General features: G+C 39.7%; 2 protein-coding genes across 2 annotated transcripts; both read left to right on the forward strand.

Annotated features, from left to right (window-relative positions):
- Positions 1-17,177: 17,177 nt before the first annotated feature.
- On the forward strand, positions 17,178-49,275 carry LOC124134571. The gene is made up of 18 exons (XM_048393056.1): positions 17,178-17,258; positions 21,960-22,216; positions 23,266-23,405; positions 24,141-24,245; positions 25,666-25,788; positions 26,605-26,696; positions 28,131-28,203; positions 28,601-29,269; positions 29,823-30,023; positions 32,223-32,426; positions 35,098-35,276; positions 36,113-36,171; positions 37,884-38,179; positions 38,931-39,052; positions 39,662-39,717; positions 40,341-40,513; positions 42,344-42,483; positions 47,960-49,275. The coding sequence occupies exons 2-18, from the start codon at positions 22,005-22,007 to the stop codon at positions 48,173-48,175; spliced, it is 3,060 nt and encodes a 1,019-aa protein (XP_048249013.1). The 5' UTR covers positions 17,178-17,258; positions 21,960-22,004; the 3' UTR covers positions 48,176-49,275.
- A 55,002-nt stretch (positions 49,276-104,277) lies between these two features.
- Positions 104,278-221,075, forward strand: LOC124134570 (receptor-type tyrosine-protein phosphatase kappa-like). Its single transcript, XM_046499471.2, has 16 exons — positions 104,278-104,858; positions 110,709-110,799; positions 175,144-175,220; positions 183,444-183,480; positions 185,890-185,987; positions 188,049-188,180; positions 189,815-189,966; positions 198,681-198,816; positions 200,323-200,472; positions 201,507-201,606; positions 208,830-208,909; positions 212,769-212,900; positions 214,087-214,209; positions 215,734-215,909; positions 217,251-217,386; positions 219,591-221,075. The coding sequence occupies exons 1-16, from the start codon at positions 104,655-104,657 to the stop codon at positions 220,134-220,136; spliced, it is 2,370 nt and encodes a 789-aa protein (XP_046355427.2). The 5' UTR covers positions 104,278-104,654; the 3' UTR covers positions 220,137-221,075.
- Positions 221,076-227,549: the final 6,474 nt, after the last annotated feature.

Below are 227,549 nucleotides of genomic sequence, written 5' to 3' on the forward strand. Positions count from 1 at the left end.
ATTGAGCGACATTTCAGTGTAGGTTCTAACACCGTTATCAAGCCAGTAATGTACAGAGTATGGTTGACAAGTATATATACAGGTATGAAGCAGTGTTAGTACAGTTGAGTATATTGGGGTCTGCTCTGCCACCAAGCCCGAGTGAATATATTTCTCAACGTGGATATATATATAATAAGTATTAATATACCTAATTAAATATATACTATTTACACCAATGATTCTCCATTACTAAAGCTACGGTGCTATTTATCCTAAGAATGTTTGAACCTTCTCGTCGCCTTTATAGCTGGTGGAATATATTTATACCATTGTGACAAAAGTTAATGTCTAGCACTTTAATTTGAATATCCGACTAATGTAAACGAAACGGAATACTTATGCTTCCCGAATGTGGAAGGTATACCAGTGCAAGTCCTTGAATATCTTTTTTGGGATATGATCCAATATAAGAATCTATGTTCTGTGTACATTTTCCAGAACAAATAGCACAGGACATCGGCCTATGAGTGTAAATATTTGAATAAGCTTTACTTTTACTGATCGTGGTAAGTGGCACAGTTTATGGACGTTGCTCGGACAAGGAAAGCAAATATTGAAGTTTTGTGATTGCAATTGGATTCAGGGACTTTCGCCTTTAAAACCACAAATAACTCTGTTTACATTCTCCTCGTCCTGGAGTGACGGGTGGCCCAGTTTTCTAAGGCGCCGCGATTCGCTGTGCAGAGTTGCGTCGTATGATTGTGGGTTCGAATCCCGGTTCACCCCGATTATGTTTCTAGGTTTGTCAGCACCATACCCGTGCTCGTGGTTTTCACCGAAGTGCTAAACGTCTGAGACCTGCATCACTTCGGGCTTTCCTCTCACATTAAGCTGACACGCCGTGATATACCTGGAATACTGTTAAAAGCGACGTTAAACCCAACTCACTCACTCACTCTCCCTGTCCTGAATCCGTAATTAACGGTGGGACTGCAACAAGGCTCTTCCTTGTCCGAATCAATCATGAACCATTTTCATATGTGTAAAACCGTAATACACATTTCTCAACAAACGCGTCTGTCTGCCGTTGATGTCCTCTCTCCATTAAAACTAATTACCTATACATGTTTTTGTTCTTTGTAGTGGATTCGACGTTTAAGTATAGCTCGATTTGCGTATACACAAATACTCTCGCTGACTTGGTAGCATGTCATCGTATCCCAATTGCGTGGGTCGATGTTCATGATGTCAATCACTGGATTGCCTGGTCCAGACTCGATTGTTTACAGACCGCCGTCATATAGCTGGAATATTGCTGTGTGGGCGTTAAACAACAACCAAACACTAAAACACGGTTCTATTCATGGAATAAACGTTGTAAGGGTTAAACAACAACCAAACACTAAAACACGGTTCTATTCATGGAATAAACGTTGTAAGGGTTAAACAACAACCAAACACTAAAACACGGTTCTATTCATGGAATAAACGTTGTAAGGGTTAAACAACAACCAAACACTAAAACACGGTTCTATTCATGGAATAAACGTTGTAAGGGTTAAACAACAACCAAACACTAAAACACGGTTCTATTCATGGAATAAACGTTGTAAGGGTTAAACAACAACCAAACACTAAAACACGGTTCTATTCATGGAATAAACGTTGTAAGGGTTAAACAACAACCAAACACTAAAACACGGTTCTATTCATAGAATATACGTTGTAAGGGTTAAACAACAACCAAACACTAAAACACGGTTCTATTCCTGGAGTAAACGTTGTAAGGGTTAAATAAGAAACAAACACTAAAACACGGTTCTATTCATGGAATACACGTTGTAAGGGTAACATAATACATCATGAAAATCAATGGCACATGCATAAACGACTCTCCTCAACAGGCAATGTGCAATGTACGTGGTGCATCAACGGCATCTCATTTGTTTGGGATTTCAAGTGTATCTAGTTCATGATGGGTCAGGGGCGGTCGGGTAGCTTAGTGGTTAAAGCGTTCGTTCGTCACGCGGAAGACCCGGGTTCGATTCCCGACATGGGTACAATGTGTGAAGCCCAGTTCTGGTGTCCCCCGCCGTGATATTGTTGGAATATTGGTAAAAGCGGCGTAAAACCATGATCACTCACTCACTCATGATGGGCCAGCAACTTACCCTGTATCAAGATGTACACTTGCAACACAAGCACGACAAACGAAAAAACATATCTATATGCACGAAACGGAATACCTTCAGAATAACGTGTTGCTCGTCCATTTTAAATAAATACTTCATTTGAAATATTTAAGAGATGTGTGTATTTGACAGGAAAAAACACTGTATAGTTTGTTTTCTCTTATCAAAACTCTTTTAGTTTAGTTTTTCTTCTGACATATACTCATATAATTCAAATGAACAATATAACGTTATTGATATTTATCTAAGTACTGAGGAAATCGGAAATCGAGTTCCGCCTCCGTATTCTAGTGGTAGACCATCTTCCCTGAGAGCGGAAGGTCGGGGGGTGGGGACGGGGGTTCGATCCCGGGCCGCGTCAAACCAAAAAATGAAAAGAGATGGTACTTAGTGTTACCCTGCCTGACAATCGGCATCAAAGGGATAAAACAAGGAATGGTTGGCTCGGATTCAGTATACTGTAAAATCGGAATGAATCGAGACTAACAGCAGCCACTCGCAGGCAAAAGCACGTCCATATACTAGTATAAGTGCAATAATATTGAACGCGACGTTAAACTCCATTTCACCTCACCTGATAATATTATCATAAATTCTTCAGAGAAACATCCAAATTATACAATAAATGTACATGAAAGACAATGTTGATACTTCCAAAGTGGTTGCGGGGGACTAGTTATCAAGTCTAACATACTGTAAGATACAGACTTCTGATTCAATCAAACAGGCTGTAAGACCAGAGGTGAGGTCAAGTGGTCAGTGCAAAACGCCCGAGGCTGTGGTCATATTACAATGCTGTGTGACGCACCAGTGGTCAGCGTAAGTCCTAGGGTCACATGTACCATCACTCAAGAGCTCATTATACTGTCCTTTCGATAACACTTCATTTACCACAACCAGTAATCATGTGTGGACTTTACGAGGCAATGGTTTCGATGGTGCCGTAGTACGAGAGACGCCCATTAAGGTTGAAGCCTTTGTCTCTAATTACGTAATAAATCGCCTCGTGTAAATTTTCTCCCGGACTTAATAGTATTATAATGAAAGACTGTCCCTCATTACACAAGTTCAATGCATTGTATTCGCTTGACCGGAATGTTTTACTGGGGGTAATAGTTGTGTTAGGGAGACAGCTGAGCGAGGGTGCGCGCTTGACACGGTACCGACGGTAATGCACACCATCGATCACACGTCAAATATGCTTGTGTTCAAAAGAAGAAAGGACGTATTTTAATGAATCTTCAAAGTTGTTTATGTACAAACGTAATGCAATATTCACTTATAACAGATTAAAAACAATGTACAGGAATACATAAGCCGTGGTACTTGTAGACATTAGTGAGTGATTTGAGTGGACACAGATGGCACGTTTGCGACCAAGAGATTGACATGAGGTATTCGTGTGACCAATAGAGTGAAAAGGAAGTAAACTTACAAATTGTATCCAATAATCCCCCGATGCCGCCGGGGGGGGGGGGGGGGGGGGGGGGGGCAAGACATACTCACCTGTTCGCGAACACCTGGTATCATCGGGGGCACGGGTGGCCCAGTCGTATAAGTCGCCGCGATTCGCTGTGCAGAGTTGCGTCCCTTGGGCACGCCAGAAACCTATGATTGTGGGTTCGTATCCCGGTTCACCCCGATTATGTTTCTAGGTTTGTCAGCACCATACCCGTGCTCGTGGGTTTCACCAAAGAGGTAAACGTCTGAGACCTGCATCACTTCGGGCTTTCCTCCCACATTAAGCTGACACGCCTTGATATAACTTGAATACTGTTAAAAGCGGTGTTAAACCCAACTCACTCCATATATATCATCACTATAAGTAAATACATGCTCGTGATACAGTGGTGACTCCCCAGTTCACCGACAGCTTAAAGGTTTAAGGTTGAATGCCCTGTAATTTAATGCTTTCCCTCCTCTTCGTTGAAGTGGTATCACATTAGTCAATAAAATAATGAAACATGAATTTCTCCATATTTGTATTCTGTCATATTATCATAAATAATTATATTACGACATCGAAAGATAACTTAAGTTCACTTAACCTTGTAACAAAATGTCAAAAGATAAATCTATATTTTGGAAGATTCCATTACGCTGAGAGGTTATCCTGTCAGTCTTATCTTATATACCCTTCTGCAAAGTTGTGTGTCTGTAAAGTGGGGTGTCTGCAAATTGGGGTGTCTGCAAAATGGGGTGTCTGCCAAATGGGGTAGAACCGATTGGGTCGGTCAGAATCGTACAATGAACCGTGCTTTTAGCAGAGATTTGTTAAGATTATGGACAGAAATGTATCGCTCATATTTTAATCAGCATCAATGTGTTACGCTTGGACCGAATCACTCTAAAGCTTCATACATACGACGGATAAATGAGTTTCATCTATATAATGCAATAATTATTGAATTCAATTTTTGAGAGCACCTTCGGATTAAGTAACTTGAAATGTAGACCCTTCTGGTTTAGTGGCACAGATAGAACACTTAGCTATCCCGTCTTGTTAATGGGCGCACATCTGCTGGGAGTACAAGGCGATACTGCTACTGGATGCTCACATTCATCATGTAACACGGAACGAGTTGACATGGCCTCCCACCTACCATCAAGCTAATTGACATCTCTGTCTCAATCACACCTGGAATCTGCTTCCTCCGGGCGATAAGCAATCAGTTATCAATAACATGGCAGGTATGCGCGTATCACCTAATCACAGATTTGTATCACCTATCATCTGAAAGCACTGCATCGGAAAAAATGCCTGTGGTATCAATCAAACAATCTGTGAACTGACAGGTCACCAAGTGTACAGGCGTTAATTGAATGAAATATCTAATTTATTTGATAGACATTTCTAGAAGTTGAAGGATTACCAAGTAGACATAATTTATGGATAACAACCTCTTTATTATACTATAACAGCGACGTTGCGGTAGAGGTATTTATACCGTTGTCAAAAAGGCTTCCTTGATAACGGTTTAAGGACCTATACCTAAATGTTGTTATCCATAAAATGTGTCTACTCTATAAATTGCAAGTTATTTAACTATACATTTCCTTATATTTCACATGTTGGCATTATATTATCAGCATCATGACTAATATATGAATATTCAAACGTGACAAATGATTTAGAATCTATGCTTACAAATACATTGTAAAAATATTATGTAAATAAAAGCAGTGAAACCCTTTCCATAAAAGTAATCTCTTATCTCTTAGTGATCATACCATACCATTACATTCCAATTAAAATTTACAAGTCAGTTTAACGTCCTTTTAATCAGTAAGTCATAGCACGGCGTGTCTGTTTGGTGTGGGGGGTAATCCCGAAGTAAGCAGGTCTCAGGCGTTTAACACTTCGGTGAAACCAAGGAGCACAGATATGGTGCTGACAAACCTAAAAACGTAACTGGGGCGAAACTGGATTCGACCCCTCATTCGTAGGTTTCTGGGCCACCCGTGCCACCTTAACACAAACGAAAGACAGTTACGAATAATTATTGTTCCATTCCTCTTTGCAACCTTCCATTATGTGCCAATTGACTGAACATACTTGCTGAGTTGTGCCTTCCACAAAACCTGTCAACGAATAAATGTACAAGACCCGTGAAGATACGGGGTAGAATAGGTCTTCAGGAACCCATGCTTGCCGGCCTGTGAAGATCCGGGATAGAAAAGGTCTTCAGCAACCCACTCTTGCCGGCCTGTGAAGATCCGGGGTAGAATAGGTCTTCAGCAACCCATGCTTGCCGGCCTGTGAAGATCCGGGGTAGAATAGGTCTTCAGCAACCCATGCTTGCCGGCCTGTGAAGATCCGGGATAGAATAGGTCTTCAGCAACCCATGCTTGCCGGCCTGTGAAGATCCGGGTTAGAATAGGTCTTCAGCAACCCATGCTTGCCGGCCTGTGAAGATCCGGGATAGAATAGGTCTTCAGCAACCCATGCTTGCCGGCCTGTGAAGATCCGGGGTAGAATAGGTCTTCAGCAACCCATGCTTGCCGGCCTGTGAAGATCCGGGGTAGAATAGGTCTTCAGCAACCCATGCTTGCCGGCCTGTGAAGATCCGGGGTAGAATAGGCCTTCAGCAGCCCATGCTTGCCGTTCAAGGCGACTATGCTTGTCGGAAGAGACGACTAACGGGATCGGGTGGCGAGGCTCGGTGACTTCATTGATGCATGTAATCGTATCCCAGTTGAGTGGATCGATGCTAACGATGTCGATCAATAATTTGTCTGGTCCAGACTCTATTATTTACAGACCACCGACTGCAGCGTTAAAGAACAAACAAAACAAAACAAAAACATTATCATGTTTCCAGCTCGTGTTATTTATCGACGACCTGAGAATTAACACGGCTGCCACCGAGTCATACTCCAACCATCAACATGCCTCATCAAACTGTTGGCAAACCATTGATTCCCAACACCTGTGTCTTCCTCGCTCCGTTGTTTCCACGCCATTGTCTCCTCCATCGTCGCCCCACCACCACCACCGCTGGAGAGTGATTGTCACAGCATCTCGTTCCAAATATTACAACACGAGTTTGCAACGTTTATCGACCAGTGTTAATATATTAAATTTTGATCTCAAAAGACAAAAGGATTAGATCATATTTACCATCCTTAAATTAATCATGCTTGACATTTTATCACTTTGTTATCAATAACAATCAGTTTTTAAAAAGTAGAGCTATCAAGCTTCAGTGGCAGGAGATGAGCGATGTCCCTTGATAGTGAAGTCATGGTTACCGACAACATGCAATGGTCTGCTACTAAATCTTGTGCTTCAGTTTCATGTAGCGGTATCTCTTAACAGATATGGCTTGGTTTCACCCAATCGAATCTCCCATAGAATCCAGCTTTGGGTAATATCAAATCTTTTATTGCTTTATTGTAGTTCTATCCAGATAATACAAAGGGAATGACCCTGTTATGTCTGCAATGACTGTGGAAGACGTAAATACCTACTAGCAATGCTTTCAAAGGATGCCTGACGTATCTATGTATTGTGTCCCTGTCAATGCAGCTAAAGCTACCGATGGTTCAGGTGTTGAGAGAACGATGTTATTCGTCACATTTGTTTTGTCGTTACTATGGATTTACTGAAGGATTATACTTTTTTAAGCGCTACCTTCACTCACTGATTGTCTGTTGGTCGTGGGTCTTCTATCTGGTTCTAGGCTATTTGGTATATTATGGAATATAATTTATCGCTTTTATTAAAAAAATACTGTTAGCTATCGATGACGTTTTCAAAAGGATTGACACAATCTATAAATTACGAAATTGCAACTGTTTTAATATAGTAACTTATTCTATGTTACACACTACTAGATTAACTTTTACATGGAATTGGAAAATGCTACTCATAATGTTTGTAAATACATTCGCCCGGCCAATTAGGGGCATTGCCTAAAAGTCGGGCCGGGCCGGGCCAAGACGGGCCAAAGTGTTACTGGCTAATTACTTCATTATCGGCGACCATACCTACATATAACTGATGCAACATACACACATGACATTAATGAACAATCACCAAACAAAAAAAGTGCACCATAAATAAGTAATTCGGAGTAAATCGCTTGAAAACCAGAAAGTGGAGCAGTGTGTAGGCGTCGCTGATCTTGGTAACATGTAAAAGAGCAATCGTTAAACGAAGTAAGATTTGAAACGTATCAAATACTTCTAGCTATCGTGATACAAATTTCCATCTGTGAGCATAGTGTTTATATTTATAGGAAAGTTCTATATATTAGTAAATACCACTTTATTGTGTCACTGATCGTCGTATTTAAAGCAGACACGTTGGTTAAAGTAGACCTCTTCTCCCTATACTCTCAACAGTCACACAGGTGTTCGGTCCGACTTGGCCCGGGCTGTCAAAAGCAACTTTAAACTCACATATGTATCATCAAATGGATTCACATCTATACACTAGTATAATATCTACCTAAATGCCACTTTATAGTGTCTCAGATCACTGTACTTAAAGAAAACAAGGTGCTCAAAGTGAAGCATTTTTACTGTATTTTCTTTAGAAAATCTATGTCAGAAGTGTTCGGTCCGACTTGGCCCGGGCTGTCAAAATCAACTTAAACCTCACAGATGTATCATCAAATGGATTCACATCTTTAGATTAGTATTATATCTACCTAAATACCACTTTATAGTGTCTCAGATCGCTGTACTTAAAGAAAACAAGGGGCTCAAAGTGAAGCCCTTTTCCCTCTACATTCTCAACATAGTCTCTATCAGAAGTGTTTGGCTTGTTTTGGGTCCGACTTGGCCCGGCCGGTCAAAATCAACTTTAAACACACAGATGTATCTTCAAATGTGTTTACATCTATAGATTAGTGTTATATCTACCTATATGCCCCTTTATAATGTCACGGTACATCGTATTTAAAGAAAACAAGGGGCTCAAAGTGAAGCATTTTCACTGTATTTTCGTAAGAAAATCTATGTCAGAAGTGTTGGGTCCAACTTGGCCCGGGCTGTCAAAATCAACTTAAACCTCACAGATGTATCATCAAATGGATTCACATCTTTAGATTAGTATTATATCTACCTAAATACCACTTTATAGTGTCTCAGATCGCTGTACTTAAAGAAAACAAGGGGCTCAAGGTGAAGCCCTTTTCCCTCTACATTCTCACTTCAACCTTGGCTCTCAACAAGTACAGGTAAACATGGCTATTAATGCTCATGTGTGTCAGGTTGCCCCAACCTCGCCGTCGTATCTGTACACAAAACAAGTGCATAGTCTAAACTAGGCTACATATCCATTTCTTCAGCCGTTTCAACAATGCAGTGCGCTGTCACAGCATGCTGCGTAGGTCTGTACAGCACAATGGATTTTATTAGTAATTGGTCGATCCTTAATTAATCATATTTTTGCCATTCATTTCACATATGCCTCGGTAGAATTGAGGTAGGGGAAGGACTTCTGGTCAGATAACAAGGTATTCAGATATCCAGAAACTCGTTTATCAGGACAACATTTTAGAAAAAGCAATTGTCCGGATAAGCGAGGTTCGACTGTATAGCGCGTGATACATGACAAAACAGATGTGTTAGGACCTGATTCGCACTTGCTGAAGGGATATCAATGGACCCTGATCATAATACATTGGTTGCTTATTATTATTATTAAACATATTGTATTGTCCAAAAAGACAAAGGGATTGGGCACAAGTGCAGCACTTATTACCACCTTCTCCCTATATACAGTTATACATAATATTGCATAATGAAAATTAACAATTTACAGTTGAAGCATCACATTGTGGAAACAAAGTGCGCAATATAAATTAATATACAGTGCTCATATGAAGGATATGTACAATGTGCTGGAAAGTGAAGACAGTGTGCATCTCATACATATGCTAATATTATACATGTTAGTGTTGTATATAGATTTAACAATATTAATGATTAACAGTTTGGAAACAATAATATGCTAGCTACTGAATCTGTTAGTCGTTTCTATAAATTTGTGTACAGACAAGAATATTTTTGTATTCAGGAAAACATCTAAGTTTGGATCACAAAAAAGAATACTATTTAGAGTTTTTTGTCCTCCAAGATTATCGATAGCTGTCAGTAATGTCTCCCTAATATCATCATATAAGGTACATTGGAAGAAGAAATGGAATGAATTTTCACAAGGAGCTCCGCATTTACAGGAAATAGTATCAGATAATTAACACGAAACAGGTTGGAATTTAGTGTGCTACAATTGTGTCTCAAGCTAGTCTGCAATATGTTTGTAGATCTCTCACCGCAGTCATAGTGCATAGGTGGCGATGTAGGCTGCTCAGATGCGACAGCTTTAAAATAAGATATTGACGGACTATCCCTGATTCCTGATGATAGATTATTCCATTGGCCTAATGTATCTATTATATAAGACCTTTTAAACGTAGATGTCCGTGCAAATGGAACTACAAAATCGTGGCGGTTTCTGAGATTATAACTGACCTTCTGTGACACAGCTGGTGGTATAAGATCAGTTACATATGAAGGACATGGCTTATTTATTATTTTATACATAGTTACAAGTTTGTTGACGTTTCTTCTATACGCTTAGATATATGTATTCACGTCACACACACCTAGAACAAGTACACTTATTTGAATATTACTAATATTACATGAATGTTACTGAGCAGTCAGTTAGAGTTTATATCTTTGCGCTTAATCAGCAACATTAAGCCTTTCACGTATATTACAACTTTGTAAGTTAACATTCCTTTCCAGAAATACCATAGCATGGTGGCAGAGATGAACTTCTACCCCAAGAGATGTGTCATTGACTAAAATCTGCTTTGTTAATTTGATTTCAAGTGATAGCCTTCACCTGGAAGGAATTTATATTTGTATTATTTCAATTTTTCTTTTCATATATATCCCTCTGAATTTTGGGTTTTGAAATAGCATGTCGCAGAAAAAACTCCTGTTGGACCCTTAGACTTGCAAGAATACTCTAATCATTGGCCGAAACATGCCCCATTTATGCTTCTTGCTTTGTCAGACCAAACCCATACTGTTGAATTTCTCAAAAGCTTTAAAAGGGTTAAAGCTATTTTTGGAAGTATAAATGGGTTGATTGGTGACTACCACAGAAGTAGCAAATGGAGTTATGTCCGATGAAATTCTCTGTTTTGACTTGTGCTAATCGTTTCCGTGTTTTTCGGGTTTAACAACTAACTTGTCTTTGCGTGTGTTTGTTCCACCGGTGGTGCAGGATACGCTCACCTCTATGCAAACACCTGTTATCCTCACTGTTTGATAGTAGTTTATACACGTAAGTATGTATAGGTTGTATGTCATCTTAATATATCACTTGTGTGATCCCTCTTTTTGGGGTGCATTACAAACATAAATCAAATTTTCTTTTGAGCTATCATGAATATCATAAAATACTTAGCAAGTCTATGCTTATCATTCCCTCTACTCCTACCAAAGGCTCTAATTGTGGCTAATTGTTACATATTCTTCACGAATACTGTAAATCATGAAACGTGTAACCAAATTAATGCGAGTTTAGACCGCTGGCTAGACTAACATCTAGTTTCTGAAATGAACATATTTTACAAAAATAAAAACAATTGTTTGATTATATTGATAAAATATATAACTGCAGTAATCTAGTCTTGCCAAATATGATTGACTTGCATCGGCTGTATTGGATATATTTGTTTCAGGAACTGTATGACAGGCCTAAAATGCGTCACGAAAGTAATGCGATTATCTTTACTTTTGACCTGTAAAAGCTAACCAGCAAACGAAAACACGGCGTTGTTTACAATGAACGCATGTCTAAACAAACATCCTTTTTTATATACTTAAGTAGAAGTATCACGATGGACAGTGCATACAACTGTTTGGCAAACAATATCAAGCAATATTTTAGATTCAGAATCAAAATACCATGACATAACAGAAACATATATATTAAATTGTATATATTCATATTTGCCGCTTTTCACGATAAATTTATTTTACCGTCACTGTTTAAAACTACTCTGAACTACTTGTATGTATAGATCATCTTATTTGTAAACAGTAGGCGGACGTATTATATATCTAACAGTTACAAAAGTCTGCTGAAATCTTCTATGTCTTTATTATGTAAAATGCTGTCACATGAATAAATGCCAATTATTTCATAACACTCCAAATATAGTTGTCATAATGAACATAGTTTTAAAGTATATTTGTCACATGCAATAATACCGTCCGGTATTATAAGTATTTTTTTCAATAGTAACCACATATTGTGAGAATCCAGTAAAAAAGAACTGAGTAAAGCAGTGGTAACATCTATCCATATATACAAAATTGTATATTTTTGGATATACCATATATACAAAATTGTATATTTTTGGATATACCATATATACAAATTGTATATTTTGTATATATTGGAATTTTCCCTTGTGATACTTTCACTGGCCACTGACCCAGATTAGCAGTATTAGAATAAGAAACTAAATTAAATCCAGTATGACGTGATGATGTGTAAGCATACAGAAAACTAAGAGAGCCCAACTTACTTCAGTTTCTGTACCGTACTCACTCACTCACTCACTCACTCACTCACTCACTCACTCACTCACCCAGCCACCCACCCACCCACCCAACCACCCACCCACCCACTCACTCACTCACTCACTCACTCACTCACTCACTCACTCACTCACTCACCCACCCACCCACCCACCCACCCAACCACCCACCCACCCACTCACTCACTCACTCACTCACTCACTCACTCACTCACTCACTCACTCACTCACTCACTCACCCAGCCACCCACCCACCCACCCAACCACCCACCCACCCACTCACTCACTCACTCACTCACTCACTCACTCACTCACTCACTCACTCACCCACCCACCCACACTCACTCACTCACTCACTCACTCACTCACTCACTCACTCACTCACTCACCCACCCACCCACCCACCCACCCACTCACCCACCCACTCACTCACTCACTCACTCACTCACTCACTCACTCACTCACTCACTCACTCACTCACTCACTCACTCACTAACTCACTCACTCACTCACTCACTTTGGAGATTTAACGTGCGCTTTCGCACACGGGCCCGACCAGGCCATTTAATGTGTTTCCGAAAGGTGCGAAAGTGGTGTGTGCAACCCAGTAGGGGGCTTTAGGGGTTGCTTATATGTTGTTGTTGTTGCATTAGGTGTTTAAGAGGTCGCCTTCTGCCTAGGCAGTTTCGGCTGACCTGTCCCTCTTTGGGACTCCTGTGTGTGAGTAGGCTACACATATCTATTGTGAGTTCGGTGTTCACATAATTTCTGTTTTTGCATTGATATGATTTCTATTTTCTTATATTGATATGATTTCATTTTTATCCTTGGCTGCTCTGTTTATATACGTTCGAGTAGCTGTCCATCTCTCAGAAATAGAGTTAGTTTGGCCTTCGCTATTGCATCTCTTGGCTTTAGGAGATCTATGACAGATAGCGGATCTAACTGCAATTCTTGTTTTAACCTAGCCCGGGCTGGGGCATGGTCTTGACATTCTAGTAACACGTGGTCAATGGTTTCAGCCTGATTGCAAGATGAACAAACCTTGTCATAGTGCTTTTTGTGACCAAGTCTGAGGCGTGAGATAGCAATTTCAATTTTCCTTTCATTTGAGTATGAGTTTGGCTTTTGTTTGACCTTGGGTTGAATTTTGTATAGCCATCTGCCGATCTTACTTGCGTCCCATTGGGCTTGCCATCTTTCTGCTACGGAGGCTTTGATTTTGCTTTTTATCTCTAGTTTACTAAAGGGAATAGGCTGTATATCCGCTTTGTCTAGAGCTAACTTCGCCAGTGAGTCTGCTTTTTCATTTCCATGAATATCTATGTGAGAGGGGATCCAACACAGCTCCACCTGTTGCCCTTGGTCCGATAGTTTTGTATATTCGTAAAGAATATTGTTGACTGTGTTTGGCCTGGAGTTTGAGTTTCTGCCACTGATGGCCTGAAGTGCACTTAGCGAGTCTGATAGGACGACTGCCTTTGCTTCCGGGAGTTCCGGTATGAGTTTGAGTGCATGATGAATTGCCTCCAATTCAGCCGTGAATACTGACTGACCATCAGGCAAGCGAACTGAATGTGCTTGGGGTTTGGAGCTGTGGATATGGATCCCGTAACCAGCACTGTTGTTGATAGGATTCTTGGATCCATCAGTGTACATATGGGCCAAGCTGTCCCAGGTAGTTCGAATTTAAGTGATAGCTACTGATCGTAGTAGGGTTGGGTTTTCTCTTTTAGTGACTTCTGATGTTAAAGCAGTGTCAACTTTGGGAGTTTGTAAAGTCCAGGGAGGGTGTAACCCTTTGTAGTGACTTTCTGGAGGCTGAATGTCATCGCAATTGTGACTTCGAATGAGTTCACGTACTAATATCCCAGATGGCTTTAGTGAGGGATTTTTTCGAGCTAGGGCTTCATCTCGAGTGTTTTTGTCTTGCCATATCTTTTAAACCAAAGGGTTTGATGTTCGTCCCCAGAACGATAATATTGCCTGCTCTCTTCTTAGTTTCAATGGTAGTTCTCCCGTTTCTACTTGTAGTGCTTCTAGTGAGGTGCCTGTTGCTGCGCCTGTGACCAGCATTAGGGCTTTGTATTGTATTCTGTCTAGGCGCCTCAAGACAGTATTTGATGCTGAATGATGTTTATATAAAAAAAAGTTGCTAGATATATAGACACTGACTTTTCGGTATGAACTCTCGGTATGTAGCTATAATTATCAGTTTCTTACATTGCTGAAGATACATTTTGATTCAAACTCAATTAAATGAGCAAAACTATCCGTTTCTGGACATTTGAGATCTGCCTATATATGCACGTTTCGTTATATTATTCTGCAATCCATTTTAAGTATTACCCGCTGGCCCGGCCCGGCCCGACTTTTCTTGGCCCGACTTTTAGGCAATCCCCCAATTAGGGCCCATTAGACACCAGTTACCGTTAAACGGTCAATAATTTTATAACAAAGAATAAAGGCAGGGGTGCTAGCTACACAAAAAGCTATAATGAACATTATGTATTATAGAGTCTACTCTTAAACATATTCTTAACAGGGATTGACAAATCCTAGCACTGTATTAGATATTTCATTGGGTCTGTAGGTGACCAAGATCTTAAATTTTAATTCAAAGACGAGGCACGGTTCCAAACATAAGTCTAAATAGATATTTCAATTTGTTAAAAAGTGTATCTCGTCTTCAATGCTATTGGTATTACAGTGTTTACAAATACGATTATCCAGAACAGGTTTTCTCAACAAATAGAGTTCCTTATTCATATGCTTAGCGACAAATGAATCTCCAACAGATTTCCTAAACAGAACAGTCCCTAGTCGCCCCGTGCTTGCAGTAACAGCCCGTCAAAATTAGGCCCGCGATGCACCAATGCGTGACCTGACTCACTGGGTATCACTGTGTCCCGACATCTGTAGTTATTCCCGCTATAACGCCTCTTTGCCTCTTTCAAACGCGATTACAGACTATCGACGTGATGTAAAAGTGAATAATTTGGCGCAAAAGATTATTAATCAATTAATAGATTGATATTTTTAAATGTATGTTATATATTTAGTGGAGCTGTGACTCTGCTTTCTGATTTCGTTGTTGTTTTGTTTCCAGTGATACGGTTCACTGTTTCACCTATTTTGTGAATTGTTCAGTACTTCAAATCTTGTACATCGTCTTATGGATATGACAGGTTTATGTGCAAATAGCAAGACAGGTACCCTAGCGTGATGACCGCCTCCGTGGTCTTGTGGTAGAGCGTCCGCCCGGAGAGCGGAAGGTCCAGGGTTTGATCCCGGGCCGCGTCATACAAAAAGACGTTAAAAGATTGTACTTGTTGTTACCCTGTCTGGCGCTCGGCATTAAGGGGCTAAAACAAGGACTGGTCGGCTCGGAGTCAGTATACTGTGTCTGAGTGGGGTATTCATGTTAAACTGCGGCATGGTATCTCAGTGAGCTAGCACTATAAATCGGCATCAGTCCGGACTAGTACAAGCAGCCACACACACACATACACGTGCATGCACGTCGCTATATAGGTGCAATAATCTTGGACGCGACGTTAAACCCAATTTCACCTCACCTCACCCTAGCGTCATCTCCCGGGCAAGTCTTTATCACTGAAGCGTTGCCCACATCAACACGACATTTACAATAAGCACTACACTTAATTCCCAGACACACTGGTACAATGGGGTTATGACCTGACGTCAACAGTAAATATGTCGCTTAATGGATGACAACTATCAAGCAGCTTTTGAAGCATATGAATATCATAAAATGTCTTGACCTATGTCGTACATGAGTGGATAAAGGTCGTTAATGATGGGGTCAATAGGTCAGCTGCATAGATAATGACAATAAAGAGTTTTCACTGAACTGAAGTCTTTATGACAGATTATCGATTCAAGATGTGTGTGTGTGTGTGTGTGTGTGTGTGTGTGTGTGTGTGTGTGTGTGTGTGTGTGTGTGTGTGTGTGTGTGTGTGTGTGTGTGTGTGTGTGTTTACCTCATAATAAAGAAGTTGACATCCATATATTCTCTTCCTCATTATATACAGATTTTTCAAAATGCAGCAAAAAGGGTTTGGGTGATCCTGGCACAGCCAGGCTGGTTAGGCTCATCATTAGCTCAGGGCCCTTGTCCCATCCACATGCATCCCAGACAGCTAATGGGACTTCTCACTAGTCAAACCCACCGGAGAATGTGAAAACTCCCCAACACTGCAGCCTTCTGCATTACCCAGATTGTCAGAAGGGCTGTATTCCTGGTAGCAAACCCGTGTACTCTTCCAATGTCAGTCAACAAATTGGGAAATACCAAACCTAGGGCACCGAGAACAATGGGGAGTCGGACAATTTGGTACAGAGGATGCAAATGTGACATTTCGAAAGCGGGGTCACAGGAACATGGGATTATGGGATATGCCCAGCGAGACAAGTGACAATCAAGTATATCCGGGTTATGAAATTTTGAAATGATGCCCTTTGTTGGAAAGCTGACCCAATCGTGCATTGAATATGTATGTCAGATAAATATGGATTAACAATGCAGTTCAGGGGGATTTTAGTGGACAATCACATGTCTGGTCGCCTGATAACATTGCAACAAACAGAGTAGGCTATTGTCCCTTGTGCAAGAAAAATATTTTTCTCGAAAAGAATATTTTTCTACCCATAACATATTTTTAAGACGTCGATTCTTTATTTTGTTAAATACGAGAAAATATGTCTGATTTACTTATCATGTTTATTATTTTCATTCAAAATAAAAAGGACAGTTCCAGCAAACTATGCTACAATGTGTATAAGCATAATTATTTTCAAATATCATTAACATTCCACAATATTTGTTTGAACTGATGTGATTTTGTTTTATAAGAAGAAACAAGAAAAAAAACGTTTGTATTTTATGTGTTAATATTTGTGGGATTTGTTTTCAGGTCTTGGTCCCAAGACAGAGTTCAAAGCAGGGTCTGAAATAAACGTCACATGGCACATAGCGTACCCACATCAAGTGAGTGGTCACAGGAACCTTACATATACTAGTAGTTTATACATGCAGCTTGTGCACTACGTTCACTAACCAACATGCTTTGAAATTTATATAAGAATGATTTGTGTGGTGGTCAGATAAGATACACATTAGATATAAAACTTAGAAAACGCCAGAGTATTACCTGTCTCGATTATCCGACGAAACAGATTCCATTGGGCGGAAAAGGCATACGGGTGGGAAATTATATGAATGGATCACTGGAAATCAGTGATAACACCGGGTGTTTGCGAAAAGGGAATGTTCTGTCTTACCGGTTCCACCCGCCACTTCCACAATTTGCATAAAGCAGTATCTGTTTGTTGCCTGACGCCGTACAGCAGCACGATTTGTTTGTGTTTGTTTGTTTGTTTGTTTGTTGTTTAACGCTGCACCCAGCAATATTCCAGCCATATGACGGCGGTCTGTAAATAATCGAGTCTGGACCACACAATCTAGTGACTGACATCATGAGCATCGATCCACTCAATCAGGATATAATGACATGACTTGTGTGTGTGTGTGTGTGTGTGTGTGTGTGTGTGTGAACCAGATAATCCAGTGATTGACATCATGACCATTAATCTGGGATACGATGACATGCATCAAACAAGTCAGTGAGCCTGACCACCCGATCCCCTTAGTCGCCTCTAACGACAAACATAGTCACCTTTTACGGCAAGCATGGGTTGCTGAAGACCTATTCTACCCCGGATCTTCACGGGTCGCACAGCAGTACGATGAAACGGCCAGTGGAATCTGTTGCTGCATATAATCGAGACTGATTATTCTCTTGCGCTGACGTTATATATCTAAAACATATTAATCTCTTGTTAATGATAATCAAGGCAATATAACATTCAGATAGATGCTGCTCCTTGTTGCCTTCAAGCTACGTAAGTCCGGTATCATTCAAAGTATCTTTTCATTTGTGATTTTAATCGTAGTATTTTTGTTGATTTTAACTGTTTGGCTAATCTTTCTGATCATCGCCAGTAGCCAGAGGGATGGTGTAAATCCTGCTGGGGACCATGTCGGTAGCAGATTTACCGTAAGTCCCCATGGTCCCACGTATGGTGGCCTAACTCTGGTTGCTGGCGATCTACAGCCCGTTTATATAATGTGTCGTCTGTTATAATTTGATCATTTTATTGTTCTAAAACTAGTTTTACAATTATAATCTGTGATATATTGCTAGTTGTTTACTGTCCTTCGACGACGTGTACATGATATAAATGCATAACTCGTTCAAGTCACGACATGGCTGAAATAGTGCCGATGTGACTTTAAATATTAACTCACTAACTCACTATTGTTGCCTTCAGCATATCTTTTCATACTGGTGAGCATATGAAATTTCTCGATTACCAGTTTCTGTTTTTTTCTATTAATGATGAGGAAATTGTGTACAAACCAAAAAAATATCTAATATTTTGTTGTGATTCGGGCGAAAATAGACATGCTGGTGATCCAGTGAGCCATACAAATATGCATGAAGCCTACATTATTATGAAATATGTGATGGTACACTTAGAAACTATAAACAGTACGCATTAAGAATAATATGAAGATATCAACTTTAAAATATATATATTATAGTATCGACTTGACTTTTGAAATTATTGCATGATATAAAGAATACATTATTTGTTGGAAAATGTTATCTCTTTTGTCATGTGCCATCCTTTTGCATTTAACGTCAATAAAACACACTTACTTTGCCAGACAATTTAGACGTATAGCAGCAAACACAATTTTTTTAGATTGTTAATGTGTGTAGATTTATTATGCATGTACAAAAGTTCTTTTCCATAATCAGCAGACTGACGCAAGTCAACCTGATTTATGAAACATTTTTGTCACAATAAGGCTTTGTTAAGAATGAATCAGCAGATATCTGCTCACAAGCGTTATTACTGAGTTAGAATACTTTGAGAAGGTGAGCGCCTCCGTTCTGAATAGAAACATTCTTTATAAAGGGAGAGTACCGCTGGTGATATTATTCAGTGACTGAAAGGACTGCTAAGTTCTTTCAAGAGCATTCGCATGTAAACAGGTATTGACAGTTCTGGGGTATTATTGATGAGTGACGGCAAGCTACCGGAGAGCGTGTGTGTAACGTTTGAGTGAATATGTAGGGCACTCTGACGACACCGCTGTGGAAACAAGGCACTTGCTCTACTTAGATATATAGGAGTGACACAGCAGTATTTATTGTCGTGACTTGAATCAACCAAGTCACCGAGCATGACCATCCCATCACGTTAGTCGCCTGGCCTGAGTTGAAAAGATAGAAAAGAAATACGTACATATTTTGAACATATATTAGAATTTTTGTGATGACAAATGTGTATCTGCGCTTCAGTATCTCTTAAGATACCAATGCTCTAGTAGCCAACGCTATCATTTTAGTGTGATAAAAGGCTAGTGGACGCTCTTGCCTCGGGAAGATAAGGAAATTGCAGCGTTGTCTAAAGGACCTCCCGGAGAGGTGGCTCGATCCCGGTCGCGTCATACCAAAATACGTTAAAAAACTGTACTTTCCTATCTGGCGCTTTAAGGGGCTAAACAAGGACTGGTAGGCTGGTAGTCAGTATACTATGTCTGAGTGGGGTATAAATGTTTAACTGCGGCATAGTATCTCAGTCGGCTAGCACCATAAACCGTTATCAATCCGGACTAGTGCACGTACACACACACGTGCATGCACATCGCTATAGAAGTGCTGTAACCTTGGACGCGACGTTAAACCCCATTTCACCTCACCTCAGAAATACTGGGATATAGACGATGTAGATAATAGGAACATACATCTTCAGCTCCCAAAGCATCTCAAACATTTACTTTTCAAATACAATCCATCATGTCTTTACTTATTTCCGGATCATAATGGCCCAAAAGATAAGGTTTTGACAGTTGAAATTTATTGATAAATGTTTAAATATCAATTAGTCCGTATTTTGAACATGTCATGCCTTTAACCAATTTATTACCGTCAGTTATATCTGTCACTAGCAACTCAGGGAATACGACATCCTTTATAGTGATTTAAGTGATTTCTCTGACTTAAACCATGTTACGTTTAAAACATAATTTTTCCATAGGTTTGCATAGTGACCTATGGTTGCGTCAGTTTAACTTGCTCAAAATGCACGTTCAGAATGGCCAGTGGATTCCTGGCCCAGAATCAAACGCAACAACGTCATCAATGGTTTAATGATGGAGCAATTAAGCATACAGACACTTAGCACCCTTTATGTTGATCCGGGTACGTTCGATCTCCATCCAACACTCTCACGCTCAAGATGCAGGTCGGTGTGAAACAGCTGAACGGAGCATATTATTAAGTATTCCTTTCCCAACACGCCGTACACTTAAGCAGGAACTATAATTGACGTCTATGACACACACCTCCTTTTGGAGAACTAAAAGATGTCATTACACCTGTCAGTATCGCCAACACATATTCAAAGCTACTGGTAATGTGTATAATTATCGTTGATGACCTCACAACATTTACAGGCAGGATCTCTTAACAGGGTATTTCATACACTGATACATCTGTTCTGGCGTTTCAGGTCAGTTAGGCTTTTATTGTATCAACAGTTCTGGTATTCTGGTATTCTGGTATTCCGGTACATGAGACATTAAAGCTGCTACTTGTACCAGTCCTTTTAATCACGTGTGGTTATAAGAGGTTAATTTTTAAGAAGAACTTTACTAAACCAAACCATCAGCTGCTCAACATCGAACCTCACTTGGGTGGGAACCATCAAATTTCAGTTAAAATCTAACCTATTACTATCCCAAGTCAAATACGTTCTCCAACTAGAAATATAAATAAAAGAGACGAAATCATTTTCTAAAGAAACCTCAGAGAGTTCATTCATTCGTCACCACTCGTCCCTTTCCGTAACCTGCAAGAAGACTCGTCCCCCTATCGATGAATGTTATGTGCGAAAATACGACAAACCAATCAGAATGCGCGTATGATTTCAAGTTCTTCGTCATAGAATCCCTCAGAAATAATTTTTGAATTTACATATGTCTTGCATCTAAAAATATACCAAAGACACAGTTAAATGTGTTCAACCATACTGTATAATTCCGCACGTCCCGATGTACTTTAAATTGCATCTGAAATAATGTGGGAAATCTGGGAAAACTGTGTGAACCATTACGCAACGAGTTGACAATTGTTTTAGGTATGCCCGTTTGCGCTAAGACGGAACCCGGTCGCAAAAATGGCCACGAGAGGGGCACGAGTCGCTATTCGGCTTGTCCCGGAATAACAGGAGTTGGTCACGAATGAGAGTTCATTGTACGATTCCGACTACAATTACGTAGTGTTCATTAATTACTATCAAATAGTGATGATACCAGATGTTTACAAAAAGGTTAGTGTATCCAGCCCGAACTGTGGCACCCGATAAAAACACATGCAAAGCCATGTCAACTGTTCATTCGAAAAACAGGCAACCATGTTTTACAAGTCAAATTAGGTAGTTGCATCAGACATCCTTGTCTGTCACAGACGCTTTAAATTTGGAAATGTGCACCACATGGCTACCATAACACTTTTGTTTTACTAAGGCTTTGCATGTTGTAGAAATGCTTTCTAGGTAATGGTTTTGAGTTAGTTTGGGTTACTCTTATGTAATTGTTACAATTGTAACTTTTCAGGGAGGGTTTTACCTTCAAATCCTGGACAGGAATGACCGGGAAGTGATGCGCTACCAGGATGACTCCATCACTGTGAATGTAAGTGCATCAGCAGAACCCGAAACAGCAGCAGAGCCGGAATCAACGGCAGAACCGGAATCAACGGCAGAACCAGAGAGTACGGCGGAACCAGAGGGCACGGCAGAGCCGGAGGGTACGGCAGAACCCCAAAGCACCGGCGGTAGAGCAATTGTACTTCTCGGCTACAACGATACCACGTATGTTAGCAACTTCCAATGTTGTGTAATACCATGAATAGTTTCTTATTATACGACTCCTAGGCTATTGGTGAAATACATGTCCACTGGTTATAGTCTTCACAATAATTTTCGACAAGACACGATTTTCGAGAAGAATAGTTTTCTAGTATCCCATTGGTGGTCGTAGGCGACGAATAAAGTGGGTGAGCTGGTCAGGCTCGGTGACTTGACTGAACGCGTGTCACCGTGAATCGATGGGAGGATCGGTGCTCATGATTTCGTTCACTGGTTTGACTTGTCCAAATTCTATTATTTACAGGCCCAGTAATACACTCTTCACTCACCCTCTGGACATAACATATTGAGTATATACTCACCGACAAGAGAAACGCGAATACCATACATGTTGGTTAATATATGAAGAATAATTCATATTCATGCACAAACGAACATACTGGTATGTTGTGTGAACCGACGCTCATGAACGCATCACATGTGACGTCATAGATCCATGACTCGAGATGCACCAGTTGTCTCGTGCAGGATTAGCGTGTTAAGTTTGGAAATCACGTGCAGCATATCGTGATAGGAATGAAGACACTCAATGGTAACACTTGACTGACTGTTAGTCTTGTCTTATCGTACATTCTTCTCCACATGTTTCAATAGTTTCTTTTGGCGGTGAGTATATATTGAAAACGTATTCATACAGTCATACTTGTGCTCAAACGTTGTTTCTCTTAAATAATAACGTTAATGAAGTGCCACAAAATTCCAAGATTATATCTGCCAGTACCCACTGGTTGTGGGCTTAAAGCCCAGATAACCCGTACATCTATTATTTGTCTTTCAACCCTATACCCGCCCTCATTGGTTTTCACCAGCGTTCCAAGCTTCTGTGACCAGGCTATCATTTACCTGATATGACTAAACTACTGTTGATAAGGTAGTTCCTATCTTCCCGAGGCAATGGAGCTAACTGACAATAAAAGTCCAGTTCCCGCGAAACTGGACTTTTATAGTCGGGAAGATAGTCAATTGTAATGGTGTGTGTGTGTCTTCTACAGAACCCTCAGCTACACAATCACCCTACCCGACATCGAGTGTGACGGCTGTACCCTCAGACTGATCAGACAGGCCCTGGAGTGGGGAACGTGTACCCGTCAGTATCTCTTCTGGAGCTGCGCCGACATCAAAATCATTAAAGGTACATCGTCATGTCATTATGGCTGTATCTGTTGTAACAGTACTGGCGTATTTACCGTAGCTATTATATAAATTTGGAAACAAAATTACCTAATGATATCATTGTGTTTAATGGAGCAGCAGACGTGAATGACTGGTGCTTTCATTACTTTACCTGTAAAGAGTAGTCTCCCTTAGACGTGCCAGGAACGTCTGATCACTTGTGTAAGATGGTTTCACCAAAGTGGTAAACGTGTAAACCTATACAACTGTCAGACCTTTCCTTCAACTTTAAGCAGACACGCCATTATAAAACTGAAATTCTTTTCAAAACGGTGTTAAAACCAAAATCTAACTCTGAAGGAATAAATAGAGAGACCCGTGAAGATCCGTGGTAGAATAGGTCTTGCCGTAAAAGGCGACTATGCTTGTCGTAAGAGACGACTAACGGAATCGGGTGGTCAGGCTCGCTGACTTGGTTGATGTATGTCATCGTATCCTAATTGCGTGGATCGATTCTCATGGTTATCACTGGATTGTCTGGTCCAGGGCGGCGTTAAACAAACAAAACAAAAGTAAATAGAGAAATATCATCTCTGAAGATCTATTATGAAAGATAATACGTCACACAGATATAATTATTCTCGTAAGCATGCAGAATACGTGGGCATATTGTTGAGTTTATGTTTTAAGTATTGGTAAATAATGTGTTCATCTGTTAACACGTCATGCGTTTTAATGTACTGTCTCAACGTAGGTGATGTCGCTGACCCCCAAAGGCTTTGTTCTGGGCAAGGACGTTGGCAGGATGATCGCTGTTACTGCAACCGCTTGTACAGAGGTGACCGATGCCAGTTTAAAGGTATAGTGATATGTTATTTTATGTACTTAGTTGTCAGCATTTCCATTCAAAAGAAGTCTAGTTTTATAAACGAAATGAATATAATCAAAACAAAAGGACATCATATCTTTGATAAACGTCTTACTAACTGTTTCAATGGCTTTCTAGAAGTTGGTGGGTAAATAGGAAAATGTACAATATTTTTAATAAGAACTTCTGGTTAATTATTTTTATCTAAACTCACTAACTTCTAGATTGCTAATAAAACAGTGACGTGGTGTCAGCTTGTTCAAAATTCAATTTGCCAGCCTATGGATGCGACCAGGAAATATTTTACTGGCGCTTCCAAAACTTTATGCTACAATGAACTTCGAATTTTGTGATTTATTCATACGCCCACCAAAAGCTGAGAAACTCCGAATACTGAGTTCATCATGTTTATATTTATCGTTGTACTTGGGTATATGTCGTTTGTTACATCACGTAATGACAGCCGAGACAGCGATGCGTTCGATAGACGTCAACTTGTTTTGAGGAGGATAGTGTCACTTGATCAATAAGCTCACCCACTGTACACTTAAGACCACTGTAGGTGTAAGGGCACAGCAAACGTCTTCTACAAATAAAAACCTTAAACATCCACGAGTCCTAGAGCTGTTCCATAAAGCGATATAAGCGCAAAGATGATCGTAACTCCCATACTTCACCACAGACAATAGTGGCGCTAAGATCACATTATGGAACGGAGTCCAGGGACCCGTTCCACAAAGTGATCGTAGCGCTAAGATGATCGTAACTCCCATACTTTAACATAGACCTACGACAGTCTTAGCGCTAAGATCACTTTGTGCAACGGTGCCCAGAACAATTGAGGAAGATATATATACGTAGAAACACCTCATCAATGCTGAAGATATGTATCACTACCACCAAGCACTGATCAAGCACCGCACCACCGCACCACCGCACCACCCCCCTCAACATCCCCCCACCCCCACCACCCCCAACAAACCCCTCAACAACCACCAACGCCCCCCACCCCCGGCCCTCATCACTTACAAGTTAGGGGGCACGGGTGGCCCAGTTGTCTAAGGCGCCGCGCTTCGCTGTGCAGAGTTGCGTCCCTTGGGCACGCCAGAAACCTATGATTGTGGGTTCGAGTCCCGGTTCGCCCTAATTATGTTTGTCAGCACCATACCCGTGCTCGTGGGTTTCACCGAAGTAAACGTCTAAGAACTGCATCACTTCGGGCTTTCCTCCCACATTAAGCTGACACGCCGTGATATAACTGGAATAATGTTAAAAGCGACGTTAAACACACTCACTCACTCACTTACAGGTTATGTCAACTAACACATCGTAAATCCCTAATACATCGTAAATCCATGAACAGAATCCGAGGATAAATGCCAATCTAAACAACCTGCCTTGTCCTCCTCAGATGACTGTGAGTCTGCCTCCGACTGTGGCGGACATGGCCAATGTGAGGACACCCAGGCGACGTCCTACCCCCGGTTCCAGTGCTACTGTGATATGGGATGGTTCGGCAAGAACTGTCAGCAGGGTAAGTATCAACGCGAGTCCTATGGGGATATCATGTAACCAGATTATCATCATTTGTGAATAGCCGCGTGACTCTGGGATAGGCTGTCGCTACCTGCAGGTTACGGAAGTTTCCAATTTGTGAATAATGAAACGTACATTATTTAACACGTGAATCCACATCTTGAATCCGTCCACCAATAGTGGTTTTGTGGTTTTTTTGTTGCCTCACTCAGCCATATTCCATGTATATAACGGCGGTCTGTAAATAATCGAGTCTGGACCACACACTCCAGTCATTGACATCATGAGCATCAATCCAGGCAATTGGGATACGATGACATGCATCAACCAAGTCAGCGAGCCTGACAACCTGATCCCGTTAGTCGCCACTTACAAGCATAGTCGCCTTTTTACGGCAGGGTTGCTGAAGACCTATTCCATCCCGGATCTTCACGGGTGCCGTCGATAGTAAAAATTACATACATGTGTATACATATCATCAATAATTTTTATTCATATCACGATAAACGCCGGAGGGTTCGTGTCCATGAAGTCCAACACTGTTTATATATATCACTGTGTTAATTCTCTTTGCCATGTGAAAGTATCCGCTAGTCTTGGGTTCGAAACTCACATTAGCCCAGATAATGACCTACCTTTGAACCTCTTGAGGTTTCCAGCAAGAGGTAAACGTCCACGAATACCGTCTTTGGCTTTTTATTCCACATAAAGCTGGCAATGGAAAGACTACAAAAGCGGCTTTAAATCCCACTTATCACTCACGGTTAACTGCTAGACTATATACTCAACCTCTTAATGTAATGTATATTTATAGTGTCTACGGTGAAAAGTAAGACGATCGACTACAGCCGCTACGAGACGAGAAACATGAGCTCTGAGTTTCAACTGTTTTACAGAGAATTACCGGTAAGCTAAATACATGCTTAAACAATAAAGAAACGCAACACATATATGCTAGTTTCCCTTGTATTTGTTTCTCTGTTTTAAATGTCACCATCAATTACGCTTCACTTACCAGTTCTTTAACGTCCTAATCGGCAATGGTCGTAAACTGGTACCACTGACAATTTCCGATTCCAAAGAATCGTAAACGGATGCAAATATTGTTGTGACACTGATCCACAAGACAGGAAACGACTTTAGTGACACATGCATGTATGTGTATCGGCTAAACCCTCTTTCGGAGAGCAGAAGGTCGGTGGTTCGTAGTGACACATGCTGCATGTGTATCGGCTAAACCCTCTTTCGGGGAGCAGAAGGTCGGTGGTTCGTAGTGACACATGCCTCGATGTGTATTGGCCTAACCCTCTTTCGGAGAGCAGAAGGTCGGTGGTTCGTAGTGACACATGCTGTATGTGTATCGGCTAAACCCTCTTTCGGGGAGCAGAAGGTCGGTGGTTCGTAGTGACACATGCTGTATGTGTATCGGCTAAACCCTCTTTCGGGGAGCAGAAGGTCGGTGGTTCGTAGTGACACATGCTGTATGTGTATCGGCTAAACCCTCTTTCGGGGAGCAGAAGGTCGGTGGTTCGTAGTGACACATGCTGTATGTGTATCGGCTAAACCCTCTTTCGGGGAGCAGAAGGTCGGTGGTTCGTAGTGACACATGCTGTATGTGTATCGGCTAAACCCTCTTTCGGGGAGCAGAAGGTCGGTGGTTCGTAGTGACACATGCTGTATGTGTATCGGCTAAACCCTCTTTCGGGGAGCAGAAGGTCGGTGGTTCGTAGTGACACATGCTGTATGTGTATCGGCTTAACCCTCTTTCGGGGAGCGGAAGGTCGGTGGCTCGCTCCCCGCCCGCGTTATACCAAACGACGTTAAAATATGGTACCCCTTGTTACCCTGCTTGGTGCTTAGCACTAAGGGGCTAAAACAAGGACCGATTGGCCCGGAGTATACTGTAAGTGGGTTGGTTATAATGTGGCATGGTATCTCAGTGGGCTTGCATTATAAAACAAGCATTAGGCCGGACCAGTACAAGCAGCCACGCCTACACACCCACATGCATGCACGTGGCTAGATACGTGCAATAATCTTGCACGCGATGTTAAACCCTATTTCACCTCACCTGCTTCTCGCGAAGGTGTCCTGAGATGTGGAACAAACGAGACTGTAGCCGAAATGGTCACAACGTTCTGATCAACTGGGAGGATTTTCAGTTTTGAGTTTTATAAGTTATCGAAGGAGAATACGACATATCACACTCACAGTGTGGTTTGTATACGGGAATGTATTTGGAAGGTATGACTCTGATAACAATGTCAAATCCACTTATATTTAATACAAGTGTAATAATATATATTTTATAATAATTGTTTCATGGTGGATTTTTTTCAGGAGGAGAAAGAAATGGAGGTTGTGATGAGGGTGAAGACGTCAACATGGGTTGGCCTGGGGTGGAAACCTACAGGTACAAACATTTAATAGATATGATCTGTGTTCGTGAGTTGGGTTTTTGGCCGCACTCAGCATTATTCCAGCTTTAACACGGCGGCTGGTCAATTATCAAATCTGGGCAGACAATCCGGTGTCCGATATTACAAGTCGGGGTACTATGTCACTAAACCAAGTCGCTGAGCTTGACACCCGATTAAATTATGTTGCTAATTACAAAAAAGCAATAGACTCATTAGAACCCGGGTGCCCATGGTGTCCTGGATATTGGTAACTGCGAGTCGCGATATGACGATTAGAAGTTACAAGAGGGCTTAATATGCAAGTTAATCTATATTTGAACGAATATGAAGAATATCCCAAGTGGATTATAGTCCCCAAATCTTAATATATATTCAAACAAATTATTTCAGATTTTCGATCTGGGTGTCAGCTGTTCCCAAATTTACCTGCATTACCAACCCCCGCGCCTCAGGGTACAGCAGAACCCGAAAACACGGCGGAACCGGAAACAGCAGCAGAACCCGAGTCGACAGCGGAACCGGAAACAGGAGCTGAACCCGAGTCAACAGCAGAACCGGAAACAGGAGCAGAACCCGAGTCAACAGCAGAACCGGAAACAGGAGCAGAACCCGAGTCAACAGCAGAACCGGAAACAGGAGCAGAACCCGAGTCAACAGCAGAACCAGAGGGCAATTCAGAACCTGAGCCCGAAGGATCATCTAATAATGCATTACCTCAATGCATCCTAATGTCTGGTCCCACCAGTGCACGGAATCCAAGCGGCGGACCAATGCCTGAACCAGAGGCGTCAGCAGAACCTGAACACTCAGCGGAACCGGAGAGCACAGCAGAACCTGAACACTCAGCGGAACCGGAGAGCACTGCAGAACCAGAGAGCACAGCAGAACCAGAGAGCACTGCAGAACCAGAGACCGGAGCAGAACCGGAGACCACAGCGGAACCGGCGAGTGGAGCAGAGCCAGGTGCAGAAGGAGAACCAACTGCTGAAGGAGAACCTACCCCGGGAAGAACAGGAACAGGTATCCCTGGAGCGACTCCTGGTGGTGACAAGCAAGGAGGTAGGCTACTGCAGCACCGGACGCTCGGAGTAATGTGTGTCTGTGTGAATGATGCTTAAGAATATATACAATTTTTGCAAATGGATGTTATCAGAAGTACACATCAATGAAATTGGATTTGGGAGTCATAATGGTTCATGAAACCTGTTTACTTTTTTTCTAAAAAACATGCAATTGTTGTTACTTATATTACCGGAAGCGACAGAATAAGAATGTTTTCATGATAAGTGTACCATCAACAAAGTTCTTAGTGTCAAACAACCAAATAGTGAATTGGGATCATTTCTATAATTAATCTAACTGCTTGATAACACAGATATATACGTCGTGTGACTAGGAGATATGTTATTACAGTAAATTACGGTTATAACGAACACGCTTATAACGGACTGACGGATAAAACGAACATACTTTTTGGTCCCGACTATTTGCTGTAGTTATGCTGTATATATGCTTATAAAGAGCTACGGTTATAACGAACTAAAATTAGTAGTCCCTTTGAGTTTGTTATAACCGTAGTTTACTGTACTAAGAAATATTTCTGATCATCCAGCCCGCACACACGCTATGGACTGCACGGATATGGTGATCGGGTCTGCCCGGGGGATGAGGAGCAGGGTGGGAGATTATTACACCAGGGACAGGTCCACCCCTCAACATGATGACTTCTATGGTGGAACTAACAGTCTCACAGCTGCCCTCGGCTATGAGGAGAACGGTTATACTGTTATCCTGTTCAGGAAGAAACTCACTGGTGGGTAGATTGCAAACGTCCCTAAGGTTGAACAAATGAACGTTGCCTGTATCGTGTGACACATTGTTGATGGAACGATCCTTCCTTCCTCATTGCTGTTGTCATTTCAATTCATCGGGGTGTAGCAGACTTATTTTGCTCAAATATGAACACGTTCACCCCCCACGTTAGGCGCCAATTCAGCGGGCATAAAACTTTTCCAAGTCCCGTGATTGGATTCGAACCACGGACCTTCTGATCCGAGGTCGGACGCCTTGCCCACATGACCAAAGATGTTAACCCCGTCAGCAAACTGACAAGGTAAGGATGTCATCTGTGGGATGACTCCACGTCCTGCTACAAGTGCAAAACAACAGTAGAATGCACCCTATGATGGTATTCATACTCGTAACCTGTGTTGAGAAAAAGAGTAACACCAATTCCAGAGCATTCCATTTAGTATCATATAATTATTATGTATAGTTTGACCAGATATTATTGAGAATAGTTCATACAATTTTGGGCATCAATATGTACCATATCAAAGATGGATGTAGAACTATGTCTGATTCAAGGGAGACAACTCCACGTATCATATTTGTTAAGTATGACCAGTTGTCTCCCTTGGTAAAACACGCCAGCAGACGACAACCGCTGTGGAAATGGCAGCTTTGGATAAAAGATTTGTTATTTCTAAATTATATAATCAAGGAATTCGATCAGTACATGTCATTACAGTGAGATGAGACATTCCACTATCAGTGTACCGTGTTTTGATCAATATTGACAGTGGAGATGGAATTGAGCACAAAAAGGGAACAGGTGGGCAACTGAAATTGACTGTTGGTAACAGAAGGCGGCTTGGTATATTGGCGGCTGAAAACAGACGCATGTGCAGAGAAATATAAGGCATTAAATGATTAATAGAGGAACAGTTCATGTTTCTAAAGAGACAATAAGAACGCATTTGCATGCAAAGGATTGGCAGAATTACAGGGGAATTCCATCAGACCTGAACAACAAGAACGACGTTTGAACTGGTGTTTTGAGCGTAGAAATTTAAATTGGGAGAATTTTATGTTGTCAGATGAAAGGTCAGTGTGGCTATGTTCAAACTGCATAAAAATGTGGACTTAAGGTACAGAACAACCAATTTACCAGCGTCCATAGTTGTCCTAAATTTCATGTATGGGATCGGGTGTCTGTGTAGTGAATCGAGTGAGTATGGTTTTACGCCGCTTTTAGCAATATTCCAGCAATATCACGGCGGGGGACACCAGAAATGGGTTTCATACATTGTACCCATGTCGGGAATCGAACCCGGGTTTTCGGCGTGACGAGCGAACGCTTTAACCACTAGACTCCCTGACCGCCCCGTGTGTATTTGAAGGTAACATGACTAGTGTAGTGAACACTGATATTCTACTAGAACATCTCCGTCCAGCAGCACACGTTTTGAATGGCGAAGGGTTGGTATTCCATCGTGACAATGATAAACAAAATAGAGCGAAGCATTGTCAGGGATGGGTTAACGAGCAAAATGTACTCCTGGAATGGCCCAGCTATGGTCCGGACCTGAACCCAATTGAAAATATTTGGGATATCATGCAGGACAATATAAATGAAAAAAGCCCCAAGAATATATGTGATATGAAAGCAGAGGTGGTGAGATATTGGGACAGAATGACTCATGATTTTCTAACTTCCTTGATTGGCAGTATGCCTTGCTGCATTGAAGCATGTGTTAAGAAAAGGTATGGTGAGACAACATATTGAACAATTTGCTGTTTTATAGTTTTATCTCTTGGTATATGACTTAATAAATTGATAATTAACAATTTCAATGTTTTTATTCTCAGTAATATCTGGTCAAACTATATTTTGTGATAAAATACTGCATTTATCTTAAATTATGAATTGATAACTCACTCGAATTAAATATCATGTTATTCAGGGAAGGCTATGATGGCTAGATAGGTAGCGCCTTATTTCACGTTAGTTACTATCGCTTTAGGCGTCTGAACTTGCGGTGAAGAGTGAAGTCCCTTAATCGGATCGATGTTAAACTCACTCATTTACTATATATATCAATGAAACCTCTTACGCGTGGTTGTCTTTCAAATAAATAGTATACATGTATGCACTTCGGTCATGAATTTTTCATCTGTAGATGTTAAGAGCTGGTATGCGAAAACTGACGGTCAATTTGGGTTTTTTCAGCCACTGAGCGCGCTGACTATAGTTTCGATCCCGCCCCTATGACTGTGATTTGGGCCAGGGGTCAAGACAGCGGCAACCTGATACATACTCCTCGATCTGGCATCGAAGCAGGAAGAGCGTCCAACGCTATGTATTACCATGACGACGAGCTGAAGTATCACGGCCACAGACCCAACAGAGGCACAGCTACCATCAACTTCAGAGGTACGTCTTGTAGTACCGTTATTTGTATCAGTTGGAACGCCATGTAGTAGCCTTATTTACACAACGTGGACCCAGAACGCCATGTAGTCGCGTTATTTACACCACGTGGACCCAGAACGCCATGTAGTAGCCTTACTTTACACCACGTGGACCCAGAACGCCATGTAGTTGCCTTACTTTACACCACGTGGACCCAGAACGCCATGTAGTAGCCTTACTTTACTCCACGTGGACCCGTAGTCGCGTAAGTTACACCAGTTGGACCGATAACGTCCCAACGTAGTGACAATTACACCATATGGACCAGAATGTCATGAAGTAGCATTATTTACCCCAGTTGAATCTATAACGTCATCAAGTAGCGTTATTTACCAAAGTTGGATATATAACGTCATCAAGTGGCATTATTTACCCCAGTTGCATCTATAACGGCATCAAGTAGCGTTATTTACCCCACCTGAATATATAACGTCATCAAGTAGCGTTATTTACCAAAGCTGAATCCATAACGTCATCAAGTAGCGTTATTTACTCCAGCTGAATCTATAACGGCATCAAGTAGCGTTATTTACCCCAGTTGTATATATAACGGCATCAAGTAGCGTTATTTACCAAAGCTGAATCTATAACGTCATCAAGTAGCGTTATTTACCTCAGTTGAATATATAACGTCATGGTGTAGCTTCAGTTACACCATGTGGCCCCAGAATGCCATGCAGTAACGATATTTACCCACGTTGAATATATAACGTTACGAAGTAGCGTTATTGTCCTCAGCTGGATCTATAACCTCATGGCATAGCGTCATTTACACCACGTGGACCTAGAACGTCATGTGTTGTGTAAATAACAACAGATGCTACTTTACGGAGTTCGAGTACACACATAGCAGCAACATAGTTTGTCATACATATCATTTTTTGCACTTATTTCGTCGATAAAAGCCTGTGTTGTGAAACGGGGCACAAGTAAACAACGCAAATTTGAATGTACATCTTAGCAACTTATACCTATCGTGGTGGAAATAATGTATAAGGTATGGAGGAGGAATGAGTGCGTACGGTTGGAGTGTCCCCATGAACTGGAACTGGATGTGTTGGATAAAACACGGCAGAGGGTTTTTATGAGATTTGAAACCCGAATCGAAGGATTCGAGGACGAGGGTTTTAAATCTCATAAAAACCCGAGTGTAAGTGTTTTTTCTTACTTATAAACCGAAAAAAGAAAATTAAACAACATATGTCAACAATTGTATACTCATATACCCAACAATTACGCTACATTACAACACCACATTTAATAGTAGGACACGCTGTGCGTTGCACGGTCGAGATTTATTCCCGCAATTGCGTTAACATACATACATTTAATGTTCCATAGCTTGGATCTTACATACAATGAAACATACATTATTTGATCATAAATTAACTTGCTGTTGCCCGACAAGTAAAACCAGAGGTAAGCAACACCTTTAGAGAACATACTCTGGAACCGTGTTCCCTCAACGACTGCAAGCAGCAACTACCGGAGGGTTTACAGTATGCATGTGATCTACTGGGGATGTACATGAACACTTAAACCTGATATATTCATTAAGCTACATATAAACATTGAAATATTGTAATACTGGCTCGGTAGCCCACACGTACACAGAAAACACTTTGACACCGACACATATATACTTTAATAAGTATATAATACAGCTGCATCACTTAATCACATCATAGTGTAGTATAATGGCTGCTAGCCTATGAACCCACAGTAAGCACATTCGTACTGACAATAATATTCACAAACACTGCAAATACTGTATTAGGGCATTTTCACTCGCTGTATTATAACGGTTCTTCAGCTCAGAACAGCATCGTATGAAAGCGGCTTACATTAGTATTATATTGGCTCTTCAGTCCAGAGCACCATCACATCGTACGACTGCACGTACAGTCCCCCCAGTCACAAATCTGAAACATACAGACAACAGATTAATGCATTGAAAATGCAATACTTTTTCACATAAAGAAATAGAAATAATCTAATGGCCGTGCTTGCATGAACAATGAACAATCCAAATCCTCACACCCCTTAAATACCCCAGTTTAACGCCACCTAGCGGGGTGGACTACTCACTTACATCATCGCTACAAACCGCTAGGAGAAAGTTATTTCCTTCTTATTCATCCTTCAAACGAAAGAAATAATATTGTTTCAAACATACACTCCATAAACCTAAAGAAACTGGCGTAAAATATCTGTTCCTGACGCACGGTACTTGCAAAATACATTCTTAAAAGCATTGTGATTTGTCAGATTAAGAAGCCCAATCTGTTAAGGCTCAGAAGTCACGACAAAATCTTACCAGCATTGACGGGACAGAATTTTTAAAATCATGGTAATGGGAATACCCTCATCATAACCATCAACACGGGTCTGACCTTATCATTGTATAGGCAAGTACAGTAAACTACGGTTATAACGAACTCAAAGGGACCACTAATTTTAATTCGTTATAACCGTAGTTCTCTATAAGCAAATGTACGGAATATATACAGCAAATAGACAGGACCAAAGAAATAGTTGGTTATAACCTTCAGTTCGTTATAAGCGTGTTCGTTATAACCGTACTTTGTTGTATACAAATAAACTTTATAGCGTCTCATGTCAAACGTTGCAGAACGATCCGGGACTCCCACCGGATGTACTGGTCAGTGGCCAGCCACGTGCAACGACTGCCCCTACCAGGTGACCTGGGTCGTGGACGTGGCCAATGACATGGTCAACTTCACCATCACTGCCAGGCTGAACGGGGCGAGGAGTTGGATAGGGCTTGGATTCTCACCTGATGGGAGAATGGTAGGTGATCTCATTTAAAATTATGAACCTTTGTTCTATATTGTTTCTCTTGACATCGAGGTTTAGTTGTATCTAATATGTTTAAACGTGCGTAAAAAAACTCAACCTCATTTATACATTTTACTGTAAAAACATACAGCTATTAGTTGAATAATGACATATTACAAGAACATTTTACTGTACAAATGTACAGCTATTAGTTGAATAATGACATATTACAAGGACATTTTAATGAACACCTATACAGCTATTAGTTGAATAATGACATATTGCAAGGACATTTTAATGTACAAATGTACAGCTATTAGTTGAATAATGACATATTGCAAGGACATTTTAATGTACAAATGTACAGCTATTAGTTGAATAATGACATATTGCAAGGACATTTTAATGTACAAATGTACAGCTATTAGTTGAATAATGACATATTGCAAGGACATTTTAATGTACAAATGTACAGCTATTAGTTGAATAATGACATATTGCAAGGACATTTTAATGTACAAATGTACAGCTATTAGTTGAATAATGACATATTACAAGAACATTTTAATGTACAAATGTACAGCTATTAGTTGAATAATGACATATTACAAGGATATTATGCTGGTTTAATTTACGAATGGAGTATTAATCATTTCAAAATAGTATCAATCGATTCAGAATGTGTCTGAAGTATGTTTATACAACATCCGTGTGAATAACAGAGAACATGTTGTTTTCAATTCCAATGTATCTGGTTGTTAAGCCCTTGTTGCTAATTTCTCCATCAGTACGCTAGCCCCTTCCCTTGTCAATACATGTACTGCAACCAAAACCTTTCTCAACTTTAGTCATCATCTGACGCTGTGATCGGATGGGTTGAGGGTTCCACAACTCACATCTCAGACAGGTATGTACTGTAGTCCAGAGTGATACTAACAACCACGTGTGTAGCTGGAGTGGTGTATAACATAGGTATGTAGCTACATTGATGTATCTCCGACAGTTATGTACTGTAGTCCCTAGTGATATGTGACAATCAAGTGTGTAGCTGGAGTGGTGTATAACATATAGGTATGTAGCTACATTGATGTATCTCAGACAGGTATGTACTGTAGTCCAGAGTGATACTAACAGTCAAGTGTGTAGCTGGACTGGTATATAACATAGGTATGTAGCTACATTGATGTATCTCAGGCAGCTATGTACTGTAGTCCAGAGTGATACGCTACAATCAAGTGTGTAGCTGGAGTGATATATAACATATAGGTATGTAGTTACATTGATGTATCACAGACAGCTATGTACGAGTAGCTGGAGTGATATGTGACAATCAAGTGTGTAGCTAGAGTGATATACAACATATAGGTATGTAGCTACATTGATGTATCTCAGCCAGTTATGTTCGTGTAGCTGGAGTGATATGTGACAATCAAGTGTGTTGCTAGAGTGATATACAACATATAGGTATGTGGCTACATTGATGTATCTCAGACAGATATGTACGTGTAGCTAGAGTGATACGCTACAATCAAGTGTGTAGCTAGAGTGATATATAACATATAGGTATGTAGTTACATTGATGTATAACAGACAACTTTGTTTTAGATTGATATTATTTCAAGCAGGCATGCAGCTAGATTGATATATCACACATATATGTAGCGAGATTAATACAACTCAGGTGTTGCTAGATTGAAATATTTCAGGCAGCTATGTAACTACCTGCATTTACTTCATTGAGTTGTGTAGCTTGACTGATATGTCTCAGACAGGTGTGTAGCTAGACTGTTATGTCTCGGGCAGGTGTGTAGCTAGACTGTTATGTCTTAGACAGGTGTGTAGCTAGACTGTTATGTCTTAGGCAGGTGTGTAGCTAGACTGTTATGTCTTAGGCAGGTGTGTATCTAGACTGTTATGTCTTAGACAGGTGTGTAGGTAGACTGTTATGTCTTGGGCAGGTGTGTAGCTAGACTGTTATGTCTTAGGCAGGTGTGTAGCTAGACTGTTATGTCTTAGACAGGTGTGTAGCTAGACTGTTATGACTTAGGCAGGTGTGTAGATAGACTGTTATGTCTTAGGCAGGTGTGTAGCTAGACTGTTATGTCTTAGGCAGGTGTGTAGATAGACTGTTATGTCTTAGGCAGGTGTGTAGCTAGACTGTTATGTCTTAGGCAGGTGTGTAGATAGACTGTTATGTCTTAGGCAGGTGTGTAGCTAGACTGTTATGTCTTAGGCAGGTGTGTAGCTAGACTGTTATGTCTTAGGCAGGTGTGTAGCTAGACTGTTATGTCTCAGACAGGTGTGTAGCTAGACTGTTATGTCTTAGACAGGTGTGTAGGTAGACTGTTATGTCTTAGGCAGGTGTGTAGCTAGACTGTTATGTCTCGGGCAAGTGTGTAGCTAGACTGTTATGTCTTAGACAGGTGTGTAGCTAGACTGTTATGTCTCAGGCAGGTGTGTAGCTAGGCTTATATGTGCAGCTAAATGTGGATATTAATATTTGTAATCGATTCTGTTTACCCAAAGTTGTAACTGCACAATTGATCTCGATCTGTGGTATATGAATCAGTATGATAAACTAGTATCAAAATATCTGTCATTAACAAACATCATTTTCAGGTTCATCACAGGATACAGTCCCCCACAAATTGACACAGTGGATAACTTAGTGGATAAATCAGGAAAACTCACCAATGGAGTGACTGAGATAAAGTTCTCCCGTAAAAGAAATACCGGTCAGCCTCAGGACTTCACCTTCACCGATGCCGACACCGGGTGTCCGTTCTTGTTGTTTCCTGTGGGCGGGGCATATGACTCATCAAGTCTGGCCATCTCCCAACACGCAACCACGCCCCAGGTGTCCGCTCAGAGAATATGCTTCAGCAGCACCTGTGCAAGTCAAACAAACAATGGAGGTAAAAAGGCACCATCTTAAATAGATGTGACTCAAAAAACAGTTTCCAAATAACGGAAAATATTCTAATAACAAGAAATACAGTAAATCTTACACTAGGGCTATGTACAATATTTTGCTTTTAGAATCAGATAAAAAAGAAAGAGGATTTCTTTGTTTCTCGTTAGGAAAATTCATAAATATACTGCCGGACAAAAGAAAGTATACACTTGAAAACTGGATTTGACCAAGAAATTACAAACGTCATCAACACGTTACTAGACTGAAAACAGTCTCCGAAACACTGCAAACCCGCATCAAATGCAGTCTCATCGAATAACCATTTCTTTTTTGTTTCATTTTTGGGCCACCCTCAAATACGGGTGTATATTTTCTTTCTGGCTGTTTAAAGTATGTGATAAGTATGTGACGGGGTATTGATTTCGGGGGGAGGGGGACGTTTGGGAAGGAGAATGGATTCAGTCATCAATGTTGTTTCTTAACGGTCATATTATTCACCATGCAGTTTCAATGTTCTAAGGATCTATGCACCACTTAATGATGGACTTTGTTCATTGTGCTTATATTTATCAGAGAGCGGCGTGGTAGCCTAGTGGTTAAAGCGTTCGCTCGTCACACCGAAGACCCGGGATCGTTTCCCCACATGGGTACACGTGAAGCCCATTTCTGGGATCCCCTGCCATGAAATTGCTGCAATATTGCTAAAAGCGGCGTAAACCCATATCCATTCCACCCTATTTTCTTCATCACAGGTCCCGAACCATCACTGAAGCTCGTGGTCTCCCTGCGCCTTCCTAATCTAGAGTATACAACGGACTACGCCAACAAGCTCTCCGCGCAATACATGAATCTGAAGAACCAATTAGAGAACGCGGTAAGGCAATACTCACGTTAAAATAAAAATATACTTTTCACACACTTCTTAGTTAAATATAACCGTCTGCCTATTGTGCAAACATTTTCGAAATATAGTATGTTGTTTGATAAACATGCATTTTGAATATTGGCATTTAGGGTGTAGGTACAAGCTCTGTTGTTCAAATCAGATGTTCTACATATATATTGTACTGCTCTACTGTTGTCGGCCTTGCTTACTAATGTCAATAGTAAAAGTGATAACGGAAGAGATTGAGACGAGGTAAATACAATCGCATTGTAATCAATGAGGATGGTTTAGAAATGAACAGAATCACTTGACTATGCCAATGAAGAAGACTGTGCAGTTGGTGATACAATGAAACGCCTTTTGAAGCGGAAGGTATCCGAACTAATATATTTCCTGATTAACGAATCTACGTTTCCGTGATTAATCTAGGATTAGCGGGGTTTGGACTAACGAGGTTTTACTGTGATCACATAGCTACCATACAACTACACAAATTCCGTAACTATCAAAGTATTCTATAGTTTCCCCATTTTTCCCGAACTTAGCCCAGTGTGTTTATTAAAAGATTTTACATTGCGATGTGTTGTCACTTTTCAGATGACTAAGCTCAGTAAACCTGATTCTGTAAAGAACATTGAAGTCATCAATATCAGGTACGTCATGCCACTTTCACGTACGTGGCCTTCATCGACATGAATAGATGAGTGAGTGAGTGAGTATGGTTTTATGCCGCTTTTAGCAATATCCCATCAATGTCACGGCAGAGGACACCAAAAATGGGCTTCAGACATTGTACCCATGTCGGGAAACGAACCCGGTTCTTCGGCGGGACGAGCGAACGCTTTAACCACTGTATAGATCAGACTCTGTGTTCAATGGAAAACGGATTTTTTTAACAAAACTCGTAGGAACATGTAATTATTAGATTTGATTGCTCTCTGGAAAAGATAAAAAATATTTAAGTATGTATACAGTTGATACATGTGAGTAAATCTGACTGTATTTGCTCGTAATGTGTTTAAAATAAGGCCGCATTTTCAGACAAATTGAGACGTTGAAAAATTGTTAAATTATACTTCCACAGATGAAAGTAGATCTTATCATCTGAGCAACCACCCAGAGAGTTGTTTTTACTTTAGAATGTGTGAGTCGTTGAATGGTAACGCCGCGTTCACAGCAATGTCACGGCGGGGGGCGAATATTTGTACAAGTATCACTTGTTCCCAACTTGTATTTTCAGGATTCAAATAAAACTGTTTTCTTTCAAAAAATCCAGGCGGGGGAGCGTCATTGCTGACTTCCAGATTACACCTTCATCCAGCACTATCAACGAACAGGCCCTGAAAGGTGACACAGAAAAGTTCTTCGGATCTATTCAAGAAAGTGGCAGTTTAGGAACCGTTGCTGTGGACGCCGGCTACCTTAAAATCACAAACCCTGCTGACACAGGTGGGTTGAACATTGCCAGTGTTGACATGAACGTTACGTTTATTTGTACAACAGATTCTCCACGGTTCGGGGTACCATTTGACCCTTCTTCTCTAGTGTAGAGGTAATTATATATAATGGTGGCTTGACTTCCGAAGAAAGAAAGTATACACCAGGTTTGATGGTGGCTAAAATGAAACGAAAAATTGTTATTCCATGAAGTATTTGATGCGGGTATCATGGTTATGCTCAGGGCTTGAGGTTGCATTTGATACGGGCTTGCAGTGTTTCGGCAACTGTTTTCAACCTAGAAATGTTTGATAACGTTTTTAATTTCTTCAATTCCAGTGTTTCCCTTCCCTCAGTTTATCAATTGTATTGGCACTTCTGACATTTTACAAGACATGGATATGTTGAAACCATAATCAGAAAAGTTTGAATCGAATTGGTGGTGTCGACAGTGGCTATCTTTCATGTTCTGCTGTGCACTCACTGTACAGTGTAACTGTGCACCTATGGTTCGGGGTTCAAATCCACATTTAGGTGCCTACAGGTATAACATGCGCATTCATGGACCACATTTATGTGTGTACCATTATAACATGCACATTCATGGACCACATTTATGTGTGTACTATTATACAGGGACATTCATGGACCACATTTATGTGTGTACTATTATAACATGCACATTCATTGACTACATTTATGTGTGTACTATTATAACATGCACATTCATTGACTACATTTATGTGTGTACTATTATAACGTGCACATTCATGGACCACATTTATGTGTGTACTGTTTAAACATGCACATTCATGGACCACATTTATGTGTGTACTATTATAACATGCGCATTCATGGACCACATTTATGTGTGTACCATTATAACATGCACATTCAAGGACCACATTTATATGTGTACTATTATAACATGCACATTCATGGACCACATTTATGTGTGTACTATTATAACGTGCACATTCATGGACCACATTTATGTGTGTACTATTATAACGTGCACATTCATGGACCACATTTATGTGTGTACTATTATAACGTGCACATTCATGGACCACATTTATGTGTGTACTATTAAAACATGCACATTCATGGACTACATTTATATGTGTACCATTATAACATGCACATTCATGGACTACATTTATATGTGTACTATTAAAACATGCACATTCATGGACCACATTTATATGTGTACCATTATAACCTGCACATTCACGGACCACATATTTGTGTGTTCTACTATAACATTCACATTCATGGACCACATTAATGTGTGTACTATTAAAACACGTGCATACACACTCTTCCTCTCATATGCTGTTCGTTATTTCGAGGGGGCACAGGTGGCCCAGTCGTCTAAGGTGCCGCGATTCGCTGTGCAGAGTTGCGTCCCTTGGGCACGCCAGAAACCTGTGATTGTGGGTTCGAATCCCGGTTCGCCCCGATTATGTATCTAGGTTTGTCAGCACCATACCCGTGCTCGTGTGTTTCACCGAAGTTGTAAACTTCTAAGACCTGCATCACTTCGGGCTTTCCTCCCACATTAAGTTGACAGGCCGTGATATGACTGGAATACTGTTAAAAGCGGCGTTAACCCCAACTCACTCACTCACTCGTTATTTCAATCATTATTTTCGAATACCGCTTTGCCCCGGTTATGTATCTTGGTTTTTCAGCGCTCAACTGGCCCTCGTGGGTTTCACCAAAGTGGTAAACGTCTGAGACCTGCTTCACTTCGGGATTACCTCCCACATTAAGCAGACACACCGTTAACAGCGGCGTTAAACCAAACTCACTCACATTATGACTTCATTCTATGTACAGATGATGATGACATGGACCACCACATGGGTCTCACACTCCTAGAGAAGATCGTCATCGGCGTCAGCGCTGCTTTCATCGTTGTCGGCATCGTCGTATGCATCTGTAAGATCAGGGAGATGAAGACAATGAAGAAGTCTTCGGTATGTCAATGTCATGAGATTATATCATAACGCACCGTCCATCCTTCGTTCTCCTAATTCACAGACATATGAGACTAGTCCACAAAGTGTTGTCTGAGTCACAGAATTCACCACCCGGATTAGAATAGGTCTTCAGCAACCCATGCATGTCATAAAAGGCGAATATGCTTGTCGTAAGATGGGATCAGGTGGTCACTAATTATGCACCTGCGCTTTTGAGTGCATATCACGGTGCATCCTGTGTGTTGAGTGTCATGTTGAAATCATTCCTGAATCCTTTTTTCACTCAGTCTTCCGTTAGTTTATATGAAATTGATATGTCTGTTATGTAAAATCGTAGTTATCTTTTCTTTCTTTTTTTTCATTTAATTAAAAATTAATTAATTAAAAATATTCAGAAATAGTTCATGCTTAATATGAGGTATATTGTGCAGACTAAGAAATAGTTCATGCTTAATACGGGGTACATTGTGCAGACTAAGAAAAAGTTCATGTTTAATACGAGGTATATTGTGCAGACCAAGAAATAGTTCATGCTTAATACGAGGTATATTGTGCAGACTAAGAATAGTTCATGTTTAATACGAGGTATATTGTGCAGACTAAGAAATAGTTCATGCTTAATACGAGGTATATTGTGCAGACTAAGAAATAGTTCATGCCTAATACGAGGTATATTGTGCAGACTAAGAAATAGTTCATGCTTAATACGAGGTATATTGTGCAGATTAAGAAATAATGAATGGATCGGATACGTAGTTTATGCGTCGTTTGAAGTACAGTAAAGTACGGTTATAACGAACTCAAAGGGACTACTAATTTTAGTTCGTTATAACCGTAGTTCGTTATAAGCATATATACAGCATAACTACAGCAAGTAGTCGGGACCAAAAAGTAGGTTCGTTATATCCGTCAGTTCGTTATAAGCGTGTTCGTTATAACCGTAGTTTACTGTAGTTTCAATTGGACTGGAATACTTTCATTAAGCCATCTTACTATAATTACAATGATATAAAGTACAGCAATGAAAGATTAAGAGAACAAATCATGCCAAATAGTAAGCCGTTTCAGCATGGTAATGAGTTTCAATACCGTATCTAAGAAATATGGTGAATATGTTGGGGATAACCATGCGCCATGAGGGGTGGTTGACATCATCTTGCCAGATTTCTTCCCAGAGGACAACTTCAATTATTCGAAAAGTTTAAAAGAAGTTATTTCACCGATCGATAATTGATGTGGATGCGCCACCTTGATGGATACTTTAGGTCACAGGGGAGGTAATTTGAACAGCGTAACGACGTCACCCATTATGACGTAACTCAAAAAGTGTACTTTATCACAGGATATGTTAGCAAAGTATCTTAGAATAACCGGTAAACTGTGATCAGAAATATATACGTCTTTAGAAAGTACTCCAGTAGAAAAGTATAATGAAATAATTTAATTAATTAATATACACATGTAACGTTAACTTACTATCCAATATCACAGCTGGCAAATGACTTTGCATTCGAAAATGGATCATACGAGTTTTATAGAAGCAAGAAGGACCAAGCAGTCTACCCTTGTGAACACACAGTAAAAGTCATTTGGTAAAATTGTAATTTTACTCGCACACTTTGTGTATTTTGGCATGGTCTTCTTGCGGCTTGTTTTATCTTATTCACTTTCATATTGCATGATTTTGTTTTTGTTTCATCCTTATGTGGTATATTTCTTTTGGGGTATCCTGTATTTGAAGGTGAAGGTTATAAGGTCATACATTTTAGTTTATAATCATTTGTTGTTTTTCGCTTGAATCGTCTATTTTATTATTTATTTTGTGTTCAGTCCATTCATTACATATATATATATATACTATCGTTGGCGTATTTACATGTATACGAGGATTATGATTAATATATTAAGTATTGAAACAAGTTCTCCTGGAATACGCCCAATACCTCATATAGGCCCTAAGACTGGATTTTATAATAAAGAGAACAAAAGTGGGCGTCACTGTCCAATTCAAACATGGCCGTCACTACTGCCATTTTGAAAATTTCATTTTAGCTTATTACTAGATATATCACTGTGATTTGATATGTGGTAAATGTGTGAGTAGTGTGTGCTACCGGTTAATGCAGAACGTGCTTTTCGCGAACACCTGGTGTCATCACTGATTTTCAGCGATTCATTCCTATAATTGTTAGCCCTCGTTTGCCTTTTACGGCCAATGGAATATGTGTCGGCAGACTGTTCACTTCTGTCGTTGATGTTTTTTATTTACGTATACCAAAACATATATGCATGTTGCGCTCGGCTATAACCTTCGTGTTTACATCTGCTGAAATGCGTACCCGACAAGTTTAAGATCACAGAAGTGATGTTCTAACACCCAGTATATTGCAAGCGTTATTGAATACATGTGCGTGTGTGCATTCGTGCGTGCGTTCGTGCGTGCGCGCGTGCGTTTTGCATTTGCATTTGCATTCGTTAATGTTCTTTCAATTACCACTCATTATTGTTGCAAAATTAAACGGACTCATGTGGGCTTCACCCTCTGGGCATTATTTTTTGTCATCATCATCGTTTCTTGTAAAACTGTACATTTGCCTCAACAGATAACAAAAGAAGGGCCCCCCTATGAACCATACTTCGAACGCAATATGAGCAAAGATTACAACATTAATGCCAACCCTGAAAAAATGATTCGGTAAACACCAGTACAAATTTCACCACAGTGTAAACAAGCAGCGCTTTTAAAAATGCGCACCCTAATAAATAATATAACTATTCTGTACGTCGGCGGTGTCTCACACAGAAAGCTGTGAAGTACGGTGGCCCATAAGGGACATGGAGTCTGTTTTTCCATATTTTGATATTTCACTTACATTTATCGTAACCTTTTGCAAATTAACACGATTTGTCTTACAAATATGTGATAAATCATGTGTAAAGAAGATATTGAATCGCTGAAAAACGAAACGAAATTGTCAAAAACTAAAATGAAAATGTCAAAAACACAAAACGAAAATGTCAAAAACTAAAATGAAAATACAGAAAACTATTTACACCGCGGTGATAATATTTACACCGCGGTGGAAATAGTTTTCTGTGTATTCATTTTAGTTTTTGACATTTTCGTTTTGTGTTTTTGCAATTTCATTTTAGTTTTTGACCTTTTCGTTTTGGTTTTTGACATTTCCATTTTAGTTTTTGACATTTTCACTTCACATTTCAGCGACTCAAAAGCTACTGAAAAGTACATTTTCTATGTTTTCGGATGTTTTTATACATGATTTATCACATATTTGTATGGCAGATTGTGTTAATTTGCAAAAGGTTAAGATAAAAGTAAGTTCAACATCAAAATATTGAAAAACAGACTCCATGTCCCTTATGGGCCACCGTAGTGAAGTATTAACACATTAACCTCTCCGAACACGGCTTAACTATTTCCTACTAAAGGTGCTCAAGGTCATAATGCTTAATTATCATATTTGCCTTCCATACTCACCATCAGAATATTTTATCACTGTATCATACGACAGACATTCAGGTATCTGGGCCCACTTGCACAAAGCCATCTTAGCGCTAAGTTGATAGTAGCTCCCATACTTTAACATAGGCTTACGATAGTCTTAGCGCTAAGATCGTTTTGTGCAAGTGGGTCCTGGTCTTATAGTGGTCATGTATTTATCTGGTAATGGATGTGTAGGACTTATGTGTTGTATAAGTACATGTATGTGAGCAGGTGTTGGGTTTTAACGGCGAGTATCCTGATTGAGTGAGTGAGTTAATTTTTATCGTCGCATCGGCATTATTTCAGCCAAAGAACGTGAACTAGTTGATACATACACGTGTCCTAAATGAGGGAGGGCGTGTGTGGCGAGTTTAAACCCATGAACATAGGTTTGCTGCTGACATCTAAGGGGCACAACCGGAGTGGACCCTAAGGCATCGATGTCTCAGTTGTACCCTGGGTCGCGACTGATCACATGATGTCCTCAAACAACATTTGCTCTAACGTCCATAAATATATGGGGGTTCGATCCCCGGCCGCGTCATACCAAAAGACATTAAAAGATGGTACTTGTTGTTACCCTGTCTGGCGCTCGGCATTAAGGGGATAAAACAAGGACTGGTCGGCTCGGAGTCAGTATACTGTGTCTGAGTGGGGTATTCATGTTAAACTGCGGCATGGTATCTCAGTGGGCTAGAACTATAAATCGGCATCAGTCCGGAGTAGTACAAGCAACCACACACACACACACACACACACACACACACACACACACACACACACACACACACACACACGTGCATGCACGTCGCTATATAAGTGCAATGATCTTGGACGCGACGTTAAACCCAATTTCACCTCACCCCATAAATATGTCCTCTAAATTCACAACATAATGGTGGGCACCGGTGGCCCAGTCGTCTAAGGCGCAGCGATTGGCTGTGTAGATTTGCGTCCCTTGGTCACGCCAGAAAACTATGATTTCGGTTCGAATCCCGGTTCGCCCTGATTGTGTTTGTAGGTTTGTCAGCACCATACCCTTGATCGTGGGTTTCACCATAATGGTAAACGTCTGAGACCTGCATCACTTCGGGTTTCCTCCCACATTAAGCTGGCACGCTTATAACTGGAATACTATTAAAATTGGCGTTAAACCCAACTCACTCACTCACTCACAACACAATGTGTATTTGAACAGTGTCTTACGTAACCCTAACGTCAAGCGCTTGCAGGAGCAGAAGTGGCACAGTCGTTAAAGGTGCCGCAAATAGCGTGCCAGAAAAAATCATGGGTTCGAATCCCATATTGGCCATAGCAATGTGGGTTTCCCCACATAAGACCAGCATCACTTCTCGCTTTCATTATACATCAAGCTGATACGGCTTGATATAACAGAAATACTGTTCAAAGCAGGGTTAAACCATGCTCACTCACACAAAGGCAAAACATAGTTTGCATCTGCTCACATAGGAGCGGTATCTCATGTATACTTACGACGAGTAACGTGCACGTTATACTTCTTTTTCAAAAACCACATTTTTCAGTAATTACAGGGGGCACGGGTAGCCCAGTCGTCTAAGGGCTGTGCAGAGTTGCGTCCCTTGGCAACGCCAGAAACCTATGATTGTGGGTTCGAATCCCGGTTCGCCACGATTATGTTTCTAGGTTTGTCAGCACCATACCCGTGCTCGTGGGTTTCACCGAAGTGGTAAACATCTGAGACCTGCATCACTTCGGGCTTTCCTCCCACATTGAACCGACATGCCGCGATATAACTGGAATACTGTTAAAAGCGGCGTTAATCCAAACTCACTCACTCAGTAATTACACCCAGGAACATGACGCAATATTATTTATTTTACAGAGTTAATGCATTTGGAAATGTACATCCATGTTTACATCCATCGATAGTGAAAAACAGGGGTATCAATTATATGTTTACGTTGTCTCTTATCGTTTATGTTACAGAGTCTAGAGAAACTACACAGCGGCAGGGGTGGCAACGGCAGCAACGGAAGTCCATCAGTAAACGTAGATGAGAAACAAGGATACATTCCAACCAGAAGTACATCAACAAACTCATCGCGCATGACATATGACCAGTTCCTCAACACTGTAGCCCATGAGAAGAAGGGGATCCCTGATGTGCACACAAACAAGATGTACGATGTCTACGTGCCTTAAATTGTGTATGTGTAATAGTGTATGTATGTCCATTTTGAAAAGAACCCGAAATTATTTGAAGGACATGCATCAATGTAAACATTTTAACCACATGCACATGATATAGTCGGAATCGTATAATGGACAGAGATTTCGTATGTAAGCGGAAAGGGTTTTGTTGCTCTAATTTAGATATGTATTGTTTATGCTTTCCCTAACGATCTAAAAGCTCCCGTTTAAAAGAACGTATACACCCATGTTTGATGGTGGCTGAAAATGGAACAAAAAAGAAATAGTTATTCGATGGTAATGTGATAGGTTTGGACATAACGTTTGCAGTATTTCGGCGACTGTTATTCTTTGGCCCGGCAGAATGTATTTGTGTGACTTCTTATTGTACATGCGGCTTGGAAGAAAGAGGGTTTTTTTAAACTTATGTATGATTGCATTACTTGTAAACAGATATAACTTTAACACGTATTTTAATCAGCAACACGCCTAAACCTAGCTGCGGATGTACTTCTGTCAGGGATAACAACATATACCATCCCAATGTATCTCATGATTATCCGTGGATGTTTTTTTGTTTTTTTGTGCAATAGCATAGCGCCCAAAGGATATTGAGAAATCCACTTCTGTTTAAGATAATTATAATCACGATTTTGACGATGTATTTTGACGATGAGCGCTGGTCGCTGCCGCCTTGCTCTAAGTAGTGAAATATTCACCATATCTTCATCACTACACTGGAATGCAGGTTGTCTTACACTTATAGGCATTTAACGATTATCATATCTAGCGTCACATTTTGCACGTAATGTATAAGATCCGTTGTTTGAGTGAAGGGTGTATTGAGTTGTCCTTTATGGGTGCACATTTGACTAATTTAGATGTATCTTTCCATAATCCCAGCTTTTATTTGACGTATGTGCAATTTCGTTTTCAAAGTTAAAATCTTAAACATTTACATTATCATATATGTGTATTTTGTCCTTGGATTGTTTTAATTCCAGCTGTTATTTGACGTCTCTGCAATTTCGTTTTCCAAGTTAAAATCCTAAACTTTTACATCATTATATAAGTGTATTTTGCCCCGTGAGATAAATAAAATCTGAACACTTGGTCTGGTTTGATTTGTGGTGACAAACTAATTCATATGGATTCAGCTTGGTTATTGTCTCGCACATTTCCTGTCTGTGAGGGCACGGGTGGCCCAGGCGTCTAAGGCGCCGCGATTCGCTGTGCAGAGTTGCGTCCCTTGGGCACGCCAGAAACCTATGATTGTGGGTTCGAATCCCGGTTCGCCCAAATTATGTTTCTAGGTTTGTCAGCACCATACCCGTGCTCGTGGGTTTCACCGAAGTGGTAAACGTCTTAGACCTGCATCACTTCGGGCTTTCCTCCCACATTAAGCTGACACGCCGTGATATAACTGGAATAATGTTAACAGCGGCGTTAAACCCAACTCACTCACTCACTCACTCACTCACTCACTCACTCACTCCTGTCTGTAAAACCCAAACTAGCCTTTGACACTAGTCTCATACCTGAACTCAGAGCTCAGAGCCGTATTGAAGGTGACCTGTCAATCCATGTTCTTGTTACTGTTTCGAGGTGATTATAACCCAGAAATCGGTGAGTGAGTGAGTTTGGTTTTACGCCGCTTTTAGCAATATTCCAGCAATATCACGGCGGGGGACACCAGAAATTGGCACATTGTACCCATGTCGGGAATCGAACCCGGGTCTTCGTCGTGACGAGCGAAGCTTTAACCACTAGGCTACCCGACCGCCCCCCAGAAATCGGTGCGTACATTCCTAGATTGAACTAAATCAGTAAATGGCCGCACAATATCAATAAATAATCAGTACGTTATATTGAAACTAACAATTTTAGATTCACAGTCGAAGAAGGCAACTTATTGGCAAACGTGGCAGATGCAGCATGTTTTGTTTGTTTGTTTGTTGTTTAACGCAGCACTCGGCAATATTCAAGCTATATGACGGCGGTATGTAAATAATCGAGTCTGGACCAGACAATCCAGTGATTGATATCATGAGCATCGATCCTCGTAATTGGGATACGATGGCATGCATAAACCAAGTCAGCGAGCCCCACCATCCGATCCCGTTAGTCGCCTCTTACGACAAGCATAGTCGCCTTTTACGACAAGCATGGGTTGCTGAAGACCTATACTCTACCTGGATCTTCCCGGGTAATTAATTATAGTGCGGGGCGGTCGGGTAGCCTAGTGGTTAAAGCGTTCGCTCGTCACGCCGAAGACCCGGGTTCGATTCCCGACATGGGTACAATGTATGAAGCCAATTTCTGGTGTCCCCCGCCGTGTTTTGCTGGAATATTGCTAAAAGCGGCGTAAAACCATATTCACTCACTCACTTAATTATAGTGCACCCACTGTCGAATCTCTTGAAACAGACCTGCTTCCGTTCTTTGAAGCTGGTAAGAATTCGGTATTTTCAAAATAGGCATCCACTACGTACTGGTATCGAAGTAAAACAGGCATGGAATCGCCCTCTTTTCGCTCTTATGTGGAGGGAGCCTTTTTAGAAACTGTCCCATCCCGAAACTCGATATTTCACTGGTACTGACATTCCCCACATATCATTTGATGCGACATCAAAATGTGATGATCCATAGAAGACGTTTTGGCCAAGAGTTGTGTTTCACACAGCTTTTAACAGTATTCCAGTTATATCGCGGCGTGTTAGCTTGATGTGGGAGGAAAGCCCGAAGTGATGCAGGTCTCAGACATTTACCACTTTGGTGAAACCCACGAGCACGGGATGGTGCTGACAAACTTAGAAACATAATCGGGGCGAACCGAGATTCGAACTCACAATCATAGGTTCCTGGCGTGGCCAAGGGACGCAACTCTGCAAAGCGAATTGCGGCCCATCAGAAGACTGGGCCACCCGTGCCCCCTTTGGCCAAGTTAGGCTGTGCTTTAGAAGAATGCAATGTACAAATTATTACATTATGGCTTCAATATTTAAACTAAAACATGTAACTAATGCACACGCACACGCACACGCACACGCACACGCACACGCACACACACACAAGTGTAGGATCATCCAGTCTAAACAATCTTTTATTGGATATACAGATCGATCGTGTTTTTTCATACAAAATCTATGAAAGTGTTCATGTATAACAAAATAAATTTTAGTCGCCGATCACCATGCGCACTGACCGACACTGCTGTGAGTGTGCCCTGTTCAATGTGTTAAGTGTGTCAGTGCTATTTTAGTCAAGTTCAGAGCAATCTTTATAAAAGCTCAGCTACAAGATACAAATAACGATAAAATTTACTTTGACTTGCTTTTGCATGTGTTTGTGACTGGTACCACCGGTGGGGCAGGATACGCTGACCTTTTCGCGAACACCAGGTATCATCACCATTTCATAGTGATTCATAAACACATGCTCATGATATCGTCGGAATTATCCAATCGACTTTACTTTTAGCAGACATTTCTGATGAATATGGAAAGGTTTTCTCGCTTTTATTCCACAAGATGGAAACTGTAAATGGGACATGGCAAATCTTAGGGGGATACTGAGATGGACAGAACAGGCGAATATGACCGCGACATCATATGTTGTGTTCTACAAAACAATAGGTGCCATAGTTGGGATCTATCTGATCATAGTGTCGGCTGTTGCCGACCTAGTCGTAGCCCACGCCGTGACGTGATGTATCTGCACTGTCGTCGTTTATCGGCTGCTCCGGGTTGTGTCGCCGTCTGCAATGGTATGCGTTTATCATGGCGACATGGCAGGAAATTAAATCCGTAAACGAAAAAAAAAATGTTGGAAACATTTATCATTTGATCAAGTAATTGAATAAAGCGTTGGCGAGTTGGCTATATAAATCTAATTAGTAAAGCAGGACCAGAAATACATGACCCGAATCACACCTGTGACCAGTGATGGCTATAACTGTTACATTTGTCAAATACGTCTGCAGATGAGCAGATATCACCTAAACAACTAATTATCGTAATCGTGAATCGAACATATTGGAAATTTCACCCTCGCGACGATAACATGTAGAGTTTGGTTTTCAGCCTTATGTATCCCAAGTTGCAAGAGACATCTAAAAAAGTTATCTGACTATAATAGTCCAGTTTCCATTCTTACCGAACTAGGCTGGAATTCCGGATTTACATCCAACCATGCATTTAAGATGTGTTGACATGCAATCAACCAAGTCATCGATCCACATCAACCGATTCATTTAGTTGCCTCTTACGATAAGCATACGTGGCTGGGGATATATATTCTTATCCGGACACCCAACGCGTTCACAATTACTTCCCGAGGCAAGGGCGTTAACTGATTATAAAAGTCCAGTTCCCACCCTTACCGAACTAGGCTGGAATTCCGGAGTACATTTTGGCTGGACTAACGAGTCTATGCTAAGACCAATCAAAATCGCGTAACGAACTAGACATCTGGTTCGTAAACATCATGGATTTCAATGTGCCGATCAACGTGTCGGTCGACTGCAGGATTTGCAAAGCATGTGTACCGTCAACTGGGCGCCAAATCTTTTCATGTTTTTGACCAAGGTGGTCAAGAGATTTGATGCACTTCGCGGGGTAGGACCCGTTTTACTATAATATAGATCTTGATTATCGATCAGACCGTCGTGAATGGGCGACGCCATTTTGTTTGAAGCAAATGCAAGTGACATGAGAGATGGGATCTGATTGGTCAATATGAGGAAGATAGGAGGGACATAACTCTGCCACTGTTGGCGCTACGATCAAGCCAGGACATTCCAGCCTAGGATGGAAACTGGACTTTTATAGTTAGTTAACGCCCTTGTCTCGGGAAGATGCAAGAGACACAACACTGCTGAAGGGTTCCTTTCCTTCCCCAAAACGATTCGTATGACACGCTGATGTATGAACACCTACCTCCTTTTGAAGACCAGGAAGCCCATTGCTGCGGTTATGATGAGGATGAAGAATACTACTCCCACTACTGTATACACCATCACGTCGTCGTTACTTCCCCCTGGAGGTACTGTGTGTATTCAGATGGTTATAGATACTCGTCTGTTACAAGCATGGTCTATCGACCGCATAATATCATCGCACACAAATGAAAACTACTTACAAATCAAGCTCCTCCCATAGTGTTTCCGTAATGATAACCCGGAGGTCGTGATATGATCTTATTTTGTTAACCCTTCATGGGCGGATACAGAGGAGGGGTGCGGGGTTGCGCACCCCCCACCGCCCCCCCCCCCCCCCCCCCCCCCTTTTATTTCGAAAAAAATCTTTATTTCTGTATAAATTACCACCAAAGACAATAAATACATCTTAATTGTGCACCCCCCCCCCCCCCCCCCCCCCCTTTTATCAAAAAAGCTGTATCCGCCCATGCCCTTTCTTGACTATGACCATAATCTGACTAGTCTGCCTATTCACATTCATACAACGAATAACTACATTATTTTACTATTATGATGCAATTAAAAGTTGTTTTAAGATACAGATTTACTTGACATGTAGTTATCTGTATCTCACCCACTAACTCAATCCACCGAGGAAACCCGTACATGTACCTACCTTTAGTGTCATTCACGTATGTCGTGGTGTCAAACAATGTTGATAGTGAGATACCTGTGGTGCCACCAGGGCCCTCTTGCACAAAGCGATCTTAGCGCTAAGATCATCGTAACTCCTATACTTTAACATAGGCTTACAATAGTCTTAGCGCTAAGATCGCTTTGTGCAAGTGGGCCCTGGTACATAAGATGGTTCTGAATGATATTTTATCATCTGAAGAGAAACGATTGTACTGTAGGCCTAGTGACCTTCAATACCAAAGTGGCCATATACACAAACAGCACACCTGGTATTTTCGTCATGTGTTTGACATTTGTGTTGGACAAGGAATCTAGATTTACACATACAAATTTACCAAATGAATTTATAAAATCGCATCGACAGGTGATATTTCATGCAATTTCAAAATAATATGCATATGTGTGAATATATACACTAAATTTGCATAGACTTTGTAAAAATGAGAATAATCAATGATGTGACATGTGCACGTGTATCCAAGCTGTCTTATCGGGTATGCATGTTCCTTGACACATAACTGGAATGGGTTGTTTTTTTGCCGTTATAATACCTTCGGACAACGCAGAGTAATCCATGTACCATATTGAACTTCATAAAGTCAAAAGTACGCGTATCTAACATAAGCATAGTTTAATTTGGCAAAGTACAAAAATTTGGAAATAATGTCGAATTATTTGCCAGCAGGCAGGTGTGGAAATAAATAAATTCATTACGAAATACTACAGCAATATTCACTCTATACAGCTGACAACCTCCAGATACAGTATTATCGTGTTACCAGGAGTGATGGTCCCCGTGGAAACAGATGGTGGGACGCAAGGGTCAGAGGTCGTGGAGGAATCACAACCTGTTGTATAATCCGTTGGAGCATCTGTCAATAAAAATATCCGATATTCAACACACATGTGATCCACATAATGGCTACCTAGTCGGTGCACATATAAAAAATGAATTTATTAATATTTAGAGCTGATGGTAGTATAGTGGCAGCCGAATGAAGCGTTCGTAAAATGCCAAGTCAAGTGCCGTTGTTTCTAAATTTTCTTTAATGATGGTAAGCGACAACCAGAGTCCTGGAGCGTTAGTCGCCTTTGTGTATCGACACTGACAGACTACATTGTTCCAGAAGTTCCATGAGGAAACAGATTCGTGAGGTGAGGTGAGGTGAGGTGAGGTGAGGTGAGCTGATATAGAGAATCTCACCCTCGTGCCTTTTGATATCAAATATATCAACACGAGTTAATAAAAGTGGAAAAACTCCAAGGCTTGCCATTATTCATCCAACTTTTTAGTTTGTAGACAGTAATAAGCAGTGTCTTAAAAAGTACTACTAACAGCATCAGTAGCAGAGCCATTGGTGATGTCATTTGATTGTAACGACACGGTACGTCATGGACGTCATAATGGTCTACAAAGCATTGTGAATCAATTTCATTGCAGCGATACCTACAATGTACCCATTGGGGTGGGGGAGTCAGTTTTGGATGATAAAAGAATATTGCACTTATATAGCGACGTGCATACACGGGCGTGCGCGCGCGCGCGCGCGTGTGTGTGTGAGTGAGTGAGTGAGTGAGTGTGTGTGTGTGTGTGTGTGTGTGTGTGTGTGTGTGTGTGTGTGTGTGTGTGTGGCTGATTGTACTAGTCCGGACTGATGCCGATTTTATAATGCAATACACCACTCAGAAACAGTATACTGACTCCGGGCCGACCAGTCCTTGTTTAAGCACCTCAATGCCGAGTGCCAGACAGGGTAACAACAAGTACCATCTATTAACGTCTTTGGTATGACGCGACCGGGAATCGATCCCCTAACCTTCCGCTCTCTGGGCGGACGCTCTACCACCAGACCAAGGAGGCGGTCAACAGTTTCTAGAAGGCTTACTGTACCTATATAAGAGCAAGACCAGGGCGATTCGAGGCTTTCAACGGCGAATCTACTTGCCCATGGCAAAACACTGACTTTTCTGTCAGCTTCCAACACTGATTCCTGGAATAAAGAGCATGGAGCATGTACCTCTTACAAGACATTCGACTGTGACAAATTCTGGACATTCGGAAATGCACCAATCTCATTAACATCAGATCTTAGTTCTCGCTAAACAAAGATCTGAGAACATCCCATTACGGGTCACGTCAGAAAGACCTTTCATCCAACCAATCAAAGCGTCGCTTACCAAATCAATCGGAATGTGTTTTCTAATCATGCAACCTCGAAAACGTTAACATGGTGTATTCCGAACGTCAGTTACGGCCCGTACGACTGATTCCGTCAAAATTATCACCTATCTCTCGCTTCCTTGAGACACACATTTGAATGGAGGAGGCGTTGCACAGTACGTGGGAAGCACTGCCATACAATCTCAACTATATATTGGACCTTCCGGAATGTTCGTTTGTTCAGTTTTCAAAATTTTAATCGAGAACTGTGTCAACATATTTTCCCAGCGTAGTCTGAAATGGAAGTCGCCAGGTTGAAACGAGTGCCGTAAAGCTCGAGGGAGCTGCTTTCTTATTGGCTGATGTCGATTTCTTGTTAGTCATTTCACTAGTCGGTCAAAGTTCGCGAAAGGTCGTTCTGACGTGACCCGTAATGGGATGTCCTCAGATCTTTGTTTAGCCGCAGCGAGAACTTCGATCTGATTTTAAAGAGATTGGAAGTGCACTGACGTATGTTGTTTATTGCTGCTGCCACATATTTTACCTATTGTATTGCCATTTCTATTGTAAACCTAATCCTGTGTGTTTCAATATAAAACTTAATTATTCACTGATCAAGGGCGGTCGGGTAGCCTAGTGGTTAAAGCGTTCGCTCGTCGCGCCGAAGACCCGGGTTCCATTCCCTACATGGGTACAATGTGTGAAGCCCATTTCTGGTGTTCCCCGCCGTGATATTGCTGGAATATTGCTAAAAGCGGCGTAAAACCATACTCACTCACTATTCATTGATCTTCTGTGGTTACTTGCCGATTTCACAATTTAGTTCTGTACTTACCAATTACTGAATTAATCTTCGTGATTCAACTTGGGAATCAAATGACATCACCAATAGCCACAGTCAGAGTTTAAGCAATCATTCACAAACCAGTTGTCATGGACTCGTCCTTGTCTTCAGGAAAGTCGTATCCACAATGAAATCCGTAGATCAAATAATCTTCTAAGAAGTAAACAATAAACCTGCCGTGTGATTCACATGATATAACACTGGAACAGTACTGAGTCGGCGACCCTACGGAATACGTTGAATTGTACACGTCTTTCCAGGGGACATGAAAACGTTGCGATGGAACTCCTCTAACAATGACAGTGGTCGTTTCTTTTGTTACCAGTCTATATTCATCCTTTAGAATAGGCATTGTGCACTTCTTCACATAAGCACTGACTGGTGGCACTACAAGAAAGGCTGAGTACGGGTAGATATTCGTGAAACAGAAGAACAAGACGGGCTCTTTGTGACCAGATAGACACTGTCATCGCTCCTGATGGCTATTCTTTGCGGGGAGTTTCTCTGAAGGTTAGACATCGATCCATTGAACCACAGTTTTGTGTCACTGGGACTAATGACTAAAACTACATTTTCTCCATTGGGAAACGCTGGTATCACATGTTGACGCCCTAGGTGGGATTTTGGCAGAAGCTGGTCATAGCTGAGTCTTTGATTATCCGCAGGATCAACGTTACCAACAAAAACTGCTATAGGGCCTGGACATCGGCTGATATTATCATGGTGAATGTTTGGTAAGGGACAAAAGATGGTACTTGTTGTTACCCTGTCTGGCGCTCGGCATTAAGAGGCTAAAACAAGGACTGGTCGGCTCGGAGTCAGTATACTGTGTCTGAGTTGGGTATTCATGTTAAACAGCGGCATGGTATCTCAGTGAGCTAGCACTATTTATTCGGCATCAGTCCGGACTAGTACAAGCAGCTACACAAACACACACACACGTGCATGCACATCGCTATATAAGTGCAATAATCTTGGACGCGACGTTAAACCCCATTTCACCTCACCTCACCATCTGTTGTGAATGTCTCTCATACGCGGCAGTGAATGTGTACACCGTCCCAGTGGCGTTTGACGGCTGAAACACCCCAGTAACTCCACGCCCTTCTGATGTGGCAATGCGAATGGAAGGACGCAAGTAGCCATGGAAGGCAAGTAAGTACTCCTGGCCTGCAGAACAAAACATTAGTCATGACCCACAATGATATTTTTTGAAGAAGTGGTGTGCGCTGTACTAGAGACCAGTAGATTTAAACGGCAACCTTGAATATTCACACTGACATTCTTTCCTCAGTCCTCTGTGACAATATAATTTATTTGATTACAACACTGGCTGGTCACACGCCACAATGGATCCGGGTTCGATTTCCTATGTGGGTACAATGTGTGAAGTCTATTCTGTATCCCGGAATAATGGTAAAATGTTTGTTTGTTGTTTAACGCCGCACGCAGCAATATTCCAGCTATATGACGGCGGTCTGTAAATAATCAGGTCTGGACCAGACAAGCCAGTGATTGATAGCATGAGCATCGATCTACGTGATTGGTAGCATGAGCATCGATCTACGCAACTGGCATGCATCAACCAAGTCAGTGAGCCTGACCATCCGATCCCATTAGTCGCCTATTACAAGAATAGCATAAATGCCTCTTACGGCAAGCATGGGCTGCTGAAGACCAATTCTAACCCGGGTCTTCCCGGGTCATTAATGGTACAAACATTTCTAGTTGTGTCACTTTTGCAAAACTGCCATAGATGTTTCAATTTTTTTTCCTATGCCACACAAATGTAGAAGGTTAAATTGATAACGTAAAGCACGAGACGTGATCTCCTTAATGTGGTTTATATAACTCGTGTTATTCCGGGATAGCGACGCGTGCCCTTCTCATGGCCATTGTTGCGACCGGGTTCCGTCTTAGCGCAAACAGGCATCCCTAATACAATTGTCAACTCGTTGCGTAATGATTCCCATATATTTCCCCATATATTATATATATTTCAGATGCAATTTAAAGCGCATCGGGACATGCGGAATTATACAGTATGATTGAACACATTTAACTGTGTCTTGGTAATATCTTTAGATGCAACACATATGTAAAATCAAAAATTATTTCTGAGGGATTCTTTGACGAAGAACTTTAAGTCATACGCGCATTCTGATTGGTTTCTCGTATTTTCTCACGTAACATTCATCGATAGGGGAATGAGTCTTGTTGCAGGTTACGGAAAGGGGCGAGTGGTGACGAATGGGGGACGAGTCTTGTTGCAGGTTAATTCTAATGTGCATTCCACGCAAAGCTTCTCTTTTGGGGCATCTCAAATATCACAAACACGTTAAGTTTACTTAAACAATCAAATCAACATGTCATCATTTCTTTGCTTTTTCTTTTCGTTTCTTTTGTTTGGGGAAGGGGTGGGGGACACTACCAGGTTTACATATTGCATGTACGTTCTCATGTATATCAGGATGTTCAGTGCACGTAACAACAATTATACATATATACATATATATATATATATATATATATATATATATATATATATATATATATATATATATATATATATATGTATATATTTTTACAAATAGACCATTTCATAAAGTTATAGTAACTATGGGTGTGTTATAAGCATGTCTTGATCAACTGTGTTAAAAAGCCTACCTACCAACAGCAAAGTTCGTATTGAGATACAATACAGTTGGTTGGTTGGTTTGTTGTTTAACGCCGCACTCAGCAATATTCCAGCTATATGACGGCGGTCTGTAAATAATCGAGTCTTGACCAGAAAATCCTGTGATTAATATCATGAGCATCGATCCACGCTATTCGGACCGATGACATGCATCAACCAAGTCAGCGAGCCTGACCACCCGATCCCGTCAGTCGCCTTTTACGACAAGCATAGTCGTCCTTTACGGCAAGCATGGGTTGCTGAAGACCTATTCTACCCCGGATCTTCACGGGCCTACAATACAGATACAAGCACTGGACCCACCACTGGCAGGAATGTCATTGGCACCATTTTCTCCTGTCGCCCTGACCCGGTATTCGTGTTAACAACAAGGACGTTATAGACATTACCGGAATACATTTGTATATGGTCAACTCAAACAGTTGTAAGGGAAATGTTACTTTGAAATGTTTGTGCAACTCTTTACAAAGCCAACAGAACGTTTTGTCTAGGATAAGGAAACAACGGGTAAATCCCGCAGCTGACATTGGTTTACAACTATGGACTCAATTTGACCCATACCTAGACTATAACCACAGCCTGCTTTACGTTTTGTTTGTTGTTTAACGCAGCAATATTCCAATCTGTAAATAATCAAATATGGATTAGACAATCCAGTGACTGACACCATGAGCATCGATCCACTCAATTGGAATGCATCAACCAAGTAAGCGAGCCTGACTACCCGATCCCGTTAGTCGCCTCTTACGACAAACATAGTCGCCTCTTACAGCAAGTATAATTGCCTCTTACGACACGCATTGAGCGAATGAATGGTGTATCAGGGTTGGCAGAGACTTGTCTTCAACAAAATTCAAAGCTTTTTCAAGGCACTTTTAGTTAAATTCAAGGCAAATAAATAACACAATCAAGCTCCAAGTTTTTGGTGTGGGATTTTAAGCATTCATTCACGAGGTACAGATAATCTGTAATTTCGAGTTTCGAGTAAGTTATTCTATATATTATTTATTGTTATTTTCGGAGAAAATATGAAGAAAACACATGTACCAATACAGGCATGGATTGCTATATCCTTACCAGGACTTCCCACGGGTTAACCCTCTTTGCACCTGGTTTTCAGTCCAAGACTATTCGTGTAGCGTTGTGTAACCTATATGACAGCGGTCTGTAAATAACTGAGGCTGGGCCAGACAATCCAGTGATTGGCAACATGAGCGTGGCTTGCGATACGATGACATGCATCAACCAAGTCAGCCAACCTGACCATCCGCAACCCGTTAGTGGCCTCTTGCGACGAGCAAGTGTTGGTGATGACCAATTCTAACCCGGATTATCACGGGCTTATTGTGTGAATGGGCATTTGTACATCATGTTCACTAACCTATAGTGTGAAACGATGCATAGCACATGAGAAATCATTAATACCTAGGGTCGTTTCATAGACTTTCTCAAGTGTGTTTTTAGTTCAATCGTCAAATGTGTGTGTCAACGTTTTTATGTAACGCTTAACGCTACGTTGCTATGGCAACAAATTTCAAAATAAGCATAACATAGCTCTGTATTAAGATATTAGACCCCAAAAACTTATGAATCCCAAAAGGGCCGTCGGCTAAAATTGATTCATCGAAATGTACATTAGTGTGAAATAAATAGGTGTGTTTACAGGTTCATAGCTTTTTGGCAAATGAGGGGGCACGGGTGGCCCAGTCGTCTAAGGCGCCGCAATTCGCTGTGCAGAGTTGCGTCCCTTGGACACACCAGAAACCTATGATTGTGGGTTCGAATCCTGGTTCGCCCCGATTATGTTTCTAGGTTTGTCAGCACCATACCCGTGCTCGTGGGTTTCACCGAAGTGGTAAACGTCTGAGACCTGCATCACTTCGGGCTTTCCTCCCACATTAAGCTGACACGCCGTGATATAACTGGAATACTGTTAAAAGCGGCGTTAAACCCAACTCACTCACTCACTTTTTGGCAAATGTATTCTCAGACGAAATATGTGGGAAATAAAGGGTGCATGAGTGATTGGTGTGTAGAGTCTGACTATTCAAGTATTTTATTTTGTGTAGCCAATCGGAAATCCTACAGCGCACATTTGCAGACTTCTCACGGGACGATCTATCTCCTGAAACACTGAACGAGAAACACTAAAGGGAATGCGGCGAACGCAGCTGGGGCAAATTGTGCATCAGCTGTAACGAGGTAAGTGAAGAACCGTAAAATATTTCGTCCCTTGGACGACAGTTCACGACTGATAGCTCACCGGGACCCACAGGAAGTGCTCGCAGAGTGACATAGACGGTCACAGACCCAAAACCTGTTACAAGACATATTGTGACTTAATGTTCAAAACGCGTCAAGTTCTTTGCGTGGAACTTCATCATTTCCACTTGGGGAATAGGAATTCATTGTAATTTGTATCTGTCAAATGCGCAGTTACTAACCTTTTTGTGATATTTTAATGTCCGCCCATTTTTTTTCAGATTGGGGAAATGTATTACATTAACGCCGACCATATTTAAATATATATTTACTTTTTTTGAACGTTTAAGGTCATGTTTACATTGTATATCCATTTGCGGTGTACAGGTTAGACAAAGGTATGAGGAGGCCTCCATCAGATGAACTTAAGTTTGTGTGTGCATTGTTTCCTAGCAAATGAGTGAGTGAGTGAGTGAGTGAGTGAGTGAGTTGGGTTTTAACGCCGCTTTTAACATTATTCCAGTTATATCACGGCGTTTCAGCTTAATGTGGGAAGAAAGCCCGAAGTGATGCAGGTCTCAGACGTTTTCCACTTCGGTGAAACCCACGAGCACAGGTATGGTGCTGACAAACCTAGAAACATAATCGGGGCGAACCGGGATTCGAACCCACAATCATAGGCTTCTGGCGTGCCCAATGGACTCAACACTGCACAGCGAATCGCGCCACCTTAGACGACTGGGCCACCCGTCCCCTCCCCTCCCCCCCCCCCCCCCCCCCAAAAGCAAATGCCCATGTCATTTCCCTCTGTCCAAGTGCACTATCCCACCATCAGCCATATGGTGGGACTAAGCTTATGCAGTCCTAAACGACGCCGATTTCACGTTTCAAATGTACGAGATGTTTGATTAAGTACTTCCTGTCGCAAATGCGTTGACCTCAGAGAGGACTAACTGTTTCTGGACGCCGATCGATTGCATATCTGCATATAGTATCTGATTTAGCTGTCCGATACGAGTTGGTTTGAAACACGTTCAGGTCATCATTCTTAAATATCGCACGCGTCTCTGGCACTGGGCGCCTGTATACAATAACGTTTACGCATGCGCAGCGTCAATGCATGGCTGATCCGTGCAAAGTTCTACCGGAAGTAGAAGTAGCTACATGCAAGCACCAATCCTTATGGATCCTCTCATTACAGGAAGCCGCGAACCAGAGCGGTAAGTGTTTTCTAACTTTCGACTTCTTCATTCGTTCATTGATAACTGACCAATATGGTTTCGTTTTGGACAAGAGTGATGAGTTGGTGTGTTAAATAAAGAAGGTCTAGGTTTTTTTCTTCTCTGTCTGCTGTTTGTCATGTTGTAGGTTATATAGCAATCTAGAAGTTTATCATTCAAAAAGAAATAAAGGTTATCCTAATTAAATACAGACATTGACTCGCACAGAACACTTGATACAGTGGTTGACCTGACTGGATCTGAGCAGCAGATCGCGGAATATTAACGCTCTTAAAGAGGTCCTCAGACATGAGCCAATTGTCCGATAAAGCAAGTTTATATCAATACAACCAAAACCAAGATTATTTGTTTGCCAACCTACTGTTTTTGATGTATATGAATCTAATAGATTAAACTTTATAGAGAAAACACGGAGACATGACCTTTTTTCTGCACAAGGCAATTTTTACAATAACTATACTGGAAATAAGTCCAGTAAATGTCAATAAATGAAATATATAATCTAACATTTTTCATATGATGTTACATCGTACACATGATGTAACATTGTTCAGATAATATCACATTGTTCAGATGATGTTACATTGTACACATGATGTTACATTGTTCAGATGATGTTACTTTGCTCAGATAATATCACATTGTTCAGATGATGTCACATTGTTCAGATGATGTAACATTGTTCAGATGATGTTACATTGTACAGATAATGTAACATTGTTCAGATAACGTTACATTGTTCAGATAATCTAACATTGTTCAGATGATATCACATTGTTCAGATGATGTAACATTGTTCAGATGATTTACCATTGTTCAGATGATGTACCATTGTTCAGATGATGTAACATTGTTCAGATGATGTTACATTGTTCCGATTACGTAACATTGTTCAGATGATGTTACATTGTTCAGATGATATCACATTTTTCAGATGATGTAACATTGTTCAGATGATGTAACATTGTTCAGATGATGGTACATTGTTCAGATGATGTAACATTGTTCAGATGATGGTACATTGTTCAGATGATGTCACATTGTTCAGATGATGTAACATTGTTCAGATGATGGTACATTGTTCAGATGATGTTACATTGTTCAGATGATGGTACATTGTTCAGATGATGTTACAGTGTTCAGATGATGGTACATTGTTCAGATGATGTAACATTATGATGTTGTGAGTCATGAATGATGGGCATAGGGTATCGTTCTTCAGTATGCAACAGTATGTTCAGTTATTCCTCCAACTAGATAATAGGCTTTAAGAATCACTAAAATGCAAATATCAGAAAGTTATTACACTTGGTTTTCCAAACCTATTTTGTAAGCAATATGTCAACATATCAGTAAATTAATATTATTACTTCAGTGATGTAAGCAAGAAGAACCAATTATATATATTAATATATATATATATATCATTTCATTCATTAAAAAAGAATAGTTTGAATGTCTCTAAATAAAATATGAAAGATTTCAGATGTTTCAAATACAGAGAAATGTATGACTAAATTTCTATCATAAAATCTATCTATTTATCAAGTATAGATTGTTTGATTACAGAGTTGACTGACACAGCAATCCCATCTTTTGTCCTAGTTGGCCATCAAGCACAATGTCGGCAAATACACCCGACCTATTCTTGATGTTCACACTTAATGAGGTTGCCAGGATTAAGTGCACCATCACTTAACGATGCTGTGATTTGGGTGAAAGGCTGCGTTATAGTAATGTATTCTCTTTATCTGAACTGCACTAACGTCTATTGATTTCCCACCCTGGAGTATAATCACTGATAACATTGGTAGCGCATCGTGATATTGTTATGGTTGGTCGGATGAGGTGTCAAGTATCCCAGCATCACGGAACAAACATGAACAGGTGTGTGTTCCAGGTACCGCGGAACTGCTGTAAACAGGTGAGGCTTCCTGCAGTAAAAGCCAAACGGGAAGGCAACGATTCTCAAACTAGGAACCCAGGATGTGAAGCAGGTGTCTAGGGATAGTGATGGATAGTTGTTGGGAACATCAGATTCCTGTGTTCAGCCTGTGTGCATTGATGGTTAAATTACCTGGCTTAAGGGATTACGACATCATACTGGTTGTGTGAGGATTAGTGGTGGGTGTATTTGTGGGAAGAATTGTGAGTACATTGGATATGCATTACCATGAACTTCTGGCACTGTTTTATTTACATCCATTAGAGTGCTTTGAGCATGCCCCTGATTGGTGTGGAAATATATGCAATGTAAATAGGCTATCATCATCATCATCATCATCATCATCATCATCATCATCATTATTATTATTATTTTTATTAACATGATTTGAATAATTTCCTGTTCATCATTTCAGAAAAAATATTATTTCATGTGATTGTAAGGTGTGTTTTTTTAGATTGTGGATTAAAGTAATTAGGTTTTCATTTTCAATCTGATCCGATTATGAATTATGAAAAAGAATTATTATGTTTGTATCTCTTAATCACAGTAAAAGTGTACAATCATTCATTCTTTGTATGAAGAATTACGTCATTGTGTAATTCCATTGTTTCTATAATGGCCTAATCTCCCCACATCTTTTTCACTTTTTATGGTCGACAATCTGCAGAAGTGTTGAGTTAATGATGACTAGCAATATAGTAGTCAAATGTGAACGAAGTACAAAGTATGTTTGAATGTTCGTTATAATTTTTTTATTCCACAAGTTTTTCTCATGACAAGAGCTGTTTTCTTTTATTATAATATTTAACCTACTGGAGCCTCACAGCTTGGGTTGTATACTCCCCAGGGAGCTGAGAATGAAAATTGAGTACACAATGATCCTTTGACTGTAATAATGTCAGAGCTTGGAGCACATTTATGGATGGATTTGGTGCTGTACAAATTCACATTATTATAATCTTCCTAAATCATTTTTTGTGAGTAAATATTTATTTTTACGAAGAAGATTTACGAGTAGGAATATATTTTTCAGTGGTGGGCTTTCCTGTTGTGTTGTATAGACATGAACAGTAAAACATTAAGTTTGATGCTTTTAGCAAGTTCAGTATTTGTTGGATTGTTTGTAAGTTATACATGCACAAAGTAGTCAGCAAGAAACTACCTTGATATTTGGTCATTAGACTTGAAAGAGAGATCTATATAGTGGTGGAATTTTAATAAGAATCACACTTCTCATTTCTGTATCTAGACAGATTCATTTCAATATCTGGACTAGCCAACCTGACCGCCTCCGTGGTCTAGCGGTAGAGCGTCCGCCCGGAGAGCGGAAGGTCCGGGGTTCGATCCCCAGCCGCGTCATGACAAAAGACATTTAAAGATGGTAATTGTTGTTACCCTGTCTGGCGCTCAGATCTGTCCTTGTTATAACTTAATGAATTCTTTCCCTCCATTTCCATAGACCTGTCCATCTTTTATACCATCCTACTGGCAATTGTTTCCATCATGTCTTCCCCCCGTTCTTTTCCTTCACTCTTCCTCCTTTCTTCGGGGTGGTCGGGTAGCCTAGTGGTTAAAGCGTTTGCTCGTTGGGTACAATGATTGAAGCCCATTTCTGGTGTCCCCCGCCGTGATATTGCTGGAATATTGCTAAAAGCAGCGTAAAACCATACTCACTCAATCACTCCTCCTTTCTTCCATTCCCTCGCTATTCCTTCCTCGCTTCAATCTGTTTGTCACTCCATCCACTATTGACCCCTTTTCTACAGACATACATTCTCACCTTTTTCCCTCACCCTATCTTTCACTGTCTGTTATTCAGTTTCTCCATCCATCACTAATTCCCTCTCTCCCTTGATCACTCACTCACTCATTTTTTTTGCCCTAATCTATTTAACCCTAGGCCATGTAACCTTTGATCGAGACCACAAAGTTAAACAGTATATCACATGAAACAGTATATTGCATGAAACAGTATATTGCAAGAAACAGTATATTGCAAGAAACAGTATATCGCATGAAACAGTATATCATATGAAAAAGTATATCATATGAAACAGTATATCGTATGAAACAGTATACTGCATGAAGCAATATATCATATGTAACAGTATATTACATGAAACAGTATATTGCATGAAACTATATCGTATGAAATAGTATATCGTATGAAACAGTATACTGCATGAAACAGTAAATAATATGAAACTGTATATTGCATGAAACAGTGTATCGTATGAAACAGTATATTGCATGAAACAGATATTCATATGAAACTGTATATTGCATGAAACCATATATTGTATGAAACAATATATTGTATGAAACAGTATACTGCATGAAGCATTATTTCATAGTATATTGTATGAAACAATATATCGTATGAAACAGTATATCATATGAAACAGTATATCATATGAAACAGTATATCATATGAAACTGCATACTGCATGAAACAGAATATTGCATGAAACAGTGTATTGTATGAAACAGTATATTGCATGACACAGTATATTGCATAAAATAAAAAATGGTTGGAATCAGCCATTGAAACAAAAGGGTTATTTTCCACTTGTAGTATTTCAAAAGTTGATGAATGCAACAACAGAAGCAAAGAAAATGATGAATGATTCAGAGTCCAAGCCTCTTGATAATAACTGTCTCCAACATCCCTAGCTCTGTTGTACAACTTAGTTGATTGTTTTTCCTTTCAGAGAAGCCAAGGAGGACTTGCAGCATGGTGAGTCTCATAGATCTTATATACTGCATTTTCACAGTCACAATACACAGATTAAATAGTAGAAAAACGCCTTGCTTGTGTGCTTGTGTGCTTGTGTGCTTGTGTGCTTGTTTGCTTGTTTGTTATTTAACGCTGCATTCAGCAATATTCAAGCTATGTGATGGCTGTCTGTAAATAATCGAGCCTGGACCAGACAATGCAGTGATTGATATCATGACTTCAACCATGTCAGCAAGCCTGACCACCCGATCCCGTTAGTCACCTCTTACGACAAGCATAGTCGCCTCTGACAGTAAGCATAGTTGCCTACAGCAGACACTGTCACCTCTTACAAAAACAGGGGGTGGTCGGGTGGCCTAGTGGTTAAAGTGTTAGATCGTCATGCCGAAAACCCGGGTTCGATTCCCGACATGGGTACAATGTGTGAAGCCCATTTCTGGTGTCCCCCGCCATGATATTGCTTGAATATTGCTAAAAGCGGCGTAAAACCATACTCACTCACTCTTACAAAAACATAGTCGCCCCTTACAGCAAGCATTGTCACCCCTTACGGTAAGCATAGTCACCTCTTATGGTAAGCATAGTCGCCTCTTACGACACGCATTGAGCGAATGAATGGCGTATTAGTGTTGGCACAGATTTGTCCTCAACAAATTCAAGGCCAATCAAGGCACTTTTAGTCAAATTCAAGGCAAATAAATAACACAAACAAGCCCCAAGTGTTCGGCAAGGGACTTGAAGCATTCAGTCATAATCTGTAATTTCGTGTTTAGAGTAAGTTCACTGTTATTTTAGGAGAAAATATGAAGAAAACAGATGTATTGTCAACCCTGCAGAAAAACTTCACTGAAGTCAGTCTATTGTTCAGATGGGGTTATGTTATCAATTTGGGATGTTATGAACAATTGATGACATCATATGCTATTGTTCTCAACAATGAAACAATGTTATATCGCTTAATTGACCAAATGTGAAACTGCACATCTGCAAATATTGGAAGGTTATGATACTCTGTATGCATCTGTATAATTGTAAAAATGTGGTCCGTGGTGTAAGATGGCACAAGTCTCTATTACCTCCCTTAGTTTGCCAGGATCTGCTGACCTGGGGTTTGAATCTCATGTCAGATTTGATTATGGTCCTTGGTCTGTTGGAATCCTTTTTGGTCATTCCTCCACGTTAAGCCATGATGTAATTGAAATACAGTTCAAAGTACAGTTCAACCTAACCCACATACTCACTGAATATCAGTCATACCTGAAGCTGTATGTACACATGGGTAAAAAGTGCAGCTAGCTGTCTGTCAAACATCAACATACTTTGACTACAAGATCTGTAGTCTACACATCATATATTGCCTGAACTGATATGACCTCTATATTTGGTACTTCTAGACCTGGAACCAATGACGTAGCACCAATACACATGTGGATTTCAATATTTAGGTTTTTTCAGACAGGAGGCAAGATATTAGCTGAAGGATATAGTGTATCAATAAAACTGTTATTGTTTCATTTGATGAGGTAAAGTTATAAATTTATTAATCAGATTTGTGAATTGGTTTTATGATTTATCATAGCAGGCCAAATTTTGTTTCCTTTTGTGAGCCTATAACAGTTAAAAATTATGTTTTGCCTGTGAAAATATGCCTGATTTTGGAAATATTTTCTTGTTATTTCTCAAGTCTTTAACAACATCTCATACAGATCCTGGTCCAGAAATAGCCAAAGTCTCCCAAGCAAGTCTACAAGAGTCTGTATGCTCTCTGGTGCTTTTCTGTTCATGCCAAAAGACAATTTCACACACAGGAAAAACAATGTTAGTCTAAAGTCTAGACTCCGGTCCCAATCTCCGGCCTCATGGCATATTGATCAAGACAATTGAAGACAAGGTCTTTTGACTATGGAAATTCTACATGAGTCGCAGGTGTGGTTACTTTTTAGAAATAACCACAAAATTGTTGTTGTATTTGTAAGTACTATTCGCTCACTAAAATCACTATATTAAACAATGGTTATAACGAACTCAAAGGGACTACTAATTATAGTTTGTTATAACCATAGTTCATTAGAAGCATAAATACAGCATACATACACAAATGGCCAGGATAAAAAATCGGTTTGTTATATCCGTTAGTTCATTATAAAGTTTACTGTAAATCTGAACAAAATCTGCTTATGATAATATTTTTCAAATGTAACAATATACATTTTAGCCATTATCAGTATCTATTTCAAGTTAACTAATTTACATAATCAGAGATGATATGGCAGTATGATATGAATAAGTGGTTAATTTCATGATAAACTAGTTTCTATTGCTACATTCCCATCCATTCACAGTCGACCTTTTTTTCCAACCTACAATAATAACTCCTACTTTGAAGATGAACTATCAAGTGTATACTTCCCTCTCAGTGAAGGAATTACCTGTTCCACATATTGATTAATTCTCGGCTTCTTAATACTCTTACCTTCTATTGCCCGTAGTGCATTGTTTATATGCTATTTGTGTCTTATCTTAAATAGGCAGGCATCAGCTCGCCCGTGTTGTGATGCACTGCAACCGGAGTTCACGCTTCATTGAGCTTTGAGCTTATGACAACCATATACAATTCAGTCTTTACACCTGGTGTCATCACTGATATTCAGTCATCCATTCATATAATGTTCACCCTACTTGCCTTTTACACCCAATGGAATCACTTTCGGTGGATAATTGAGACTGGTTATTCTCTGGGATTGATTGTTGGTATTTAATGAAATTGTTATAAGGTTCATGATCCAATTCATCTTATTTTCAGAGCCAATTGCATATTCTTTGCATATTGCACTTTTTTGCATATTCTGATAAAAAATATTTCATTGCATTTTTTTAAGATCTGTTCACTAAACAAAAAATGTATTATGTTTATTATTACATACGATGATACACACCACCATATGTTATTTCCTAGTTTGGTGTGCATACTCAATACTTTAATGCTATATCTTGCTGTGTAACATGACCTTATTGACAGTGTCATGCATTACACTGAAGCAGTTTGGTTCCTGGGTGTACTTGTATTGTGGGATGTCACTGACAACCTCACACAATGCAATGCAGCAGTCATGATGTTCCTGGGTGTACTTGTATTGTGGGATGTCACAGCCAACCTCACACAATGCAATGCTGCAGTCATGATGTTCCTGGGTGTACTTGTATTGTGGGATGTCACTGCCAACCTCACACAATGCAATGCTTCAGTCATGATGTTCCTGGGTGTACTTGTGTTGTGGGATGTCACTGCCAACCTCACACAACGCAATGCTGCAGTCATGATGTTCCTGGGTGTACTTGTATTGTGGGATGTCACTGCCAACCTCACACAACCCAATGCTGCAGTCATGATGTTCCTGGGTGTACTTGTATTGTGGGATGTCACTGCCAACCTCACACAACGCAATGCTGCAGTCATGATGTTCCTGGGTGTATTTGTATTGTAGGGATGTCACGATATGCCAACCTCACACAACGCAATGCTTTAATCATGATACAATATGTTTCACGACACTTACTTTGTGTGTTCAATTTGGCCAAACTGATGAGGTATAGTTGCTTTCGGACAGTATATCTCAAATTCACATGACTATAGTTGAAGGGTGCCTAGGCTCAGGCCTAATGTCAGCTCCAGCAATAAACCATTAGACAAGACAAGACAAGAAGTTTATTGTATGAAAGGCCTCCAGCCTATATACAAATACACACAATGTATACATACTTTCAACATACATCGTTACAAACCACTTTTACAGTGTATTAGTACCTCGAAGGTCTCTGTGGCCTAGTGGATAAAGTGTCTGCCTAGAGAGAGGAATGTCAGTTGTTCGGTCCCTGGCAGTGTCACACCAAAAGATGTTAAAGAATGGTACTTGTTGTTACCCTGCCTGGCAAGCAGCATTAAGGGATGAAACAAAGACTGGTTGGCTTGAGTCAAGATAATATGTCTGAGTTGGGTATACATGTTAAACTGAGGATGGTATTTCAATGGGGCTAGACAAGTACAAGTAGCCACACAACACATGAATGCCACGGCCCATCAGGATTTTACCCGATTCACAAATGTGCGTCCAGTACGCACCAATGTAGAAATTGGATGGATAAAAAAAATACACTGCACCCTGAGGGATGCACAATAATATTCATTGTCCCTACAGCGCATCAGGAGCAGTTGTGGGTGTCTGTCATTTCGTCCATCAATCATGACCACTGTCCACATGATCATTTCCGGCTCTAAAGAAATTATCAAAATGTACAGTACACTACAGCATTTCATTACTTTACAGGTCCCTCAAATTGCCTGCATGGACACTTAAAATGAATTATTGGGAGTCCTTTAAACCCCCACTTTTGTAAGACAAGGTACAACCCTGCACTATGTAGGGGGAATAATGAAAGCAACATTAAACCCCATTTCACCCCAACTATTATTATCTTATTTATCACACAGTAACAATATCTCAGTTTGCCCAAAGCGATCTTAGCACTAAGATGATCGTAACTCCCATGCTTTAACTAGGCTTACAATAGTTGTAGCGCTAATATCGCTTTGTGCATGTGGGCCCAGGTACGAAGTAACAATGTCTATATGAGCATAAATATAGTACCCATGAAAAGAAACATGAACCATAGAAACATATACAGAGAAGTATCTATGTTAAGAAGAGATGTTTCCAAAGGGTACAATTTAATAACAAAACTAACAATCAGTCACCTCAAGTGTGACCACAGCGTGGATTATTTCATCATGATATGCTGCATCTGATTTCCAAACTAATCCTGCACAAGACAAATGGTGCATCTCGAGTCATGGATCCATGACGTCACAAGTGATGTGTTTATGAACGTCAGTTCACGCAACATACGAGTATGTTCGTTTGTGCATCAACCAATCTAATATCTCTTGAATATGAGTAATTCCTCCTATTTTAACCAACGTGTATGGTATTCGCGTTTCTTTGGGTGGTAAGTTGCTGTTCCCCCTGAACAATTGTTCTGATGGAATCAATATGCCTTGACTTTTGTTCCTGTGGAATGTTTTCTCCGGGTATATTGTTACACAGGATTGTACTCCTAGACTGGAAATTGGCACAAGACTATGAAGCAGTCTCCCCTTAGTTTGTTATTATTCTTGTTGTTGTTATTATTATACATTTTTATACCTCATGTTTCCAGGTACTAGTATCGGCTCAAATGCAGTTTCATTTGTTTCCCAACCAGTGGATCGGTTCACATTCCAGTTATCATTCTCAACTCCCTAGGGAGTATACAACCCCAGCTGCCTAGGGGCGCTAGAAGGTTTTCACATCCACCTCACATATCGGGTACCAATTCCCTGCTGGTTGAACAGAGGCACAGTTGAACTAAGTCACTTGCCCAGGGTGACACCGATTCATTTTGACACTTGTGTTTCGGGTGTATGTAGGTATTCGTGTTTCCACCATCTGGTCATCTACCATCGGACAGGTGGATTCTCTTGAGTGCGCCGGGTGTATGTACTGTACACTAGTTTTGGCTTGTTCATATAATTTCAAAAAAGAGTTAAGAACCACAAGATTCATTCATATTACTATTGTTAATCTATTACTGAAGTTAAGCAACGTCGGTCTCGGAGAGTAGTTGGATGGGTGACCACGTTAAGCTTAACTCCTGAGAGTTTCTAGGGCTTCGGTCCTGCCCCACACTGAAGCACATGTACCACATGTGGTGTCTCTTTAGGCAAGTGACGTTGTTCGAAATGTGCCTCTGTTCACCCAGCAGTGAGTGGGTACCCGGTAGGATGAGTGGTAATGTGGCTGTTAACCTTCTAGCACCTCACAGGCAGCTTGGGTTGTATACTCCCCAGGGAGATGAGAATGAAAATCAAATGCTCACTGATCCACTGACTGGGGTAATAATAGTGTAGCGCTATGAGCATTCACTTGGTGAATGGAATCTGGCGCATTATAAGTGCACTTATTATTTATTATTATTATGCCATGACAGAGTGACTACAGTAAAGGGAAACAATCGCATAGGATAAGGCATAGGATAAGGCATAGGATGTGGCATAGGATAAGGCATAGGTGACCTAAACGTGCCTTCATCCCTTACTTTAACATTGGTGTCAAGTGGGAAATATTAGGGGGAGTTTGAATTATAATGATGAGACGGTAACTACATTTTTGTACAGTATTTGGATAGTAGTAGATGAAGACATTTCAAGCAACCTGTACTGTTAAATGTTCATCACTCATACACAGAAATAACATCATTATGTATTGAAAATCACAAATTAACAATATTGCTTGTATTATTGAACTGATTATTATTAAACTACTAAAGTAAAATCAAATCTAATTTTAAACAAAATTGCTCGGAGCAAAATCCAAGAATAGTCTAAAAAGCCCCACTTTAATGTAGCGCCCACCTGGCTAATCCCAAGATAACAATGTTTACAAACATCGCTGTTGGTACCACAAACTTACAAAGAACCCTATATCTATAACACCAATCAAGCCAGCTCGATAACCTTGATAGCACAGCGTGACATTTACGAGATGTATTATAACTGTCATTGACGACAGAACTGCCGGAAAACCCTATCTCTGAAAGGTGCATTATCCTGGCCTCACGGAATAAATAGATAGTGTTTATATCAATCTCATCAGCAGGACATAACATTAAATTGATCATTGACAACCTAGTTCAGCATTTATTTCGTCATGTCAGTGCTTTTCCACGCATACCTCATCTGTGCCAAATGTAATGATTATTCCGATAACGGCAATATTATTAAATTATTTCGGCAATTATTGGAAAGTTCAAGCATCATGTATAAAGGCAAGGTACATACACTGGTGTTTTGTGGGTGAGTTATTATCGTGCCAGTCGTCTGAGGGCAAATACGTAATTAAACGTTATATTGATGTCAGAATGATGGGAGCTACGTCAAGGCTAGAACACATGGTGGTTACGTGGTTACCACTATATGGGACTCCACACGAGGGGGAGAAAGGCTGTGTATACACATACTAGGTGTGTGCAGATGTATGCTCCACTGCAGATGAGACTTGAAGAATGGCTGTTGTCGAGGCAACACAAAAGTCACTTACAGGTGAGAGAATGTGAAAATTCATAGGGACTATCCCAAGTAGTGATGGGGTTGGGGAGTGGGATCATACCCCAAAAATAACCTACAATTAGATAGAGATTAAGTCAAGTTTGTATATTATATTTTTTTATCATTATTTGATGCTTTGATTTTTTTATGAGTCCCCATTAAATGCTGGCAAATTGTGAATTGTAAGATAGCTTTTGTCAGAATAAAATAGTACTTTTCAGATTTTGTTTATTTCAACTTTTCATTTTTCTCTTGGATCAACAGAATTTGAAAGCCAATTTCAAAAGAATGTCCAGCCTGAAATGTGGTAGACGTAGGATGTTCCTGTTACAACATTCAGTGCGGGATCAGTTATGTTGATAATTCAAGGGGAATTTGTAAATGTATTGTTTTCTGTATCTCTGGTTTCTGGATTCTCGGATTGCCAGCTCCTGTTGTCTGAGACATGGAGACAGTGGAGTGTGGTAATCTATCATAGGATTAGCGTGGGGCATTGGCATAGGGGATTGGTATAGGGGATTGGGAACTGACATAGGGCATGTGCATAGGACATTGGGACTGACATAGGTCATAGGCATAGGGTATTGGGACTGACATAGGTCATAGGCATAGGGTATTGGGACTGACATAGGTCATAGGCATAGGGTATTGGGACTGACATAGGGCATGTGCATAAGGCATTGGCATATGGGATTGGCATAGGGGATTGGAATAGGTCATAGGCATAGGGGAATAGCATAGGGCATAGGCATAGGGGATTAGCATAGGGCATAGGCATAGGGGATTAGCATAGGGGACTGACATAGGTCATAGTCATAGGGCATAGGGCAGAGCCATGGGGCATTGGCATAGGGGATTGGCATTGGGCACTGACATGGGGCATAGGCATAGGGCATAGGCATAGGGGATTTGTACAGGGGATTGGCATAGGGGATTGGCATAGGTCATATGCATAGGGGATTAGCATAGGGCATAGGCATAGGGGATTAGCACAGGGCATAGGCATAGGGGATTGGCATAGGTCATAGACATAGGGGATTGGCATAGGGCATAGGCATAGGGTATTAGCATAGGGCATGGGCATAGGGGATTGGCACAGGGCAGAGGCATAGGGCATAGGCATAGGACATAGGGCATTGGCACTGGGACACTGTAATAGTCTCTGTAACCAGTGATATCATCTTGACATGATGTGTGGAGGATGTCCTCACAGTGTCAGTTGCTGCCCTTCAACAGTGAACATCATTGACATTGTTTTTTTCATTGATGTCTGGCTTTGTGTTTTAACTTATAACAACTTATATAAAGTCCTGTGGAATAACTATAATGTGGGATAAAGGCTTGTTGGTATAAGAGGTGAATTAGAAGGCATTGTTTAGAATGTTTTGACAACAGTAAATCCTTAATCCAAGCTGATGTGATTTGGAGATGTATAATGTTACCTTTTGGCAAATATTACATCTTGGATCACAGATAGCACATAGTATTATTCCAGACAAATCTGTACATAATGATCCTTACTGTATACCTACTATGTTTGTGGGGGCACGGGTGGCCCAGTCATCTAAGGTGCTGTGATTCGCTGTGCAGAGTTGCGTCCCCTGGACACGCCAGAAACCTATGATTGTGGGTTCGAACCCCAGTTCACCCCGAATATGTTTCTAGGTTTGTCAGCACCATACGAAGTGGTTAACGTCTAAGGGCTGCATCACTTCGGGCTTGCCTCCCACATTAAGCTGACACGCCGTGATATAACTGGAATAATGTTAAAAGCGGCGTTAAACCCAACTCACTCACTCACTCACTCACTCACTCACTCACTATGTTTGTTAATAAATAGAGATTATTATCCGAGCATGTGTCTAATGGATTTTACCAAACGTGTGGTAGAATTCTTGTATTTCGCAAGTGAGAGTGAGGGTAATACATGAATTCTTATACGAGTTTTGTAAAATCATTATGACACACAAATTCAAGTGTAAGAATTTCTTTATTATCCATTTTTTTCATAATCCTTTTGAGCTCCCATTCAGAAAAATAGTCTGATCATGAACATCGTCTTTGAAAACCACAATTGTCAAATGATGTCAACAATCTTTGTCATTTCTAGTGTGACATCATTCCGACCTTACGTCACAATGAAATTCAAATGGCGTCAAAAATGACGTCCTGATGACGTACACTGGTGAGCATGAAGAGATATTTACACTAGTGCACAAACAAGTTTCATGAACTCAGCTATTTCTAACACTATCGGTAATAAAGAAGTTTATTAAAGAAAAAGTTTTAGTTGTCAGACATTGGAATACAGTAAACTATGTTTATAACGAACACGCTTATAATGAACTGACGGATATAACAAACCTTTTTTTGTCCTGGCCATTTGCTGTATACTGTATATGCTCTATTTCCTTATAACGAACCAAGGTTATAATAAACTATAAATAGTGTCCCGTTTGAGTTCATTATAACCGCAGTTTACTGTACTTGCAATAAATGTCATAAAAACTTGTCCTCAGTTTCGCAAACTTTAGAATATACAATTTCAATGAGTTGAGAAAATCCTTAATTATCCTGCTTTGTCGTCTTCGTGCTGACAAGTCATTGGTGCAAGATGATGTGCCTGTATATTGATGTTCCCAAAGTAATTGTCAAGAAAAGGGATGTCCAGATTAGAGAGTGTAGACCAGTTGGTACTGGGCTAACAGGGTTAACATGGGCATGTTTGAGGTGTGTTTAGCATACACATGTAATTTGTTCATTTTGTTTCTTGTTCACACAAATTGCAATGTGCTGTTATAAACATAGACTATTTACTAGGCTTACACTAGTTATATGCCTGTATAACATATTAAGGGGGTGATAGGTAGTCAAGTGGTTAAAGCATTTGTTCATCACACCTGGGTTTGAATCCCACATGGGTATTTGGTGTAAAATCCGTTCCTGTTGTCCCCTGCTGTGGCATTGCTGACATATTGCTTAAATTGGCCAAATTCGGCATATTACAAATATGCAAAAATAAGCCATTAATCAAATATTTATGAATTCATTGTGCATTGTCTGATATGTCTGATCTTCCTCATTGTACTATCACCTGCAACTTGCTAGTGTCAAGCCTACATAATTACTCTTAAGTACTGCCCTATAACTGGCTATGTAATGTGGTCAATATACTCATTAATATCTCATTCATAGCATCAGGTAAATAGAGGTTATCACACGAGTATTTGGGGATGGTAAATATCCTAGGTATTAGGAGTTAACATTGTATTTAGCGAGGCTTGGTGAGCTGAATACATAGTGTTTATTCCTCATACAGGGGTAGGTGGGGCAGCCTTGTGGTTGAAGCGTTTGCTCGTCATGCTGAAGAGCCAGGTTTGATTCCCCACATGGGTACAATGTGTGAAGCCCGTTTTGGGTGTCCCCCGTCGTGATATTGCTGGAATATTGCTAAAAGCGGTGTAAAACCATATTCATTCACTCTTTCCTCATACATGATTTTTACCATCCCAAGCATGATAATCTCTTAATCATATAATATTATTCTTCAATTCTGTGCTCGAAAAATCTCTTCCCATGTCTCACAAACATTATCTAAATGTTTTCCTCAAATGTGCGCATTAATATATATTACGTAAGAAGGTATTTGATGTGAAGATCGGACAGTAACAACAGTCAGTATAGTTCCAACTGAAACCTGTTTCTTATACAGTGGCGTAACTACATATAGGCACAACAAATTGCCTACACAAATTGTTTCTACTTGCCATTTGCTGCAATCCATCGGTCTGTCCGCTAGAGTAGCTGCCCTTTGTCAAAGGGAAGCCACTCTAAACCAAGTCTATGAGAAGTCAAATTTGTTTAGTGTCTGGTTGTCCTGTCATAATATTACGAATAGCAATCAGATGTACTCACCGACAAAATGAGGCTAGGTAACAATTCCGACATATTTCAGCCAGATCCGACTGTTCTAATTTGTGGAAAAGGTTCCAAACTGCAGAGGTCTACAAGCACAGATATGGAAACTGATCTTGCTAGGCTAGTGTCCTCGCTAAAGTGTTTCACATTTTATATCTCCAAAGTTGCTAAAACTTGTAAAATGCCTTAGCTTCATCATAGTTAGACACTGATGTTCAGTATATTAGACTGTTCTTTTGATAATGATAGCAACTATTCAAGTATTTTCTCCAGATTCCCGATGATTAATTCTGACTCGATCAGTATCCTGGTCAGTTTAGCCTTGGGGTAGCCTTGTGGTTAAAGCATTCTCATGTCATGCCAATGGCCATGTTCGATTCCCACATGGGTACAATGTCTGAAGCCCATTTCTGGTGTCCCCCAGAATATTGCTAAAAGGAGTGTAAAGAAATACTCACTCATACCATGCCCTATAACAGGAGTATTATGTATCCTGGTCAGCATAAGTCTTTAGTATCTTGTTCATCGCAGCAATGTTTGAAAAGTCAAAATGAATGTTATGAAGCTTTCCTCTTTTCCCCTAAAAGAGGATGATCTTGTCAAGCATCACAAAAACAACATCTCTTCAATCAGTCAGTGATTGAGAGCAATTTGAGGCCTCTCCAGATGGGATATGAATCTGTGTGACAATGATTATGAATTGGATACTTAATCCATATAACTGAATAATGTAGAGCAATACAGAGTTATGGTGAAAATCTGAAAAAAAGCGAAAATGATTTATCTGTGATTGGTGATTGATGGGTTCCTCTGTCATATTCAGAGTACCCTCTCGTAATTATTGATAGCAATTGCTGTTGGTAGATTAACAAGTCAGATTAGGCTGACGTCAACTATCATTCTCTGTCTACCCTCAGTGGAGGTTGGGGTGAAACTGTGTCATTGTGTAAAGTGTGAAACATGCACCTGGCAAACTGGATTGAAGAAGCATGTATTATTATTTTTTTAAACTAAGTGAGTGAATGTTGTTTTACACTGCAGTCTGCTATTTTCCACTGGGATTTATCTAGGTCAGCTCAGAGGCTGATATTCAGCCCATAATCTGCAACAAATGTCTAATAATTCCCAAATTGAACTGAATCTTTTTCTCAGTTCATGTTGATATAATTTAGTTATTACTAATGTTGTGTGTTTGTTGATGTGACTTGTATTTCACAGATAATGGACCAATAAAGTGGAAGAAACTTTATGCTTAGTAATACAATATTGTATGGAATGCAATGTTAAAATTCCTAGAAAATAAGGATTTTAAAAAATCTCAATTTTGAACAAATTAATGCTTTTTTCCCAATGTGTATGCCAAGGTTACTTAGTTTAGAATCCAAGATAAATCGAGATAGTGTGGTTATGGCAAACCAATGACTGAAAGCATGAGCACGATCATCACGGCATGATCGCACATCGAGCAAGTCACTCACTCACTCACTCACTCACTCACTCACTCACTCACTCACTCACTCACTCACTCACTCACTCACTCACTCACTCACTCACTCACTCACTCACTCACTCACTCACTCACTCACTCACTCACTCACTCACTCACTCACTCACTCACTCACTCACTCACTCACTCACTCACTCACTCACTCACTCACTCACTCACTCACTCACTCACTCACTCACTCACTCACTCACTCACTCACTCACTCACTCACTCACTCACTCACTCACTCACTCACTCACTCACTCACTCACTCACTCACTCACTCACTCACTCACTCACTCACTCACTCACTCACTCACTCACTCACTCACTCACTCACTCACTCACTCACTCACTCACTCACTCACTCACTCACTCACTCACTCACTCACTCACTCACTCACTCACTTACTTACTAGTGGGTTTGACAAAGTGGTAAATGTCTAAGACCAGTATCAGTTCATGCTGTCTTTCCACATAATGTAGACACACTATGACTGAACTGAAATTTGAGTTGTGGGTGTGATAGACAGGTCAGACATCCAGATCTAGTCCCTACATTGTCGATGTAAGTGCTTTCATTAAAAGTCATCAATCCCACAGCATTAACAAGTATTGACACTGATGACAAGAGTATTGCCATCATTACGAGATGGCCAGGGTCAGCGTATGTATCCATGATCAACCAATCAACAGGGTTCATGGTGTCTGTCTGAGGGGAACCAGGTACATGTCAACTGCCTCCTTGACAACAATGGTAAGACTTGGATGGATCCGATGGAGCCGAAAAACATTTCTGCATCTGCTCCAAAGACCAACTACAGCATAGAAAATCACCAGTTCTTCCGCAGTAGAGTGACTTCCCCTCATGAAGGGGGTTTCTATCGCCAACATTACAAAACAATTATAAAGTTAAATATCTTGTAGGGCTGGGATGGGTAAATCTGGTACTCAGGTCGGATAGGTACTGTGTTGGACCCAGGCACCCACAGGACTACCTGGACCCATGGTTAATCACATGATATATTGTTCAATGGCAAAAAGGGGGCATGGGTGGCCCAGTCGCTGTGCAGAGTTGCGTCCCTTGGGCACGCCAGAAACCTATGATTGTGGGTTCGAATCCCGGTTCGCCCCGATTATGTTTCTAGGTTTGTCAGCACCATACCCGTGCTCGTGGGTTACACCGAAGTGGTGAACGTCTGAGACCTGCATCACTTCGGGCTTTCCTCCCACATTAAGCTGACACGCCGTGATATAACTGGAATACTGTTAAAAGCGGCGTTAAACCCAACTCACTCACTCACTCAATGGCAAAAAATCAATATGGTTCAGTGGTTACGCTACAAGTCGCTAAAATTCACATTTCTTTCTGGTGATGCACACATTCCTTTTGACTTGCATATGTTTGAGTAAAGATAAAGCTTCAGTCATCTTCAGTGTATGCATGATCTGATCGTTTGATACATGTATCTAAATAGTTTTGTTAGAACTAATTAATTTTGATTATTTATGATTAACTAAGTGCTGATACATGTTATATTTGGGATAACACTTTCTGAGTAAAGTACAGATTCTTGTACTTTTGGGGGTTGAGTCCTGTCCATAGCTTTCGGCCATGGGAACCCTGCAAATTACACATGTCAGAGGGGTACACAAAGTATGTGATCTAGACTACCAGTTGTCAGACTTTTTGTGGAAGCCTCGGTGGCTGAGTGGGTTAGATCACTAACTTTGTGTGCTGGCGATTAGGTGCCTCACTCTGGGATTGTGGGTTCAAATCCCGGACGGGACTCAACCCAAAAATGTACGAGAATCTGTACTTTACTAAGAAAGTGTTATCCCAAATATAACATTTGTTACATTTGACCATTGTATGTTCATAGGTATTGATAGTTTGTGAGAACTTTCAATTGTTGATATACTTGTAAAGACTATATAATCAATACTGCAACATTAACCCCTGTCAACAAATTTTATTGTCATTTTACATGCATTAAATAGAAAAGGTGCAATGACAGCTTTTTCAAGCAACACAACGCGTGTTTAACCTCTTACCCATGAAGATCTGTGTTAGAACTGATCTTCAGCAACCCATCCTTGTCGTAAGCGGCGACTAACAGGATCAGGTGGTCAGGCTTGCTGACTTGGTTGATGCACGTCATCGCATCCCAATTGTGTGGTAACCCAAGTGCGTAGATTGATGCTCATGATGTCAGTCACAGGATTGTCTGGTCCAGACTTGATTATTTACTGACCAGCATCATTTAGCTGGATTATTGCTGAGTGCAGCGGTAAACAACAAATAATGTTAGCGTCTCATTGTTGTGTGTTACAGGACAACACATGGCTGTTGTGTTTCTCCTTCTCCAGGCAGCCATTTTGTTTTATACCTAAGGTTGCATATTATGAGTTTTCTGTCAGGTATTGCCCTAAGATAACCTTAATTAACATTGGTAAACTTAGTTTGAATATAGTCAAGCCTGGTTGACAGAAATGTACCTTCAGTTTAACTCAGTTCACTAAAATTTTAATAATCGAGTGTAAGCCATGAAGGGCATGTTCAGATTTGTTTGCTGTGCTCCAAACATTGAAACAGCTTAATTATCCTCGTACCTATTTTGTAATTATATATTGATACTCTGCATTCAATTTTTAAATTTTACACATCTTTATGTTACACAATACTTATGAATAATGTGTGCACAAATGTCCACTTTTATAGGTGAGGTGAGGTGAAATGGGGTTTAACGTCGCGTCCAAGATTATTGCACTTATATAACCACGTGCATGTATGTGTGTGTTTGTGTGGCTGCTTGTACTAGTCCGGACTGATGCCGATTTATAGTGCTAGCTCACTGAGATACCATGCCGCAGTTTAACATGAATACCCCACTCAGACACAGCTAGTATACTGACTCTGAGCCGACCAGTCCTTGTTTTAGCCTCTTAATGCCGAGCGCCAGACAGGGTAACAACAAGTACCATCTTTTAACGTCTTTTGGAATGACGCGGTCGGGAATCAAACCCCGGACCTTCGGCTCTCCGGGCGCACGCTCTACCACTAGAGCACAGAGGCAATCCCACTTTAATAACCATTTGTTTGTGCTAACCAATATATTGAAATGATGGGTTACAAGGATGATGCTGGAGAAATATTCCTTTGTTTGACAAAGCTATAATAGCTAAACAGTGTGTACAACGAGCCAAAACACTGAGAATCATCTATTTGTTCTTTATTGCAATTTTATGCTACTCCGTGTTCTAAACTGTTACAAAAGATGGGACTCCAGTGAGATTTTATGCGGAAGAAATATCAGATTAACGATTTTAGAATTAGAATGAATAAATATCTTGTCCATGAATACAGCACTATGGGGACTTGGGTAATGATTCTTAAAGACATGTCATAGAGATTTGGGGTCGGTCACAAAAACAATCAAGTGTAAAATAAATCACATTTTCTTTAATACACAGACACATGAAATCTTTTTTCTGTTATGATGGGAATAATATTTGTGTGGTTTGAAGGAAACAGACTGCTATGGCAGCGTCAGGGAAGGTAAGGAAACTGGCGAAGAAAGCCTTTACGGAGTGCTGACAAAAGTCAGTGTCATTAATTTTAAGAGGGTTATTTCAGGTCATTCATGAATATATAATGTCTGACCAGGCCCCCTGTCTGAATGAATATCAAATTGATGTTTTCAGTATGAATAAGTATCAGAATGGTGTTTTCAGTATGAATAGATATCAGAATGGTGTTTTCAGTATGAATAAATATCAGAATTGTGTTTTCAGTATGAATATTATCAGAATGGTGTTTTCATTATGAATAAATATCAAAATTGTGTTTTCATTATGAATGAATATCAGAATGGTGTTTTCATAATGAAAAAATATCAGAATGGTGTTTTCAGTATGAATAAATATCAGAATGATGTTTTCAGTATGAATGAATATCAGAATGGTGTTTTCAGTATGAATATTATCAGAATGGTGTTTTCATTATGAATAAATATCAAAATGGTGTTTTCATTATGAATGAATATCAGAATTGTGTTTTCAGTATGAATAAATATCAGAATGATGTTTTCAGTATGAATAAATATCAGAATTGTGTTTTCAGTATGAATATTATCAGAATGGTGTTTTCATTATGAATAAATATCAAAATGGTGTTTTCAGTATGAATGAATATCAGAATGGTGTTTTCATTATGAAAAAATATCAGAATGGTGTTTTCAGTATGAATAAATATCAGAATGATGTTTTCAGTATGAATGAATATCAGAATGGTGTTTTCAGTATGAATAAATATCAGAATGATGTTTTCAGTTTGAATGAATATCAGAATCATGTTTTCATTATGAATAAATATCAGAATGGTGTTTTCATTATGAATAAATATCAGAATGGTGTTTTCAGTATGAATAAATATCAGAATGGTGTTTTCAGTATGAATAAATATCAGAATGGTGTTTTCAGTATGAATAAATATCAGAATGGTGTTTTCAGTATGAATAAATATCAGAATGGTGTTTTCAGTATGAATAAATATCAGAATGGTCATCATAGGAGCTGTAGGAAAATAGGTGAGGGTTTCCATGGGGTCAGTCTCCCAGGGAGGTCAGTTTTCCTTAGAGGCCACTTTCCTGGGGGTCAGTTTTCCTGGGGGCCAGTTTCCTTGGGGGTCAGTTTGCCTAAGGGGAAGTTTCCTTGGGGGGCAGTTTTCCCTGGGGGATAGGTTTTGGGGGTAAGTTTTAGAGGGACCAATTGTCCAGAGGACAGTCTCCTGGGGTTAGGTTGTCCTGTTCTTAGGCAGAGCAACATATTGGCTAAGAAAAGTTTATGACAGAAAAGATACAATTAAGAAGACATTTGATGACTGTGACAGTAATAAACTTTATTACGGTAGTAATGGATCTCTGAGTTCTGACATGTCAATCAATTACAAGTTCAGTTGAATTCAAAAGCTTGTGCATCTTGTCATCAAGCCCTGGTCTATAGCCAGACAAAGCTATGTAAGCTGACACAAAGATCTATCATTACTCCATAATACCTATGTATGTACACATATATGATAATGAAAATCAATGTTTTTTACACTTTCAAATTTGTTTCCATGGTAACAGCTTTTCAGATAGCAATGTTCAATACCTAGAACAAAGAGGAATGTGCTGCATGTCATGTTTGAAGTAAAAGTGATTTGGCGTCAGTCTGCCTGCAGACTCCATGGTTGGGTGAGATGCCAAAGTTAATCGGTTTTGAATATAGTCACACAACAGGTAGGTTTGGGTCAATCATTTAAAGTTACACCTTGATGTAACTTATGTGTTATATTTTGAAATAATTACATTTGAATGTTTACAAATGGTTGACAATATCTTGCCACTGTCTGAGCTTCATGTTAAAATGAGAGAAAACTGTGAGTGAGTGAGTGAGTGAGTGAGTGAGTGAGTGAGTGAGTGAGTGAGTGAGTGGGTGGGTGGGTGGGTGGGTGGGTGAGTGAGTGAGTGAGTGAGTGAGTGAGTGAGTGAGTGAGTGAGTGAGTGGGTGGGTGGGTGGGTGGGTGGGTGGGTGGGTGGGTGAGGGAGGGAGGGAGGGAGTGGGTGAGTGAGTGGGTGAGTGAGTGAGTGAGTGAGTGAGTGAGTGAGTGAGTGAGTGGGTGGGTGGGTGGGTGGGTGGGTGGGTGGGTGAGGGAGGGAGGGAGTGGGTGAGTGAGTGAGTGGGTGAGTGAGTGAGTGAGTGAGTGGGTGGGTGGGTGGGTGGGTGGGTGAGTGAGTGAGTGAGTGAGTGAGTGAGTGAGTGAGTGAGTGAGTGGGTGGGTGGGTGGGTGGGTGGGTGGGTGGGTGGGTGGGTGAGGGAGGGAGGGAGGGAGTGGGTGAGTGAGTTTCATATTTTTGTTTGCCTTTTCATATACATATGCAGTGTCATTCATGTGTTTCCATTTTGTGTAATGCCAAACTGTTTCCACATTCCCTTGGAACCTTCCCCTGGCGTGATAGTGCTGGAATATTGCTAAAGACAGAGTAAAACCAACTCACTCACTTTTGGGGAACTAGTTCCCCTGGCGTGATATTGCTGTAATATTGCTCAAAACAGTAAAACCAACTCAATCACTCGCTCACTCGCTCACTCACTTTTGAGGAACTAGTTCCCCTGCTGTGATATTGCAGGATTATTGCTAAACACAGAGTAAAACTAACTCACTTAATATATCATACTCACTCATTCCTTGGGCACCTTTCCCTGTCATGATATTGTTGGATTATTGCTAAAAACGGAGTAAAATCAACTCTCACTCACTCCCTCACTTCTTAAAAGACTTAAGGTTATTTCCTACCTTGTACAAAATATTTGTTTATGCATTGAAAATACTTACATCTAGAAATCAATGTTTTTGTATATTACAGATAGTCAGTGCTTTTCTCTAAATAACCATCCTAGTTAGCAGTGTTGTGTGAGTGAGTGAGTGAGTGAGTGAGTGAGTGAGTGAGTGAGTGAGTTATTTGTTTCATCAAATCGGGCATTTTGCATCTATGTACTGATGGGAAGAAGTTTTCATAATTGAATACAAATATGGGAAAGGCCAATGAAACTGTATGGGAATTTTCACAGTTTCACCCAAGTAAACTCCAAGTACATCATTATTCAATAGAATTATTCCCCGTTCACATGCACCTCTAAACATACGTGTGTATATTTCCACACATGTTAATATACATACGTGAGTATACTTGTCATGTAAATGTGTTTGCTCACATATGTATATTTACACCAGGAGCAAATTTGCTCTATATCTGGAGCAGGTGCAAATGTAAATTTACACAAGGGCAAATTTGTGCATGATGTATATGTTGTAATGGGAAGGTTTATGCCAATGACAGAGGATGATCTAATTAATATATCTGTTGATTTGCCAACACCCCAAACTGGCCACACTTGTGTATTCTGAAGTTGACACTGTTCAGTACACAGCAATGCCAACTTTGAAGACATTCAGAGCTGGGTGGACAGTGTTTCCTTTGGGTTTCAAGGAGTGAAAGATTTATGTACATGTAGCAGGGCGTGGAGTCATCCCACAGACGACATCCTTACCTTGTCAGCTTGCTGACGGGGTTAACCTCTTTGGTCATGTGGACAAGGCGTCCAATCTCAGATCCGGGACTCTGAAATTTTGTGGCTGCTACATACAGATGAAATAAAAAATGTTGCTTCATGTGAAGATTTCTGTGAAATAACTCTCTTCTCATTTGACTTTTTTGGAAAACATCCTTTTCGTGTTGAACGTGGTGAAAAGACTGATGAATAGGTGTGCCTTACACCATTGACATACTTCATTTGCACACATGAATTAATTTACATATACACATGTGTGTATAGTTACACATGTGCAAAATTTCTTATGTGAGTAAATGTGCATGTTAACGGGGAATAAGTCATTTCAGTTTTATCCAGGCTGTATATCACCAGCAACCAAAGCTGGACCTCCTCACTTGGGATCCTCAGCAGAATTTATGCCATGACTTCAGACTACGTATAGATTCGTATAGATAGTAGGGCTGGGACGGGTAACTCGGGTACTCAGGCTGAGTGGGTACTGAGTAGGAACCGGGTACCCACAGGACTACCCAGACCCGTGGTTAGTCATGTGATATATTGTTTAATGACAAAAATTATCTAAAACTCTATGGTTACACTATAAGTCACTAATGTCCCAATTTCTTTCTGACTATACACCCATTCCTTCTGACTTTTATGTGTTGGAATAAAGATAAAACTGCAGTAAACTTCAGTGTATGCATGACCAGATCGTTTTACACGTGTATTTAAATACATTTTGCCAGGGCTACGGTCAAACTTTTCCAAATCGGACCGTTTGTACCTATGTCTAAATATCTACAGTGGGTACCCGGATAGGGTCGGGTAATAGGGTGGTGGGTACCTGAGTAGTAAATTTGGACTCGTCCCAGCCCTAATAGATAGGAGCCGATATTAAACCCGAGGTTCAGAGGCTCACCTATATTCAATGATATAAAACATGAGTGGTTAGTATGTGTTCCAGTGGAACTCTTTCTCCCAACATTTGTTCATTTGGAGGTGCATATCACACAGGCCGCTGAGATGCAGCAGTGATATTGCTGACTAAATTTAGAACAACACTCTTATCTTATCTCTGGCCCAAGGTACCATTGTACAAAACAACCTTAGCACTGCGACTGTCGTAAGTCTATGTTACGGTATGGGAGTTACGATCACCTTAGCGCTAAGATCGCTTTGTACAACTGCACAACCTTAGCACTGCAACTGACGTAAGTCTATGTTACGGTATGGCAGTTATGATCACCTTAGCGCTAAGATCGCTTTGTTCAACGGCACAACCTTAGCACTGCGACTGTCGTAAGTCTCTGTTACGGTATGGGAGTTACGATCACCTTAGCACTAAGGTCGCTTTGTACAACGGCACCCAGGTCTCTAATAGCCCCAGTGTGTTTGCTGCAGCTTGCATGAGTGACCATGACCAACACTGACCAGAGGCCGGATGGCAGGGACAAGTGGTGCCAAGCAGCAATATCTCTACGTCTTCCATGCTACGATGTCTGATGACGTCACAAACGTCCACATAAACAATGACACCAGCGTCAGTGGAACACAAGTCTTCCTCTCTAACTCAGGTGGGTCTTAATAGTTATTGTTATAAACTTATTTCTTTGACTGAAATTATTTGTAACAATTCAGTAAGCCAATTCAGATGTCTGGTATTTAATGAACAAGTCAATAGGTCAAGCAGTGACCAGTAAAATGTGGCCTTTACAATAATTCATTAAAAAACCAATGCGCACATACCTGCTACTTCAAAAATGTACACTTGTCTGAAACTTGAATGTATTTATGTGGGATATGAAAATGTGTTTTGAACTATTGTGATTGAAAGAAGGAGCTTGAAAAAAGCAGTGGATATACTTAATAGTAGATGTCAAATCGTTTAAAAATTGTCACTTGTCACTTCTAATACTATAAATCTAAAAATTACAGCGTTTCCAAATTAATACTGTTGACCCCAAACCAAAAATGTGACTCAATATCAATGCAACTTCCCCCACCCCATTCCCTGTGGAATGATACATATCTTTACCTTAATCAAACCTGACCTCTATCCAATCAAACAGCAAATAGCACTGCTTATTAAATAGCACTGCTGAGTAGAGCACTTCCATAAGAAACAACAACAGTGTTTTTCTAAAAACAACACAAAGTCTACATGTTTATTCTGTTGACTGGCATTAAGGAAGTTCAAAGGCAATAAAATAATTAAACCAATAACAGTTCACTGACTGGTATGCATGGAAGGTGTCAGCAAACTTGAAGGCAGATGACAAGACAAAGGCTGTAGATCTGAGGAGTGTGGTGAAGCCTATCAGTGTGCACTGGATCGTGTCGGCCTTTCACGCAGTGGACTGCTGGAGTGTTCAATAATGCCTATTGTGTTATTCCTATACTTTGAATGACATTGTAATATACTTGTAACAACTGCCGCTCAATAAACTGTGTTTGTGTTTATATTTAAGTTGGTATTTCGGCTGTCCAAAGTGTGCAGTGGGGCCTTCTTATTGTTGATAATCATTTTGGAGACATAGATGCAAAGATTCGTTAATGCGAACAAAGACCACTCGCATTTCCTCATTTAATTCATGCTCTCTTTAATTTCAGGATTTACAGTAGTATTACAAGTCGTTTTGAATTTTAAGTAGCCTCAGACTTGCAGGATAGGGTACATATCATACCCTAAGTGCACCAAGAACATGAATTATTTGTATTGATCTCACTCACTCACTCACTCACTCACTCACTCACTCACTCACTCACTCACTCACTCACTCACTCACTCACTCACTCACTCACTCACTCACTCACTCACTCACTCACTCACTCACTCACTCACTCACTCACTCACTCACTCACTCACTCACCCACCCACCCACCCACTCACTCACTCACTCACTGTTTCAGTGCCTCGATCAGCAAGTCACTCCACCGAGCTCACCCGAGCTCATGGCAACACCTTTTGGAACCACTTGTTCTGGATTGGCATGTGTGTCGCCATCACCCTCATTGGTATTGGGGCTGCTTCCTGCAAGTATTGGAGGTAAGAATGAGTTCCCTAACCGTAGGTTCTAAAATGGTTGGTGGCGCTGCTTCCTCCAAATACTGGAGGTAAGACAGAGTATCCTAACCATCAATTCTAAAATTGATGGTGGTGGAAGCAACTTAAAGGCGTGGACCTAGGAGTTTATTACACACAATACTGACCGGTTATTTAAAAGATCACATCTGGCTTTATGAAAATGTCCTCACTTCTGATGGGTTTTACAGAAAGTAAAGAGAAAAAAGGCATCATCTATGTGACCACACTTCCCTGAAAGTTGGAACTTGGAATAAATGATGATGATTATGACTGATCAAAAGAAATTATATTACCTCCATTTTAAGATGCTGAAATCTGATTGGTTCACATGATCTTTGGTGGGAGAATAAATCCCTTCTGCCCCGCCATGAAGAAAACGTGCTGTACATAGATTTCTGAGTGTCTACAATAAGTACATGTATGTTGTACAAACAAAACAAAAAGCTGCACATTGTTTACAAGTCAATGAAAGTCACGTGACACAGCACAAGTTAATCAGCTCAATCGAACACCTGTTTTGTTTTAATTCTTTTACAATGGCCGATTGAAACATGTCAGTAAGATGAATACATTGTAACAGTATCACTCAGGGTATATGTGGTTTTATGCATCCCCCGTTAGATTTTATACCACTCGCCTCCAGCTTGTGGTGTGAAAGCAAACAAGTGATACTGTTACAACTTAATATATACACCGACTTGGACTGCTTATAGAAAGAAAACGAGAAAATGTACACATTTCATTTGACATGTGTTCTGAAGTTCAATCATTCATGTACAACAAGCCAAAAGACAATGTCATGACACTTGGGATGAAATAACAGAAAGCAATCAAACACATCTGCCATAAACGTCTCTTTTCACAGAAAAGGTCTGATAATGTAGCTTCTGAACGCTTCCTTAGCACCTGTGTGATCCCCTTGAGTGTCCAGACCGCCTCCGTGGTCTAGTGGTAGAGCGTCTGCCCGGAGAGCGGAAGGTCCAGGGTTCGATCCCCGGCCGCGTCATACCAGAAGACGTTAAAAGATGGTACTTGTTGTTACCCTGTCTGGCGCTCGGCATTAAGGGGCCAAAACAAGGACTGGTCGGCTCGGAGTCAGTATGCTGTGTCTGAGTGGGATATTCATGTTAAACTGTGGCATGGTATCTCAGTGAGCTAGCACTATAAATCGGCATCAGTCTGGATTAGTACAAGCAGCCACACAAACACATACACGTACATGCACGTCGCTATATAAGTGCAATAACCTTGGATGCGTCGTTAAACCCCATTTCATCTCACCTCACCCTTGAGTGTTCAGACAGGCCTGGACATGATGGCTGATATCTCCTGATGACGTCACTGGGCAGTGGCGCCACTCTTCCAAAAACACATTCCAGCTGCTGAACCTTGAAGGTTACTGATGTTGAGAAAGTGCTGGATTCATTGTTTGCTTGTTGTATAAGCCACACTCAGCAACTACTCAAAAGAAGTTAAGGATCACCCGATTCTTTCATATTGGTAATGTTAATCTGTCATGGCATGAGAGATTAACTATTGTAATATGGAAGAATCAGGTGATCCTTAACTTCTTTTGAGTAGTATATATGATGAGCATCGATCATTGCAATTGGGATACCATGACATGCATCAATCAAGCCTGACCACTGATTCCGTTAGTCGCCTCTTACAACAAGCATAGTCACCTTTTACAGCAAGCATGGGTTGCTGAAGACCTATTCCGACCCGGATCTTCACGGGACCTTGGATTTATTGAGGCCAGGCGTTGTCATTTTCTTTGTGTCTGTCTTCTGAGAAACGGAAGTACAACTGGCTGCTTCATGTGAATCTGATCTGTCAACAGTTTATGTTCACGGATACATTGAACAATTCTCCTGCCTCACAGTTTTAATAAATTTGGATGAAAATCTAATAATTAATTATACTTGGGCCTAATCACCAATCAGCTGCTTGTGTTATAGATGATGATGTAATGACAACATGTTCAACATCTTCTCCAGAATCGATGGATTGATTTGAAACTTATATCAATAGACTGTATGTATCTGTTACAATGTATGATTCAGCAACCCATGCTTGCCGTAAAAGGCGACTATGCTTGCCATAGGAGGCGACTAACGGGATCAGGTGGTCAGGCTCGCTGACTTGGTTGATGCATGTTATCATATTTCAATTGCCTGGATCAATGTTCATGATGTCAATACAAACAAACTATGTACGAAGGAGCAATATCTTGGATGTAACGCTCATATATTTGCTGCTGACGGCATTCATTCAGGAGAGATATTGATAAGTGATGGAAGCAGATGTAAAATATCCATATTTGTGTGATCTGTCCATGTCTGCTGCAATATTGATTCTGAAGCTAGCTTGCAATCACTGAACACTGAGGTGTATCGTTAGAGATATTGTCAGGGTAAGGCATTAGTTGACTGCTAGCTATTGTACGAAACATATTTATCGGTGGTCTGTGTTTCAGAGATCAGTTTCACATACCTGAAAATAAGCGGCGACGGAAAGAGAGAGCTGAAGAGGAGAACAAAGGTAAATACTATCTTCATTGTTTGAAACTTTGGTACTTTTGCCCAGACAGTGTTTGCACCTTGTAGACTAATACAAGGCGAACAAAAGAGAGACATGAACAATTATGAGCAGGCTATAGAGTCTATAGATCACAGAGTGTCACAGACAGCAATTATGAGCAGGCTATAGAGTCTATAGATCACAGAGTGTCACAGACAGCAATTATGAGCAGGCTATAGAGTCTATAGATCACAGAATGTAACAGACAGCAATTATGAGCAGGCTATAGAGTCTATAGATCACAGAATGTCACAGACAGCAATTATGAGCAGGCTATAGAGTCTATAGATCACAGAATGTCACAGACAGCAATTATGAGCAGGCTATAGCGTCTATAGATCACAGAATGTCACAGACAGCAATTATGAGCAGGCTATAGAGTCTATAGATCACAGAATGTCACAGACAGCAATTATGAGCAGGCTATAGCGTCTATAGATCACAGAATGTCACAGACAGCAATTATGTGCAGGCTATAGAGTCTATAGATCACAGAATGTCACAGACAGCAATTATGAGCAGGCTATAGCGTCTATAGATCACAGAATGTAACAGACAGCAATTATGAGCAGGCTTTAGAGTCTACAGATCACAGAATGTCACAGACAGCAATTATGAGCAGGCTATAGAGTCTATAGATCACAGAATGTCACAGACAGCAATTATGAGCAGGCTATAGCGTCTATAGATCACAGAATGTCACAGACAGCAATTATGAGCAGGCTATAGAGTCTATAGATCACAGAATGTCACAGACAGCAATTATGAGCAGGCTTTAGAGTCGAAAGATGACATAATGTCACAGACAGCAATTATGAGCATATTGATGATGATGATGATGATGATGATGATGATAAATGCATTTATATAGCGTAGCATTCACTGTGCACAAGTGCTCTGTGCGTTGAGTATCCCCAAACTTTTCCTGTTTGCCCCTATGTGGGAAGTAGGGTGTTCCAGAAACCCCCACATCCAGAAAGCTGGTGCAACTATGCCATAAAAGCAACAATAATATAAAACATGAACTCAAGCTGTGGACATACACAGTGTTTAGTGTGACGTTGGTTTTACCTTGATAATAATAAATAATAAAATAACTATTTGCAACGCACTATAGGCCATCCCTTGATGCATGCTCAAGGCGCTTACACCGTTACCCCAGTCAATGGATAAATGTGCATGCAATTGTCTTTCTCAGCTCCCTAGGGAGTATACAACCCAATCTGCCTGAGACATAACCATGTCATCCTAATAGGTACCCATTCACTGCTGCATGAACAGAGGCACATTTCTTGCCTAAGGAGACACCACATGTGTCACATGTGCTACAGTGTGGGTCACACATCCAGTATTGCTTGACTTTACCTGATGTGTGTCCTGTACACTGTACACAGGACCACGTGACACCACTTATAAAGAAGGTCCACAGTAACAAGGGTCAAGTATCAAGGTTCACATTAACAAGGCCCATAGTAATAACAAGGTCCACATTAACAAGTGTCAAGTAACAAGGTCCACAGTAACAAGGGTCAAGTAACAAAGTCCACTTGAACAAGGGTCAAGTAACAAGGTCCAAGTAAAAAGGGTCAAGTAACATGGTCCACAGTAACAAGGGTCAAGTAACAGTCCACTTTAACAAGGGTCAAGTAACAAGGTCCACAATAACAAGGGTCAAGTGACACAGTCCACAGTAACAAGGGTCATGTAACAAGGTCCACAGTAACAAGGGTCAAGTAACAAGGTCCACAGTAACAAGGTTCAAGTTACAAGGTCCACAGTAACAAGGTTCAAGTGACAAGGTCCACATTAACAAGGGTCAAGTAACAAGGTCCACAGTAACAAGATGAAGTAACAAGGGCCAAGTTACAAGGTCCACAGTAACAAGGGTCATGTAACAAGGTCCACATTAACAAGATGAAGTAACAAGGGCCAAGTTACAAGGTCCACAGTAACAAGGTTCAAGTGACAAGGTCCACAGTAACAAGGGTCAAGTAACAAGCACCACAGTAACAAGATGAAGTAACAAGGGCCAAGTTACAAGGTCCACAGTAACAAGGGTCATGTAACAAGGTCCACAGTAACAAGGGTCAAGTAACAAGGTCCACAGTAACAAGGGTCATGTAACAAGGTCCACAGTAACAAGGGTCAAGTAACAAGGTCCACAGTAACAAGGGTCAAGTGACAAGGTCCACAGTAACAAGGGTCAAGTAACTAGGTCAACAGTAACTAGGGTCAAATAACAAGGTCCACATTAACAAGGTTCAAATAACAAGGTCCACAGTAACAAGGGTCAAATAACAAGGTCTACAGTAACAAGGGTCAAGTAACAAGGTCTACAGTAACAAGGGTCAAATAACAAGGTCCACAGTAACAAGGGTCAAGTAACAAGGTCCACATTAACAAGGGTCAAATAACAAGGTCTACAGTAACAAGGGTCAAGTAACAAGGTCCACATTAACAAGGGTCAAGTAACCAGGTCCACAGTAACAAGGGTCAAGTAACAAGGTCTACAGTAACAAGGGTCAAATAACAAGGTCCACAGTAACAAGGGTCAAGTGACAAGGTCCACAGTGACAAAGGTCATGTAACAAGGTCCACATTAACAAGGGTCAAGTAACAAGGGTCAAATAACCAGGTCCACATTAACAAGGGTCAAGTAACCAGGTCCACATTAACAAGGGTCAAATAACAAGGTCTACATTAACAAGGGTCAAGTAACCAGGTCCACATTAACAAGGGTCAAGTAACCAGGTCCACATTAACAAGGGTCAAGTGACAAGGGTCAAATAACAAGGTCCACATTAACAAGGGTCACGTAACAATGTCTGCAGTAACAAGGGTCAAGTAACAAGGTCAACAGTAACAAGGGTCAAGTGACAAGGGTCAAATAACAAGGTCCACATTAACAAGGGTCATGTAACAAGGTCCACATTAACAAGGGTCAAGTAACAAGGGTCAAGTAACCAGGACCACATTAACAAGGGTCAAATAACAAGGTCTACATTAACAAGGGTCAAATAACAAGGTCTACAGTAACAAGGGTCAAATAACAAGGTCCACAGTAACAAGGTCCACGGTAACAAGGGTCATGTAACAAGGTCCACAGTAACAAGGGTCAAGTAACAAGGTCCACGGTAACAAGGGTCAAATAACAAGGTCCACAGTAACAAGGGTCAAATAACAAGGTCCACGGTAACAAGGGTCAAGTAACAAGGTCCATGGTAACAAGGGTCATGTAACAAGGTCCACAGTAACAAGGGTCAAATAACAAGGTCCAAGGTAACAAGGGTCAAGTAACAAGGTCCACGGTAACAAGGGTCATGTAACAAGGTCCACAGTAACAAGGGTCAAATAACAAGGTCCACGGTAACAAGGGTCAAATAACAAGGTCCACGGTAACAAGGGTCATGTAACAAGGTCCACAGTAACAAGGGTCAAGTGACAAGGTCCACGGTAACAAGGGTCATGTAACAAGGTCCACAGTAACAAGGGTCAAGTAACAAAGTCCACAGTAACAAGGGTCAAGTAACAAGGTCCACAGTAACAAGGGTCAAATAACAAGGTCCACGGTAACAAGGGTCAAGTAACAAGGTCCACAGTAACAAGGGTCAAATAACAAGGTCCACGGTAACAAGGGTCAAGTAACAAGGTCCACGGTAACAAGGGTCAAATAACAAGGTCCACGGTAACAAGGGTCAAATAACAAGGTCCACGGTAACAAGGGTCAAATAACAAGGTCCACGGTAACAAGGGTCATGTAACAAGGTCCACATTAAGAAGGGTCAAGTGACAAGGTCCACAGTGACAAGGGTCAGTGACACAGTCCACATTAACAAGGGTCAAGTAACAAGGTCCACAGTAACAAGGGTCAAGTAACAAGGTCCACATTAACAAGGGTCAAGTAACAAGGTCCACAGTAACAAGGGTCAAGTAACATGGCCCACAGTAACAAGGTCCACAGTAACAAGGTCCACATTAACAAGGGTCAAGTAACCAGGTCCACAGTAACAAGGGTCAGTGACACAGTCCACATTAACAAGGGTCAAGTAACCAGGTCCACAGTAACAAGGGTCAAGTAACAAGGTCCACATTAACAAGGGTCAGTGACACAGTCCACATTAACAAGGTCCACAGTAGGAGTTGCAGTAACAAGAACCAACAAGCCCAGCTAGACAAGCAAGGTTCCGTGTAATATGTTTCAAAAATAATACACTAATAAAATAGATCAACAAATGAGGTTCAACTGTTTTCTAACAAAACTGCTTTCTTGTCCAACTTCCAAGCCTATTTCCTTCCATTAAGTCATATTCTTACGACAGACAACTCAGGAAGCCAGACTTGCATGGCTGTTGCCTACAATTAGCTGACAGTAATGTCATTTACCACTTCGTCCAGCCAGAATACAAGCCATAACTGTATAGTGATGTGCACATGCAGACATTGATGGCAGTAACTGAGTTAATAGCAAGTCCTCATGATCCACAACTCAACATATAGACAACAGCACGGGCACAGACAGTCTACAAATTACATGTAATTGGCAGTGTTCGAGGATTACGTTGACACAAAGTAGAGAACACAGTGCATGTGTGTGTGTGTAGATTAAGTATTGATGGAGTTAAACGTGTGTGAAGAATTAAAATAGGATATGTATAACGATTTAAGGAGAGATGAAAGGAGTGTATGGAGTGATGGTAGAGAGAGAATTGATGCAGTCTGTGTGTTGGGTACCATGACCTTGAATGAGGGATGGTGGAGACAAGTGACTGCCAACATTCCTCCATCACTTCTGAAAACGATGCAGTGTTGCAGTGCAATCTACATTTTTAAAGAAATAAGACAATGGAATATTATTCTGCATTTGATTGAAAATCGTCTTTTTTGGCATCCTATTTTTAATATTTGGGGGAAATCTTTCATTTCAAAAGTTTCTTTCGGGAAATTTTTACTAAAATTAAAACTGACAATATTTTTCATTTTACTGCCTTTCTCTTCACATAGGAAAGAAGGAAATAACAACAGGAAGATATTGTGTGATTTCATTTGAACATAACTCTGTCATGAAAATATGCTACATTTTCACAAACACTTATTATGCCTCCTCTTGATGAAAATAATTAGGACACACATTTTAGAGATTTCAAGGAAATCATTGAAATGTTTCTGGTTGTGGTTTAAAGCAAAACTTTAAAGCAAATACTTTTATCATACCTCCATGTCAGAATGATGAGATCTGATTAGTCCACGAGATCTTGATAAAATAATGTGTATCCCGCCTTGGAGGGGAATAAATTTCTCAGCGGGGGAATATATCTCTTATACCCCGCCACGAGCAATACAGGCTGCACGTGGATTTCTCAGAGGCAGAATAAATCCCTTATACCCCGCTTCAAAGCAACAAGCCGCACGCTTTTTCCGAGTCAGTGGAAGTCACATGACATAGCACAAGTAAACCTCAGCTCAATCAAACATCTGTTTTCTATCAATTTTGAATTTATTTTAATTCTTTTGCAATGTCATGAAAACATGTCGGTAAGATAAGTTTGTAATAGCAGGATCTCGAGGAGTACATGGGTTTTATTCGTCCCAAGGTTTTAACTCGGGACACATAAAACCCCACATACCCCTCGTGATCCTGCTACAACTTATACTATTCAACATCAACAAAACACACTCCTTGATTTTCTTGTAAACAGTCATCTGATAATGTTATTTTTGTTATCAAATAACCTAACTCATAACAAATCACCCCAATGAAGATCCTGGTTAGAATAGGTCTTCAGAACTATGCCTGTCATAAGAGGCGACTTACGGGACCGGGTGGTCAGGCTGGCTGACTTGGTTGATGCATGTTGTATCCCATTTGTGTAGATTAATGCTCATGATGATAATCACTGGATTGTCTGGTTGAGACTTGATTATTTACAGATTGCTGTCATATGGCTGCTATAATGCTGCGTGCAGCATTAAACAACAAATAAGCCAATTAAACAAAAACATAACAAATCTGTGACAGTTAGCCAATGATTCATCCAGCAGAGGTAACCTAATGACCTTATTTCTGGTTAGCTGCAAGAGTTCGAATTAGTTTCCAGTCCCAGATTTCTTTTAATATATAAAAACTTGAAAGATTCTGTAAATTTTGATTTAGTTTGAATGATATATCAAGGCGCTATTTAACGCGACAGCAATTGTTACAATGACACTAAACAGATTCCATGGAGGGCATGACTATTGTCCTCAAACAGCACAATGAAGATTTACTTCTGTTTAAGCCAGGGTATTGAGAGGAGAGCTTATTTCTTCATCGCATGTGCTAGCACAATTAAATTATTTATTTTTAATACTGACTCCTTCTTGTCATCAATTGCTTCTCATCAATCTTGACTCTTGTTAGGTCATTGATTGAAGATGTTAACGGAAGTGCGCATAAAATATCTAGATACATACCAGAAACCAGTATTTTGTGTGCAATGCTACATTGCTACTGTCTATAACCTAATGTTTGTTTGTTTGTTTGTTTAATGCAACATATTTAATCCAGTATTCCAGCTATATGGACGGCGGTCTGTAAATAACTGAGTCTGTACCAGACAATCCAGTGATTGACATAATGAGCATGGATCCACGCAATTTGGATATGATGACATGCATCAACCAAGTCGGCGAGCCTGACCACCCAGTCCTGTTAGTTGCCTCTTACGACAAGCATAGTCATCTGTTACGGCAAGCATGGGTTGCTGTAGGGGTAGAATAGGTCTTCAGCAACCCATGCATGCCGTAAAAGGTGACTATTCTTGTCGTAAGAGGCAACTAACAGGACTGGGTGGTCAGGCTCGCCGACATATATTTACACACCACTGTCATATAGCTGGAATATTGCTGAGTCTGGCGTTAAACAACAAACATCATCATCATCATCATCATCATCATCATCATCATCAGTCTCCGGCGGCAAAGATGACAACTGGCAAGGTGATGGCTTCAGTTTTCTCAGATTCTTACAATCATACTGGTGGATTACTCCTAAAAGACCTGACCATTAATGGCCAATTTTATGCTCATCTGCTTCATAAACTGCCCAGACATTAATCTATTGTCCTGATGACATAACGTTATCAATTTTGGCCGTCATGAATAATGGCGACGTCATATCATAATGACCTCAACAATACACCAGTGTGACACATAATTGCTTCCACTCACCCTGACCAACAAATTTTAAGAATCAATCAAATCTACATGTGCAAATATCAGAAAGTTATTGCACTCAGTTCTCAAACCCTTATGGACAATATTTAACAATTAAGCTGTCCTGGTCTTGACAATGATCAACAGAAGGGGGAATTGGTTGTATGAGATGCCGACTCCCATGGGTCACTGGGTCCTGCAGTGTTGTACCCTGCTCCCCGCCCCCAGTCAGATTGCTACACTGACACTATCAATAATATATACAGGCCAGCCGCAGTAAATCACATTTGTGACTGAGAGATCAATCAATAAGACTAACAGATGATCATTGTGTTCTGAGGAAAATATCTTCACTATCTTTAAGCATGAAAGTATTAATATAACCCAAGCATGTTATAAGTATTAATTATTCATTCAACTGGCCAGTGTGTGATGTGCTGTGAGATTGCAGCACTGGAGTGTCTTGTACAGGTTCAAATCACCGAGATGTCACTGTTATTACTTTCTTTATAAAACAAAACTGATATATTTGGTGTCAGGACTGACTGTGTGATGTTCATGATTGTTTCCTGAACATAATGGTCTTCATTACAGAAGATGTTTTTAGGGAGTGGGCGCCGTTGTACAAAACAACCATGGCGCTACGTGAGGTGAGGTGAAATGGGGTTTAACGTCGCGTCCAAGATTATTGCACTTATATAGCGACGTGCATGTACATGTATGTGTTTGTGTGGCTGCTTGTACAAGTCCGAACTGATGCCGATTTATACTGCTAGCTCACTGAGATACCATGCCACAGTTTAATATGAATACCCCACTCAGACACAGTATACTGACTCCGAGGCGACCAGTCCTTGTTTTAGCCCCTTAATGCCGAGCGCCAGACAGGGTAACAACAAGTACAATCTTTTAACGTCTTTTGGTATGACACGGCCGGTGATCGAACCCCGGACCTTCCGCTCTCTGGGCGGACGCTCTACCACTAGACCACGGAGGCGGTCCCTTAGCGCTACGACTGTTGTAAGTCTATGTTAAGGTATGGGAGTTACGATCACCTTAGCACAGAGATCGCTTTGTACAATGGTACCCTGGTCAGTTATGTTGGTATTATAGGGGACAGTGTACTGTGAGATTGGGCAGAGGGCGATCCTGAAAAAATATTACAGCGAACAAGGCCGAGGGTCACCAAAATTTATCATAACTAAATTGGGGGGTGGGGGGGAGGGAGGCTTGAAAAAAGGACACAGTTCTATTTTTCCAAATAAATAAATTATACATCTGAACAATGTTTAGGAACTGGGTGGCATTGTACAAAACAACCTTAGCGCTACGACTGTCGTAAGTCTATGTTAAGGTATGGGAGTTACGATCACCTTAGCGCTAAGATCACTTTGTACAACGGCACCCTGGCCATATATTGAAGGAAGGAGGTGGGGCATGAAAACATGTATTTAGAGGGTGGGGGTGGAGGGCATATGATACAGCCCTAAGACCAACCTCACTGCCCCCACTCCCAACCCACCCATCCCCCTACCGAACACACCCCCCACCCCCAACCCACCTGCCCATCCTCCGCCCCACCCCAATTCCAGCATAATAAAGAAATGCTATCACTATTCTACAAAAGATCTATTTAGATTCATTAAATCATTTCATATTTTGTGTTACTGTTTCACAGATTCCATTCTCAAAAGATATTATTTTGAAATGTGAACACAGTTAAGCTCAAAAGTAACCATGTATGTTTTAATCAATCATTTAGCATCAATCATGGAATGGATTTTTCAACATGATGTGAAAAATTACAGCAGCTTAGCAAGACATTTAACAACACCTGTGTATTCTAAGCCAACATGATCAATCATTACAATGAAACCCCTAGCTGTTATATTGACAGGAAACTTATATTGTTATTGTTGGGCAATTATATTGTCTTTCACAATTGAATGTAATATGGATTTTATACTGCTTTCAAAATCATTTCTGTTATGTATCATGCAGGGTTCAAAATTCCACATATTACAGTGGCAAATGGCATTGTTAAAATCTTAATTTATGGTTAAATAAGTTCCTGATACCTGGGCACACATTGAATTAATATTTCAGCAAAAATGTTTGTGATATAAATCCAATGGTAAATGTAAATTAAGGTAAACAGGATAAACACATGGAAAATGAAAATGTATGTGAATGGTATTATTCCATGGGCGGATACAGCTTTTTTGAAAAGGGGGGGTGCACAATTAAGATCTATTTATTGTCTTTGGTGGTAATTTATACAGAAATAAAGATTTTTTTCGAAATAAAAAGGGGGGGGGGGGGGGGGTGCGCACCCCCGCTACCCCCCCTCTGTATCCACCCATGGATTCACAAAGTCATCCTTGGGATTCAGAAACTGATTAGGATATTATGAATTAAGTGAAAGAAACATGCACACGACTTAATGGTGAAATGGCAATCTCCAAGGTTAAAGATTGATCAAAAGTATTTTTCTTGTTGACACAGTTGAATTTGAAAGGGCACATCTAAATATCATTTATGTATTCCCCGTGGCAAACTTGAAGTGAGTTATGTTGTGGATGTTGTCTCATCATGGATATATCAAAAGACGTTAAAAGATGGTACTTGTTGTTACCCTGTCTGGCGCTCAGCATTAAGGGGCTAAAACAAGGACTGGTCAGCTTGGAGTCAGCATACTGTGTCTGAGTGGAGTATTTGGCATGGTATCTCAGTGTGCTAGCACTTTAAATCGGCATCAGTTCGGACTTGTACAAGTAGCCACACACACATGCATGCACATTGCTATATATAAGTGCAATAATCTTGGACGCGACGATAAACCCCATTTCACCTCACCTCATCATGGATATGGTGATCACAAACTAAGGATCGTTATACAGCCAAGGTTCTCACCGAGTTAGTCATGCCTAAAATATTACTATAAAAGTTCACCATATTGAATCTAAATTATTAAATCTTGAGGTTTCATAAACTTCAGTTCATTATCATATTTATGCATTTATCAGTATTAATTACAAATAACAACATTTAATTTGTGAACATATCATAAATAAATCTGATTTTCAATTTTAGAAGGTCAAATGATTTTTCTATTTAAAAATGTTACTAAATTTGTCATGTGTTAGTCTGAAATTCCTATACATATTAATGCCGAACGGTTTATCACAAACGGGTTTCAGAGAAATCTGTAGTGATGGATTTAAAAAAGAGAAAAAAATATGGGATCTTAAATTAGAGCTTTCTCCAAGAAGTGAGCCAGTAGAAATTAAATCTATTTTAAGACGTCTGAAGAAATCTGGAACTTCGCAGCTAGAGTGTGATTCCGTCGCTGCCGAGCTAGTTTGTCATTGTTGAGGGTGATGGCAATGTGTTCACCAAATCCTTAGGGTGTCTGGCATGGCCGATATGCCATCAAGCCATCCTTCTGTGGGCAGTTAGAGCGATGGCCACCACCCTGATCAGGGCACAGAAAACATTGCCGCATGTATGCCACATCCTTCATACAACATGCATAAGCTACTCCCAGATTATCAGATGATGTTACAAGGATTAGGGAATTCCATTCGCCTGGTCTTCAAGATTCCTCTGAATCAATATTTAGTATGGCTTGGTGGGGCTGAGCGATCCTTTCTGCTCGTCCACTGTGTGGTTTGAGACAGGCTGCAGTTTTACATGTATTCACTCATGTTTTAGATGATGTGGCATGTTTTACAGGTCCAAACACTGCATAACAACTGGGCACCATCGTTTGTGTGGTTCCAGACCCTTCTCAGACATATGCTATGTGTGTAGACCAAATGAAGGGTTTGATGCATTGTCAGGACCAGATAACTTTGTCATCAACCAACTGTGTAACGTTTCCATCTCTCCTCCTGTGATTCCCCTAAAACAAACGGCCCTGTGGATTGAATGACACGTTGTGACTGTTAACACATTGTATTGACATAATTTTCAATTATCTTTCCTGGATGTTCTGACAGTGTTGTTGGGAAGAGACGCTCGCAGAGGTGAGCGTGATTAGCATTGCTGTGCTACTGGATTGGTCAGAATGAAAGGTACATGAAGCATCCTCATCCAGAGAGGGCAGACTGGACCGTATCGGGTGCTGACGGCACTGTGATACTGCAGCTTGCCGTCCCAGCCTGTCAGAATCCATCACGGAGATCATCATCTAAACTAATAACTCCCATGAGACTTGGAACAATTTCATTGATTGTCATGTGACTTTTTGTGAGCGAGCATGTGCAGTGGGTCCATTCAGCCTGTGACAGTTCGGAAGTACACAACACATCGACAAGACGTGCATCGCTCACATGGCGATGCACAGTCAACCAAGCTTAGCCATTTAGTCCTCTTTCATGCATGACAAAACATGCAAATTGGTTATCCTATGCTGGGCCTGCACTCCGATGTGCAGTATTACTGGCAAGCCAATGTTGCTTTTGGATTTATTCTACAGACAGAGTGTAATGATGACAGACATCTGTGTGACAGTTTTCTTCCATCCTCTATGGTACTAAGTCATGACAAACATGGGCAAGAAATTGTTACGTTCCTTTAATGCCCAGTTATTGAAGTTTAAAGTAATGTGTGGTTTGTCTATGGACTCGGCAGCCAAAGAAGAAAAGGCTGTTGCTTCAGTGTGCCAAGACCCCATCCCTGTTGCCAGATTCCTTCACACACTCCGACAGAAGAAGTCAGACAAGCAGCTCAACATTGAAGTCAGGGTAAGATATTGAAGTCATTTGAGGGACCGGTTCAAAAGTTTGATGTCGGATAAAAATCCTAATTCATTTAGTTTAGGGGTTGGGGGTTAATGGACCTGCAAGTTTTCCATTTGAGAAAATCAACACCTGAATTGTGTTGCAACTTAACCAAGCAAAAAGTCATATGTTTGTTCATATACTGTTAGGAGTTGTCTTTAAGTACATCCTGTGCTTCCATGGGGTAGGGTTTTGTCATCACTGGCGCTGCTACTAAACTTTTCTGATTACCGAATATAGGATGGAAGATTTGATCTATGAAAATAACCTACAACTGATTTTCAACACCTAGTAAATAAATTTCAGTCAATAAACGTTCGACAAAAGAGGCCACTAAACTAAGGAATTCAACTTTTTCAGAATTATTTTTTGGGTGAGGGGTATGTCTCAAAACTTAAGGTATTATGTTTTTTATCCGGCATGAAACCTCTGAACTGGTCCCTTAGTTGCTGTTGTTTTTGTTTTCATTAAGAATAAATTGAAATGTTGATAATTGCCTTAATGCTTGTTGTGGATATAAATCCTTGTTATTACCATTTATTTTTTTAAATTCTTGCTGTTATTGTTTTTGTTAATTATTGTTGAAGTCAGTGTTATATTATTTCTTTCCACCATTGTCCTGATAATTGCTGTTGCTTTCATTGTTTTCATAATTGTTCTGCTGTCAGTGTTTTTGCAATTGATGTTTCTATCATTGTCTTTATAACTGTTTCACCCCAGGGGATTAGGTTAGAATAGCTCCCTAACAACCTATGCTGATGGTAAGAGGCAACCAAATGTGGTTGACAGCATGTCGTCGTAGAAAGTTGTGGAATACTGCTGGTATATTGTATAATTGTGGCATTAAGAAACAAAAAATAAAATAAAATGAATCATAATTATAGCACAGTAAGTACGTTTATAAAGTACATGATAATAATGAACTGACCGATATAACAAACTTAGTTTTTAGTCCCGGACATTTGTTGTAAATTGCTGTATATATACTTATAACGAACTACGGTTATTACAAACTAAAATCAGTGATCACTTTGAGTTTGTTTTAAGTGTAGTTTACTGTAGTTTCAAACTTTACTGCCACCTATTTAAAATCCAATTCTTACTAATGTCCCCATCAACAGTCTGTATAGGATGAATTACTGAGACATGCAGCAATGAAGGGTTCGTATACCATGGAGCTGTATGGCATGTAATACATGCTTTAGGGCAACACCTACGATCACATGTAGTCAGTAGGTTAGTAGCATCAAGCAGGCTCCACAAGCAATTATCACTGGATAACCTGTCATTATGGCTCAAGAGAAGATATCAATTGTCTTGGGTGTTATTTCTGTCGAATGGTTTCCAGCTAAGCTGACTCTCTGTGATTCTGAAAACATTATGTCAAAATTTGGATTAGCAGCATCAGAACACTGTTTTTCTACCCCCTTTGTCTACTAGGGCTGGGACGGGTAACTCGGGTACCCGGGTCGGGTGGGTACTGAGTAGGACCTGGGTACCCACAGGACGACCCAGACCCGTGGTTAGTCACGTGATATATTGTTTAATTACAAAAATATCTAGAACTCTATGGTAACACTACAAGTCAATAATGCTCGCATTTCTTTCTGGCTGGGCTCCCATTCCTTCTGATTTTTATATGGTTGAATAAAGATATAACTTATTTCGACTTCAGTGTATGAATGACCAGATTGTTTGATACATGCATCTGAATACGTTTTGCCAGGGCTATGCTTAAAATGTTCCCAATTAGACATTTTGAGACATCTCCTGAGACCTACAGTGGGTACCAGGGTAGGGTCGGGTAATAGGGAGGTGGGTACCCGGGTAGACAATTTGGACTCGTCCCAGCCCTATTGTCTACCGTCTTTGTTAACCATCTGTCGCAATCTACTGTCTTCCTCTACTTCATTACCTCTCCATCTGTCTCTTCCAGCTTTGTCTACCAGCTTGTAATCCTGTTGTTGTCTTATTAGCTTTATCAGTATGTCATGTCATCATGCATTATCTAATGAGTTTTCTGAAATGAATGGCAAGTAACACAATACATTATAGAGTACTGTAATATGTCTGAATGATTTATGTTGGAGTTAAATCATTCATAAGGAGGAAAACAAATTAGTGTATGTCAAAAGCAGAAAGAGGTCAAGAATGTGCGATTGATTTTTTCAAGATGCTGTTATTTGACAGAAAAGCATAAATCACAGAATACGGGTGCTGAATATGTACTTGTTAAAAAGAGATCTGGGTTAAAATTGGTCTTCAGCAACCCATGCTTGCCGTAATAGGTGACTATGCTTGTCGTAAGAGGCGACTAATGGGATCGGGTGGTCAGGCTCACTGACTTGGTTGATGCATGTCATCTTATCCCAATTGGATGAAGCGATGCTCATGTCAATCCCTGTATTGTCTGGTCCAGGGTAGATTATCTACAGGCCAACGTCATGTAGCTAGGGAATTGATGAGTGTAGCATAAAACAGCAAACACACAAACAAACACACAAAGCATGTTCAAGTTCAAAATCACAAATAAGGAAATAGAACATTTTGTCTTCCGTGGGTGTTGCTATGCTTAGGAGAGGTTGTAGAGGCTTTCACAGATGTTTCCTGAAGAAGGTACCTCTGTTTGTTGTCAGGTCTGTAGGATGCTATAGAGACATTGTCTACCTAACTTCTCCGATTTTTCGGGGGCGGTCGGGTAGCCTAGTGGTTAAAGCGTTCGCTCGTCCCGCCGAAGACCCGGGTTCAATTCCTGACATGGGTACAATGTGTGAAGCCCATTTCTGGTGTCCCCCGCCGTGATATTGCTGGAATATTGCTAAAAGCGGCGTAAAACCTCACTCACTCACTCTCCAATTTTTCATTCTTCTTTTGTTTGAACCTGACCATTATTAATCAAGTTGTCCAATATTTTTGTTTCTCCTTCGTCTTGATACACCGACAGAAAATCACTCGAAGAGCTATATGATTAGTCTGGCCAAAGTACACTCGGATTTATTGCTTATTATATGAATACGACAGACAAATAATTTCATGAAGTTGTTTTAAGGAGAGTCAATATTTGATCAATTTACAAACACAAGAATAATGTTTTCTTATCATCCTGGATTCTTTTGAAATAAATTAATCTGGGATTTCTTTTATGAATTTATTTTGTTCACTAACAACAAGAAAATGATGATTTGCCCTCTAGTCATAACCCATGAAAATATTAATTGTTTGTTGGACATGCTGGATGTTTTCAGGACATAATAATTTAAATTGTTCAGTTCCTCTAAATGAAATGACTTTTTAAGTTGCCTCCATTTACCAGTCTCCTCCAAAGCCTTGGAGTGTACATCTTGCATTGTGGCATTATGTTCCGTGGACATTACGCCTTGTGTCAACACTGTTAGGTGGACCAGTATCGGCTGCTCATACTTGACTGCAACAAGGTTGACTAGATTCAGCCTGTCATGTGTCTGAGGGATGATACATGTGTCTGAGGGATGATACGTGTGTCTGGAGATGATATGTGTGTCTGAGGGATGATACATGTGTCTGTGGGATGATACATGTGTCTTAGGGATGATACATGTGTCTGGAGATGATACGTGTGTCTGAGGGATGATACGTGTGTTTGAGGAATTAAAAATGTGTCTGAGGGATGATACATGTGTCTGAGGGATGATACATGTGTCTGAGGGATGATACATGTGTCTGAGGAATGAAATGTGTGTCTGAGGGATGATACATGTGTCTGAGGGATGATACATGTGTCTGAGGGGTGATACATGTGTCTGAGGGATGATACATGTGTCTGAGGGATGATACATGTGTCTGAGGGATGAAATGTGTGTCTGAGGGATGATACATGTGTCTGAGGGATGATACATGTGTCTGAGGGATGATACATGTGTCTGAGGGGTGATACATGTGTCTGAGGGATGATACATGTGTCTGAGGGGTGATACATGTGTCTGAGGGATGATACATGTGTCTGAGGGATGAAATGTGTGTCTGAGGGATGAAATGTGTGTCCGGGGATGATACATATGTCCGAGGGATGATGTGTGTGTCTGAGGGATGATACATGTGTCTAAGGGATGATACGTGTGTCTGAGGAATTAAAAATGTGTCTGAGGAATTAAAAATGTGTCTGAGGGATGAAATATGTGTCTGAGGGATGATTCATGTGTCTGAGGAATGAAATGTGTGTCTGAGGGATGATACATGTGTCTGAGGGATGATACATGTGTCTGAGGGATGATACATGTGTCTGAGGGATGATACATGTGTCTGATGGATGATACATGTGTATGAGGAAATAAATGTGTGTCTGAGGGATGATACATGTGTCTGGGGATGATACAAATGTTCGAGGGACGATATGTGTGTCTGAGGGATGAAATGTGTGTCTGGGGATGATACATATGTCCGAGGGATGATGTGTTTGTCTGGGGATGATACATGTGTCTGAGGGATGATACATGTGTCTGGGGATGATACAAATGTCCGAGGGATGATACAAATGTCCGAGGGATGATGTGTGTGTCTGGAGATGATACGTGTGTCTGAGGGATGATACATGTGTCTGAGGGATGATATGTGTGTCTGAGGGATGATATGTGTGTCTGAGGAATTAAACATGTGTCTGAGGGATGATACATGTGTCTGAGGGATGAAATGTGTGTCTGAGGGATGATACATGTGTCTGAGGGATGAAATGTGTATCTGAGGGATGATACATGTGTATGAGGGATGATACATGTGTCTGAGGGATGATACATGTGTCTGAGGGATGATACATGTGTCTGAGGGATGAAATGTGTGTCTGAGGGATGATACATGTGTCTGAGGAATGAAATTTGTGTCTGAGGGATGATACATGTGTCTGAGGGATGATACATGTGTCTGAGGGATGATACATGTGTCTGGGATGATACATGTGTCTGAGGGATGATACATGTGTCTGAGGGATGATACTTGTGTCTGGGATGATACATGTGTCTGAGGGATGATACATGTGTCTGAGGGATGATACATGTGTCTGAGGGATGATACATGTGTCTGGGATGATACATGTGTCTGAGGGATGATACATGTGTCTGAGGGATGATACTTGTGTCTGGGATGATACATGTGTCTGTGGGATGATACTTGTGTCTGGGATGATACATGTGTCTGAGGGATAATACATGTGTCTGAGGGATGATACATGTGTCTGAGGGATGATACATGTGTATGAGGAATGAAATGTGTGTCTGAGGGATGATACATGTGTCTGAGGGATGATGTGTGTGTCTGAGGAATGATACATGTGTCTGAGGGATGATACATGTGTCTGAGGGATGATACATGTGTCTGAGGGATGATACATGTGTCTGGGGATGATACAAATGTTTGAGGGATGAAATGTGTGTTTGATGGATGACACTTCTGTCTGGGGCTGATACTTGTGTCTGGGGATGATACATGTGTCTGAGGGATGAAATGTGTGTCTGGGGATGATACATGTGTCTGAGGGATGATACATGTGTATGAGGAATGAAATGTGTGTCTGAGGGATGATACGTGTGTCTGAGGGATGATGTGTGTGTCTGGGGATGATACAAATGTCCGAGGGATGATACTTGTGTCTGGGGATGATACTTGTGTCTGGGGATGATACAAATGTCCGAGGGATGATACATGTGTCTGAGGATGATACATGTGTCTGAGGGATGAAATGTGTGTCTGGGGATGATACAAATGTCCGAGGGATGATGTGTGTGTCTGGGGGGATGATACACTGATATACACTCACAATGATGTAAAGCATCTCTCTACTTCCAGGCCATTGTGCGGAACCAGGAGGAATTTCCATGTACCACGGCCATGTCCCCCCGAAACATCAACTTCAACATCAAGCAGGAAGTGGTAACATGTAAGTCCAATCTGACCTCACTTTCACATTTTGTTTGAAAAGGATGACTCGGCTTGAGCAAATTGGCAGTCCAAGATTCAAATCATTCAAACATCGCTCCTGTTATTGCCAATTTTAAAATGGGATATAAATCTAGAAATAATAATTATCTTAATTACCCAAAGAAAATGCTCACATTCACACATCGCATTATCACAATGTCTGAAAATGGGCTCCAGGCCATAGATCACAGTCTACTTTAGAGGAGGGCAGGGCTCCAAACCTGTTACATTTCTAGGCCTAGGAGCACTGTGTTTGCAACTGAGATGTTGTATGTTTGTTTATAGGTAATCATTAGCTGTTAGATTCATATAGGGAAGCATGAGTATGAGTGTCTTTGTTACAATATAAACACTGGAAGCCTGATTTACGCATGGCTGTCTGGAGTTGTGACAACTGTCCTGAGGTTGAAGCGCCTCTTGTGTTATACTGGAGAAATGAAATGACAGTTTCTCCAGTTGTGCAAGCATAAGAAATGATAATTATTGTTTCTCAGGCAATGCTGATTGACATAACAGTATGTTAGGGTTGTGTGTGTGTGTGTGTGTGTGTGTGTGTGTGTGTGTGTGTGTGTGTGTGTGTGTGTGTGTGTGTGTGTGTGTGTGTGTGTGTGTGTGTGTGTGTCTCTCTCTCTCTGTATCGCTGTGTCTGTGATGTGTTTCTCTCTCTCTCTCTCTCTCTCTCTCTCTCTCTCTCTCTCTCTCTCTCTCTCTCCTCTCTCTCTCCTCAAACTATATTAGACATCAAATATATCCCAAAACACAAAAAAAAACCAATAACATGAAAGTTTTCAATATTTTTAGAATGGTACTCAGTTATTTATTGGTACAAAATCATCATTAAATGACAGCTGCCATCATTTCAAACTGCAGATTCCATTTTGAGCTGACAACTTTCAGTAAGCTTACACTGTGGGAAATCGGTGACTTTCTCCTTCCTTCGGTTATTAGCTTTATATGGTACAGTGCTTATGGTGGCTATTTCCTACTTAAAACTACTTTAATATGTTTTGAGACAGGCTTTTACATGCTTTTAAATTATGCAGCTGTTTATGTCTTTCTCAACAATAGAGAATTCCTAATGAGTGTCAAGACCTTGCATAACCAATTGAAGTGACGTTGGTGCTCACTGTTCAGTTGGCATGATGTTGTTTTTCATGCAATTAGCATCTTATATAAATGTTACCTGTACATTAGTGGATGTGCCAATTACTAGAAGATGAAAAGGAATGGTTTTTCATGGCATATTTTATAGATGTGAAAGTAATTGGCATTAAAAAACATTATATATGTTGTTACCAGCAGCAACTGAATGTATTGCTTCTTGTCGATGGTCTGAACGGTGCTTTGCAAACACCTGGTGTCATCACTAACTTTAATTGATCCATTCATAAAATTTCCATCTCCTTTTTGCCTTTTACGCCCAAATGGAAATTGTTTCGGCAGATAATTGAGACTAGTTAATGCCATTGATGTTTTATGATTACATCCAATTGTATAGTTATGTAATGTTATTTTTTCTGACAGTACTAGTTATGAACTGAATAGGGAAGAGAGTGTTTCAATTTTATAGTTTTAGAAATAGTGAAAACAGTATCTAAAGCCCAGATAACTTCTGGATTTTGAAATGAAAATGAATTCTTCTCTTGACAATACTATTTTTCTCTCAGTACTGTATTTGAAAACTTTGGAATGATAGGTTATGTGAAAAAGAATCGAATATTCTTATTAACTTTTGAGTAGTACACAATTAAATTATTCACATTCATCAACTTTTCGTCATTTTTTTCCCTCCATGTGACATCATTTGTTGCATCTTCCTGAGTCAGGGGAGTTAACTGACTATAAAAGTCCAGTTTCTACCCTTGGCTGGTATTATCGAATTACATTTTGGCTGGACTAACAAGTCTATGCATTGTCCAATCAAAATCATGCAACGAAATCGAAATCCGGTTCGTAAACTGTCATGCAGATTTTGGTCGATTGCAGGATTTAAAGAATGTGCCCCGCCAACTCGTTGTCAACACATATTTTCTAAATCTTTTCATGTTTTTAATCAAGGTGCTCACGTGATTTCATGCCCTTTCGTAATTCAAGTCTTGTTTGGTCACAATATAGATCTTTATTATCGATCAGATCGTATTGACTGGGCGCCGCCATTTTGTTTGAAGCAAATGCAAGTGATATGAGAAGAGGAATCTGATTGGTCCATAGGAGAGGCATGGAAGGGACATAACTCAAAATAGCCAAACATGCCGCTAAGATCAAGCTCAGGAATTCCAGCCTAGTTCGGCAAGGGTGGAAACTGGACTTTTAAAGTCAGTTAACTCTCTTGCCTCGGGGAAATGCATTTGTTGTATCACGACAGCAAACAAGTCCAGAGTGATATCGTGTCTGACTGACTGACTGACTGACTGAGTATGGTTTTCAACGCTTTTAGCAATATTCCAGCAATATCACGGCGGGGGACACCACAAATGGGCTTCACACATTGTACCTATGTCGGGAATCGAACCCGGGTCTTCGGTGTAACGAGCGAACGCTTTGACCACTAGGCTACCCGACTGCCCCATGTCTGACTGACAGTTGCTTGACTTGTTAGATGTATTGTGTATGTCACTATTCAATAGACAGCAATTTGAAAATTTGGAAAATTTACCTAATGCACTTGTTTCACAATGAAACAATACTAAATAACCAACCTCCAAATCCATAAACAAACTAAGAACAATATGAAAGTGCTTGTGGTCTCATCTGAATGAGAAACATGCCTTTTGAAACCATATCTCATTTTTTCATAATATCTTTTGTTGACACATCATGTCTGGGAACCTTCTATGTTTTGAGAATGTATTGAGTTTGTTAAAACTGATTGCAGTATTAACTCTTGGCAAACCTCAGATCCTGTGATGATCTAGGTTAGAATTGATCTTCTGCAACTCATACATAAGGGTTGACTACCGGGATCGGGTGGTCAGACAAAACCTGGTTGATGCAAGTCATCGCATCATGCGATCAATGCTCATGATGTCAATAACTATATCATCTTGTCCAGACGCAATTATTTACACTGTTGTCATTTGGCTGGAATATTTCTCAGTGAGGCGTTTAACAGCAAACTCAATTGCCTAGATTGATCCTCATGATGTCAATCACTGGTTGTCTAGTCAAGACTCAATTATTTACAGAATGTTATCATATGGCTGGTATATTACTGAGTGTGACGTTTAACAGCAAACCCAATTGCCTAGATGGATGCTCATGATGTCAATCACTGGATTGTCTGGTCCAGACTCAATTATTTTTAGACTTTCATCATATTGGTGGAATATTACTGAATGTGGTATTAAAACACACACAAAAAAAGTAATAATTACCAAGCATTTTATGAATTATATCCCCATATTATACATTAAGTTTACCTTTCTTGACAATCTGTAACCTAAGCCTTCAATACCTATTTTATAATAATCCCAAATGTACTTGTCTGAGATATCATCCCTTGGTGTGTAGTATATAGCCGTAATACCACACTATAATTGATACTTTTGAGATCCAGATATAGGCCATTATTGTGATGGGATGATTCTTGATACAAGGATCAATGGCGCAGACAGATTGCAGGCTTCATGTGGGTTAGAAACTGCTGTGTTTTAGTGACAATGTGGACTTTCTGTCTTGAACAGCCATTGACATGTAAAACACCAGGGAGGAACGATGACTGAAAACAGACTTTTATCCTCAACTCCTGAGCATTGATCAGCTAAATTTAGAATGACCTTGTTCCAGTTTTAAGAAGCCATAGATCAATACTTCTCATGATTACATTCAACTTTACGGGAGGAATTTGGTGGAGAATTTAATTATTTTGATAGGGATCTTGTACAGATACATGTGTCTTCGAATGACATGGATGAACCTCCTGCAATGCTAACTGAAGTTTATTTTTAGCGGACAACGAGTCTGTGATAAATCCGTAAACCTTTTGCACCAGTTATTGCGAGTCTGCAGCGCCGGACAGCTTCCAGTGTGCCGGATTGAAATACTCCGCCGTGGTCAACTGGCTGCCATGTGGTCTTGTGGCAGACTTCATCTGATTACAGACAGACCAGCCCGGTGCTTGTGGTAGACAGTGTGTGCTTGAAATAACCTCCTTCTGCAATGTTGGTAAAAGTCCACCATGTAATGAAATAAAGGGTTATAAGGTTATAAGGTTATAAATAAGGTTGTTAAGAATATGTATGTGTCAAAATAGTAAATATATATACATTTCTATTACACCTTTTGTTTTACGCTCTATGATAGAAACTTAAATTTTACCAATTTTATGATGAAAAAAACTAATACATGCTATCAGTGAAGACATATTTTGCAAATTCTTCAGTTTGAATCAACCATTTTGCACACTCTAGGAGAGAACAGCCACCATGCAGATTCTGGAATAGAAAAAGTCATCCCACACATGTTCGGATAGAATTTTGTTGTTGCATATTATAGTGAGTGAATATGGTTTTACGCCGCTTTTTTTTTTAAAGCATTATTCCAGCAATATCACGGCGGGGGACACCAGAAATGGGCTTCACACATTGTACCCATGTCGGGAATCGAGCCCGGGTCTTCGACGTGACGAGCGAACGCTTTAACCACTAGGCTACCCGACCGCCCTGTGCATGTTATAAGATATAAATGATCATAAATAAGGATTGACACTTTCATTGGCCAAAATAACACATGTAATGGTTAAAGCATCCGTTTCCAATGCTGTCGCAGAAACCACCATCTTGTCCATAACACATTCTGTTCAGGAACAATTATCATTGTCTTGCATATGACGAAATAGCAGAAAATATATATGCGATTGGTTGTGAAAAAATTGTTTGCATGTAAGCCTGACAAATAGGTTTAGTTTTGTTAGCCATTGACTGTTGAGCAGATGGAGATGTATTGAGTTATCTTCAGTGGGACGGTGTGACAACAGAGCTACAGATAAGCTGCGTATTTGCATAAAATTCAACAAAATAAAATTTCAAAACCCAATTACTTACGTACAGAAACACATGCATTACATGGAAAACTCAATTGTTTGAAAACAGCATGCGTAAATACCCAATGAAGTTTTTTCAGCATGCGTACAACAGGAGCTAATTTCCGAAACACAATTACGAGGTAATTTACTTTCCAAGTCAAGCCTATATTTAGAACTGTTATACATCTGAAACATTATAACATTTTTTTGAAAATCTCAAAATGCTTACTCATTGTGGGAAAAACACAATAGAGTGATGAAAAGATGAGTGAAAATGAAAAATGTAATAACCCAATTAAAGTAGAAACTTTCGAGTAGATACTCAATTTCTCAAAAAGTTATCTGGAGTTCTGTGCCAAACAAGTCTCAGAACAATCAGTCAGTGTCACAGATTTTTCTCAGGCAGCCAGTGTAGAATAAAAACTATTTCCTACATAGCACATTGAAAACTGACTGAGCTGAATTAAGCTGTTGTCCCTGTTTACTGTCAGCATCATATGATTCGTGTTATCACTACACTCGGTCGGGTCCAGAAGATACCACAGAGCAAATTCAAGGAAATGGATGAAAATGTCTAATTATTTTTTATGAAAAGTTGTATCGAGTACAAGGCCTATTTATTGTCCTCGTTCATAGAGATTCCTGCCCTAAATGTTCCAAATGTAATATCTTTTTAACGTGCCATGATATGAAAATATACTGTTTTGGAGTACCGTATTCTTTGTAATTTTATTCAAAGTTCTTTTTCAACATAAACAGCTTATTTGTCATTTTGAACAAAGAAATCTGTGAAAAACAATAAACATGTGGACCAAAACTCATTCTGACAAAACCCATTCCATAATCTAAGGATCTTAGGAGTCGATTGTACAATTCTGTATATCATGAGCATGTGTTCATGAACCACTATCAAATAGTGGTGATGCCAGTTGTTCACAAAAAGGTGAGTGTAACCTGCCCTAGCAATGGCACCATCACAAACACATGCAAAGGCAAGTCAATTGTCCACCTGGCTCAAGTCAAAATTGGGACTTGCATCAGACATCATTTTTATCATTGATGCATCAAATTTGGAAATTTTATCCACACGCCATCCATAAAACTCATTAAAAGCTTTACTAAAGCATAAAATGTTGTAGCCCTGTTGTAAGACTTTCTTATCAAAGGCACAATTATGAATACCAGGTAAAAATCAATTTGGATATTTACAGCAATATGATTCTTGTACATTTGCTCACAGACACTATTTTCCCTTGCCATCTGTTCATCAGGAAGTTATTACTGTAGGGGTGATCTGAAATCTCCTTCACCCATTATATTTGCATGACCATTGATTCAGCGGCAATTTCAACCAGACTATTATCTTCTAACTTTACTGTCTGAAAATAACCCTGAAGAATAGCAGCACACATCATTTGATTGATGTTCCTGTCTACTTAGTTTACCATAATTATTCTCTTTATTACAGCATTGTTTTTTCCAGATTTTCAGAGTAAACTGATCAAATTAGACAATGGGGTTATTACATCATGAGTAGTCTGTTTGAGTTCTCAAACATGAGGAAAATATAATATTTATTGTGAGTGAGTGAGTTGTGTTTAACACCACTTTTAACAGTATTCCAGTCATATCACGGCGTGTCAGCTTAATGTGGGAGGAAAGCCCGAAGTGATGCAGGTCTCAGACGTTTACTTCGGTGAAACCCACGAGCAAGGGTATGGTGCTGACAAACCTAGACACATAATCGGGGCGAACCGGGATTCAAACCCACAATCATAGGTTTTTGGTATGCCCAAGGGACACAACTCTGCACAGCAATTGCGGCACCTTAGACGACTGGGCCACCTGTGCCCGCATAACATTTATGCCCTGTCTTTAGAATAATTATGTTTTATGTGACTACTTGGTTATTACTCAGCTATTATTTGTATATGAACTTGAATGGTGAATAAACATGCATCTCTCTTAGGAAACAGAAGTTGATATAAAAACAGGACTTCTATGTTGTAGACATTCTAATGTCAAATAATATTTGTGACCAGCCAGGATTAAAGGGACTTTATTGGTGAAAAAATAAATTTTGACTTCTTCTTATATTTTAAAACTACTGTATCTTAGGACCACAAAAACATAATTCATAATCTTCAATTCATATTTATTACAGAAACACATGGCATCAAACATTTTGACTCGCTTTCTTCAAGGTCCCCTTTTCAGATTTATAACTGTTTATGTAATGATTGCAGTTTTAAGATATAACATCTGATTAATTGAAATTAGGCATGTATACTGATACGTTTTAAAATAATGTTATTATTACATTACGAACTAGTAGGAAACAAATTAGATGTTTTTGTACAGTCCACATACATGGCGAGATATTCGGAAGTAAGGTGACATCAAAGTTTTTCTTTATGACGTCACAGCACAATTGTATTCAAGCATCTATAAGGTCCCTTTTTCCTGGTGGGTCACGCTTGTGTTTTATATCGAAAGTCTTCGGATCAATACATTTTAAGGGTACCATATATGTCCGCAGATAAGCCAAAATTTGAGGAACAGAAAAAAGATTCTGTAGAAAAGGGTCACCTATCCACAGGATACACTTTCATGATAGTATTTTTCAGATCGTGATCGGTCAGAAACATCGCCTGAATGACGGTCCTTTTGATTATAACTTCCCGAAAATTTGGAAGTTGCCACGACTACAGCCATTATTGTTGTAAATTATCAATAAAGTTATTATTATACACCAATGTTGTCATTATTAAACAAATTTATGCATGTTTTGCATGTTACTATTTACTAGTTCAAGGTTTAAAATGGCACGTCGTTGTTGATGGCAACATACCAATCATTATCGGATTAAATAAAGACAACAGAAACAGCTTCCCACATTAGGGGAGTGGATGACTGGTTTGTTAAATCTTTATTAGAAATTAAAATGACTTTTTCAATATAATTACAACGTTTTTCATTTTATATTATTGAATATCTGCAAGTACTGGCATAATCTTGCATTCCGACTTCGCAGTGTGTCGTTGCCTTTCACTTCCTGGTTCGACTTATCTATTGTTCATGTCATGTTCTTTTATATTTCAATGGTCAAGTTAATACCTCGGCTTATCTACGGGGTCGGCTTATCTGCGGTCATATACGGTATGTCTGTTATTGATAGATTATATACATTGTATCTGTTCTTAAAAATCATTACCTATTAGAAATGGTTATGTCCTTTTTCTTAATTTATGTAGTTCCCAACATATATTTTATCAACGACAAATGTGTAATGAATTCTGTGCCATAATAATAGATGAGAAAAAGACACTTAACAATCAGAGTTCCATGTGGCACCGATATGTGAAAAAGCCATTTACAACAGTAGAGCTATATGTGGTACTGATGTGACAAAACAATTACACCAGTAGAGTTAGTTTAGAAATAGATCTAACAAAAGCCGATTACAACAGTAGAGTTAGTTTAGAAATAGATGTAACAAAAGCCAATTACATCAGTAGAGTTAGTATAGAAATAGATGTAACAAAAAGCCAATTACATCAGTAGAGTTAGTATAGAAATAGATCTAACAAAAGCCGATTACAACAGTAAAGTTAGTTTAGAAATAGATCTAACAAAAGCCGATTACATCAGTAGAGTTAGTTTAGAAATATATGTAACAAGAAGCCGATTACAATAGTAGAGTTACTTTAGAAACAGATGTAACAAAAGCAAATTACATCAGTAGAGTTAGTTTAGAAATAGATGTAACAAAAAGCCGATTACATCAATAGAGTTAGTATAGAAATAGATCTAACAAAAAGCCGATTACAACAGTAGAGTTATATATGGCACTGATGTAACAAAACGTCAATTACAAAAATCTGAGTCATATAGAAGTCCAGATACATATTAATAAGTGTTTGATCACAACCAACTTGATTTCATATAATTTATACATATATATATGATGGTACTGATGTAACAAAAGGTCAATTACAAAACTCTAAGTCATATAGAAGTCCAGATACATATTAATAAGTGTTTGATCACAACCAAATTGATTTCACTAATTATCTGTAAACCCCACAGAGACTCCAAACATCAAGACATTGTAAAAGAAAGCCATTGAAAAGTAACAAAGTGGTTATTTTAAAGTCTTAAAGGTGATTTACATTTACGAAATAGCTTTTCCCTGCATACAGCAACCACATGGTGCAGGTTCGGCCAGATCTCATTGTGACGGAGGAAAGAGATTAGAGTGAGCGATTGTAAGAAGTCAACACTAGCACAGGGGGTTCTGGAATGAGAACAGCAGGAAATAATGTGAAATCCAGATGAGCTGTTTCTGCTATATTGACCTGGCTATATATAGTGTGTTTAAAGAGGTAATCAAGGCTTAATTAGAGAATATATTTCGGTCTAAGTTGCTTCAAACAATGGGCCAGATAGCTGTGATGTTTATAAAACTGGATGCAAGAAAGCCTCAATGCTAAATTCAGCTCTGGAGATGCAAGCTTTGCTTTGTGATAAGAAGGACTCTGTGTTTTATAGAAGGTGTGGATGTACAGTAGACATTCGTCACCACTCGCCCCTTTCCGTAACCTGCAAGAAGACTCGTCCCCCTATCGATGAATGTTTTGTGCAAAAATACGACAAACCAATCAGAATGCGCGTATGATTTCAAGTTCTTCGTCAAAGAATCCCTCAGGAATAATTTTTGAATTCACATATGTCTTGCATCTAAAAATGTTCCAAAGACACAGTTAAATGTGTTCAATCATACTGTATAACTCCGCACGTCCCGATGTGCTTTAAATAGCATCTGAAATATATATAATATATGGGGGAAATGTGTGAACCAATACGCAACGAGTTGACAATTGTTTAAGGTATGCCTGTTTGCGCTAAGACGGAACCAGGTCGCAAAAATGGCCACGAGAGGGGCACGAGTCACTATTCGGCTTGTCCCGGAATAACACGAGTTGGTCACGACTGGTACAGGAGGATGAAAGTCTACAATAACTATTTCCTTAAGAATGTAAGAGTATCAAGTGCAGAAGAAAAGAATCCTGTGTATGGATGCATGATATTTCCGTAAGATGATACAATGTGTCAGTGTTTAAAATAACCGCCTGCCCGACAGTCTGAGACAGCCTATTTTGCTGACAGACTGGCAGTTTTGAAAAGTTGCACACCCGAGGGTTGGGTTATTATAAATTTCCCCAAATTACCTATGCATTCTAGTTTTAAATCAATGTAAGAGGTAAAATACCTGTAAACGTCAAACATATTATTGATGAATAAAGTTTCAATGAGTTAGAGTTACAAAGTGACAATCCGACAGTATATTGGTATTTTCTGAGAACATTAAACAGAACTATTCTTATGTGTACCCTTTTGTTACTTTTGTTCGTTAGTCTTGAAAGTTCTGGACTGGCAACATTTTATCTGGTCTGGTAACTTTGCCAAGTTGCCAATCCCGTTGTCTGACGAATATTTTGGGGGAATTTTATACACTGGTTGTATCACTGTCTCATAACATTATCAATGCAGGAGAGGGCAGACCTGGACATATAAATATGAACATATACAAACCACAGATTCATTACCTTGTCTTCAGCAACCCATGCTTGCCGTAAAAGGCGACTATGCTTGTTGTAAGATTGACTAACAAGATTGGGGGATCAGGCTTGCTGACTTGTTTGACGCATGTCACTGTATTCCTATCACGTGGATCGATGATCATGATGTTAATCACTGGATTATCTGGTCCAGACTCTATTATTTACAGACCTCTGTCATATAGCTGGAATATTGCTGAGTGTGGCGTTAAACAACAAACAAACAAACTCAACTCACATTAGTCATAACTTAACTAGCATACAATGGCACTATAATTGCATGTGTAGTGGCCATAAAATTTCCGAGTCCCGTGATGCCATTCAAGCCACGGACCTCCTGATCAGAGGTTGGACGCCTTGTCCACATGACCAAAGACTGACACGGTAAGGATGTCATCTGTGGGATTACTCCACGCCCTGCTACACATGCATAAGTAACATTTGACTGTCATAACTTAAAATTTTGTAAATGTAAGTTAAAGATCAACTAGCAAATAAAACCACTCAACTAGTGTAATTAAATTTTTGGAGCTTCACATATTGCTGACACAGGACATCTGTTCGTCTACCTGACTAGCCAACCATGTTGAAGTTTTTGTCACAATGATTATGAGAGTTGTGAGCTTGTAATGTGTCTCATGGGTAGTGCTTAGTTTCAATGTGTAATAGGCTCCCTCTTAAGCCTGTAAAAAGGCGCCCAGTGACAGTAGAACTATAAAAATAGTTGACAAAAGGTCTGATGTTTTACTGCGGTGCTTTGCGTTGTGTTCTCATCTCCCTGGTCAGCCTTTTGTCTTTATGTTCTAGGAGGCTCCTGACCCGGTTACTAATTCTAATTATAGATAAAGCACAAAGAGCGAAGTTGGATTCAAAGTTTAACAACAACAACAAACAAAAAACAGGGTCAAAATCCTTCTCCACTTAACTATAACCTACCTAATTTTCCCCCTTCCCTACCTACGTAAACCAATTCAACCTTCTTACTTATACTTGTTCTTCTTTACCACCCAGCTATCTTAACTCCCGAAAATAAAACAAACCTATTCAATCGCTACTATTTTTCCCCATCCATACTTCCTAATCTAATATCCCAACGAAAGCCCTATAATAAATAATAAATGGTCCTGATTCAGGGCGCGGGAGCCGACTGTACCTTACCAGATACTGGTGAGTGACGACTGACGATTCCCTACCCAGGGTAGACTTATAAAGCTAACACGCGGACCATGTGATGAGGAAAACGGACACAACCAATGAACACGCTCCTTACATCTCGGCTCTCCCAATCAGGGCTTCCGCTTAGCCCAGCATGCAAGAAGCGTGGCATCGTCACGACTTCCCAGCCACTACGCCCGCGTGGGCATGAGCTTCCACAACAAGGACTACAAAGATAGGTACTACGTCAGCCGTTCAACTTCCCTTAAACTAACCCACCCACTACATTCTTAAATATATATCTATTTACCCACAATAATCCCCAGTCAACCACAAATGCAAGATACAAGTGAAACATTTACCCAGCTTTAATCCATATCATCAGGTGTTTTGGGATAATATAAGAGTTGAGACTCTGAGACAAACAATCTTTGGCAACAACTTTCTTTAGTTTCCTTATTTTAGTTCAGCTTAGTGTAATGAGATGAAAGTAATGTCAACAATGTTTTAACAAACATCCTACCAGCCTGACAACTAATTTGAAGAGCCTGTATCAACATAGTCCAAACAGATTCTATTCTACAGTCCAATTTGATTCACCATAATAGATAAAATAAAACCTAATAGGAATTATAGAACATCAACACCAGAGAATGATTATCATGATTATCTTTATTATCAACAGAAACAGGTTCCATTAAGAGCAAAAGGCAAAATAGTGGTGAAAAATGTCTGATAGATCACCGAAAAACAGTGGTGAGACCAGCTGTTTACGAAAGAATTATTAAAATTTAAAAAATTGTATTTTCACCCATTCACACTTATGATGTTTTCAAGAGGTAGACAAAAACAAGGGCGCCAGCGTATTAGGTTCCAATTAAATATCAAATTAATTTCATGTAATTAATTATTTGCTGTAAGCAGGTGTGTCTTCTATATAGGTACAAGTATACAAAGTGCTGTGAGAATGTAACGATACACACCACATGCCGCAGGATGTGACTATTGACTTACACCAGAAGCATGGCCACAAGGGATGTGGCAGAAGCTATGAATAACACACAGCTACTTGGAGACTCTTGTCATTAATTGAACAAACATCCTGGGACTTGACAAAAAACAAATTTGATGACGTAAATGGGATGTAAAAGTTGAGAATCCTTATTGGCATTATGATTTGATGTTAATATTTCATGGTTTATATGGGGTGTTTTTTATGACATCAGATTACTTTCTGGTGAAAGACGACACCAGTGATGTTCTGGTGAAACTCTGGTGTGTTCCTTATGGAATATTATATACCAGGTGACGTAGTTCACTGCAGCTTGTCTCTTGTGTGGTGGAGGCTGTGACACAGACTGGAAGCAATCCACAGCATTGATGTAGCGGAGGATGTTAGACTTGTGAAAGATGAATGTTGAAACTCTTTACAGCATTGATGGTTGAATATCAGAGGATGTCAGACTTACAAGAGATGAATGTTGAAACTCTTTACAGCATTGATGGTTGAATATCAGAGGATGTTAGACTTGTAAGAGATGAATGTTGAAACTCTTTACAGCATTGATGGTTGAATATCAGAGGATGTTAGACTTGTAAGAGATGAATGTTGAAACTCTTTACAGCATTGATGGTTGAATATCAGAGGATGTTAGACTTACAAGAGATGAATGTTGAAACTCTTTACAGCATTGATGGTTGAATATCAGAGGATGTTAGACTTACAAGAGATGAATGTTGAAACTCTTTACAGCATTGATGGTTGAATATCAGAGGATGTTAGACTTACAAGAGATGAATGTTGAAACTCTTTACAGCATTGATGGTTGAATATCAGAGGATGTTAGACTTACAAGAGATGAATGTTGAAACTCTTTACAGCACTGATGGTTGAATATCAGAGGATGTTAGACTTGTAAGAGATGAATGTTGAAACTCTTTACAGCATTGATGGTTGACTATCAGAGGATGTTAGACTTACAAGAGATGAATGTTGAAACTCTTTACAGCATTGATGGTTGAATATCAGAGGATGTTAGACTTGTAAGAGATGAATGTTGAAACTCTTTACAGCATTGATGGTTGAATATCAGAGGATGTTAGACTTGTAAGAGATGAATGTTGAAACTCTTTACAGCACTGATGGTTGAATATCAGAGGATGTTAGACTTGTAAGAGATGAATGTTGAAACTCTTTACAGCATTGATGGTTGAATATCAGAGGATGTTAGACTTGTAAGAGATGAATGTTGAAACTCTTTACAGCATTGATGGTTGAATATCAGAGGATGTTAGACTTGTAAGAGATGAATGTTGAAACTCTTTACAGCATTGATGGTTGAATATCAGAGGATGTTAGACTTACAAGAGATGAATGTTGAAACTCTTTACAGCATTGATGGTTGAATATCAGAGGATGTTAGACTTGTAAGAGATGAATGTTGAAACTCTTTACAGCATTGATGGTTGAATATCAGAGGATGTTAGACTTACAAGAGATGAATGTTGAAACTCTTTACAGCATTGATGGTTGAATATCAGAGGATGTTAGACTTACAAGAGATGAATGTTGAAACTCTTTACAGCACTGATGGTTGAATATCAGAGGATGTTAGACTTGTAAGAGATGAATGTTGAAACTCTTTACAGCATTGATGGTTGAATATCAGAGGATGTTAGACTTGTAAGAGATGAATGTTGAAACTCTTTACAGCATTGATGGTTGAATATCAGAGGATGTTAGACTTACAAGAGATGAATGTTGAAACTCTTTACAGCATTGATGGTTGAATATCAGAGGATGTTAGACTTGTAAGAGATGAATGTTGAAACTCTTTACAGCATTGATGGTTGAATATCAGAGGATGTTAGACTTGTAAGAGATGAATGTTGAAACTCTTTACAGCATTGATGGTTGAATATCAGAGGATGTTAGACTTGTAAGAGATGAATGTTGAAACTCTTTACAGCATTGATGGTTGAATATCAGAGGATGTTAGACTTGTAAGAGATGAATGTTGAAACTCTTTACAGCATTGATGGTTGAATATCGGTGAAAGAGGGAGGGAAGTAGGAGATCAGACAGATCTGCACAAAACTAATACCATCTTCCCGAGGCAAGATAGTTAACTGACTTTAAAAGTCCAGTTTACAACCTTGCCGAACTAGGCTGGAATTCCTGGGCTCGATCGTAGCGCCACCAGTGGCTATTACAAGTTATGTCCATCCTTAGCCTCTCCTTTAGACCAATCAGATTCCACCTCTCATGTCACTTGCATTTGCTTCAAACAAAACAGTGGCGCCAGGTCAAGATGATCTGATTGATAATCAAGGTCTATATTGTGATAAAATGGGTCTTACATCGCGCAATGCATGAGCACCTTGATTTAAACATGAAAAGATTTGGAAAATATCTGTTGACAACGAGTTGGCGGTGCACATGCTTTGCAAATCCTGCAATCGACTGAAATCTGCACGAAAGTTTACGAACCAGATTTCGATATCGTTGCACGATTTTGATTGGACTATGCATATACTTGTTAGTCCAGCCAAAATGTAACTCCATAATACCAGCCTAGTTCGGCAAGGGTGGAAACTGGACTTTTATAATCAGATAACTCCCTTGCCTTGGGAAGATGACTAATACTGACTTTGAGGAAAGGTAATGAAAGGTATATTGTCAGTAAGTGTATCATTCAAATAATAATATTTTTTGTGAAATTCTAAAAAATAATAAATTTTTAGGTCAAAGTTTTAGCATACTGATTAATCACACACTTCCAGCCTACAAACCCTCCTCACACTTGTCTGGTCCCTTTGGTAGAAGCCGCACTGTGATGAGAGGCCGGGGAATCAGCTGCTACAGTATAGATAGACCTGATATCAATTTCTCCCTTCTCAACATTTAGTCTAACAGGACTCTACACAAGAATGCTATAAAAGAATAATGTGTGGTGTAAATGTGTTGGATTCAATTGACTGATGTATATGTATGGGACCGACAATTTCATATTCTGGGTTGGTGGGGGAGGGGAGAGAGGCATTTTTTGGCAGCTGCGGCTGCAAAAACAAATATTGTTTTAACTAAAACTATGAGACTTAATATTTATTTCTAAAAGACACCTTGCAACAATGTAATTTTTGTAACTGAAAATTTCCATTTTTCAAAATTCTGAAGCATTTTTATTTTTTCAAGCATTTTCAGAGACAATTTATTTTTATTAGATAAAATCCCAGTGCCCTCTCCTGAATTGATGTGCACATAAAGTGTTGGTGGTTTTGGTTTCAATTTAATTCTAAACTGTATTATGCTATAAATCAGTCAAACCACGCTTCTCATGGCAAATGCAAACAGTCACAGATTAGCACAACACAATGAAAACCATGACTGACATCAAATCAGGCATTTCTGAATGTCCTTTCAACTGGAAACAAAACCTTTTGGACTTTATGTATGAAAACAAACAAATATAAGCAGCACTTAATTAATCTTGTGAAGTGACATGACAGAATTATCATCATCATTGCAGATCCGGAACATAAACCTGAATGACCAGTGAGGCCGATTGTTTTTGTTTGTTTGTTGTTTAACGCCGCACTCAGCAATATTCCAGCTATATGACGGCAGTCTGTAAATAATCAAGTCTGGTCCAATCCAGTGATTGAGATCATGAGCATTTATCCACGCTATTGGGATACAATGACATATATCAACCAAGTCAGCGAGCCCGACCACCCGATCCTATTAGTAGCCTCTTACGACAAGCATAGTCACTATTTTACAGCAAGCATGGGTTGCTGAAGACCAATTCTACCCCGGATCTTCACGGGTCCCGATTGTTTTCCTTCTTATACAATGGTGCCTAAAAATGCTTTAAATGAAATCTTTTTTTCTTTGTGATAACTTGAACCAGCTCAATGCAATAATAAAGTTAAGCTGTAAGAGTATAGGTTCCCTAGCAACCAAAGTTTCTCATAAGAGGCAACGATATGGAAGGGGTGGTCAGGATTGGTACCGTATTCGACGTACTATGCGCCCCGCTCTAATTAGCGCCCACGGTGATATTTGCTAATATATTGGCTAGTGAACAATCCCAGTTAGCACCCCTTCCGATTGAGCAATGTACACAAGAATTATTTGTTCGCGTATAATACGCACTCATGTGTTATATGCACCCTTAATTATGGGCAATTGAATTCTGGAAAAATATATCTGTCATATATAAACATTTCGACTGACAGCATAAACAACGAAATTAACCTTTCAACTCTTTTCACCAAAATAATATTCTAATAAGAGCCCCCTATTTCTAATTTTGAAAGCGCCCTGGGCGCTTATTACGTCGAATACGGTAACATGGTTGATGCATGTCATCCTGTCCCAATTGCATGGATCAATACTCATGATGTCAATCACGGGATTGTCTGGTCCAGATTTGATCATTCACAGACTGCCATCATCTGCTGAGCTTGGCGCTAAACACCAAACCCAACCCTGTATGTGACAGCCTGCGTTCTATGATGCAGAGATTAGATGTATTCTCCTGGGGGAGGTAAGCAGATGCTTGCTGCTACAAGTTGTCCCCGTGTGATTTGCTGCTCCATGACCTATGAGAATGTCTGATACATTCATTTCCGTTTGTGTCTCATTTAGATTTGGAATGTCTAACAAGTCAGCTTGCCACATGTTTCTTGATTACGTGAATACATTTCACCTGATACAATCTGTTCCCATCTACCACGAGAGTTGGAAATGGTTTGGATTTCACCTTTAATGATTGGTTAACCAGGTTCTAAAACTCATTAGTTATTTGTAGTAATAGGTTATAAATGATTTATATATTAAAGATAGTGATTTGGAAATAAATGTTTGCTATGAAAAGAATACATTTTTACATAATTGATTATGGACATTTGCAATCCCTCATTACATTAGTGCGGCATTACTTACCAAGCTTTGATTATAACTGACGATCAGAGCTTTGCTATAAGACCACTGTTACATGTATGTCAGGAAAGGAAATGCGTGATTCTGTGCAATGGAACATTGTGTTATATTTTATTTACACTAACTGTTGGAAATTCCTCTTCAGGGCTGCAAGACTTTAATCCTATGTATTTTGCTTAGTTACGAGACACAAAAAACACTTTAAGGAGTATGTTGTCATTTTGATTCCAAAAACATAATTGCTTTCGTCAATAATAATTCATGACATGAACTTATTTTTTCATCATTTGTGCACAATGCCTTCATGATTTAGCATTTTTTATAGCATAGATAAGGTGAAAATATTAACAGATTAAACAGATGAACATAAATATATGAAATATATCTGTTAGTTATGAATAAAATTCAGATAATGAAAAAAAATTAGATGTCAAAGAGTTCCTTCGCTAATCGCCTTTCTCTTTCCTTGAAGGAATTTTTCATAAGTGAAGTTAGTTATAATAACAGAGACCAAGTAATATATACAACTACGTACCTCGGGAGAGGGTATATGATAAAAAGAAGATTTAATCATTGAGTAACATTTTATCTGCATGTTAGAACAAATATAAAATACATATTAAAAACAAACTAAAGAATGCAAAGCAAAGTTAGGCTTACAAGACACATTGTAAAAGAGGTTGTAGAAAATGTTTATTAGTGAAGATTACATGGAAGAAACATTAGTGGCAATACCTGATGCATGTATATCCCCACCCCCACCCCCCACCCCCCACCCCATCACACCCATCTGTGCACATTCTACCTCACCCCTTCTCACCTCACCCCCTTCACAACCAGACCATTTGTGTCGTATGTTTATATGACATATTTATTCCTTGGTTTGATGGATCCGCTGAAGTTTCACAAATGTTGAATAAAATTTCATTTGTAATAGCTGTCATGTTTTATTCATGCTGTGTTAAAGGGGCACTGATCTAACGGACTGGTTGTTGCCTTTGTTATTGTTTTTCCCCCGTGAGTACCCGGATGATACGCAACGCAACTGAGCGTGACCAGAGACTGGGGTACCGTCTGCAAGGACAGCTAAATAAACTTGGAGACTGGAGGCAATATTTGTTTTACGCATTTTTGAACACTGATTGGTTAACTGTGATCTATAAAGATTTCGACAAAGGGCGCATGTTAATTCATTTCTTCAGCCTAAACAAACAGACAAAAAGAACAAGGGAGCTCATCGGATGTCGTCATTTGGAAATACCCCAGATGGTTATAGTTTAATACTAAAAACAGTATCCATGCAGTGAAAGCATTTTCGGATTTCGGCTTGCGTAGATAATACGATTACTACTCCCTTGTTGTCATCCACGTTTTCTCGTATAACCCTACACTTGTGTATTTGTCGTCATTCACTTGATGCTCAGTTAATGAATTTATTACAGGTACAATTAGTGGTAGCACCACTTATATTACCTGACAAAGGTTCCCATTTGGCATTAAAAAAATAAGTGTCATGGGAATAGGCCCATATTCCCAGCACATTATGTTGATGGTACATGTATATACATTGTATGTGTGCAGTAATCGTTACTGTTGTTCACTGGTTGACGCTGTAGACGTCATACTTCAAGATATTTTTGCCTTAATAGTTAAAAAACTGGTCCTGAACCTCTTTAGCCTACAGACTATACTGACCACATTAGAAATGTTTTGATTTGCTTTTATATTTTTGTCTTTGATGTTTGTATATTTGACCTATGTTTTTGAAAACATGATCTGTAGACCAAATAATGAAAACTATAAATGCCTCAGAAATACCTTAAGCTTAAATGTATATATTGTGTTCATATCTCACTGCAGCAGCACATGCAGGATAGGGTTTCAGAGCCTTATGAACAGTGTTCAGGATTAGTGCGTTTTGTCTAGCTCATACCAATATGTCTGAGCACTCAACAATTGAGACTCCTTCCTGGTAAAGCCACCTCACTATAAATTTCACACTTGGCTTCAACTGGTTATTTAATCATCCTCTTTGAATAAATCATGATTGAAGGTCAACAAGATGTCAAGTCTAAATATAGAACTGATGCAACCACTTCAGTGTGGCTGTAACTTCTACTGTATGAGGTATGAGAAATTGGATTCAAGGAATGGTTGGTCCGGTTAGAGTGCACCACTCAGTGGCTCTAAGGCAAGAGTGTTAACAAGTTAACAAGAGCAGACAATTTGATACCTGCAATTTTGAGATTACATGTTGATTAATTAATATTTTGTTCTGATGAAGGCTGAAGAAACAGTTTGTTCCCAATTTCTTCACTGTGTTATTTGAAGCATTGTGACACTGGGATGTAGAAGGGAGATGGTAGGCAAGTGGTTAAAGTGTTCACTCACTGAATCTGCACATGGTTATGGTGAATGTGACTTGCTGTCTCTGCTATGACAAAGATAAAATCCCTTCTCACTCCATGTGATGAATTAGTGTATGCTATGCATTAAGCAAATGATACGATTTTTTTTGGATTTTTTTTTGTATAGCAATATTCCAGCTATATGATGGCAGTCTGTAAATAAACGAGTCTGGTCCAGACAATCCAGTAATTGACATCATGAGCATCGATCCATGCAATTTGGATACGAGTGAGTGAGTGAGTAAGTTGGGTTTAACGCCGCTTTTAACATTATTCCAGTTATATCACGGCGTGTCAGCTTAATGTGGGAGGAAAGCCCGAAGTGATGCATGTCTCAGACATTTACCACTTCAGAGAAACCCACGAGCACAGGTATGGTGCTGACAAACCTAGAAACATAATCGGGGCGAACCGGGATTCGAACCCACAATCATAGGTTTCTGGCGTGTCCAGGGGATGCAACTCTGCACAGCGAATCGCGGCGCCTTAGACGACTGGGCCACTCGTGCCCCCCAATTTGGACACGATGACATGTATCAACAAAGTCGGCGAGCCTGACCACCCGATCACATAAGTCGCCTCTTACAAGCATAGTCACCTTTTATGGCAAGCATGGGTTGCTGAAGACCTAGTCTACCCCGGATCTTCATGGGTTGATTTGGTTCTGTGATCAAGGGTGAAAGTTTTGTGACCTTCTATGCTCATGGTGTCAATCACTGGATTGTCTGGTCCAGACTCGATTATTTACAGACCTCCCTCATATAGCTGGAATATTGCTGAGTGAAGCCTTAAAGGATTGCTTTGTTTTACATGATCCTTGCGTTAAAATGACCAAAAATTGTTGGGTTTTTTTAAATTAATAAAGGATCAAAAGAAAGTATTCCTCTCAGTGGATATTATCATATTTATTTTCAATTGAAAACATCTTAATTTAGCAATATAATATCAAAAAAAGGAACTTCACTGGCTCTTAGTCAGAACTCAAGGGTCGGTCAGGTAGCCTAGTGGTTAAAGCATTCGCTTCTCATGCCGAAGACCCGGGTTCAATTCCCTACATGGGTACAATGTGTGAAGCCCATTTCTGGTGTCCCCCACCATGATATTGCTGGAATATTGCTAAATGCAGTCACTCAAAGAATACATCTACATGGTTATATTTTTTTAAATATAATTTGATTTAAATATTGATAACATTTTTCACATTTTGCAGATCTGCTGATGGGCATCTTAGACATGTTATCTTTTAAAAATCAATAAAATTTGCTTTTGTTTTGCTAAAATTTACAACATTTCAAACATGGTAGGGGTCATGTGGTTATAAATTCATTTTTTCCCCTGTCTTCATTGAACCAATATATTTTAACACGATTACCCAGCCACAGATTACTTTTTACAAACTGTTGCAGGAAAGAATGATAGTTAAACAGACATAATGCAATTTAACAACAGGTCCTTCAATTACATGAAAACACCCTCAGAATACTTTATTTTGCCCCTCAGCTATTTAAGCAGTGATATGAACTCCCTGTAGTAGCATAATTCTTTTATGGCCATCCCTGGGCCCCACTTTTTGTGATCAATACCTGTATCCTTAACTCTTGATAATAAATGCCCCTCGGTACCCCCTTGATGTCTGATATGAATCTATTTTGTTTTGCTGCAATGAACAATGGACAGTCTACATTCTTTGTAAACAAACGTGACATAATCATGAGAAGTCTGTGCTAAAAGCTGTACATTGTACAATTCCGACTATATCATGAGCATATGTTTATGAATAACTCTCAAATAGTGATAATACTAGGTGTTCCTGCCCTATCAGTGTCACCCATCACAAACACATGCAAGGCAGGGCAATTGTTCACATGTAAAAAAAACATTGTAAATAATTTATGATGTTCAGGTACCGTCCTGCATGAAAATATATGTGAGTGAGTGAGTGAGTGAGTGAGTGAGTGAGTGAGGTTTTACACTACTTTTAGCAATATTCCAGCAATATCACGGCGGGGGACACCAGAAATGGGCTTCACACATTGTACCCATGTCGGGATTCGAACCCAGGTCTTTGGCATGATGAGCTAACACTTTAGCCACAAGGCTACCTGACCACCCCGACATTACATAGTAGCTGTCTGACTACATAAAGTCCTGTGTAGAGAATATGCTTGAATATGTTCAGCACAATTTTATTCTATCCATTTGATGACTGTTCATGGTTTCCGAACTAGAGTCGATGTCAAGCTGTCCGTATAAACAGTTGTATGGAGAACATTATCCTGGATGTGATTGTAAATAATATATAAGTGATGTTTTAGCTTTGTTCCTGCAGTTTTTTATGACAGTATTAGTTTCAGGTTCTACATTGATGTTTATTTCCCATGTAAGCTTTGTGTGACTAAATATAAGCCATTTGTTCAGATTGGATGTGCACGCTCGTCAATATGGCTTTCAATTTTCACAATATCGGTTCCATGATTGTGTTATCAGCAACACAGGTTCTAGCCTCTCTTAATCACTGATATTCTAACATACAAGTTTGTAAAGAATGAATGCTGGACCAGGAATGTCAGTGGTAAGATGAATTTATTACAGATAGCATGATCAACATTGTACCAGCTATGATGCTGTACCTGTCCTGTCATATTCTTTTGGTGTTGTTGATTGGACGAAACTAGAAATTCAGGGTACTGACACCCTCACATGAAGAATCATGTCAGATAATAGATCCCACCACCCTCGTTCTTCCCTCAATCGTTTATATTTACCAATCATAATAGGAGGGCGTGGTTTGATTAACGTGGAGGCTCTTCATGATAGAATTGTATTGTGCACTTTTGCACACAATTATTTGTCTGATGATCCTCTTGTGAAGCATGTCAAGACTCATGATGAAAACAAGGCATTCCACAGTTTTCTTCAACTAGCCAAGGATGTGGACGTGATCTCAATGTCAGTGTTGATTTTGTTGATGGTTCTGTACTGTTGTCATGTTTGATTTTGCATCAAAATGTAAATATGAAATGTAGATTGTGCAATGAATTTACTGATTCTGTCCAACAGATTGTCAGTGGATGCCCAGCTTTGGCACAAACACGGTGTCTTAAGTGACATGACATTTACTACTATCTTCGCCATGCTTGTGTTTTTGACACAGAGGTCCATATATTGTACAACCAATAATATGTAGGACGTCATGGAAAATGATAAATATAAAATTCTTTGAATTGACCCCTTTACATCCTCACATCTAACCAGGCCAACAAACCTGATCTTGTCCTTTTTGATAAATCCAATGAAATCATATATATCATTGAATTTTCTGTCCCTTTTGACAGTAATGTGATTGACAAGATTGAGGAAAAACATGGCAAATATGCGGACCTCGCTTTCGAAATGTCACGCTTGCATTCCAAGTACCAATTTAAGTTGTTCGACTCCCCATTGTTCTCGTTGCCTTAAATTTGGTACCTCCCAATCTGTTGACTGACATTGGGAGAGTGCCCCTCAGCCCCCCCCCCCCCCCCCCCCCCCCAACACACACACACCACCCCTATCTATGCATTGTGTTTTTTAGGTTCATCATTAAATGATGAAGGATTAAGCATAAGTAAGGATATATATATATGACCTGATTCAAACATACGATGATTTCCAAGGTGCCTGAGTAACGTTCACATTGTATGATATACTTAAACTAGTGATTAGAAAAGTTTTGAAACTCCACCCACCCGCTCGTCGCTATATAAGTCCATTAATCTTGAATGCGACGTTAAACCCCATTTCACCTCACCACTTCACTCACTCACTCACTCACTCATGTATTATAGCCATTGAAGAGCGTCCCATCAATTCAAGGAAAATTAGGCAGCGACTAGGTGTCCTGTTTGCAGTGCCATGCCTTAACAACATGTAAACTCTGCTCTCAAAACACACCACTGCTCTATAAACACTCCACATTCTCAGGAACTGTGTTCTAGCTATCATTTCATCACAATGGCTAGTAAAAACATCAAAGTTTGGTTATCGATCGTATTGTGAAAATCTATGTCGTTCCAATTAATGGCTATCACACACTGCCAATCCCCTGTTCCCTAGCCTAGGCTAACCCTTCCGTGGCTAAAATCAATTCTGAGATGCTTCCAGTCGTTAGGATTCATTCGTTAACAGCAAAAATCTACACTGATTGATTATAATTCTATTCCCAGAAACAATCCTCTTTTCACATGATTGACAACAAACTAAAAAAATCTGAAGAAAACTTATTTTTTGTTCCACATGACTGAGCCTTTATGTCAGGCTTAACCATCAAAATTAAGTGCTTTAGTTTTTGTGTGTCTTCTATGAACACTATAAATATTTGTGGCTTAATGTAATCAATGATGACAATATGACAGCTGACCGGTACGGACAGGAATCAATGTGGTCACCGACCTTGTGAAAGTATTTATATGTCTTCTAGCTTAGTTTAACATTAGTTGTGATTGCCTGTCTCTGTCTGTAGACGCTATCAGTCAATCACATGTGTAGTTATATGTCTCTGCACCTCTTTCTGTCTGCAGAGATAACTAAAGCTGTCTCTCTTTCTTTCTCTCAATGGAGATCTCTTGAGCTCATTCTCTCTCTTTCTTTCTCTCTATGGAGATCTCTTGAGCTCATTCTCTCTCTTTCTTTCGCTCTATGGAGATCTCTTGAGCTCATTCTCTCTCTTTCTTTCTCTCTATGGAGATCTTTTCAGCTCATTCTCTCTCTTTCTTTTGCTCTATGGAGATCTCTTGAGCTCATTCTCTCTCTTTCTTTCTCTCTATGGAGATCTCTTGAGCTCATTCTCTCTCTTTCTTTCTCTCTATGGAGATCTTTTCAACTCATTCTCTCTTTCTCTTTCTCTCAATGGAGATGTCTTGAGCTCATTTTCTCTATTGTTCTCTCTATGGAGATCTCTTGAGCTCATTCTATCTTTTGTTCTCTATGGAGATTTTTGCAGTTTGTGCTCTTTCTTTCATATTCTTAGCCCACCCTGGATCTCTATCTCACTTTCTTGACACTTTTCTCTCTCGTTAAAACCCAACTCACTCACTCTTAATCTTGAAACATTCATGATCTCTATGAAATAAACCACGTCTCAAGGGAACCAGAATCTGTTCATTAGTTTGTTTCTTACAGCAATGATCACTTCCCAACAAGGAATATGGGTATATGGTGTTGTTGTCTCTCTGCTTAAACTTATTACTTCTGGAAAAGTACAAATCATTTTTGACTTTCTTAAATATAAGTGGAATATCAAACTGGGCAGGCAGATTAATAAGTGGCATAAAATGAATGAAACATTGACTGCCTTATAATAGTGACCACAGGATGGGCTAACAGCTATCTATAGATATGGGGGTTTAAAATGAAGTGACATTGTTTAGATCAGACGTATTATGTTTGTTGTTCTACAGAAGTTTCATGGTAGATATTTTAAGATACAGCAGGATGTATATAAAACAAAATTTGCAATGTTGTTGGAGTTGATCCTTGAGCAGGACATACTTACCCTTTTCACAAACACTGGTTTTCAGTGATCCATTCATGTGGTTTTCTGTGATCCATTCATGTGGTTTTCAGTGATCCATTCATGTGGTTTTCAGTGATCCATTCATGTGGTTTTCAGTGATCCATTCATGTGGTTTTCAGTGATTCATTCATGTTATTTTCGGTGATCCATTCATGTTATTTTCAGTGATCCATTCATGTGGTTTTCAGTGATCCATTCTTGGGGTTTTCAGTTATTCATTCATGTGGTTTTCAGTGATCCATTCTTGGGGTTTTCAGTGATTCATTCATGTGGTTTTCAGTGATCCATTCTTGGGGTTTTCAGTGATTCATTCATGTGGTTTTCAGTGATAATGGGAAGACAAGAAGTAAAACAAGAAAACTATTAGTCTGACCTTTACATAGAAGAAATGCCTTCAACAATTGTCTATCATAAAAGTAGGTTCAACCTTTAAACAATTGTTTTTTCTGGTATGACAAATAACATTTTGTGGATTCGTTTGTTCTTTATAGCTTGCCAATTTGTTGTCTTTGTATGTTGTCAGTAAGTTTAAATGATATATGCCTTAATGATCACTTGGTGTCATTGCTTATTTTCAGTGATCCATTCATATAAATTTCACGACTATTTTGCCTTTCATTCCTAACTGAATCTGTTTCAGCAGATAATCAAGACTGATTATTCTCTTGCATTGTCGTTTTATATTTTTGTTTGACATGGAGCTTAATTAATAATCAATACTATTTAATAATATATATTTAGTTGAATGATTAGTTAACAAAATTATAACATAGAAATACAATCAGGGCTGACTGAACAGAATAATGAAAAATCTTTATAGAAGACAATTGACCTGACCACACATTGTAGTGACAAATATTCCCCAGAATGAAATTGGTGATATATGTCTCCCTCAGCAGTCGAAGAGCTATCAAATTACAGTGCCGGTAAGAATCTGATGGCTATTTATATCTTCCCTGTCCCATTCGATAAGTCTATCTATAGCCAAGTTTACGATGAAAAAATATGCTTCTATTTCATCTTGCTCTTCTCTTGTCTGTGAAACTAGGGCCAGTCAATGGCGCTATTGATAGTTGAATGCTGGTGCATGGTGTGTTTTTAGAGATAAAAAAAATGTTATGTTCCCCATTCATCTTAATCTCATTCCGGCTTTCAGCAGTCCCAAATTAGACATGATTAATGCGTAGGCATGGCAGTTAATTTCATATGCGTTGGAAATTTGACAGATATAAGTGCTAGAACAATGTACAGCTTTTATCTCATGCGAAACCATTATTTCTGTTCAAACACTAGCATCAGCTATTAAACGTTGTGCGACTGAGAGCTACTTGAATGTTATGAAGTGGTATTGGTGATGATGTTGGGTTTATTGTGAGCATTTGATCATGCATGATGGAGAGTAGTACCTAACCTTCCTGTGCCTCAATTGGTGCCATTTGCAACCATGAATCACGTACAAGTGGCATTGTTTGTTGTCTACACGGGAGCACATGTATCCTATTTCAAGAGCTGTCTGCAGTGCAGGTATTGAACTTGACCCGAGCAGGGGAGTAGGTTTCTGTAGCTAGAGTGTTTATGTGTTTTATCTTTGTTTAAACAACTTCATCAAGACAGACCAGGAGTTCTGTTGGGAAAACAGTTTTTGAAATGATAAAGCCCATATGATTATCCTTTCTTGTTCTTAGGTTGGTAGTAAGATGTCATTGTTTGTAATGTGCTCAACAGTGCGATAGACAAGTCTATTTGTGATGAACTGATATCATCCCTCTTCAGAGGTGGTGTTAACCGATATGATTCCTCTGCTGAGTGGTGATAACTGATATCATTCCTCTGCTGAATGGTGTTAACCAATATCATTCCTCTGCTGAGTGGTGATAACTGATATCATTCCTCTGCTGAGTGGTGTTAACCAATATCCTTCCTTTGCTGAGTGGTGATAACCGATATCATTACTCTGCTGAGTGGTGATAACTGATATCATTCCCCAGCTGAGTGGTGTTACCAATATCATTCCTCTTATGAGTGAGGATAAATGATATCATTCCTCAGCTGAGTGGTGTGAACAGATATCCTTCCTCTTATGAGTGGGGATAAATTATATCATTCCTCAGCTGAGTGGTGTTAACCGATATCCTTCCTCTGCTGAGTGGTGTTAACGATATCATTCCTCTTATGAGTGGTGATAAGTGATATCATTCCTCAGCTGAGTGGTGTTAACCGATATCATTCCTCTTATGAGTGTTGATAACTGATATCATTCCTCTGCTGAGTGGTGTTAACCGATATCATTCCTCTGCTGAGTGGTGATAACTGATATCATTCCTCAGCTGAGTGGTGTTAACCGATATCATTCCTCTGCTGACTGGTGATAACTGATATCATCCCTCTTATAAGTGGTGATAACCTATATCATTCCTCTTATAATGTTGATAACTGATATCATTCCTATTATGAGTAAGTACACACAATTTATGGATAACAACTTCTTTAATACAGTAAACTACATTTATAATGAACACGCTTATAACGAACTGTCGGATATAACGAACTGTTTCTTGGTGCCATCCATTTTCTGTATAGATGTTGTACATATGCTTATTACGTACTACGGTTATAACGAATTAAAATTAGTGGTCCCTTTGAGTTCGTTATAACCATATTTTACTGTACTGTAAAGGCGATGTTTCGGTATAGATCCTTATACCGATGTCAAGCAAGACTGAATGAGGAACATTGTACAGAAAATATATAGTAGGTGGAGGATTAACAGTAACAACAATTGCATACATGAGTAGGATAACATGAGTAAGTAATGACAACAGGAGGATAATACTGTCACAACGTGATGGACAGAGAACACATGGGTGGAAGCCAATGGGACAAGCAGCCAGTTAAACAGGATAAGTTTGTATAGGTGCAGTGATTATTGCTTAATAAGTTCATAGTAGGCGGATGGGATGAAATAGCCTTGATCTCTGTTGACTGACTTGTGGCGGCAAATGTGGACTGCTTCTGTTAGTTTTCTTTTAGTGAAATCATGGAGGTTGTTGGAGAGGTTTTGGACATTGTGCCAGTTGATGTTGTGATTAGGGCAGTTGCTAATATGGTCTGATGATATGGTCTTTGATTCTGGTGTTGATGGGGCAGGATGTTTCACCTACTTAAGATTGTCCACAGTTGCAGTCAATTTTATGAACTACACCTTTAGGCTCTGGGGGTTTGGTTGTGTTCCTGCCGTTGGCTCTTAGCAGGGTGTTGAGGGAGGTGGAACTTGTGAAGTATGTGTGGCTTGCTGTTTGAGGAGGCGGCTGATGGTGTGGGAGAGCACAAAACCTCAACCATCAAATCAGACAGCAAATCAGCCATCTCGGACCATATCAGCAACTGTCTTGCTTGACAACGGTATCAGGATTTATACCGAAACGCCGCCTTTACAGTATTAAAGAAGTTGTTATCCATAAATTGTGTCAAGTTATTCATCTGTCAACTACTAAGTAATGCCTATCAAGCAATCCTATTATGAATTTTGATAACTGATATCATCCTTCTTATGAGTGGTGATAACCTATATCATCCCTCTTATGAGTGGTGATAACAGATATCATTCCTCTTGTGAATGGTGATAACCAATATCATTCCTCTGCTGAGTTGTGTTAACCATATCATCCCTCTTATGACTGGTGATAACTGATATTATCCCTCTGCTGAGTGGTAATAACCGATATCATTCCTCTGCTGAGTGGTGATAACAGATATCATCCCCTTTATAACCGATGTCATTCTCAGCAAACATCCCTCCTATGAGTGGTGATAACCAATATCATTCCTCTGCTGAGTGGTGATAACTGACATCATTACTCTGCTGGGGTGGTGATTACCAATATCATCCCACTGTCGGCAGAAATTATAATAAATACTTAACAAACAACAATGAATTATATGATAATAGAATATTCACTTCTAAATGAACGTTTATTTGTCATGAAATGGATGAGAGAAGTGACATGTTTTCATTCATGATTCCAACACTGCAAATATAAACTCCCATTTCCCCATTCACTCCATGAGATCAACCTGGCCCATGTGTTTGGAGAGAAAATAGGAGTTTCACCCAGTAAAACCAACACAATCCAGTTGTCGGGGCATGCCCTGGTGTATCAGGGAATACAAGTGATGATGATGATCAATTCCACATGGAATTTCAAACAAATATTGCCTTTGTAAATGTGTGGTGGAAAAGTTTTCCTAGTAAAAACTGTTCAATGGGGATAATTCCCCAAGAGAAAATAGAGCAAAGGATCAATTTCACTTCGGAAACAGATACTCTTTGACATTAGCATGATAGTGTACTGACACTGTGAAACAATGTGACAGTCAGTAGCAGTGCAATTCTGTCAGATTGGGTGGAAGTGCAATAAAACGTTTTTTTGTATGCCTTCCTTCCTGGAAGTTTGAAATGTAAATAAAGCGAAAAAAATCCTTTCCATATCCTATAGAAATCTCTGCATAAAGCAGAATCGATTGTACGTTTCCAACTATATCATGAGCATGTGTTTATGAATCACTATCAAATAGTAATGATACCAAGTGTTCGCAAAAAGGTGAGTGTATCCTGCCCCGACAGTGGCACCCATCACAAACACATGCAAAGGCAAGTCAACTGTTCACCTGAAAAAACACGGCAACATGTGGTACAAATCAAAATAGGGAATTGCATCGGACATCATTTTTGTCACTGATGCGTCAAATTTGGAAATGTCCTCCACATAATGTCCTCTACCATAAAGCCTTTTGAAAGCTTTACTGAGGCCTTGAATGTTGTAACCTTGATCAAACAACTTCTGAGCAAGAGTCGTATGACGCTCTTTGAAATCTTGGTAGAAAAATCATGCTTGATTATGTGTTTAATCTTGACAAATACATCATGTTTACTCCCTGTATGACCTGAATATGGAGATACTGGAGACTTGCACCACAAGGAGGTGAGGTGAAATGCGGTTGCACGTCGCGTCCAAGATTATTGCACTTATATTGCGACGTGCATGTACGTGTGTGTGTTTGTGTGGCTGCTGTGTACTAGTCTGGACTGATGCCGATTTATAGTGCTAGGTCACTGAGATACCATGCCACAGTTTAACATGAATACCCCACTCAGACACAGCATACTGACTCCAAGCCGACCAGTCCTTGTTTTAGCCCCTTAATGCCGAGCGCCAGACAGGGTAACAACAAGTACCATCTTTTAACCCCTTTTGGTATGACGCGGGTGGGGATCGAATCCCGGACCTTCCACTCTCCGAGCTGACGCTTTACCACTAGACCATGGAGACGGTCGCACCACAAGGAGGTGAACAGCAACTTTTGTCAGATCTTGGAGTGGTTGGTTTGGTTAGTTTATTGCTTAATGCCGCACTCAGCAATATTCCAGCCATATGACGGCAGTCTGTAAATAATCGAGTCTGGACCACACAATCAAGTGATAAGTATCATGAGCATCAATCCACGCAATTGGGATCGATGACATGCATCAACCAAGTCAGCGAGCCTGACCACCCGATCCCGTTAGTCGCCTTTTACGAAGAGCAGAGTCGACTTTTACGGCAAGCATGGGTTGCTGAAGAACTGTTCCACCCCAGAACTTCACGGGTCTTGCTATGTGAAGTTACGCCCCTTAGGTAAGCCTGAAACCTATGATTAATTCCAAGATTTGGACTGAAATTATTTTTCTACGTTTGTCAGCACCATACCTCTGCTCATGGGTTTCACCGAAGTGGTAAATGTCTGAGGCCTTCATCACTTAGGGTTACAGGAACAGGGAGTCGACCGTTCGGAACTTTGTTTGTAAACAATTGCTGAAAACCCCCGAGCTTACTCAGCTCTGGGTCGGCTTCTTCTGTTTCTGCTCCAGTGACCACACCGCGTAGGCTTATCAAGTAACCACTTTCCTCTGGTTTGTAAACTAACGCGCTTATTCTGAAATATGAACAGGCGGGCCTAATGCAAGCCTTTCAGTGTGCTTTACATATTTTTTTCATAATTATATAGATATACTAAGCAAGTGACTGTATATCGCAAGCTCTTGGAAGGGATTTGATGACCGCACGTGGAGGATAGATATGAAAATAGAAGCAGTTTTCACGTTTTAGGATATATTTTCAAAGAAAGTTACACATATCATGACATGTTTATCTTAATGTGAAAATCATCCAAAATGATATGAAAAACAGATGAATGGAATGTGTACGTTGTGATGATGTGACAGAGGTACTCGGCTGGCCGCAAGGAACCCTGGGTAGGAGAGTCAGATTGGCTTCATATGACCGAGGCATATTTACATAGAATTCTAGGTTTGGTTACACACTGGTTTCTAATCTAATCAAGCTGGCAGTTAGTAGTTTTGTAACTCAGCTTTAAGAAAAACACACACACATGTTCTCTTCAATTTGCCTCTATCAAAAACATCCCATTAGGGGTCACGTCAGAACGACCTTTCATCCGACTAATCAGAGCGTCGCTTACCAGATTATGAAAGTGACAGTCGGAATGTGATTTCTAATCATGCAACCTTGAAAACTTTAACAGGGTATTCCAAACAATAGTTACGGGTTTAACAACTGAATCCATACAATCTAGACCATCTATTAGCCATTCCAGAATGTTCTTTTGTTCTTATGTATTGAGGCGTAGTCGCCAATTTGAAACTAGTGCCGTAAAGCACGAGAAAGCTCCCTTCTGATTGGTCAATGCATTGGTCGGTCAAAGTTCGTGCAAGGTAGGTCTGATGTAATGGGATGTCCTGAGATCTCTGTTTAGTGGTAACGGGGAATAAGTTCTGATTTTAATGAGATTGGAATAAACATTGTATTTAGCGAGCCTTGGGGGTAGCTTAGTGGTTAAAGCATTCACTCGTCACGCCGAAGACCCGGGTTCGATTACCCACATGGGTACAATGTGTGAAGCCCATTTCTAGTGTCCCCTGCTGTGATATTTCTGGAATATTGCTGAAAAAGCGGAGTAAAACCATACTCATTCTCTCACTTTTTTCATAAACGTGCCTGATCTAAGTTTTGCTGAAGTAGTCACACAGACCTGCTTCGTCTGATTGAAGATATGCTTATTTTAAACCACTACTTAACACAACAACAACAATTTTCACTTTGGAGTTTGCTTTGTAATTAAGCTATGGAACACAAAGAACACATTGGACTCATTGTGAATGATCGACTGTGTATGCCTCCATTAGGAGTATTGAACTGTCTATGATTGTTATACTGAAGTAGTTACAGAAGAACGAACTATTCATCACTGTACAGACCATGCACTCCATGGTCTGCTGGGTAGAGCGTCGGCCCGGGGAGCAGCGGTTCCATCTCCTGGACAAGTTATACCTAAACATCTTAAAAGATGGTGCTTATTAATAGGACTGACCATTTCATATTGTGGGGGGTGTCTGAGATTTTATTGAAAAAAATAAATTGCCCAAAATATTCTTGAAAAAGGTATTTACACTTCGTGTTGGAACAAAAAGAATTGGTCTGCCTTCAAAATTACATTGTTGCTATGTGTTTTGGGGGAAAAGATATTTTGGCTCAATTGAAGAAATATCTGATTTTGCTGCTGTAGATGAAAAATTTGGTCTCAATACAAAATCCCTGGCATCAAAATATCAAATGGTCGTTACGTTACCCTGTTACCCTAGTGTTCGGCATTATGCGGCTAAAACTGGTCGGCCTGGAGTGAGCATACTGCGTCTGAGCGAGGTATCCATTTTAAACTTCAAAGAGCAGTGGCGCCAGCTCTATGAAACAAGCATAAGTCCTGACTAGAACAAGCAGCCACACACACACACGTGTGTGCACACTGCTATATAAATGCAATAATCTTGAACGCGATGTTAAAGCCAATTTCACTTCACCTCACCTGCACTACAGAGCTGGACTATGTGTTGCTATGCATGTACACAGTCCTTACATCCAGTCCTACCAGGTAAATTCTGGGAATGTCTGGGGATGTTCCGGGACCGTCCGGGCAACATTAGGGAGTGTCCAGGAGATTGATACTAAATGCTAAAGTTTTATCTACATAATAGTGTTACTGTATTAATTATTATGATGTGCATTTTTTGTTTATGATATTTTTCTCTTTTTTTTACATCACCCTCCCAAATGTTCATATTAGTATAGTTATGTTTATTTGCATGTTTTCTACTCTACTGGTGTTTTTACCAACGCAACTATTCTTGATTAATTCTTGATTCTGGGCAGTCAGGTAGCCTAGTGGTTAAAGCGTTGGCTCGTAACGTCGAAGCCTCACTCACTCACTCACTCACTCACTCACTCACTCACTCACTCACTCACTCACTCACTCACTCACTCACTCACTCACTCACTCACTCACTCACTCACTCACTCACTCACTCACTCACTCACTCACTCACTCACTGATTCTTGATTCTAACTGATACCATTTCACGTATATTCATACACAACGTTACTTCTTCTTACAGGAAGTCTATTCTCCAAGTTCATTCACTTTCAATAAGGAACGACCTATTTCTTGTGGGCTATTGGTAATAAAACAACACCACTCATTTTTTATTTGAAATTTCTTGTTTCATTCATTACTAATATTTGTCATAACTAAAATCTGTATGGCCTGCTCAAAGTATTATTTTCTCAAAAAAGGACCTATCTATTTTCTGTGCCCCCTATGTTAATTTGTATCTATTTTCAACATTCATTCATTCATTCATTCATTCATTCATTCATTCATTCATTCATTCATTCATTCATTCATTCATTCATTCTTAGAAAACCTCCTACATCACATTACCACTTAGAGTACACATCTGTCATTGAAGTGTAAACATAGCAATTGATCCACTCTCTAACATTCTCACCATCACTAAAGTGTGAAAGCAACATCAATACCTCTGTCATGGAATCAGTAATTGTCATTTAAGTAATTGTTTCCACTCTAATAAACAACCTTATTAACTAAAATAATGAGGTGTGGCCCCAAGTCCGGTGTGGTATTGTCCCTGTTGGGATAATGTATGGATCCCTGGATCAACAACACAAAAAACTTCATGGTCTATTAAATATTTCTTACCTTGCACTTGGTTTAAGTCTGAAAGGCATTTAGAAGTGATACACAAAAGGAAGAGAATTTATGGATGTCAACTACCCTGTTCCTCATAATAATGGAGTTGACATCCATAAATTCTCTTCCTTTGTATTTAGTTTGTTCTTTTTGCTGTGTTTTATTTACTTCTACACCATTAGAAGGGGATATTCTTATAATCATGCCAAAACTTGAGAAAGACATGTTTTATTTACTTCTACACCATTAACAGGGGATATTCTTATAATCATGCCAAAACTTGAGAAAGACATGTTTTATTTACTTACTGCACAGCATTGTTTAACTCCTGGACGTCTGATGAAACCTCACGGGCGTCTGATGAAACCTCACGGACGTTAAATAGTAGAACCCCTTACATTAATGTGTCTTCTGTGTATTTGATACAAGATGCAAAACCTTGTGGACCGTCTGTACAGAGACATATCCCAGTCGGACCGCCTCTGTGGTCTAATGGTAGCGCGTCCGCCCGGAAGGTCCGGGGTTAGATCCCCAGCCCCGTCATACCAAAAGACGTTAAAAGATGGTACTTGTTGTTACCCTGTCTGGTGCTCGGCATTAAGGAGCTAAAACAAGGACTGGTTGGCTCGGAGTCAGTATACTGTGTCTGAATGGGGTATTCATGTTAAACTGTGGCATGGTATCTCTGTATGCTAGCACTATAAATTGGCATCAGTCCGGACTAGTACACGCAGCCACACACACACACACACGTGCATGTGCGTCGCTATATAAGTGCAATAATCTTGGACGCGACGTTAAACCCCATTGCACCTCACCTCAGCTCACATATCCCAGTCTCAAAACAGTGTGCATGTTTTAGATGTTTTCTTGTACAGCAGAAATTCTGCACCTTACAAATATCTGTATTCACAATATTGTTATTACATGTCAAAGAGTCAAAATATCTCAATGGCCAGTTGCTGTCTTGTTCTCAAACTGAATAGCCGGCCTGTTTGTTGAACAGTTTGGCACAGTGCCATTGGCTTTGAAGTATGGCAAATTCAGCACAGTCCATTTGCCGTTATTGGTAAAATGTTGTTCTTGGATTATGTGAATTGAATGATTTTCGTATTGTGTTGTCAAATATACAAGCATCTGCCTAAACTGTTGTCTTTGTGTTTGGTGTGAACCTGGTCACATTCATACAGGGTCATCAGGGGAGTTAACTCTTTTCCCACTATGACCTTGAGCAGTCAGACATGAACATATTTGTTGCCACAAATGAAAGATTCACCAAAAGTTAATTCTTCTGCAATCAAAGTAATCATAATTTTATTACATGTGTCATTAGCAGGTTGACTAGTATTTCACAAGCTGAACGTTCTTGTACATAACGTTTTGTTCCTGGTTCCTGTACATTACCCTCGTGACATACGTAAGTCTTACACACATTACAGCTAAACCACATTGACACATAGCTCAAAAACCAAAGAAAATACACCAGGCTATCTTTAGTTCAGGACAAGCAGACATTAGTCCATATTGCTGATAAGTATTCTACCAGTGTCTGTCATCTTAAGCTATATGACCCATGAACATCCGAGGTAGGAAAGGTCTTCAGTAACCTTTTCTTGCCGTAAAAGGCGACTATTTGCTTGTCATTAGAGGCGACTAACAGGATCGGGTAGTCAGGCTCCCTGACTTGGTTGAGACATGTCATCGATCTCAATTGCGTGGATCGATGCTCATGATGTCTATCACTTGATTGTGTGGTCCAGACTCGATTATTTATAGGCCGCCGTCATATGGCTGGAATATTGCTGAGTGCAGCGTTAAACAACAAACAAATTTAAACCATATATCCAGTAATGACATTTGAATTAGCAAGGTGTCACATTCTACCATACCTTAAGATAATACTTAATCACATCACCACTAATTATTTAAGGATAGAATGTGTATTGTTTTTCAATTCAAACCTCAATGAACTGAAAAAAATACACAGTCAATCCATACAATTAAATTCGACAATGAATACATGTGTCAGCTACAACAGTTAATCAATAATAATTATATAAATCAAAGCAGACAAAAATGATGAGATTAATAAAATAATTCAGGCATAGGATTACATACTGTGGCGTGACATAAATCAGGTGATTGTTTAATTTATGCACAGAACTTGACACGCCCACAAAGTCAGTAGCCAATCAATGGAGAGTAGCAGCAAACCAAGTTTATATGAGCTGTCAATCAAGGCAAGAGACAACAAGAACTGTAGCTGTCAGACTGTAACGAACCTAATCAAATATGTCAGGGAGAGGTGGCTATTTCAAATAACATGGTCAGTAACCACCAGATTCAATCATTAGTTCACTAAGAAAGGGAAGCCACAGTTGGAAAACTGCCAGTTAGAAATGAAACCTTCAGTCATGGAATTTTTGGAACCCAGATGAGCGGGCCTCTGCATTTCCTATTTTATTCCTTCGCGACCTTCGGCCTGGAAGGGTGGTTTGGACGATTAATATGCATGGTTGTTGCTAAAAGGTCATGTGCATGATGATACAGGTGAGGAGAACAGGAATTCCCTGTGCTGTAAATGGGATTCCCCGACATTCCGTAGTGCTGAAAGTAGTCTGTGTGCGTGTCTTAAGTTTCTACATTCATCGGGAAATGAATGCAATAACATGTGACCATTTCAGCTAATCAGAATGCAGTAATAACAGAGAAGGGAAATTTAATGATACTAAAGTATTTATACAAATACAGCTCATCATGACCTTCTTTATGTGTCCTTCGGTTACATGGTGGTTACATATTCTTTATCTGTCTTTCAGTTACATGGTGGTTACATATTCTTTATTTGTCCTTCGGTTACATGGTGGTTACATATTCTTTATGTGTCCTTCGGTTCCATGGTGGTTACATATTCTTTATTTGTCCTTCGGTTACATGGTGGTTACATATTCTTTATGTGTCCTTCGGTTCCATGGTGGTTACATATTCTTTATTTGTCCTTCGGTTACATGGTGGTTACATATTCTTTATGTGTCCTTCGGTTACATGGTGGTTACATATTCTTTATGTGTCCTTCGGTTACATGGTGGTTACATATTCTTTATTTGTCCTTCGGTTACATGGTGGTTACATATTCTTTATGTGTCCTTCGGTTACATGGTGGTTACATATTCTTTATCTGTCCTTCGGTTCCATGGTGGTTACATATTCTTTATGTGTCCTTCGGTTACATGGTGGTTACATATTCTTTATTTGTCCTTCGGTTCCATGGTGGTTACATATTCTTTATCTGTCCTTCGGTTCCATGGTGGTTACATATTCTTTATCTGTCCTTCGGTTCCATGGTGGTTACATATTCTTTATCTGTCCTTCGGTTCCATGGTGGTTACATATTCTTTATGTGTCCTTCGGTTACATGGTGGTTAAGTATTCTTTATCTGTCTTTCAGTTACATGGTGGTTACATATTCTTTATCTGTCCTTCGGTTCCATGGTGGTTACATATTCTTTATCTGTCCTTCGGTTCCATGGTGGTTACATATTCTTTATCTGTCCTTCGGTTACATGGTGGTTACATATTCTTTATCTGTCCTTCGGTTCCATGGTGGTTACATATTCTTTATCTGTCTTTCAGTTACATGGTGGTTACATATTCTTTATTTGTCCTTCGGTTACATGGTGGTTACATATTCTTTATGTGTCCTTCGGTTACATGGTGGTTACATATTCTTTATCTGTCCTTCGGTTCCATGGTGGTTACATATTCTTTATCTGTCTTTCAGTTACATGGTGGTTACATATTCTTTATTTGTCCTTCGGTTACATGGTGGTTACATATTCTTTATTTGTCCTTTGGTTACATGGTGGTTAAGTATTCTTTATTTGTCCTTCGGTTCCATGGTGGTTACATATTCTTTATCTGTCCTTCGGTTCCATGGTGGTTACATATTCTTTATCTGTCTTTCAGTTACATGGTGGTTACATATTCTTTATTTGTCCTTCGGTTACATGGTGGTTACATATTCTTTATTTGTCCTTTGGTTACATGGTGGTTAAGTATTCTTTATTTGTCCTTCGGTTCCATGGTGGTTACATATTCTTTATCTGTCTTTCAGTTACATGGTGGTTACATATTCTTTATTTGTCCTTCGGTTCCATGGTGGTTACATATTCTTTATCTGTCCTTCGGTTCCATGGTGGTTACATATTCTTTATTTGTCCTTTGGTTACATGGTGGTTACATATTCTTTATCTGTCCTTCGGTTACATGGTGGTTACATATTCTTTATTTGTCCTTTGGTTACATGGCGGTTACATATTCTTTATCTGTCCACAGGGGTGGGGGCGTCACATTGATATAGAGTCACATTTTTGGATAGGAGTCGGCAGTCGTATTAAATTAGAGACGCATTAATTTCAAGATTGACAGTATTAAATGTCTAGTGTGATGGTATAGGTTTGGTGTATATTATTCTGGAACAATAAAACAGATCTGTGGGAGGTCACAGTGATCTGCTGATTGTGCAAAATTCAAGAATAGACATGGATTCAACGTCCATTATTCATGTGCAGCACTAATCTGAGTAAAGTGCTTTAATATCTGAATGTTGCTAAAAGGTCATGTGCTTTATTATACAGGTGAGGAGAACAGGAATTCCCTCGACTGTAAATGGGATTCCCCGACATTCCATAGTGCTGAAAGTAGTCCGTGTGCGTGTGTTAAGTTTCTACATTCATCGGGAAATGAATGCAATAACATGTGACCATTTCAGCTAATCAGAATGCAGTAATAACAGAGAAGGGAAATTTAATGATACTAAAGTATTTATACAAATACAGCTCATCATGACCTTCTTTATGTGTCCTTCGGTTCCATGGTGGTTACATATTCTTTATTTGTCCTTCGGTTACATGGTGGTTACATATTCTTTATTTGTCCTTCGGTTACATGGTGGTTACATATTCTTTATCTGTCCTTCGGTTACATGGTGGTTACATATTCTTTATTTGTCCTTCGGTTCCATGGTGGTTACATATTCTTTATCTGTCCTTCGGTTCCATGGTGGTTACATATTCTTTATGTGTCCTTCGGTTACATGGTGGTTACATATTCTTTATCTGTCCTTCGGTTACATGGTGGTTACATATTCTTTATCTGTCCTTCGGTTACATGGTGGTTACATATTCTTTATGTGTCCTTCGGTTACATGGTGGTTACATATTCTTTATCTGTCCTTCGGTTACATGGTGGTTACATATTCTTTATCTGTCCTTCGGTTACATGGTGGTTACATATTCTTTATCTGTCCTTCGGTTACATGGTGGTTACATATTCTTTATGTGTCCTTCGGTTACATGGTGGTTACATATTCTTTATCTGTCCTTCGGTTACATGGTGGTTACATATTCTTTATCTGTCCTTCGGTTCCATGGTGGTTACATATTCTTTATGTGTCCTTCGGTTACATGGTGGTTACATATTCTTTATCTGTCCTTCGGTTACATGGTGGTTACATATTCTTTATGTGTCCTTCGGTTACATGGTGGTTACATATTCTTTATTTGTCCTTCGGTTACATGGTGGTTACATATTCTTTATTTGTCCTTCGGTTCCATGGTGGTTACATATTCTTTATCTGTCCTTCGGTTACATGGTGGTTACATATTCTTTATCTGTCCTTCGGTTACATGGTGGTTACATATTCTTTATCTGTCCTTCGGTTACATGGTGGTTACATATTCTTTATCTGTCCTTCGGTTACATGGTGGTTACATATTCTTTATTTGTCCTTCGGTTACATGGTGGTTACATATTCTTTATTTGTCCTTCGGTTCCATGGTGGTTACATATTCTTTATCTGTCCTTCGGTTACATGGTGGTTACATATTCTTTATCTGTCCTTCGGTTACATGGTGGTTACATATTCTTTATTTGTCCTTCGGTTACATGGTGGTTACATATTCTTTATCTGTCCTTCGGTTACATGGTGGTTACATATTCTTTATTTGTCCTTCGGTTACATAATGGTTAAGTATTCTTTATTTGTCCTTCGGTTACATAATGGTTAAGTATTCTTTATTTGTCCTTCGGTTCCATGGTGGTTACATATTCTTTATTTGTCCTTCGGTTACATGGTGGTTACATATTCTTTATTTGTCCTTCAGTTACATGGTGGTTACATATTCTTTATTTGTCCTTCGGTTACATGGTGGTTACATATTCTTTATTTGTCCTTTGGTTACATGGTGGTTACATATTCTTTATTTGTCCTTCAGTTACATGGTGGTTACATATTCTTTATTTGTCCTTCGGTTACATGGTGGTTACGTATTCTTTATTTGTCCTTTGGTTACATGGTGGTTACATATTCTTTATTTGTCCTTTGGTTACATTGTGGTTACATATTCTTTATCTGTCCTTCGGTTACATGGTGGTTACATATTCTTTATTTGTCCTTTCGGTTACATGGTGGTTACATATTCTTTATCTGTCCTTCGGTTACATGGTGGTTACATATTCTTTATCTGTCCTTCAGTTACATGGTGGTTACATATTCTTTATTTGTCCTTCGGTTACATGGTGGTTACATATTCTTTATCTGTCCTTCAGTTACATGGTGGTTACATATTCTTTATTTGTCCTTTCGGTTACATGGTGGTTACATATTCTTTATCTGTCCTTCGGTTACATGGTGGTTACATATTCTTTATCTGTCCTTCAGTTACATGGTGGTTACATATTCTTTATTTGTCCTTCGGTTACATGGTGGTTACATATTCTTTATTTGTCCTTCGGTTCCATGGTGGTTACATATTCTTTATGTGTCCTTCGGTTACATGGTGGTTACATATTCTTTATCTGTCCTTCGGTTACATGGTGGTTACATATTCTTTATTTGTCCTTCGGTTACATGGTGGTTACATATTCTTTATCTGTCCTTCAGTTACATGGTGGTTACATATTCTTTATCTGTCCTTCGGTTACATGGTGGTTACATATTCTTTATTTGTCCTTCGGTTATATGGTGGTTACATATTCTTTATCTGTCCTTCAGTTCCATGGTGGTTACATATTCTTTATTTGTCCTTCGGTTACATGGTGGTTACATATTCTTTATTTGTCCTTCGGTTACATAATGGTTAAGTATTCTTTATTTGTCCTTCGGTTACATGGTGGTTACATATTCTTTATTTGTCCTTCGGTTCCATGGTGGTTACATATTCTTTATCTGTCCTTCAGTTACATGGTGGTTACATATTCTTTATCTGTCCTTCAGTTACATGGTGGTTACATATTCTTTATTTGTCCTTCGGTTACATGGTGGTTACATATTCTTTATCTGTCCTTCGGTTACATGGTGGTTACATATTCTTTATTTGTCCTTCGGTTATATGGTGGTTACATATTCTTTATCTGTCCTTCAGTTACATGGTGGTTACATATTCTTTATTTGTCCTTCGGTTACATGGTGGTTACATATTCTTTATTTGTCCTTCGGTTACATAATGGTTAAGTATTCTTTATTTGTCCTTCGGTTACATAATGGTTAAGTATTCTTTATTTGTCCTTCGGTTCCATGGTGGTTACATATTCTTTATTTGTCCTTCGGTTACATGGTGGTTACATATTCTTTATTTGTCCTTCGGTTACATGATGGTTACATATTCTTTATTTGTCCTTCGGTTACATGGTGGTGACATATTCTTTATTTGTCCTTCGGTTACATGGTGGTTACATATTCTTTATTTGTCCTTCGGTTACATGGTGGTTACATATTCTTTATTTGTCCTTCGGTTACATGGTGGTTACATATTCTTTATTTGTCCTTCGGTTACATGGTGGTTACATATTCTTTATCTGTCTTTCAGTTACATGGTGGTTACATATTCTTTATTTGTCCTTCGGTTACATGGTGGTTACATATTCTTTATTTGTCCTTCAGTTACATGGTGGTTACATATTCTTTATGTGTCCTTCGGTTACATGGTGGTTACATATTCTTTATCTGTCCTTCGGTTACATGGTGGTTACATATTCTTTATTTGTCCTTCAGTTACATGGTGGTTACATATTCTTTATGTGTCCTTCGGTTACATGGTGGTTACATATTCTTTATTTGTCCTTCGGTTACATGGTGGTTACATATTCTTTATCTGTCTTTCAGTTACATGGTGGTTACATATTCTTTATCTGTCCTTCGGTTACATGGTGGTTACATATTCTTTATCTGTCCTTCGGTTACATGGTGGTTACATATTCTTTATCTGTCCTTCGGTTCCATGATGTCATATTCTTTATTTGTCCTTCGGTTACATGGTGGTTACATATTCTTTATTTGTCCTTTGGTTACATGGTGGTTACATATTCTTTATCTGTCCTTCGGTTACATGGTGGTTACATATTCTTTATCTGTCCACAGGGGTGGGGGCGTCACATTGATATAGAGTCCTGTTTTTGGATAGTAGTCAGCAGTCGTATTAAATTAGAGACGCATTAATTTCAAGATTGACAGTATTTAATGTCTACTGTGATGGGATAGGTTTGGTGTATATTATTCTGGAACAATAAAACAGATCTGTGGGAGGTCGCAGTGATCTGCTGATTGTGCAAAATTCAAGAATAGACATGGATTCAACGTCCATTATTCATGTGCAGCACTAATCTGAGTAAAGTGCTTTAATATCTTTAACTTTTGGCACACTTTTTTCAAAGCTCAAAGAAACGTTTCCAAATAATGAAAGTGATAATAGAGAACGGTCTTCAGAATTGTGCCTCCATTCTTAAAGCTTAAAGCTAAGTCCATCAAGGTTGTTTACCCAGGAGCACATCTTTTGCCACATAGCTAGTCATCTTTCGGATGACACAGACAGCCAATCACCCAACGTACACTTTGATCTCAGGCAAGATTCGTTGGCCTCTAATTACACATTGTTACATACAGACTTTGCCTGCCATGTTTTTTTAATTACACATACTTGCACAGTGGCAAGGCCAGATCTGGGTCAGTGAGTAAGAATGCTGTCGCATGCTGGCAGGAATTAAGGACCATCTTCAATACATGATTAAGGAAGATGTGGCACAGCTGATGAAAGAAGATGATGTTTGTGATGAGCTTTAGGCAGGTAGTCTGGAGCCATTTTTAGGTGTGAGGATTTATCATGGTAATTTTATTAAGATCAAATTGCAGAGAATTTGGACTTCATTGCTGGTTAATACATGGTTAAGATGCTATTGCAGTTGCTGTGAACTCTAAGCACCAGGGCATCTAATTCCTGATTATAGCTTTAAAAAAGTGAGGCTAGACAGGGAGTCCATGTTTGTATGTTCATGTCGACACTTAGGGGGGGCACGGGTGGCCCAGTCGTCTAAGGCGCCGCAATTCGCTGTGCAGAATTGCGTCCCTTGGGCACGCCAGAAACCTATGATTGTGGGTTTGAATCCCGATTCGCGCCGATTATGTTTCTAGGTTTGTCAGCACCGTACCCATGCTCGTGGGTTTCACCGAAGTGGTAAACGTCTGAGACCTGCATCACTTCGGGCTTTCCTCCCACATTAAGCTGACACGCCGCGATATAACTGGAATATTGTTAAAAGCGGCGTTAAACCAAACTCACTCACTCACTCAACACTTAGGGGCAGCACTGAGTCAATACAGTTTCATGCTGCAGTGTCCAGTATCTTACTTCAATACTTTGACTTAGGGCTGAATATGACCAGAATGATTTCACATTTGAGGTTTTATTGTGGATGGTGGATGGCTTAAAAGTAACCACTGCAACAGTAAGCCATGTACTCCAAAAGGTCTCGCCTTATCATAAAAGTCAGGATTGGTGGTGTAAATTTCACAATACACAAAAGTCCAAAATACTGCAAAAAAAATATTTTAACATCCACATATATTTTTTGTCCGTCCTGAAATGTGTATTATGACAATGAATGATGCCAGTGTGTAACTTTGTCTCAAAACGTTGCCAGCCAGGTTGGATATCTCGCCCTAAAGTTACTTGCCAGTTTCAAATTTCACTGGCAGCAGTTCTATTGACCAAAAATTTGATTCTTCAAAGTTATCAATAAAGTTAACCCAAACTGCAAATCATAAGTCAGATATTATGAAGAGGAGCTTCCTAAATTCATTGTTGTTATTAACTTGATTTTTTAAAATATTTTTGATGGTTGTGTTGATCTTCAAAAACTGGAGAACTTATTTTATAATCATCAACAAGAGTTGTCCATAAAAGAACCACTGTTAAAATTTCAGTAGCCTCGGGCTAGGGACATTTCAGAATGTTTAGCCTGACTGAAATGTCTCTGGCCATGTGCTAGCGGGCCGGTGCCTCTTTCCTGCACTGATCATGCCACTGTATTGCAGTCTCATATAAACGTTTCCACTTGGCTGACAAGATTCTGGTTTTGGTGTGAAGTTATGTTGCTGGGGCTATCTGAAATCTCTGTTGTAGCATACCTGAATGAAATTATTTGAAAACAGAAATTCCATGGACTGATGAAAATGTTTGCGAATCTTGGCGCCAATATCCATAATCTCAGGGCAGTAACCCATGTACTCTGTGGGTTATTCAGCAAACAAATAATATAGCATTAGACCATAAGGCACTTCTTTAAATACTGAAAAACCTGCTCCAGTGTTTGAAAAAAGTGGGAAAATACAACCAACATGACTACCTTTTTCCACCAATGATAACCCTATACACTGTTATTTTTTATCAAAGGTCAGGCATTGCTTCTCTTCCCGAGGCAAGAGAGTTAACTGACTATAAAAGTCCAGTTTCCACCCTTGCCGAACTAGACTGGAATTCCTGGGGTCGATCGTAGCGCCCCCAGTGGTTATTATGAGTTATGTCCCTTCTGAGCCTCTCCAATGGACCAATCCGATTCCATCACTTGGATTTGTTTCAAACAAAATGGCGGCACCCAGTCAAGATGATCTGATCGATAATAAAGATCTATATTGTGATAAAACAGGTCTTACATCACGAAGGGCATCAAATCACGCAAGCACCTTGATTAAAAACATGAAAAGGTTTGGAAAATATGTGTTTACGAGTCCAGGCGGTCCACATGATTTACAAATCCTGCAATCGACCCAAATCTGCACCACAGTTTACGAACCGGATTTTGATTTCCTTGCGCGATTGTGATTGGACTATGCATAGACTCGTTAGTCCAGACAAAACATAACTCCATAATACCAGCCTAGTTCGACAAGGGTGGAAACTGGACTTTTAAAGTCTATTAACTCTCTTGCCTCGGGAAGATGGGCATTGCTCTGCAATCAAAGCAATTTTTCATCCCCTGCAACCTTTGTCATTAAGGGCATTGTCATCTGTGTTTGTAGGAATCTGTGTTTGTTTGTATTATTTCTGGTCCAGTTACCAGTTAAACTGCTGCCTTGTTCTTCAATTGCTTTTTGTCATTCAACGTCCTAAATGTGTCCATGGTCCACACAATGTTCAATTTGGCCTTTTATATAGAATCACTCTTTGGGGATTCTGGGTTAGAATAGGTCCCAGCAAGCTATGATTGTTGTATGAGACACCTTAATTGATCAGGCAGTCAGGATCCATGACTTATCTTGATTGCGTGTCATAGTACCCTGGCTGTGTGGATCCTTGCTCATGATATCAATCACTGGATTGTCTGGTCCAGGTTGATCATTTACTCACTTTGTTTGTTTGTTTGTTTGTTGTTTAACACCATACTCAGCAATAGTCCAGCTATATGACGGAGGTCTGTATATAATCGAGTCAATCCAGTGATTGACGTCATGAGCTTCAATCCACGCATTAGGGATACAATGACATGCATCCACCAAGTCAGCGAGCCTGACCACCCGATCCCGTAAGTCGCCTTTTACGACAAGCATAAACGCCTTTTACGGCAAACATTGGTTGCTGAAGACCTAATCTACCCCGGATCTTCAGGGGCTATTTACTCACTATCGTATGGCTTGAATATTGCTGAATTTGGCGTTAAGCAACAAACTAACAAATACATGGATTTTCCACATTACATGTCAACACATTGTAACACAGGATTAATATACAGCATAATACAGCTGTTACAATGTTCGTATAACAGTGAATAATTACACTTAAATGTCACACTTGAAAATAAGTGCATTGGTAATAATATCCTTAACAGTCAATGCATTTCTACAGTAATGTCCCAAATATTGTTATTACCCGGTATCTATGATGGGTATCAATCATTCATCATGCTTGTAAAACTGATACCATTCTCAGTGAATTGATTATCACCTGGTGAATGATTGCTTATATGAGGAAAATTAAGATTCATTCTGTTAGATAATTACATTTCTCGGACAATCAGAGCGGGATGGATTTCAACTTCATTTACAATTGCATCATACAAATGGCTTGTGGAACATATTGTCTGTTATTTAAGCCATGTGAACCCACAAGAGAGTAAAGACATTGAGCACACCACCTCTTTAACCCCTGGAGTTAACACTGATGGCAAGTCTGATACAGTTTGATTGATCTCCAGACTATCCCAATCTCGTGGTGTTCTGGTGAGATGGAGTGTGACTCTACAGGCCTCAGATTATTTCATGTGGCTGTTTGTTGGGCCAGCTAGACTATCCCAATCTCGTGGTGTTCTGGTGAGATGGAGTGTGACTCTACAGGCCTCAGATTATTTCATGTGGCTGTTTGTTGGGCCAGCTAGACTATCCCAATCTCGTGGTGTTCTGGTGAGATGGAGTGTGACTCTACAGGCCTCAGATTATTTCATGTGGCTGTTTGTTGGGCCAGCTAGACTATCCCAATCTCGTGGTGTTCTGGTGAGATGGAGTGTGACTCTACAGGCCTCAGATTATTTCATGTGGCTGTTTGTTGGGCCAGCCAGATATCCCAGCCAGACTACCCCAATCTGTTAAAGTTGTTTTTGTATATAATCATATTTATATGTATGTTAAAAAAATTCATGAACCTAAATATTTTTTGTTACTTTTGTTTATATATTTTTCAAGATTTTGCAAACACAAAACTACTTTTTTAGTCGCAAATACAAGGGGTGGTGAACCGTCCCTGTGTTTTAGGTAGGGAGAACTTACTTTTCCAGGTTTTACTTTTGTGATTAAATAATTCAATTTTCCAGTTGACAACTACACAAAAGGTATAAATTAATAGGATATTTCATGTGTTGAGTGAAATATCAAGTTTCTCACATCTCATGACGGGGAAAAGGAGATATTTTCAATATTTCCTTTTCCCCCGTCACTTGATGAGAGAAATATGATATTTCACTCGACATTTCAAACATGCAATGTCCTCTATATCTCCATCACTGTATGTGAGGGGCGGTTGGGTAGCCTTGTAGTTAAAGCAATCACTCGGCACGCCGAGGATCGGGGTTCGATTCCCAACATGGGTACAATATGTGGTGTCCCCCTCCGTGATATTGCTGGAATATTGCTAAAAGCGGAATAGAACCAAACTCACTCACTCGCTCACTGTATGTGACACAATGTCCCGGGTAGATATTACTTAATGTGATGTCAAATATCCCAGCAATCTCCATCACTGTAGGGGACACGATGTCCCGGGTAGATATTACTTAATGTGATATTGTGTCAAATATCCCAGCTATCACCATCACTGATGTGACACGATGTCCCTGGTAGATATTACTTAATGTGATATGGTCTCAACTAAATATCACAGCTACATGTAGCACCATCACTGGATGTGACACGATGTCCCACGTAGATATTATTTAATGTGATATTGTGTCTATATCCAGCTGTCGCCATTACTGGTGCATGGTGACACGATGTCCCCGGTAGACAGTACTTAATGTGATGTCAAATATCCCAGCTATCTCCGTCACTGGCGGTGACACGATGTCCCTAGTAGACAGTACTTAATGTGATGTCAAATATCCAAGCTATCTCCATCACGATGTCCCGGGTAGACATTACTTAATGTGATATTGTGTCTATATCCAGCTGTCGCCATTACCGTAGGTGACACGATGTCCCGGGTAGATGAAGTGAGAATGCACAGGTGTACCACCATAATTTGATGTTTGGTTTGTGTTAGTTGCTTGGCAGCTGGACACAAAACATAACATTGCAAACAGGGAAATTGAAAGTAAAATATTTTCTAAAGTACAAATGCATTACTGTAGTCCTAGGTTAATTTCTGCCATTAAATGTTCAGTAGAAATGTCAGCTAAAATTCTATACCGACTATCAACAGATCAGATGAGCTGTTACCTATTAATGTCTGTTTCCGTTTCTATACTCCATAATATATGAATGATGCATGTTGGCATAGGGTCAGACAGGCAATTGATTGGAGTAAGTTTTACATCATACATATTATAAAGCTGTATTTGTCTCTCATGTGAAGTGCACATTTAAAATGGTATTAAATCATTCGATTAAACTGTTGTTCTTCCTGTTGCAGAAACATTGATTTTATTAATGTTTCTTTGTGCAGTTTAAGCTTATCACACTTCAGTGAATATATAGAGTCAATAAGGTCAGTATCTGTATTGCGACTGCTCTCAGGATTTTTTTTTCATATCATCGCAAACACTTTTTTTAGGAAATTAATGGAAAATTTATCTTGCACACAAATGTATATATCATACATTTGTCATACAAACATACATGCAATTTTTGAATTTGTAAACTATATTGATAATACATATTACAACAAATCTCAATGTTGTAAGACAAAAATTTGAACTCACTACACTGTAGAAGATGAATGGTTAAATGTTTAGACATTTTTTTTTCAGTTCATAAAAAGACAAATGGGAAGAGGTTACATTTAGTAGCTGAATGAATGTAATTTGGTTTTGTGTAATATCTGCTGAAGACTTACTATGATCGAACAGCTTTGCGCAAGTTAAAACATGCAGTGCCATCTTTCTATGGCATAAGACCAGATCTTTCCTGCTAATCATCTTGCATCTGCAATAGTTTATGGGATTGTATATACATGAACTATGTTTCCCTTCACTCCTGGCTGCACGTGTGCGTTTTGAATGAACCGTGTAAGATGTGACGAATCGTCACATGGCGCTGGACTGTGGCAGAGGTACCTAAAGATGCTGGCCACACAGAACTCTGGGTAGAGAGTGTCACTGGTTTCTCTTATGTTGGAACCCATCTTCCCGAGTCAAGGGAGTTAACTGACTCTAAAAGTCAAGTTCCCCCCCTTGTCGAACTAGGCTAGAACCTGTGGCCATTACGAGTTATGTCCCTCCTATTGACCAATCAGATTCCACCTCTCATATGACTTGCATTGTTTTGAACAAAATGGTGGCACCCAGTCAAAACGATCTGATCGATAATCAAAATATATATTGTAATTAAAAGGTTACCCGATTTTTATTTGACTATGCATAGACTCGTTAGTCCAGCTAAAATATAACTCCATAATTCCAGCCTAGTTTGGCAAGTGCTGAAACTGGACTTTTGAAGTCAGTTAACTCCCTTGCCTCGGGACGATGGTTGGAACCAGGCTTTAGCTTGATTTTTTTGTTTACAAATGATGGAGGAACATAGTGTGTACCAATAATTGAGGTATTGATGGTGCTTGTATGAATGAGCCTTGTAAGCCCCATGATGTTGTATTTGAAAGTCTGCACTATCCTCACCCTAATTTCTTAGTAGTATTTTATATAACATGGATGCCCCTAATCAACAGCCATTTGTAAAATGATGCCCTCGATTCCTAATTTGTCAAATTAGATTGAATCCTTTCTTGTAACGACCTCTAGATAAACCTGACTGATTAATATACCCTCCCCAACTTTAAAATGCCCCAAAACCCAACTTTGTCTATTGGCATATTTGACCTGGCATCAGGTCCATTAATGTCAAATAATTTTGTTACAGAAATAAATGTTTTAAAAACTGCTCTCTTCGTTTACCTTCTCCACATAATATGGTGCACTGGTTGCCAGTCTTCTAAGTCACTGCTGTTTGATGTGCAGAGTTGCTTCCCTTTGACATGCTTGAATCTGTTGCTTGTGAGTTTAAATCCAGGTTCACTCTAGTTCTGATTCCTGGTTTGTCAGTACCACACCCATGCTCGTAGGTTTTACCAAAGTGGTAAACATCCAAAATCTACATCACTTTAGGTTTTCCTCCAACATGAAGCTGACACGGCTTGACATAACTCAACTTTTACATGCTCTACAACTAGTTTTAAATACAATCCATGATACTCTAGTTATTGTACCATCCTTCGATGACAGGATTATTACAATCTGAATATATTTATTGTTAATGTATACTTTTGTCTCGTCACGATATGGCTGGAATAGTGCCAACGTGATGTAAATTGAGTGAGTGAGTGAGTTGGGTTTAACGCCGCTTTTAACAGTATTCCAGTTATATCGCAGCATGTCAGCTTAATGTGGGAGGAAAGCCCGAAGTGATGCAGGTCTCAGACGTTTACCATTTCGGTGAAACCCATGAGCACAGTAATGGTGCTGACAAACCTAGAAACATAATCGGGGCGAACCGGGATTCGAACCAACAATCATAGGTTTCTGGCGTGCCCAAGGAACGCAACTCTGCACAGCGAATCGCGGCGACTGGGCCACCCGTGCCCCCCCAACATAACGTGAAATTATAACTCACTCACACACTGATATTAATTACATTCTGTTCTAAGCGAAGTTAAACCAAACACTCGCCTCCATTTATCATACTCAGACAACCTGAATATTCAGGCTACATTCCATATAACGACATTGCTTATCTATGATATGGATACACTACTTGAATACACACAACTAAACAGGCATTGTCGGACCCTAATGTGGCAAAGGTTCCCAGGCCTACTGAGTAGGCTGACAGGAAACAAACACCACATATGTGTGTGATAATGGGGAAACAGAGAGACATTAAGCGATGGTTTTAATCCATCACTATCCCTTGGAGCGTACTGTCTGCAGCTGGCCTCTCGGGCCAGTAATGCTGCTCTTGTCCCTTGGGTATTGGGGTGACACGTCGTTAAAAGTTTCTGCATTGGCTCAAAGATTTTTCTTTTTAATCTATTTTTCGCGATTGAAATTTGTGCAGAAAGAATGGGTTGTTTTTATGGAAATGATGACAAGAACCGCAAAACCTTTATTTTGACTAACATGAACTGAATGATGTGTGGCCTAATGATGCTTTCTTATTATTACCCTCCTGTGGGACATTTGGTGTAGCAACAAAGTACTAAAATTGATACTAGTATATTGTTTGTTTGTTTGTTTATACATGACTGAACTTCAAAGCAAGACTGATGCAAATGATTTGATATCTCTGGTTCTGCCAATATTATTTTTTTAAGATAATGGGATTGACAGATTTTTCAGCCAGGAAAATGAAAACAACATCATTGTTTGACTTTATATATCTTTAAGAACTTAATTTGTCAAAACATGTAGTGTCTTGATGGCTGGTACCTGCAAATGATGGATCCATATTATTTTGTCTAAAGAAATGTTAAGAGTAGAGATGGGTATTGTTCTGACATTAGCATTACAATTTATCTATGTATTGTGACATATACCACACTGTATTGCATGTGTTTTTTTACATGTGTAATGTTGTTATGAACCTCAATATGAATACCAAATGACTTGGTCTGAAATGGACCAAACATCGGTCTTCCTCCGCACATGTTTTACATCCTTGCCCTTTCGTTGGATGTTGAGCAGTCACAATGTATGCATCACAGACATATTATATACAGGAAGCTTGTCTCAAATAGTTTTACATTTTCAAAAACCGGAATCACTTGCTAAATTCTTAGTTTCATAATTTTAATTTGAGTTGTCTAAAATAGTCTCCTGCCTGACAGCCCAAGACGGTCTATCTTGCTGACGCACAGTCAGTTTTGAAAAGTTGAACGCCTGATGGTTACTAAAGCCCCATTCACACTGACAAAATTTACTCATGTAAGCAAATTTACTCATGGAGAATATTTACTCATGTAAGCAAATTTACTCATGGAGTATATTTACTCATGTAAGCAAAAGTATATTTACATTGCGTTCACATGAAGTTTATGCAAGGCAGAAGTAAACATCATTTCATAAATAAATTGTGGACTTTTATCATTTGAGACCATGTCGCTGTCGAAGATAGTCAACCAGAGGCTAAAGAGAGACTTTCCATACTTTCTTAGTATGGGATTAGTCTTAGGATTATGCCAGGAAAGAGAACTGTGGAAGAGAGAACGTTCTCAACACTGTCAAACGATCATTTGATGATAAACTGTGGATCGATAACTTTCGCATGACACGCGAAACATTTTATGAACATGTTTTGTTCTTTGCAAGGAACTACAGCCGTATTTTCCTGATTATCAGTATCTTGGATTTAATATGCTTACGTAAGCAAATAGAGAATCTGTTCACATGACCAGAAATACTCCAGGAGCATTGATACTTATGAGTAAATATACTTTTACTAGACCTCATCAGGTGTAGCAAATATACTTTTACTCATGTCTCTTTACTCCTGGAGTATATTTACTCACGTAAGCAAATGCGTTCACATGCCACCATAAGTAAATTTACTTATGTAAGTATATATACTCACGTAAGTAAAAGTGTCCATGTGAATGGGGCTTTAGTTGACAATCCAACAGTTTTTTGTTATCTTCTGAGAACATTAAACATACATTTCTTATGTTTACCATTTTGTTACTTTTGTTCTTTTGCCTAGGAAATTTCTTGATAGGCGACATTTTGTCTGGTCTGGTAACTTTGCAATGTTGCCAGTCAGATTGTCTGACTGAAAGTTTGGGGGAATTTTATACACTGGTTATATATAAACCTTGCAATGTTGCCAGTCAGATTGTCTGACTGAAAGTTTGGGGGAATTTTATACACTGGTTATATATAAACTTTGCAAAATGAAAATATGCATTATTTTGAAAAACACAATATACCAATATTTTCCAAATGTATTGTGAAACCGAATGATTAGTACCGTATTCGACATAATAAGCACCCAGGGCGCTCTCAAAATTGTAAATGTAGGGGGCTCTAATTAGAATATTATTTTGGTGAAATAAAACAGAGTTGAAAGATCGTAAATTTCGTGCTGACAGCCTGAAATGTTTATATACGACAGATATTTTTTCGAGAATTTAATTACCCATAATTAAGGGTGCATATAACACACGTATTATACACTGCGTATTATAGACGAATAAATTGTGGTATACCTGTAATACTGCAAACCTTTGGTGATGACTTCAAGGATCATAGGGAAGCTTATGTTCTGTGACATGGCCACTGACTGAATGTACAAACCCCTGCGTTCCAGCTTCAGCTGTCGTGTCACAGGGATATTAATTAGCTAAGGGAATAATCCCAGGAGCTTTATACTCAAGCCTGACCATTCGCCTACGTCAGCTCATGTCGCCACACAGCTGTCAGGAATCAACTCGGTTGATGTCCGAACTGTTTAGGCTTAGAAGGTGTTGTTACAAAGTACAGTTGTAAGAGTGTTGTTACAAAGTACAGCTGTAAGAGTGTTGTTACAAAGTACAGTTGTAAGAGTGTTGTTACAAAGTACAGTTGTAAGAGTGTTTGCTGATCACACGATCTCAAGGTTTGAGTTTACATTTGGGGTTTATGAAGCCTGATTCCCAAGGGAGTATTTAGTTTGAGTTATTTCGCCTCAGGGATAGCAGAATTACCGATGGCATGAACACACAATGCCATTTAGAAAATGTAAAAAATGTTATATTTAGGATAACACTTTCTTAGTGAATTTGAGCAGTGCCAATTTACACTTGTCACAAAGTATGTGATCTAGACTACCAGTTGTCGGAACTTCCATTTTTGTGGAAGCTTCGGTGGTTGAGTGGGTTAGATCGCTGCTGACTTTGTGGGCTGGCCTTTAGGTACCTCATTCTTGGAGTGTGGGTTTGAATCCCGGATGGGACACAACCCCCCAAAAGTACTAGAATCTGTACTTTACTAAGAAAGTGTTGTCACAAATCATAACATTTGTAAACCGATGGCATGCTATAATGAGGAGTTGGCAGTCTCATGGGCCAGTCATCTTGCATATATCTCTGTAGAATATATATATATATAAGAATTTGGTATCAATTTTTGGACATTACAGATTGATATTGTTGTCATTATATGCTGTTTGTTTGTTTGTTGTTTTACGCCGCACTCAGCAATATTCCATCTGTATGACAGCAGTCTGTAAATAATCAAGTCTGGACCAGACAATCCAGTGATTGATATCATGAGCATAAATCCACACAATTGAGGTACGATGACATGCATCAACCAAGTCAGCAAACCTGACCACCCGATCCTGTTAGTCGCCTCTTACGACAAGTATGGGTTGCTGAAGACGAATTGTAACCCAGATCTTCACGGGTCCATTATACCCTGTGTTGGCCTTGATGTGATATCACATGATGGCACAGCACACAGGTCACCAATCAGGTGAAGTTAATTAAGCAATGTCGGTGGTGGAGAGTCCTTGGATGGTGACCATTTTGACAGCTTGTCACCTGAGAGTTTCTAGGGCTTCGGTCCTGCCCCACACTGAAGCACATGTAACACATGTGGCGTCTCCTTGGCCAAGTGACTTTGTTCTAAATGTGCTTCTGTCCACCCAGCAGTGAATGGGTACCCGGTAGGATGAGATGGCAATGTGGTTGTTAACCTTCTAGCACCAAACTGGCAGCTTGGGTTGTATACTCCCCAGGGAGCTGAGAATGACTCTTGAGTGCACACTGATCCAGTGACCGGGGTAATAATAGGGGTTTAAGCATGCCCCTGAGTGGGGTGGAAATATGCACAATATAAATAGCCTGTCATTATTATTATATAAGTAAGGTATTTTGTATTTGAACTCAAACACTGTCACAAACTAACTATAAATCACAGCAGGCAGTCAACAGGTAACACACCAGACATTGTTCACAGGGATAAAACAAGGACTGGTCAGCTCGGAGTTGTAAACTGTGTCTGAGTGGGGTATCCATGTTAGACTATGGCATGGTATCTCAGTGGGTTAGCACTATAAAACTGAGATAAGTCAAAGTCTAGTTAAAGCAGATAAACACACGCACGCACTCACGCACACAGTCACGCATGCACTCACACAGACGAACGCACTCACACAGACAAGCGCACGCACGCACGCAGACAAACGCACGCACGCACGCCATGTAAGTGCAATAACTTTTATCATTCCATTAAACCTTTTTTGCCTTTTTTCACCTAACATCATATGACTGTGGCGATTTCCATAAGGAATGCCATTTTTCAACATTCTGCTAGCTCAGTGGGATTGTTTCATTTGAAATCCTCCCATTGGAATGACATGACTGTAGATTTCATAGAGGACTAGTAAAGCCTTCAGCCCCCCATTGCTGGTTGTAAAAAGCAGTTAAGTTGAACTGGGTGGGGATCAGGCTTGGTAGCTTGGCTGATTGTGTGTCATCGTACCCTAATGACAGGATTGTTGCTCATGTTTTCACTCACAGGTTGCCTGGTTCAGATTCTGTCATTTACAAATTGCTTCACCGCCTCCGTGGTCTAGTGGTAGAGTGTCTGCCCAGAGATCGGAAGTTCCAGTTCTTTATCCCTGGCCGCATAATACCAAAATATGGTACTTGTTGTTACCCTGCCTGTTTGGCATTAATGGGCTTAAAACAAGGACTGGTCGGCTCAGAGTCAGTATATTATGTCTGAGTTGGGTATACATGTTAAACTGCAGGATGGTATCTCAGTGTGCTAACACTATCAAATCGGCGTCAGTCTGGACTAGTACAAGCAGCCACACACACAAAAACACACACACATGCATGCACGTGGCTATATACGTGCAATAATCTTGGACACAGCGATAAACCCAATTTCACCTCATCTCACCTCACATTTGCTTCAGTATTTCTCCACTATTGATTAATGGGGTCAAACACCTTCCATCACTGAAACTCTCACTGCTTATTTCTGAAACTTTGGAGAATGATGTTAAGAATAAAAATATGGAGACCTTATAATTGTAAATATATCGCTTCCAGAGTTTGGGCAATGGTGCCTTGTTCTTGGATTATAGCCTAAATACTTTAAGTTTTGAAATTAAGCAAGTGGAATTATCACGTTTCATTCCCCACTTTGTGATCTTGCTACTGTTTGGAGAATAAGAGCTTTTTCTATAAAATATTGGGATTTTCTAAATTTGTACAGTTAATCCTTCTGCAGTATCAAAGCAAACACTTTGGTTTCATGAATGTATTATTTAGAAGATAAAACCTTCTATGACCATTTCCAGATAGTTTGCTTAATGGATGATGAGTTATTGTTTATTCAGTGGATCATATTACAGGCACAAGATAATTGATTTATTGCTCTTCCTCATATGAATCATTGCATTGGGAAATTAGTTCTGAGGACTGTTTTGTGTACGGTTCACAATTTTCTTTCCCCAAACTACATCTTTGTCAAGAGGTGTGTGCATAATAATACATGTGGGTAAGAAGTTTTAATTATATTTCCTAACACATTACTGCAAGACATTACTGCAAGCATGGACAATTTGTCGGGGAGTACTTGAACAGTGAATCAGGGTATATATGGACAGTGAATCAGGGTGGATATGGACAGTGAATCAGGGTGGATATGGACAGTGAATCAGGGGGTATATGGACTGTGTGTTAGGGTGTATATGGACAGTGAATCAGGGTGGATATGGACTGTGTGTCAGGGTGTACATGGACAGAAAATCAGGGTGTATATGGACAGTGAATCAGGGGGTATATGGACTGTGTGTCAGGGTGTACAGTGAATCAGGGTGGATATGGACAGTGAATCAGGGTGGATATGGACAGTGAATCAGGGTGGATATGGACAGTGTTTCAGGGTGTTTATGGACAGTGAATCAGGGTGGATATGGACAGTGAATCAGGGGGTATATGGACAGTGTTTCAGGGTGTATATGGACAGTGAATCAGGGTGGATATGGACATTGAATCAGGGTGGATATGGACAGTGAATCAGGGTATATATGGACAGTGAATCAGGGTGTATATGGACAGTGAATCAGGGTGGATATGGACAGTGAATCAGGGTGGATATGGACAGTGAATCAGGGTGGATATGGATAGTGAATCAGGGTGTATATGGACAGTGAATCAGGGTGGATATGGACATTATGTCAGAGTGTATATGGAATATGTGTCAGGGTGTATATGCACAGTGAATCAGGGTATATATGGACAGTGAATCAGGGTGTATATGGACATTATGTCAGGGTTTATATGGAATAAGTGTCAGGGTGTATATGCACAGTGAATCAGGGTATATATGGACAGTGTGCCAGGGTGTATATGGACAGTGAATCAGGGTGGATATGGACAGTGAATCAGGGTGTATATGCACAGTGAATCAGGGTGTATATGGACAGTTTGTCAGGGTGCATATGGACAGTTTGTCAGGGTGCATATGGATACTGAATCAGTTATATATGGATAGTTTGTCAGGGTGTATATGGACAGTGAATTAGGGTATATATGGACAGTGTTGCAGGGTATATATCGACAGTGTTTCAGGGTATATATGGACAGTGTTCCAGGGTATATATGGACAGTGTTCCAGGGTGTATATGGACACTGAATCAGGGTATATATGGACAGTGAATCAGGGTATATATGGACAGTGTTTCAGGGTATATATGGACAGTGTGTCAGGGTATATATGGACAGTGTTGCAGGGTATATATGGACAGTGTTTCAGGGTGCATATGGACAGTTTGTCAGGGTGTATATGGACAGTGAATCAGGGTGGATATGGACAGTGAATCAGGGTGGATATGGACATTATGTCAGAGTGTATATGGAATATGTGTCAGGGTGTATATGCACAGTGAATCAGGGTATATATGGACAGTGAATCAGGGTATATATGGACAGTGTGCCAGGGTGTATATGGACAGTGAATCAGGATGGATATGGACAGTGTGTCAGGGTGTATATGGACAGTGAATCAGTGTGTATATGGACAGTGAATCAGGGTATATATGGACAGTGAATCAGGGTGGATATGGACAGTGAATCAGGGTGGATATGGACAGTGAATCAGGGTGGATATGGACAGTGAATCAGGGTGGATATGGACAGTGAATCAGGGTGTATATGGACATTATGTCAGAGTGTATATGGAATATGTGTCAGGGTGTATATGCACAGTGAATCAGGGTATATATGGACAGTGAATCAGGGTGTATATGGACATTATGTCAGGGTGTATATGGAATAAGTGTCAGGGTGTATATGCACAGTGAATCAGGGTATATATGGACAGTGAATCAGGGTGTATATGCACAGTGAATCAGGGTATATATGGACAGTGTGCCAGGGTGTATATGGACAGTGAATCAGGGTGGATATGGACAGTGAATCAGGGTGTATATGCACAGTGAATCAGGGTGTATATGGACAGTTTGTCAGGGTGCATATGGACAGTTTGTCAGGGTGCATATGGATACTGAATCAGTTATATATGGATAGTTTGTCAGGGTGTATATGGACAGTGAATTAGGGTATATATGGACAGTGTTGCAGGGTATATATCGACAGTGTTTCAGGGTATATATGGACAGTGTTCCAGGGTGTATATGGACACTGAATCAGGGTATATATGGACAGTGAATCAGGGTATATATGGACAGTGTTTCAGGGTATATATGGACAGTGTGTCAGGGTATATATGGACAGTGTTGCAGGGTATATATGGACAGTGTTTCAGGGTGCATATGGACAGTTTGTCAGGGTGTATATGGACAGTGAATCAGGGTGGATATGGACAGTGAATCAGGGTGGATATGGACATTATGTCAGAGTGTATATGGAATATGTGTCAGGGTGTATATGCACAGTGAATCAGGGTATATATGGACAGTGAATCAGGGTATATATGGACAGTGTGCCAGGGTGTATATGGACAGTGAATCAGGATGGATATGGACAGTGTGTCAGGGTGTATATGGACAGTGAATCAGTGTGTATATGGACAGTGAATCAGGGTATATATGGACAGTGAATCAGGGTGGATATGGACAGTGAATCAGGGTGGATATGGACAGTGAATCAGGGTGGATATGGACAGTGAATCAGGGTGGATATGGACAGTGAATCAGGGTGTATATGGACATTATGTCAGAGTGTATATGGAATATGTGTCAGGGTGTATATGCACAGTGAATCAGGGTATATATGGACAGTGAATCAGGGTGTATATGGACATTATGTCAGGGTGTATATGGAATAAGTGTCAGGGTGTATATGCACAGTGAATCAGGGTATATATGGACAGTGAATCAGGGTGTATATGCACAGTGAATCAGGGTATATATGGACAGTGTGCCAGGGTGTATATGGACAGTGAATCAGGGTAGATATGGACAGTGAATCAGGGTGGATATGGACAGTGAATCAGGGTGTATATGGACAGTTTCTCAGGGTGCATATGGACAGTTTGTCAGGGTATATATGGACAGTGAATCAGGGTGTATATGGATGGTGTGTCAGGGTGTATATGGACAGCGTTTCAGGTTGTATATGGACAGTAAATTAGGGTTTATATGGACAGTGTTTCAGGGTGTTTATGGACACTGAATCAGGGTGTCTTTGCACAGTGTTTCAGGGTGTATATGCACAGTGTGTCAGGGTATATATTGACAGTGTTACAGGGTATATATGGACACTGAATCAGGGTGTATATGGACAGTGTTTCAGGGTGTATATGGACAGTGTGTCAGGGTGTATATGCACAGTGTTTCAGGGTGTATATTGACAGTGTTACAGGGTATATATGGACACTGAATCAGGGTGTATATGGACAGTGTTTCAGGGTGTATATGGACAGTGTGTCAGGGTGTATATGGACAGTGTTTCAGGGTGTATATGGACAGTGTGTCAGGGTGTATATGCACAGTGTGTCAGGGTGTATATGCACAGTGTTTCAGGGTGTATATGCACAGTGTGTCAGGGTATATATTGACAGTGTTACAGGGTATATATGGACACTGAATCAGGGTATATATGCACAGTGTTTCAGGGTATATATTGACAGTGTTACAGGGTATATATGGACACTGAATCAGGGTGTATATGGACAGTGTTTCAGGGTGTATATGGACAGGGCAGCTGACTCAATGGTGTTGTGGCCATACATGACACTGAGGTGTGATCTGCTGTAAAGAGAGTCCATAGATTGAGTTACTGTCGCGGGAATTCCCCCAGATGCCTTACAATGATTATCTCCATCTATTATTCATACAGTCTAATCGATTAGAAAATGGCCTGTTGTTGTTATGGAATGTTATCAACATCCCGATGTATCGGAAATATTATCATAGATGAATAGAATGATTAATATTGCTTTCAACTGATCTAATTTTCTTGTCAGTTTCATTTCTGTGCCTCTCTGTCATTACTATATCAAAGTAAACTGAAATTGGTTTAGGATAAAGGTGTGAGTAAAATGTTTGTAGTTTTTAGAAATGAAATCATTCCCAGAAAAGAATTTGTCCTCCATATATATTTCCATGAACACAACCTTTTGATGTCTGTCAAACAAGGGGTTTACATCTGCATGTATTTCTGTTTGAATACTGATTTTTGATACGACATACATAAAATCAAAGGCCCTACTCAGGACCATGTCGTCTGTATGGGTTTGTAAATACTGGAGCCTGCATTGCAATTAGCACATTGAACTTAATGATTTGCAAACTGGAAAAGCGGCATAGTTATTTAAACAATAATTGTTTATTCTAAAAAACATTTCTTCCAGTTTTACATATGTGGTTGCCTGAATTTTAAGATCTGTTTCATTGTGTATTTGTTATACATTACAATTTATAACATAATAAATTGATCTAAAATCCACTGTGACAATATGAATTTTTTTATTATTACCTCCTGCATTGTGACATATTGTGAAGAAAATCTGAAAATGATAAAAGATTGTCTGGCCTTAGCTGCTCAATAAGTATACACTGTTCTTTGCTAAAGAGAGTACCGTATTCGACGTAATTAGTGCCCCGCTCTAATAAGCGCCCACGGCGATATTTGCTAATATATTGGCTAGTGAAGAATCCTAATAAGCACCCCTTCCGTTTGATCAATGTACACAATACTTATTTATTCGCGTATAATACGCACTCGTGTGTTACATGCGCCCTTATTTATGGGCAATCACGAAATTTACGATCTTTCAACTCTTTTTTCACCAAAATAATATTCCAATAAGAGCCCCCTATTTCTAAATTTGAGAGCGCCCTGGGCGCTTATTACGTCGAATACGGTAAGTCATGTTTGGATATCTCATGATATAACTAGACCGCCTCCGTGGTCTAGAGGTAGAGCGTCCACCCGGAGAGCGGAAGGTCCGGGGTTCGAGCCCCAACCGCGTCATACCAAAAGACGCTAAAAGATGGTACTTGTTGTTACCCTGTCTGGTGCTCGGCATTAAGGGGCTAAAACAAAGACTGGTCGGCTCGGAGTCAGTATACTGTGTCTGAGTAGGGTATTCATGTTAAACTGCGGCATGGTATCTCAGTGAGCTAGCACTATAAATCGGCATCAGTCCGGACTAGTACAAGCAGCCACACAAACACACACACGTACATGCACGTCGCTATATAAGTGCAATAATCTTGGACGCGACATTAAACCCCATTTCACCTCACCTCACATGATATAACTTGTGTGTCATGCAAATAGGTAAGGTGAAATTGGGTCTAATGTCGCGTCCAAGATATATAGCAAAGTGTAGCACGTATGTGTGTGGCTGCTTGTACTAGTCCGGACTGATGCCAGTTTATAGTGCTAGATCACTGAGATACAATGCTGCAGTATAACATGAATACCCCACTCAGACACAGTATACTGACTCCGAGCCGACAAGTCCTTGTTTTAGCCCTTAATGTCAAGCGCCAGACAGGGTAACAACAAGTACCATCTTTTAATGTCATGCAAATAAATATTACAGCACTAAGTGTATGTGTTCAGAAGTTGAAGGCTGCTTTGTGAATATAAAATGTGTATATAACTGCAAGGAACTCCACATATATCCCATTTGAGATTAGGAATGTCTTGTGGCATCATTGAAGTGACTACTCTCACTACTTGTATTTTGACCCATGAAAATCCAGGGTAGAATAGGTCTTCATCAACCCAAGCTTGCCATAAGAGGCAACTATGCTTGTCGTAAGAGCAACTAACGGGATCGGGCGGTCAGTCTCTCTGACTTGGTTGATGCATGTCATCGTATCCGACTTGCGTGGATCAGTGCTCATGATATAAACAACTGGATTGTCTGGTCCAGACTCGATTATTTACAGACTGCTGTCATAGAGCTGGAATATTGCTATGTTAAGCAACAAACAATCAAACAAAACTTGTATTCTGTCCCTTAATTTTTATTTTTGTTCATTATGTTTTTAAGCAATGAGTGATGGGTATTGGCCTGACTTGTGTATTACAATTTATTGCGTTAATGATTCATGTAAAGCGATACCTACCACAATATATTGGATGTGTTCTTTCATCTGTCATTTGTTATGAAGCTGAATAAATAAAACCCAAATGACTAGGTTCAAAATAGACCTGTCTAAATTTTGTTGGATGTTGCTATGGCCACAAGGGATGCGTAATAGATACAATATAAGGAATCAATTGCTAATTTCTGAATTTCTGAATTTCTGAATTTTAATTCAACTTGTCATTTATGTTAACTTTGCCAACTACATGAAAATTTGCATGATTTTGAAAAATGTAATATACCAATGATACATATTCATTAGGTTTTCAAATTGTGGTAAACAAGCTTTCCGGTAATACCCCACACCTCTAGATACAATAGGTTTTTGGCAGTGGGTCTTGTGCCGAAACGTGGATGGATTTTAAATATTTCCTTTAATGTACAAATTCATCAATCAACAAAATCAATCATTTGTAGAAATTTAACAGGTGAAAATTAAATTCACCTCTGTTTGACCATGAAGGACCATACTTGATTACGATAATAAAAACTAAATATTTGTTTACAAATGTTTACAAATAAAATTGACCTGATTATATTCAGATTGTTTACAGAATCATTTGCTCTATATTTGGAAAGGAATATTTCTATATGCTACTTGATTTTGGCAGAAGGAAAGAGAGAACTGGCATTTTCTATAACAATGGAAAGTTCTTGAGGAAATAAATACAATATCTCAAAATAACTGGTAATTTATAAGAAAATGCAAACATAATCTTTGCTTAAAAAAGGCATTTGTTTAATTAATGATGTAAATGTAAATACTCGCAGAGAAAAAACCCAGGCAGCTTTCTGAAAATTGAGTGCTATCCTCCCAAACACTGATAATCTTACTCTCACAGGTATAAAATTGTTGCATCTCTGCATCCAGGAGTTTATTTTGTATTATCTTTGTTTTGTTGCCAGACGACCACAGCCGGGTGATACTCTGGGATGTGCCTCCCCACATTAAAAATGACTACATCAACTCAAGTTTCATTGACGTAAGTATAAAAGTCTTTTATAATTCATAAAAACCGGCAGAATCTAAATTTAGAAGAGTTTAAAAACTATTTGACATGATCATTTATTATGCTTTACTGCAAGAACACTTCTCATGTAAAATCGCATGTTGTTTGAAACTGAACCCTTCTATTTAATGGAGCTCTCTTCACGTTTCCGCAACATATCGTGTTATTGGTAAATTCTAGAAATAAAAGCCATATGAATTCCCAGACATATTGTTTACAGGATCAGATGGTCATTTATTTGGCAAAATAAATGTTGAGTGAGAGCAGGAATCACATTCCCATTATTGACAGAGCTGAAAAGCAATCGAATATATGTTTTTGGACAAATTCATCTCGGATTTCATAAAGCATGGTTGCTGCGTGTGAGCATGGTGATATTTCATAGCATACAGGGACTAATCCCTGATGGCCAAGGTTCTAATGCAATCACACTGCTGTTCAATATCCTGTTTACGAGCCTATTGCATGATGTGAAGAGGAAATTCTTCGATACATTACATGCACATCTATTGTGACACAGCTCGACAAGTCGACCATGTCGCTCACAGAAGAATTACATACAGTTTGCTAATGGCTGACATCTTATATAACTTATATTCCGAAGCTCTGAGTAGCAGGTCAATGTAGGGCACATGGTTTTATAAAGCATTAGCTGCTTGGGTAGTGTTTCTTGTTGCTAAATAGACTTTTTAAGTGATCATTTATAAGTAGGGATCTTTCATCAACATCAATAAAGACACACGTTCTGATAAAAAGATGATCACAAAATGTTGAATCGCAATCTGTCATATAATATTGTGAATAAATCGGTTGTTAATAATCTCCTGAGGATTAAGCAACACTCTTTTATTTTGCGGGTTTTTAATTATCTTCTGGGCATAGCTATAAGCACTCAAACCAGAAAGTACATGGTTTGAATTTATTTTAGCTAGCTGCCCATTTTTTATGTTTTATTAATACCTATAATATTGCCAACTTTGTTATCGGTATATTTATATATATAAAACATGTACACGCATCCCCACTGACCAGTCAGAATGCTCTTCTATTTCAAACTTGTTTATGCAAAAGATATATCTATTACTGTATTCGACGTAATAAGCGCCCTGCTCTAATAAGCGCCCACGGCGATATTTGTTAATATATTGGCTCATGAACAATCCCAATTAGCACCCCATCCGACTGATCAATGTACACAAGACTTATTTATTCGTGTATAATACACACTCTGGAAAAATATATCTGTCGTATACAAACATTTTCAGGCTGTCAGCATAAACCATAAAATTTATCTTTCAACTCTGTTTTTTTTGTGACCAAAATACCATTCTAATAAGAGGCCCCTATTTCTAATTTTGAGAGCGCCCTGGGCGCGTATTACGTCGAATACGGTATGTCTGTATTACCAAGTTCAGAAACATGTGATGCAACTGAGATTTAACCCTATAATAGGACTATTCTGCATTGCTATTGTGTGATGCTAGTGTAGACCATGTTAATTGCTTGCCCGTGAAGAGATCACCCGTTTAATAAACATACAGCTGTATTACACATTGTGTAATACCAAACATGTGCATATGTTCTGAGGGAACAAGTTTCACGAACAAATATTGAAAGCTCTTAACATCCCTTAAAACTTAACTCTTAACATCGCTTATTCAACAACATTGCGTGTGGAGATGACAGATCACTGAGAGGAGCTTGTGCACACTCGATGACCCCAGCAACCTTGTTATTAGGCTGACGTCACATGGCATTGTTTCGGCAGTGGATCGTGCAACAAAATTCCACAAATTAAGTCATCGGGTATTGTGATGTGATTGTAAACTTTGTGGTGCAGGTCCCCGTTCCACAAGGCGATCGTACTGTAGCACAACGACAGTCGTAAGCCTATGTTAAAGTATGTGAGTTATGATAACCTTAGCGTTACAATAATTTTGTGGAACAGACGCCTGAATACTGAAGGTGGGCCGTTGTATAGCATTAAATTAATACTTATGAACTTTGACGTGTTTGAAGCATTATTCTGTTAAACTCAACTGTATTATGCTTTGGATTGTGTAGGTGTTTGCCTATTCACACACGAGAGTGGAATTCTAAAAAAACTTATAAATGGCAAGTAATAAATAAAATACTAAACACGCTCTCGTGTAAAACCAATTTTATGAAACATGTGAATAGTTGTGGTATCTGACTCACTTTCGCTCATGAGATATATTAGAACAATTCACACGTTTCATAAAATTGGTATTACACAGGAGCTTGTTTAGTATTCTATATTTTTACAATGAGAAGACATATGCTTTCATGAGGAACTAAGTCTGGTTCAAAAGTCAATAATGACACTCTCTAACTGGATGAAATAACAAAATGTGTCTCGTAACAGGTTTCCAAGTCATTTCAGACAAATATTGACATGTATTAAATTTTCATCCCTGTAAACAAGTATGAAGGAAAATCAATATCTGGATAATCAATTAATGTCTCAATGCATTTGATGTGACCTTGTATCGTATTGATAGATGTAGATTCCCATCACATTCCTATCAATGTATATTGGTTTTTATTTTCTGAAACAATTGTACCTTGAAAGTAATATATCTCATGGGATCTTAATATTATAATCCCCTTAACCCCTGAAACTGCTTCATTTCACAGTGACTTGGTTGATGCATGTCATAGTATCCCAATTGCGTAGATCAGTGCTCATAATTTCAATCACTGGATTGTCTGGTCCACACTTTATTATTTACAGACCACCATCATATAGCTTGAATATTGCTGAGTGTGGCGTTAAACAACAAACAAACAAACACAGTGTCAAGGTGTCAGTGAGTCACTGTCTCACACGTCAAAGAACTGCTGTCATAATGCTTCATATCACAGTGTCATGAGACTTGTGATGATCCGGGGTAGAAAAGGTCTTCAGCAAGAGGCGACTAAAGGGATCAGGTGGTCAGGCTCGCTGACTTGGTTGATGCATGTCATAGTATCCCAATTGCGTAGATCAGTGCTCATAATTTCAATCCCTGGATTGTCTGGTCCACACTTTATTATTTACAGACCGCCATCATATAGCTGGAATATTGCCGAGTGCGGCGTTAAACAACAAACAAACAAACACAGTGTCATGATGGTATCAGTGAGTCACTGTATCACACACATTGAAAATACAGTATGTTAATTATCACATGATAAAATTACAAATGTTATGTTAGCAGAGATAATGAATGAGTGGAGAAGTAAGGTTTAGATTCTAAACCAGACACCACCATAATGACAACACACTTCTCAAACAGTAGACATGATGTCACAGTCAGAGAGGCACTAAATCTCAAGCTCTCTCATATCCCTAAAATTGTAAAAAACACTCCCTTAGTCCATTTCTATTATGTTTCCTCCTCCAGATGAATTACCACAAACACTTCAAAGATTGTTGTAAGCAAAACTGAACATTTTGTAACCTGCAATTTTGTACATATGATTATTACTACATGATTTGAAAGAGATTATGGTGTCATTATAGACGAGCTTGTATTGGGGCTAATCCTTAATGAGTCTAAATTGAAGTAATTGCTGAATGTTATTCTAATATAGGTGATGACAGATTTACTTAAATAAAATATTTCAAGGTAATCTATAAGACTATGTAGACATATCTTTTGTCTGGGAGATGGGATCTTGATACCTTAGGCTAGCATTTATCTAAAAGCTTCAAATCTATTAAACTATGTAGACGTAACTCTTGTCTTATTGAATAGTACGTCTAGGAGATGCGCTCCCATTACCTTAGGCTAGCATCTATCTAAAAAGCTGTAACTGAAACTACTGATATTTTATATATGCATTTTACCTGATGATAAGTATTATCTGCTAAATTATAATTATATGAAATGATGTATAAATATTACACCATGATAACTCATAAAAGCACTTGATGTGGATCTAATTATTATAGGAAAACTTAGTATAAATGTTATATCAAGATAACAGTATAATTTTGAAGCAAAATGGCTAGTTTCGCACGTCACCATGGCCTTCATGTCTTTATATCAGTGAATGAAATAAATTTGGTGGAATAAAATTTTAATGTTAAAAACCTCCAGCTCCAATCTGTTTCAAACAAAATTCATGGTGACCGAATACTTAATGTTATGCACATTTTTATAATCTCTTATAATCCTTGAACAAATAGCAATTCTAGTGGATATGTGGGTTATTTTTTGTTGCTAACGACAGAGGCCGTAATTTAATAGTAAGAATAGTAAGAATAAATTTGGACTGATGAAAAGAGACACCGATGAATACAAGAGGTGAGGTGAGGTGAAATGGGGTTTAACGCTGTGTGCAAGATTATTGCACTTATATAGCAACGTGCATGCATGTGTGTGTAGGGGGGGGCTGCATGTACTAGTCCGGACTGATGCCGACTTATAGTGCTAGCACACTGAGATACCATGCCGCAGTTTAACATGAATACCCCACTCAGACACAGTATACTGACTCCGAGCTGACCAGTCCTTGTTTTAGCTCCTTAATGTCAAGCACCAGACAGGGTAACAACAAGTACCATCTTTTAACATCTTTTGGTATGACGCGGCCGGGGATCGAACCCCGGACCTTCTGCTATCCGGGCTGACGCTCTACCACTAGACCAAGGAGGCGGTCAATGACTACAAGATGTCACAGTGTTGTGCCGGTCTTCAATGGCTTACTTCACAGTGGCTAGACCCATCATCACATGACTTTTGGCTTTTTAAAAAAATAATCTATTCCTGGACAATGCTGGACAAAAATATTCTGTCTTCAGGTTTAATAAAATTTGGATGTCCTGAAAGTAATGTAAAGTCCCCTCCCAGGACGAACAGTCTCTCGTAATGCTCCGAGGTGGTGGTCATGTGAATGTTGCCTTGTTGCAGGTGAGATCAGTAGAGTGAGTGAGTGAGTTGGGTTTAACGCCGCTTTTAACAGTATTACAGTAATATCACGGCGTGTCAGCTTAATGTGGGAGGAAAGCCCGAAGTGATGCAGGTCTCAGACGTTTACCACTTCGGTGAAACCCACGAGCACGGGTATGGTGCTGACAAAACTTAGAAACATAATCGGGGCAAACCGGGATTCGAACCCACAATCATAGGTTTCTGGCATGCCCAAGGGACGCAACTCTGCACAGCGAATCGCGTGATCAGTAGAGCAGGACATGCTATCCTTTTTATAAACACCTTGTGATATCACTCATTTGCAGTCATCCATTCATATAATTTTCACCACTATTTTTCCTTTTTACACCTCGTGGAACCTGTTTCAACAGATAATCTAGACTGATTATTCTCTGACGTTGTCGTTTTACCAGGAATAATTTATTCCAATATCATGTTATTTTAGTTATAACTATTGCTATTATTAATAATCGTTATTGCTGAATATTGTTTCGTATGGAACAATTTCACCAACATCCGTCATGCTCCCACGCTCGCAATAGCGAAAACTTTATGTTCTCATATAATAATCAAACTGCAACAAATATGACTTTCATTGGGTCAATGTATTTCGCCGAAATGAATGTAAACAATATTGAATGAAATTTTAAATAAAATTAATAAAACAGATTACAATCATATGTCCAGATATACAATGAACACTTTTTATAACAAGACAGTGTAATTACATGATTAATTTGCGTACTTCAGTATGGATTTGTTGACATGGTATTTCCGGTGTTACGTGCTCACAGTAATGTCTTTGTGTTGGGGAAAAAAACATCAAAACTCGTCAACCCTGTGTATAAGACGACCCCACTTGAAAGACCCTAATTCTAGGTATGAAAAACTCACCTTATAAAAAGTGATATACAGTATATATTCACTGCAACGTTGTGGTTGTTGACATGCCATACCAAAGATCCATGCCATCCATGACCACAGTCAACCAGTTCATATAGTTAATATCACCCACTTCTCATCAGTTGTCACTGGCAACAAGTGTGGGGTACTGGGGACCTATTCTGTTCTGGAACCTCCACAAGATCTCTGGGATAGTATTGTCTGTGCAGTATCACACACATGAATCTATAAATATGATTTTAACGCTAAGATTATTGTAACTCCCATATTCCCTCACGACAGTCATAGCTTTAAGAAAAAGTGAACAGATAACAAAGAATGGATACAAATTGTTAGTTTTTTTTCCACAATAAAACATAACTTTTAGTTGTGGCACATTTTTGTGTTACATTGCTCAGGGCCCCATTTGCACAAAGCTATCTTAGCGCTAAGGTGATCAAAATTCCCATACTTTAACACCGGCTTACGACAGTTATAGCGCTAAGACTGCATTGTACTAAGGCCCAGTGCTCAAACCATGGCTTATATGTTATCAAACCCTATTGGTGTCCTGTTTTTGTTCTAAACACATCTGGCCCGTGAAGATTCCGGGGTAGAATAGGTCTTCAGCAACCCATACTTGCCGTAAAAGGCGACTCTGCTTGTCGTTCGGGGCGACTAATGGGATTGGGTGGTCAGGCTCGCTGACTTGGTTGATGCATGTCATCGATCCCAATTGCGTGGATCGATGCTCATGATATTAATCACTGGATTGTCTGGTCCAGACTCGATTATTACAGACTGCCGTCATATAGCTGGAATATTGCTGAGTGCAGCGTAAAAAGACAAACCAACCAACCAACTAAACACATCTTTCTGGTCATCCTTTTATTCTTGAAATATTACCAACATATACTCTGTGTCATTATTAAACAGTCACACTGACAATAACAGATAAAAGTATGCAAACAGTGTTGCATCTTCAACTTCTAAGAGTGTAGTTCAGGTGTATCTGGAATGAAGCGTTTTATACCCACATTGACTGTAGACCCGTGAAGATCCGGGGTAGAATAGGTCTTCAGCAACCCATCCTTGCTGTAAAAGGCGACTCTGCTTGTCGTTCGGGGCGACTAATGGGATCAGGTGGTCAGGCTCGCTGACTTGGTTCATGCATGTCATAGTATCCCAATTGGATAGATGCTCATGATGTCAATCACTGGTTTGTGTGGTCCAGACTTGATTATTTACAGACCACTGTCATATGGCTGGAATATTGCTGAGTGTGGCGTTAAACAACAAATAAACAAACAAACAAAAAATGTTGCTTGTCATGCATTGAATTGTGGTGTGTAGGTAATTGCATAACCTTCAATCTTTCACTTTTCATTGTTTTTAGCAGTCATTATCCTTTTTTCCAGGTTCATACAATTACTCGATCAATGTGAAATAGGCATAAACAACATGTTCTTCAACTGTTAAGCACATTGTTAACATACTCAGACCTATTGTTGGCACATGTTCATGTTTGAAGCCTTACATACCAGGTGACCCTTCATTAATAATGCTGAGTATATCCTTCTTCACATTGTCCTCCAACACAGTACACTTGAAGACAGCCTCCGTGGTCTAGTGGTAGAGCGTCCGCCCTGAAAATGAAAGGTCTGGGGGTCCGATCCCCGGCCCTGTCATACCAAAAGATATTAAAAGATGGTACTCATTGTTACCCTGCCTGGCGCTCAGCATTAAGGGGCTAAACAAGGACTGGTTGGCTCGGTGTCAGTACACTGTGTCTGAGTGGGGTATTCATGTTAAACTGCATTGTATCTTAGTGGGCTAGCACTATAAATCGGCATCAGTCTGGACTAGTGCAAGCAGCCACACACATGTGCATGCACGTCGCTTAAAAGTGCAATGAGCTTGGACGCAACATTAAACCCCATTTCACCTCACCAGTACACTTGAATGACATGTACCGTATTTGACCAAATAAGCGCCCAGGGCGCGTAAAATAAAGACAGAAGGGGTGGGCGCTTATTGGGACCATTTCAGAGTCAAATTGGCGTAAATTCATCAGTAAGCCTATCGATATTCTTCTGTTGCTGGGGGGCTAGAGATTAACTGTTACTTACGTTTTACTGGTGAACATCTCCTCATTAACCAACTACAAAAGATTCTTGACTGTATGTAAAAAACAGGTGAGTAAATCTTACATCTGGGAAAAGGGGGGGGGGGGGGGGGCGGGGGCGCTTATTGGGTCTAATACAGTATTGCACTGCACTGTGTCAGAACTTGTCAGATTGTGGCAAGAAAACACAAAAAATGTAAATTAGTGGTCTTTGAGAAGCCCTCCTAACACTGCCCTTCTTGCCTCCAGGGCTATTACCTGACGAAGGAGTACATCGCTGCTCAAGGTAGGTTGACTGGTCCTGATGGAGACATTGTACTGTAGCAATTCATCCTTGATGGATGTGGGTAAAGAGACTCCTAAAGAGCAACATAAACACTCACATTGTTAGACAGACATGTTGAGAGACAGTGATATATTCAGTTAAACCTAGCAATATATACCAGTACATGATATATGAATAAAACTTCATTTGTGTATGTAACACACACAAAAAACTGCCCCCTAAAATAAGAAGGAAAAAAAAAGAATCAAAATTCAAATATCACATGCTAGAACCTTTGGCAAAATAAGAAGGCAACACTCCTGTTAACCTTTTCAGTTGTCTTCCTGCGTCATGGTATAAAACAGTGTTTTTCCAGTGTTTTTTCTGCTTTAGATTCCCTTCCTACCACACCTTTTTCAGATGCCACAGGTGCATTCTTCATGCAACATAAAACATCTTGGCTCCTTCTTAGAGGGGCGGTCGGGTAGCCTAGTGGTTAAAGTGTTCGCTCGTCACGCCGAAGACCCGGGTTCGACATGGGTACAATGTGTGAAGCCCATTTCTGGTGTCCACAGCTGTGATATTGCTGTAATATTGCTAAAAGCGGCGTTAAAACTATACTCACTCACTCCTTCTTAGAAGGAATAAATAAAGTAATGGACATTTAAAGAAAACATCTTTGGTCACATAATTTTAACATTTTCATTTTCAAAAAGCATCCTCATAACCTTTTGCATGATAATTCAAATCACCAAATATTTTGGAATGTGATGAATATTTTGAAATGTTATGTGGTATTAATTGCATCCTGATTGAAAATCAGAATTTATAGGTTGGCAGTCTGTGACTTATCCACTAAAGACCAAAGTTCAAATATCAGGAATATATTGCGAGCTTCTATAATCTATATATAAATACTAATAGCTTCTGAAACTGATGTTAGCATTTATTTGTAGTCTGGACTAGTGAATGAACATTTGAATGTCATGTGTTGAAAATAGAGAATGGGATAAATATTGTCAAGAAAAGTCTTGCCATGTCTGTATGTACACTCTTCAAAAAAAGAAATGCACAGGTAGATTTTTAGTAAATTTATTGTACCTAATAAAGTTGATATATTTTATTTAATATCATAGATACAAAAAGGAAATTTTGGAGCTCGATAGTCACAGGTTGTCGTTGTTCAAAGGCATTGAAAACTGTTCATTGTCATGTCACATAAGGCCACAAGGCTGCGCTCAACTCAGTATCTCATGTGGCAGCAATCACAGCTCTGCATCTCTTCATCCTGAAGAATTCTGCACCATTCTGCTTGTATTGGGTTGGCCAGACATGGGAGTGTCTGTGGCGTTTTCTGACGTTGACATACCCGTCGATCGAGTTCATCCCAGAGGTGTTCGAGTGGGTTGCGGTCTGGAGATCTTGGCGGCCAGGGCAAGGCGTTGATGTTGGTATTATGAAGGTAGTCTATCATGACACAAGCTGTGTGCGGTGGAGCATTGTCCTGTTGAAACAGCTCCCTCTGGCAGTCAATGATTGGCAGAAGGTGAGGTTGAAGAAGTTGATTCATGCAGCAATTTGCTTTCAAATTTGTGTTGTGGTGGACGTTGAAGTGGCATGCAACAGAAGACTGTGATTCCCCTCTTTCAATATGTCCTATGGCGATATTCCGATCGACAGCGCTGAGTCTCGGCATTTACGAACTTGAAAAATGTTGACAATTGAATGACAAATTATTGGCTTATGCTTGCCTTTTTATAGCCACTACCACGAGTTATGAATACTTGTACGTGCATTTTGCTTTACTGTTTTCCTCCATGACATTTTTTAACAAGTGTGAAAACAATACCGTTTAAGACATTGCAAATCGACAATGGCTGTGTTATGACGCACCATTTGTCGAATATCAGGCCACCAACATTTTCCAATAACATATATCCAATTTATATATCAGATTTTTTGTGTAGCCAGCTTCAGTGAACTACATACTACCTGGGCATTTCTTTTCTTTTCTTTTTTAGAGTGTACTGAAAATAAAACTATTTTGTATGCATTTAGTGATAATCTACAATATTCATCTAAAATATTAAATCAGTATTTCACTTGAAAGAAATAACACTTTCAACTGATTGAAAAATATTGTTAAATGTGATTTTTTTAAAAGAAAGAATTTTGATTTTTCACTGCGCTGAATACATTTTTCTATAAATACCGGTATCTTTTTTTTCTCAATTCCAAATTTGAAAAATGGATACTTAATTATTTTTAATATGATAATTGAAAAATTAAATTTGATATAGGAGGGAGAAATGCAAGGGGAGAAACTATTACAACTAATTGTAACCAGACATTGTAACTGTAAGCTGATGAACAAATGCAGGGAATATGCTCTGTGTGGGAAATGATTGTGAAATGATTTGACTGTTTCAGGGCCCACAAGCAGAACTTTAGCAGCATTCTGGCACATGATCTGGCAGGAAGGGGTGCATTGTGTTGTCATGGCAACTGGACTTTTTGAAAATGCTGCTGTATGTTAATGATCTGGATTGATAATGAACATAATGCATATATTATTGGTGCTTAGGTCAAATTACAACTTTCAATGTTGATGAATGAGTTTAAAAATAGCTTTAAAGGGCAATTCATGCAACTTTGCAGATTTCAATACAAATTTGAAAAATGGAAATCGCGTAAAGCAGACAGTGAAAAAGTATAGGCTGAATTGTCACCAAATGAAAGAAATCTGCCACCCGGGGTGAATCCATTCCCAGTGTTTGTCGTGCTGCAAAATTTCAATGATCACACTTCACTGTCTGCTCATCCATTTAATTGCCGTGTCCACAACTTATGGCAAGAAGTAGAAACAGCATAGATGATGTCGTCTGTTGTCTACTAGGTATAACCCCCTGAAGGGCGTTCATGGCGTGAAAGAGGACCGAGGTGGTTTATGGGTATAAGTATAGAATCTGTTCGCTACCCAACAGTATCGTAAAAGCTAAATATAGCTCTAGAAAATAATTGCGTTTCGGAAAATGTGTGTGTACCTTTTCGATCCTTATGGTTGTGTTAGGGCTAGGGTAGGGGACTCTATCTATAGCCCTTGGACCCTTGAATAAAAATAGTGGTGAACATAGTTTTATAGCAGCTCCGGTTTATAGTACGAAAACAGGATGCATGCTTGAAGGGCTAATTACAAACATGAAGTTTTATGTTTATTATTCACATGAAAACATCAAAGGTTGTTTCACACTCAACAATGTATGAAATGTTGTAATGTCTGTAGGATAAACAGAAATAGCCACACCTTTAGATTTGCTCTTGACTGATGTTTGAGTTGCGACCGACCTACTCGGCATATCCGTGTAGTCGCTGAGCATTGTAAGATTACGATTACGGAGCGTGTGATTACAGAGCCTTCACTTGGATATTAAAAGTCTTCCTACGAATATTGTCAAATTTGTTCTCCCGGAAACTGACTTCATGTACAGTAAACTATGTTCATAACGAACACGCTTATAACAAACTGTCAGATATATAACAAAGTGTTTTGGGGTCTCGTCCATTTGCTGTTTATATGCTGTATAATGAACTACGGTAATACTGACCTATGGTAATACTGAACTACGGTAATACTGAACTCGATAATAATGAACTACGGTAATAATAAACTACTGTAATAATGAACTATGGTAATAATGAACTACGGTAATAATGAACTATGGTAATAATGGACTATGGTAATAATGAACTACGGTAATAATGAACTACGGTAATAATGAACTATGGTAATAATGAACTACGGTAATAATGAACTATGATAATAATAAACTACGGTAATAATGAACTGTGGTAATAATGAACTATGGTAATAATGAACTACGGTAATAATGAACTACAGTAATAATGAACTATGGTAATAATGAACTATGATAATAATAAACTACGGTAATAATGAACTGTGGTAATAATGAACTATGGTAATAATGAACTACGGTAATAATGAACTACGGTAATAATGAACTAGGGTAATAATGAACTACGGTAATAATGAACTATGGTAATAATGAACTACGGTAATAATGAACTACGGTAATAATGAACTAGGGTAATAATGAACTACGGTAATAATGAACTATGGTAATAATGAACTGTGGTAATAATGAACTACGGTAATAATGAACTAGGGTAATAATGAACTACGGTAATAATGAACTATGGTATTAATGAACTATGGTAATAATGAACTATGGTAATAATGAACTATGGTAATAATGAACTGTGGTAATAATGAACTACGGTAATAATGAACTAGGGTAATAATGAACTACGGTAATAATGAACTATGGTAATAATGAACTACTGTAATAATGAACTCCGGTGATAATGAACTCCCTTGAGTTCCCTTGAGTTCGTTATTACCATGGTTTATAGTATACAGAAATATTGATATTTGCCTCAAGATCGCATGAAATTTTTTCACTACATGTGACCTTGAATATATATTTTTTCTAGTTGTTCGTTGAGTAAATCTGTTAGTTCCTCAACTTCTTGTCACACTTAAAGCCATTATATATATGTGTCTTTCTCAGCAACAATGTGAGAAGTATTGGGATGTCTTCCTTGGAGTCAAGAAATATGTCCGTCATGGGGACATCCATATTTGGAACAAAGATGCTGTTTTCATGGCACAGCTCAACATCAGGACATTTCGGATACAGAAAGTAAGTTGCCTCATTTTGATATCAACAACACTGTGATCCAGAGGATGGATGCAGGTATACCCATCCCCTTCTTCAGACACCTTATTTGTCAACACGTGGTCCTGCACAGTCACAGGTCACAAATCAGGTGAAGTTAAGCAACGTCGGTCATTGAATGAATGAGTCCTTGAATGGGTGACCGCATTTCGGCAGCTTAGCTCATGAGAGTTTCTAGGCTTCGGTCCTGCCCCACACTGAAGCACATGTAACACATGTAGCGTCTCCTTGGGCAAGTGACTTTATTCTAAATGTGCCTCTGTTTACCTAGTAGTGGATGGGTATCCGGTATGATGGTTGTTAACCTTCTAGCTCATAACAGGCAGCTTAGGTTGTATACTTCCCAGGGAGCTGAGAGTGATTCTTGAGTGCTCACTGATCCAGTGACCGGGGTTATAATAGTGCTTTGAACATGGCCCTGAGTGGTGTGGAAATATGCGCAATATTAATAGCCTATTATATGTGTTAATCCCTGAAGGTCTGGGTGTCAGTGTCTGGTACCAGTGTGTGAAGCCTTGTCTTAGTGTCCTCTGCTTGATTTTTCTGTAAAGCTAAAAGCTAGGGCTGGAACAAGTCTGAATTTACTACCTGGGTACCCAAATGACTATTACCCTACCCTACCCGGCTACCCACTGTAGGTCTCAAGGATGTGGCTTGTGTGAGTGGTGGGTGTGGCTTGTGTGAGTGATATGTGGCTTGTGTGAGTGGTGGGTGTGGCCTGTGTGAATGGTGGGTGTGGCTTGTGTGAATGGTGAGTGTGGCTTGTGTGAATGGTGGTTGTGGCTTGTGTGAGTGGCAGATGTGGCTTGTGTGAGTGGTGGGTGTGGCTTTTGTGAGTGGTGGGTGTGGCTTGTGTGAGTGGTGGGTGTGGCCTGTGTGAGTGTGGCCTGTGTGAGTGGTGGTTGTGGCTTGTGTGAGTGGCGGGTGTGACCTGTTTGAGTGGTAGGTGTGGCCTGTGTGGCTTGTGTGAGTGGTGGGTGTGGCCTGTGTGAGTGGTGGGTGTGACCTGTGTTCATTTATCAGCGTTCATATTCCATACCATGATACAAATAAAGTATGTTATGAATTTTTCACACCAAGGTTTATGTATTATGGGCTCTTTTGGCCTCATCAGTACAATGAATAAAGATTGATTGACATGAGAAAACAGATTTAACATGTGGCTTTTATTACCCTGCATTGTATTGATGCATATGAAGGGAAATCCCACATTGCTAAAAATAGATTTATTGGAATCTGTCCCAAATCTTTGACTTGCAAAGCAATGTATGTTGAACTTTGTATTGTATTCTGTGTTCATGATAACAATTAAATGTGTTGACATAATATTTCTTCATCAGGAAAACATTAACCACACTGGCCATATATTGCAGAGGTTGAGCCTTCACTTATTTTAACAGGGGCGGTCGGGCAGCCTAATGGTTAAAGTGTTCGCTCGTCAAGCTGAAGACCCGGGTTCGATTCCCGACATGGGTACAATGTGTGAAACCCATTTCTGGTGTCCCCCGCCGTGATATTGCTGGAATATTGCTAAAAGCGGCGTAAAACCGTACTCACTCACTCACTTAATTTTAACACAATCAATTCTTGCCTTGCAGGAAGGTAGCTCAGAAGAGAGGGTGGTCAGGCATTTTGAAATGCTTGGTTTCCATGACAACGAATGTGCAGACCCGGGATTTATTTTGGATGTAAGACGACGAGTCAGCAGTTTTATGAGCACATCATCAGGACCAGTTCTTGTACATTGCAGGTAAGCTGCTCTTGGTTTAATGGACAAACGTTCTACAGGAGAACACCAAACTGCAATAGCGTTCCCCCTCTGATAAGCACTCTCATTGCATCAGCACACCCGCCCTTGGGCATCTGAAGCTGATCTGGGGCCTTGGTGAGAGGCTCTTGACTATAAGCTGAGATCTTCTAATTTATCACCAGGTTTATAGATTCTTTTAACCCAAACCTAGGGTCAAAAGATAAAACTGGATCTTTAGTAAAACTCTTTTTAAAAGGCGTCTCATGAAAAGAGTTGTTGGTGGGGTGAAATAAAGAAAAGAATAAGTTACACTTTTAAGTAAAGTCAAAGGGCTACTTACATTGGCCAATAACCTAGTTTGAAGTTTTTCATAACTGAAATTGGTTGGATTTTGTTCATGTAGCTGATCTACAAACCAAATAGCTAAGTGAAAGAGACAGACCATAATAATGATGATGATGATGATGATGATGATAATAATAAAAGCAACAAAACCCTATCCATGTTCAAAAGAATTAATCATTGACAACAAAGACCATAATTAGGGTTAGGGTTAAGGTTAGGATTAGGTTAGGTTAGGTTAGGTTAGGTTAGGTTAGGTTAGGTTAGGTTAGGTTAGGTTAGGTTAGGTTAGGTTAGGTTAGGTTAGGTTAGGTTAGGTATTAGGGTTAGTTTTATAAGGTCATCAAAAAACGTGAACTTCTTGGTCTTATTCCTTTGTTTTGATTCCACCACTTGCATGTAAAAACAGATCCACACAGGAGGGGAGCACAAGGATTGATTAACATTGTTTTCTAAAGCACTGTGAATTAGAGGGGCTGTTGGGTAGCCTAGTGGTTAAAGCTTTGGCTCGTCATGCTGAAGACCTGGCTTCGATTCCCCACATGGGTACAATGTGTGAAGCCCATTTTCCGGTGTCCCCCGCCATGATATTGCTGGAATATTGCGAAAGGTGGCGTAAAACCATACTCACACACTCTATGAATTAGAGGATATTAAAGCAGTTACGATCATCCCAGGATTAGGGATTATCTTCCCTCCAATCAATGACAGACTGCCTGTATACACTCATGAGCACCAGACACTGTGTAATCAAATGAGTTATTCTACTTGTTCCCAATATTTATGCGTAAAGCAAGAAATTGCTAATAAATGGGATGAAGTTCCCACAGCTGAAACTGTCTAATGTTGTCAGACATCATGAATTATTGAGTCATAGCTATATCTATATACATCTTGACATCTACATCACCGTACTAGTCTCTATTATGTATAGAATTAATGGAGCTAGCAACAGTAGCAAAAATACACTTTCACTTAGTAATACATCTTTGTAAATACTGCAGGAGTGTTAAACAATGGATGACAGTACTCGCATGAATTTGAACATACCAGGGTAGTAGTTAAATATGCTGCTAAAATCTATTTTTTATAATTATTGACACTGACAATATTTGTGTTGTCTCCAGTGATGGGTTGCCCTTTCTTGTGTCCTTGATACGATCATCTTTTTGTATTGCCAACACACTTATAATGAACTGACAGATATAACAAATTCATTTTTCTGGTCCCAGCCATTTGCTGTATAAATGTTGTATATGTGCTTATAATGAACTATAGTTATAACAAACTATGATTAGTTCTCCTTTTGTGTTTTGTTATAAGCAAGGGGGCACGGGTGGCCCAGTTGTCTAAGGTGCGGCGATTTGCTGTGCAGAGTTGCATCCCTTGGACACGCCAGAAACCTATGATTGTGGGCTTGAATCCCGGTACGCCCTGATTATGTTTCTAGGTTTGTCAGCACCATACGTGTGCTCGTGGGTTTCACCGAAGTGGTTAAAAGTCTGAGGCCTGCATCACTTTGGGCTTTCCTCCCATGTTAATCTGACACGCCGTGATAAAACTGGAATACTGTTAAAAGTGGTGTCAAACCCAGCTCACTCACTCACTCTGGTGTGCCAAAGGGACGCAACTCTGCACAGCGAATTGCCGCGCCTTAGACGACTGGGCCACCTGTGCCCCCGACACGACTGTGAATATGTGTAAACACTGTTGATCCCAAGGCTGAATAACATTGTTTTCAGTGGCGTCTGCTTCATCGGATAATCAGGCCTTGTCATGCTCTGGGGTTTTATATTTAGGTTTATAGCTAAAATGGATGCTAAAAGAATCCTTCAACCGCCTGCATGTTATCAGAAATGAATGGGTGACAGTAACTTCATAATGCCCTCATATTGCCTGATGACAGGCAATTACCACGCCCGTTGTTAGGTTATGCCATAGGATAGGGATAGGTGACGTCACTTTCAATAGTGACGTCATCTGGTTGTTCTATGACGTTTCCATATTTGTAAAAGTGTGTCAGTGACATTCGTGTTCATTGCAGTAAATGTTTCGAAACTGATATTGTTGTTCCTATTATTTCATAACAAATTCTATTCTTTTTAGCTACAATAACGGTAACGCTATTTTTCAGGGCATTATCATTTGCAGAAGCCCTCGGTCTTTTCAACTGTCCTCCTTCATTGGGCAGTTAATGGAAGACCAAGGGATTCTGCAAATGACAATGCCCTGAAAAATACCGTTCCCCTTATATTACATTGCACTGTTAATAACATCAGTCATCAAATATGATATTAAATGAATACTGACCCACCACACAAAATTTCAAATTCAAGTCATGTTCTTGGTCCAGCATTTGAGACGGACATATTTCGTCATCAGTTTTGTGTTCATTTTGGATGCCAAAGAACCTTGATAACATCACCAGCTTGTGTTCATGTATTCTCCAATTATTCAACTCTCGTTCCTCGTACTGCCATATTGACTAAATCATTAACAATCAGTTTCTGAGGCTGAGTATCATAATGAGCTGCCTGTGTTTGTGGAAACTCCCCATCGCTATCGTCAGAATCACTCTGTACTTGTGGATTATGGAGAGGAAAAGTTTGGCTCTATCTTTTTTCACACATAATGGATCTGACATGGATTTATTTAAGGATTGACTGTGTATTTTTTTCAGTTCATTGAGGTATGAATCGAAAAACCGATGTGCAATCTGTATGAATCCGCGTAGCTATTCAGAAAAGTGGGGTCTGTTTCGGATCAAAAGTTAACGTCAAGTACTTGATGTATGCACAAAAATCTGCAAAGTAGTTTGTCTTTTGTAAATTGTATCCCCTAATAAGTTACTTATGATGTTGAATATGTTCCCTTTTTTCACTGAATATACACAATCACCTACTTTCATACGTATACGTGGTAAGAATCTCCACAAACAAGGGGACACAGGAGGCCCTTTTATCTAAGGCACTGCAATCAGCTGTGCAGAGTTGCATCCCTTGCACACAGCAGAATCTATGATCGTGGGTTCGTATCCCGGTTCACCCCGATTATGTTTCTAGGTTTGTCAGCATCGTACCCATGCTCGTGGATTTCACCGAAGTGGTAAACATCTGAGACCTCCATCACTTTGGGCTTTCTTCCCACAGTAAGCTGACATGCCATTATATAACTGAGTACTGTTAAAAGCAGAATTAAACCCAGCTCACTCACTCACTTACTCACTCCGAAAGGGAGCCCGCCTCCGTGGTCTAGTGGTAGAGCGTCTGCCCGGAGAGCGGAAGGTCCGGGGTTCGATCCCCGACCGCGTCATACCAAAAGACGTTAAAAGATGGTACTTGTTGATACCCTGTCTGGCGCTCGGCATTAAGGGGCTGAAACAAGGACTGGTCGCCTCGGAGTCAGTATACTGTGTCTGAGTGGGGTATTCATGTTAACCTGCGGCATGGTATCTCAGTGGGCTAGCACTATAAATCGGCATCAGTCCAGACTAGTACAAGCAGCCACACACACACACATACATGCACGTCGCTATATAAGTGCAATAATCTTTGACGCGCCGTTAAAACCCCATTTCACCTCACCTCACTCCAAAAGGGTGTGTACACCACTCTGCCCCCTATCTTGAGGTTATGGTTCTTGGTCTGTAAGGACTAAACCTATGTTCATGGCTTTCATTAATGTTGTAAATATGTCCTTCTATTACCTCGTCATGATTTGGTCTTAACAGATATGCTTCATGCCAAGTTCATTTATATGAATGTATGTCCACTGAAGCTCACGTTTGATTTGCTAACATGACAAAATGCTGAAAAGTGATTAGGAACAAAAATGGTTGATATATTTGTCTTCAGAGTTATCGTAAATCATTAATTTATGGCAAGCCAAAGAATAGCATCAGCTTCTGTACTGTTTGTGATTGAGCAAACGGGGGCCTGCCTATGTAGGAACATTCTGTTTGCTGGTATGACATTGGCTTCACTCTGTGATGATATTAATCTCAGATAATTCATTATATTATGATAATTTGTGTAACTATTTTGGATGACAGTTTCCCTTGTTCCAAAACAATGTCACTGTGATGATGAATACCTTGTTGAGGTATTTCAAACCCAGGATACTATAGCGAGTGAGATTGTTTAAGAGTTAGTGAGTGAGTGAGCTGGGTTTGACACCACTTTTAACAGTATTCCAGTTATATCACGGTGTGTCAGATTAACATGGGAGGAATGCTTGAAGTGATGCAGGTCTCACACGTTTACCACTTTGGTGAAACCCACAAGCACGGGTACGATGCTGACAATCGTAGAAATATGATCTGGGTGAACTAAGACTCGAACCCACAATCTTAGGTTCACACCGTGGCCAAGGTACAACCCTGCACAGGAAATTGCAGCGCCTAGACATCTGGGCCATCCATGCCCCCGATTGTTTAAGACTCTTTTCTAAGATTATTTCAGCCTTGTCAGGTCAGTTGTATCTGGGAGATGTTCCCAGTTTTGTAAAACCCACGAGCAAACTATTGAATGTGAACAATGAGCTACAGTAGCCACTGATCCATGATGGAGTGGACCGCCTCCGTGGCCTAGTGGTAGAGCGTCCGCCCGGAGAGCGGAAGGTCCGGGGTTTGATCCCGGCTGCATCACACCAAAAGATGTTAAAAGGTGGTACTTGTTGTTACCCTGTCTGGCGCTCGACATTAGGGGGCTAAAACAAGGACTGGTCGGCTCGGAGTCAGTATACTGTGTCTGAGTGGGGTATTTATGTTAAACTGTGGCATGGTATCTCAGTGTGCTAGTACTATAAATCGGCATCAGTCCGGACTAGTACAAGCAGCCACACACACACACACACACACACACACACAAACACACACACACACACACGTGCATGCACGTCGCTTTATAAGTTCATTTATCTTGGACGCGACGTTAAACCCCATTTCACCTCACCAGAATGGAGCTACAGAATATACAAGTGATACAGTGATGAGCTTGCAGTGTTAGCCAGGGGGGTAGTTTGATTCCCAAATGACGTTCCTGTTTCCTCTCATCATCATGTCTATCAAGTGACTCTGTGTCAGCAACATCTCAGCCCCATGACCCAACACATATTTATAATAGGGACGTTTACATCAACAGAAACCTCTGAAAACTCCTTCAGTTGTAATTTTGTGTTCATCAATGTCAGATTGTGCATATAGCTTGTTGGCATTTTGAATTGTTATAAGAACTTCTTTAAATTAACTTTTCTCACAAATTGTGTTTGTTATCGTGTCACTTTTGAGCCGGAGGCACATGTTATTGCACATGTTATTTCAACACTTTTCATTCACAAAACTTGTGTAGGCTGAAGATTGGTGATTGTAAACTCTCACAGTACAGCATGTTTATCTCCCCAAAATTGGTTTTAAGATCAATGTCAATTTCATTATTAATTTGATGTTTCCTTCGTCAAAAAATATAGAAAGTTTAGAATAAACAATTTTGAAGAGTTTTACGCTACTTCTGTAGGAGTTGAATGAAAGCCTTACGCAGTTTCATGTTTTCATAGTAAAGTTTGATCTATGGTAATGATTATTTTGAAAAAATTGAATAACATGGCCAAAGAAATTGTATATGATTAACCTACATTTTACATGATGAATAAGTTTGAGTGTTGAGTGTCTTGGAGTAGGTACAGTGCCTGCCGTTTCTTTTACCATGTGAATCAACTTAATACACTTCAAAAGGATGAACTGTTATCTTACAAAAATCCATTAGTTTCAAAGTGATGGTGAAATATTGTAGAAGCTATTTGTGGCAGGAGCAAACATAACTCATTTTGTTATTGATTGGTGTTTTCACAGAACGGGACTTGGGAGAGAGAAAGGTCTCGTTGCGGACGTGTCACTTGTAACAATCTCCTGGAATCTTTCCTGCATCTTTTTCACGAATCAATATTTTTCCTTCTCACAAACTCGGGAAACCTAATCACCAATCAATATATCTCTGATCATTGCTCTGGATAATTATCCATCATTTTCTTGTACGTTTGTGTTTTTTGGGAGGGAAATTAAATTATTTGGGATTGAATTTTTCGTTTGTGTTGATTCAATGGCTCTGGGTTTTTTCTTGATATTAAATCTAGAGACAATCTTAAATGAAAAAACTTTAGCATATCAGACGTTGTACAATGCATTTTCAAGGGAAAATTATGTATTTCAACCAAAGAATGTTTAGTTTCATAACAACAACTTGGTCATAAATGCTCTTCAGCAATTTTAGTAAAGAACACATATAATAATCATAATTCAAACTAGGTGCTTTGTGGTAGATGATTATGGTATAACTGATCCCTGTTGAGGTCAAATATATAAGGTTTGACATATTTCTTGCTTGGTTTATGAAACTACTGACCACAAAAATCAAATCTTCAGAAAAAAATATATAATCAGACTGACAAGGGTTTCTTTTTATACCGCATATGTAAAAGATCGGTTTCGCAATAACTATAGTCCAAGGGAATTTTATATGACTAAAACAGAAATTATTTCAATGATAGATTGTCATCATCTTTTAATTTTGTATCACCTCACCATTCCAAATTAAACTTCTTTTGTCCTACTGACAAGATTTTCTGCTATAAAACGTTGCTGGTGACTCTTCTCTGAAGCGCTGATGTTGATGTTGATGTTGATGTTGATGATGATGTTGTTGTTGCAGGTGTGGAGGTGACAGGACAGCAGTGTTCATTGCTGTTGACTGCTCTCTGAAGCGCTGATGTTGATGTCAATGTTGATGTTGTTGTTGCAGGTGTGGAGGTGGCAGGACAGCAGTGTTTTTTGCTGTTGACTGCTCCCTGAAGCGCTGATGTTGATGTTGATGATGATGTTGTTGTTGCAGGTGTGGAGGTGGCAGGACAGCAGTGTTTTTTGCTGTTGACTGCTCTCTGAAGCGCTGATGTTGATGTTGCTGTTGCTGTTGCAGGTGTGGAGGTGGCAGGACAGCAGTGTTCATTGCTGTTGACTGCTCTCTGAAGCGCTGATGTTGATGTTGATGTTGCAGGTGTGGAGGTGGCAGGACAGCAGTGTTCATTGCTGTTGACTATTCTCTGAAGCGCTGATGTTGATGTTGATGTTGCTGTTGCAGGTGTGGAGGTGGCAGGACAGCAGTGTTTATTGCTGTTGACTGCTCTCTGAAGCGCTGATGTTGATGTTGATGTTGATGTTGCAGGTGTGGAGGTGGCAGGACAGCAGTGTTCATTGGTGTTGACTACTCTCTGAAGCGCTGATGTTGATGTTGATGTTGCTGTTACAGGTGTGGAGGTGGCAGGACAGCAGTGTTCATTGCTGTTGACTATTCTCTGAAGTGCTGATGTTGATGTTGATGTTGCAGGTGTGGAGGTGACAGGACAGCAGTGTTCATTGCTGTTGACTATTCTCTGAAGCGCTGATGTTGATGTTGATGTTGCAGGTGTGGAGGTGGCAGGACAGCAGTGTTCATTGCTGTTGACTATTCTCTGAAGCGCTGATGTTGATGTTGATGTTGCTGTTGCAGGTGTGGAGGTGGCAGGACAGCAGTGTTTATTGCTGTTGACTGCTCTCTGAAGCGCTGATGTTGATGTTGATGTTGATGTTGCAGGTGTGGAGGTGGCAGGACAGCAGTGTTCATTGGTGTTGACTACTCTCTGAAGCGCTGATGTTGATGTTGATGTTGCTGTTACAGGTGTGGAGGTGGCAGGACAGCAGTGTTCATTGCTGTTGACTATTCTCTGAAGTGCTGATGTTGATGTTGATGTTGCAGGTGTGGAGGTGACAGGACAGCAGTGTTCATTGCTGTTGACTATTCTCTGAAGCGCTGATGTTGATGTTGATGTTGCAGGTGTGGAGTCGGCAGGACAGCAGTGTTCATTGCTGTTGACTGCTCTCTGAAGCGCTGATGTTGATGTTGATGTTGATGTTGATGTTGCAGGTGCAGAGGTGAAAGGACAGCAGTGTTCATTGCTGTTGACTGCTCTCTGAAGCGCTGATGTAGATGTTGATGTTGCTGTTGCAGGTGTGGAGGTGACAGGACAGCAGTGTTTATTGCTGTTGACTGCTCCCTGAAGCGCTGATGTTGATGTTGATGATGCTGTTGCAGGTGTGGAGGTGACAGGACAGCAGTGTTCATTGCTGTTGACTATTCTCTGAAGCGCTGATGTTGATGATGATGTTGCTGTTGCAGGTGTGGAGGTGGCAGGACAGCAGTGTTCATTGATGTTGACTGCTCTCTGAAGCGTTGATGTTGCTGTTGCTGTTGCAGGTGTGGAGGTGACAGGACAGCAGTGTTCATTGCTGTTGACTATTCTCTGAAGCGCTGATGTTAATGTTGATGTTGCTGTTGTTGTTGCAGGTGTGGAGGTGGCAGGACAGCAGTGTTCATTGCTGTTGACTACTGTCTGAAGCAGATCGAGGCTGAGGAGAGAGTAGACATCTACAGCTGTGTGCTGCACCTACGGCGCTTCCGCAAAAATATGGTCAGGACACTGGTAAGCTTGTGGACTATGAGCACAGTTTGAGGTAGCTTTCTATATAGTCACAAGGACCAGCTGAGTTTGCCAAGACACTGACATAGGCATCTATCAACCCCAACACAAATACAAGCTCTGTTTGAACTTCCATGGCAGTTAACTTGTTCTGAAAGGGATAACGAAAGATCCAGAGGATTCTGTTTTGTTGAAGCTGATATATGTCAGACAGGAGATCTCTCTTGAAATGTGCTTGTATATACTAGTATTCGAAAGGTGCCACAGACCATAGCAGTTTAAGAAATTGGTCATTCTAAGGGAAGGTGTTAAATGTTTTGAGATGTAACCCTTGATTGTCAGTTCTTTTGAATGCACAATGCCATAGAAAGTGGTCAAATGTAACTGGCCAATTGTGTGCTGGCTATTAGGTGCCTCACGCTGGCAGTGTGGGTTCAAGCACTCGGTGGTACTCAACCCCCCAAAAAGTACGAGAATCTGTACTTTACTAAGAAAGTATTATCCCAAATACTGTAAATCTTGAAATTAATGCAAGTGTGAATTAAATGCGAAAAATGCGATTGGTCTTTGCTCGCATTATTTAACATTGCATTTATAGCAACAATAAGACATTTTGGATAGCAGAAATACCGACTTAGACATACGCTGAAAACAAACAACTATGTATTCCACATCACAGTTTATTGAGCAGCACTTGTAACAAGTATATAAACAATATCATTCAAACACTAATTACATCCTGCTTCACATTACTGCTTCAAAGGCCGACACCAGCCGGGGCACATGTATTGTTTCAGCGGAAGTACTCTACTCAGCGCTAATAAGCGGTGCTATTTGGTGTGTGATTGGATTGATGTAAGGTTGGTATCAGGTGAGGATTCTCCTGTAAACCTGACAGAGGACATTTTCTTTAGATATAAATCCACTAATGCTTGAGAGGAGGGGGATGTCGCATTCATATTGAGGCGCATTTTGGGCTAGGGGCCAACGGACTCATTCTTTTGGAGATGCATTAATTTCACGATTTACAGTACAACATTTGTTACATGTTAGTTCTTTTGTTGCTATGGTTACTCCCAGTTGATGTGTATTTTGGAAGTCCAGTACCTTGATCTTATCATCCATTCTTATGAATGTTGTAAAACATGTTCATTCAATAGATTGCGAAACAGCATTCAGTATCACCTCAGTATCTACAGACTGGACAGACAGCTACCTATGTCGGAGACTGATATGATCTGGATATGTTCTTTACAGGGCCAGTACTGCCTCATCTACGACACTGTGGCCATGTACTTACAGACTGGCTGGACAGTGTGCCCAGCTACGCTCCTGCCAGCTACCTATGTCGGAGACTGATATGATCTGGTTATGTTCTTTACAGGGCCAGTACCGCCTCATCTACGACACTATGGCCATGTACTTACAGACTGACTGGACAGTGTGCCCTGCTACACTCCTGCCAGCTACCTATGTCGGAGACTGATATGATCTGGTTATGTTTTACAGGGCCAGTACCGCCTCATCTACGACACTATGGCCATGTACTTACAGACTGGCTGGACTGTGTGCCCAGCTACACTCCTGCCAGCCACGTATCTCAGGTACTACAGCAAGAATGCTGAACCCAAACAACAGAAGCTGGACAGAGAGTTCCAGGTACAGGACTGTTGACATCATCACTGCGCATCAAAAGATGCCTAATCTAGAGTCTTTCTTTGCTCAGTATGAATATCTTCTGACCAGTGCATTAATTCTTTTATGAACGTTCAGTACTCGATTACATGACAGTGTTATTCCGTCTATGTTAAACTGTCATTGTGAAGGTAGTGTTTCTTATAATGGCAGTCTTCAGTCATTGATAAAAAGGTTCATTATGGGAAATCATCAGAACAAATAATGGTATCCTGCTCTTCTTTCTGAAAGGGTGTATTGCCGATGTGACGTTAAACTTTAACTCACTCACTCTGAAGGAGTGACATGGGTGACTCAGTCATCTAAGGGGTGGCAATTCACTGTACAGAGTTATGTCCCTTGGGCAGAAACCTATAGTCATGGGTTCAAATCACTTTTACCCTGATTATGTTTCTAGGTTTGTCAGCACCATACCCGTGCTCGTGGGTTTCACCAAACCGGTTAATGTCTGTGACCTGTGTCACTTTTGGCTTTCCTCCCACATTAAACTGACACGCCATGATATAACTGGAACACTGTACAAATAGCGTTATAACAAACTCACTCATTATGAAGGGATTCATGACCACCAAAATAAGAGCCACAGAAAAGAGTTTATCAAATTTATGCAATGCTTTTGACACTTGGCATTATGGGGATGGTAAGAAAGGAAGTAAACTTGGGTTGTATGGGTCTCTTTCATGACATTCAGTGTGTATTACACCCGTGATGATCCGGGGTAGAAGAGGTCTTCAGGAACCCATGCTTGCCGTAAGAGGTGACTAACGAGATCAAGTGGTCAGGCTCGCTGACTTGGTTGATGCATGTCATCGATCCCAATTGTGTGGATCGATGCTCATGATACTAATCACTGGATTGTGTGGTCCAGACTCGATTATTTACAGACTGCCGTCATATGGCTGGAAAATTGCTGAGTGCGTTGTTAAAGAACAAATAAACAAACAAACTGTGTGTTAAAGTCCACAATATATAACAATTTCAAGTGATACAATTTACAGACATTACACACGGTTGTTCCTCGGCTGAGTATTGGGGACTGTGCCAGTGGACATCGTGTGGAGAACCGCAGTAAGAGCCGGGACATCATGATGCTGCCTCGTGAGTACCTTCAACCCATTCCACATCCTCTTTACCTGTAATCACAGGTGTTATTATCAGCTCTCTTTGATCTTCCAGTGCTGGTCTACAGTTTAATTGGAGCAGTATGTTCTAGGAATATGCATCACTAAGTTCTGCAAGCAATTGCTATTTAATCATGGAGAGATTTATTCAACCTGAACACGCATGTCTGTCAATTAAAACATCTTCCTTAGGCAAAGAGGTTAACTGACTATAAAAGTCTAGTTTCCACCCTTGCCGAACTAGGCTGGAATTCTGAAGTTACGTTTTGGCTGGACTAACGAGTCTATGCATAATCCAATCAAAATCGCATTGCGAATTAGATGTCCAGTTCGTAAACAACATGGACTTCAAAGTGCAGATTTTGATAGACTGCAGGATTTGCTAAGCATGTGTACCACCAACTGGGCTTTAAAAGGTATTTTGCCCCCCAAAAAATGTTTTTAATCAAGGTGCTCAAGTGATTTGATGCACATCTCAAGGTAAAACTCATGTTATTACAATATAGATCCTGATTATCGATCAAATCATCTTGACTGGGCACCACCATATTGTTTGAAACAAATGCAAGTGATATCAGAGGTGGAATCTGATTAGTCAATAGGACATAGGAGGGACATAGAATAGAGTGACACTGGGGGCACTACAATCGAGCCTGGAAATTCCAGCCTAGTTTGGCAAGGTTGGAAATTTGGCTTTTATGGCAAGTTAACGCCCTTGCCTTAGGTAGATGTCAATCACAGGGATGCTAACTCGTAATCATTTGAAAGGTACCTCATGCTTGTCGAGAGAGCTGACTTTAGTGGGGGATCAGCTTGTCAGGCTCTGGACCAGATTTTATTGTTCCTATGTCGTCTTGATTGTTGCTCATGCTTTCAGTCCCTAGTTTGTCTGGTCCAAACTCAGCTATTTAGGGCCATCATGACAATGATGGAATATTGCTACTTGCTATGTCAAACGACATTCACTGACTCATTTATTTACATGTATACAAGCAAAACCAAGACATTACTCAAATGTTTAGAATCCTGAGTTCCATTTTCTTTCATTAAAAGGCCAGTATGTCAACCGTTCTGAAGCTTTGTTTGTAAACATAAGTCTATTAGCCCCAAACTTACTCAGTTCTGCTCGCATTATTCCACGAGAGGAGTTTCTGCTTGTCGGCTTATCATGTGACCGGACTTTTCTCTTGTTTGTAAGCAAACACACTTATTCTGAAATAGGAACAGACGGACCCAAAGCAAGCCTTTCGCTGCGCTTTACATACTGTTTTGCATAATTATGTAGATATGCTACTGCAACAGTGACAGTTAGGTGCCTGACGATATATTTTATTCATCAAAGTGACCGTATCGTTAGCTCTCCGTAGGTCTTTGATGGCATCATGTGGAGCCGTACAACCAATATAAGCAGAGGATAAATACACAAAGGGAAATAACTTTCAGGATATTTCTCAATGAAAGTTAAACATTTCATGACATACATTTATCTACATGTGTAGATGAAACACATACTATATCTTGAGTGAGTGAGTGATTTGGGTTTAGCGCCACTTTTAACAGTATTCCAGTTATATCATGGCGTGTCAGCTTAATGTGGGAGGAAAGCCCGAAGTGATGCAGGTCTCAGACTTTTACCACTTCGGTGAAACTCACGAGCACGGGTATGGTGCTGACAAACCTAGAAACATAACCGGGATTCGAACCCACAATCATACGTTTCTGCAGTGCCCATGGGACGCAACTCAGCACAGCGAATCGCGGCGCCTTAGACGACTGGGCCACCCGTGCCCCCTACTATATCTTGAATGAACTGTGTAAGATGTGTGATGTGGCAGGGGGAATTATAAGGCAGGCGGCAAGGAACACTGGGAAGGAGAGTGATTCCATGGCTTCAAACGACCGAGGGTTGTATATTGTAATCACTGGCTTCTAACCCAAATAAGCTGGCAATTAGTATTATGTAACTCTTCCATATGAAAAAATCACGACTTTCTCTTCAATTTGCATGACATGAAAACATGACTGAAGCGAGATATTCTGCACAGCACTTGGGTCGTCTGCTTCGCTGTGCGGAGCTCTGTTGATTTAAAATGAGAATTGAATCGTGCATGAGCTAAAGGGGTGACGTCACACTATGAAATTATTTCATGCATGATTTAAAATACACACAGAACTCTCGACATACTGTCCCTATAAGAGAAGACTAAAATGAGGATTGGCGGGACACAATGGCGGGACACAATGGCGGGTAAAGCTATATTCTCAGATGGATGGGCACTTGAGTGTAATGAAAATCAAATTATGTCCTGTCTGTTAAGAAAAGTTTATTCTTACTGATACAATGGCGACATACAGACAGAGACTGAAGGAATGAGTGAGTGAGGGTGGTTTTGTGCTGCTCTTCGCAATATTTTACCACAAAGCTATCCAACTGCTCTGAAAGGTATCACTGATGCATCAACATGCTGCAATATTATTATCAATGATACATATTCTTTTATTAAATGTTTAATTATTTGGACATTGGAAAGCCTTCAAATTGACACTGATTTTGATTTTAGTCTATTATTCAGTCTGATCATGTTTTATATTGCATTATTATGACATGAACTGATGCCATTAAAAACTAATTTTGGTACAAGACACAGTTTATATTTTCTTCTGTTTTATATATATTTGAAAATATTTACACACTTTTATTCAGGAATAGTATAGTATAACTAAGAATTGTGGTACATATTTTGTGTTTTCATATTTTAGTGCTAATCAACTGTGCAATATGAATTTCCCTTGGGATGATAAAGTCAAGTCTTTTCTTATCTTATCTTATGTTGTGACTGGAGTGTATCGGTCAGTCCTAGACATACGCAGATCAGTGAATCATGGACCAGTGCTGGTGATGATAGAGTGTGTCTGATAATGGATATTTTTAACCTCTGAAAAAACACAACACAAGTGATCAGCAATCACCAGGGTCAGGTCAATATTTCCATTGGTACAATGCCATGTAACTTTAACACCTAGCACAAGACCTTTGTACAGTCTGCATAACATGCGAACATCCTGGTCTCATTGGGAAGTTAGTTCCATGGCAGCCCGTGGTATACCCTGGTGCACATTTCATCTGTGTACCAGTAATTGATCCTATTAGCCACATGTTCCTATCACTGAAAATTTTAAATGGAGGTATCTCAGCAGACAGATGCCAACATGCTGATCGTGTGGAAGTGTCTAATTCTAGCTGGGCGTTATTCATAATTTCTACAAATTTCTTTTGATATTAGGCAATTAATGTGACCCTAGTTGTTTCATTGACAATAACCGTCATGTAGCAAATGTTTTATTTGGGATAATACTTTCTTAGTAAAGTACAGATTTTAGTACTGTTTTGGTTGAGTCCCACCCAGGATTCGAACCCCCACTGCCAGAGTGAGGCACCTGATCACCTGCACTTAAAGTCAGCAATCTAATCCGCTCAGCCACCGAGGCTTCCGCAAAAATGAAAGTCTGGTAGTCTAGATAACATACTTTATGTACCCCTCTGACAAGTGTTATTGGCATGGCTTCCTTGGCCGACACACAAGGCCATTTAGAAAGTGGTTATCCGATATATAACATTTGTTACATTTGACCACTTTCAAAATGCATTATGTGTAAGTAACTGCTTGATTGTTGACTCTTTAGAAATAGGATTAACTTTCCTCAACCTTTAGAAATAGGGCTAACTTTCCTCAGCGTTTGGAAATAGGGCTAACTTTCATCAACCTTTAGAAGTAGGAGTAGCTTTCCTCCGCGTTTGGAAATAGGGCTTACTTTCATCAACCCTTAGAAGTAGGAGTAGCTTTCCTCAACCTTTAGAAATAGGGCTAACTTTCCTCAACCTTTAGAAATAGGGCCAACTTTCCTCAGCGTTTGGAAATAGGGCTTACTTTCCTCAGCGTTTGGAAATAGGAGTAGCTTTCCTCAACCTCTAGAACTAGAGATAGTACTTGAAGATCGGCCTCCGCCCTCAATGTTTTGCTGTACCTTCATGGGTTCAGTTATTTATTGTACACCTTTGGATGTCATGGTAACTACAACTTGAGTAAGGTTAAATCAACCAAAGATGTACAGATCTATATATGGCCTTGCTTCCACCTTGCACTGAGAAAAGGCCAGCGGTTTGTTTATTATTATACATTCTGCATAGTTAACAAATTCTGAAGTTAAACTTATGTATTTAATCATATCAAGTTAAAGTATTTTTTCAGTGCAGATGAATCAAAATATTGATAAAACTGTCAAAATAAGAAGTGTTATGTCGTAAAAACTTAAATCCACAAAACTAATTGCTGCATGGCCGAAGGACAAACATTGAATTCCATTAAAAAGTTTCCAAAGAGTTTTACCAATTCCATGTTTCATTGGGAAAGTAATCCTTTGCTACAAGTTAATCAACAAATGTCATGTCCATAGATTTAATTGGTTTATCAGCTTGAGAAGCCATATGATTTGGCCAAGTTTGTTTCTTGTGCAACCAGTGCACTTGGCTCTGTCCAAGGGCTTATGAGAGATTATAATACTGATAAGACTCAAAGCATCACGCAAAAGCCCAGAGATGTTGTATATGGCAGGCCCCTTGAGGTTTAGCTTCTAGGCATTCGTGATGAGATGTGGCATTGTTTGTCAGTTCATTTTCTATTAATTCTATGAGATGTCCCTGAATTTATTGATTTCTCAAATCAAATTGATTCTCTACTGAACAAACCTATGTTGGTGACCAGAGTGAATATGTTTTGATGTCCTTGTAGATAATTGGAAGTTTAATCCATGAGGAAGTTGTAAGTTAACCCAGTACACAGGGACAAAGATGCATTATTTGACCTTAGATGTGAAGGTAATGAGTTACTATGTTTGTACATTATTGTCCTGGACTAATTATAATTGTATTTACTTTTCTTGTTATTTAACACCGTCCTCAGCATTTCATTACTGCTTGACATCAGGATGGTCTGTAAATGTACTGACGTATTCGCTTAGATCATTGTGTTTTTCATCATAAACAAGAACATGAATTTTGTAACATTATTTATTGTTTCTGAATGTTTTGTGTAGATGCTGAAACATTGAGTGTAGGAACATAGGGCTTATTTTGTCTGTTATCAGGTGTTTGATGAATAATTAAAATATTCAAAACAGTCATGCAAAAACAATGGTTATCATTGTTAAAAATTCTCAGAATACTACCGCTATTACATCAGAAGTACTCCCTCCCACCTCCCCAATTATCTACATCTAGTTAGCAGGTATTGGATAGGACAGTTTCTTCCTGCCTTGCACTTGCGTGAGCTGTAGGCAACTATGTGCTACTATGGGTACAACTACTCATGCATAGTTGACAGTGAAGAGGACTCCTATGGAACATCGGAAGGTTTACTTATCATGTGATTATGGACAAGATACAGGATTATGTCAAAGATGTAATAGAGGTAGGATTCTAAGAATGATTTCAAATGATAACCATTTTTTTTATATTCAAACCATAAATGCAGATAATGATTACTAACCTTTGTTTCATGAATGAATATGCTTTCATGCTGAGTTTAGTAATATAAAAACTATGAGAATCCCTTTTAAGACCTAGGAGTACTCTTCTTTAAGTGGGAACCGTATCAGTGAGACTCATAAATGATGATTTCTGCCAAGAATGATGTACAAAAAGTAAATTCATCACAGATTTTTAACAAACTATATTATCATACCTACAAGTCAGAATGATGAGATCTGATTGGTTCACGTGATCTTCATAAAATATTATGTATCCCGCCTAGGAGGGAAATAAATTTCTCAGTGGGAGAATAAATCCCTTATACCCCACCATGGAGAAAACAGGCAGCACATGGATTTCTTTTCAGATACATCCCTTATACCCTAATTCGAAGCAAAAAACTACATGCTTCTTCTGATTCAGTGATAGTCACATGACATAGCAAGTTAATCTCAGCTGTATCAAATAGCTGTTTTCTCTCAATTTTGAAGAAATTGTTTTTATTCTTTTACAGTGTCATGTTCAGATATGTCAGTAAGATAAATTTGTTGTAGCAGGATCACAAGGGGTACATGGAGTTTTATGCGTCCCTGGTTAGGTTTTATTAAATCATGTACCCCTTGTGATCTTGCTACAACCTCAAGTATGTTAGTAGCACAGGAGTATTCCCTAGGTTAGTCACTTTTCATGTAATCTAGTTCTATGATATCGTCTACCAGGGGTAAATTATTTTTGGATAAGTGGTAAATGCTCTCGAAGAAATTGAATATAATGTATGATAAGTGCTTTCATCCTAAACCTGTTAACATGAATCCCATCACGCCTAGCCTGCATATTACAGTGTGTCATTAGTGAGTGAATATGCTTTTACCCACTTTTAGCAATATTCCAACAATATCACGGTGGGGGACATCAGAAATGGGCTTCAAACATTGACTCATGAATTGAACCGGAGTCTTTGGGATGACTTGTCTACCCCACTGCTCCGATACAGTAGAAAAGGAGAGATTACACGACAACAGCCTTCTTTTTTCATTTTTGTTCATAAAGACAGTTAAATTATATCATTTAGAATATAGATATGTATCTTAATCATGTTAATATGGATCCTAGAGGTAGTCAATGAGCAGCAATTTCACAAACGACTTGAGGCCCGTGAAGATCTGGGGTAGAATAGGTCTTCAGCAACCTGTGCTTACCGTAATAGTCGACAATGCTTGTCGTAAGAGGCAACTAACGGGATCGGGTGGTTAGGCTCGCTGACTTGGTTTTTTTGATGTCATCATATCAAAATTGCGTAGATCGATGCTTATGATGTCAATCACTGGATTGTGTGGTCCAGACTCGATTATTTACAGACAGCCGTCATATAGCTGGAATATTGCTGAGTGTGGCGTTTAACAACAAAACAAACAAACAAACAAACGACTTGTATACAAAAGCACTGGGAACTACAATGGCTCTTCAGTACATCGTTTGTTTTGTGAGGTATGTTTATCCAAGATATTGTACTGTTGATGTGTGCAGGAAAATCCATTGTCTTCCAGACTCTTTGTCGGGTTTGATAACCATGAAGAGGCTGAGGACACTGACAGCCTCCAGTGGTCAGATCTGAATCTGCATCTTGAATGTGTTGCCGTGAGTTATTGGAATGTTTCTCACTCTCTCTTCAGCTGAGCGAGCCCGACCCTACCTGATGACAAATGACTCAGGAGACAGTGGTACAGACTTCATCAATGCAGTGTATGTTGATGTAAGTAATAATTAAAAACAACTGTCAATAAGTTCTTATGTATTTTGTTGTGATCTAAAATTTCTCTTTTCTTAATTGAGTGAGTGAGTGAGTGAGTGAGTGAGTGAGTGAGTGAGTGAGTGAGTGAGTGAATTGGGTTAAAAGCCACTTTTAATTGTCGCCCAGTTGTATCATGGAATGTCTACTTAATGTGAAAGGAAAGCCCAAAGTGATACAGGTCTCCGATTTATAACACTTTGGTGAAACACACGACTGGTTATGGTGCTGACAAGCTGAGAAACATAATTAGGGGAAACCGGGATTCCAAACCCCAATCATAGGCTTCTGGCATCCCCAAGGGATACAACACTGTACAGCTAATTGCGACACCTTACACAACTGGGCCACCTGTAACATGGATGTTTAATTGGGTTAAGGAAAAACCCCAAAGACTCTCTAAGGAATTTTAACTTGATACTTTTAATACTCATAAAATTCTTATTATGATGTCATCCCCCATGATGGATGTGCAGCAGGGTGAATGGTAAGGAACGGTTGAGTTTGTGACTTTCCTTGGATCCCAATAGGATTAAACCAGCAACTACCTTGGTCTGTCATGGAAAGGCTTTTGTTGTGTTGATCAGCCCATAAAGCTTATTATTTATTTTTAGGGGCGGTCGGGTAGCCTAGTGGTTAAAGCGTTCACTCGTCACGCAGAAGACCCGGGTTCGATTCCCGACATGGGTACAATGTGTGAAGCCCATTTCTGGTGTCCCCCGCCGTGATATTGCTGGAATATTGCTAAAAGCGGCGTAAAACCATACTCACTCACTCAGTCAGTGTTATTTATTTTATATGTTTATATTCTTCGTCATAGTTATTCTTTTTTTGTCGGTTATAAATAAACTCCCCAACAACATATCCACTCAGAAACATTGGCAGATAGACCCACTCTGAAACATTGGTTGATAAACTTCCCTATGGCATATCTCCTCTGAAACATTGACTGATAAACTCCCAAATAACATATCTCCTCTGAAACATTGACTGATAAACTCCCAAATAACATATCTCCTCTGAAACATTGACTGATAAACTCCCAAATAACATATCTCCTCTGAAACAATGACTGATAAACTCCCAAATAACATATCTCCTCTGAAACATTGACTGATAAACTCCCAAATAACATATCTCCTCTGAAACAATGACTGATAAACTCCCAAATAACATATCTCCTCTGAAACATTGACTGATAAACTCCCAAATAACATATCTCCTCTGAAACAATGACTGATAAACTCCCAAATAACATATCTCCTCTGAAACAATGACTGATATACTCCCAAATAACATATCTCCTCTGAAACATTGACTGATAAACTCCCAAATAACATATCTCCTCTGAAACAATGACTGATAAACTCCCAAATAACATATCTCCTCTGAAACATTGACTGATAAACTCCCAAATAACATATCTCCTCTGAAACAATGACTGATAAACTCCCAAATAACATATCTCCTCTGAAACATTGACTGATAAACTCCCAAATAACATATCTCCTCTGAAACAATGACTGATAAACTCCCAAATAACATATCTCCTCTGAAACAATGACTGATAAACTTCCCAATAACATATCCCCTCTGAAACAGTGACTAATAAACTTTACAATGACACCCCCCCCCCCCCCCCAAACCTCTGAAACACTGACTGATAAACTTTCCAGTGACACACCCCTCTGAAACATTGACTGACACACACCCTGAAACATTGACTAATTAACTTTCCAATATTATATCCTATCTTAAACTTCGACTGATAAACTTTCCAATAACATATCCTGTCTGAAACATTGACTGGTAAACTTTCCAATGACATATCCCCTCAGAAACATTGACTAATAAACTTTCCAATGACATATCCCCTCTGAAACATTGACTAATAAACTTTCCAATGACATATCCCCTCTGAAACATTGACTAATAAACTTTCCAATGACATATCCCCTCTGAAACATTGACTGATAAACTTTCAAATAACATATCCTGTCTGAAACATTGACTGATAAACTTTCCAATGTCATATCCCCTCTGAAACATTGACAAATAAACTTTCCAATAACATATCCTAACTGAAACATTGACTTATAAACTTTCCAATGACATATCCTGTCTGAAACATTTTCTGGACAACTTCCCAATAACATTTTGAGGTTTCTGCTAGATGTATAGTATATACATGTAGTAAGATAAATAGGACATTATTAATGAATCACTCAAACATTAGTACATGTAGCTGAAATATGTAAACACACATTGTACACCATATTTATGACTTGTCTTATCAATATTGGTATAATATATCTATTTGCACAGGAGAAACGTGGGCAATTTAAAAACAGAATTTGTAATTAGCGCTTCACATCCCAATTGACTTCCCATTGTATGACTGCAACATTCTTCCCTCTCATACACATTTGTATGCCCCTACTCCATCTTGCTGAATATAGTGTCTCAGAGGTGTGTAGGTGATGTGCGTATTGTACAGAGTAATGTCCAACACAAGTCTTTGTGAGTTTCGGACAATGAGATTGTTAGGATGTGGTCTGCTTACAAGAATGAATATTAAAGTGTTCATAGAAACTTGTACAAATACAGCCGTTGGGGAGGTATGATTATTTGACTTGAATTTCTTTCTGAAATGTCCTGTTGGAAGGAAATTAAAAATTGATTACATTCCTGTCCCAGGTTGACGCTCATTGGATTCCCATAACTGATTCAATGTAACTTTCGTGTTGATCACACAAACATACTGCTGTATACAAATGAGACACGTTACTGAGGATAATTAAGTCTGGAGCAATGTCTAAACCGTAAATAACTTTCATGTTGCCACATACTGTTTTCAATTACTGACAAAACACATTCTCCATGATGTTTGGTGAAGATCACAGATGTGTGTATCAGCAGGTATGGTTGTCCATGACAGGCCGCGATGTGTTTCAGCAAGACCCACCATGCATCTCATGGTACATTCCTGTGAAGCAAGACATTGATCTGGATCTCGCTCCAGCCTTACAACTCCATAGTGTAAAAATAGGCTGCCTCTGTAACTCTATGTATTATGGGCAGGATAGATGGGGTGGGAAAGATATTTGACATATTTGGCGGCTGAACCCCCCATTTTATGTACCCCCCCCCCCCCAAAAAAAATGCATGTAATGTTTAAGTTATTTATTTGAAAAAATGACACTGTGTCCTTTTGTTCAATAACCCAACATCCACCCACCCACCCCTGACAAGCATAGTTGCCTGTTACAGCAAGCATGGGTGACTGAAGACCTTTTGTAACCCAGATCTTCACGGGACGTATGTATGCAGTGATAAATGAGTCAGCAGTAACATGAGAGGTTTGAATGCACGAATTTTAATCAAAATACAGCAATGCATATTTCATGCTTTGCTTATTTGTTTGTTGTTTGTTGTTTAACTCCGCACACAGCAATATTCCAGGTATTTGACGCCAGCCTGTAAATAATCGAGTCTGGTCTGGACAATCCAGTGATTGAGATTACCTTATGGTCAGCTAAGTCTCTGAGTGTGACCACCTGATCTGTTTGGTCAGTACTAACCCAGAATCCCCTTTGGTAGTCATGCTGTTGTAGTGAGTGAGTGAGTATGGTTTTACGCCGCTTATAGCAATATTTCAGCAATATCACTGTGGGGGACACCAGAAATGGGCTTCAAGCATTATACCCATGTCAGGATTCGAACCCGGGTGTTCGGCGTGACGAGCGAAGGCTTTAACCACTAGGCTACCCGACCGCCCCTCATGCTGTTGTACATGAAGTAAGTGTGATGTGTTGTGTTCCAGGGCTACAGTCAGGAGAACACCTACCTCTGTACACAGTGGCCCAAGAAGAACACCGTGAACGACATCTGGAGGTTGCTGTATGACTACAAGATCAACACACTCGTCATCCTCAACGATGTCAAGTTCTCTAGGGTGAGTCTCCACACTCCAGCCCCTGTCTGAGCTGCTGTTACTGTATTCCCACGTCCATTCATCAGTTAGTATCTGATTTTCCATAAGTCACTACTGGGGTGATCGTCCGATTAGAAAAGTCAGTCAGTGTGAGCTGTAGGGTTTACAACACATCCTAGATTGGCTACAAATCATAAGCTATTTTTAAAATATACATACCAATCTCTTCTCTAATCCCTATCCTATTTATACTCTATTTCATTGAAAGTGAAATTTGAATTAGGAAAATTGGAATGAAAACCACTGTGTTTTCATGGGGGCTGCCATCTTGTTTTCCAAAACCCAAAGCAGTTTCTGTTTGCAAGAGGTATCCCACATTGGACCATCTGTAGCACCCAGTAGTAGTGAGTGAGTGAGTATGGTTTTTCCCCGCTTTTAGCAATATTCCAGCAATATAACGGAAGGGGACACCAGAAATGGGCTTCACACATTGTACCCATGTCGGGAATCGAACCCGGGTCTTCAGCTTGACGAGCGAATGCTTTAACCACTAGGCTACCCGACCGCCCCCTACCACGTAGTAACATATACATAACCTGATATTAAACAAGGAAGGGATGAGTGGATGCAGTAACCATGGTAACCGCACCTACTGTTGTCTAAACATTGAAGGGACCAGGAGAGTCCTTGTCCTCTCCATCTTGGTCCCCGGAATCCATCCCCAGCGCCTTGGTTGTCATGGGAACTGATTAATTGAGGATGCCAATGTGTGACCAATGAAACAATGTATCGTCTGTCAAGTGCTACAAGGGAGGTACCAGTAATTCTACCTGTGACGGAGACTGAGAGATTATTGGTAAAGACCTCCACCACTGAAGCTTTTAATCTTTATAGCTAAGATCGTGATCTTCAGTCTGAACCATCTTAAAATCACTATCTGATCAGTTTGTACAAGTAGAATAATATTAGGTTATGGAATTTGTAAAGTTGATTGTAAGGGCCTGATGGTGATTGTGATTGAAGTAGCTCTGTGCAAGTGGGGCCAATTTGACACTGTTCATCCCTACTAACCAATGACATGGTTTTCCCTCATGTAATCATTTGCCTGGCCAGACTCAATACTATTGTAGGATAGGTGTAGCAAATATTCAGTGCATTTATTGTTATCATTATCCGAGTCAAGTTGTGGTTTATTGTCTCCATGCAGTCATATCCTCGGTTCTGGCCCAAGCAGCTGGAGGATGAAAGTAAATATGGCCCAATAGCTGTCAAGTACCTGGGATGTGGGCGGTACACACAGATTGTCATCAGAGCTTTCTCTATTCGCAAGGTAAGCACACTCACATCACAATGGAAGATACAAGGTTATAATAGCTTTTCAGTTGAGATGATTCCATGCATGTATGTGCTCTCAGGCAGATCTGGAGACGGGTGCAGGGTGCGTACAGCCCCTTTTGTTTGAAGCAGATCGCGAGAAGGGTGAGGGTGTGTACTGCCCCTTTTGTTTGAAGCAGATCTGGAGAGGGGTGAGGGTGCGTACTGCTCCTTTTGTTTGAAGCAGATCTGGAGAGGGGTGAGGGTGCGTACTGCTCCTTTTGTTTGAAGCAGATCTGGAGAGGGGTGAGGGTGCGTACTGCTCCTTTTGTTTGAAGCAGATGTGGAGAGGGGTGCAGGGTGCATACTGCCCCTTTTGTTTGAAGCAGATGTGGAGAGGGGTGCAAGGTGCATACTGCCCCTTTTGTTTGAAGCAGATGTGGAGAGGGGTTCAGGGCGCGTACTGCCCCTTTTGTTTGAAGCAGATGTGGAGAGGGGTGCAGGGTGCGTACTACCCCTTTTGTTTGAAGCAGATGTGGAGAGGGGTGCAGGGTGCGTACTGCCCCTTTTGTTTGAAGCAGATGTGGAGAGGGGTGCAGGGCGCGTACTGCCCCTTTTGTTTGAAGCAGATCTGGAGAGGGGTGCAGGGTGCGTACTGCCCCTTTTGTTTGAAGCAGATCTGGAGAGGGGTGCAGGGTGCATACTGTCCATTGTTTGAAGCATGACAAAGCATACCAAAGATAAACATATTACGACCACCAAAGGACACAAATATTGAATGCTCCCCTCCTTTTCCATCTCTATTTCCTATGAGGATTCGGTGTTAGGATTGATGCCCACCAACCTATGATGGTCATAACAGGCAACCAAATGCTCGGTTTGTCAGACACAGTTACTTGGTTGATTGTGTGTCATCGTACCCCAACAGTGTGGAATGTTCTTCAGAATATCAATCACTGGATTGTTTGGTCCATTTACAGGCCGCTGTCATATAGGTGGAACTCTTGAAGAACCGGGTTAGAATAGGTCTTCAGCAACCCATGCTTGTGGAAAAGGCGACTATGCTTGTCATAAGAGGCAACTAACGGGATCGTGTGGTCAAGCTCACTGACGTGGTTGATGCATGTCATCGTATCTCACTTGCGAGGAGGGATGATCATGATATCAGTCACTGGATTGTCTGGTCCAGACTCGATTAATACAGACCGCTGTCATATAACTGGAATATTGTGGAGTGCAGCATTAAACAACAAACAAAGAAACAAACATTATATAGCTGGAATATTGCTAAGTGTTGTGTTAAACAACAAACAAACAAAAAGCTTATCTGAGCATGATGCTGAGCAAGATGGAGATTGAGTGGCTACAATGGCCCAGGGATGGAAGACTACCGTAGCAAATCATCTTTAATCAAAGGGGACTTAGGCTCAAAAGACCCTTTTTTTGATAAAATTGAAAAAAAAACAAGTAAGAAAGAGTGTCTGAAAACCATCAATGTGTGTGTATCTTTCTCGGTTTAAATTATATTTGTGATTGACAGAGCACAAGTAAAGCGCCCTCTAGTGACGACATGGTGGTGAAGATGTTCCAGATTACCGGCAGCAGCAGCCGATCCCACATCCATGTGTCGGCCAAGTCCCTCACATACGTCATGCACTGCGCTGACCAGTGGCAGAGGAAGACCAACCCCCTGAACCCCATCTGTGTCATGTCCAAGTAGGTCGCCTATATCAGGACCCTTTCTTTTAATAAACATTTGTATTAGTCATTATTTAATTTGTTGGTTTTGTGGAAGGAAGAAATGTTTTGAAAGTTTGAAAATTCTGTATATGATTAATTGAAGAGTTTTAATTGTGTTATAAATGGACAATACCTATACTGAGTGAAAGATATAAGGGACTGACAATAACATGCCCTGAAGGCAGCCTGAGAGTTTCACATTGTAGTGACTGACACATTGGATACTAACATTTCACTGTTAATCACATGACACAGCTACTGTGAGTAACATGATAAAGACCCTGTAAATTGCTTGATAAAGTTCCTGTAAATTGTTTGATAAGGACCCTGTAAATTGCTGTATAAAGCTCCTGTAAATTGCTTGATAAAGTCCCTGTAATTGCTTGATAAAGCCCCTGTAATTTGCTTGATAAAGCCCCTGTAATTGCTTGATAAAGCCCCTGTAATTGCTTGATAAAGTCCCTGTCAATTGCTTGATAAAGCCCCTGGAAATTGATTGATAAAGCCCCTGGAAATTGATTGATAAAGCCCCTGGAAATTGATTGATAAAGCCCCTGGAAATTGCTTGATAAAGCCCCTGGAAATTACTTCATAAAGCCCCTGTAAATTGCTTGATAAAGCTCCTGGAAATTGCTTGATAAAGTCCCTGTAAATTGCTGTATAAAGACCCTGTAAATTGCTTGATAAAGCCCATGGAAATTGAATGATAAAGCCCCTGTTTTGCCTGTTTTTGTATGAGTGTTCATGTCATACTATGTTTACAACACGAGTGTCTAAATTCCAGCATCTAAAATAAATACCGGCATTTAGGCACGAGTGTCGTAAACATAGTATGACATGAACACGAATATATTTATTACCGAAGAAGATGCCTACATACAGAGACAAATTTTAGTGTTTGCTTATAGGATAGCAAGTCGCAACAGAAGCGGAACCACAATTTCTCGAATGACGTCAACAATCTTCAGCTATGACCTATTTCTAGTGTGACGTCTTCCCGACCTCACGTCACAATAAGATTCGAATGATGTCAACAATGCCGTCCCGGTGACAGAAACAATACACTGTTGTCTCGTGACGTGATAATGAGCCTAGGGCACATTTTTTTATAGAACCTTGATATGTTTGCCCTTGTAGGTTATAAAGAAATATTATTACACTCACACGTGTGTCATACTGATTTTACAAAACTTGTGTAAGAAATCCTGTATTACCCTCACACTCGCTCAGGAAATAGAAGAATCTGACACTCATTTCGTAAAATCAGAATGACTAATGTAAATTAATCACTATTTGTGTGTACTCTTGTTCCCACAGAGATGGTTCTTGTCGGATTGGCATCTACTGTGGCATCAACATCTGCTCAGAACAGCTGAAAACGGATGGCGAGGTAGACATCTTCAATGCTGTGAGACTCATCAAACGAAACAGACCACAACTTGTGCCAAATATTGTAAGTATAAACATAATCTTTGTTCATGTCGTACCATAGTACAGATGCTAGGTATGTTCTAGGTATGTTCTAGGTATGTTCTTGTGAAGATCATCTGAAGCAGAGGTTTCCACTGAAGAGTGAGTGAGTGAGTGAGTTGTGTTTAGCGTCGCTTTTTAACAGTAGTACAGTTATATCACGGCGTGTCAGCTTAATGTAGGAGGAAAGCCCGAAGTGATGCAGGCCTCAGACGTTTACCACTTCGGTGAAACCCACGAGCACGGGTATGGTGCTGACAAACCTAGAAACATAATCGGGGCGAACCTGGGTTCGAACCCACAATCATAGGTTTCTGGCGTGCCCAATGGACGCAACTCTGTACAGTGAATCGCAGGGCCTTAGACGACTGGGCCACCCGTGGCCCCTTTCCACTGAAGATCATGCACAGGTTCTTGGCTGTAAATTATAACTCTTTTGCACTGAAAAAATATTGATTTATGCCACTGAACCTTTACTAGGCTGAAGCCAGGGGTTGTGTCATGCAGTCATGCTTATAGGAATGAGAAACTGTGGCTGCCACAGTAGAAGTTTTGTTTAGAAAATGGAATTTTAGATCTTGTTTAAAATTCTTTGACATTTGATCAATAACTTTCTGTATACCATAGAGTTATATTACCTACAGAGCCAATGGGGCTGTTTGCTTTGGTTTCTTTAAGTAATGTGCTACTCAACTTTTGATAGGGATAATCAGATATATCATTCTTTCAAATATACATTTGACATATTAGGCTTAAAAAAATAAAAGAACTGGTTCTCAGGCAATGGTTTTTGAAAATTTAGTGCGGGCGGGCGGTGTCTGTTTTATTTTGTGGTTGTTCAAAGTAGTATGTAACCAATAAACAGTTGTGTAATCAATAAAACAATTGTGTACAATCAACCTGGGAAAGGGCCTCCCTACATAAATGTATTCCATGATGAGTAAAATACTGGAATATAAGTCTGACTTGGAATATTGAAGGATTTTGTATATATTAAAAAAAAAAATTGAAATAAAAACGAAACGTGCGGCAAACTTTATGATGATGTGGGCGGTGCCTAAGAACCAAGACTTTTTTTTTTAGCCTTATGAGACTCATGGACATATAAACAATATCCCTATCAAAAGTAGTTGAAGATGAATGCAATAACAAAAAGTGTATGTATAGAATGACTCTATGTTAAAACAGGCTCTATATTATTGTGGTATCGATAAATCTAGTAATCCACACCCCCGTCGACTGTTTACTCCTGCAAATCTAAGCATGATATTTCATCGCATGATCAAATACAGGACACGTTGCGGTATGTCACGGCTACTCGCAAGTATACACGTTAACGTATTTATGATAGTTTCGGGAATGTTTTTTTAGTGGAAGTACCCCCACTTTCATTTGAAACTTGTTAGAAAAGAACCCATTTGTTTGGACAATGTCCGTTGACCCAACTTAGGGCATATGCATACAGATTATGTATAATCCAAAACATTATCCACACGTATCACACCACAAAATAGTGGTACCTGTGATAATATAGAGTTGCCTGCCCTTGAGTCACTAATGACAGGTACTTTGTTTGCCGAACTTGCTGAAGAAAATCAGCATTGATCAATCCTAATTGATATGTCATGAAAGTTTAACAAAGAACAAGAAACATTTTTCAAATGACATATTTGATAGGTTACCATGCATTTGCCATTACGATCCATTATAAATAAACTACCGCTATAATATAGCATACCATGCTAATACACATCTAATGTCAACTTTCAAAACAGCACAAATTATTACTGACCAAAATATATGCTTAACTGATCAATTTCTTTGCCCAGTGGCTGAAAATGATAGGATTAAAAGAAACAAAACTCAATGTATATGTTTTTATTTTTGGTACTTCTTATTAATATTTTGTCAGTATGTCAAATAAGTGGACAGAATAGTCAGTAAAATTTGTAAAACCTCACTCATAAACTCACTCACTCACTCACTCACTCACTCACTCATAAACTCACTCATAAACTCACTCACTCATAAACACACACTCACTCACTCATAAACTCACTCACTCATAAACTCACTCACTCACTCACTCATAAACTCATAAACTCATAAACTCATAAACACATGTTTAACTTATAAGGAATTGTACCAAGGACTCTCTTTTATTCAGATATTTTATGTTTTTTACAGGATGAATATCGTTACATTTACCAGTTCATGGCCGAGTTTGCTGCTTCCAGTGGAGCCAAGCCCCAAATAGTGATCACTGGGTCTGAAGGCGAAGCCACAAACTATGCCTTTGAGGACAATCACTGTACGGAAGGTGAATCTAGTGACGATGATGAACCACCATCACAGCGTAGTAGTAGATCCGGGAGTTTTGACACCGCTTTAGATGATCCGATGGACTGCTATGTTCCAGCGACAGTTAACGCTCAAGCTAAACTAAGTGCCTGTATCACCCAGCTAACCCCCCACATGTCTCCCCAGTTCTTCAAGGCGGACCGGTGGAGTTACTCTTCCACGGACAGTTTGTGTGGTTTTGAGACAGCTAGCGAGAGCAACAGGACAGCTTTGGCAACACCAGATTCCGTTCTCACAAACGATAGTCATTTCACATTCGAAAGGAACAATAATTTTACTCCTGAGAAAAGGCTTCGAGACAAGTTTAGTCCTGTTCGAGTTCTCAACCACTTGAAAGCACCTATAGATCCAACAGCTTCTAACTATGGGTGAGGAATAGCTTGCTTGATCTGGGTTCCGTCAACAGGCCATCCTGTTCTAGTAGCCAGCAGCTACCGTGTTCTAATGTTGCCCTTGGGCTCAAGAGAAGCTTGTAGACCGGAGAGTAGCCGCAGGATTAGCTGGGCCAGCAGCTTCAGGAATCGATGGCTTACGACATGGAGGCAGAGACGAACAAGAGAAACTGTTCACGAGAGACCACAAGTATTTTTGAAAGGTGATAAATTTATCAAGCTTCACAAGATAAAGAAAAGCTTTTCACTTTTCAAAGCATTTTTACCTTGAAAGGAAATTTATGGTTAGAAGTTGCATGAGGATACGAAGTTACGAATCCTTGAAATGCTGCTGTATGCGTGTCATGTTCATCAGACCAGAGACACGGAACTATTTGCAAAGTGCACATGAGCTCCCATAATGGCATTGGAAGTGGGATGGTAATAGCTAGTTCCAAGTGTGAAAGTAGAATTTTCATTGAATTAAATGTACAACAATGGTACAAGTTGTACAAGGAGCATTAATAGTTTCCATTTTTCACTCATATTTGCTATGATACCATTGAACAATGAAAGCAATGTTTGGGCAAAATACACATTTTATTTTTACTATTATCCAGTCCTATTTCAGATTCAATAACCTCAAAGTGCAATATTCCTATTTGTAGTCCACAATATGTGCTGCACATTGTTTGACATTGTGGTGTTAGGATTGCAATTGTTTGGTATCAATCTGACTATATTAGACGCACATGTTTACAAGTTGTATCATTGTGTTACAACAAATGAAATTAATCTACACCTCTTTATTAAATTCAATACACTATTTTTCACATTATAGTCTTTGATATTGACAACATATAGGAACGCAGGATATTTCTGTTTTCTGACATCGGTAACAGTATCAGAGGTGAGGTGAGGTGAAATGGGGTTTAACGTCGTGTCCAAGATTATTGCACTTATATAGCGACGTGCATGCATGTGTGTGTGTGTGTGTGGCTGTTTGTACTAGTCCGGACTGATGCCGATTTATAGTGCAAGCCCACTGAGATACCATGCCGCAGTTTAACATGAATACCCTACTCAGACACAGTATACTGACTCCGAGCCGACCAGTCCTTTTTTTAGCCCCTTAATGCCGGGCGCAAGACAGGGTAACAACAAGTACCATCTTTTAACGTCTTTTGGTATTGACATGGCTGGGATCGAACCCAGGACCTTCCATTTCCCCGGCAGACGCTCTACCACTAGGCCACGGAGGCGGTCATAACAGTATCAGAAATAGGTTCATTTTGTATGGGCACAAGAGAAGGCAGACATCTTCAGTCAAATGTATGTTCTGCCTGTCCTCGTGGCTGAAAATCACCCATGGCTTAAAACAAAGGCCACTACAAATCAATTTTTCAGTAAAAAACTACTTTTTGTGTTTTTGAAATTCAAAAATGCTCCTCTTTATGTATATGATGTGCTGGAGGTATCTGTTTGAGGATGCATTTCTCATGGACAGGCATTTTGGGTTCAGGGAGTGTCATTTTTTGCTTTTTCGAAAAGCTTGATGGGGATGCTTCTCTCCTTTAGGAGGTAATTTTGTAAGCTAGCTGTGATTTGTGTTAACATCAATCAACTTGCTGTGGCCTGATGTTGATGGTGGTCGCAGCATGGGTTTTGGGTGTGTATTTCAGTCAGGTGACCTTGAGGTGTCAATGTTAAAGTCAAATATTGATTTACAAGACATTTTTTATGTAAAAACATTGCAAGAAGAGACCATGTCCCATTTCTTAATCACAAATACCGTATTCGACGTAATAAGCGCCCTGCCCTAATAATGTCCCACGGCGATATTTCCTAATATATTTGCTGGTGAACAATCCCAATTAGCACTCCTTCCGATTGATCAATGTACAAAAGACTTATTTATTCGCGTATAATACGCAATTAAATTCTCGAAAAATATATCTGTCGTATATAAACATTTCAGGCTGTCAGCATAAACCACAAAATTTATCTTTCAAGGCTGTTTTTTTTCCACCAAAATAACATTCTGTTAAAAGCCCCCCATTTCTATTTTTGAGAGCGCCCTGGGCGCTTATTACGGCGAATACGGTACTTGATGTTGAACTTGTGTAGGAGGGTGCCGGTAGTTGTTTTCGTTTCTAGAGTAACATGAATATACAGAAAATCGGGATTGAACACAGATCAGTGTTTATTAAAAAAAAATAAAACATTTGCAATTATGAACACTCTAAGAAAAAAATAATTTGCAAATATTTTACATTTAATCTTGGCATTGAGCAATTAAATTGCTCCTTAACTAAAGGTGCCCTTGCCTGGCCTTATTGAGATGGAGGTAATTTGTGAATATGAGTTATACATTTGTGAGATCTTTTTTTCTCAATTTGTTTTGGTTTAGGTGCAAGTGGGTGTACACAACAAGAACAGCTGACATGAACAAACACATCTTGCATCAAATATGTTATTTTGATATTGTTTTATATTCTGTTTGTTTGTTGACAAGTTTGTTTATTGTTGGTGTTCATATTGACACACTCCATTCCATGTATTTTCCATTAACAGTAATTCATTTATTTGTGGTTTGTATGTTTTGTAGGAAGAGATACCGTAAATCCTCCGTTAACCCTCTGCCTTATGTGACAACAACAATGAATGAGGGATTGGGAAAAGGTGATATAGAATACATGATTGGAAAATGGGAAATCTGTTTTTGTATTTCACATCGACAAAACTTCCTATTTGTGACCTTTAATAGTCAGTTTGAGAAAGTTATAGGCAATATATGCATGTCTGCCCTAACTTATAATATGGATACATGCAATGGATGAGGGATTCATGGTAGATAAGTACAAGGATTTACAGTATATTTCAAAGGCTGAACATGACTAATGAACATGCAATTTTATTTCAATTTTTTTTTTAATTATTGTTTAGTTTACATAAATTTTTTTTTTTTAAAAACGGAAGGTGATTGAAATGAAATTGTAAATAAAAAGACGAAAATGTCATTTTTAAAAGGTATGTCAGAAAATATGGTCTGCAGGTTATAATACATACAAGGACCAGATACAAACACTGTCAGGGCGCAATCTTTTCAAAATCAGATCTTAGTTCTTGCTACCGCTAAACAAAGATCAGAGGACATCCCATTTCAGGTCACATCCGAACGATGTTTCACCTGCTCCGACGAATAAGATCATCGAAAGTGGTCAGGAAAGTGACAGTCGGAATGCATTTTCTGATCATCAAACCTCGAAAAGGTCGACAGGTATTCTGAATGACAGTATGGGCTGTACAACTAGCTCTCACTTCAATTTGATAGTCATTTGATCAGAAATGACTTTGCATAGCTTGTGGAAAGTATTGCCATTACAATCCTGGCAATCTATTTTATATTACAGAATGTTCTTTAGTTCAGTTTTTAAATTTTGAATCAACAACTTTGTCCAAATATTTTTCAAAGCGTAGTCTGGAATGGAAGTCGCCAGTTTCAAACTAGTGCCGTAGAGCTCAAGAAAGCTGCTTTACGATTGGCTAATGTCGACTTATTGTTAATCATTTCATTGGTCAGTCAAAGTTTGTAAAAGGTCGTAATGGTATGTCCTCAGATCTTTGTTTAGCAGTACTGAGAGCTATCCATTTTAATGTGATTGTCTGGGCATCCCTGTCTATAACAGTGACAAGAGTTACTCCCATGTCTGTCAACTTTGGAAGATATTTTTCACTTCAATTTTTATAAATCAACAGGAAGAAATTTCAAATCTTTGATTGTTTTCTGCTTCTTTTATTCTCAAAAAACAAGAAATGTATACTCATAAATAAACACCCTGCTATATGCCTATAAGATATTCACTAACAAAGCAAGCATCACCAGGACCACATGCTCAATGTTCAGCACATAAAATGTGTGTGTGTGGCTGCTTGTACTAGTCCAGACTTATGCAGACTTATAGTGATAGCCCACTGAGATACCATGCCGCAGTTTAACAAGAATACCCCACTCAGACACAGTATACTGACTCCGAGCCGACCAGTCCTTGTTTTAGCCCCCAAAAGCCGAGCGCCAGATAGGGTAACAAGTACCATCTTTTAACATCTTTTGATATGACGCAGACCGGGAGTGAACCCCAGACCTTCTGTTCTCTGGGCGGAAGCTCCTGTGGAACATGGTAAATAGTTAAAAGAATTCATAAGTCAATGGTCTACATGTTTTTCGACTGTGAGGAGATGATAAATGGCTGATGAAATTATTGCACACTCATGTGTCCGAGAACGTAGAATATGAACATTTTTTCAACAGTTGACTAATTCTTCAGATGAGGTCAGTATTGTTTTGATGTCTTTCAGCGACAATTATGAGGCTGTGTGACATTTTAGAACTTTGTACCATAGTGTGTGTTTATTGCAATGTAAGTAATGACAGGTTCACTCATATCATGACTGACTTTCTGGCTTTGTTAGGGCCTTGTCAGTATAATACCGTATTCGATGTAATAAGCGTCCAGAGCGCTCTCAAAATTAGAATTAGGGGACTCTTATTAGAATATTATTTTAGTGGGAAAAAAAGAGTTGAAACTTAAATTTCATGGTTTATGCTGACAGCCTGAAATGTTTATATACGACATATATATCTTTCCAGAATTTAATTGCCCATAATTAAGGGTGCATATAACACACAAGTGGGTATTATACGCGAATAAATAAGTCTTGTGTACATTGATCAATCGGAAGAGGTGCTAATTGGGATTGTTCACTAGCCAATATATTAGCAACTATCGCCCTGGGCGCTTATTAGAGAAGGGCGCTTATTACATCAAATATGGTACATCAGTAAGTGTATTACCCTTTGCTTTTTTGCAACAATTTATAAAATTGTTTTATAGTCAGTTTGACAAGAAATGCTATCATTGACACTTGGTCATTCACATTTTAATCCATCACAGACCAGATGTTGGTCCCCCACTAGTGTTGAACACTATATTAACATTAACATTTTGGGCCAAGAAGAAACAATATTGGTTCTCAGACGATAGCTTACTTCCAGGAATCAGAATTTTCATTTTTTCTAAAACGTTAGTTAAAATGCATTCCTACGTGATGTTTTGCTGGTTTGCCATTGTCTGAGAATGAAGAATTGTTTTGTTGTAGCCTTATTCCTGTAAATATCTCTTATTTATCACTTGCATTTTTCTCCATGGTGTCAAAACTGATCTCACTACTCTCATGTACATAGTCAGATGGCCTTTTGTATTCTTCAATAATATTTGAACAGGCACTTTTTATGTATATATTATCTTTTCACTTTTCAAGCATATCAGTGTAAAAAACTGTAACTTTACTATGCAAATCTCACTTTTTTCTCCATATTTATCTTTATCTGTGATTTTATTTTGCTCACCAAATTGTAATGCAATTATTTTTTATACTCACCATAATTGTTGTACTCACTGTTTGTCCTTGTATGTGTTAGGACGACATTGGTTTGGTGCTGGGAGATATGTTAAAATTGACTATAACATAATTTCTCGAAAATTACAAAAAGTATGAAATGAACAGATTCTCTTTGAAATCATACATATTGATGACTAAAGGATCTACTCTGTTGTGTTTCAGGCAAATGTCATTCCAATTTATGTTTCTCATCAATCAAAACATTTAGGTTTGGTGTGTGAAATTTTGGGGAAATTATGTTATCATTGCATCTTTTTTACATCAATTTCTTATTAATCATTTTGGATTTTTAGCCCAGCGACAGAGGAGTCCTGTTTGTGCATTGTTGTAAGGGGCATTATGCTAGGAATTATGGGTATTTGTTACTTTGTCACCCATTCTTCATATCAGCACTTCCTGTCTCCTGTGTCATGGACAATATTTCAAGTCTGGATGCAGGTAGGATATTGATTCTCACCTGTACAGTCTCCATGGTAACACTATTATTACAAGAGGTAGTAACATGATAGTCAGTAAATATGCTGCTGTTTGAACAAAATGGCAGTTTGTGTTTAATTGGAGATCTTTAGACGGGACTGGCACTCACAGATACCATGTCTCACAACTCACATATACTACTCAAAAGAAATGAGAGAACATATGATTTTTTCATATTATTATAGTGAATCTGTCATAGCCATGGCAGTGGGATTGGTCAGTCTAAGGGCTGTATCATATTTTGCCCCCCACCCCCTCGTTTTTCACGTCTCCCTAATAAATGACCAGTCCCTAAATAATGTTCAAATTTTTAAACTTATAAAAGAAGTCATTTTAATGCCTCCCTCCCTCCCAATTCTTAATGCCTCCCCTCTTCCTCCCATGATAAATTTAGGCAACCCCCCTATATTGCGGTGTCATTTTTTTCTGACATGCCCCTCCTATGATAAATAACCAGTCCCTAAATTCATTCAAATGCATGCTTTTTATTGGAAAAAACATTTTATGTACTAAAACTTATATTGTACTATTTCACTTGATCTAGTCAAGAGTTGTTCTAATATACAGTTGTATGAACTATGTTATATATTTCCATGCATTTTTATGCTGATATACAGGACTCCTTCTTGGTTGACATTCATTCATTTGTTTTATTCCTGTCACAACGGTTATCCCCTATTCCATTTACTCGGGGTTTTCTTATCAAATCCTGTGATCAGCTGCCATCAGAACTCTATGGTGTTTCTTAAAGTCTTTTTCAAATTTTAATGACATTTTAGTAATTCTATGAGAGATAGTATTTATTTCAAAACATGTTGGCTACATTCTTCCAAGATATCACACCTAGAGATAATGAAATATCCATCAATAATCAGGAGGCCCTTAAATGGGTCTGAGTGCGGATCAGTTGAATCCTGGTATTCAAAAGGGAAGTAACTCTGATGAAGATTTTTTGCAAGAAAATAAACTTGATATTATGTTCTTTTATTCCAGTTTTCTAAAGAAGTTTTACTGCTCTTGTCATGATCAACTTAATAATTGCCATCAACTTGATTTTTTTTGGGCAGTGTTCTTTGAGCCTCCCTCAGATGAAATACTCTTGATCAGTGTGACAGCAAGGTTCTTAGTCATTTGGATGGAAATTCCTGAATTTGAAAATGGTCTTTTTTGATAATTTGAAATATGACAATAAATGTAGAATATTGCATTTATTGCATATTTTGAATAAAATTTGAATTTTACACACAATTTATTGATACCAAGCATTCAAGTCCGAGGTAAATAAGAACGAAGGTCATTAACGCTGATACACTTTTCATGATCATGGCTGACCTTGCAGTAACCTGATTGGATGATCGTGGAACTCTTGCTGTAAATTGATTGGAGGATTGATCACTTACTGCTCCCTGATTGGATGATTGTGACTATTGCGGGATGATGTTTGGAGGACAGTTTGTCACTTACTGCGACCTGA

Source organism: Haliotis rufescens, unplaced genomic scaffold (assembly GCF_023055435.1).
Source record: "Haliotis rufescens isolate VD_foot unplaced genomic scaffold, xgHalRufe1.0.p SCAF_112, whole genome shotgun sequence".
Classification (NCBI taxonomy): domain Eukaryota; kingdom Metazoa; phylum Mollusca; class Gastropoda; order Lepetellida; family Haliotidae; genus Haliotis; species Haliotis rufescens.

Bases quoted from the DNA above. Each gene is read 5' to 3' on its own strand.
- LOC124134571 (XM_048393056.1), top strand. From the start codon at position 22,005: ATGCGCTACCAGGATGACTCCATCACTGTGAATGTAAGTGCATCAGCA. The intron at 25,789-26,604 runs GTAAGTATCAAC...GTATATTTATAG, and splicing joins CGGCAAGAACTGTCAGCAGG to TGTCTACGGTGAAAAGTAAG. The intron at 28,204-28,600 runs GTACAAACATTT...AAATTATTTCAG, and splicing joins CCTGGGGTGGAAACCTACAG to ATTTTCGATCTGGGTGTCAG.
- LOC124134570 (XM_046499471.2), top strand. From the start codon at position 104,655: ATGACAAACATGGGCAAGAAATTGTTACGTTCCTTTAATGCCCAGTTA. The intron at 175,221-183,443 runs GTAAGTATAAAA...TCTTGCCTCCAG, and splicing joins TCAACTCAAGTTTCATTGAC to GGCTATTACCTGACGAAGGA. The intron at 183,481-185,889 runs GTAGGTTGACTG...TGACTGTTTCAG, and splicing joins GGAGTACATCGCTGCTCAAG to GGCCCACAAGCAGAACTTTA.